The following is a 236,348-nucleotide window of genomic DNA, read 5'->3' as shown; positions in this document are numbered from 1 at the left end:
CTCTAGAGCACCTGCAACCCCAAGTGCACTCGACTTCGGGCTCTACAAGGTATTCAGGCAGGAACAACTGAGAGTAAGAAGTCTCCTGGACCTGACCTCCCATCACCTCCCACTACTGATTGAGCTAACGTGGACGTTTACCGGACCTGCCTCAAGTACACCTTAGAGCTCAACGTCGCCATAAGTACAGCAACTGAACTGGAGAGCTATGTTGACCACCTCACAGCAAAAATAACGGAAGCTGCCAGACGTGCAGCCCCGCAAACTCTGCCTCGCACTCTGCCAAGGCGGAAATGCTCAGCGCGTACAACCGGCTCCGGCGACTGCTGGCTAGGACCCGAAGAGAAAACCGTGACAGCTTTCTAGAAACAGCTGGGCATTACGACAACAGCACCTTCTCAGTGTGGAAGCTCACCAGAAGTAATAAAAAACCAAGCTATTTTTACTTCCCGGATGAAAGATCATTCCGGCCTCTGGCTCCGATCGGATGAGGAGAAGGGCAATGCGTTTGCTCTCCACCTGGAGGCGACCGTAATGCCATTCCAATTCGCGGATGTTGCACAGCGTCGTAAAGTGGCTGAAGCACTTGATGAGCCACTGCAAATGGCTCTCCCAATAAGGAGCATATCCCCCGACGCGATGAAAACAACAACAGAGCAGCCAAGGCACTCCCACGCAAAGTCATTAACGCGCTCGTGATGATTTTCAACACAATGCTCAGGCTTGGTCACTTCCCGAAGCAGTGGAAACGTGCGAAAATCATCATGATCGCCACACCCGGTAAGTCACTAACTCAGCTGGAATCTTACCGCCTATAAGCCTGATGCTTTCCAAAGTATTTGAACACTCCTATTAAGTCGACTTATGGAGCTCGATGAGGTCACGCGCTTGGTTCCGGACCATTAGTTTGGTTTTGGGAAGTCTCATGGCTGCACTGAGCAGGTCCACCGAGTAGTCAACCTTGTACTGGAGGCATTCGAAAAGAAGAAATACTGCCTTGGAGTTTTCCTCGGCGTTTGACAAGGACTGCCACGAAAGCCTCCTGTGAAAAATCAAAGCGGAGAGTACACCGCGCAATATTTCAGCAATTGACGTCCTTTGCGGCAGGACGCACCTTCTACGTGGCCGTCAAAGACCAAAGGCTCAGCCTTCAGCCCCGTGATACTGCTGATGGCAACGTACGCGGATGACACCGCCTTCCTAGCTTCGCACGAATATCTGCAAGCAGCGACAAATGCAGTGCAGGACTGGCTGCTGAAAATCAAAACTTGGACAGTCAACTGGAACGTCGCCATAAGCTGTGCCAATTCCGCGTCGCCTAGACAGTTGGCAGGGGATGCGGTTTGATAGAGGAAACATTGAGCACACAAGCTTATTCTGCTATTTGGGCGTCCGCTTGGACCGAAGGCTCGTAGCAACGAGAGCAAAATGCTTGAGAAGGCTTCAAAAGCTCGACTGGCTACTAAAGCCTCAAAGCAAGTTGCATGTTTCCTCGAAGGCGCTACTTGTCAAACTGATGATAACACGTGTTCCAGCTAGAGTCCTCCACGAGCGTTGAAATTAATAATTATAAGGAAAATTCCATTTCCAGCTAAAATGTCCATCAGCTCCGCTTCAACTTCTTTACTTTACCGACAATCTGATTACAGTTTACTGTACAATACATCGATCGACAATATCGATACTTATTCAATTCATTTAACATTTCAAGGAATGTGAGCAAAAATATCAAATATCGCTGACATCGTTACTATATATTAACTTGTGGCGCGAACATACTCCCCGCCTTGGAAGCTCATTCCACAACACCATCTATTGCTGACTCCAGTGGCAAGGGGCAGATTCTATGTATATTCCGCTTTAGAAGCCCCGTCTTGGTCTTGAGAGTCACGACACGCACTACGCCATCGGATCCGGGACGTAATTCTGGCACTCTTCCTAGTAAACATTGACCAGGCGGTGCGTTGTCTTCGGCGATGAAAACAAGACTTCCGATCTGAACGTTGCTCGCAATAATCCTTCATTTTAAGCGTTCCTGCATCAAGGTAAGGTTCTGAGTTTTCAAGCGGCGCCAAAACAAGTGGTGTACTACGAAAATCCTCTTCCAATGGTCAGCGATGGTTTGACCAATGCTTCGTCATTGAGTGGGCGACCAACCAAAAAGTGACCTGGAGTTAGAGCTTCTAAGTCATTTGGGTCCGATGATAAAGGATACAGCGGCATCGAATTCATCACGGCCTCCACCTGCGTAACTGCTGTTGAGAGATCCTCATAGTTGAGTGCCGTGCTGTTTGCGCACTTGACTAGCAGCTGCCTCGCAACCTTTACTGCACTCTCCCATAACCCTCCAAAGTGAGGTGAGAATGGTGGGATAAAACGAAATTTGACTCCTCGTTGACTGCACGTGTCGTTGATAACACCTTGGCCGACTGTTCAGAAGTTTTGCCCAGTTTAGGCATTAAAATATAATGCTTCGGCCCTTAGCAATCGACCACCTACGCGTATAATCGAAATTCCTTCTTCTTCTTGAACGAAAGGATTTAAGCATTGCATTTTGTAGACTCAATAGGTCTTTTATTTTTTAACAGAATGAATTCTCCACGTAGCTTTAAATTTTGAAAATTATAAATTATATAGCGAAGGCCTCCATCCATCTCGTCTGCAGTTAGGTCCGACTGATTATGCCCTGTAGCTTGCCGCTTTCAAAAAGTCGTTTGTAAATTTACATTCCCCAATAACGTCATAAGTCTCAAGGCAACATTCTGCAAGTGAAAACCTTCTTCTGTTCAGGTATTGCTTCGTCGCTGCAGCACCATTGCGCGTTAGCCCAGTCATATACTGGATGCCATAAAAAATCAGGGCCCTCCCACCATAAGTTCGCATTGTTCAAGTCCGTTAGATACACAGACAATATCTGCTGGGTTTAATTTTGACTCTACTTTATACCAATCTTGAATTTTGCTTAACTTAACTTCTTAACTTCTTTTATTTCAGCCACCCGGTTTCCATCGGCTTGCATGAGATAACTACCAGTTGAGCACAATTAGGGAGTCTATAAAATATCGTGTCTGCGTAACCTTTAGATGAACACAAGTAATAACTTTTGCCATAAGTCTCGCCATTAAAAGTGCTTTTTGCAGTTCTAAGCGAGGCAAGGAAGCCACTCTGACTGGACCCACCTTGAACTTGGCAGTCACTAGACGTAGTGAAACCGCTCCGTCTTTATTACGCACGCGAGCATAAATCGCTCCATCATAAGCTCGATTGGATGCGTCAGTGAACCCGAAGTGCTTGAATGAGTCCACCGTGATGGGAACCACCGATTGTGGCAGCGAAAACTGTTTTATGAGCTTCAGTTCCACTCGCTATCTTTGCCACTGAGCCGCGTAACTTGACGGCAGCACTTCTTCCAAGTCGTGCTTCAGTAACTACAACTCTTGCATGAATATTTTACCTAGAATCAGTATGGGACTCATGAATCCCAAGGGATCGAACACTTGAGCTAGTTCTGATAGCATTGTTCATTTCGTAATAGTTGTTGAGCATTTGACATTAAACGAGAACTGAAATTGGTGGCTTTGACACCCAACATCCAAGGGCTTTCTGCATCTTCAGTTTTAAGCATTAAAGGCTCTAAGTCGTCCGCATTGCTAAGGGCTTCATGGCAATTACTACGCCATTTGTGTAGCTTAAATCTTCCAAGTTTTAACAGCTCACTAACTTGCTGTTTCAATTCGCCACACAACATATCATCCATGTAGAAACTACGTCTAATCGCTTTAGTTGCCAGTGGTACTCTTCCCCATATTTTCTGCTAGAAAGAACAAGCAGCGAAATGCTAGAACCTATAAAAGCAAAATCTAGTCATCGTCTCAAAAAGATCGGACTGCAAGGTCAGCCCAACAAGCATAGTATCGTCTAGGGAGACGCCGTTACTGGTCTTGCACGAAGCGTCAAATACGACGCGCAATTTGCCCGTCAGACTTTCCGGCCTGAGCACAGGATGATGTGGCATTAAGTACAACATGTCCTTTATTCTAGCGGCCTCTACTTTTTCCAAATGGACAAAACTGTTGTATTCTTCAATAAATTCGGAGTACTGTTTCTTTAGAGAGGGATTGCGATTCAAGAGATTTCTCAGTTGAGAGTGATTGACGTGTTTTACTTGTTCTCCTAGATTTTTAAATATTTTTGCGCTTTAATCCTGCTTTTTATTTCTACATCGTGCATTTTTGGTGCATTTAAAAAGCTTTTATAACTTGTGCAAAGTGTTATCTGTTGTGCAGAGTTAATCTATTCATTATTGCATTTATTAAACTCGGCTCAGTTCCGTATTTTTATTCTTTTGCTTTGGTACTGCCCTGTGCATACACATGTTTGTGCGTGCGCTCGCTGATGCATATTTCTGCTTGTGCATCGCGCTCTCGATAATTTTTGCTGTATACGAATAATTATTTTTTGATCGTTGACTTGTTCAATTTTCGTTTTGCTCTGCGCTCTCACAACTTCTGCTTATCTTTTAACGCTGGCAGAAATAATGTCATGCTGTAAGAAACCTCGCACGTTCAAGCGAGCTGATGATTCGGCACTGCCGCAATTTATTAATTGCCGGCTGTGTCAGAATATGATGCATGCTAAATGTACAGGTCTGATTGGGCGTGATTGCGACAAAATCGCTGCAATTGCCAAGAAGGGCTGCGGCGGCTTGCGTTGGTCGTGCCCAGAATGCATCGACAAGCAAACTGATTTCTCCAGAATGTATAATTCTGTGAGAAATCAATTCTTAAAGCTGAATAACGTGGCTTAGCAGCTCTCGAGTAATTTTGACTCGTGTTTTGAGTTGCTTAGCAAATACAAATTCGAGTGTCAAACCAATCGCCGGCTGGAGCCTCAATTTTTGCAGTTGCCCTTTCCGTCTGTCCAGACACCTATGTCTCTTTTGTCCCTACCTAGCAACTTGGATTTATCTCCATTGTTGTCTTTATCGCCTTCTCCGAACGACAGCCGAATTACCCCTGCTTCATCCCCTGTAGTAGTCACAGTACCGGATTCTGTCCCAGTTATCCAAACTGCTTCAGCCCCGTCAGCTCCTGGCAGCAAGGGTAGTCCTGCACGCAATTTTGGCCAGATTGTAAAAAACAATCATGGTGCCTCTTTGGCCCCACCAAATCCTGTTTTACCTTCAGCATCATCAGCTCCTACTTTAACTGTTGTTGCCACTCGTAGGCAACATTTTGTGTCTCTTCTTTCGTCTGACACCACTTCTAAGTCATTGGCAGCCTATATTGTTAGCAAATCTTCTAGTGTGTCAATTACAAAATTTAATTTCTCCACGTGAAATTTCATCATTCAAAATAAATGTTTCCCATGGTATGTTCCCAATCATTTGTGATCCCAAATTTTGGCCTCCGCACATGATTGTTCACGAGTTCAAGCCAAGCAAAAGGTTCTAGTCGGGAGCTCACGACTAGGTAATGGCCAAAACCCTCTTATTCAAACATCACATGCAGTTGTTGCATAGATGTTTTCGCTAGCTGCCCATCCAATTGCGCAGTTACATATAAGTTTGGTTTTTTCTTAACCGATCTTAATGAAATTTTTACAGTATATCTTATTGTAGCATAGAATATTTGTGTATTCTCAAAAAGTCAATTGCATTTAAATTGGAGCTTAAATTGGTTGGCAATATAAGTTGGGTTATTTACTTGATTATAGCTCTGCGGTGTTAACGGGGAGTTGGCGATAGCTATAAAATGAAAGATGCTTGATATATATATAATATTTTAGAAGGAACATATCAAGTTTGGTGACCTAGCTCTAAATACTTACAAAAATTGCCCAAAAAAAAGGATGTCGATATCGATTTTTATCGATTGCTTGGAAACGGAGTAAGTTATCGATTATCGGAAACAAACTCGATCTGCGCAGGCACTAGGAGGACCTACATCTAAAATTTCAAGTCTCTAGACCCTTGTGTTCATACATACGGACAGACGGACAGACAGACAGACGGAAATGGCTAGATCGACTCGGCTATTGAACCTGATCAAGAATATATATACTTTATGGGGTCGGAGAAGCTTCCTTCTGCCTGTTACATACATTTACATTTTGCACAAACACAATATACCCTTTTAAGCCATTTTTAATTTCATTCAGGGTAGAAAAAGCGTAGCCAGGCTGTCACCCTTTCAGTCTCTTCAATGCCGGGTACCATTTCTGCCTCAAAAAATTAATTCGTCTTCTGACCAAGTCTCTATTCATTATCAGAATGTCGGAGCTCTCATTACCAAGCTTACGAATCTTTTCATGGCCAGTACTTCCATCGATTCGGATATAATAGCATTTTCAGAAACATGGTATATATGATATATATCTGATTTTGAAGTTTTTTTTGAATAATTTTATTTTGCATAGAAATGATTGGCCGACTCGACTTTTAGTACGCCTACTGACGCTGAGATTGTCTCAGTTAAGCTGTCTTTTCCTACACGGAATATCTATATAACATGCTCTTATGCCCCTCCTTCTTCTGATATTCAAGTTTATATGAAACATATTGCTTGTATTAAAGAATTTGTATTTCTTCACAAGTACGTGATAGTGCCCTATTTATGGTGTTGGGTGATTTTAATTTGCCGAACATCTCTTGGTCATTATTCACTGCTAAAAAATTATCTAGTGCCCTCGGCACAGCACGATTTTATAGACTGCATTCTTGATCTTTTGCTGCTTTAAATCAATTGAATTTCTAATCATTTGAATAGAACACTTGACCTTGTATTTGTTAACGACTACCTTATTTCTAATGTGTCTAGGACCCCTCCTTTATCTCTTCCTGAGGATGTCTATCATCCTACTTTAGAGATTGCAATGCTCAATTTTAATCCTTTCATTTCGTGCTCATCAGCCAATAAGCCCCGCTGTTGCTTTCGCAAAGGAAATTATTCTTTGCTGAATCAGCTTACTTATGCAACCGATTGGTCTTTCTTATATGACTCGGTTGATATGAATATTGCTATTAATTTTTTTTATAACACCTTAAACTCCCTCTTGTCTAAATATTCCATAGCCGAGTCGAACTTCTTTCTTCTTAATTCTCAATGCTATGAGAATCATCTAACTCGTTGTAAAAGGCAATTTGCCCAAGGTTCGAGACAGTTTTATAATTTTGTAAACTTGAAGCGTAAATCTTCAAGTTTGCCATCTTCTTTTTCTCTCGGTATGGATAAGGCTAGCAATGACTCTGATTCTGCTAACCTCTTAGCTAATTTTTTCCAATCAACTTACTCTTCAGTTTGTCCTAATAATAAATCTTACCCCTATACTATTTCTTCCGCTAGTTCTATCCATCCTCCCATTATTTCACAATTCTCTCTCCTATTAGCTATAAACTCTTTAAAATCTTCTTACTCTCCTGGGCCGGACAATATTCCTAGTTGTCTACTCAAGGAGTGTACCTCTTCCCTCCTTCCATTGCTAAAGCTTTTTAATCTATCCCTTGAAACTCTTAGACTCTTGAGACTCTTATATCATTCCTCTTCACAAGAAAGGTGGGAAGTTACAGGGACATAGCAAAATTGTCCGCTATTCCTAAACTCTTTGAAAAAATAATCACTTCGAATTTGCAGCATTTCTGCAAATCAGTTGTTTCCCCTGTTCAACATGGATTCGTCAAGAATCGGTCAACTACGACCAATCTGCTTGAGTTTACTTCCTTGGTAAATTATGCTTTCCTTTCGAAAATGCAAAATGATGTCATTTACACCGACTTCAGTAAGGCGTTTGACTCTGTGCACCATGACATTTTACTTTTTAAACTTGACCGAGTAGGTTTCCCTCCATCTCTTTTGCTTTGGATTAATTCTTATTTAAAAGGTAGGACCCAAAGAGTAATGCTGAGGCTGACTACCTCTAAACGGGTTCACGTTACTTCTGGTGTTCCTCAAGGTAGTCATCTTGAACCTTTACTCTTTACTCTTTTTATAAATGATCTCCCCTCTGTTATATCACATGCCCGTGTACTCATGTATGCGGACGATGTCAAACTTTTTCTATCATACACTAATCCCCTACATTATTCTCGTCTACAAGACGATTTAAACGCTATGCAACTTTGGCCAATCAATTACATCTAAATTGTTCAAAGCGTATGTTTATGACATTTAATCGTACTACACCTTATCTTGTCAGTTATACAATCGACAATATCCCTTTGCAACGTATACTAACAGTTAAGGATCTAGGCGTTCTGTTTGATTCTAAACTCTGTTTCAATCTTCACATAGATACCATCGTTAATGAGGCAAAAGGTCTACTTGGATTCATTAAACGATGGTCTAAAGAGTTTAACGATCCTTTTATAACCAAACTTCTGTACATCTCTCTTGTTCGCCCTATCCTTGAATACTGTTCTTGCATCTGGTCTCCACAGTATAACAATAGCCAGGATCGTATTGAATCTGTTCAGAAGCAATTTATGCTTTTTGCCTTACGAGGTTTAAATTGGGATCCTAATCTTCGGTTGCCATCCTACTCCAGCAGACTGCGTCTTCTCAACCTTCCGCGTTAAACAACCATAGCACAATTCTCGGTGTTGTCCTTCTACATAAGTTGATTATTAGCGACATAGATCCTCCTTTTCTGCTAGAGCGTCTTTAATTCTCTGTCCCGGCTAGACCAACCAGAAATTATCGCCCCTTATTCCTATCTACGTGCACAACAGACTACGCTTTGCACAATTCTTTTCACGTGCTATGTAAACATTATAATAGTTTTCATCATGTTTTCTCTACCGAACTTTCTCTACCCCTAATAAAATCGTTGGTTTCATAACTTCACTGACCATTCCCTGCTATGAGCAGGGCATACCTTTCCTACTTACACCCTTCTGCTTAGATGTAGACTCTAATAGTCACTGACAAAATTAGCTGTAAAAACGGGCACAGCTTGCCAGAATGGCACATAAAGCACCCTCATCGATCGGTGATGCTTTTGGAAAATTGTGTTCTCTAACTAGGCTTTTAGCATTTAATTTTCATTATGTATGTATAATCTATCGAATAATGAGTAAGACACTCGTTTTGTCGACCATTAATAAATAAACAAAAAACTTCTTTTCTTAATTAAAAAATCTAGTATCTTGGGACTTTTGAATGGAAATTTTACAGTTAAATAGCCATCTTCAGGTTTTCCAACATTAGAAACGAAGCTGTGTTCGCATTGTTTTTCCCCTTCAGTGAATTTATCAACAGGCTGTGGTATTTCTTCGCATTTCCAAATTTCCGTTGCACTAGCTCATGCAGCTCATTAAAATTCAGCACATTTTGCTCCTTCTAATTGGCTAGCACCGCCAGCCTAATAGCGATTTCCGAAGGGCGGGCAATTTTGGTCCTAATTTTATTTGACCAGCAACAATCAGCTTGAATAATAAAGAAATTCCCAAGAGCATATCAATTCTGTGAGAAAAGTCAAGTGTCGGATCCGCAACTGTTACACCCAAGGGAGTTGCGAATACCAACCTAGAGGGGAACTTGTCGGTTTATATTGCGTAATTTCTGATACGCATTTCTAGATTCAAAGTCGAAACTAATCTAGAAGTAAGAAGGTTAATTTGACTGCCAGAGTCTTATACATATCTACAATTATGATAAATTCTATCGTTACCTTTGATCAGAAACACGGCGGTCGCTAGGAGACTTACAGATGACTTCGTTAATAGTGCGCTATGTAATGAACTGTTCCCTTGTTGTGATTGGCCATTATGCAATCTGTCTATGCCATTATGCAACCTACGCTATCTGAGACATTACGATGAAGCCATTCATGATGAGGTTTGTTGCAATGGTACAAAGTTGGCTATCGCAACTCCTTGTTACATGCCGCTTACTGAATCATACTAGGCATAGCGCACGTCTTTTAACTTCCTGAAACCGCTGCAATTCTTTAAACTTTGGGCATGCCTTCAACCCAAAGGCGCTAGCACAATATAACAAGACTTGCCAATATTGCTTCTAGCTACAGCTAAGTTAGCTTTCTTTACTAAGTTTTGGCCGTTGGGTCGAGAACCATTGTTCCGCCGAACTTCTTGATTAGTCAAGTGCATACCTCTATTTATTAGAAATTGTGATAACAATGGCCACGAAGGTAATTTTTTGGAGTCTCATTTGCTTTCCCACTTATCGAGTGTCTCATCATCCCGCTTGCTGGAACTCAAATTAAAAACTAGTGCGTCGAAAATGTCTTTTTCACTGCCGAGAGATTTAAGGGCCGCTAATTGCGAATTCACACTGTCTACAAGTACTCTCAAGCCTCCGAGTCTACTTACTTGATACGTTTCATTTATGTGAGATTGAACAATAATTGCCTTGTCCTCCTAACGGTCTTGCAGTAATCGTAGTGACCGATGGTAGTTAACACCCGATAATTCCAAACATTCAATGGTTCCTAAAAAAACGACACCTAAAGCGGATCGCAAATGTATTAGCTTTGACAAGTTATCAAGCTAAGCATTCGACCCTATCAGCGTAGTAAATGTATTGAACTAACTGGTCCACTCGGTATATTTCCCTAAGAACTCAGGCACTTTCAATTTAGGAAAATTCGGCTGCCGAGACACCTGTGTGCTGTTGAATACATCATTACTTCTTGCTGGTCGACTTGTATGAGTCAGACTGCTAAGTATTTAAGTCTTTATTTCACAATTAAGCTCTTCGATCGCTTGGCGACTGTCTTATTCACTTGTATTACTTTCCTGTAATTTTTTGGCTTGCATTACACAAAATTGGAAATAGGTTGCTTCAATTAGGCTTAGCCGTGCTTCCCACTCTGCAGGTGTCATTGAAGCATTATGTTTCGCAATATAAATTTTGTTGCGGGTATAGGAATTCACTAAGCTGGCCCGTGCCGTAATGCTTTTATTCTCTTTACTCCTTCTTGTACCCATTGTGCCAACAAGTAATTAGCACGGGAATTTAACAATAATTTTCACAATGCTAGTTCAAAATTCAAAATCCAAATAATGCTCAGCGTACGTAAAGAGCCGCTTTATTAAGTGCACAGATAAGAACGTCCAATCACGCAGTTGTTCGAAGATCTTTTGCTGCAGTTAAAGCGAAAGTGCACGCAAAAGGAATTCAAAAATAATGTCAATTCAAAGTTCACACAAATCGAATTGAACTAAACATGCCTGCAAGAAATATCAAAGGCACCAAGGCAGTCAGACTCACAATACGAGGTTGCCGCCTGTTCTCTGTTATTCCAATAAGCTTTTATGTTAAGCTTCTTCCGGACTTAGACCTTATCCTCAGGTCCATGCTCGGGCGCCAATGTTTGTGCTAGAATCCTCCACGAGCGTTGAAATTAATAATTATAAGGAAAATTCCATTCCCAGCAAAACTGCCCATCAGCTCCGCTTAAACTCATTTACTCGACAGACAAACTGATTACAGTTTAATGTACAATACATAGATCGACAATATCGATAGTTATTCAATTCAATTAACATTTCAAGGAATGTAAACAAAAATAACAAATAGCACTAACACTGCTACTAAATACTATATATCAACTTGTGGTGCGAACAGCCAGTTTGGCGGCTAGACATTCCTTCTCGGTCACCGAATCTGGTGCTTGTTGAGTTTGCCGAGAAGAATACGATCGGCCTTTCTTGTAGCTCGTCATCTAGCTGGAACAACACGGCTCCTACTCCGTAGTGAGATGCTTTGCATTGGATAAAGAAAGGTCTTTTGAAATCCTCGTGAACTACCACCGGAGCTGTGGTGAGGGCTAGCTTCAAGCTTTCTACGGCATCTTTGGTCTCGTCGTTCAACGCAAACTTACCTGTTCTTTTCCTTAAGGCATCAGTCAGCGGTACTGAGATCTAGGCAAAGTTCTTTATTAAGCGGCGATACCAACCCGCCATACCTAGAAAGCTTCACAGTTCTTTGACCGTCTTCGGGCTCGGGATGTTCCGGATCGCCTTTACTCTTCCCGGACCCATGCGCAATGTCCCGCCGCCTATGATGAGCCCAAGTAGTTTAAGTTGCGGAATCAGAATTTTGACTTCGCCATGCCTATGGGTGGGTTCGCGTTTTTCACGCACTCGGCCACCAATTTCAGGTATTTTAGAAGCGTCTGAAAATCTGCCGATATTATGTGTAAGTCTTCCATGTGTACGAACACGTTTGACGTCAAACTCGTCGGGATCACCTTATCTATGAGCCTCTATAGTTGTTAAGCGACGTTGCAGAGCCCGAATGGTAGGTGGCGGAGCTGGTACAGTGGTATCCCTGCTGGAGTAAACGCCGTGTACGCTCTGCTCCTCTTTTCCATCTTGATCTGCCAAAACGCGAACTTAAGGTAGACGCTTGACATAAAATGCGTTTAGTCGATGCGCGACAAGATCGCCTCGATGCATGGAAGCGGGCAGGCGTCTTTTACCGTCACGTATTTTGTTTCCTGGCATCTAAACAAAACCGATTCTTCTCCGGCATCATCACCTCCGCCGTTCGTTTGCTCCATGGGCTGTCACTCTCCTCGATGATGCATAATTTTAGCATTTTATCCACCTAGGCCCACACGTTCTCCTGTTTGGCCGGTAACAACGGATAATGCCTATCCTTCACGGGCTCGGCTCCCTCGATCAGCTGTATTCGATGCTGCAGCAGGTGAGTATTCCCTAGGCCATCCTTTTCAGATTGGAGAAATCTGCGTTTCACGCCTTCCAACTGACTTTTCTGTTCGTTGTCCAGGTCCCACATTTCCGGATTCGTCTCTGGGTTCGTTACCGTTACCTCAGATGCCTCTGGAGGTACTTCTGACTTTATGGCCGGGTCGAGCAACTCTGGGGCGATCTCGAAGGCTCGCCAGAAGTTAATTCCCAGGTATAGTTCCTGTCGCAGGTCCAGGCTCATGTAAAATACGATCACTTCTTTCGTACTCCTGTATATCACAGGCAGAACAACGCGGACTAAAATTGTGCGATCGGCACCCGCCGCTGTCTTTGCCATCGATGCGTATGAATGCGATTCCCATCCCAATTCCACTAACTCCCGGCATCCTCGACCCAGCAGACTGACTGAGGTTCCCGTGTCCAACAACCATTTCATTCTTATCCCAGCGATCTCCACATTGGCGAATACGCGTGGGTCTATGCCATCGACCTGGCGCCTCGTAATCATATGTCCTCGGAAGCGCGCACGAGCCTTCACCACTCTTCGGGTTGCCAACGTCATCTCATCCAACTGTTTCTCACCAAAAATTCTATTTCGGGCCGACATGTAAGCCCGAACAGGTTCTTCACATGGTAAGGCCTTTAATGCTCCTACTTAGTTCATCCCTTTATACATAGCCTTATTCTGATCCTTATGGTCTTTATCCATCTCCTTATCAAAGACTATTGGTTGGTAGGTGTTCTTCTCTTGTTTTCCCGCGGTCGCCGTCCCCGAACGCGTCTGTCCCGCCATCATCGCGCTCCCTCTGGGGCAATTTTCGCACTTTGAGCAGAATGTTTCCTGCTTTCCGCATCTATAGCAGAATATCTTCCTCTCTTTTCACAGGCAGTTTCTAAATACAAGGTCGAGCTGCCTACAGTTCCAGCATACTAGCCGGGAAGATGTCCTGCCTCGCACGAAAGCCTCATCCAGATCCCTAGGCATCCAATCTGCGACCTATGTGCCTCTCCACTTCTATGCATTCTTGGCGCAGCTCATCTACGGTGAGTACATCCATAGCACAGATATATTTTGCCAGACTCTCCTTCAAACTACGTTTTATGATCTTCACCAGCTGATGTAATCATCCCCCTTCGCTTGTCGGTTGCTCTCGCTGTAGTAGCACCTGCACCACATCATGCTTCGTCTGAACCTGTCTAAGAGAGCGTGCCGCACTTGCATCAAGCTGTCGACCCTTGAATGCCGCACGTGCATCCAATACCACTCGCGGGCACGGCCGATCAGGAGGAGGTGAAAGCCGCGCAGGACCTCCTTCCACGGGCATTGGTATTGCCCCCTGCAGGAACTCTAGCTGGAACACGAAGTCCTCGACCGAATTCATCGCTTCCTCGCCATCGAACTTGACGTTCTACCGCTCGAGCTTCTGGTACGCCGTTTCTCGAACGTTGGCATATGCTTCCTTTAGCTGAAAGTCATCCGCTCTCCGGCCCTCTACTCGGAAGTGGCGATATTCGAATTACGCCATTTCCTCACCTGAGCACCGCAAAGACTACTGGGCTGCTGGATGTATACTCCGCGCCTTGTCTGTGTGGCATCGGTGGACTCGCTGATGCCGGATGGCAGGGCATGCAAATATGTCTGGTGGGCTTGAGCAATCGTCGCCTTCGCTGCCGATGTGAGCTCTGAGTACTTCGTCGCTTTTGGGTTCTCCAGTTTCCGTGGGGTCTATCTTGTTGCGCCAATTCCTTCTCTAAGTCTACCAGATGACCTTCCGCCGGGATCTGTGCTCAGCAAATCCTCGAAAATTCATTGGCGTTCTCACTAGATCTCCTGCCGGATGCAGCGGTGCCGACGCACCGTCGGCGTCAGAGCCCCAGTCCTACACCTGTTCCTCAACTATACTAATCCCTTCTGAAAACTGTACCCCTCTCGTCTATAAGGCTAACTAAGCCTAATATTAGTTGAAAAAACTTTATAAATAGCTCCTTTTAAATAAATAAATAATTAAACACCCACTAACAACTCTTAATAATATTGAATATTAAATAATTGTGCGTGTTGTAGTCGATGTTTTTACCATAAAAATACTTTTTTTATGTTTTTAATCAAATTTTATACACTTCGAGGGGGAGAGAATTCAAATACTAACACAGGCTAACTAATCTACGCATAATCTGATCAGTGGACAACATTTGAGCATTCGTCGAATGCTTAGTTCGTCACTGACTGACGAACAGCATTCGAGGAGCGCAACTTTGAAGTCTATTTGGCTTCTGTCACACCTCTGGACACCCTTGGGGCATGTTGGGTGACAGGTGCGGCGCAGGATAGAATCTAGATCGATCTGGGTCCCCTGGCTCCGAAGCTCATATAACAACGGCCAGCACATACCAAACGTAAAAACCGAGTGAGACAAAACAAATTGTAAACAATAATCAAACTCTAACGAGACCTACCCTAATATAACATTTTATCACATGTAATTTTGTCATGGCGTAATGCATGACTCGATCACGTAATGCATGAGTGCGTTGTCCTCCACATTTCCACGAATATTCATAAGCGCTCTCACCATCCCACCATCCCATGCCTGCTCTCAGTCAACTGTGAGTGTATGTGCTTGCTGATCACTCCAGATTTTAATTTGCTCCATTGAAACTTTTCAGAGCATCCCATGAATTGAGATGCTTTCCGCTCAAAATATTTAATTTCGCAATGCCTCATAATGATTTATTTGCAAAAATGAGTGTTTGTAAATCACTGCAACACATAGGCAAAGCTATTCTTCGAATTCTGCCACCTACTACTTTTACAGAAGTTTCCTCAATGCCATCAAAAACTTCCATGTCGCGAAAACTTATAGCAAAGTTGTTGTATTTGCAATTTTTCGACGCGCTGTTGGCAATCGTCGGTTTGCTTAGAGTTTCGAGCTGCGCGAGTTCGTATGTTTTCAATCGCTGCTACCCCTGCTAATTCGTCTTCGTCTCTTTCTTGGATCGTCAAATCCGTGTGCGTCGCTCTCCAGGTTTTCGTTTTCTTTCTTCTTCTTTCTTCGCTGCTTTCCTCGTCTTCTTCATCTGCATTATTATTGTGCCGAAAGGTTCCAGAAAGCGACAGCGGAAAACGGGTGCGTCACTGTTAGAGTTTTTATATGCGTTGATGGAAATCGCAAAATCAATCAATCTCGGGGATGAGAGCTTGATTGACTATTTTATAGTCGGCATACCGGGTTCTCAAACGAACAAGTCGCTTTTGTATCAAGCTTGAACAGTTGAAAGTTCAGATAAATACCTATCAAAAAGTTCCCGGTTCTTGCGCATCGCCCAGTAAACCTGGATCGAAACTTGCAAAAAGAGAGACAACCGTGGGTCAAGATATTAAAGCAAATAAAAAACATACATGTTTTAAAGGACTATCCTAAAAATATATTTTCTTGTTATAAATGTGGTAAGCCAGGCCACCGTTCTGTACAGTGTAATGGCGAGAGCCAATAGAAACTGGAAAAATCGACGAATGTTGTCCGTGATGAAAAGTTGATGTTAAAGTCATTAAGCACATTCAATTTTTCTGGCTTAGAATTGAAAGACGTTGTTTGTGGTTAAGTGATTTTCAAAGGCTTAGTGTATACCCGAGCGGACCTACGTCTCATGCGTATGTGTGTCTATCGGAAGTTAGGAATAAGTTAACCGGATGGTCTAAGACTCTAACGGGTGTAGCTGACAGCTTAATTCTGACTTTTGGAAGCTTTATAATACCCGTCAAGATTGACAAGATTGAAAGTCGAGTTTCATGTGCTACAAGATGAATATAAAGTTTTGAGGACATTTTTGGCAGACCCATTTTGAACTATGTTGACTTACAAGTGACTAAAAGGGGGACGGTATTAAAACTCAAAGTTGATCAGCGCTGACAGTAAGTAGTTCTTGTTTTTAACTGTGTAATGAGTTTGAAAGTATATGCATGTTGCAAAACAGCTCGGTTGGGCGACTAGTACATTTTTATAAGCCAACTAGAAATCCTAGTTCTCCAATTAAGATGTAGATACTTTAACAGACGAGCTACCAGTATTCCAGCATCAGCAAATGGTTGATGACCAAGTGAAGGAATGGCTAGCGGAGAAAGTTATCAAGCCCAATATGCCCCACCAGTTATTTTAGTGGCCAAGAAGAATTACAAAAAGCGTTTATGCTGCGATTACCGTAATTTTAACGAAAAGGTGATTCGTGATAATTTTCCTATGCGTCGAATGCATACCGTAATTGAAAAGCCGAAAGGCCAGACAGCTTTTACTACATTAGATTTGACAAATTGATTTTTCCACGTACCCGTTGAACTAGGTTCGCAAAAGTATACTTCACACAAAATGGGCAGTATGAAATTGTATATGTGCCTTTCGGCATCATTCCGAGCAGAAATATTGACGAGGGCCTGGGGGAGCTCAAAAGAGTGCTGCAAGTTGCAGGGACGAGTGGTCTAATAATAAATTGTTCGAAGTGTCAACTATTGCAAGGTAAAATTAGCTTATTGGGGTATATAGTGCAAAAGCGCACTATAACTCCGAGCAAGGAAAAGACCCAGGTTGTTGCAAAATTTCCAATACTACGGGATAAAAAGCATATTCAGCGATTTTTGGGGTTGACATCCTATTTTCGAAGGTTGGTAGAGGGGTATGCAGTAATTACAAAACCATTGTCCGACATTTTGCGAAAGAATTTAATTTTTGAATTTAAAGAGTTGCAGCATGTCATTTTGGAATAATTGTGAGAAGTGTTGACAAGTGGACCAGTATTAAAATTGTATAATCCTAAGTTAGAAACGGAAGCTCACATGGATGCCAACAGGTTTGGTTTTGGTGGGGTATTGTTGCAGAAAGACCTAGAAGACTGTTTGTTGCATCATGTTCAGTATATGAGCCGTAAGGCAAGTGCAGCTAAAGAAAAATACGATTCATACGAATCCCACCTGCACTAAATGGACACAAAGTTACACGCAACACTTAACTGCCAACGTTTACAGAACAAATTTGATTATTGCCAAAAAAGCGGGCAGATTAAAAAAAAAAAATAATAATTATATTAAGCAAAATGTCTGCTCCAATTAAAATGTACTAAAATGTACGTATTAGGCATAAGGTCCAAATTAATACTCAGGTAATGCGTTTACAATGACGATGAAGAACCAAGAAGTGCCTTTGCGTATAGCTAGATGGACAATGTATTTGCAGGACTCAAATCGATCATCGTTCGGGTTCCAAAATGCGTCATGTTGACGCGTTGAGGCGTGTTTCATGCTACGTGTTAACTGATAGCCTGGTACATGGCTTGCGAGAGGCACAGTTGGGGGATGGAATGGACAAGGATAGTTTGCAAAATTGTTGAGGAAAAGCGGTATGAAGATTTCTACATAGAAAACAAAATCTTGCACAAAGACCCGAATCGTTAGTTAATTGTGGTGCCGTGTCCAATCGAAATGGATGTCATTCATATTGCACACAAGCAAGTGGGAGGAAAAACTATTTTATCCCGGAAATAAAGGAGAAGGTGGTCCGAGTTGTAGATAATTGTGTAGAATGCATTTTTTATGAATGCTAAAACTGGGAAAAGGGAGGGATTTTTGACATTTTGACCGATAGATAGGGGAGACCGACCACTGTGTACTTGTCATATCGATCGCGTAGGGCCAATGGAGCTAACCAGCAAACGTTATAACCAAATTTAAGTGATGGTAGATGGGGTTTCCAAATTTGTGGGTTGTACCCAACCCGCAGCACTTGTGCTGATAAAGTATTAAATTGCTTAGAAAGCCAATCTGTTATGTTTGGAAATCCAGAGCGAATCGTTTCTGATAGAGGTACTGCATTTACATCACATTTTTTCAAGCACTATTGCGAGAAACAAGGCATAGCGCATCTGCTCAAAGCTACTGGAGTACCGCGCGGATTGGTCAAGTGGAACGAATGTATAAGAGAGTCGTCCAAATGCTTTCAAAGTTAAGTTATGAGAGTTCTAGCAGTTGGTATAAATATTTGGGAAGAGTTCAGCATGTAAGTAGTAGTAAATAAGCCTTAAGAATACCTTCCTTAAAGCATTTTGTCGACCATATCATAAAGACTTAATAATCATGAAAGGAATGCGTTGGGAAATAAGCCTTTGTAACCTAACTTCGCCCTGCACTTGTATTACGTGCTTGCTCAGTTATTCAACGAATCAGATTTTCTCTAATCTGTGACCATTGATTCCTATCCCTATGTTGTTGTAAAAGTCGTCATTTTATGTTTTGTTGAAGGCGAGCTCTGTGTCTTGAACGGTCTTCAACAGTTTGTCAATGTTCGTCTGCTTATAAAATGGGTCTTGTATTTGTCTCGATCATTGTTTAGTATTCACCAATTACTCCTGTTCTCTGATTGTTGAATTAACTTGTCAAGTCGATTGGTTTTCAGTAGTTTGTTTATGTTCGTTTTCCCTATAAACTGGGTTGTCTGCATCTCAATCGATGCGAAGTATAACGCGTAGCCTCTGAGCCCTATTGAGAACTGACGCCTTTTTTGTCCTATGTATTTTAATTAACTTTAATTTAAAAAAAAAGTAAAAATATAATTAACTAACATTAGTAACCTGAAATAATTTGAACTATTTATTTAAAGTATTTAATTAAAATTAGTTATTTAAAATAAAATGTTAAAACTGATTATTTATATAGTAATAATAATTATATATTAAAATTAAAAATTTAATTAAAGTAATTTAAGTTTTATAATATATAATAACGTAGTTATAAGTTTGTAAATAGAAAGACTTTTTTTCACGAGCTTGTATTTTTATACCCTGAACCCATTAAAAATGGGTGAAAAGGGTATACTGTATTTTCGCAAAATATAACTGTATGTAACAGGCGGAACGAAGCATCGCCGATCCCATAAAGTATATATATTCTTGATAAGCATCAATAGCCGAGTCGATCTAGCCATATCCGTCTGTCCGTATGCACATATGAACGCAAGGATTAAGATGTAGGTCCTCCTAGTGCCTGCGCAGTTCGGTTTTGTTCCCGATAATCGATAACTTACTCCGTTTCCAAGCAATCGATAAGAATCGATATCGACATCCTGTTTTTTGCGCAAATTGTGTAAATAATAAAGAGCTAAAGTCACCAAACTTGACATATAGCTTCTAAAATAGAATATATATATGCGTTTGATGTTGGAAGAAGAGGGTTCAGGGTATCCCCTACGCGTGAGCTACCGACTAGAACCTCTTACTTGTTATATATAGAGATGTCTATCAAATAAGTGTTCATTATTTGTTTTAATAGGGTTAATTTTTATAAATTGGTTAGTATTTCCTGGTAATAGTGTTGATATTATTGGTGTCAGAAAAATGAATGTTATAGGTCCTGTTTTGGAATTTCGTCCTCCTGTAAATATTTGCTGTTGTTTTCTTTTGTTTTTGATAATTTGTTTTATAATGCTTAGTTTTTAGACCTCTGTTAGTCTCTTCAAAATGATCTCCGTCAACTTGTTCTATTTTTCCAGTGGGTTTGTAAGGGTTTTGTAATTTACCGTGAATGATGGGTGCGTCCTAAACTTAGTGTTTATTTCGAAATCCTTTCGGTTTTTATACCATGAACCCATTAAAAATGGGTATAAGGTTATATTGTATTTGTGCAAAATCCAAATGTATGTAACAGGCAGAAGAAAGCAAGGATCTCAGAACCTATAAGAGCTAGAGACTTGAACTTGACTTTTAGATGTAGATGCTCCTAGCTCCCGCGCAGATCGAGTTTGTTTCCGATAATCGATAACTTACTCCGTTTCCAAGCAATCGATAAAAATCTATATCGATATCCTGTTTTTTGGGCAATTTTGGTAAATAATAAGAGCTAGAGTCACCAAACTTGACATATAGCTTCTGAAATAGAATAAATATATGCATTTGATGTTGGAAGAAGAGGGTTCAGGGTATCCCCTAGTCGGGAGCTCCCGACTAGAACCTCTTACTTGTTTTGTAATGTTATTTTAGTTCCATTTTTTATCATAAGTACTTAATTGTTGGTGTGGCTGCTGAGTAGAGGCATAGCAAGTGGTGCGGTCTGTCGCGAGCTCGAGCCCTATCGGGGAAAGTATATTTTTTTTTTTTGCTGGTGTGGCTGTTGAGTAGAGTCGACAGCAAATAATGTGGTCAGTTGCGAGTTCGAGTCCTGCCAAGGGAACTTTTTTATACACTGAACCCATTAAAAATGGGTATAAGGGTATATTGTATTTGTGCGAAAGCCAAATGTATGTAACAGGCAAAAGGAAGCATCTCCGACCCCATAAAGTATATATATTCTTGATCAGCATAAATAGCCGAGTCGATCTAGCCATGTCCGTCTGTCTGTCCGTCCGTCCGTCCGTCCGTCCGTCCGTCCGTATGTATGAACGCAAGGATCTCAGAACCTATAAGAGCTAGAGACTTGAACTTGACTTTTAGATGTAGATGCTTCTAGCTCCCGCGCAGATCGAGTTTGTTTCCGATAATCGATTACTTAGTCCGTTTCCAAGCAATCGATAAGAATCGATATCGATATCCTGTTTTTTGGGCAATTTTGGTAAATAATAAGAGCTAGAGTCATCAAACTTAACATATAGCTTCTAAAATAGAATATATATATGCATTTGATGTTGGAAGAAGAGGGTTCAGGGTATACCCTAGTCGGGAGCTCCCGACTAGAACCTCTTACTTGTTTTATAAATTTTTTTGGTGTTGGAATAAGAGGGTTCAGGGTATCCCCTAGTCGGGAGCTCCCGACTAGAACCTATTACCTGTTATAAAATTATTTATTCTTGTCTCTTTTATATTCTGGGTATTTTAATAAGGTGTTCCTGCATAAATGAATATGTCAGCTGGATTTCTGCCAGTAGAGTTATGTTTTAGCTTATGATTATAAATGTATAAAATAACCTCAATTTTCATGAGTCTATTCTCTTCGTCATCGTCAGTATTTATAAGACGCATTTTTTCATGTATTGTCTTGTGTCTTTTTACATCCGCTACACCGTTTTTACTTGTTGTTATTTGAATTTCAACTTTTTCCTTCTTTAACCATTCTTTCAGGGCTAGACTCATAGAAGCACTGTCCCTATCAGTCTTCAGAGTTGTATGTTTTCCCATATTGTTAAATATTTGAAAAGGTCCTCTTTTGACTTCCATCCAATCCTTGCAAATTTTGAATATAAATCAATACATGTTAAATAGCTGTGGTTTTTTATTGAAAAAAAATGTCTACTACGTAAGTTTCTCTATAGTTTTTTTTACTTCTGGTGTAATTTTAAATTTACATGATGTGTTCCAACTAGATTACCAACTTCACATTAATTAAATTATGTTTTTGATTAAGTTTTGATAGTCTGGGTAAAAGTATGTGTCTTTTAAAAATCTGACCATCTTTCCGATAATTGCTTGTAAAAGTTTCTTGTGGTTGCTAATTATTATATCTTTAAATTCTGCATAGCGTCTAATGTCTTTCAGTTTAATATTTGTTCGTAATATTCGCGTTGTTTTAGGGTTTATAATTTCTTTTAATGCTTGTTCATTTCTATTCGTCTTCTAAAATAATTTAATGGGCTTTCGGTTAACTCTATTAAGTTTTCATTATCTTTTTCGCGTAGCATATTTTCTTTAATTTTGATGCGTGATAAGGCATATTTGATTGAGAAATTATATTCACTAAGTTTGATACGCCAACGTTGTAATTTCATGTTGTGTTCTTTAATGTTGTTTAGCCAAACAGGTGGCTTGTGATCGCCTAAAATGGTCTGCCATATAAATATGGGCGAAAATATTTTACTGCCCACACTATTGCTAAAAGCTCTTTTTCAATTGTACTTTAATTTTGTTCATGCTCGTTTAATGGCGCACTTGAGAAACTAATTGGCTTGTTATCTTGTGACAACACATTACAACACCTTACTTGAAATTTCATAGTAAAATCTGGATAAATTGGTATTGGGTCGATGGGTTATGATTAATAATTTTAATATTTCAAACGCTTTATTATATTCATCATTTTTGATAAAGTAAAGAGTCATAGGTTTTGCAATTTTTGTAAAATCTGAAATGAACTTTCGAAAATAACCACATAAACCTAAAAATGATTTCATTTCCCTTGATTTTTTGGCAGAGGAAATTCTTTTTGTTAAAAAATTCACATTCATCTAACTGGAGTTTCAAATTTGACTGGTTTAATTTTTCAAAAACATTATTTATTGAATTTAAATGTTCATCAAGTGATGTGGAAAAAACAATAAAAAGTCCAAATAAAGAAGACAATGCTTGTTAATTAAATCACGAAGAACATAATTTATGCACCTTTGGAAAGTTTCTGGTGAATTTTTAAGTCTAAATGACATTCGAGTATTCTCGTAATGTCCGTATTTGGTGGAAAACGCTGTTTTATTGATTGATTTCTGATCCATTTCAATCTGATGGAAACCTTTTGCTAAATCTATTGTTGTAAAATATGAGCATCATCCTAATTTTCCCAAAATCTCGTCCATGTTTGGAATGGGAAATTTATCATTAATTGTAATGTCGTTGAATCCTCTGTAATCTACATCTAATCCAAATTTTGCTTTTCCTGAGGCGTCTGCCTTTTTTGGTACTATCCATAAGGGACTACAATAAGGCGACTGACCATGCCGAATAATACCTTGGGTTAGCATATCTTTAATTTGCTTTTGGACTTCACTTTTACGCTTCGCCCAGAGAGTTGCCAGGGGCTACGTTTTGACGGAGGAACCATAGTGCCAGCACATTCTGCAACTTAGGCGCCGACCTGGACCGAATGCTCGTATGGCAGCCCCACAAGGCAGCAACGAGAACAAAATGCTTGCGAAGGCTTCAAAAGCTTGACTGGCTTCTAAAGCCTCAAAGCAAGCTGCACGTTTCCACGAAAGCAATGCTTTTCAAAACTATGATAACGCCCATCTGGACATATGCCATCCAAGTTTGGGGCACGGCATCCGCACACCAGCTGCACCGCATAAGAGTTGTCCAAGCCAAAGCAGCAAGGTGGCTGGCCTGCCATGGTACGTGACAACCGACGCCATCGAACGCGACCTCCGCCTAACAAAGGTCGGGGACCAACTAAACTTCTTTAGCAGCCGATACGCCGACAAGCTGCTGCAGCACCCGAACGCAGCCGCCAGGGTCCTGGCTGACCCCATCACAGTGAGGCGCCTCCGAAGGCTACACCTCGACGACCTACCCACAAGGCGTATTACTTAAACACCATCACTGTATATAACATCCTTGTAAATATAATATAAGTTACCAAATAGTAACTATACTTTATTATTTATAATTATTGGCTTGGCAGAGATCAGAAGGCACTGATATATTCCAGCGCATAAATAAAACATTTGGAAACAAGTACGAGGTTCTAGTCGGGAGCTCCCGACTAGGGGATACCCTGAACCCTCTTCTTCCAACATCAAATGCATATATATATTCTATTTTAGAAGCTATATGTCAAGTTTGGTGAATCTAGCTCTCATTTTTTACCAAAATTTCCCAAAAAAGATGATATCGATATCGATTTTTATCGATTGCTTGGAATCGGAGTAAGTTATCGATTATCGGAAACAAACTCGATCTGCGCGGGCACTAGGAGCACTTACATCTAAAATTTCTCTAGCTCTAGCTCTAGCTCTTATAGGTTCTGAGATCCTTGCGTTCATACATACGGACGGACGGATGGACGGACGGACGGACAGACATACGGACATGGCTAAATCGACTCGGCTATTGATGCTGATCAAGAATATATATACTTTACTGCCTTCTACATACATTTGGATTTTGCACAAATACAATATAGCCTTATACCCATTTTTAATAGGTTCAAGGTATAAAAAAAAGAATATTTTAGTCAAAATGCCATTCGAGTATACACGTTATGTCCGTAATTCGAAGAAACTGGTTTTTGATTGATTAATTTCTGATCCATTTCAATACGATGTAATCTTTTTGCTAAATCTCTTGTAAAGTATGAGCAGCTTCCTAATTTTTCCAAAATCTCACCTAATAAGTTCAGTGTGTATTGTGCTTTTCAAAAATCTTGAAAAACAGTGAACAAATCCGGACAAGCTCACCCAACAGTGGCATAGTAATACATTTCAAAGTGAATTTAACCCCAAAACAATAAAAAATTGCGAAAAAGAACCTGAAATAAAGAAAGACCCAAAAATCAAAACTGCAAATGAGCAATTTGCACACAAGCAAAACTGGGAGCTGTCAAAACCAGTGCTGCCAATAACAATGCCGAGTTCCCTACAAAAAAAGCATCCAGATCAAACAATTGTCAGGCTTCCATGGCAAATAAAAACTTAAAAATAGATGACGTCCCTCCTGCTCATGCATACAACATACGCAACAACACCTGCACCAGCTATGCAGTAATCAGCTATATCCCACCACCAGCTAATCCCGAAGCCAAATGCAACAGCCACAGCCCTTTGGAACACGCCCCAAAACCACCAATGAGGCTTTCCAGCTCATGCCGGTCGATACATATGGCGGTCAGAGCACTGGCAGCGCTCTTTGCAGCCAAAACCCAGCTCTGCACCCTCTAATGAGCCAAGGTAATAGTCAGCCTTTCAGGAACCGCTGGTCGAATGGCAAACGGCTGAAGAAAACGGCGAGGAACAACACTAAAGGTCGGAGCCGCCAAAAAATGAGAAGTATCCACAAAAAACAGCAAAACGAGCAAGGCAGGTAAAAGTTCCACTGCTCTCAGTGCCTCCCTGACAAATGGGAACAGATGTGCTCCGGTTGAAGCCTCTGACATCGATGACGACGAGATGGAAATTACCGACGAAGCTCCACTAGCTCAAGCCGAACCTCAGCCTGCAAGAAAGGCCCCCAAGGCCAGGCCCTGGACTTCATGGACGTCGTCGCAATGGAACAGACCCTTGACAAGGCAGCTGGCCTAGATGCCTACGAATTTAAGGTCTCTCGAGAACCAGACCGTATCGCGTAGTCGTCAAAAACTTTTTCGATTCTACTCCGAGAAGCTAAATCGAAGGTGCCTTTGCAACACAAGTCCACCAATACAACCGCGGACCAGGCTATCTATGAGTGACGCCGATGCTGACCCCACAAACAGTTCGCCAAATCGCAACTACTGGTTTGTAGACATTAAGCAAGGAAAGAATAATATCATCAATGTCGCTGCTAGGAGTTCGACCACACTAAAAACTATTTCCCTTCAAAGGCCCAAATGCGGTAATTGCAGCCATCCCCACCGGACTAGCTCGGAGGAATGCCAGTCCAAAACGGTGGCAGACCTGCTTAAGCTGTGAGGAGAACCATGCTGCTTATTATAAAGGATGCAAAGCATACCAGCAGCGCTGGAATGCCAGGCAACCGGCCATCAATGTTGCCCCCCGGCGCGACTCAACCAACAGCAGCCTGCACGGCGCATCAACTCGCAGTTCGTACCCTGCCGAATTGTGCAACAAGGCCTGTCGTATGCTGATGCGTTGCGGCCAGGGCGCAACAGTTACCAGGAACATGCACAAGCGTGCCAAACCCCCATGTGCACCAAGCAGCCCACCGCTACAACAATGCAGCCCTCCAGCATGGATCTCAGGGCCAAGAAACGTCCCTCGGAAGTATTCGCAGGAACTCCAGCAGTCGATCGCAGCACGTAATGCCTGATTTCAATGCCAAACACAGGTTGTGGGGAAGCTGACAGAGCTGACAGCAGAGGCTTTGCGCTGCATGAAGCGCTCACCAGCTGCTCAGCCCAGGTCTTGGCTACTATGAGACCTACCCACTTCCCATATAACGGGCAAAGTACTTCTTCGTGCATTGACTTCTTTATATACAACTTTATCCCAAACGGCGTAATATCAGTTCACGAAGAGTATGAGCTTCCATCCGACCATGTACCACTACATGCAACTCCATGCAGTCTCTACGCCTGTTCAAAGGATCCCAAAAAACCGAAGGCTTCTCACTTTCCAGTCGGACATACAACGCTTAAAAGCTAAGATGAATGGCATAATAGATCTAAGCATGCCGATCTTGAAAGCCGAGGATGCCGATACTGCAGTTCAAACCCTGTTGGGTCAAGTATATACCGCGGCTGCCAACACTGCGCCAGCACAAATGTACTCTACGCTTACAAGTCAACTAAGAAGGACACTTTCCCTCATTATTGAAGGCCTTCGTTCCTTGAGAAAGCGACTGAGGAGGGAGTACGTCCGAACCCAGGACCCCAGGATCGGCAAAATATATCGCCACTTTCCAGTGGCCTTGAAGAAGGCACATATCCGTATGTTCCACAAGAGCGGAAAGCCTCAAATCAACTGGAATCCATTCGACCCATTAGCCTCCTGCTTGCATTTGGCAAGATTCTGTAGAGGTGCATCCTGAGAAGGATCCTGGATACCCCAGAGTTGAGCGCATAATGCCGAAGTCCCTCGGGTTACAAACTTTATTTTGGGAGGCTTTCAAAGGAAGGAGTATGTGGTGGCAGCATACCTCGATATTCAACAAGCCTTCGATCGGGTGTGGCACGCAGATCTCTTCTCAACGTCAAAGGGCAAATTAAACCCACAGCTCTTCAGCGTCATTGCGAGCTTCCTGACTAAGAGGAAATTGCAAGTGGTGCAGAAAGGCGTAGCTTCTCACACCAAACACATAAGAGCGAGCGTCCCACAAGGCATTGTGTTGGGCCCCACACATTACAGTCTCACGCACGATATGCCCACGGCAAGCGAAATGGCCCTTGTCAGTCGGCAGGACCTCCTGGTGGCCACGTTTGCTGATGTCACGGCAATTCTTGCCAAGAACAGTTGCATGTTTGAAGTAACGAACATCCTTCAGAAGTATCTTAAGCGCTTAGAAAACTGGGCTTGTAGGTGGAGTATATCTGTGAACCCTGAGCTACTGTTACTCACACCCTGCGCAACGACTCCTGCCCCGGACCTTTTCTCCATGGCGAGCTCTTAGAGCAGGTGCGTGAGCATAAATACCTTGGAGTAACTCTCGACAGACGCCTTTAATTCGAGGAACATGTCACCGAAATAACCAACAGCATAAAAAGAAATATCAGGCGTTTGAGCTGGCTACTCAACCTTATCAATAAACTCTCACTCTGAAATAAGGTCCTTAAATATAAAGTGATCCTTGCCCATGAGTGGCCGGTATTGGTATTGTGCAAAAACATACCTAAACAAAGCTCGCATCATCCAAGCCAAGACCCTGCGGAAACTTTCCGGGGGCGAATGATACATTCGTACACGGGACATTGCAAATGACCTTAAGGTCCCAATGATGGGTGACGTTATCAATGGTCAAGCAGCGAATTACATGGTTAAGCTGCGCAGCCACCCTAATGTCCTGGCAAAGTACCTGCTAAGGAGGCGAAGAAGAAGGAGGCTAAAAAAGACCTATCCCATAGACCTGGCCAAACGACGCCTTTAAATAAGGAAAATTCACATGTACATAAACATCCTACACAATGTAAATATGTTAATTAGGCTATCCTTAACCAAAGCTAAATTTTCTATGAATCTCCGCTTCCACCTTGACTACAGTTGCTAAGCTACAGTAACAGGATACCAGCTGTAAATAAAATAATTTTAATCAAAAAAAAAATAAAAATTTGGGGTTGTGTTCGGGAGATCCCGATTAGGGAATCCCCTGAAACCCTCTTATTCCAACACCAAATACAACGCGCTCGTTTGCTTTAGTAGTAAAAACGATAAATAAAAAAAAGTTCCCTTGGCAGGGCTCGAATTCGCGACTGACCGCATTACTTGCTGCCGACTCTACTCAACAGTCACACCAACCAAAAAAAAAAAAGACAACAGTTTCCCGTTAAGGCTCAAACTTGCGACTGACCGCACCACTTGATATGCGTCTACTTAACAGGCACTCCAATAATTAAGTATTATTGAGAACAAAATAAATCATAATAGCAGCAGTTTTTTCTTTTTTTTTGTCATTTTATTATTTTGTTCAGCGTAATGAGATCTTATATACTATGTGTGTTAATGTTCGCCAGAATTGTGATTGTCTGAGATTGTGTGTGAACTAATTTATAATTTAATTTATTTTATTAAGCTAATTTTTACTATTGAATTTTCCTATTTGCTGGGTTCTTCTTGTAAATGGTGTTTGTAGCAGTTGTCTTGCAGCTGCCTTGGAGTGATGGGCTAGGCGGTCGTTGTACCTACTAGGTGATTGATTTCATCACCTATCTTGGTGAGTTTCAGGTCACTTTCGATCAGCGAGTTTTTGACTTACCATGGGAGGCCACAGTCAAAAAAAAATATAGAAAAAAGTTTCCTCGTTAGGGTTCGAGGTCGCAACAGACCGCGCTACTTGTCGCCACCTCTACCCAAGAGCCAGTTTCTCTTCGACAGTTGAACGAGACGGAAATGCGTAGTAAACAAATCAAAGCGATTTAAGATTTAATATCGGCGTGTAATAAACTTTCTGACGCTAAGCGTCACTGTTTAAGTTTTGGCTAATGCTGTTATGGCATTGCCGGCAACAATAATTTAAAAAAAAAAAACTAAAACTATTACAGAAAACAAACAGAAATTATCTTGCTCAAGGGCAGTAAAACGCAGCGCAGGCGGCTGCAGCTGCATAGTAGCGAGCGCAAAACGTTTCTTATCTGTTGCGCGGGTGACCCTAGTGCGTGTGCGTGTGCTTGTGCGTGCAATTGTTTACGTTTTTGCAGTGCAGTTGGTTTCTTCCAGCATATTTTTGAGACTTCTGGGGACCGTTGCGGTAAATTCTGCAAGTAATAATACTTCTCAGCATGGACACGCAAAGCGACTCCAATGACTTAGAAATATATAATTTGTCCCCATCGTATATTTCCAAAACGAGAGCTATAGATGATAGAGTATTATCGGCCCAAGCGACTAGATGAGCTTAGCGAGAGCCAAATCCCCGCTACTCCTTCGAGCTGCTACCCGGTCTATATCACGACCACAGCCAACGCCTCCGCTATTACCGCAGTCACTTATACAGTGGCTTCAGCGACTTCTGCGACAGCTCGCAGCTCAGTAGGCCGCAACAATCCGCAAGACAGCAGCAGAAAGCCATCATGCCACCCGAAAACCACCCCATGCGCCATTCATATGCCCCATACAACTCCTATCGCACCAGCAATCAACACACAAGGCGGCACTGTGCCTCATATAGCCATATTGGACCAAGTTATACCATCTAGCAGCTACTCGACCCCTACGTCTGGCTCAGGCCAGGGACGTTCCAACATTCCGCAAAGTAGTTGCCTTCATGGAACAGACCAAATGCCAAAACTACCACTACCAACTGCAGGAAGACAAACCTTTTCGCATTGTCATCAAACAGATGGCGTCCTCTACGGCCCAAAGCTATGTCATCAAGGAGATGCAAGATAAAGGACACAATGTAGTAAATATCTATAACCCTAAAGGCAAGGCCACAAATGGCACGGAGCAAAGCAGGCTACATATGTTTTTCCTGGACCTCAAGCCGGCCCCCAACAATAAGGAAGCGCTGAAAATAAGCCTTCTAGGCCGGCAAGGAGTCTTAGTGGAGCGTCTCCGCCAATCTGCTGACGTTGTCCAATGCCACCGCTGCCAGGATTATGGACAATCAAAGAATTACTGTTTGAAGAAATTCGTCTGTGGTAGATGTGCACCCAACAGGATCTCCTCCTTGCAAAGCAGTCCAGGAAGCCAACTTCTTCTGCGCTAACTGCGGCGGAAATCACTCTGCCAATTACAAAGGCTGTAAATGGTACATAGACCGAATCAAGGTATGCAAACCGGCCCCTAATATCTCGGCTCCCCCCACAAGGCTCATAACGCTCGGCAAAATAGAATTAAAATTCAATTCATCCCTCCTCCCATGGTAGCTGGCAAATCCGTACCTTTTGCGGACATGCTCAGATCGGGTAAGCCAGCAAACAGCCAGCGAAGAGACGCCACCCAAAACATACCGGATGAAAAAGCGTACGAAAGGCAGCCCTACAACACTGCCGGAAACCAACCGAACGACGATACTAGCTCGAGAATCGCGGCTCTTAAAGAGGCTATGTTAAGGCTTACCTCAAGAATGGACCAGATTCTTAACACACTTCATAAAAACTCCGAAACTCAGCACATATCCGGACGATAGAATTTTGAATCAATTGAGGAACGAAACTAATTGAAGTTGTATCCAAGTTTAAGGGACCCTTTATAGTAGCTGGAATACTGGTTGGAGACAGCGCTTAAAGAAAGAGGACGTTTAAAAAAAAAGACAACGGAAATAAGTGAAAAAAATAAATATTGAACAATACTAAAACATCAGAATTATCTAAAAACAAGTAAGAGGTTCTAGTCGGGAGCTGCCGATTAGGGGATACCCTGAACCCTCTTCTTCCAACAATCAAATGCATACATATATATATTCCACTTTAGAAGCTATATGTCAAGTTTGGTGACTCTAGCTCTTATTATTTACCGAATATGCCCAAAAAACAGGATATCGATATCGATTTTTATCGATTACTTGGAAACTGAGTAAGTTATCGATTATAGGAAACGAGCTCGATCTGTGCGGGAGCTAGGAGCATCCACATCTAAAATTTCAAGTCTCTAGCTCTTATAGGTTCTGAGATCCTTGCGTTCATACATACGGGCGGACGGACGGACAGACAGACGGGCATGGCTAGATCGACTCGGTTATTGATGCTGATCAAGAATATATATACTTTATGGGGTCGGAGATGCTTCCCTGTTACATACATTTGGATTTTGCACAATACAATATACCCTTATACCCATTTTTAATCGGTTCAGGGTATAAAAATGACATAATAAAGCTGACGTGACAATAGCAACATTGAAGAGTTGGCTGGCATTATTAAATTTACCAAGAGCTGAGCTGATGGCGAGATTAAATCAAGTACCAGTGGACATGCGCGACCTTGCTGCAGAGGAATTTGAATCTTAATACTGCCAAAACAAATGGAACCGATTTTCATATATTGATGCGTCTTGAAATTGAGGGGTCTCGAAAATTCTAAATAAAGTGAACAGCAACCGCCAAACCGCCAAAAGACAGTCGCATTGAGGAAACCCCACGTTCGGCAGGTGGCAACGCTAATGTAGATGTAATCGGTGGTGCAGATGGCAACGCTGGTGCAGCTGGCCCCGATGGTACTGCTGACATTGCTGGTGCAGCTTGCCACGCTGGTGCGGTCAGCAACGCTAGGGCACCTGGTATAATCGGCAAAATTTGGGTATTATACGAGACATACCTTGCGAAAACTTTTGCACTCAAGCCAGTATGTTTTCACCAAGCTGACTCAAATTAAACGTGTGTTTGCTTTTATAAAGTCTCTTTTGAATTAAATATTGATTTAAGAACATTTAAAATTGTAAATCTGAATAAAGTTGATTATCTGAATAATTTCAATAGAAAATATTCTCAAAAAGCCAATAACATTAAAATTGTATATAAATTGGTGGGCAATACTAATTGGTTTATGTACTAGATTTCTAGCTATGTGTGTATGTAGCGGGGAGGTGTGGATAGCTATGAAATGTATGATACTGTATAGATATTGTTTGGGCTACTGCCTATCAACAAGAGTAATCATGAGAGCCTAAGAGCGGATATTATAAGAGAGCGCATAAAAAAAAAGCGATTATCGAAAATGCACCTGAGCTTAGATCAGTCGCATTTGAGTAATGTCTTATCACTCAATAGAGCACGCGCTATCACGGTTGAGTTGAGTTGAATTTAGTGGCTCTCTCATTCTATTGAGCTTTGAATTTGCACGCTTAGTAACAGCGGAATTTGCGACATACATATGTTGATGTCTGTGAGCGTCAGTCCAAGTCAATGGACGTATGCTCTGTGCAGGTCAAATTAATAATTATAGGATTTAGGTAAAGTTCAATAAAGGCTGAAGTTTAAAATGAACAACCCCGCTCGTGAACTGGGATTCTTTTGCAAACCTCATCATTCCCACCAATCGTGCAAAACCCTCAAAGCCGCCTCGGTTGGTAACCACGCCGCAGGCCGCATCATATCTACGGGCAGTTTGGGGCTCCGCACCTGGCGCAGCCGATATCCAACATATTTTTGGTGCCTCTTGTGAGGATTGAATTCGGAAAAGGTGAGTGCAACTTGACACTAAAGTGTAAGGTAAGGTATTCACGATTGCCGAAAATCTCATGTATTTAACTTTTGAGCAAACTGCACTGTTAACCTCGTTGGAGAATTCACTGAAAAAGTACAAGGCTGATGAATCGGTATATACGGAAACAGCTCGAAGCCAGGCTCGAATCGCTGATAGAAATTAACGCAGACTTTAAACGCAACCATCAGCAGCTTGTACGAGTGCGAGACAACGAGTAGATTAGAACATGGTATTTTACTACGGCAATCAGGCATGTGTTTGAAGAGACCTATATCGTGGGAGTAGCTGAGTTACGTAATGAGTTGTATGAGCATAAGGAGCACAGACATCCAGCATCTACCGCATTCCATGAGACTTGTTTGCATCAGACTATGAATGAACATTGTGTAATCCCTATGGAGAAAATGAAGTTGCCCACGGTTAGGCTGCCAACTTTCAGTGGTAAATTCATAGATTTGCCGGCATTCAAATAGGTGTTCCTATCGCGTGTCCATCACTGTCGGCGACTTACTGACTTACATCGTTTCCATTATTTAAAGGATTCGCTATCAGAGAAAGCTGCTAAAGATATAGAGCACTTTGATAGAATCGAATTACCCAGTAGCATGGAAAATTCTGGGGAACTTATGTGACAATAAGCGAGTATTGTTTTTACATTACATGAATATTTTCGATCATCAATTAGCAGTTCAACATGGAGACGCCGAGTGGAGAAAGCTGGAGTTTACATAAAGCAGCAATCTCAACTTTTGGTATATTATTAATGAAAAAGTTGCCTAATCAATTTAGAGTAGATTGGGAACGCTCATTAGCGTCGTCGCCAGATCTACCTACATTTGAAGAACTTTGTGTTTACCTCGAGTCTCAATATCGAACGATGATTACGGCATCGTCGGGAAGTTGCAAGGAAACGCAGCTAATAGATAGCTGCAGGAATAAGAAGTAAGGCGTAGGAATAAAAACAAGTATCTACAAATTGAAAGTGTACAATTTAACATTTACGTAAAGGTTAGGTGTCATAATCGAGCCAATTCTCTTGTGTGGGTAATGGACAGAGCTTTGTTACTGGCCGTTTGATAACACCACTGCTTGTTTTAACACGCACAACTCTAACTAATCCATCTGCACCAGCATGAGTGCTTGTAATCCGACCCAAAGGCCACCGATGCGAAAGGAATCGTTCATCCTTAATTAGCACCATGCATCCAACATCTAGGTTTCTCTTCATCTGCTGCATTAGATCTTCTCTGCAACCGTGTTAAGTATTCAGAGTTCCACCTTTTCCAAAATTGTTGTGAATAGTATTGACAGTTTCTCCACCGATGCACTTAACTCAGTTGAGGTACTTCAGTTGTAGGAGGCGACAAGAGCGCATCACCAGTGAGAAAGTGACCGGGGGATAACACCATCAAATCTTCAGGATCATTCAAAATAGGACATAGAGGCCTTGAATTAAGACAAGACCTAATTTGTGCTAATAATGTCGCAATTTCCTCAAAGGTTAACACTCGCTCTCCAATGGTTCTCTTGAGATGATACTACATGGAATTAACTCCGGCTTCCCATAATCCACCAAAGTGTGGAGCTGATGGAGGGTTGAAATGCCAAGCGATTCCCTTATTCAGCAATTTTGGCGCTATTAATCTTGAAATGTATGAGTAGTATGCCTCCCTATCAGCTTGTAGTTTTTGTTGACTCCAACAAAACTTGTACCACAGTCACTATAAATATCTGCACATAGACCACGTCTGCTATGAATCGATGTAAGGCTCCTAAAAATGAATCTGACGTTAAGTCTCCAACTGGCTCTAAATGTATAGCCTTGGTCCCCAAACATATAAACACGGCCACGTATCCCTTTTGTGCTACACGTCCTCTTCCCTTGGGTGGCGAAATATTAATAGGCCCAGCATAGTCAACTCCGACAGATGAGAAAGCTCTTGAGGGCCGCACACGCACCGGTGGCCAATTTCCCATTTGTTGACTTGCAAACTTAGGCTTCATTTTAAAACATTTGATGCATGTATGTATACCAAAACGAACTGCGTTACGCTCATTGATGATCCAAAATTTGTAATTTTCCTTGTAACCACTGCGGTCCATGCCACCACATTTCACATGCTGTCAACTGAGATACGCTTATTCCCCGACTCAGATGGTCGGCAGGATTATCAATCAAGGGAACATGTCTTCATTGTCTTCCATTCGAGATCTCCAGAATTTTGTTTATGCGATTTGAAACAAATACCTTCCAGTTTGCACCTCCTTCACGGATCCAACTGATGGCTATCATTGAGTCGGACCAAAAAATAGTACTGCAGAAGCTTATATTAATTCGCAAATTCTGTTTTTAATACTTATCAATTTTTGCAGCTTCAAGAGCAGCACACAACGCGGCTCTGGATATGGTTAATTGTGGCTTAACAGGCGAGACCTTACATTTTGACAACAGCAACTCGGTATGAAATGCGTGATCCCCGGTTGGAACACGTATATATGCAACCGCTCCATAGGCTTGAGTTGATGCATCACAAATATATGTAGTTCTGCTGCTGTGTTATATAATCCCCATGTTATATATCGTGGTATGCGTATGTTTGAAATATTGGGCAAGTCCGTTGAAAACTCCTCCCATTCTCTTCTAACGGCTGCTGGCACTATTTCATCCCAGCCAATCTTATCCTTCCACTGCCACTGCGTAACATACCAATGACTTGACTCTGGATAGCTGCCGCCTCTGCAACACTATCCGCTCCAGAAAATATGTCATCAATATACATCTGATGTTTCACCACATCCACTGCCAATGGAAATATCTCCTTTTCGTTCTCAGCTTACTGTTGCATGACTCGCAGAGCTAAATAGGGTGCTGAACTATTTCTAAACATAACAGTTAAGCATGCATACTCCTCGATGTAATCGTTCTGATCGGGTTTCCAAAATATGCGCTGATACTGGGAATCTTCCCTTGGAATATTGATGCACCTGTACATTTTTTCTACACCAGCCGTAAACACGAATCTTAGACCACGCCAATTGAGAATAACTCCAGGCAGCTGCAAGTGTAATTTTGGCCCAATTGCTAAGATATCATTCAATGACTTCCCATTGTTTGTCTTACTCGAGCCATCAAACACAACTCGGAGCTTCCTAGTTGATGATGTTTCCTTTATAACTGCGTGATGCGGTTGATAACAATGCTGTACTCCTCCTTCGGATGATTGCACGATGTTATAAATCTTCGGCGTAACCGCTTCTCTTTGGCCCAGCTCCAGATACTCATTAATGGTGTGACAATATGCTTCTTTCAACCTGGGGTCTTCACGCAGGCGCCTGTCCAGATAATCTAGTCGCTTCAGTACGCTTTGATATGACGAACCAATCACCATAGTTTGATCCAGAGGGGACAAAAAAAGTAGACGCGCAAGATATTTTCCCGAAGATAAGCGACGATGAGTGTTGACAAAAAAGTCCTCGCACCACCTCTCCTCCGGTGAGAGACCTGAAGACTCATTGTCGAATTGCTCTAGTTCCCAAAACATACGTAAAACATTGTCAAGCTCCGCATTTACATCATGAGTGTGTATATTCAATGTGTGCGAGGATACCAACGACGCTAGTTCGTTGATCTTTCCAGACACGATATAGTCCAAATGCGGTGAACCTGTTGTTCCTCGGTTTGCTTCACCCAGCATCAGCTCATCATAAATATCGCTCCCGAGCAAAATGTCGACACCTTGCGGAATAAAATAATTAGGATCGGCTAAACGGAAATCCTTTAGATGTGGCCACTTATTCTTCTATCAGGCATTCTTTGACTCACCTTGGGTAGGACATACGCAAATATCTTATGCTTTACCTGATCATAAAGCGATCCAATTTTTAAGTCAATTCCTGTAGACGCTTCGTTAATTCTTTCATTCGCTAAACCATTGATTTTTATATGTAACCGTTTCCTTGTAAATCGCAGTTGTTGGGCTGCATTCTCCGAAATGAACGACGTTTGGGAACCCTGATCCAAGAAAGCTCGAAACTTTACCCATTCTTGGACTCGATAAGCATCATTGCTGTTGGTTACAAGACCTCCTGTCTTGTAAAATGTATGACTTCATCCTTTCCGTTGATTAAATTTGTAGATACTTGCTTTCTATTCCTACGCCTTGCTTTTTATTCCTGCAGCTATCTATTAGCTGCGTTTCCTTGCAACTTCCCGACGATGCCGTAATCATCGTTCGATATTGAGACTCGAGGTAAACACAAAGTTCTTCAAATGTAGGTAGATCTGGCGACGACGCTAATGAGCGTTCCCAATCTACTCTAAATTGATTAGGCAACTTTTTCATTAATAATATACCAAAAGTTGAGATTGCTGCTTTATGTAAACTCCAGCTTTCTCCACTCGGCGTCTCCATGTTGAACTGCTAATTGATGATCGAAAATATTCATGTAATGTAAAAACAATACTCGCTTATTGTCATATAAGTTCCCCAGAATTTTCCATGCTACTGGGTAATTCGATTCTATCAAAGTGCTCTATATCTTTAGCAGCTTCCTCTGATAGCGAATCCTTTAAATAATGGAAGCGATGTAAGTCAGTAAGTCGCCGACAGTGATGGACACGCGATAGGAACACGGACGGACGGACGGACGGACGGACAGACAGACTGACATGGCTAGATCGACTCGGCTATTGATGCTGATCAAGAATATATATACTTTATGTGGTCGCAGAAGCTTCCTTCTGCCTGTTACACACATTTGGATTTTGCACAAATACAATATACCCTTATACCCATTTTTAATGGGTTCGGGGTATAAATATTAAGTAGCATATAAAATGTGGACATGGCATGGTTAAAAGCACCCCAGGAGCTTCAAAGAAGTTAATACCAATAATTATAAGATAAAAAATATTTGTTTAAAGATGTAGAAGGCTTTCAGTTATCTCGTAACCCGTATGTTGGTGCCTGGAATAGCCAAAACTTTAAGCACTGGCTTGATGGGCAGCAAGGGCCTATACACGTGTAATGACATACAAAAAGAAAAGAAAAATGTTACAATATTGTAAAGTAAAACTTTATTGATTTAAATGGTAACGACTAAGAGTTAGTAAAAAAAATTAAAGAGTTTGATAGAAGCACCTGCTATTCAATATTGTCCACCTTCCTGTAAGGGTTGCTGGTGAATGAATGGTGTGAGACAAAAAACAATAGTCTCTGACGAGCATAGTGTATAGTGTTGTATAGTGTTCAGTGTTGAGTGTTCACGAATAGTATAAAAAGATAGATAAGATTAAAAGAATCTAGAATGACAAGAGCACGGGTAGAAGGCTATAGAAGGAGGAAAATCTTCCCTTTTCGAAAGCGGAAATCATACTGTACTGCTTTTAAGAAGACGCTTGATTAAGAACGACGTTCGCGATTTGCGGTGCTGCCAGCATGCCTAATTACAAAGAAAATAACTTCCCATACGTATAGATTATAAAGCTCTCACGAAAGTAATATATTTTCTGTAAATGTATATTTGTTAATGGCTAAGAAGTACCAAAACCTGCATTAAGAGCTCTCTGGGGTGGTGTGGGGCGATAAGGAGATACGTATTTGTACCCTGAACCCATTGAAAATGGGTAAGAAGGAGTATAATGTTTTTTGCAAATGTATGTAACAGGTAGAGAAGGAAGCATCTTTGACCACATAAATATTTTTGATCAAGATCAATGGCCGAGTCGATCTAGCCATGTTCGTCTGTATGGCCGTCCGTCTGTATGTATGAAAGCAATAATCTCAGTACCTGCAAGAGCTGAAATTTTGAACGAAGGGCCTCCTAGTGCTTGCGCAGTACGAGCTTGTTTCCTATAATCAAAAACTTGGCCAGTTCTGAAGAATGCGATAAAAATCTACATCGAAATCATACTTTTTTAGTAAGTATCGTAGCTTTTAAGAATTAGAATCCCAAATTCTTACATATAGCTTCTCGAATAGTATGTTAGTTGACAAAAATGATTCGCAGAGTGTCGCAAGAGCGGATATGTGCGCTGCAAAGAAGCGAACGATGCAACATAGCGATCGACGAAGTCTGACGCAGGCATGCGCGCACCAAGTTTCCAAGCTAAGAACGGTCAAGAGGCGCCAAGTCAGCATTCTGTCGATGTCACTGCCCCGGACCATGGACAACGTGGGATAGCGTTAGGTTATCATAAGTTCAGTTTATATGGAACGTCGACAGCCATAGTTTCCCAATAAATAAAAGGACAAAACTCCAACTTTGTTAATTTACGCCCAACAAAGTCGAGCCACGCACTTTATAAAAATCCAGTCCAACGACGTATTGTGTTAAGAAAGCCTAAAAAAAACCAAAAATCAAAACAAAATATTTAAAAAATATATATATATATTTCCAGTCGCCAGCTAACGCTGCGAAAAATTTATCGAAAAACCAAAAAGAACAGGCAGTGAACAATATGAATAACGAACAGCTTATTCAATTTATAGAGTCTGCCGTAAATGAGAAAAATGTTGAAGAAAAATTAAGAACCTTAAAAGTACAAACGAGAGAATACAAAAGCACCAGACAAAGCAGTGTACGAACCATCCAAAACTATAGGGTAGGTTATTTGTAATGAGCCCCTAGACATTGTAAAGTCTATACCACAATTTGATGGCAACCAAGAAATTTATGTCTCTTGGCGACAGACTGCAATTGCAACATCCGAAGTTTTTAAACCCTTTGACGGTAGTTCCCGACATTACCATGCGGCTGCAATTATTCGTAACAAAATTGGAGGCCCTGCAAACGCAACATTATCGTCATTTAGCAGGGTTTTAAATTTTAACGCAATTATTATCATCTTAGATTTTACTTACGCCGACAAAACTCCGATTCGTGTTATCCAACACCAGTTGGATACAATAAGGCAAGGCGGCCTATCTTTGCTAAACTACTACAAGGAAATGGAAAGACTACTTACGCTACTGACAAATAAAACAATAATGACCCACGATTTAGCAGCCGCAACAATCCTTAACGCAAAGTTCACGAGACGACGCGCTGCATACTTTCGTATCTGGGCTTAAAAGCCCCAAACAGACCGTGTTCCCCTCTCAACCGCGAGATCTGCCATCCGCTCTGGCGTTGGACCCAGTGGCAGAAGTAAACAATGGCAGGAATATGTTAGCAGCTAATAATGCCAGACATATTGAGGACAAGTCTCAAAAGCCCGATGGCCAACGCCAGGGGTGGCGACAAGGTAACTCAAGTGGTCCGCAAAATAGTTCGTCAGGAGGCCCTCAGAGAAATCCGCACAATGGTCAACAAAAAGACAACAACCAGAGCTACCAAAAGTCAGGGAAGTAGAAACCAGGCTTAGCACAATAATGAATCAAATAGCGCGAAAAGAATTAGCACCCAAAGGCATCAGAACCAGGACCCAGAGCCGATGGAAGTTGACTCTTCATCGCCTCTAGACAACAAACAAGTCATACAGGAACCCAGGGTTCACAAAACCGGTCCAGCGAAGCCATTATCAGAATTATGAGACCAAGGCAGAGTCTGAGGCTGCAGCGGTCCACGAAGATTTGTCCCATGCAGAATCTTGTAAGTTTTAAGGGGAAAGTTCCTGCTATCGTACATCACGCGTACAGTAGCAGAGCTTCTAAGAATTACATAAAACCATTGACAGGGCTGGCACACTTCGTGCCAGTCGAGACCACGTTTCCAGTAAAATCAATCCATGGGCATACAAAAATCGAACAAAAATGTCTGATACATATTATATACATAAACATCGACGACGCGGACATCGTACATCGCACATCGTAAGGGAAGATTTTGACAAAATGATCAAACAAAGGTCAAATGCCTTCGCGGACCCAAACGAGTTCCTGCCTTATAACATTAACACGAAAGCTACCATACGAACTAATGGAGAGCCCGTCTATTCAAAACATTATCCTTATCCAATAGGCGTTGCAGATTTTGTCAATACAGTGGTTAAACAACTTTTGGCAGATGGCATAATTAGACCTAAACCAGCAGACTATTGACGACAAATACCCTATAACTTCTATTTCAACAATACTTCAAGCATAGGGAAAGCCCAGTGCTTCACGACTCTGAACTTGCAATCAGGTTTCCACCAAATAGAACTGACGGAGAAAGACCGAGTAAAGACAGCTTTTTCGGTACAAAAAAATGGGAAGTATGAATTTTGCAGACTTCCTTTTGGTCCAGCAAAAAAATGGGAAGTATGAATTTTGCAGACTTCCCTTTGTGTCAGCATATTTCAACGGGCAACTGATGATTTCCTGCGGGAACAAATAGGGAAAGTTTGTTCTGTTTACGTCGACGACGTAATAATTTTTTCCACGAGTAAAGAGGACCTTGTTAGGGACATTGACAAAGTCCTTAAAATATTGTATGAAGCAGGCATGAGAGTGTCTCAAGAATATTCCAAGCTTTTCAAAAAAAGTGTGGAGTATTTGGGATTCATCGTGTCAACGTTCGGTATCACTACTTCACCTGAAAAGGAACGGGCCATAAAAGATTTCCAGCCCCCTTCTACATTGTTTAATCTTAGATAATTTTTGGGATTATCAAGTTAGTACAGATGTTTTATAAAGGGATTTGCTACGATCGCAAGACCTTTAACAGACATCTTAAAGGGTGAACATGGCAAAATAGGTGCCAACCACTCGAAAAGCTCGACTTGACAGCAGAGCAATTAAAAGATTTTGATAAATTGTAAAATATGTTACAGTCAGAGGACGTCATGCTTGCATACGCTGATTTTAGCAAACTCTTTGACTTAACTATAGACGTTTCGGGGCATGGCTTTGGGGCCTTGCTGTCGCAAAGTAAGCGTCCAATTACCATGATCTCGCGTACGTTACGCAATTACCTGTACGGTGTCAGAAAATTAAACATTTTTACTGACCACCAACCGTTAACAAGTGCTATGTCCGAGAAAAACCCTAACCCTAGGTTCAAAAGATGGAAAGCGTTTGTGGATGAACACAACGCACATGTTTCTTGTATGCCAGGAAAGGAAAATTACATTGCTGATGCTCTATCACGACAACATGTTAACGCCTTAGAAAATTCACCAGATTCAGATGTGGGCACTATTCATAGTGAAAAATCCCTCAATTATACGATAGATACAACAGATAAATCAGTCAATTGTTTTATTAACCAAATCGTAATAGAACAATCAGATCAAAAATAAAATACGACTCATTGTACGATTTTCAGACCATGATTCTCTTTTACAAACATTACAAGATATAGCTAATGCAGATTTCGTAAATGCAATACTCTGCGAACTCCTAATATTAGCTTCTTTTCAATATAAATAGTTGAATCATTGCCATCAACCGCCTTAAGGCACACCAAATATCTTGTAGTAGATATTACCAATAAAACCGCGCATGGAGAGATCAGGACAATGGAATATAATATAATCAAGATGAGCCGTTAAGCATCAGAAATAGCTGAAAATAGCAAAACTTGTTCCATGGCAAAATACAACCGCCACGCAATAAAACAGGTCTTAGGAAAAACACCTATCCCATCATATACCGGTGAAATTACCCATATCGATGTTTTTTCTACAGACAAAAAAATTTTCTGAGTACAGCCTATTGATTTAAGAGCGATCGTAGATATCAAAGCACCGATACTTCAATTAATAATTAATTAATAAGAGGTTCTAGTCTGGAACTCCCGACTATGGGATACTCTGAACCCTCTTCTTCCAACACCAAGAGCAAATATATATACTATTCATGAAGCTACATGTCAAGATTGGTGACTCTAGCTCTTACTATTTACCAAAATTGCCCAAAAAACAGGATATCGATATAGATTTTTATCGATTACTTCAAAACGGGGCAAGTTATCGATTATCGGAAACAACCTCGAACTGCGCAGGCACTAGGAGGACATTCATCTCTCTAGCTCTTATAGGTTCTGATATTCTTGCGTTCATACATACGGACGGACGGACGGAAGAAAGGACGGACGGACGGACGGACAGACAGACAGACGGACATGGCTAGATCGACTCGGCTATTGATGCTGATCAAGAATATATATAATTTATGAGGTCGGAGATGCTTCCTTCTGCCTGTTACATAATTTACATTTTGCACAAATATAATATACCCTTTTTACCAATTTTTAATGGGTTGAGGGTTTAATAAAGACCATCTATTGTGACTACGAAAAGTCACTGAACTCTGAAACAAATAGATCCATTGCAAACAATTTCGAAATTTAAATTTTCAATGCACCTCCTTTCCGCAGCACCTCAAATGGGCAAGTCGAAAGATTTCATAGCTTTCTCGCAGAAATCGCACGGTGTATGAAGATCGATCGAAAAATTCACGAAACCTTATTTGAAGTTGAAGTTATCCATGCAGCCCCAGAGATAAAATTCAAAAAGCTCAGGACGAGAAGCTAAGGCAAGCAAATTCGGACAGAAATAACAGATAATAAACAAACGACTTTGAAATAAATTGACACAGACATGCGCAGAAGTGGTTGTAGAGGCTGATCTGTGCACGACAGTTCTTATTAGGGGGAGGGATGTCCATAAGGACAGCGTTAAGTGAGCAACACCAATTTTCAAATTTTTCCGTACGAATTTTCAAATACGTTTTATTTTATATTTTAGGTTAATGCAGTTATTACCCAAACCACTCCTGACGACCTTTATTTTTGTTATTGACCTTGAAACTTAACGATTACTCATGCTCGAACTACATAACCATAATAGACGCGGACGTGACAATCTGGGACGAATACGGTTACCTAGGATATACTACTAACTACATAGACTTTTTCAATATAGAACACATGAGACAGATTATCACCAAGGACCTCAAACACTTAGAGACATTACTGGCAACAATAAAGGTTCACCACCGTCATGCTCGAAGTGTAAATATACTGGGCACCGCACCAAAGATAATAGCAGGAAATCCTGATTTTAACGATTGGGAATAAATTAAGTTAAAGCAAGGTCAACTAGTAAATTCAGTAAATTACCAGATAGAAATAATCACCAAAATCCAAAGAAGGCTTATCGAAATTACAAACTCCTTAAATGCCATTCAGAATAGACGGTCTGGTCACGGAACATTTGTACGAAAGGTTTCTGGAAAAAAATACAATAATAATAACAATAATTTAACAGATTTAATATTCGTTATAGCTTGTCGAAAATCAACTTGATCAGCCCTACGATTCTGGATGATATTGATGTTAATGAAATAACGAATGAACACCTCACGAATGCCAGTGTAGCAGATATTTTGGAGGTAGCTAGCATCAAAACATTCCAGAACGAAAATTTATTGTATTTTCTTATTAAGTTTCCAAAACCAAAATTAGTTTGCAAAAATATTAAAGTTTATCCAGTCCAGCATGATAGCCGAATTTTTAATTTCGAAGAAGGCTATACGGTCGCTGAGTGTGGTACGAAGATCTTCATTATCAGTGAGTGTGATCCAACAGTGGGCACTACTTTCTGCAAAAGGACGCAGATGTCAACCTATGCTCAACAATTTGTACCTGGAACTGTCGCGCAATGGAGCACTCAACCGGGCCATTTGGACTCGGTTGCTGTGGTCGACGAAGAGATGATTATTATCAATGACGCAACCATAAACGTCGTTGATAGTAACGGGTTCGGTCAACAAATCTCCGGGACCTACCCGCTAACTTTTGAGGACAGGGTCTATGTGAATGATGCGTTGTCTGCCAACAACTACGGAGCACTGAAGAAAAAACCTGCGGTATCCGTCATGGCCAAAGTGAACGTTACTAGGCATCTGGAACGGGTCAATTTATCTTCAATTCATGAACAGAGCATGAAAAACCTTCAGCACATAGATTACCTACAGACCAAATTGCTAGCCAAGTCAATATTAAGCAGCTGCTCTACCCTGGCTGTAGTTTTCTTGCTTTACATCATCATCCGTCATATCATTACAGAATTTCGAGGACGGCCTTCATTTAACCAAGGGAGGAGTGAACACAAATGATTCACAGATTGTCGCAAGAGGGGTTATGTGTGCTACAAAGAAGCGAACGATGCAACATAGCGTTCGACGAAATCTGACCCCGGAATGCGCGCACCAAGTGTCCAAGCATGGTCACGAGGCGCCAAGTCAGCATTCTGTCGATGTCACTGCCCCGGACCATGGACAACGTGGGATAGCTTTAGGTTATCATAAGTTCAGTTTATATGCAACGGTCAACAGCCATAGTTGCCCAATAAATAAAAAGATATAACTACAACTTTGTAAATTTATATAAACCAAGTTTCTTTGGTTTTATAGCTATCGCCATTCTACGCCTCTTCCCCATAGCTATAAATCTAAACAATAAACCAAGTGAAATACCCATCAATTTAAGCCACGAGCTTAATACAATTGCATTTCTAGAGAATGAAAATATTCTTTCGCACAAGATAAGATCAACACGATCAAAATTTATTAAAGAAAACGTGAGCTTATATTGACACGTGTCTGCGCCAGCTAGTGCACATTGCAAGAATTTCTGTATACAAATTAAGTCTGCTGGTCAGATCGAGTTATAGTTTAATTCAATTAAGTCAACTGGGCAGATAGCTGACAAAATCGAGTTATAGTTGAATCCAATTAAGTCTTCTTGGCAGGTGGCTGGACAGATTGTGTTATGATTGAGTGCAAATGACTTTTTATGACGATTAGGGTGGAAAGCTTGACTTCGCTCTCTTATTACTGGCCTTGGGCTCAGTAATAATTTGTCATAAAATAACAATGTGATTTTACGGACAACTGCCGTAGCAAGTATTACTTTATTGTTTTACAATCGAGTCTTCAAACAAAACTGAATATTGTTTCATCTGAAAACTAAAGCTAAAACCAAAACCAGGAGTATAAGCTGCCGAAGTCATAGCCGACAATGCCGACAAGTGTCATGTTACCAGCGACTACTTTGTAGCTGGGCATAGCACTGATTCGTCAACAGAATGCCCATGCGTGGGTAGCTATAAATATGAGGGGCTTAGCAAGGGAGGGTTATTTGCCTACTTACATGAACACACACACATTCAAACGCGTCTTTATTGAATTCTATTAACAACTTTGCAATTGCAATTTGTGCTGATATTTTGGTTTTTTTCATTAAGATTGAATTGTTAGTATGGCTGTCGAGTAAAACGTAGCGGTAAGTAGTCCGGACTGTATCGGGTTTCAGTCCTATTGTGAGACCTATTTTTATACCCTGAACCCATTAAAAATCCAAATGTATGTAACAGGCAGAAGGAAGCATCTCCGACCCCATAAAGTATATATATTCTTGATCAGCATCAATAGCCGAGTCGATCTAGCCATGTCCGTCTGTCTGTCCGTCTGTCTGTCCGTCCGTCCGTCCGTCCGTCCGTATGTATGAACGCAAGGATCTCAGAACTTATACAAGCTAGAGACTTGAAATTTTAGATGTAGATGCTCCTATATAGTTCCCGCGCAGATCGAGTTTGTTTCCGATAATCGATAACTTACTCCGTTTCCAAGCAATCGATAAAAATCGATATCGACATCCTTTCTTTTTAGCAAATTGGGTAAATAATAAGAACTAGAGCCACAAAACATGATATGTTGCTTCTAGAATATTATAGATATTTCAAGTATCTTTCATTTCATACCTATCGCCACCTCCCCGCTACAACCCCAGAGCTATAAATCAAGTTAATAGCCCAACTTTTATTGCCAACCAATTTAAACCACAATTTAAATGCAATTGACTTTTTCAGAATACACAAATATTCTATGGTACAATAAGATATACTGTAGAAAATTTCATAAAGATCGGTTAAGAAGAACCAAAGTTATATGCAACTGCGCAATTGAATGGGGCAGCAGCTTTAAGAATTTCTGTATACAGGTACACACACACATTCATGCGCGTCTGCTTCGCATTCTAATATGTAATTATACATGGTAATTGCATCTTTTTTTTGTAATGTTATTTTAGTTCCTTTTTTTAATCATAAGTACTCAATTGTTGGTGTGGCTGCTGAGTAGAGGCATAGCAAGTGGTGCGGCCTCTACTCGGGAGCTCCCGACTAGAACCTCTTACTTGTTTTATATGAATTTGTATTACTGATAAGTCAAACGAGCTTGTTTACTTACTTTTTGTTGTTTTCTGTTGCCATAGGCAGCAACGAGATTGATTTCAAAATGAGCATAAAGATACATTTAAATTGTCGTCATTATTTCTGCCCATAGGCACATCTGCATATGTCGGTCAGCGACCGTGGAAGACAAAAGGCATCTTAAAGGGCACCAGTTTACTGTCTCTTTTTTCATGATTTTGGAGAGAGCAGCGGATCTCTCAGGTAACTTAGGGCCCTCATCGATATCTCATCTCTGCCTATCGATTGCCCTTTAGACTCCCACATGCAACATCACCCATAGATTCCTAAGGCGAATGGGGTCCTTGCTCGAGCTTCTTCTCCCGCCTGCGCTAAATTTGGCCAGCCTCTAACTTCCTTGAATGCGGAAGCTCCCAACGTGAGGGGCACCACGACCTTCCTCAATGCTCTTATATCCTTTTCATGATAAGCCTTTATGTTTCTCTTAAAATCCCTCCAGCAAATAAAAGTTAGTTAATTCGATAAACTTCTTTATCCGGTTCCGCCTGGAATACTCGGGCATTGTATTGCTTGTGACTACTCTCGTACGTATTATGCAAATGATCTTAGACACGCTGCCGCATAACCTCGATCTATTCTACTGGGTGCAGATGAGAAATTCATGATCACCCAGAGAATCTCATTTTCGAGCCAAGTTGTGATATTCTCCACTTACGAACATGGGAAGTCCAAAAACTGTATAGAATTTAGTCTTACCGGTCACTGCGTGTATTACATTGTGTATGGAGACTTATATTTCTGAAAGGTAGAGATCCCGCTCGCGGTGATCTTGTTCTTGAATTGGCATCCGTTATAAGAATGGATGACTTTGGGTATTCCAAGCTTATAGAAAACTTCATTGACTAAAATATTCACTTCATTAGATGACGTAGAATCCAGCCTCGCTTTTAAAAAGTTAAAGTGTCAAAATTAAATAAATACAAATTTTAAGTTGAACTTAACATCAGTTTTAAACTACAAATCAAAAGCTGTTTTCTTTTTATGAATATTCGAATTTCCGATGGCCCCATAAGATCTGCTTCAGTAAATCTCAAAGGATCAGGTTAGGGACACAGAAGCTATTTATGAAAACATTAAAAGGCAGCTGGTCCAAAGCACTGTTTGAATGTGCCAATATACATAAGTAGACTTGTTGTGTTTTATTCTGTGCTTAGTGTATGTGTTGTTATTTTCAGTACAGAATTTTTTTTATAATATTTTAATTTTAAAATAACTAGAATGTATGAGTTGATGGCAATTGCACTGACAGAAGATACTAATTTAAAAAATATATTTAATGATGCTACTATATAGCTTTATCCTTTTAATAGGTAATAAGTGTTAAGCTTAATCAATCAAGCGCATAACAAGAGCTACGCTTATTGTTGTAGAAGAAGGTTCGAGATTTTCCCAAGTCGCACTTCCAACAGTTTTGAAACAAGGTTTGCTAATGATTATTTAAAGACTTTAAGAGGTAAATACGTAAAATTTGGTATATGTGTTCTCATACCGCACACACGGACTGTCAATTTAAACATCTAAGCCTCCAGCAGAAATATAAATTTATTTTTATCGAAATAACCTTACGATTTGAAAATCGAAAATTTCATTAAATACGGAAGATAAGTAACATTTAAGAACGGGGTATCGGGCATTCTTACTTGTTAACTTTTTATTTGCTGTTAAATTGTGAAGTAAATAAACAATGTTGTTTATTTTAGAAGCGCTTGTACTTTTTCCTCTTTGTAATAATAATTTGTTGTTGTTACCCAAACGCTGTCATTTAGCCTTTTTATTTAACATAAGAAGCAGATATGCATTCATCATATCCATACATATACATTGAAATAATAATATAAGCTTTATACATGTATAATTTATTTTTTTGCCAACAATAGTATGAAAGTAACTGATGTAAAATGCGGCGTTATTCTCGTTCTGCCTTTATTCATAGGTACCCTAGCGTAGCGTATGTCTTCACAAATGTTCCATCGTTGGTGTTACCGTCCCTAAGATAATGTGATTTAGGCCGTTAATGAATAACATTCACTCAGGAGCTTAAGAACATACTCACCCATCTTCCCAAGGACATACGGTATTCTGATCGGCTTTGTCAGTTGCTGTTCGCGCTGAGCCGGAAGGCTTCTCATTTACTTTATCTCTCTCATCAAGCGAGCTAAATTTCTTGATCCTAGAGTTGCGTTTTTTGCGCCGTCTGGGAGCTTCGTCATTACTTAATGCAGGCGTCAGAGTTCTCACGACTACCGGCTCATCGAAGGGTTCATCATCCACTATATCGACTTCCAGTACAGCAAGAGGCGCAATGGAAGGCGTCGGTGTCGGTGCCGGAGCTACATAGCCAAAATTCCTTTCTGTACGTATAATATCGATGCCGAAAACGGCATCCTTACTAGCGTCCCCAAAGTGCATTCCCTCCTGATACTCATCAGTGGTGGGTGATAGCTCTGCATCAGCACAATCCACCATTATTTGCGCCTCGCTCATAGTTTCGACCGTCAATCCAGTCCGCGAATCCTCTTTAACGCACAGATATGGCTTATTTAAAGGGACAAATGCTTTTTGAAATTTGTTGGTAGGCTTATTGACGAATTGTATGTTACTGCTGTCATAGGTGTTAGTCTTGATCAACTGAATTTGAACTTCCTTGACTATATCCAGGTCCGGCTGAAGCTGCCGACCGATTGCAGCTTCTACGGTGCTTGCGTTACCGACTATTCTAGGAGTGTGATATTGATTGACCGGCATAGTCGTGAAATTACGATGTTGGTTTTCTAATGCTTCTGGTACAATCTGTACACACTCCTTACCTGATGTCGTGATCTTTGCGGTGGGCGGGGCTGTTGAAATATACCCCGAAGAGGCCAACACCGGTAGCTCAAGGGCCGACGGCTCATTATTGTGTTGTGATAGCGGCAATTGCTGGAGCTCCTCCTCCCCTTCCGCGCCTTTGATACTGTGCAGATCTTTAACAAACACATTGCTGCTGCTATCACTAACAAAACTGGAACCAAGAGACTTTAATGGTGGTAAGCTAACGATGGGCAACGTCGTAGTCAATGAGCAGCTGGCACGTCCGCATTGACATTCGCAGGCATTGCTAAAATAAATGTAAGCAGGAAAAAAAATATATATATATACAGTGTTTTAAAAAAATTTTAGAAAAGGAAAAAATTTAAATAAATGTATTGTACGTAACGAAATCACATACACGTATTGTACATTTTATGCTATAATTCGTGATTTGCTTGTGTGCGGTTTTTATACCATTCAAAATAATTTAGAAAGCGTAATGGTATAATGTAATGGGTACAATGGTTTTGTACAATCTTATAAAAAAAATGTATATTCCCGCTCAGCATCCTCAGCCGACGCGACCTCATTATCTGAGTCTGTAAGAAAGCGTCGATCAAAGAGTCTATAAGCCGCTAACACAATATGTTTCTGCCGACGTTAACTAGTGGCTAGACCAATTCCGGAAATCCATATTCCTCATATGTATTGTATAATTGTAGATTAGAGGCACAAAACGATTATAGTGCTCACATGTGTACTGGGTGGCTGACAACAGTGCTTTCCACATACAGTGCACACGTTCAGTCGCGAACATCTATGGCGTTTTCACCCATGGCGGCTCACGTTCGGAGCGTTAGGTTCGGGGGCGAGTACTTCTTGCTTTTGCTCAAATTAGCTCTCCGTAGTAGGGCGTTCTTCCTGGCCCAGTCTGCATATAAACACTGACACGAAGTATGCATACAGAAACAAGCCAGATCAAAAATATAAAAAAAAACATTTTCATAAGTTTTACCTAAATATATATTGCACACATGGCAACGCTTAGGTACCCTTACCAGCGATACCGAGCTAAAATGCAAAAATTTCGTTACGACGTGGCAAACCCTTTCATTATTTCATATTACTCGTCCCTTCAAAAGGGAAGAAAGCCACCGACTTTTGAGAAAAATTGAATTTGTGGGAATTTTTGCTTGTGCGGACAAATACACACACAGACAGTACACACACACACACAAATAAGTGCGTATGAGCTGATCAAGGGCTTGTCGTGAGACGGAGATATTTTCATAAATGGTTGCGTAAATTTAAATCTAAAACTTTTACAATATCAATAAATTCATAAAAAGATCACTTTTTTTATACCCTGAACCCATTTAAAATGGGTGCAAAATCCAAATGTATGTAACAGGCAGAAGGAAGCATCTCCGACCCCATAAAGTATATATATTCTTGATCAGCATCAATAGCCGAGTCGATCTAGCCATGTCCGTCTGTCTGTCCGTATGTATGAACGCAAGGGTCTCAGAACCTATAAGAGCTAGTGACTTGAAATTTTAGATGTAGATGCTCCTAGTTCCCGCGCAGATCGAGTTTGTTTCCGATAATCGATAACCTACTCCGTTTCCAAGCAATCGATAAAAATCTATATCGATATCCTGTTTTTTGGGCAATTTTGGTAAATAATAAGAGCTAGAGTCACCAAACTTGAAATATAGCTTCTAAAATAGAATATATATATGCATTTGTTGGAAGAAGAGGGTTAAGGGTATCCTCTAGTCGGGAGTTCCCGACTAGAACCTCTTACTTGTTTATGCATATCAAAGTGAAAACGAGCGACAAGTGCAATCCACCTGTTTCATTCAAGTAGAACACAACTGCTTCCTTGAAAGAGTGTGTGACAAGCCGACGATGAATTACCTTTTTTTTTTTTTTTTGTCTTTTATTAGCTAGTTTATTGATACTATACATGAGCATCTTAACCTAGCTTGACTATGATGGGATAAACATATTTAATAGTACCTATTAAGTTTTATAATTATTCAATTTATCTTTTGTAGTATGATTATTATTACTTTTTTTTTTTCAAGTGATTACCCGGTTTGGGAGGTCGATGGGGTGGATTCTGCGAAGTCTCCGTCGCTTTCTTCTGAAAAGTCTTCTAGCCAATATATTGGGGTGGGCAGAAAGACGGGCCATGTAGCTCGTGGACTGCTGACGTAGAAGGTCGCCCACCAAGGGGACCTTTAGGTGTCTTGCTAGGGCCCGGTTGCGGATGTACCAGGGAGCCCCAGCACTCAGTCTGAGTACCTTCGCTTGGAAGACACTTATTTTCCTCAAGTGAGATTTTGCTGCCGTGCCGAAAATTTGACTTGCATAGCGCCAGACTGGGGCCAGGAGGGTTTTATAAAGTAGCACCTTATTGCTCAGAGAAAGATTGCTGTTTGCCTTAAGGAGCCAAGCCATACTTTTTAGTTTTTGACGTACGCTGTGGCATGTTGTTGCGATGTGTTTGCTCCAAGTGAGCCTGCGATCAAGGTAGACTCCCAGGTAGCGATGGCCGTCTTTATGATCAAGAAGTTCGCCTTGGAGGAATACTCCTGGCGAGGTATCTCCCCGGATCGCGAATGTGCAGCATATCGATTTTTGCTTGTTGATGGCAATTCGCCACTTTGATGCCCACGTCTGAAACTCGTGCAGGTATTCTTGTAGTTGGTCAGTGGCTTGGTAAACACAGCTGGCTTTTGAGAGGATTGCTGTATCGTCGGCGAACGTGGCGAGGTTGAAGCTATCGGGATGCTCCAGTGTCATCGGGTCCACCGTCGGCATGTCGGCTGTATAAGCAGTGTAGAGCCACGGAGCAAGGACACTGCCCTGGGGGACTCCAGCTTGCATTTCCTTGACTGCAGAGAACTTGCCGTTGACTACAACTACAAACTTTCTGTTTTTGAGGAAGCTGTGGATTATGTGAAAAACAGAGGGAGGAAGAAAATTTTTTTATTTTGAACAGGAGTCCTTTGTGCCACACTCGGTCAAACGCTTGTTTGATATCAACAAATGCCGCGACGCAGTACTCGAGGTTCTCGAAGCTGTCGAGGATGAAATCCACCACTCGGTGGAGCTGCTCCGGTGCCCCATGCCGTCTTTGAAATCCGAACTGATGCCTTGGTATGATGCGCTTAACACAATCCAGTTCCGACACTCTGGCCATTAATATTCTTTCGAATATTTTGGAGAGGGTCGGAAGCAGGCTGATTGGTCGATAAGATTCGACTTGCGTGAGCGATTTTTTGAGTTTTGGAATCATGGCAATCAGAGCGCTTTTCCATTGCCTTGGGAAGTGTCCGATTCGAAGCATTGAATTATATAAGAGCACAATGAAGAGTATGCCTTTGGTGGGGAGCAGCTTTATTGTTCTGCTGTAAAGTTCATCAGATCCAGGGACTTTACGAATCTTAAGCTCTTGGATTTGTGTTTCGACCTCTTTGAGGGTCACCTGGAGAGTGGATAGATCAGGTTGTTGTGGTGCTTCAAGGGTTCCGTCTATGCATTCTTCATGGAGTGGGGGGAATCGAACGGTTAAATTCGCTCCTCTAGGTGCGTGGCGAAAGTTTCAGCGCGTTCTAAGCTCGATCTGGCCCAGGAACCATCCTCTCTTTTTATGGGACTTTTGCGGACGGGCTGTCTTTTAAAGCTTTTTGTCAGCTGCCAGAGGCTGTATCCCGTGCTAGCATCTGGGCTTGCGTCCATAAGTTTTCTGCTGAACTGCTGGTTGCTTATGGCCGCGAGGACTTTCTGGAGCCTGTTGGATATCCTTCTATATATCCTGCTTACTCTTAGGTCACCAGTGCGCACGTGCTCCTTGCGTAGCCGCCTTTTTAATGCCAGAAGTGGAGCTGCAGCCGGATGGATTGAGCCTCGAGGGGGCGATATCCGGATCGGGTCTATAGCATGTGAAGCAAGTTGGGCTGCTGCTCGAATCTTCGCCATGAAATTATCGATAGCATCCTCATCAGGGGAGGTCAGGATCATGTTGAGATTGATTGTGTTGTTGAGTTCAGCCTGGAATCTTTCAACATCCCCATTTGGCGGAAGTAGACTCTTTCTTTTTGGCTGCTGCATAGGGTTGGTGTGGACAGTACCCAAAGGAGGAAGAGAGGTCATATTTGGTCTCGATGGAGAGTGAGCTCTGCCTAAGGCCACCATATATGAAGAAGTCTAGGGCACTAGGAGTGCATTGCGAGTTGTACGCGTAGTATGCGTAGTATAGCATCTCCGGTTGCCAAGACATCGCATCTGCAGTCGATGATGGCTTCGTGCAAATTCTGCCCTCTCGTACAGGCTCTGTTGTTTCCCCATAGTCTGTGTTTCGCATTCCAGTCCCCTCCGGCAATGAATTTTTGTCCTAGGTTCATTATTAGGAACTCAAAATTTGCTTTGGTCCAAGGCACAGCCGGCGGGAGGTATAGAGAAGCAATTGTGAAGTCACCTCTGCTAGTGTTTATCTTGACTGCGGCCATCTGCAGATGTGGTTGGGAAATGTGTTCCAGGGGGTGGTGGCTCAGGCTATGGCGTATTAATATGCCGGCACCTCCTCTGCGGTAGTTGCAGGGATGTTGTGCAATATATGTAGTATAACCGGGGACATATATTTTTGAGCACATGTGCATGTGCGTTTCCGTTAGGAGCATTATGTCAATGACGTGGGTGGCGGGAAAAGTCCTTAGTTCCTGGATTTTTCTGTTAAGGCCATCTGCGTTCCATAATCCGATCCTTAACTGGCTCGTTTTGATGGGATAAGGCGAGAAATTAGCGACATCAGGATGTGCTGAGTTTCGGAGTTTTTATGAAGCGTATTAAGGATCTGGTCCATTCGTGAGGTAAGGCTTAGCATGGCCTCTTCAAGAGCCGAAATTCTCGAGTTCGCATCCTCGCTCGGCTTGTTTCCGGGAATGTTGTTGAGCTGCCTTTCGTTCGATTTACTATCTGGTTTGCATTGGGTGACGCCTCTTCGCTGGCTGTTGGTAGGGTTGCCCGATCTGAGCATGTCCGTGTCCATGTACCATGGGATGGGGGATAAATTGATTTGCATTGTTGTTTTGCCGAGCGTGGTTATTATGCGCCTTGTGGAGAGTAGCCGAGATATTGGGGGCCGGCTTGCGTACCTTGATTCGGTCTATGTACCATTTACAGCCTTTGTAGTTGGCAGAGTGGTTTCCGCCACAGTTGGCGCAAAAGAAGTCGCCTTTCTGGACTGCTTTGCAAAGGGGCGATCCTGTTGGGTGCCCTTCAGAACATCTACCACAAACGAATTGCTTCATGCAGTAGTTTTTAGAATGGCCATAATCTTGGCAGCGGTGGCGTTGGACAACGTCAGCAGATCGGTGGGGGCGCTCCACTAAGACTCTTTGACGGCACAAAAGGATTATTTTTAGTGCTTCCTTATTGTTGGGAGCCGGTTTGAGGTCTAAGAAAAACATATTTAGCGTGGTTTGCTCAGTGCCATTTGGGGTATTGCCTTTAGGATTGAAGATGTTGACTACCTTGTGTCCTTTGTCTAGCATTTCCTTTATTATAAAGCCTTGGGCTGTAGAGGACGCCATCTGTTTGATGACAATGCGAAAAGGTTTATCTTCTTGGAGTTGGTAGTGGTAGTTTTGGCATTTAGCCTTTTCCATGAAAGCAATTACTTTACGGAATGTTGGAACGTCCTTGGTGTATAGCCTAGTTAGGCCTGAGCCAGACGTACGAGTTGAGTAGCTGCTAGGTGGAATGACTTGGTCCAAGGCATCCTGGAATTTGTGAATATCTGTTATACCCGGAACCATGATGGGACCAGGTTTTCTAGACTTGGGAGGCGGTGGAGTTGTCGCAGGCAGTGGTAGGTCCTCCAGCACCTAATTCCGTATCTTTCTGATTTTCGTCATCCTCGTTGTCGACAGTGTCAAGGGCTGCAAATCGATTCATCCTTAGACTAGCAATTTTTGACGTAGATGGGATGTCGTCGCTTGACCGGCTAGTTTGGACTACCCTTGATGCTTGCTGGTTAGATAGAATTTTGGTCTTACCCTTTTTGTTGGATTGGTCATTGAGTGCTGGTGTTAATTGCCGCTGCAACAGGAGCGTTGATGGGCAAATTAGCGGCGCATAGGGTGGTTGTAGGGTGGCATGATGGCTTTCTGCTGCTGCCTTGTGCATTGTGTTGCGAGCCGTCGCAGAGGTAGCTGAAGCCACTGCGTATGTGACTGCGGTAATAGCGGAAGCGTTGGCTATGGTCGTGATGTAGACCGTATTCGAGGAGGTAACGGGAATCTGGCTCTCGAAAAGCACAGTTTTATACCGTTCGTCTAGTCTCCTCGCTTGGGCGTCTATAGATCTCATTTTGGCAATATACGATGGTGACAAGTTGTATATTTCTGAGTCTATGCGTGTCCATACTGAGAAGTATTATTACTTGCAGAATTTACCGCAACGGTCCACAGAAGTCTCAACAATTTTGCGGAAAGGTAACACCTGCACTGCAAAAACGTAAACAAATGCACGCACAATCACACACACACGCACTAGGGTGTGCACCCGCAATAAATAAGAAAGGTTCTTTATTTTTCTTTTTATTTTATTTTTTTCGTTTCTATGCAGCTGCAGCCGCCTGTGCTGCGTTTTATTGCCCTTGGACAAGTTAATTTCTGTTTGTTTATTATAGTTGTTTAAGTTTTTTGTAAATTATCGTTGCCGGCAATGCCGTAGCAGCATTGCCCAAAACTTAAACAGTGACGCTTAGCGTCAGAAAGTTTATTGCACGCCGATATTGTATCGTAAATCACTTTGATTTGGTTGTTACGCACTTCCGTCTCATTTAACAGTCGGAGAGGAACTGATGAATTTCCCTTGCAGAAATACGACTAAGATATTTTTGTATTTGAAGGTCCCTACAGTAAACAGCAAATAAATATAAATATTTAATTTGGGTCAATTAATTGTGTATTTAACAAAATAAGATCAAATTCTTCTCGTTTTGCCTGACTGGACGAAAAGATACATGATAGAGCATTTATATGTGAGTGGCTATTGCTACCATTGGCACAAAAGGCACACAATTGAAGAAAAAACTCCTGGCTCGCGAAAAACGCTGCGATCTACTTGTGCGCACATCCACACAACACAAACATGTATGTTTGTAGATCTCGGGGTTTTGAGGGAGGCTATGCAGGGAGAAAGAGATGCACACAAGTGCGTAAAGCAATGAGTGACAGCGAGGCACATGCATACACACATATGTTAGGAATTATATTATATGTTCTGAGCGAGATGCGGCTGTATACTGAGTATTCGGCTTTCAAGGCCGGCGTTCGGCTGCCACTCTCTGCAATCTTACTCTGTCTGGGCGCACTGGTCGCAGGCGTCGTTGCGGTTAGTCGTTATCCGATAAAAAGCCAATTTGGTATGTCTATGCATTGTATGGTTAGTGATAGCATCTTGTTCGGAGCAAACGAAATTTAACTGGCTGGCGAAGCCCAACTAGTATCACAATTGGCTCAAGCAAACACATGGCCGAATTTGGTCCCAGCTTTAATAAATGAATATAAAGCTCAAATAACATACGAGTCTTATGTAATCGTAAACTTTAAAAATATAACAAACAATACAGTTTTATATAAAAATACAATAATACAGTCACGATTGTATAAAATAGGAAACTACCCGACAGGTTATTTATGACGTTGGCTAGGTATGACATCTCTACAGTACAAAAACCAAGTCAATTAGCGCAGATATAAGGGTAATATATGAAAACAGTACGTCCGATAGATCTAAAGATAATAGCAAAAGGCAGAATAGCAACCAACACCAGTACCAAAACCAAACTAATTCAATAATCACATTTTTATTATTAATTTTTTAATGGGTTCAGGTTACAAATATACCGTGAAGGTGAAAATTTGTCTTTTCCGAGCACGAAAAGGCACACCATTTAAACCAGAAGCTAATTTAATATATATAAGTCCATATCAATATCGTCCACAATAAGATGAGATAAATAAACAAATCAGCGATATGATGAAATATAAAACCATTCGCAAATTCGAATCCCTCTACTAAACACCTAAATATAATCGTTCCAAAGAAATGCGATGCATCTGGAAAATAAATATTACTGTTAGTCATTGACTACCGTAATCTCAATGATATAACTATTCATGACCGGTAAAATTTGGGATATAATACTAGACGCACTTGGAAGATTTCAGTATTTCACAACCATTAATCTAGCTAAAAGTTTTCATCAAATCCAAATAGACCCGAAATCGATAAAAAAAACGCATATTCGACCAACCCTGGCCATTACGAGTACACACCTGCTATTTGGTCTTAAAAATGCACTCGCGACGTTAAAACATTGTGTGGACAATTTGTTGATGATTTCATCTACAAAGATAACTTGGCCTACCTAGATGATACAATAATTAATTCCACTTCAATGGAAGAATGGCTAACCTTAAGCTTCAGTAAGACAAGAGTGAGCTTATGAGAAAGGAAACCAGAAAATATATATGCCATACCAAAATTCCCATTCCAAAAACATTAGAGAAATTAAATCATTTTTGAGATTATGCGGTTTCTACAGGAAATTCATTCACACATAGCAAAGCCAATGACGCGTAAATTTAAACGAGAAAGAAAGGCTATGCTTTTTATACGACAGTTTAATCATCGACCGATCGATGATGTAGTGGCCCGATCCAGTTGGTTTTGACATATGTGTTGCGTGCAACAGAAAGAGGACTTCTGCAAAGTTTCATAACGAGAGCTTTAAAACTGAGAGACTAGTTCGCATAGAAACATGGCTACTGATCAAGAATATATATACTTTATGGGGTCGGAGATGTCTCCTTGTATGCGTTACACATTTCACAACAAAATTATAATACCCTCTGCAAGGGTATAACAACAGATTTAAGTAGCTTAGCCATTGGTGCTGTTCTATCGCAAAAACATAAGCCAATATGTTATGCTAACAGAAATCCAAAGCACGAAATATTTTATTCAGCCATCGAAAAAGATCCATCAGTCATCGTGTGGGCCACAAAGTATTTTAGGTTCTATTTGTTCGGAAGAGAATTTCAGATCCTTGGTGATCATAGGCCACATGTCTGGCTAACCAATATCAATGAACCTGATATGAAGCCACGACGTTGTCAAATTAAGTTAAATGGAGTTGATTAAATTATTATGATTAAATATGTTAAGATAGAAATAGTACAAGAACAACTATATATAGTAATCACATACAAATCATAGAAAGAACTCTAACAAACAAATCTAAAAAGCTAAAGGATACGAAAAACAAAACAGATATATAAAACTATTTCCATAGACTTAATATTAAAATAATAATTAAAGAAATGACGAATTGAAAATCATATTTAAATGCCAAAAAGAGTAAAAGTATGAGTTAAATTCTAAGTTACCCATAATACCATCATTTGGGTAATCAGCTTTCCTACATTTGGTTTCTGCACGTCGCAAGTCACCATGCTGGGAAAAGTTGACAAATAGATGTTGCAGCTAAGGTGCATACGAGCTCAACACGCTTGGTGGCCAGCTACCGTGGGATCACAAATTCGGCATATTGATTGCACAAGTGCATAATTGTGGAATTAGCGGAACCAATAAAGTTCATTGGCTCCCAAGATTTGCACCAATTCTGCACTTCCAGAAACGCAACAAAACGCAACGCAACTTAACAGGCAGCAGGAAGCTCCGACCCCATAAAGTACATATATTCTTGATTAGCATCACAAGCCGAGTCGATCTAGCCATGTCCGTCTGTATCTCCGTCCGCCCGTCCATCCGTATGTATGAACGCAAGGATCTCAGAACCTACATATAAGAGCTAGAGACTTGAAACTTTAGATGTAGATGCTCCTAGTGCCCGCGCAGTACGAATTTATTTCCGATATTCGACAACTTGCCACGTTTCTAAGTAATCGAAATAGAATTACCATTCTTTGAGCAAAATTGGTAAATAATATGTCTAGAGTCACCAAACATGGCATGTAGCTTCGAGAATAGTATATAATGTCTCTACTGTCTTTCATTTTAAATAAACCAATTTATACTGCCAATTTCATCAAGATCGGTTAAGAAACACAGAAGTTATTAAAAGAAAACGTGTAGTTGTATAAGTATATTTGCAGCCTAAGTGTCAACGGCAGCTAGCGCAAACGGCAAGAATTTCTGTAAACAAGCACACACACGCGTTCACGCACGTCTTTATTTAATTCTATCAACAGCATTGCAATTGCGATTGTATTGTTTTCAGTTCTGTGTGTATGCGCTGCTACTTTAATTGTTCGATTCCTAGTGGGGGACAAATTTTTGTAGCTGCTGGTATTTTCATCGGAAAGAAACTCGTACTGCAAATGGACTAGGAAGACCTAAATTTTGAATTTCATGTCTCTAGCTCTCATAGGTTCTGAAATCCTTGCGTTTGTACATACGGACAGACGGACGCACGGACAGAATAATGGAATAATTTTTAATGGGTAGAGGGTATAAAAATGAGGTGTTATTTAAATAGTTGGCTTCCTGATTCTAATTTCCAGACTTTTATATTTTTTAGAAGTTTTGTTTATCACCCAACCACATCCAAGAAGAAACGTAATTGCTTGATCGTTTTCGAAATATTAAACGCACTAATTGCCTTTATTTTCTCAGGATCCGTGATGACAATCCCGAGAAATTTATTCTCTGCCATGCAAAACTCAGATTTGTTAATGTTTATGATTGGATTTTCTTTACTTAAATACAATGCAATCTCCAAAAGCAAAAGGTGGGAATTAAAATCGTCAGACGGCACTAATAAGTCGTCCAAGTAAACAAAGACTTCTGTACGCAATTTAGAACAAAGATTAATTTGGGGTTCGCGCTATAAGTGCTGTCCCTACACCTTGACAGCTCTCAACTCTGGTGACTGCATAGTCCAGTGCCGCAACTCGGACGACTTGCGATTGTTGGCAAGGCACCTTCGCGAGAACGGCTGCATGTTCCACTACCACCAAATAACAGAGGACCTGCCATACCGCATAGTGTTGGAAAACATTCACCACAAGGTCTCATCCGAAGACATTTCTGCGCAACTGGCAGACAAGGGGCACCACGACAATGAACCACTCAACAAAGGCGGAAAACAACAACCAAATCAAGACAATAAATGTGGTATGCAGACACAAAGTATCGTGGGAGAAGCCTCGCAATACGTCGGGCCCAGTCCAGTGCAACAGATGCCAAGAATACGGACACACCAAGTCTAACGGCTCGAGACATTATGTGCGTAAGGCGTTTGGGGACAACCGTCCCACAAGCGAGTACTCACTTGACAAGGAAAAGGATCGGTGTTGCTACCAATGTGGCGAGCCAACTACAAGGGCTGCAAGAAATACCTGCAGTACGCATTCAAACAAAAAAAAAACCAGCACAAGGCAAATGGCAGAGATGCAAGCAGATCCAGGGATCATCGCCCCCACACAGGCCCTCCAGCACGCAGTATCACTACCCGCCAACAATCGTTTGCCTGCATCCTACGTGGTAGCCAGCCCGCCGAGCGCAGAGCTCGCTCATCGTCGCGAAGAAGGAATACAGGCAGCATTCCCGGTCGATCCCATCCCGTCGCTGACAACAGTCCTAACTCAGCCTTCGAACTCAGCTTGCAACAACTGTTTGCGAGGTTTGACAAAATGATATCTCTCGCGCAAATGAAAACAGTGTCTAAAATGAACTCCCTTGGGATAGCACTGTGGAACGCCAATGGAGTCTTCTCGAAAGCGAATGAGAGCGCAGCCTTTATCGAGCTCCACCACATCGATGTATTTCTGCTCACGGAGACTCATTTCTGCTCCCGCATCACCCTCAGAATGCCAGGCTACACACTCCACACCGCCAACCACCCAGACAACAGCCAACATGGAGGAGCAGCAATATTGATCGGGTCATCCTTGTCCCACCATCCACTTGAGTCACTGGCATATGCAAGCCGCCGTTATCCGACTCGGATCCGGCAGAGGCGACTTCAACCCCGCTTCTGTATACTGCCCTCTGGCATTAAGAGTGAGTGAAGCACACTCTCAGACCCTATTCGATCAGCTCAACCCAAAATTCTTGGCATGAGGAGACTGGAACGCCAAACATCGCTGGTGGGGAAACTACCGGATGTGCCCTCGAGAAAAAACGCTCTTCTCTGCCATCGAAACCAAAGGCATCGAAGTTATAACCACTGGAGAGACAACTTGCTACCCAAATAGAGCTACTGCAACACCAAGTGCAGTCCACAACCGTAAAATGCTCCCGCCGTGGAGTAACTTGTATGTCTACCGGACCTGCCTCGAGGACACCTTAGAGCTTAACGTCGCAATTAATACGGCAAGCGAACTAGAGAGCTACGTCGACCACCTGATAGCGGAAATAACAGAAGCTGCCAGACATGCAGCCCCGCAAACCCCACCTCGCCATCTTACGTTTAGAAGCTCCCTGCTAAGCCTAGAAGCCAGAAGTCTCCTAGCCAACAAAAGGCGTCTGAGTACATCCGGAACGGATCCCTCTGCCATGGCGGAAATGGTCAGCTCGTCCAACCGGCTTAGACGACTGTTGGCTAGGACCCGAAAGGAAAACCTTGATAGCCTTCTTGAACCAGCTGGGTATGACGCCAACAGCACCTTCTCAGTGTGGAAACTCACCAGAAACATTAAAAGGCAACCAATTTATACCTCCCCGATCATGGATAGTTCAGGCCTCTGGCTTCGATCGGAAGAGGAGAAGGCCAACGCGTTTGCTGACGTTTGATGTTGCACAGCGCCGTAAAGTGGCGCTGAATCACTTGATGCAATCTACACGGCTCTCCCAATGAGCAGCATCTCCCCTGCTAAAACCAGCCCCGCGATACTGCTGATGGTACGCGGATGACACCGCCTTCCTAGCTTCGCACGAATATCTGCAAGCTGCGACAAATGCAGTGCAGGACTGGTTGCTGAAAGTCGAAACTTGGACAGCCAAGTGGAACATTGCCATTAACTGTGCCAAGTCCGCGTGCGTCACTTTTACCAGGGGCTACGATTAGACGGAGGAACCTTACCCAGATTGGCAAATATCATGGGAATGTTTGGCATCGGGTATTTATCGGCGACCGTTCGCTCGTTTCTACGTGTCCTTTTTTGTCAACAGCATAAGACAGATTGTTATAAGGTGACTTTGAGGGCCTGATGATGCCATTTCGTAGTAGCTCACTGATTTCTTTTTTGACGAAATCGGCTACTCCCATGGGGTGCGAGTATAATTTGAAATATACCGGGTTGTCATTAATCGTTCGCAATTTTGCAATAACTGATGTATTAAACGGCAATTCCTCTTTCGAGGTCGAAAAAGCCTTTCCCCTGTTGATGATCATATTCTTAAAATCCGCTTTAACTGATACTGGTACTAAGATGTCGTTCACGTTAGTAAGGTTCACATTTTTTCAATAGTGGTGCTGCAGCTTTTTGGATGCAGTCCCATCATTTATTGCACCACTCTCGGCATCTAGGGTTGCTCCAATCTGCGCCTGCGTGCGCCGTCACTTCCTCGAGGTATCGCCCTTGCTGGCAAAATTGCAAGAGTTCAGAGACAGGCCAATGGCTGAGTCTCTGAAGATTTATTCCTCCAGGATTTTTCCATTTGTAGGATTACCAGAGTATAAGTTGGTGGGTTGAAGCTTCCACTCGCCGGCCTCGCGGCGCAGCAAGAATAATATGAAATAAAATAAGGCAAAGCCGGAGCAATGTATTTCAGAAGTAGTGATCTTGTTTAATGTGTGAGCAGAACTGAATCTTAAGAGCTAGGAGCTACAGCGGCTGGTGCATAAAAATAATTACAAGCTTTTGCAACAGCAGTCGGCAAGTCGACTTAGGAAAGGCGATAATGCTGCTCTTGTGAGACAGGCAAGGGCTGAGGCTACCGACGCTGACCCATTTTGATCAGAGCACTGGCCATCAAGAATCCACTGTGTCAGCATCATGCGCGCAACTGTTGGCCAATGTTCTGGTTGACAGCAAAGTGTCAAACTGCTGCGCGCGATGGGCACTCGTTCACTTTCTATCTTGTATGTGTGGAAGTGGATACCGATCCGGAACAGTTTGTGCGTTGAGGGCACGGGAATCACTACACACACACATTCATGCGCGTCTGCTTCGCATTCTAATAACATGGTAATTGCATCTTTTTTTTTGTAATGTTATTTTAGTTCCTTTTTTTATCATAAGTACTTAATTGTTGGTGTGGCTGCTGAGTAGAGGCATAAAAAAAAGTATTATTTTATTTTTATTTTTTGCTGGTATGGTTGTTGAGTAGAGTCGACAGCAAGTAATGCGGTTGGTTGCGAGTTCGAGTCCTGCCAAGGGATTTTTTTTTTATTAATTTATTTGGTGTTGGAATAAGAGGGTTCAGGGTATCCCCTAGTCGGGAGCTTCCGACTAGAACCTCTTACTTGTTAATGTTGTTAACGATCGAGGATTGCAGACACCTTGACGTGCTATCAAAGCTTAAGCGTCCATTAATTTGCCATCTTTGATACTGACAAGAAGGTTTGAATGCAATAGAAAATCTGATCCAATCATCAGAAATTTTGTGTCAGCAACGATAAAACTCTATGTGTATGGACGGGTTGATCCATATGATTTAATGGTAGTGCCGTTAACAGCAAAAAGATGATTTTCGGCGGTGGCTAAGAAACGTCGGCTTATGGCAGAAGGTATATGGACTAAATAGTTGATAAGAGGTTGTTATACTGTGAAAGATTATACTAACCTTGGAACAACTTTGCATGGTATTAACAGATTGGCCGTCGAAGTTACCAATTTGATTATATTCGACGGTGTTATTTTGGGTTTTTGTTGTTTGTTTGTTTAATGGAACGTGGTGCAATACAGTGTTGGGCACTGCAGCCATACTTGTTATGATACCAGGAATTTTGATTGGAATCGGCGTGTCCGATCGGTGTATGCTGCAGTTGCTTTGTGATCGATTGCGACTGTGAGTGCGTCGAATTCCATTGTTATTCTTAGTGATAAGCAGCTGACCGAGTTGCGATGACAGCGCAAGCTGCAGGAGATAGGCGTTTAATCTAATAACGACGTTCAACTGATTCGTCATTAGTAGTATTGGTTTGCTGTAGTTGGCTGAGGAGATGGCTTCGACGGCCATCACCAAGTTGAATGCCAGTGGCAAATTTGTCGAGGCGTGTCATCTCTGACTCAGCGAAATTTGCAAATATGGCCTGTTTGAGTGTAGTGTATGGATTTTTTTGAGGCTCATTTTGAACAAGATCGTGAACTTGATCTAAGTATTTGGGATCCGCATATGTGATGACGGCTGCATACCTTTCGTGCTCTTTGCTTTGTGAAAAACATTTAAATATTTGTAACCGGGTATAGTTGAGAAAGTGGCATCTTGACAAAAACAGAATTTGCATTGTCTGCAACTCCTGCATTGCTGTTCTCATGTATTTCGCGGAAAATGTCTACGTTTGTGTGAGTATGTCGCAGCAAAGCTATATAAATGAGCTGGTGATTTAAGAATCCGCATAGATTTTAGAAGATTAAACAAAATAATGATTAAAGATAAATATCCATTGCCGTTAATATATAATTTGCTGGATAGAATTGTGGATAAAGCGGTATGTACAACCACTTTGATTTAAAACATAGTACCCATGTAAATGTTCTTATTGACAAGGAATCCATTCACAATTTGTGTTTTTGAGGATGCCGATGGGACTAAAAACGGAACCTCAAGTATTTCAAATATTTATCAACACTATATTTTTTATTTATGATTCAAGAACTTGTATACATGGACGATATTATGATAGGAAGTAAGAACATATGTGAACATTTGAAAGTCTTAAGAGAGGTATTTAAGCGGTAAGTTGAAAACAAATAAATGTTAAGAGAAGGTAAATGTTAGTTTGTGCAAGACAAAGTTGAATACTTAGAATTTCCAATATCAAAGTCAAAGAGGGTACAAAAGCTGACGATAAAGGGTTGGAGGCGGTAAAGAATTTTCCTGTATAAGATAAAACCACTAACCATACAACATATATACTGGAGAACCAGTGTAAAATAAAGGGGCCACACATTTTCTGAGCCGCAGGTCAAAAGTCGTCTTCGTTTTTGTTCGGGCTCGGGGAACGCATGCTCAGACAGAAAGAGGGTAAGATATACATATGATTTGTGTTAAAGTTGTGTCGTTTAGTTCAGACCAAGTTCGATTGAACGGATCATTAAATGAACTACTGGACTTATTCAGTGATCAGATGAACTTATTCAGGGAACTAAATCGATCATTAAGTTCACTCATTCAGCTATTCAGTCGTGTCATGAATGATTTATTCCGTACACGTTCAGTCGGTCATGAACGATACACTCTTGATAGTATCACAAATTTTGTGTGGTAGAACGGCTTGGCTGTCTTTTCGTTTACACTACAGGAAACTGTTTTGGCCTACGGTCATCCATATGATTTATGTGGAAAGGCATCGCTTTTTTATCTCGCCCCCACTACAGGAAATTGCTTTCGCTTACTCTCAGTGCTCTTTTATTATGCCTAGGTACCGTTTATATGTTTGTGTGTGTGTGTGTCCGCACTAGCAAGAATACTCAGAAATTCAATATTTTCTCATTTCATTTCTTCCTTTTCAGGGGACGAATAATATGTTTGCCACGTCGTTGCGAAATTTTGTGCATTTAAGCTCGTTATCGCTGGTAAGTGTATCTAAGCGTTGGCATTTGTGTATTTATATTTTTGGGACACGCACACGTACTTATTTTGTATATGAATAGAAGCACTTATGCGCTTGTATGCCTGTTGGTTACCTGCCTGCATATATCTATTGTGATTTCTGAATTTCGAGCTCTACACACAGACACACACACACAAATGGGCAGATCATGGGGCCCAAAAGAAAATTTCCTCATTGGTACGCGTCGTGGATTAACATTAAAGCTTTTGCGAATTCTAACATTCGCCTTACTCAATCTATCTTATAGGTGTTGGTGGGAATGGATTATTATTTATCCCGTTAGAAGATGACGGACTACTATTTTTAATCTGAAAATTTGCTAGTTGGCTTAAATAGAGGTCTATTGTACTTACCTGTCTTAGTGCGCCAATTACAATTCAACTATTTAAAGTTATAGAGATACTTAGCATTCCCGACCAGGCCACTATAAACAGCTCCCACACCAAGTGAGTTGTCTTACTACGAATGTAGGCTCTGGCAGCCCAAGTTGAGTGTAAGAATTAGCCGATCAAACAAACGCACCACGTGTCGGTGTTCCCCCTTGAAGAAGTGAAAAAACTACCCAAGCTCATCTCCAAAGCCAAACTTATCCGTGTACGCGGGAGCTTTAGCTAGAGAGAGCTCTCAATCCGCTCAATAATGCCAACATACCGGCAACCAATAAGAAGCTTATCAGTGTTATTATTATTATTTGTATAACTTTTTTTATATTTATTTGATTGTTGTTCGCCATATTTATATGGAGTCTTATTCAAACAACACCCAATGTCAATGGTATACTCGTTCCTGATGCAATTTACTCCTCTCTATGGTCTGTAGTCTCACAGAAGTGTCCTCGCGGCCCTTAATATGGATGACGAGTACGTGTACACCCCGGAGAGGCTAACACATAACGCACGGCACCCCCATTAAACCTGCTGCATCGACACTGGCCAAAAAGATCGATAGTGCAACGCACAGCAGCTGCGTCCTTCAGAAAGAGCTGCAGGACCTCTGCCTTCAGATGCCTACGAGTTCAAGGTGTCTCTCTCTCTCTCCCTCCCTCTCTCTGGCGCCTTGACGGTCTATGCTAAAGATTCCGACACTGTTAGGGGCATTATTTGAAAGCTCACTGAGATCAGGGTTCATCTCAAACACTTCTAAGTCAAGGTGGACCGCTTCTAGTCCTAGGAATAAAATCGAAGGTATCTTTGCTTCACACGGCTTCGTTGGGGCGAACTTATACAACCCGAAGATCAGGCTGCGTGCAAGTGATGTCACTTTACTTCACCAACAACTAGCCAAGTCGCTACTTATGCTATGTACAGTCACGGACAAAAGTATTGGCAATTTAATATTATCTCATTTTCTTCGGTCTTTTGAGCGAAAAATATTAATCTGGCTCTCGTCGGAGAATAGGACATCGTTCCAGTAAGTTAAAGGCTTTGATTTAATCTTTTTGGCAGATGTCAATCTCTTCGATTAGTTAAAACTCGAAATGAGTGGTTTGCGTCTTGCAATTCTCGCATTGTACCCAGCCTTGTGTAGTACCCTCTGTAAAGTTTTGGAGCGAATTCCTTTAACAGTCTCTTCTTTAACCCCTGATACTATTTGGGATGATACGATTTTTGGGTTTTTCTTGATCTTACTTATTATTTTGGCGCAATGATGGCCCATAACCTTTCGTGGGCGGCCGGTGCGTTGAGCATTTTCTACCGTAAGGTCGTCCGGAAATCGACGGATTATTCTCCAAATAGTTAATTGACTTCTGTCCTATAGCTCACCAAGTTCTTAATAGGATCTGACGTGTTTACGTAAAATTATTAAAATTTTTCGCTGCTCTACGGTGGTTTCACACTTCTTACCGGCTTTTTTTGCAAAAAAATATATAAATCTATCCTTAAACAATTTTTTCTTATTTTCAAATAACGGTGCTTACAGATTTGCATTTTGGCATAGAAAAGTGTGATCATATCAAAAATAATATTAAAATAACAACCCTATATTGAAAATTGCTAATACTTTTGTCCCTATAAAATTACGGGTACTTGGAATTAAATAAATTTTAACAATTATCCATGCTGCCAATGCTTATAAAAATAATTGGATTGCTTGCACAAATAGCTAATAATCGCATAAAAAATATAAAATTAACGAGTCGAAGTTGACTAACAGTATCAGGCAAAAAATATTGTCTCAAGCAGCCCAAGTGCGGCAGGTAGACCTGCGATGCTCAAACTGCGGGGAACCGTGGGATCGTTTCTGCGGAATCGTTCCTCGGCAGCACCCTTGAAGGACTCCAGCAGGCATAAAATGCCGCTGTTGCAACTATTTTGGTCAGCATCAAGGAGCTGCAGGATGCGTATGGTCCTCCGCAGCTTGGTATTACAAATAACCGCAGATGCATCTCGAATCGTGGAACGCTCGCAGCATCATCCAAAATGCAAACGAGCTCAAAATGTTTCTGAAGTTGCGGGTGGAATTTTCTAAGTCGCTGAACACGTATTCATTAAACTCTTGTGTAGAGCTTTGAAAATAAGTTTAAAGCAAATCGGACCTAACTAAACTCTTCTCCCAACAAATCTTTGAATCGCATTTCTACCGAGGAAGCTAGTATTCTGCGAAAAGTGTGAAACATGTCTCAAATGATTTCATATAGATCTTTGGCTATGGATTCGAGCGCAAAGCGTCATCCACCAAATCTCTGACCACCATTTCCACCAAGTAGGGATGGATTTCCCCCAAAGGAATTTGAACAAAGATCTTTGAAAATGAGTTTGAGGCCGATCGGATAGTAAACAAAAAAGTTTCATACCAGCGTTTTTCGCTATTTTTTCTCACTTGCGGGCATAATGTCCGGAGACTCCGTCTTTACGTGCACCTTTATCACATAAGATAACTACAGTGAAAATTTCAGTTAGTCAGTCAGGACAAACAGTTTTATATATAGAGATTTTACCATGAGAAAAATAAACAAGTAACTCAATAAGTGATTTCATTATCTTGTGTCTTAAAATCTCTGCTGCTCTGTAAATGGAAGGCAGATATGTCTGTGCCTTTAGTAAATTTATCCTCATGACAAATTTTTCAATGAAGAACACAAATTAATAAAATTGACTGTAAAGAAAATACAATGGGGATGAGTTTATGATTTAGGCAATTTTATCTTCATGGCAATTTTTGCCATTAATATAATAGAATGTGCAAAGTAATTCAATAAAGCCATGGCCGGCGCGCCGGAGCGCGCAAGTTTTTTCGTAATTGGCGCCCAACATTTAGGAATCACCGACACCTTATGGTAAGAAAAATACATTTAAGTGGACTGTGAATATTATCTTCTCCTAAGTCTTTAAAATTATTTATTCATTGCGAAATCTTAAAAATTATTTGTTCATTGTGACAGTAAGTGTGTTTTGTGTTTTTTTTAATTTTTTTCATTTTGTCGCCGACTATGTGTTTATAGTCGGTCATTGCAAAAACACGAGTGCGGGAAGTGTCTACCAGATTGTTTTTTTTTGCCAACAAGCTGATGAACTTCTCAGCTTATAGGGGAATTAAAAGAGAATTAGACAGTGTACACAGGTACAAAGTCATCAGCAATATGCCGAAGATTTGCCAGACATGGATGCCAATTAGCTTCAAGCGCTTATTGCCAGCGCAGTTAGCCAGGCCTTAGCCCAGCAAAAAGAAGAATTCAATGCGCAGCTAAACGCATTAAAAACTCAAATGAATACTTTATAGTTAGAACCACCCCAAGTCGAGGTGTATCAAAGATTCAGTGTAGATCATGGTTAAGTCTGTCCCAGAATTTAGTGGAAACCAAAACGATTACGTGTCGTGGCGGCAGTCTGCTACAGACGCCTATGAGTTGTTCAAGCTTTACGCAGGCAGTTGCGCCCATTATCAGGCTGTAACAATAATAAGAAATAAAGTAAAGGGCCCCGCTTGAGCGCTGTTAACATCGCACAACACGGTGTTAAACTATGACGCTATAAAATCCCGGTTTGACTGCACCTATGCGGACAAAACTTTGCTTCGGCTTCTGCGACAGGAGTTAGAAATGATCCGGCAACGTGAAGCCTCACTTTCCAAATATTATGACGAGGTCGAACGAGAGTTGACCCTCGTCACAAATAGTATAATCATGACAACGATGCTCAATGACGAAGTCAGAGCAGATGCACTGTACGCGTTTGTGTCCGGCTTAAAGAAGTCGTTAAGATCACTTGTGTTTCCATCGTAGCCAAAGTGACTTACCATATGCCATGTCCCTAGCTAAGGAGACAGAGGTGCGCGTGGAAAGAAGTGCATTTGCGGCCTCGTATGTGAAAGCATTAGATGAAAAAGCTCACAATCACAACAAAAACAAAAACCAAGAAAGGCAGAATACTGAGTGGTCAGGTAAAAACGCTCACTATGTAAGGAAACAGACCAAACAACAACACAGCACAATCCTGGTCAGAACCAGAACAACCATACAACACAGCACCAGTCGTCAACCTTCAGACAGCAGACAAGGTTCAGGAAAGACAAAGCAGCTAGTGCACAGGCCGTAAATGGGCAGGACCAGAAAAGGCAAAGTTCGGCTGAACTAATGTCAGGCCAGAGACGCCAACGGGTGCACAAAACAGTCCAAAAAGCCATTGGTAATCAAGACCAATAGTATAATAGCACCGCTGCAGAAGCGGTATTTTTTAAGGAACGCTCCCGGCTACCGTTCATTAAATGTCAGCTGGCTGGGAGAAAACTTTAGTCGACACCGGGGTGGCCAAGAGCTACATAAGACCCATAAAAGGGATAAAGAATTTAGGGCCAGTCGATTCTCCCTTCTCAGTTAATTCCATACATGGTTCTGACAAAATCCACCAGAAGTGTTTCATGAACGATTTTGAAATAACTGCCACCTTTTTCTTACAAGACTCTTTAACTCCATTTGACGGCTTTATAGGATTCCACTTACTAGCGCAGGTTGGAGCGGCCCTAGATGCCGAGAGTGGTGCAATAAATTAAAGAACTGCATCCGAAAAGCTGCAGCATCACTATTGCAACAATGCGAACTTTAGTAACGTGAACGACATCGTAGTACCAGTTAGAGCGGAATTTAGGAATATGATCCACAACAGGGGAACGGCATCATTAGCATCATTAGGCCCTCAAAGTCACCTTATAACAATCCGACTTGGGTTGTTGACAAAAAAGGACACGACGAAAACGGTTAGAGAAATAAACGCATCCTCATTGATCTTAGGAAATTAAACGAGCGAACGTTCCCATGATATTAGCCAATCTGGGTTATGCTAAATATTTCACAAAGCTTGATCTAAGATCTGGATATCACCAAATTTAATTGGCCGGGCGGGATAGTGAAAGCATATCTTTATCCGTAAATGGTGTAAACCATGAATTCTGCCGATAACCGTTTGGATTGAAAAATGCGGGAAGTATTTTTAAAAGAGCGATCGTCAACAACCTGCGTGATCTTGGCCCTGAAATTGGCAAAATATGCTATGTTTACGTAGATGACGTCAAAATTTTCTCTGAAAACGAGAAAGAGTACATAAGTCATATAGCTTGGGGCTTAAAAAGGCTCTGTGAGGCTTACATGAAAATCGCCAAAGAGAAGACACAATTTTTTCAAGGCTTCATAGTAGCCAGGGGCTGTGCAAAAACTGACCCTGAAAGGGTAAAGTCCATCCAAGAGTACCCGGAGGAAAAAACACTGTTCGAGCTGAAGTCATTTTTAGGCTTAGCCAGTTTCTAAAGATGTTTCGTCAAGGATTTCGCTGCAGTTGCACAGCCAATAATAAATCTGCTAAAAGGCGAAAACTGCTTCGTAAGCAAGCACATGTCTAAAAAGACTATCATCGAGTTTGATGATGTGCAAGGGGACGCATTCGAAAGGCTAAGAAATATTTAAGTTTCAGAAGTCATCATACTCAGTTAACCTGATTTAAGAAAACCATTCGATCTGACGAGGGATGGTTCCGCATATGGTATCGGTGCGGTAATGTCACGAGAAGGCAGGCCCATCACAACGATATCAAAAACTCTAAAGAATAAAGAAACGCATTTCGCAAGAAACTAAAGTGAACTTTTGACCATTGTATTGGCGTTGGGTGAGTTTCAGCAATACCTGTACGGTACGCACGACATCAATATGTACTGATCACCAGTCACTCACCATCGCTATATCGGATAGAAACCCAAAGGCAAAGATAACGAAAAAGAAAGGCTATCTTCGGCACGCCGAAGATCTAATACCCTTGCAGACCCAACCTTTTCATAATGCTTATAGTGCTTTGCCGTATCTAAGAAGCACAGGGAAAACAGTTAATGCCGAGATTGGTCAAGATATCTTGATAAACAAAAAAGGTTTTTAATCAAGAGCCGAGTTTTCGACTGATCGTTCCTAAGGCAGATATATGATATAGTTGTGCGATCTTAATAGGATTTTGCACATATATGAGTAGTATAGTAAAACTAATAAGCACCGAGTTTGGTCGAGATATCTTAAAAAAAAAATGTTTTTTTCATACAAAAACTTAATTTTCGACCGATCGTTCCTATCGCAGCTATATGATATAGTGGTCCGATCCAGCTGGTTTTGACATATGTGCTGCGTGCAACAGAAAGAGGGACTTCTGCAAAGTTTCATTAAGATAGCTTTAAAACTGAGAGACTAGTTCGCATAGAAACAGACAGACGGACAGACGCACATGGCTCTATCGACTCGGCTGTTGATGCTGATCAAGAATATATATACTTTATGGGGTCGGAGATGTCTCCTTTTATGCGTTACACATTTCACGACAAAATTATAGTACCCTCTGCAAGGGTATAAAAATATGGAAAGCGTATATAGATGAACACAACACAACAATTTTTTACAAGCCAAAGAAAACCATGTAGCGGATGGGCTTTCGCGGCAAACCGGAAGTGCTTTACAAAATGAAATAGAATCCGATGTAGCCATCATTCATAGTGAGCTATCACTCACCTACACGGTAAAAACCACAGACAAAACGCCTAATTGTTTTCGGAACCAAAGGCACAATATCCGTTAAAAAGTGCATTTGTACTATTTCGAGAAAAAGTGCGGCACACCATTTATTTCACAAACGATGACTAGGCCCTCCAGGAAATGAAAATAGTGGTGCAACCAAGCCGATGTCACTAACAGAATCGATCAAAGAGAAATAGTTTCAGCTGAACTTAAGCGCGCCCACAGAGCGGCCCAGGAGAATGTAAAACAAAGCCTTGGCTGTTACTATTTCCTAAAAATGTGAAAACTAGTTACGAAAGTAATTGCAAACTGTAAAGTCTGCACTCGCGCTAATTATGTGAGACATCCCAAAAAAACCGGAACTAGATATAACACCGATACCATCATACGCGGGTAAAATGCTCCATATTGAAGTTTTTCGACAGACAAAATACAGTTGTTGACATGCATTGACAAGTTTTCCAAGTTTGCTATAACACAACCGATTATCTCGGGAACAATAGCTGAATCATTTATTACGACAACGAAGCAATATTCAATTCAGAAACTATAAAATCTCTATTGAAAAGATGTCGTCAATGCGCCGCTGCTGCATAACACATCAAATAGGCAGGTGGAACGCTTGCACAGCATGCTCCTAGAGATCGCCAGATGCCTCAAGTTGGAAAAAAAAGGTGAGGAAACTATAGAACTTATTATGCACGCGACTATCGAATATAACCGGACGATTCATTCAGCGTCTGAAAAAAACCCGGTAGAGGTTATTCACACGTCGAGTGAAGAGTCAAAAATGAAAACAAGAAATAACATGGTTAGTACCCGGCAGACAACTAGAGAGAAACAATCCAAATCGATAAAACTGGGTTTTCGAAGTAGGACAAAAAGGATTCGCAAAATCAAAAAGAAGGCTAGGGAACAAGCAAACCCCTTTATGTACAGGGGAAGTTGTAGAATCAGACCTGGAAACGTCTGTTCTTATAAAAGGGAGGGTGGTCCAGAAGAACAACCTAAGGTTGCGTTAGTCTTAATTTCTCCCAATAGATTTAAGTGACAAAATAGTTTGGTATTGGTCCTTCTAGCAGCAGCAAATGCTCGGATCACCGACTATTCTCACTCCAGGTACATACCGATAGTTGAATGTAATGTACTAGGTAACGTTAGACATTGATTGATTAATCTAACGGAGTTCGCCACAATAACAAATGACACAGGCAAACTGTCCGAGACTTTTCTGCAATCCCGTATGCGTAAATTACTAGACGTGGATTTAGACCATGCTAGGAGTCGGTTGTCCGTCTAAAAGGTGAGTCACAGAATCGCCAGGAGTTTGGATTTTCTGGGCACGACACTTAATGTTGTAGCCGGCACTTCAGATGTCGCAGATTTAGATATGATTAGGATGACGGAGTCAAAGCTGATCGAGTGAAAAAATATGCAGGTAAGGATAAATACGGAAACCGTAAACAAAATAATAAAGCAAAAAAGAGCGAGTTGTTTAGAAACTGATATCTGTTCGAAATGCTGATAACTGAGATTCAGAACCTGATGCTTACCATCAGTCTTGCGAAGTCCACCATTATAAAGCCTACGATCCTAGATCACAATGTCTTAGAAGCCGTAGTATCTGAGCGCCCCCAGAGATACCCATAGTTAGCCTATTGGAGGCCTCTTCTATAAAGGTCCTCCAATCAGAAAACATTGTTCATATTATAATCAATTATCCAAAAATTAAGCACGTCTGTAAAAAATTTACCATTATGCCTGTATATGTGATACAGTTACAGATACGAAGTACTTCAACTACAGGACGACATCGTAGCCGAGTGCAACAGCGAAATTCTGACAATCATCTACAGCGATGCAACCACCTACGCACCAATCTGCAAATCGACTCATCACGACACTTGCGCATGCGGCGTACATTACGGTGGGACGGCTCACTGTCGCACTTAGCCGAGCCACTCAAAATCAGTCACTGTTTTAGATGATGGTATCATAGTGGTAAATGAGGATCCAAACAGGCTTAGCGAAATATCACCTAAGTCAACTGTGTTGTAATAAAAATGTATGCTATTTTTTATTCAATACAATAAACATTAAAAAAAAAACAGCGCGAGGCCTTAAGTAAGATGCCGGATATTGCGGCTTACCCTTTACTCAACATCATAAGCCGATCCTTAGTTTGCCACTCCTGCACAGAATGAATTTTGAAAACCCTAATACCGAAGTTTGCAAAAACGGATTGACGCCGTGGGATCCCCCAACCAATGGTGCGCTGTGGTACTTGAACTCAACCTTGTGTTCAGTGCGCTCATCTTCTGCGTTCAACGACTTAGGAGGAAGCGAGCTTTGAAAGAGATTCAGAAGGTCGCCGGGAGCTTTCAGATGGACGAGGATGCCCATGTTTCAAAAGGGGGAGTAGTTAAGCTATCCCAACCTTACCTCCAAAGATCCTGCCAAAAGGACTACTGAACAACCCGGTCTCTGTAATTAACGACTGCTTTACTTTTTCACTTAGGTTCGGCTCACTACTTATACGCATGTCTATTCCAGTTAATATCTTGAAAGGTGAGACTTAAGTGCTTCGCGGCTCTACACTATGATTTGCTGAACTTTTTTGTACCACGCACCTGCATCTCAACTTCGATGGCATCGTACTACAATTTTGTGCATGCGCCCTACCTGCCCATTTCCACGCGGAATTCCAGCTGCAATCATTAAATGTTGAATATTTCGTTTTTTCACAATATTCACGGAATAAATTGGGCGTGAATGGAGCACCTCTACCTGAAACTATTCGAAAAAGACTACCAAAGTTCATAGCCTTCACTTCCAGGCACTTCATAACTGTATCTATATCTGTGCTTTAAAGTAAAGTAAAGTACAAGCACTACAAAGACATAATTGTACGTCTTTTTAGTTCATTTCATTGGCCCATCGTGGTCAATATGGTAAATCAATAAGGGTCGATCGCCCTTGTCTATAGGCATTGAATACTCCTCTCGCTTGCAAAATTTCTCGTTAACAATAACTCACTCTATACAACTGTCAACAATTCGTGGTACTTTCTCCTTTAATTTCGGAATGAAATACGATCGCTCAACTAATGCTGTGTCTTTTTTGTAGAAAAATGACCTTGTTTGTGCGCTATCTATAAAATCTTATTTTCGATTTTAGCTTGTACTACAATGAGCTCTCGATTTGGGTCCTTAACCAAAACTTGATTATATATGTAATAGTCTTCATATGCTCTCTCTTCAATAAGACTCCGTATAGCCTTCACCCATTCGTCCGCTATTTGCGGTTCTCTTAACCGCTGTACGATATAACAAGAAACACGGCTAAAGGCATCAACGTGCCTCATCTTTGAACCTGATCAGTGCTCTATTATTCAATTGTAGTCCTGCAAACTTCTATCTTTTTAATTGTCATTGTTAATGCATTACAATCCGAGACTATTTTGAATTTTATTCACAACAAATAAACACGCCGTTTAGTTAAGGATTCGATAATTTTAAAAAGAGATCGTAAGCTGGGAACTTTTCTTCGCAAGGTTTAGTCTTACGACTCATGTACTGGACTGGATGATAAAAACCATCTTTAAAAATCTTTTACAACATTAACTGTCCCATTGCCCCGTTTCGACGCATCTGTATGTATTTCTGACATTAAGTTCTGAATATATAAATTCAAAACAAGTAAGTTCTAGTCGGGAGCTCCCGACTAGGGGATACCCTGAACCCTCTTATTCCAACACCAAATAAATTAATAAAAAAAAGTTCCCTTGGCAGGGCTCGAATTTGCAACTGACCGCATTACTTACTGTCGACTCTACTCAACAGCCACACCAGCAAAAAAAAAAAAATAATAATACTTTCCCCGGTAGGGCTCGAACTCGCGGCAGACCGCACCACTTGCTATGCCTCTACTCAGCAGCCACACCAACAATTAAGTACTTACTTACTAAAAAAAGGAACTAAAATAACATTACAAAAAAAAAGATGCAATTACCATGCTATTAGAATGCGAAGCATACGCGCATGAATGTGTGTGTGTACCTGTATACAGAAATTCTTAAAGCTGCTGCCCCATTCATATGCGCAGTTGCATATAACTTTGGTTTTTCTTAACCGATCTTTATGAAATTTTCTACAGTATATCTTATTGTACCATAGAATATTTGTGTATTCTGAAAAAGTCAATTGCATTTAAATTGTGGTTTAAATTGGTTGGCAATAAAAGTTGGGTTATTAACTTGATTTATAGCTCTGGGGTGGTAGCGGGGAGGTGGCGATAGGTATGAAATGAAAGATACTTGAAATATCTATAATATTCTAGAAGCAACATATCATGGGTGGCTCTAGCTCTTATTACTTACCCAACTTGCTAAAAAAAACAGGATGTCGATATCGAAACAAACTCGATCTGCGCGGGAACTAGGAGCACCTACATCTAAAATTTCAAGTCTCTAGCTCTTATAGGTTCTGAGATCCTTGCGTTCATACATACGGACGGACGGACGGACGGACGGAGAGACGGACATGGCTAGATCGACTCGGCTATTGATGCTGATCAAGAATATATATACTTTATGGGGTAGGAGATGCTTCCTTCTGCCTGTTACATACATTTGGATTTTGCACAAATACAATATACCCTTATACCCATTTTTAATGGGTTCAGGGTATAAAAAGTTAGCTGGTCAAAGCAACCTTTAACTGCTCAAATGCAACCTGATGTTGATCATTGAATTTAAATTGGAGTCCTTGCGTAAAAAGTTGGATAGTGGTTTAGCAATAACAGCATAACCCTCAATACATTTTCGAAAATATGACGTGACTCCAAGAAATCGTTGAAGAGCGTTTTTATCTCTTCGTATGGGAAATTTTGCTACTGCCTCAGTCTTCATTTTACTTGGCGTAAGTGAGTTGACTTCAATTATGTACCCTAAAAACTGTATTTTTGTATGTCCGACCGGTCCGAGTAACAAAGGAAGTGTATTTTTGCGAGTATGCATCTATTGGGATGTGAAAGAAACCATTGGTCAAATCAAATGTGGTAAACACATTTGCATCCCGAAACTTTTCTAATACTTTACCCATGTGTGCCATAGGAAAATTATCTCGAAAAATTTGTTCGTTAAGCTTCCTACAGTCGCAACATAATCGTTTCTGCTTATTTTTATTTGCAACCATAACCACTGGAAAGGTAATTCTAATACGCTTGGCTTAATAATATTCTGGCCCAACCATTCTTCTATCTGATTGTCCCCAATTTTTTACTTACTGTACCGTATATAGTACTGTCTGATCTTGCGTCTTTCTGTTAACTTTAACATTTTGACGACGATTCGACGACTCTCCGTGACCTGCCGGTCAATATGTTCAAGAGTAGTTCTTCCCAAAATTGCTTCAAATCTAATGTCCCCATCTGGAATAACGTGGAACTCTATCTGCATTTCAATTATGTCAATGGTGACGGGTATGTTAATGCTTCCGAAAGATATAACTTGCCTCCCCGGTTCCAGTTAGAATACGCTTCTGCGAAGTAAACACAAATCGTCACCTCTATCGACAAGGCCTTTGAATTTTACATCTGTATACACAATGTCTTTGAGCTCAAAATCTGTTGAAGTAAAACTGCTGGTCGGCTTTCTGATCAATTCTATATTTTTAACACTGTAGGTTTAGGGTATTTTCTTGTTTTACCGCAATTTGAACTTTGCAGCTTGCAGCGCTATACCCTGGCTTTCCGCATTTAAAACAATGAAAAATACAGAAACTCTTGGAAGGATTTATTTGTCGCTTTTGTATAATTCTATGAATCTCTGCCGTGACAATTTTATTGTAAATTCTTCAAGAAGTGCGACTTTTAATGACTCCCAGGCTCTAACCTCCCGCACACAACGAACAAATAATTATGCAAACCCATTTATTAACTGTTTAAAGTATATAAAAAGTTGTAGCTTGCTCCACTGCACTGTTACCGCACACTCCTCTAACTCTTTAACCCATATATTAATGTTTAGACTGTCAGATCCTGAGAAATGTGAAACACTGCCTTCTATATCTTTTAACGTAAGCCATTATCTGTTTTCAGTTCTTCATTTGTCCTCTGTCCTGTTATAACAGCTGTTATAACAGACTCATCATCGTCTTCCTCGTCGTGGTGCCTATAATGAAGTTACAATGTATTTTGCTAGTCGCGTTTTAAACCGATCGTCTGCAAACCAAGCTCGGATAAATTTAGTCGCAAGTGCGCGACTCTCAATACTATTAGCTCATCGACCTGCATCGTTACAGCTGCACAATATTTTAAACATTAAGTGTTGATATTTTCAGATCTTATTGCAATAAATTTTTAAGTAGCTTTTTTCCAACATACAAAATACAACTGCATACATTTATATGATAATATAGATATAGTTTTTATGTGTTATTTTAAATAAATAAAACAGCCACCGCTTCTGCTAACTTCGACTTTCTGCACACGCAAAATTTTATTCGATGCCTATCGTTGTTTTTCCGCGCTGTCAACTGTCGAACGCTGCTCCCGTCTCTAACACGAATTGGCTTTGCTAAACTCACCACACCACGGTGCACTTCTTGCCTCCGACGTTGCCTCTGGCGTCACCAAATTTCACAAAACCATGAAATTTTGCATTTAGGCTGCTGTGTCTTCACGTCGTTGCAAAATTCTTGCGTTTTAGCTCGTTATCGTTGGTAGGGGTACCTAAGCGCTGCATATTTTGTATATGAATAGCGGAATTTGTGAGCTTGTGTGCCTGTTGGTAGTCTGCCTGCCTGTCCCTCGCAAATTTGACAAGATTGGAAGTTTTTGTGATTTCTGTATTTCGGACGCTAAAAACACACACACACAAATATGTGTGAATGGGCAGATCTTGGGCGCAAAAGAAAATTCAAAAGTTGACCCTTTCGGCCAAACGGAAATAAGGGATCAACATTCATTCTTCAATACAAGCCCAAAATCATAAAAAAGAATGGCGCGCTTCATAAGCGAGCCAATAATGAATTTTCTTTTGCGCCCAAAATCTGTCCATTCACCCTGCCACCGACTTTTGAGATAAATTGAATTTGTGGCCATTTTTGCTTGTGCAGACTGTGTAGTTACAAGCCTTTTTGCAACTAATTAATTAGCACTGCTATGTGTGCAGCGAAATTCGAAGTTTTATATTTTGTTTCGAAAGTATTTATTTTCCGCACAGGGCACTTATTATAATTTACGAAATGTTATAATATTGTTCAGCAGTCAACTCAAAATAGTTGTGCCTTGCTTGCGATCAAACGAAAAACTAAAAACTATATGCAAAACGAACGAAATGGAGCTCTGCTCAGAACGATGGGCAGCGGGCGTCAATGCATTGAGGCAAAGGGCCGATAAAGAGAGTAGGCAGCAACTTACAAAGAGCAAACATCAAAGCTGTAAGCTTTAATTATGATTATTGTCTTCTGCTGTTACTGCACGCAGCCGTCGCTGTTATCTCTAGCGGTCACTTGACCAAACACAGATAAATACACACACAGACAGTACAACGGTAAATACACAAATTGAAAGAGCACTGAGAGTAAGCCAAAGCAGTTTTCTGCAGTGCGAGAGAATGAAAAAAAAGCAGCGATGCTGTTTTATGAACCCGAACAAAAACAAATTCGACTTTGGACCAGCCGCACAGATAACGAGATGCCCCATCGCCGTCCTCTGATTGTCCAGTCCATATGTTGTTTGGTTACTATAACCTTATATTAATTTGATTATTGAATAAACTGCGAAGAATGTAAATGCGGTTTGCATGTAGTTTTAAACTTTAAAGAGTAAGAAAGATATTACAAGTTATTGGTATCGACTGTCTAATTCGTTAATATTTTGTAATTGTCCGAGCGAACTCTGCAAATTTAAGACGACACGATCAGAACCACCTGATTATCATATCCAACATATATATACTATTCTAAAGGCTACGTGTCAAGTTTGGTAATTCTTAGCTCTTATAGCTTACGAGATTTGCCCAAAAAACAGGATTTCTATATCGATTTTGATTTATTACTCATCCAGAAGTAATCACGAGGCGCTGGGTCAGCATTCTGCTATTGAGGCTGCCGCGATCTCAGGGCTTTTAATTTATATTTTAAGTTTTTAAGATTAAATCAAAAAGAGCACTTTGTGTCTGTAATGAATATTCGGTTCGAAATCTAAAAGTATTTCATTGCTGCACCCTTCGGTCTATGGTCTTACCACGAAACCTGTCAATTGGCGCCCAACGGAATTAAAATAAATATTCCCAAGCGTACAAGGTGTAAGCCAAAGCTTTAGCCACGACCTTAAAGTAAAGAGTAAACAACTAAATAAGAGCTGAACTAAGCTAGTAAAAAAAAAACACAGCACAAAATACCAAAAATTGTCCACAACACAAACAACACACCAAGAGTTATAGAGTTATCTAGTTGTAAACAAATTCATGTAAATGAGCGATCAATTGGCCAAAATTAAATATACTATTATATCGACCAAAGAGTGTACTTTAAAAAAAAAAAAGAATAATTGAAAGATAATTATATTTCTGTCAGTTGAATAAAAAATAAAAATAGTCAAACAATTGTATGTGCCCCGTTAATTTTGTTACTTAATGTGTTATAACATAACGAAGACCTTATATAGGAAGTTAAAGCTAGCCGAATAAAAACCAAAAATGGAGACAAAAACTGTCGCTGAAATTTTAGAAATTGCCGTCAGGACAGCACTTGAGGCACAGGCACGTACATTAGACGAAAAATTTCGTCAGCTATCAGAATGAGTTACCGTTAACCTTATGAGGGTAGTCAAGCAGTCACTATTATTCATAATAAAGTGAGGGGCTTATGGAAGGAAAGTCCCAAAATTCTAGGGTCACCGACCCCAGGGAAGACCTCGAAATAATGACCGAAATGCCCCCAAAAAACCGAGAATCAAGGTGGCCACGGCAAGAACCCTTATAGCACTAGGCCAAATCGGGCAGCTCTTAACAACGCCCTTATCCACAGAACGCTAAAAGTCAGATTCCGGAGGCTATGGAACTTGATTCATATTCACGGTACGGACAACCGACGAGCTATCAAAAACATAGGAACATAGTCGTCTCGCTCCAAACAAAATTGTTTTAAGAAAAGTCAAAAAGTACACCTTACATCCCAGAGTAAGTCCGAGGACAAGAAGTATGAAAACCAAGCACATTCCGAGGCGACTGCTGTTGAAGACGAATTGTCCGACTTCGAAAGCTGCAATTTTTTTGGGAAATTCCCTGCAAAATATCAAGCTCCTGATAAACACGCACTATTTTAAGCCGTTGTCCGTGTTGGCCCACTCTAGGCCACTTCACAAGTGCTTCAGTGTCGATTCCATTTAAGGAAGCACATTTATAAAATAAAAACAAGCAAGAGGTTCTAGTCGGGAGCTGCCGTCTAGGGGATACCCTGAACCCTCTTCTTCCAACATCAAATACATATATATATTCTTTTTTAGAAGCTATATGTCAAGTTTGGTGACTCTAGCTCTTATTATTTACAAAAATTGCCCAAAAAACAGGATATCTATATCGATTTTTATTGATTGCTGGGAAACGGAGTACGTTATCGATTATCGGAAACAAACTCGATCTGCGCAGGCACATCTATTTCAGGTCTCTAGCTCTTATAGGCTCTGATCCTTGCGTTCATACATACTGACGGACGGACGGAGAGACGGACATGGCTAGATCGACTCGGCTATTGGTGCTGATCAAGAATATATATACTTTATGGGGTCGGAGATGCTTCCTTCTGCCTGTTACATACATTTGGATTTTGCACAAATACAATATACCCTCTTTACCCATTTTCTATGGGTTCAGGGTATAATGATTAATTCATCTTTTTAATACCAAAACATACTTTTTTATACAAGCCCGTCGTTGGGCTAAATCTTTTGAAAAAAGTAAATGGGAAAATAGATCTAGAGAAAAATATTATCGAACATAGTCATTGTTCGGAACCCTTGCAATTTACGAAGTGTCAAAATATGAACTTCATAAAAAAAGATAGCGACGGTTTACCAGCCGCTATTAAAAAGGCATTTTATAAAATGACAAAACGAAGAACAAAGGCCTTTGCAAGCCCGAACGAGTCCCTGCCTTGCAATATCAATGCAATAGCCACCATATGTATAGGAGGGAAGCCTGTATACCGAAAGATCTAGCCTTACCCGATGGACATTGCCGACTTTTGCAACGCAGACGTTCAGCATCTTCGCACGAACAAGACAATAAGGTTGTCGAAGTCACCTTACAATAACCCCATATGGGTTGTAGATAAAAAAGGTCTCGATGAAACGGACCATAGAAAGAAACGATTTGTTATTAATTTTCGAAAATTAAATCAGAATACTATCGATCACAAATACCCTATAATCTCTATTTCGATAATACTATCAAATATGGGAAAAATTCAATATTTTACAAGTTTGGACTAGAAATGTGGCTTCGACAAGATACAATTGGCGGAAGAAGGCTGAAAAGTCTTTTTGTTGCTGGCAAGCAGTTTTCCCAAGAAAAATCCAAGTTTTTCACAAAAGCGTGGAGTATTTGGGTTTCATTGTATCTAGGGGTAGAATTAGGATATCACCTGAAAAAGTGATGGCAATAAAAACATTTAAGACCCCTTCCCTTTGTTCAGTCTCAGAGCATTTCTGGGATTAGCCAGCTACTATCGGAGTATTATTAAAGGGTTTGCCACAATCGCTTGGCCGCAAACTGGTGTGCCAAAAGGCGAAAACGGAAAAATTGGCACCAGTCACTCAAGAAAGATTATGCTTGATTTAACACCAGAACAGCTGGATGCCTTTGAGAGGTTAAAAAATATATTGGCCTCAAAGACGTGATATTAACATATCCCGACTTCATAAAAAAACATTTGACCTAACCACAGGCCACAGGCGCATCCGCCGAATGCTTTATTACTCTCATTTCCCGAATATTACGTGATAATGAAATAAAATTTGTGACTAATGAGCAAGAGCTCTTAGCAATCATATGGGCTTGAAAAAATCTTCGTAACTACCTGTCTGGAGTAAGAAGTCCGAACATTTATACACCCCACCAACCTTAAACATTTGCAGTATCCGACAAAAACCCAAATATCAAAATAAAGCATTGGAAAGCTTCCATTAATGAGCATAACGCCAACATCATTTACAAGCTCGGCAGAGAAACTTATGTTCCCGACGCCCCATTGACAGAACGTTAACGCCTTAGAGGCGCTACTATGTACAGCGAAGAGTCCCTGATCCGCGGAGCACAACAGGGCGCACAGAGCAGCACTAGAAAATGTGAAGCAAATAATGCCAGATTTTTTCTTCCCAAGAATGAGCCGTTTACCGATAGAAATCGCAGCAAACTAAACCTAAATAAGACGGGCACCCCAATAAACAGGCGTTACTTCAATTTCATCCTATGTTGGACTAAATGTATCCGTAGATGTATTTTCCACCGACCGCAAATATTTGCTCAAGTGCATCAACAAATTTTCTAATTTCGCTGAGGTTCAGCCAATCGCTTCACGGGCAATCGTGAACGTGCATGCGCTGAGTGACCATCCAGAAATAGTTCTGCAGCAGGGGCTGCCGTGGTCTGAGGGCCTTGGATAAGTTAGCTTTTAATTAATATTTTTATTTCATTAAATTAAATTAAACAGAGCACATGGTACACGTAATAAACATTCTGCTTAAAATCTCAAAGTGTTTCATTGCCACTCATCAGTCAGCATATGGTATCATCAGTACCACGAAAGCTGTTAATTTACATACGGACGGACGGACAGAAGTACAGAAAGACGGGCATGGCAAGATTGACTCGGCTATTGATGCTGATCAAGAATATATATACTTTATGGATGCTTCCTTCTGCCTGTTACAAAGATTTGCAAAAAGAAATTATACTCTTTTACCCATTTCCAAAAACTAAATACTGTTTAAATAACTAGTCAAAATTGGTTTTCCTTTGTTGACAACTATTACATTTAATGATTTCTATTGCCGAATTGGAATTAAGCTTATCGTGAAAATCAAAATGAAACCCTCTCTATATTTCATATTACTCGTGCTTTCAAAAAGGTAGAAATGCCCCGACTTTTGGAAAAATTGAATTTGTGCGCATTTTTGCTTGACGGACGGAAGAGAGTAGCCCAAGCAGTTTCCTGCAGTGTAAGCGAATAAAAAGACATCATATGTGTATCTCACTCCCTTACTCTCGATTTTGGACCAGATGCCACCGATATTTTTGTGCCCAATTTCCCTCTATGTGAAGTCCAATGTTGTCTGGTTAATGATATAATTTACTAAGTTTTGATAATGAAAGAAAATGTGTGAATAAACTTATGTACATACATATATATTTTGTAGTAAACTATTACTTCACCACTCCTTTATAAATCAGAGCAAACATATATAATTGGCGCAGTCGGTAAAAATTGAAACCGTTCTTATATTAAGTACACAAACATAAAAACATAAAGACAAAAAAAAACAAGTAAGAGGTTCTAGATGGGAGCTCCCGACTAGGGGATACCCTGAACGTATTAAACGCATTTAATTGTTCTTTGTTAAGTGGAACGGGAGCCTCTTCCTTCAACACCTCAGTCAAGAGTCGGGCTATACTAGCTAATGATATCACAAATCTTTGAAAGTACGAGAAAAATCCCAAACATGAGTGAAGACTTTTAAGATTTTAGAGGCACTGGCTACGCTCTCAGAACTTCCAAATGGGAGTCATTAGGAGATATGCCATGCCTATCTACTCTATATCCTAAGAAATCGCATTCCTTCTTCAAAAATATGCATTTCTTGAGATTTACTTCTAACTTATATTCAGTCTAGTAGTTTTCTTAAAATATCTAAGCGCTCCTCTACAGTTTCTGTTGGTATTTCTATGTTGTCCATATACGCTACAATTTTTTTAGTTCTAAGAAAGTCCCTAAATACTTCAAAAATAAATCTTTGAAAAATATCAGGCCCATTCTTTATGCCAAATGGCATTCGTAAGTATTGGCCCTGGGGCGTCAAGAACGAAGTGAATTGCACGGATATCTTTTCTACTCCTATCTGATGAAATCCTTGTTTATGATCTATATCCGAATACCATTCCTTATTTTCTAAATATATCAGACAATCGTTAACTTTTTTAGACCACGATAGTCAAAGCATAAGCGAATGTCTCCTGATTTCTTCTTAACCAGTAGTTTGGGAGATGCGTTTGGGGAGTTACTATGACGGATTACTTTTTTATTTAACAAACCTTCAATAATCTCAGCTACTTTTTTTCTCTCATAGTATGATAATCGCCTTGGAGTGAAATGAAAAGGGGCTGTATCGGTCAGTCTTATGGTCATTTCTGGTCATATCTAGAGGGTATTAACAGACGACATTGGTCTGCCACTTCTTGGCCAAGTAATTAAAATCATGGCTTAGATCGCATGATTTGGTTATATCGCTGTGTTCTTGCGTGAGCGGAAAATTATTTGGTAAGTGCTGATTAGTTACTAATTTACTTATATTAGTATTTTCAGAATTATTGGTGAACAAATATGCGTGGTTAGTTGTTTTCGTAATATTCAAGCTTTTTATTAATGTTTCATTTTGACATATTTATTTGATCTTCATAATTTTTAATGAATTACGTCCTAATAGTACAGGACTAGGTAACACCTTAGGGGACAGCGTGAATTAGAATTAAATGTGTCTTCCTGACAAAATATACATGGCCTTCATCTTGGCCTAATATGGGGATTACTTTTCTCCCCAACCTATAATACTCTTCGTTATTTGGTTTTAATACTACGTTTTTAGGTACTAATGTTATTTCAAGGAAACTTACTGGACTACCAGTATCAATAAAGGCACGAAGACTTCCACATCTCTGCTCACCAGGCGGCCCTCATAAGTCGATTAACGGCATTAACGCTACCGTCGTACCGTTATACTGAGCCTCTTTGGCATCCACTTTTGGCGGAGATGCAAAAACTGCAGTATGCTGCGAACACTGGCGCTACTGGTGATCAGTGCTCCAACTTTTAAAAGAGGCTCCCTCTGGTCTTTTAGGCTGCTTGCATTCCGCTATTCGGTGTCCTAGTTGGCGAAAATTGAAGCACCTCATTTCCACGGCTAATTGACTAATACAGCCTTTGGCTCGGGCTTGCCACTTGAACTTCCATCAACTCTGCCTACCCCTCCTTGCGGCTTCTGGCGTATCTGGTCGAAAATGATCAGCTTTTCACGCAACTCTTTCAGTGAAGTACAATAAAGCATAGACACAGCTGCTCCCGTCTTGTCCTGCAGCCCGTTGACAATAAATTGTATGATGTCGGGCACAATTTTGCGTGACTCAAGCTGTTTTTCCACATGCCACGCCGTTGCTTCCTGCTGAAAGGTATGGATCAACTCCTCGGCGCTGACTCTTTGGGCATTGCAGCGATACCAATTTTCCGCATTGACGTTTCTAGATCTGCAACACGCTTACGAGCTGCAAGCAGTTTTTCCATTTGCTCTAGATGTTGCATCTCCGCTGCGTATATGCTTGTCTCGGGATAGTTATGCACAGCGGCTTCGATTTGCAACTCGTTAGCCGCCATTTTGTTGCTTCCACGAATGGCGCTGAGTTCATTATTTGCGAGATGTCAACGATGACGGGGTCTACCCCACACCTGAGATGTAAAACTCTGCTCTTTTAGTTTTTAATTTACACTGCTTTATTTGTATAGTTAATCTTTATTTTTTGGTTTTCCGAATTTAAGTCTCGACTGCACCAAGTCAATTCAAAAAGTGCCTTCTCCAGATGCCATGGACATCGATATGTATTTGTCGGCATATACACGTGGAATGTCACAATAGTGATTGGGAAAGTCAAAATATTTGGTAGTTCACAATAATTGGGAACTTAAAATGAAGTTGTATGCTGCGATTATTCTAGAAGCATTATTGTCGCTTTGCTTAGAACTGACAGGGCGAGGCGACAATGTCGCCGAGTGTGGTTTGATGGGATACGATGGGAAAAGGAAGAGCGTTGCAGTTAGTTGCTTCCTGAGACGCCTAGTACACGCATCGAAACTCGCTGCGCTCTGAAACTCTATAGAATGGAGAATAATACTCGCACTCCGACATATACATTTCATATTTTTTTGTGGATTTTCATTTAAATTTGATAACACAACTTTTTGATAATGAGTAGTGATGTGTATGGTAACTGGACGCATTGGAGGCAGCCGTCTATTTCGTGTACCAAAGAGTAATGTTATGGAATGGTGCGCGAACTTAAAAATTTACGTTCAAGATGTAAATTCTCGAAGTAAAGTGTGCTACCACCATTTCGAAGAAGAATGCCTTTTATAAAGAAAGATTAAAGAAGGTACAATGTCAACTCTAAATTTGGGTGAGTGGCTACTCAATATACTTATAAATATATATGTTTACATACATGTGATTTATGTTTTGCGCCAAATTGTATATATATGTACGTTCCAGCAACTGCCAACCTAGTAGCATGTTATCTAATTTAATGTATATGTCGTATATACCGACATCAGAAGTGAGATCGGCTTCGACGAAAGATCATAGCTCTGATCAGTATCTTGCAGCGCTAAAAGCACATAACCGGAATTTGATGGAAATATTTAAAGCCATCCAGACACCAGGACACCAATTTCACCCTGATTGTGCTGAAGCAAACGCTTTACATGGTTTACATCTGTAGACCTCATATTCACAGATAACGTGCTCGAGGGCAGCGCCCTGATCATATCTTTAAGCAAGGCGTTAGAGGGCAGTGCGTCACTGTGGCTGTAACAGATATTTTTTGCTGGCATCACTTGGACGCAGTTTAAAAAGCAGTTTATTCAACGTTTATAATGCATCTTTTAAACGGGCGTCCAAAATCTGGAGAAGGTGTTGCTGAATATGGCAGTCGAATTGTGACTCTAATTATGTCTAGGTGGAAGACAAGAGATCTAAAGCAAATTGCAGTGTCGGCAGCGTTGGCCCACATGGCACAAATTGAAAATAATTTGTTACGTTGGGTATTTACTATTAATGTAGAAACGCTCAACGAGCTACAACAGCAGTTACAAGCACACACCTTCACAAAGCGTAATACAGATGAGGATGGGTATTCAACAGGGCCAGAGCGAAAGAAATCTAAATTTCTTTCACAGGTGAAATGGCATAATTGTGGAAAAGATGGCCACAAATAAGACGAAAGTCGCACTCGGTTGGAGAGGTAACCTAGCACAAAGGAAAGAACCACAATGGGAGAAATACGTCTGGAGCGAAAGATCGGTCCAATATAAAATATTTTAAGTGCGACGAGATTAGACATTTCGCATTTGCGTGTCCTAAAGGCCGAACAAATGGAAATGACAAGATTTACGAAAGACGTATAAAACTCTGCACGGTAACCTCGCCAACAGGAACAATGACTTTATCCGGTGAGTCTTTTCCATTTTGCATTGACTCCGGAACTGAATGTTCTCTGGTCAAGGAAAGTGTAGCTGATAAAATTAAGGGAAAAGATTTCACAACATTGCAAAACTAAATGGTATAAGCAACGATTCTACTTGTAGTACATCACAAATTCTATGTAATATAAATGTTGAACAATATTGCTTAGAGATTTTGTTGTACGTTGTTATGGATAAGTATCTGAATTATGAAGTGTTGATTGGCCGTGAATTCTATCCCAGAGTTTCGGGATGGATGTTAATAAATTTTATATTTATAAAACAAAACAATGAGAGGTTCTAGTCGGGAGCTCCCGACTAGGAGATACCCTGAACCCTCTTCTTCCAACATCAAATGCATATATATATTCTATTTTAGAAGCTATATGTCAAGTTTGGTGACTCTAGCTCTTATTATTTACCAATATTGCCCAAAACACAAGATATCGATATCGATTTTGATAGAATGCTTGGAAACGGAGTATGTTATCGATTATCAGAAACAAACTCGATCTGCGCAGGCACTAGGAGGACATATGTACATCTAAAATTTCAAATGTTTCTAGCTATTAAAGATTCTGAGATCCTTGCGTTCATACATACGGACAGATGGACAGAAGGACAGACAGACAGACGGACATGGCTAGATCGACTCGGCTATTGGTGCTGATCAAGAATATGTATACTTTATGGGGTCGGAGATGCTTCCTTCTGCCTGTTACATACATTTGGATTTTGCAAAAATACAATATCCCCTTATACCCATTTTTAATGGGTTCAGGGTATAAATAGTAAATGTTCTAAGCTTAACTAATTACGCAGATGTAAGACGGCACTGAAGAATATTTTGGTAGTTTATTCTGAGAAATTTATAGATGGAATTTAAGTGACTCGAGTGAAAACAGGGGAGTTGGACATAAGGATAATAGTTCCATAAAAAACCATACAGCGTCGCCCTTTAAGGCTTAGTGAAGATGAGAAAGAGCACGTACGGTCTAAAATTGGTGAACTTTTAAAATCAAAATTAGGGATACCCTGAACTCTCTTCTTCCAACACCAAATGCAAATATATATACTATTCTAGAAGCTACATGTCAAGTTTGGTGACTCTAGCTCTTATTATTTACCAAAATTGCTCAAAAAACAGGAAGATGATATAGATTTTTATCGATTGCTTGGAAACGGGGCAAGTTACCGAGGCGCGGCTATAATTTCAAGTGTCTAGCTATTATAGGTTCTGAGATCCTTGCGTTCATACATACGGATGGACAGAAAGACGGACGGACAGACAAACGGACATGGCTAGATCGACTCGACTGTTGATGCTGAAAAATAAATATACTTTATGGGGTCGCAGATGCTTCCTTTTGCCCGTTACATACATTTGCACAAATACATTATACCCTTTTTACCCATTTTTAATGGGTTCAGGGTATAAAAATTGTAACGATCGTCTTTGTGTAGGCTATCGCGTTTTGAACGAAAACACAATAAGTATGCGATGCCTCTCATTTCAGACCAGTTTGCCAGGCTCTGTGGGGCAAGATACTTCTCGCGCATTTATATGGCTAGCGGTTTCTACCAAATCCTTGTACACGCAGATTCAATAGAGAGAACAGCTTTTATTACGCCAGAAGGTAAGTACGAATTTTGACCACGCCTTTTGATCTAAGAAACGCGCCATCTGTATTTCAGCGCGCAATAATCAAAGCATTGGGTACGTTAGCAGACACATATGCAAACGTTGACATTGACAATGTGTTGATTATCGCTGAAACCAAAGACGAAGCGTTAGACCGATTACAGACAGTGTTAGAAACATTAAGTAAATCCGGATTTGTATTCAACAAATGTTCGTTCCTAAAAGCTCGTATAGGGTATCTTAAATATGAAAAAAGCAATGGGGAAGTTCAGCCAAATGCACGCAAAATTCAAGCGTTAATACCGCTTCCGCATAATGCGACACAGTTAAGACAATTTATTGGTTTAGCTTCTTATTTCCGACAATTTGTTCTAAAGTTGTCCGATTCATTAAAACTTCTGTATTTGCTTACTTCAAAGAGAAACCCCGAATTTGTTTGGCTGCCAGAGCATGAGCAAGCCCGTTTAAAAATTATAACTGTAATGACACAGACACCTGTGCTTACCATATTTTGCCGTTAATATCCAATAGAATTGTACACAGATGCTAGCTCCGTTTGTTATGGGGCAAAATTGCTGCATAAAATTAGCAACAAACCCTATGTTGTTGAGTACTATAGTAAATGCACGTCACCTGCTGGTTCAAAATATTACTCATCCGAACTAGAGTCACTAGCAGTTGTCAATGCTATCAAACATTTCCGTCATTATTTGCAAGGACGAACGGTCTGTAAGTCTCTGAAGGTTAGTAGTACCAAAATGGGTTTTTGCAGTCATTTAATTTCGATTTCCCGAAATGCACTGACAAAAGAAAATAAGTGCATGAATAAAATAACTGAAATAGAAATAATTGAAGTGAAATAACAGACAATTGGATAATTTCTGAGCAACAGCGGGATCCTGAGGTAGCTGAGATATCAACAAAATTACGCAACAATGAATTGCCCGAAAATTTGGAGAAAACATACAAGTTAAGAAGGGGAATATTTCATAAGAAAATACAGAAAAACGATAAAACAAAATGTTTGCCAGTAGTCGCAAGAGCTTTTAGATATGCAGTGATCAATCACGTTCATGAATCCTTCATTCACTTGAGAAAGGAAAAAAACATTGGATACTGTATATATGTATTACTGGTTCGAAAATATGTCAAAATATGTTCGAAGATTCGTAGAGAACTGTATTACAAGCAGAGCTACATTCGAATCCTAAGGTAGTTATACCTTTTCACACCGTCCACATCGATGTTACCGGTAAAATGAGTGGCAAAATTGACTTGAAGGAATACGACATTGTCTAAACAAAATGTGAAATGCCTTCACAATATTTGTTTATTTTTACCGTAAATTATAAACCGAAAGTTGTATTAAAGCCCTGAATTCGATCGTGTCCCTATTTGGTTGCCCACTCGGGTAATAGCGGATCAAGGTCGCTGTTTTGCTACCACAGGTTTTTGTGAATTTTGTTATTCCCAAAAGATTCACTTAAATTTGATTGCTACAGGTGTAAGTACGGCTAATGCCCAAGTGGAGAGAGTAATGAATACACTCAAGAGTATGTTAACTGCCGTAGAAAACAGTCGAAGATCGTGGCAGGATGCTTTAAGCGAAGTTCAACTCGCCATGAACTGCACGGAAAAGCGATTCACTTAGGTTAGCCCATTAGAATTATTGATCGGCAAGAAGGCTAGACCTTTGGTCTACTGCCAATAAGTAAAGAAGAAGATGAGGTAGACCGAGAATATTTAAGAAAACAAGCTAAACAGAATATGGAAGATAATGCACGATATGACAAACGTAGGTTTAATAAAAATAAATCTAAAACAAGTAAGAGGTTCTAGTCGGGAGCTCCCGACTAGGGGATACCCTGAACCCTGTTCTTCTAACATCAAATATATATATATATATATATATATATATATATATATATATATATGTATATATATATATATATATATATATGTTAACAGAGGCCAACGACACCAGCTCCAGATGCTGATATAGCACTGAGCCGGATGTTCTTACGAGCTAACAGGGGTCAGCAAAATGCAACATAACACCAGCCGCAGATGCTGACATAGCTCTGGGCCGGATGTTCTTGCACGACGGCAGCGCACGAGGCGCAAGCTAAGCATTATAGCGGCCGTTGTGAAAGCACACAATAGGTTAGGTATTTTTGATCAATCTTTTGTAAATTTAGTTTTTAATGCGGCTTTCACTGAGGCACATCGGCCCAGGGACTTCGCGCTTAAATTAACTCACTCACTACGGCGTATCGGCCTAGTGTTTTAAAAATCATTGTCCAAATAAAGTTCAATATAGATAATCCGCGAGGACTACTTATTTAAATCTTAATTTATATATATATTCTATTTTGGAAGCTATATGTCAAGTTTGGTGACTCTAGCTCTTATTATTTACCAATATTGCACAAAAAGAGGATATCGATATAGATTTTTATCGATTGCTTGGAAACGGAGTAAGTTATCGACTATCGGAAACAAACTCGATCTGCGCGGGAGCTAGGAGCACCTACATCTAAAATTCTCTAGCTCTCTAGCTCTTATAGGTTCTGAGATCCTTGCGTTCATACATACGGACGGACGGACGGACGGACGGACGGACAGACAGACGGACATGGCTAGATCGACTCGGCTATTGGTGCTGATCAAGAATATATATACTTTATGGGGTCGGAGATGCTTCCTTCTGCCTGTGACATACATTTGGATATTGCACAAATACAATATATCCTTATACCCATTTTTAATGGGTTCAGGGTATAATTATAAGGCCTATGTCATAGTAATCACGTAGTGTTAAAGAATGAAGAGCGTCATCAAACTAAGTTTGATCCAAAATTTTAAGGTTAAAGTTTCAGACGGAGATCGATATATTTTAAAATCACTAACAAATAAGCGAATGTATATATGTACATTCACAAGAAACTTTAAGAGCGTTACCAACAGTCAGTTAGTTGGTGAATTAAATGAAGACATAGACGACAGAAGTGAAGACGCGTCTGATTCCCAAGAGGGAAATAAAGATGTGGAGTGCATAAGAGGTGCGTCTGAATATCTAGAGGGGAAGGAAGATCGCCCCATAACAGCTGTCTCGCATAAACAAGAGGTGTTGTGGCGGGGGTCGAGGCCATTGGCTGTAGAAGGACATACAGCAATATTGCTAAGTTAATCAAAAGTTGAATTATGTATTATGTTTCCATTTAACTCGATTTGAAAAAAAAAAATAAACAAAAATTAAAAAGAAACAAATAGATGATGAATTGAAAGAAAAAATAGATGTTGTGCAGCCAATAAGATCTGAAGTTTACTAAAAAATGATTAAAGAAAGAAAGGAAAAAAAAGGAGGAAAATAAAAGAAAAATGTTTTAGTGTGTGGATGAAAAGGCAAAATAGTGAGGTGCTAACCAAAAACATTGAAGCTTAAAGACAACAGACGAAGACGGTGGTTTACTGTGTGCCACTGATGCGCGGACATATTTTGGGGGCGACATATAGTCACTATGAGCCCCGCTATAACTAGCTATGTCTGCTTCCAAGAATTTGCAAATTGAGTGTAAGCATAGTAGCAGAGAAGTACAAGTGTTTATAAATGACTCTAGGATTGAAAACATGTGTGTTACCGTTGTGAGAATGAAGATTTCGCTCATATGCGAAAGAGGGGAGTCATAAACTGACTGATATCTTGGTATCTTATCCTCACTTATGATTATGTGTGCAATAGCTGCCCAAATGTTACGCTACGTATAAATGTATGTATGTACATACATATGTATATGCTCTCTGAACCAGTGCCACTTTTTGGCATTTCATTGTCCAGAAATAATGAAAAAAGTACATTAGTAACTACCAACGCCTTATGTTCAAATAAACGTGTATAACGGAGAGTGTACCATGCATTGTCGCCTTTGTGAATTAAAACGCCGTAATGAAGCATACTCGCGGAAAATGTACAACGACCTCAAAATGAAATATGACAAGCTTGTTGAGAAATCTGAAACCAATAAAAGAGAAAAAGATAAAAGATAAAATAATGCAAGTTGGGCTTCGAAATGTGAACATTTTTAGACACTGTCCATTACCATATCTGCAGATACGAATGATGACAGTAAAGCATTCGCAGCTTTGCTTATAAATGGCAAGCAAAACAATATAGCAAAACTTGAAAAAAAAATGTGTTACCAAACCCAAATTATAAATCTGCATAGTTTTATAAATGCATGTGGTCGAGTCTATTGTTTTCCTTGCCGCATCCTAGAACGTTGCTAAATTGGAGCCCAATACGAAGAATAGCCCCAGGCATGGATGAATTGGTGTGCTTAAATATTTTTAAACAAGTTCATAGTATGTTGGAAAGCGAAAAAAATTGTGTACTAGTGTTTGATGAAATACACGCTCGCTCATAACTTGAATACAATTTCTCGACTGATTTAAATGATGGCTTTGTAGATTATGGCATTGGAAAGAGGGAGCCAAACGTGGCTAATTACTTTCTATTTATTTAAATTAAAAGCATTGTTCAACCCTGGAAGCACTCATTATTTTATTATTGCAGCGCTAATGGAATGGGCCTTGCAAAATTGACGGAAATTATAAAAGAAAATATTAATGTACTTTGCAAGATTGGCCTACGCGTCAGAGCAATTGTAAGTGATCAGGCAGCTACAATGCCCTTTTTAAATCGTCATCAGTAAGCAACGAACTGAATTTTAACGATATAAATGGCAGCCTGATTTATATGTTGTATGACTATGTTCACTTATGCTTTAGAGATTGTCTGCTCGCAAATAATATAATGATGCCTAAAGGTTGGGCTGTTTTATCGTAAGCCAGAAGAACTATTGCCAAAAAGTTTAATAGTGCCGTTTAAAAATATAAAAAGCCTTTGCTACGATTTATTTTATGAAAAAAATATTGATTTTGTGCTTCTGATTCGACTCAATCAAGAAAGCATTGTAAACTTTTTTGGAGCTATTCGCTCAAAGCTCGGCAATAACTATGAAGATGATGATGATTTGCAGTTACATTGGGGTTGCCATCCAGATGAGCATGAACATTGGAATGATTCCACTATTGAAAACAGTACTCAACTGCGTACGGACAAAACACAACAAGCAGATCATTCTGATTTATGTAAGCTTGGCAGTGTCGGTGAAGTAGTATCTCGAAGATAATTTGATGGCTACTTGATAATGAAGCATGAATTCGATTGCGAGCTTTGCGATGATGCTCTATCTAAAATAGGAGTGATCCAAAAGCAGCAGACAGAAAATCTTATTAACGCCAAAAATTTCAGCGAAAGCGTGCTCCATTTAAAAAACCATCAGATATGTTTTTTAATGTATCAAATATTCTTAAAACATCATACACCCTTAATATAAATAAGGGTATCAATGCCTCCACGTGCATAATTGATGTTGGCGCATATGTCTCAACGCACACATTATTTTGCAAGTGTACATGTATGTGTCAGCCAAGCCAAGGAAAGTATAAGGATTTGAGAAGATTGCAATATTTTGTTTCGCAAATGACTTCACAGCTGAAGGGTTTTTGTGTGCGACCGTTGCGTACAGTAAATTAATATATTTTTAAATAAATTTATTATTATTAAAGGCACTATTCAAAAATTATTTAAATGTACGTTACAAAGATAGAAATAATTTCTAAGCGACCCAAGATTAAGCAACTATAAAATGTGACGTCATAATATCTGATGTTGGTGCGCCATGTGCCTAACCCTTTGATTTAAATGCCATGGCTTGCTGGGACTTAAATTTTCTACATACTTACGCCGAGACTCGGATCTGCAACAACAACATTAGAACCCAAATCATGTTGTTGTTTCTATGCGCTGCCTTGTAGGAATGAAAGAGAAACCCGTAAGAAATACACTGGTATTATTTCTTTCTTTCATGATCACCGAGAGCTTGTAAGCGAAGATGAGGACATAGGAAACTCAGTACAAAGAAATTGGCTGGCTGGTTTCTCTGTCGTTCCCACAAGGCAGCGCGTAGAAACAACAACAACTCAATTTGGGTACAAAATTGTTGTCGCAGAGCCGAGTCTCGGCGCAAGAAGAAAGAAAATTCGAATGCCAGCAAGCCATGGAATTCAAATCATAGTGTTACGCTCACGTCGCACCAACTTTATATATTTTGACGTCACATTTCATAGAATTTTATTCCTTGTGATGTTTAGCATATATTTCTACCGTTATTACGTACATTTAAATAATTTATGAATAGGGTCCTTTGATTGAGATATGTAATCATTTTAAATACGAAATGATCGCAAGCAAAAAGCCTTAGGCTGTGACGTCACATGCGCTACAGAATATTGTAATCTCCTTAGGCTCATAGACTTCCCTTGGCTTGGCAGACACATACATATATGCAGACTTGCACCAATATGTGTGAGATGAGACACATAGACAACAACTGTTAAGCGCGTCGCGGCATTGATACGCCTATTTATAGAAATGGCATATAATGTTTAAAAAAAAAATTAATAGTAATTATACCAATAGTTGCACACTAAATACAAAATTATATATTTCATCGACATTGGATAAAAATGTGTACATAAGAAGGTTTGTGCTATTTGGTTACATAGCTTATGACCTCTGTAATTTGCAACAAGTATTTTGAAGAAGAGCTTTTGATCCAAAAGCCTCCTCTGTATCCATTTATTACACTATGGGTCAATGGTTAGGCCAAAGACAATCTAAACACTAAGATGAGTAACGCCCATACATTTGCATGCGACGAAAAATTTCTAGCCTGGCTTCCTAAACTGGCTTTTACGATTTCGCACGACATGGCAGCCGACTGCTGCTCATTTAGACGAACGAATGCCGAAGTCGCGGCTTGCTGATCAATGATGTTGGAACTTAATTGTTCAATTTTGCCCATCGGTGGACAACGCATCTTGTAAGGCCCGCCCGCAGGATACTCTCAACGAAGACTGGTTGCAGGATCCCCAGTAAATAACCAAAGGCTTCAAAAAGGATGAAATCCGGACCGGCAGGGGAGGTTGCCACATCAGGAAGAGTACTGTAAGTTAGAAATTAAGTGAAACACAAAAAACAAACGAACAACTAACACAATAGTGAAATAGAATTATAAGTATAATAAATACAAAATATTGTAGAACAATAAGCAAGATAAAGAAGTGTAAAACGATAAACAAATATAACGACTACGAACGTAGTATAAACTAGTTCCAACTTTGCGACTCCCAAGGGACCCTCCAAAGTAGAAGGAAGAAACCAGCCACTGGTTTTAAAAAAGAAATCAAAAACGATCAAAAATTCAATCAAAATATAGAGTAAAAAATTAACACTAGATATAAATATACTTCGAAAATTTCTTAAAATATACAATATAATTAATATATCGTTTATGGCTAATGAAAGCAATTTAGTTAGGCCCCCAATAGTATAAGATCAACCACAGGTAGGCGGACATAACTTGAACAGGCAGCAACAACGACATATCGACAGACAAAAGGAACATTTACAAAATAGAGTCATGGCGAATAACGCAGAACAGATGATAGCAGCCACGGTTAGCCAGATTTTGGCACAACAACTGCCGACATTAGTAAAGCAGTTAGTCAACCCCTCTAGAGAGTTTAGTGACGTAGACGGCCAAAGAATAACTGCCAACCACAATTTGAATGACTTAGACAGAGTTCCGGACATAGTTAAAAGCCTCAGAGAATTCTCCGGTAATCCAGCGGAATTTAGCTCATGGAAGAAGAGTGTAGATCGTATACTATTAGCCTAGCAGCTGAGGCAGGTTCGCCAAAATACTTTGACATATTGCATACAGTGAGAAACAAACATCACTGGCAATTCCGACACGGCCCTCGAGTCGTATAATGTTCCCCTAAATTGGAGCGCTATCTCCAAATGTGTCACTCTGCACTATGCAGACAAAAGGGATCTGGGAACATTAGAATATCAGATGACAATGTTAGTGTCTACCAGTTCGTTTACAACCACTTGTCGCTGATATTAAATAAAGTAGGCTGCATGGAATTAAATAGGGAATCCGAAACCCTTATGACAAAAATATACCGAGATAAAGCATTAGATACCTTCACTAGAGGCTTCAAGGGAGATTTACCACGGATTCTTGGAATTAAGAAGCCAGCAGATCTACCTTCAGCCCTTCACTATTTCTTAAAACTAGAAAATCAAAGCTATCAAAGCCACTAACATGGCTTTGAATAGAAATCAACAGACACATGCCAGAAATCCAAATAGACATGTACCACCACCTACACTGCCACCCTTTCTTTCGCCCAAACTTTTAAGCCACCACCCATTAGCTTCAGGCCCCAACTCCCGATCCATACACCTTCGCCAACCAATACAAACCATGGACCACCGACTTACAACAATAATGGACCGATTCCACAATACCCCAACCAACGAACCTACCAGACACAACCACAACAGGTATACGTACCCAATAGACCTTCTACACCAAAACCCCAACCACGTCCAGGCCAATGGACGTAGACCAAAGCATCCGCACGAGGATGATAAATTTCATGAACAGACCCAATTTTTAAGTAGGGAAAAGACCTCCACCACCAACAAACGCCACGGACAATAAACAAAGAAATTTCAACATACAAACAGGAGAAGAACAGACCGAGACAGAAAACACTGACAACTATGTGACCATGGAGGAATACGTACAATCAATGTTAAATTACGAACAGCAGACTGAATACGAGCAGCCATTAAACGAATACGCCCAACAAATTGAAGAAACAGATGACGGACAAAATACCCAATACGAACACTCAGACATTAATTTTTTTGGATAAAGAGCTCCTCTCTTCCTTACATAGAATGTAAGATGGGGAGCGGAAAGTTACTCAAAAAATTAATAGATACAGGATCAAGCCGAAATTAAGTCCAACCGAAATTCGTGTCCGAACCTATTCCAAACGAAAAACTCTTCGAAGCCGTCACAGTCGGCGGAAGCAATAAAATTACACACCACAAGTGCGCTAATCTTTTCAATAGAAACGATATAAAAATAAAATTCTTTCTCTTACCCACCCTAAAATCATTCGACGCCATATTAGGTCACGATAGTCTAAAGGAACTAGATGCTGTGATACAAAGCAGAAAGAATCTACTAATAATCAAGAACAATATCTGCATACCCATCAAGCAGAAAAAAATAGAGGCGGTTAACACGGTAATACCACGGAAAATGCACCCACACCTATTCGCCAATCCCGACGAAAAACTGACATGCACAACCAACGTCAGAGCAGAGATTCGAACAAAAACCGACTCCCCCATATATTCAAAATTTTACCAATTTCCAATGTCATTAAAAGACGAAGTACACAACCAAATCAAAGAACTTTTAGAGGACGGAATCATCCGACCCTCCCGATCCCCATACAATTCAACTGTGTGGATTGTTCCGAAAAAATTAGATGCCTCCGGGCAAAAGAAATATCGCATGGTTATAGACTACAGGAAACTAAATAAAAAAACTGCCGCAGGCAAATACCCTATACCCGAAATCAACGAGGTACTAGCACAGCTAGGCAATTACAAAGATGTCTCCGTCTTAGATTTGAAAAGTGGCTTTCATCAAACACCCCTTAAGGAGTCAGACATAGAAAAAACTGCCTTCTCCGTTAACAACGGAAAAATGAGTTTACATGACTCCCATTCCATCTCAAGAATGCGCCCTCAATTTTCAAAGATAGTGAATCGCATGCGCAGCACCTTGCCGCCATATTCAGAACTCAGAAGCCAACATGATATGTCAGTTGGACAAATGCGAGTTCTTAAAAAGCAGAGTAGAATTCCTGGGATTTGTCATCTCAGACAAGGGGATAGAAACTAATCCAGGCAAGTACCCACTTCCAAAAACACTCAAAGATTTAAGATCGTTTATTGGCCTTGGCACTATTATAGGAGGTTTATAAAAGACTTCGCTAAGCTGGCAAAGCCCCTTACCACTTTTTAAAGAGGGGAAGATGGGCGCGTGTCCAAAAAAATCAATCAGCTAAAAAGCTCATTAATCTCAACGAAGAAGCGATCGAAGCATTCAATAAAATAAAAAATTCCCTAGTTTCGAATGAGGTAATACTCCATTACTCGGACAACAGATGCATCCAACTTTGCTATTGGGGCTGTCCTATCCCAGAACAACAACAAATGGGTATTTGTTTCCTCTCTAGAATTCTCTCTAAAACAGAGGAGAACTACGCGACCAATGAAAGGGAATTGTTGGCAATAATTTGGGCCTTAAAAGCTTACCTCTACGGTAAAGCGAGTGTAAAAATATACTCCGACCTTCAACCCTTAACCCACACTCTTAGCATTTGTAACGGCAACGCTAGGATAAAGAGGTGGAAAGCTTACCTAGAAGAGTTCGACTACGAACTCCTCTATAAGCCAAGTAGGGATAACATTGTAGCCGATGCGCTATCACGTACCCCTGTGATCAATAATATTGGATCAGTCCCCTCCACCCACAACTTAATTCCGAGTATAGAAGCTCCAATAAACGTATTCAAAAACCAGATATTTTTCAGTAGAACCAACGAAACAAATTACGAATTCCATATCCCATTCCCAACATTCCACAGGCATACGATTACTCGACCAAATTTCTCAGAAAACGACCTTGCGCAAATACTGAAAACTTATCTAAGCCTATCCGTAATCAACGAAATAATAACCTCAGAAGAAATAATGAACCAAATTCAGCAGATATATCCCCAACATTTAAGTAACTTCAAGATTAGATTCACACAGTCTCATGTAAAAGATTTAACAAATGAAACAGAACAAGATGAGAAGATATTAGTTACACACAACAGAGCCCACCGCAACGCACTAAAAAACAAAATGCAATTGTCCGAAAGATTCTATTTGCCAAAAATGAAGCAACGAATAACAGAATTAGTAAAACAGTGTCAGGTTTGTAAAGAAGAAAAATAATAGGCATCCCACATCCCACAAACTCAAAGAAACACCAATCCCCGAATACCCAGGACATACAATCCACATCAACATATACACGACAGAAAAAACCTTAGTACTAACGGCAGTAGACACATTTTCGAAATTAGCTCAGGGACGAATGATCAAATCTAGGGCAATAGAAGACATTAAAAAACCACTTCATGAAATCCTTTTTTATTTTGGCGTACCTATAGCCGTTGTAATAGATAACGAAAAATCCCTTAATTCAGCCTCAATCACTTTTATGATGCAGGACCAATTAAATATAGAAGTTTATTAAACACCACCCTACATAAGCGCAGTGAATGGTCAGGTAGAGAGATTTCATTCCACACTATCAAATATTATGAGATGCAACTAAAGAAAACAGGAACACAGAACATTCGAAGAACTACTTAACAAATCAATATACGACTACAACTACACTATACACTCGACAACTAACAAACGTGACTACAGACTCAGACCAATACGAAAAAGCTAGGAAGGAGAACATTGACAGACTCAAACAGAAACAATCGACAGACATGCAGAATCATAACAAAAAACGTAACGACATACGAACTTATATACCAGGTCAAGAAATATTCGTCAAAGTCAATACCAGATTAGGTACCAAACTGTCACCCAGATACAAAAAGGAAATAGTTAAAGAAAATAGAAACACAACCGTACTAATAACAAATGACAAAATAATACATAAAAGCAAAATAATACATAAACAAGTAAGAGGTTCTAGTCGGGAGCTCCCGACTAGGGGATACCCTGAACCCTCTTCTTCCAACATCAAATGCATATATACATTCTATTTTGGAAGCTCTATGTCAAGTTTGGTGACTCTAGCTCTTATTATTTACCAAATTTGCCCAAAAAACAGGATATCGATATCGATTTTTATCGATTACTAGGAAACGGAGTAAGTTATCGATTATCGGAAACAATCTCGATCTGCGCGGGAACTAGGAGCACCTACAAAATTTCAAGTCTCTAGCTCTTATAGGTTCTGAGATCCTTGCGTTCATACATACGGACGGACGGACGGACGGACAGACGGACAGACAGACGGACATGGCTAGATCGACTCGGCTATTTATGCTGATCAAGAGTATATATACTTTATGGTGTCGGAGAAGCTTCCTTCTGCCTGTTACATACATTTGGCTTTCGCACAAATACAATATACCCTTATACCCATTTTTAATGGGTTCAGGGTATAATAAATTGAATTAAATGCAAAAATCTCTCTTTTATTATTCCATCCTTATCTAATTTTACACGATTATAATGAACATATCTTCGACTTTTCTTTGTCTTTTTTAGATCAATTTACACGGTTTTCAGGTTAACTTTGTATGAACTCTGTTTCTCGTTTTACACGGTCTTGCTTTGCACGGATTTTTCAACAACCAATCTACCGTGTAAATCGAGGGATAGGTGTACATATATAAATTTAAAAACATTGTGAGGCGGCTAATGAGACCAGCCACCCCACAGTTTTCACGGCAAGGAGCCGTCATCCCTTTGGCCAAATTACGGCAAGGAGCCGCTGGCGGGACAACGTATTAATTTTCTTTAGTTATAAGTATTAATTATATTAGGTTAAGATCTTTGTGAAATAAGAGGCAAGGAGCCATCAGTAATATAAGCAGTTCGATTAGTAGTAAAGAGGTAAGGAGCCGCGAATATTATAATTGATTTAAATAGTGAGTTTGAATTTAACCGCCGGCCGCCGCTGCAACCGTGCGTTGTCGATCGGTTGCTCAACACCATCTTTGAGAGCGCAACTTCAATTCGGCGGCGAAGAGCGAAAGCTCCGAGGCGAAGTTGAGCAGTCGAAGCGAGCGCATGGCTTGCCGGCGAGCGTGCCGGGACTTGTGGATTGAACATTAAGGGTGAGTAGAAGTGCTGCGCGAGATAAACGACATCATAGATGGTATAGTGGAGCGCTAGGGCTTAGGATTTACGATAAGGTCGGAATGAATAATAGTGAATAAAGTGCCAACGTTGTAATTATCTAGAAAGTATTGGATTATTCCCTGTTTCCTGGTAACCCGGCTTACCTTAACATCGGAACTAACCGGTGTTCGACCTAACCTCGAACGAGGGGCATGCGGTACGAGATTGTGGCTCCGGGGTGGGCATTGCCGGTTGGTGTTTAGGTAGTGGAGTTGGTGCGAGGCCACGGCCCGCTAGTGTAGCTGGTGCGAGGCCACGGCCCGTTAGCATAGATGGTACGAGGCCACGGCCCGATGGTGTAGGTGTGTAGAGGTAGATCTGGGTTTGGTTTGGTTTGGTCAGGATACTCACCCCCCCCCCCCCCCCTTTAAGCCCTCTCTCCCAGCGAAATTATAAATAACTTGTAACTCGCTAGACCTGGTAAGACTGAGAATTATACCCCGGCCGGAAGCTTCCTTACAAGTGGCGCCCGAGCAGGGACCAAGAGGCGTTAAGGGGTGTGGCATGTCGCCGGATTAAAGCCCGCAGGCATGCCCAAATAGGTATTTAAAAAAAAAAAAAAATATATATATAGGGTATTTCTAGTCGGGTATACCCTAGAGGGAAGGTAACCTAGCAGAGAGCAAGAAAATGAGAAGGTCATGTATGTGCGAAATATGAAAATAGGGTATTAAGTAGTCCGGTATACCCCAGAGAACATTTCTATACCCTGTGTTAGGCATAGCTAGAAAATGAACACGTGCAGCTGGTGAGTGACAAAAATGCTAGCAGCAAGCCGGCAAGTAAGATAAAGAGACGAAAACATAACGGTCGGTCGTGAGAGTACAGCGCGCGCGCGCCAGCCGGGCGACGTCGAGACCCCGCTCGCACACGGGTGCCCACACGCGCGGCGCAGTCGACGTCGGCGTCGAAGGACCGTTAAGGCGTCGCGGCAGCGGCTGTGCAGTGGGGCGAATCCAACTCACGCGCGGTGAAAAGTTGAATTCGTCAGTACAGCTGTCGGGGGCAGTGAAGTGGTCACCCTTCAAGTGAATGTGAACAAAGGGAACAATAAGAGCGGAACAAGTGCCAAATAAAAATAAGTGGATAATAATAAAATTTTCTTTTTATAAATAAAATTAATTAAACAAAAATAAATAAAAACAAGAGGATAAGGATAAAACTTTCTTTTATAAATAAAAATAATTAAACAAAAATAAATAAAAATAAGTGAATAATAATAAAATTTTCTTTTATAAATAAAATTAATTAAACAAAAATAAATAAAAATGAGTGGATAATAATAAAATTAAAATAAACCGAGGTTCACAATAAAGATAAGGGCAGCGACCACATAAGAAACAGCCTAAAAGCGGAAAAGTGAGAAAAGAAAATTTTGAAATACCTTTTGGTGAGTTTTTTTTTGAAAAAAAAAAGGGGGGAATATTTTTGTGGAATATTGTTTTGTATTTTTGTTTGGTGAAAGATATAAAGACAAAAAAAAAAAAACTAAAGAAGAAAACTAAAAGGAACCAAAGTGGCTGAGCAAGATCGGCGTAAAAGTGAAAAGGCACCAACACCAAGAAAAGGAGAGAGGAATAGTAAAGGGACCGACGGAACCCCTAGAAAGGGAAGAGAGGGAAACAGCGACGTCGACTAGCAAGGAAGTATACAATAAAGGATGGAGGCAGGTGAGTGCCAAAACCCGGGGGTAGGCGTCCGCTGGATTCACCAGCGATGCAAAGAGGAGTTAGTGGCGATCGCCCAGGAGTTTGGGCTGGAAAAGGACGGGTGCGTGGAGGAGCTACGTAAGCGGCTGTCCACCTACGTGCAGGAGGGCGGTCATTCGACTGGGATTTGGGCTCGGCTCGCCGAGCTGGAATCCCAGTATGCTAAAACTCTTGAGCCGCCATCTTGGGGCGTCCCACCCGACTTTGGTGGACGGCCACGGCAAAAGTCGGAACCTGACCTCAGAAGCTCCCAGCTGTACGAGTTTGACCGTACAGTGGGTACAGTTTCTTGCCCCCTCGTTACTTCCAGAGGCTTGAGGATCCGATCCCGGAGGCAGCGCGTAGGTGAAGCGTTCAAGGAATATTTGATAGAGCTGAGGGCTCTTTTGCACCACGCTAGATACGAGCCGGCACAAGAGCTGCATCGGATCTACGAGAACGCCGCTCCGGAATACAGGCTCTATGTGCGACGGCAAGACTTTTCTACTCTATCCCAGCTAACTCAACTGGCCGTAGAATACGAGATCGTCGTGAGGCAGAGGGCGGAGTACTCAGGCAGCCAACCCTTGGGTCAGGGTGTCTCTAGTTCAAATAGTGCAGAGTGGGCGAGGACGGCGCAGTCCTCGGGACATCTCAATCCGTTCCGGTCTGCTCTCAGCGGATCCGGGACGACCGTTGTGGACAACAGGGTCTCCACCCCACCCGCTGCAACTCACGCAGAGGTGGCCCATCAGATGATGAGCCAAGAGGCCGGGAACGGATATGATCCGCGACGGGCGTGTCGTAGGTGCGCACAGGAGGGGCATTTTGCCAGGGAATGTCCCAACGCCCCTGTCTTATTTTGTTGGGTATGTGGAAGCCGGGGCCGAAGAAGTCGGGAGTGTTGCCGCCGCGCGGAGACGGAAACGGGCAACGGCGTCGTCCGGACCCGGATCGGGTCGGCGCCAATACACACGGAACGCAGCAATAGGACACCCACTGAAGGTGGACGGTGGCCGGATCGTCGCTACGGTAGAGATCGGCGGACGAACAATGCCCGCCACGATCGATACCGGAGCCACTCGTAGCTTCATGAGTGAGGATTGCGTGCGCAAATGGACGATCTGGGGAAGAGCGGAGGAAATACAGGCACGTATACGCCTGGCAGATGGGTCCACCCTAGAGGTAGAAAAGGCTTTGAGAGTAGACGCCAGCTTAGGGGGAAAAACAATCAGCATGACGATGCTCATCATGCCCTCAATGCTGGACCATGTAATCCTGGGTATGGATTTTTTGGGGGCGATGGGTACCACAATACGCTGCGGCGAGGCGGAACTGGTCCTAGAAGCAGCGACGACACCGGGCGTGAGGCCAGGAACGAGCGAGGAGTCGGAGAAAGGCCGCCCAAGGCATGAAAAGGGAGCACCTGCTCGGCTACAGAGGGAGCCGGAGGAAGGCCTCCCAAGGCATGAAAAGGGAGCACCTGCTCGGCTACAGAGGGAGCCGGAGAAAGGCCTCCCAAGGCATGGAAAGGGAGCACCTGCTCGGCTACAGAGGGAGCCGGAGGAAGGCCTCCCAAGTCATGATAGGGGGGCACCTGCTCGGCTACAGAGGGAGCCAAAGGCAGGCCTCCCAAGTCATGAGAAGGGAGTACCTGCTCGGCCTTCGACGGAAAAGGTCAGGAAAAGGGGAGTAAAGTCCGGCCCGAATCGACAGCCTGGAGAACCCAAGAGGTGGCGCATAAAGCTGCAGAGGCAGACTTCTAATGGCTACGGAAGCGGCACGGCGGGAACGTGCAAGAGAAAGGACGGAGTAGGAGCGATGACCAGAATCCACACGGACATAGAAGGCCAGGAGCGATCGCCAGAATCGAGCGGCCACGGAGTTCTGTCTGGAATCGAAATAATCCCAGGATGGGGTGATAACGGCATCGAAGAGGCGGATTGGCCAGCGGATCTGGACCCAGAACTGAGGGAGTTCCTGGAGTCAGAGCTGGCTCTCTTCGAGGGGCTGCAGGGAATCTCGCACATCGCGGAGCACCGAATCCGGCTGAGGGATGACAAGCCGTTGAAACAAAGGTACTACCCCAAGAATCCGGCCATGCAGAGGGTGATCGACGAGCAAGTGGATGAGTTGATCCGGGCAAATGCCATCGAACCGTCGCGTAGTCCGCACACACCACAAGTGCGCTAATCTTTTCAATAGAAACGATATAAAAATAAAATTCTTTCTCTTACCCACCCTAAAATCATTCGACGCCATATTAGGTCACGATAGTCTAAAGGAACTAGATGCTGTGATACAAAGCAGAAAGAATCTACTAATAATCAAGAACAATATCTGCATACCCATCAAGCAGAAAAAAATAGAGGCGGTCAACACGGTAATACCACGGAAAATGCACCCACACCTATTCGCCAATCCCGACGAAAAACTGACATGCACAACCAACGTCAGAGCCAATTTCCAATGTCATTAAAAGACGAAGTACACAACCAAATCAAAGAACTTTTAGAGGACGGAATCATCCGACCCTCCCGATCCCCATACAATTCACCTGTGTGGATTGTTCCGAAAAAATTAGATGCCTCCGGGCAAAAGAAATATCGCATGGTTATAGACTACAGGAAACTAAATAAAGAAACTGCCGCAGGCAAATACCCTATACCCGAAATCAACGAGGTACTAGCACATCAAGGCAATTACAAAGTTGTCTCCGTCTTAGATTTGAAAAGTGGCTTTCATCAAACACCCCTTAAGGAGTCAGACATAGAAAAAACTGCTTTCTCCGTTAACAACGGAAAAATGAGTTAACAAGACTCCCATTCGATCTCAAGAATGCGCCCTCAATTTTCAAAGATAGTGAATCGCATGCGCAGCACCTTGCCGTCATATTCAGAACTCAGAAGCCAACATGATATGTCAGTTGGACAAATGCGAGTTCTTAAAAAGCAGAGTAGAATTCCTGGGATTTGTCATCTCAGACAAGGGGATAGAAACTAATCCAAGCAAGTACCCACTTCCAAAAACACTCAAAGATTTAAGATCGTTTATTGGCCTTGGCACTATTATAGGAGGTTTATAAAAGACTTCGCTAAGCTGGCAAAGCCCCTTACCACTTTTTAAAGAGGGGAAGATGGGCGCGTGTCCAAAAAAATCAATCAGCTAAAAAGCTCATTAATCTCAACGAAGAAGCGATCGAAGCATTCAATAAAATAAAAAATTCCCTAGTTTCGAATGAGGTAATACTCCATTACTCGGACAACAGATGCATCCAACTTTGCTATTGGGGCTGTCCTATCCCAGAACAACAACAAATGGGTATTTGTTTCCTCTCTAGAATTCTCTCTAAAACAGAGGAGAACTACACCACCAATGAAAGGGAATTGTTGGCAATAATTTGGGCCTTAAAAGCTTACCTCTACGGTAAAGCGAGTGTAAAAATATACCCCGACCTTCAACCCTTAACCCACACTCTTAGCATTTGTAACGGCAACGCTAGGATAAAGAGGTGGAAAGCTTACCTAGAAGAGTTCGACTACGAACTCCTCTATAAGCCAAGTAGGGATAACATTGTAGCCGATGCGCTATCACGTACCCCTGTGATCAATAATATTGGATCAGTCCCCTCCACCCACAACTTAATTCCGAGTATAGAAGCTCCAATAAACGTATTCAAAAACCAGATATTTTTCAGTAGAGCCAACGAAACAAATTACGAATTCCATATCCCATTCCCAACATTCCACAGGCATACGATTACTCGACCAAATTTCTCAGAAAACGACCTTGCGCAAATACTGAAAACTCATCTAAGCCCATCCGTAATCAACGAAATAATAACCTCAGAAGAAATAATGAACCAAATTCAGCAGATATATCCCCAACATTTAAGAAACTTCAAGATTAGATTCACACAGTCTCATGTAAAAGATTTAACAAATGAAACAGAACAAGATGAGAAGATATTAGTTACACACAACAGAGCCCACCGCAACGCACTAAAAAACAAAATGCAATTGTCCGAAAGATTCTATTTACCAAAAATGAAGCAACGAATAACAGAATTAGTAAAACAGTGTCAGGTTTGTAAAGAAGAAAAATAATAGGCATCCCACATCCCACAAACTCAAAGAAACACCAATCCCCGAATACCCAGGACATACAATCCACATCAACATATACACGACAGAAAAAACCTTAGTACTAACGGCAGTAGACACATTTTCGAAATTAGCTCAGGGACGAATGATCAAATCTAGGGCAATAGAAGACATTAAAAAACCACTTCATGAAATCATTTTTTATTTTGGCGTACCTATAGCCGTTGTAATAGAAAACGAAAAATCCCTTAATTCAGCCTCAATCACTTTTATGATGCAGGACCAATTAAATATAGAAGTTTATAAAACACCACCCTACATAAGCGCAGTGAATGGTCAGGTAGAGAGATTTCACTCCACACTATCAAATATTATGAGATGCAACAAAAGAAAACAGGAACACAGAACATTCGAAGAACTACTTAACAAATCAATATACGACTACAACTACACTATACACTCGACAACTAACAAACGTGACTACAGACTCAGACCAATACGAAAAAGCTAGGAAGGAGAACATTGACAGACTCAAACAGAAACAATCGACAGACATGCAGAATCATAACAAAAAACGTAACGACATACGAACTTATATACCAGGTCAAGAAATATTCGTCAAAGTCAATACCAGATTAGGTACCAAACTGTCACCCAGATACAAAAAGGAAATAGTTAAAGAAAATAGAAACACAACCGTACTAATAACAACTGACAAAATAATACATAAAAGCAAAATAATACATAAACAAGTAAGAGGTTCTAGTCGGGAGCTCCCGACTAGGGGATACCCTGAACCCTCTTCTTCCAACATCAAATGCATATATACATTCTATTTTGGAAGCTCTATGTCAAGTTTGGTGACTCTAGCTCTTATTATTTACCAAATTTGCCCAAAAAACAGGATATCGATATCGATTTTTATCGATTACTTGGAAACGGAGTAAGTTATCGATTATCGGAAACAATCTCGATCTGCGCGGGAACTAGGAGCACCTACAAAATTTCAAGTCTCTAGCTCTTATAGGTTCTGAGATCCTTGCGTTCATACATACGGACGGACGGACAGACAGACAGACGGACATGGCTAGATCGACTCGGCTATTTATGCTGATCAAGAATATATATACTTTATGGGGTCGGAGATGCTTCCTTCTGCCTGTTACATACATTTGGCTTTCGCACAAATACAATATACCCTTATACCCATTTTTAATGGGTTCAGGGTATAAAAACAAGTAAGAGGTTCTAGTCGGGAGCTCCCGACTAGGGGATACCCTGAACCCTCTTCTTCCAACATCAAATGTATATATATTCTATTTTAGAAGCTATATGTCAAGTTTGGTGACTCTAGATCTTATTATTTACCAAAATTGCCCAAAAACAGGATATCGAAATCGATTTTTATCGATTGCTTGGTAACGGAGTAAGTTATCGATTATCGGAAACAAATTCGATCTGCGCGGGAACTAGGAGCATCTACATCTAAAATTTCAAGTCTCTAGCGCATATAGGATCTGAGATCCTAGCGTTCATACATACGGACGGACGGACGGACGGACGGACGGACAGGCAGACAGACGGACATGGCTAGATCGCCTCAGCTATTAGTGCTGATCAAGAATATATATACTTTATGGGGTCGGAGATACTTCCTTCTGCCTGTGTTTGGATTTTGCACAAATACAATATACCCTTATACCCATTTTTAATGGGTTCAGGGTATAATAAATTGAATTAAATGCAAAAATCTCTCTTTTATTATTCCATCCTTATCTAATTTTACACGATTATAATGAACATATCTTCGACTTTTCTTTGTCTTTTTTAGATCAATTTACACGGTTTCCAGGTTAACTTTGTATGAACTCTGTTTCTCGTTTTACACGGTCTTGCTTTGCACGGATTTTTCAACAACCAATCTACCGTGTAAATCGAGGGATAGGTGTACATATATAAATTTAAAAACATTGTGAGGCGGCTAATGAGACCAGCCACCCCACAGTTTTCACGGCAAGGAGCCGTCATCCCTTTGGCCAAATTACGGCAAGGAGCCGCTGGCGGGACAACGTATTAATTTTCTTTAGTTATAAGTATTAATTATATTAGGTTAAGATCTTTGTGAAATAAGAGGCAAGGAGCCATCAGTAATATAAGCAGTTCGATTAGTAGTAAAGAGGTAAGGAGCCGCGAATATTATAATTGATTTAAATAGTGAGTTTGAATTTAACCGCCGGCCGCCGCTGCAACCGTGCGTTGTCGATCGGTTGCTCAACACCGTCTTTGAGAGCGCAACTTCAATTCGGCGGCGAAGAGCGAAAGCTCCGAGGCGAAGTTGCGAAAGCTCGCGGCGAAGTTGAGCAGTCGAAGCGAGCGCATGGCTTGCCGGCGAGCGTGCCGGGACTTGTGGATTGAACATTAAGGGTGAGTAGAAGTGCTGCGCGAGATAAACGACATCATAGATGGTATAGTGGAGCGCTAGGGCTTAGGATTTACGATAAGGTCGGAATGAATAATAGTGAATAAAGTGCCAACGTTGTAATTATCTAGAAAGTATTGGATTATTCCCTGTTTCCTGGTAACCCGGCTTACCTTAACATCGGAACTAACCGGTGTTCGACCTAACCTCGAACGAGGGGCATGCGGTACGAGATTGTGGCTCCGGGGTGGGCATTGCCGGTTGGTGTTTAGGTAGTGGAGTTGGTGCGAGGCCACGGCCCGCTAGTGTAGCTGGTGCGAGGCCACGGCCCGTTAGCATAGATGGTACGAGGCCACGGCCCGATGGTGTAGGTGTGTAGAGGTAGATCTGGGTTTGGTTTGGTTTGGTCAGGATACTCACCCCCCCCCCCCCCCTTTAAGCCCTCTCTCCCAGCGAAATTATAAATAACTTGTAACTCGCTAGACCTGGTAAGACTGAGAATTATACCCCGGCCGGAAGCTTCCTTACAAGTGGCGCCCGAGCAGGGACCAAGAGGCGTTAAGGGGTGTGGCATGTCGCCGGATTAAAGCCCGCAGGCATGCCCAAATAGGTATTTAAAAAAAAATATATATATATATATAGGGTATTTCTAGTCGGGTATACCCTAGAGGGAAGGTAACCTAGCAGAGAGCAAGAAAATGAGAAGGTCATGTATGTGCGAAATATGAAAATAGGGTATTAAGTAGTCCGGTATACCCCAGAGAACATTTCTATACCCTGTGTTAGGCATAGCTAGAAAATGAACACGTGCAGCTGGTGAGTGACAAAAATGCTAGCAGCAAGCCGGCAAGTAAGATAAAGAGACGAAAACATAACGGTCGGTCGTGAGAGTACAGCGCGCGCGCGCCAGCCGGGCGACGTCGAGACCCCGCTCGCACACGGGTGCCCACACGCGCGGCGCAGTCGACGTCGGCGTCGAAGGACCGTTAAGGCGTCGCGGCAGCGGCTGTGCAGTGGGGCGAATCCAACTCACGCGCGGTGAAAAGTTGAATTCGTCAGTACAGCTGTCGGGGGCAGTGAAGTGGTCACCCTTCAAGTGAATGTGAACAAAGGGAACAATAAGAGCGGAACAAGTGCCAAATAAAAATAAGTGGATAATAATAAAATTTTCTTTTTATAAATAAAATTAATTAAACAAAAATAAATAAAAACAAGAGGATAAGGATAAAACTTTCTTTTATAAATAAAAATAATTAAACAAAAATAAATAAAAATAAGTGAATAATAATAAAATTTTCTTTTATAAATAAAATTAATTAAGCAAAAATAAATAAAAATGAGTGGATAATAATAAAATTAAAATAAACCGAGGTTCACAATAAAGATAAAGGCAGCGACCACATAAGAAACAGCCTAAAAGCGGAAAAGTGAGAAAAGAAAATTTTGAAATACCTTTTGGTGAGTTTTTTTTTGAAAAAAAAGGGGGGAATATTTTTGTGGAATATTGTTTTGTATTTTTGTTTGGTGAAAGATATAAAGACAAAAAAAAAAAAAAAAAAAAAAAAAAAAAAAAAACTAAAGAAGAAAACTAAAAGGAACCAAAGTGGCTGAGCAAGATCGGCGTAAAGGTGAAAAGGCACCAACACCAAGAAAAGGAGAGAGGAATAGTAAAGGGACCGACGGAACCCCTAGAAAGGGAAGAGAGGGAAACAGCGACGTCGACTAGCAAGGAAGTATACAATAAAGGATGGAGGCAGGTGAGTGCCAAAACCCGGGGGTAGGCGTCCGCTGGATTCACCAGCGATGCAAAGAGGAGTTAGTGGCGATCGCCCAGGAGTTTGGGCTGGAAAAGGACGGGCGCGTGGAGGAGCTACGTAAGCGGCTGTCCACCTACGTGCAGGAGGGCGGTCATTCGACTGGGATTTGGGCTCGGCTCGCCGAGCTGGAATCCCAGTATGCTAAAACTCTTGAGCCGCCATTTTGGGGCGTCCCACCCGACTTTGGTGGACGGCCACGGCAAAAGTCGGAACCTGACCTCAGAAGCTCCCAGCTGTACGAGTTTGACCGTACAGTGGGTACAGTTTCTTGCCCCCTCGTTACTTCCAGAGGCTTGGGGATCCGATCCCGGAGGCAGCGCGTAGGTGAAGCGTTCAAGGAATATTTGATAGAGCTGAGGGCTCTTTTGCACCACGCTAGATACGAGCCGGCACAAGAGCTGCATCGGATCTACGAGAACGCCGCTCCGGAATACAGGCTCTATGTGCGACAGCAAGACTTTTCTACTCTATCCCAGCTAACTCAACTGGCCGTAGAATACGAGATCGTCGTGAGGCAGAGGGCGGAGTACTCAGGCAGCCAACCCTTGGGTCAGGGTGTCTCTAGTTCAAATAGTGCAGAGTGGGCGAGGACGGCGCAGTCCTCGGGACATCTCAATCCGTTCCGGTCTGCTCTCAGCGGATCCGGGACGACCGTTGTGGACAACAGGGTCTCCACCCCACCCGCTGCAACTCACGCAGAGGTGGCCCATCAGATGATGAGCCAAGAGGCCGGGAACGGATATGATCCGCGACGGGCGTGTCGTAGGTGCGCACAGGAGGGGCATTTTGCCAGGGAATGTCCCAACGCCCCTGTCTTATTTTGTTGGGTATGTGGAAGCCGGGGCCGAAGAAGTCGGGAGTGTTGCCGCCGCGCGGAGACGGAAACGGGCAACGGCGTCGTCCGGACCCGGATCGGGTCGGCGCCAATACACACGGAACGCAGCAATAGGACACCCACTGAAGGTGGACGGTGGCCGGATCGTCGCTACGGTAGAGATCGGCGGACGAACAATGCCCGCCACGATCGATACCGGAGCCACTCGTAGCTTCATGAGTGAGGATTGCGTGCGCAAATGGACGATCTGGGGAAGAGCGGAGGAAATACAGGCACGTATACGCCTGGCAGATGGGTCCACCCTAGAGGTAGAAAAGGCTTTGAGAGTAGACGCCAGCTTAGGGGGAAAAACAATCAGCATGACGATGCTCATCATGCCCTCAATGCTGGACCATGTAATCCTGGGTATGGATTTTTTGGGGGCGATGGGTACCACAATACGCTGCGGCGAGGCGGAACTGGTCCTAGAAGCAGCGACGACACCGGGCGTGAGGCCAGGAACGAGCGAGGAGTCGGAGAAAGGCCGCCCAAGGCATGAAAAGGGAGCACCTGCTCGGCTACAGAGGGAGCCGGAGGAAGGCCTCCCAAGGCATGAAAAGGGAGCACCTGCTCGGCTACAGAGGGAGCCGGAGAAAGGCCTCCCAAGGCATGGAAAGGGAGCACCTGCTCGGCTACAGAGGGAGCCGGAGGAAGGCCTCCCAAGTCATGATAGGGGGGCACCTGCTCGGCTACAGAGGGAGCCAAAGGCAGGCCTCCCAAGTCATGAGAAGGGAGTACCTGCTCGGCCTTCGACGGAAAAGGTCAGGAAAAGGGGAGTAAAGTCCGGCCCGAATCGACAGCCTGGAGAACCCAAGAGGTGGCGCATAAAGCTGCAGAGGCAGACTTCTAATGGCTACGGAAGCGGCACGGCGGGAACGTGCAAGAGAAAGGACGGAGTAGGAGCGATGACCAGAGTCCACACGGACATAGAAGGCCAGGAGCGATCGCCAGAATCGAGCGGCCACGGAGTTCTGTCTGGAATCGAAATAATCCCAGGATGGGGTGATAACGGCATCGAAGAGGCGGATTGGCCAGCGGATCTGGACCCAGAACTGAGGGAGTTCCTGGAGTCAGAGCTGGCTCTCTTCGAGGGGCTGCAGGGAATCTCGCACATCGCGGAGCACCGAATCCGGCTGAGGGATGACAATCCGTTGAAACAAAGGTACTACCCCAAGAATCCGGCCATGCAGAGGGTGATCGACGAGCAAGTGGATGAGTTGATCCGGGCAAATGCCATCGAACCGTCGCGTAGTCCGCACACACCACAAGTGCGCTAATCTTTTCAATAGAAACGATATAAAAATAAAATTCTTTCTCTTACCCACCCTAAAATCATTCGACGCCATATTAGGTCACGATAGTCTAAAGGAACTAGATGCTGTGATACAAAGCAGAAAGAATCTACTAATAATCAAGAACAATATCTGCATACCCATCAAGCAGAAAAAAATGGAGGCGGTCAACACGGTAATACCACGGAAAATGCACCCACACCTATTCGCCAATCCCGACGAAAAACTGACATGCACAACCAACGTCAGAGCCAATTTCCAATGTCATTAAAAGACGAAGTACACAACCAAATCAAAGAACTTTTAGAGGACGGAATCATCCGACCCTCCCGATCCCCATACAATTCACCTGTGTGGATTGTTCCGAAAAAATTAGATGCCTCCGGGCAAAAGAAATATCGCATGGTTATAGACTACAGGAAACTAAATAAAGAAACTGCCGCAGGCAAATACCCTATACCCGAAATCAACGAGGTACTAGCACATCAAGGCAATTACAAAGTTGTCTCCGTCTTAGATTTGAAAAGTGGCTTTCATCAAACACCCCTTAAGGAGTCAGACATAGAAAAAACTGCTTTCTCCGTTAACAACGGAAAAATGAGTTAACATGACTCCCGTTCGATCTCAAGAATGCGCCCTCAATTTTCAAAGATAGTGAATCGCATGCGCAGCACCTTGCCGCCATATTCAGAACTCAGAAGCCAACATGATATGTCAGTTGGACAAATGCGAGTTCTTAAAAAGCAGAGTAGAATTCCTGGGATTTGTCATCTCAGACAAGGGGATAGAAACTAATCCAGGCAAGTACCCACTTCCAAAAACACTCAAAGATTTAAGATCGTTTATTGGCCTTGGCACTATTATAGGAGGTTTATAAAAGACTTCGCTAAGCTGGCAAAGCCCCTTACCACTTTTTAAAGAGGGGAAGATGGGCGCGTGTCCAAAAAAATCAATCAGCTAAAAAGCTCATTAATCTCAACGAAGAAGCGATCGAAGCATTCAATAAAATAAAAAATTCCCTAGTTTCGAATGAGGTAATACTCCATTACTCGGACAACAGATGCATCCAACTTTGCTATTGGGGCTGTCCTATCCCAGAACAACAACAAATGGGTATTTGTTTCCTCTCTAGAATTCTCTCTAAAACAGAGGAGAACTACACCACCAATGAAAGGGAATTGTTGGCAATAATTTGGGCCTTAAAAGCTTACCTCTACGGTAAAGCGAGTGTAAAAATATACCCCGACCTTCAACCCTTAACCCACACTCTTAGCATTTGTAACGGCAACGCTAGGATAAAGAGGTGGAAAGCTTACCTAGAAGAGTTCGACTACGAACTCCTCTATAAGCCAAGTAGGGATAACATTGTAGCCGATGCGCTATCACGTACCCCTGTGATCAATAATATTGGATCAGTCCCCTCCACCCACAACTTAATTCCGAGTATAGAAGCTCCAATAAACGTATTCAAAAACCAGATATTTTTCAGTAGAGCCAACGAAACAAATTACGAATTCCATATCCCATTCCCAACATTCCACAGGCATACGATTACTCGACCAAATTTCTCAGAAAACGACCTTGCGCAAATACTGAAAACTCATCTAAGCCCATCCGTAATCAACGAAATAATAACCTCAGAAGAAATAATGAACCAAATTCAGCAGATATATCCCCAACATTTAAGAAACTTCAAGATTAGATTCACACAGTCTCATGTAAAAGATTTAACAAATGAAACAGAACAAGATGAGAAGATATTAGTTACACACAACAGAGCCCACCGCAACGCACTAAAAAACAAAATGCAATTGTCCGAAAGATTCTATTTGCCAAAAATGAAGCAATGAATAACAGAATTAGTAAAACAGTGTCAGGTTTGTAAAGAAGAAAAATAATAGGCATCCCACATCCCACAAACTCAAAGAAACACCAATCCCCGAATACCCAGGACATACAATCCACATCAACATATACACGACAGAAAAAACCTTAGTACTAACGGCAGTAGACACATTTTCGAAATTAGCCCAGGGACGAATGATCAAATCTAGGGCAATAGAAGACATTAAAAAACCACTTCATGAAATCATTTTTTATTTTGGCGTACCTATAGCCGTTGTAATAGATAACGAAAAATCCCTTAATTCAGCCTCAATCACTTTTATGATGCAGGACCAATTAAATATAGAAGTTTATAAAACACCACCCTACATAAGCGCAGTGAATGGTCAGGTAGAGAGATTTCACTCCACACTATCAAATATTATGAGATGCAACAAAAGAAAACAGGAACACAGAACATTCGAAGAACTACTTAACAAATCAATATACGACTACAACTACACTATACACTCGACAACTAACAAACGTGACTACAGACTCAGACCAATACGAAAAAGCTAGGAAGGAGAACATTGACAGACTCAAACAGAAACAATCGACAGACATGCAGAATCATAACAAAAAACGTAACGACATACGAACTTATATACCAGGTCAAGAAATATTCGTCAAAGTCAATACCAGATTAGGTACCAAACTGTCACCCAGATACAAAAAGGAAATAGTTAAAGAAAATAGAAACACAACCGTACTAATAACAACTGACAAAATAATACATAAAAGCAAAATAATACATAAACAAGTAAGAGGTTCTAGTCGGGAGCTCCCGACTAGGGGATACCCTGAACCCTCTTCTTCCAACATCAAATGCATATATACATTCTATTTTGGAAGCTCTATGTCAAGTTTGGTGACTCTAGCTCTTATTATTTACCAAATTTGCCCAAAAAACAGGATATCGATATCGATTTTTATCGATTACTTGGAAACGGAGTAAGTTATCGATTATCGGAAACAATCTCGATCTGCGCGGGAACTAGGAGCACCTACAAAATTTCAAGTCTCTAGCTCTTATAGGTTCTGAGATCCTTGCGTTCATACATACGGACGGACGGACAGACAGACAGACGGACATGGCTAGATCGACTCGGCTATTTATGCTGATCAAGAATATATATACTTTATGGGGTCGGAGATGCTTCCTTCTGCCTGTTACATACATTTGGCTTTCGCACAAATACAATATACCCTTATACCCATTTTTAATGGGTTCAGGGTATAAAAACAAGTAAGAGGTTCTAGTCGGGAGCTCCCGACTAGGGGATACCCTGAACCCTCTTCTTCCAACATCAAATGTATATATATTCTATTTTAGAAGCTATATGTCAAGTTTGGTGACTCTAGATCTTATTATTTACCAAAATTGCCCAAAAACAGGATATCGAAATCGATTTTTATCGATTGCTTGGTAACGGAGTAAGTTATCGATTATCGGAAACAAATTCGATCTGCGCGGGAACTAGGAGCATCTACATCTAAAATTTCAAGTCTCTAGCGCATATAGGATCTGAGATCCTAGCGTTCATACATACGGACGGACGGACGGACGGACGGACGGACAGGCAGACAGACGGACATGGCTAGATCGCCTCAGCTATTAGTGCTGATCAAGAATATATATACTTTATGGGGTCGGAGATACTTCCTTCTGCCTGTGTTTGGATTTTGCACAAATACAATATACCCTTATACCCATTTTTAATGGGTTCAGGGTATAATAAATTGAATTAAATGCAAAAATCTCTCTTTTTTCCCTTTCCTTTCCATCCTTATCTCATTTTACACGATTATAATGAACATATCTTCGACTTTTCTTTGTCTTTTTTAGATCAATTTACACGGTTTCCAACTTTGTTAACTTTGTATGAACTCTGTTTCTCGTTTTACACGGTCTTGCTTTGCACGGATTTTTCAACAACCAATCTACCGTGTAAATCGAGGGATAGGTGTACATATATAAATTTAAAAACATTGTGAGGCGGCTAATGAGACCAGCCACCCCACAGTTTTCACGGCAAGGAGCCGTCATCCCTTTGGCCAAATTACGGCAAGGAGCCGCTGGCGGGACAACGTATTAATTTTCTTTAGTTATAAGTATTAATTATATTAGGTTAAGATCTTTGTGAAATAAGAGGCAAGGAGCCATCAGTAATATAAGCAGTTCGATTAGTAGTAAAGAGGTAAGGAGCCGCGAATATTATAATTGATTTAAATAGTGAGTTTGAATTTAACCGCCGGCCGCCGCTGCAACCGTGCGTTGTCGATCGGTTGCTCAACACCGTCTTTGAGAGCGCAACTTCAATTCGGCGGCGAAGAGCGAAAGCTCCGAGGCGAAGTTGCGAAAGCTCGCGGCGAAGTTGAGCAGTCGAAGCGAGCGCATGGCTTGCCGGCGAGCGTGCCGGGACTTGTGGATTGAACATTAAGGGTGAGTAGAAGTGCTGCGCGAGATAAACGACATCATAGATGGTATAGTGGAGCGCTAGGGCTTAGGATTTACGATAAGGTCGGAATGAATAATAGTGAATAAAGTGCCAACGTTGTAATTATCTAGAAAGTATTGGATTATTCCCTGTTTCCTGGTAACCCGGCTTACCTTAACATCGGAACTAACCGGTGTTCGACCTAACCTCGAACGAGGGGCATGCGGTACGAGATTGTGGCTCCGGGGTGGGCATTGCCGGTTGGTGTTTAGGTAGTGGAGTTGGTGCGAGGCCACGGCCCGCTAGTGTAGCTGGTGCGAGGCCACGGCCCGTTAGCATAGATGGTACGAGGCCACGGCCCGATGGTGTAGGTGTGTAGAGGTAGATCTGGGTTTGGTTTGGTTTGGTCAGGATACTCACCCCCCCCCCCCCCCCCCTTTAAGCCCTCTCTCCCAGCGAAATTATAAATAACTTGTAACTCGCTAGACCTGGTAAGACTGAGAATTATACCCCGGCCGGAAGCTTCCTTACAAGTGGCGCCCGAGCAGGGACCAAGAGGCGTTAAGGGGTGTGGCATGTCGCCGGATTAAAGCCCGCAGGCATGCCCAAATAGGTATTTAAAAAAAAAAATATATATATATATAGGGTATTTCTAGTCGGGTATACCCTAGAGGGAAGGTAACCTAGCAGAGAGCAAGAAAATGAGAAGGTCATGTATGTGCGAAATATGAAAATAGGGTATTAAGTAGTCCGGTATACCCCAGAGAACATTTCTATACCCTGTGTTAGGCATAGCTAGAAAATGAACACGTGCAGCTGGTGAGTGACAAAAATGCTAGCAGCAAGCCGGCAAGTAAGATAAAGAGACGAAAACATAACGGTCGGTCGTGAGAGTACAGCGCGCGCGCGCCAGCCGGGCGACGTCGAGACCCCGCTCGCACACGGGTGCCCACACGCGCGGCGCAGTCGACGTCGGCGTCGAAGGACCGTTAAGGCGTCGCGGCAGCGGCTGTGCAGTGGGGCGAATCCAACTCACGCGCGGTGAAAAGTTGAATTCGTCAGTACAGCTGTCGGGGGCAGTGAAGTGGTCACCCTTCAAGTGAATGTGAACAAAGGGAACAATAAGAGCGGAACAAGTGCCAAATAAAAATAAGTGGATAATAATAAAATTTTCTTTTTATAAATAAAATTAATTAAACAAAAATAAATAAAAACAAGAGGATAAGGATAAAACTTTCTTTTATAAATAAAAATAATTAAACAAAAATAAATAAAAATAAGTGAATAATAATAAAATTTTCTTTTATAAATAAAATTAATTAAGCAAAAATAAATAAAAATGAGTGGATAATAATAAAATTAAAATAAACCGAGGTTCACAATAAAGATAAGGGCAGCGACCACATAAGAAACAGCCTAAAAGCGGAAAAGTGAGAAAAGAAAATTTTGAAATACCTTTTGGTGAGTTTTTTTTTGAAAAAAAAAGGGGGGAATATTTTTGTGGAATATTGTTTTGTATTTTTGTTTGGTGAAAGATATAAAGACAAAAAAAAAAAAAAAAAAAAAAAAAAAAAAAAAAACTAAAGAAGAAAACTAAAAGGAACCAAAGTGGCTGAGCAAGATCGGCGTAAAGGTGAAAAGGCACCAACACCAAGAAAAGGAGAGAGGAATAGTAAAGGGACCGACGGAACCCCTAGAAAGGGAAGAGAGGGAAACAGCGACGTCGACTAGCAAGGAAGTATACAATAAAGGATGGAGGCAGGTGAGTGCCAAAACCCGGGGGTAGGCGTCCGCTGGATTCACCAGCGATGCAAAGAGGAGTTAGTGGCGATCGCCCAGGAGTTTGGGCTGGAAAAGGACGGGCGCGTGGAGGAGCTACGTAAGCGGCTGTCCACCTACGTGCAGGAGGGCGGTCATTCGACTGGGATTTGGGCTCGGCTCGCCGAGCTGGAATCCCAGTATGCTAAAACTCTTGAGCCGCCATCTTGGGGCGTCCCACCCGACTTTGGTGGACGGCCACGGCAAAAGTCGGAACCTGACCTCAGAAGCTCCCAGCTGTACGAGTTTGACCGTACAGTGGGTACAGTTTCTTGCCCCCTCGTTACTTCCAGAGGCTTGGGGATCCGATCCCGGAGGCAGCGCGTAGGTGAAGCGTTCAAGGAATATTTGATAGAGCTGAGGGCTCTTTTGCACCACGCTAGATACGAGCCGGCACAAGAGCTGCATCGGATCTACGAGAACGCCGCTCCGGAATACAGGCTCTATGTGCGACAGCAAGACTTTTCTACTCTATCCCAGCTAACTCAACTGGCCGTAGAATACGAGATCGTCGTGAGGCAGAGGGCGGAGTACTCAGGCAGCCAACCCTTGGGTCAGGGTGTCTCTAGTTCAAATAGTGCAGAGTGGGCGAGGACGGCGCAGTCCTCGGGACATCTCAATCCGTTCCGGTCTGCTCTCAGCGGATCCGGGACGACCGTTGTGGACAACAGGGTCTCCACCCCACCCGCTGCAACTCACGCAGAGGTGGCCCATCAGATGATGAGCCAAGAGGCCGGGAACGGATATGATCCGCGACGGGCGTGTCGTAGGTGCGCACAGGAGGGGCATTTTGCCAGGGAATGTCCCAACGCCCCTGTCTTATTTTGTTGGGTATGTGGAAGCCGGGGCCGAAGAAGTCGGGAGTGCTGCCGCCGCGCGGAGACGGAAACGGGCAACGGCGTCGTCCGGACCCGGATCGGGTCGGCGCCAATACACACGGAACGCAGCAATAGGACACCCACTGAAGGTGGACGGTGGCCGGATCGTCGCTACGGTAGAGATCGGCGGACGAACAATGCCCGCCACGATCGATACCGGAGCCACTCGTAGCTTCATGAGTGAGGATTGCGTGCGCAAATGGACGATCTGGGGAAGAGCGGAGGAAATACAGGCACGTATACGCCTGGCAGATGGGTCCACCCTAGAGGTAGAAAAGGCTTTGAGAGTAGACGCCAGCTTAGGGGGAAAAACAATCAGCATGACGATGCTCATCATGCCCTCAATGCTGGACCATGTAATCCTGGGTATGGATTTTTTGGGGGCGATGGGTACCACAATACGCTGCGGCGAGGCGGAACTGGTCCTAGAAGCAGCGACGACACCGGGCGTGAGGCCAGGAACGAGCGAGGAGTCGGAGAAAGGCCGCCCAAGGCATGAAAAGGGAGCACCTGCTCGGCTACAGAGGGAGCCGGAGGAAGGCCTCCCAAGGCATGAAAAGGGAGCACCTGCTCGGCTACAGAGGGAGCCGGAGAAAGGCCTCCCAAGGCATGGAAAGGGAGCACCTGCTCGGCTACAGAGGGAGCCGGAGGAAGGCCTCCCAAGTCATGATAGGGGGGCACCTGCTCGGCTACAGAGGGAGCCAAAGGCAGGCCTCCCAAGTCATGAGAAGGGAGTACCTGCTCGGCCTTCGACGGAAAAGGTCAGGAAAAGGGGAGTAAAGTCCGGCCCGAATCGACAGCCTGGAGAACCCAAGAGGTGGCGCATAAAGCTGCAGAGGCAGACTTCTAATGGCTACGGAAGCGGCACGGCGGGAACGTGCAAGAGAAAGGACGGAGTAGGAGCGATGACCAGAATCCACACGGACATAGAAGGCCAGGAGCGATCGCCAGAATCGAGCGGCCACGGAGTTCTGTCTGGAATCGAAATAATCCCAGGATGGGGTGATAACGGCATCGAAGAGGCGGATTGGCCAGCGGATCTGGACCCAGAACTGAGGGAGTTCCTGGAGTCAGAGCTGGCTCTCTTCGAGGGGCTGCAGGGAATCTCGCACATCGCGGAGCACCGAATCCGGCTGAGGGATGACAATCCGTTGAAACAAAGGTACTACCCCAAGAATCCGGCCATGCAGAGGGTGATCGACGAGCAAGTGGATGAGTTGATCCGGGCAAATGCCATCGAACCGTCGCGTAGTCCGCACACACCACAAGTGCGCTAATCTTTTCAATAGAATCGATATAAAAATAAAATTCTTTCTCTTACCCACCCTAAAATCATTCGACGCCATATTAGGTCACGATAGTCTAAAGGAACTAGATGCTGTGATACAAAGCAGAAAGAATCTACTAATAATCAAGAACAATATCTGCATACCCATCAAGCAGAAAAAAATGGAGGCGGTCAACACGGTAATACCACGGAAAATGCACCCACACCTATTCGCCAATCCCGACGAAAAACTGACATGCACAACCAACGTCAGAGCCAATTTCCAATGTCATTAAAAGACGAAGTACACAACCAAATCAAAGAACTTTTAGAGGACGGAATCATCCGACCCTCCCGATCCCCATACAATTCACCTGTGTGGATTGTTCCGAAAAAATTAGATGCCTCCGGGCAAAAGAAATATCGCATGGTTATAGACTACAGGAAACTAAATAAAGAAACTGCCGCAGGCAAATACCCTATACCCGAAATCAACGAGGTACTAGCACATCAAGGCAATTACAAAGTTGTCTCCGTCTTAGATTTGAAAAGTGGCTTTCATCAAACACCCCTTAAGGAGTCAGACATAGAAAAAACTGCTTTCTCCGTTAACAACGGAAAAATGAGTTAACATGACTCCCGTTCGATCTCAAGAATGCGCCCTCAATTTTCAAAGATAGTGAATCGCATGCGCAGCACCTTGCCGCCATATTCAGAACTCAGAAGCCAACATGATATGTCAGTTGGACAAATGCGAGTTCTTAAAAAGCAGAGTAGAATTCCTGGGATTTGTCATCTCAGACAAGGGGATAGAAACTAATCCAGGCAAGTACCCACTTCCAAAAACACTCAAAGATTTAAGATCGTTTATTGGCCTTGGCACTATTATAGGAGGTTTATAAAAGACTTCGCTAAGCTGGCAAAGCCCCTTACCACTTTTTAAAGAGGGGAAGATGGGCGCGTGTCCAAAAAAATCAATCAGCTAAAAAGCTCATTAATCTCAACGAAGAAGCGATCGAAGCATTCAATAAAATAAAAAATTCCCTAGTTTCGAATGAGGTAATACTCCATTACTCGGACAACAGATGCATCCAACTTTGCTATTGGGGCTGTCCTATCCCAGAACAACAACAAATGGGTATTTGTTTCCTCTCTAGAATTCTCTCTAAAACAGAGGAGAACTACACCACCAATGAAAGGGAATTGTTGGCAATAATTTGGGCCTTAAAAGCTTACCTCTACGGTAAAGCGAGTGTAAAAATATACCCCGACCTTCAACCCTTAACCCACACTCTTAGCATTTGTAACGGCAACGCTAGGATAAAGAGGTGGAAAGCTTACCTAGAAGAGTTCGACTACGAACTCCTCTATAAGCCAAGTAGGGATAACATTGTAGCCGATGCGCTATCACGTACCCCTGTGATCAATAATATTGGATCAGTCCCCTCCACCCACAACTTAATTCCGAGTATAGAAGCTCCAATAAACGTATTCAAAAACCAGATATTTTTCAGTAGAGCCAACGAAACAAATTACGAATTCCATATCCCATTCCCAACATTCCACAGGCATACGATTACTCGACCAAATTTCTCAGAAAACGACCTTGCGCAAATACTGAAAACTCATCTAAGCCCATCCGTAATCAACGAAATAATAACCTCAGAAGAAATAATGAACCAAATTCAGCAGATATATCCCCAACATTTAAGAAACTTCAAGATTAGATTCACACAGTCTCATGTAAAAGATTTAACAAATGAAACAGAACAAGATGAGAAGATATTAGTTACACACAACAGAGCCCACCGCAACGCACTAAAAAACAAAATGCAATTGTCCGAAAGATTCTATTTGCCAAAAATGAAGCAACGAATAACAGAATTAGTAAAACAGTGTCAGGTTTGTAAAGAAGAAAAATAATAGGCATCCCACATCCCACAAACTCAAAGAAACACCAATCCCCGAATACCCAGGACATACAATCCACATCAACATATACACGACAGAAAAAACCTTAGTACTAACGGCAGTAGACACATTTTCGAAATTAGCCCAGGGACGAATGATCAAATCTAGGGCAATAGAAGACATTAAAAAACCACTTCATGAAATCATTTGTTATTTTGGCGTACCTATAGCCGTTGTAATAGATAACGAAAAATCCCTTAATTCAGCCTCAATCACTTTTATGATGCAGGACCAATTAAATATAGAAGTTTATAAAACACCACCCTACATAAGCGCAGTGAATGGTCAGGTAGAGAGATTTCACTCCACACTATCAAATATTATGAGATGCAACAAAAGAAAACAGGAACACAGAACATTCGAAGAACTACTTAACAAATCAATATACGACTACAACTACACTATACACTCGACAACTAACAAACGTGACTACAGACTCAGACCAATACGAAAAAGCTAGGAAGGAGAACATTGACAGACTCAAACAGAAACAATCGACAGACATGCAGAATCATAACAAAAAACGTAACGACATACGAACTTATATACCAGGTCAAGAAATATTCGTCAAAGTCAATACCAGATTAGGTACCAAACTGTCACCCAGATACAAAAAGGAAATAGTTAAAGAAAATAGAAACACAACCGTACTAATAACAACTGACAAAATAATACATAAAAGCAAAATAATACATAAACAAGTAAGAGGTTCTAGTCGGGAGCTCCCGACTAGGGGATACCCTGAACCCTCTTCTTCCAACATCAAATGCATATATACATTCTATTTTGGAAGCTCTATGTCAAGTTTGGTGACTCTAGCTCTTATTATTTACCAAATTTGCCCAAAAAACAGGATATCGATATCGATTTTTATCGATTACTTGGAAACGGAGTAAGTTATCGATTATCGGAAACAATCTCGATCTGCGCGGGAACTAGGAGCACCTACAAAATTTCAAGTCTCTAGCTCTTATAGGATCTGAGATCCTAGCGTTCATACATACGGACGGACGGACGGACGGACGGACGGACAGGCAGACAGACGGACATGGCTAGATCGCCTCAGCTATTAGTGCTGATCAAGAATATATATACTTTATGGAGTCGGAGATACTTCCTTCTGCCTGTGTTTGGATTTTGCACAAATACAATATACCCTTATACCCATTTTTAATGGGTTCAGGGTATAATAAATTGAATTAAATGCAAAAATCTCTCTTTTTTCCCTTTCCTTTCCATCCTTATCTCATTTTACACGATTATAATGAACATATCTTCGACTTTTCTTTGTCTTTTTTAGATCAATTTACACGGTTTTCAGGTTAACTTTGTATGAACTCTGTTTCTCGTTTTACACGGTTTTGCTTTGCACGGATTTTTCAACAACCAATCTACCGTGTAAATCGAGGGATAGGTGTACATATATAAATTTAAAAACATTGTGAGGCGGCTAATGAGACCAGCCACCCCACAGTTTTCACGGCAAGGAGCCGTCATCCCTTTGGCCAAATTACGGCAAGGAGCCGCTGGCGGGACAACGTATTAATTTTGTTTAGTTATAAGTATTAATTATATTAGGTTAAGATCTTAGTGAAATAAGAGGCAAGGAGCCATCAGTAATATAAGCAGTTCGATTAGTAGTAAAGAGGCAAGGAGCCGCGAATATTATAATTGATTTAAATAGTGAGTTTGAATTTAACCGCCGGCCGCCGCTGCAACCGTGCGTTGTCGATCGGTTGCTCAACACCGTCTTTGAGAGCGCAACTTCAATTCGGCGGCGAAGAGCGAAAGCTCCGAGGCGAAGTTGCGAAAGCTCGCGGCGAAGTTGAGCAGTCGAAGCGAGCGCATGGCTTGCCGGCGAGCGTGCCGGGACTTGTGGATTGAACATTAAGGGTGAGTAGAAGTGCTGCGCGAGATAAACGACATCATAGATGGTATAGTGGAGCGCTAGGGCTTAGGATTTACGATAAGGTCGGAATGAATAATAGTGAATAAAGTGCCAACGTTGTAATTATCTAGAAAGTATTGGATTATTTCCTGTTTCCTGGTAACCCGGCTTACCTTAACATCGGAACTAACCGGTGTTCGACCTAACCTCGGACGAGGGGCATGCGGTACGAGATTGTGGCTCCGGGGTGGGCATTGCCGGTTGGTGTTTAGGTAGTGGAGTTGGTGCGAGGCCACGGCCCGCTAGTGTAGCTGGTGCGAGGCCACGGCCCGTTAGCATAGTGGTACGAGGCCACGGCCCGGCAGAAAGATAGAGCGATTAGGCAGTGGAGTTGGTGCGAGGCCACGGCCCGCTAGTGTGGTTGGAGCGAGGCCACGGCCCGCTAGCATAGATGGTACGAGGCCACGGCCCGCTAGCATAGATGGTACGAGGCCACGGCCGGATACTCACCCCCCCCTTTAAGCCCTCTCTCCCAGCGAAATTATAAATAACTTGTAACTCGCTAGACCTGGTAAGACTGAGAATTATACCCCGGCCGGAAGCTTCCTTACAACATAAATGTAATATATATTTATAATATAGATATATATAATATAGAATATATATAAATATGTATGTATATGTTCCACCACATAGCATAAAAAATAAATAAATCAATTTGATCCACTCAGGAATTTAAACCATAATATTCTATATTGCATTAGTACAATAAGATCTTCTATCGAAAACTTTATCAAGACCGGTTAAGAAACACACAAAAAAGCGTTTGCTTTTTGTACATGTACGTGTGTACATGTACACAGAAATTATTGGAATTTTTCTTAAATACATATTTACATGCACATTCATGCGCGTTCTTACTGAATTATATTATGTATGTCATACATATCTATTTCTGAATTTCGAGCTCTACACACAGACACACACACACACACACTAATGTGTTTGAATGAGCAGATCATGGGCGCAAATGAAAATTTATTTATAAAATTCGTGGTCCCATTCGTTTACTCTAGTTGTCCAGTCTATATGCTGTATGGATAGTGATTATATGTATAAACAGCATTGCAATTACGATTGTTATGTATTCTGTGCTGTGTGAATGTACTCATATTTTAACTTGTTTTTTTCTCGTTGAAAATGAATTGTTGCTATGGCTGTCGAGAAGAGTCGGTGGCAGGTAGTGCGTTCTGTAAGGGTTCGAGTCCACTTGGAATGGAAGGAACTTATTTTTTTTTAATTTTTATTTTATTGCTATCTAAACGTGCTCTCAGTGCGAGTTGCATTTGGTGTTGGTAGAGGAGGGTTTGGGTATCAGCTAGATGTTTTCTTTTATACATAACATAACGTAGCAGTGATAAAAGTTTTCGGCGATCGCTTTTCAACTTGACTGCTTTCGCGGAAAATCAGACACCAATGTATGGAGGCGAATGTTGCTGAATGTGTGTGGTATACACGCGAAGTGTAATGTTGGCATTGTGAAATTAGTCTTGAAAAAATCTCGTTGATGCAACACGATGTCACGCCCAAGGAAGCGCTTGGTTCCCAAGGTAGTCGCGGATGATCCCGAAAATGAAGAAAATTCTCCGACATACATATATGTCAAATATTTTTCACTTTATACCTATCACAACTTCCCCGCTACCACAGCAGAGCTATAAATCCAGTTAATAGCCCAACTTACATTGCCCACCAATTTAAGCCAAAATTTTAATGCAATTGACTTTTTGAGAATATACAAATACTCTATGGTACAATACTATATGGTACAGTACTGTAGAAAATTTCATTAAGATCGGTTAAGAAAAACCCAAAAGTAACTGCGCAATTGGATGGGGCAGCTAGCGCAAATTCCAAGAATTTCTGTAAGCATGTACACACACCCATTAATGGCGTCTGCTTCGAATTATATCATCAGAATTGCAATTGCGATTGTTTTCTGTGCTGCTATTTAAATTCGTTTTTTTTTTTTTTTAATAATACACAATTATCGGTATGGCTGTTAAGTAGAGGCATAGCAAGTGGTCTGTCGCGAGTTCGAGCCCTACCGGGGAAACTGTTTTATTTTATAAACGCCTGTCAAATTGGTCACTATTTTTTGATAAGTACTGCATGCAGGTTTTAGGGCGCAGTATCGGAAAGCTTTGGCATCTTCAGCCGCATTAGAATAGATGATAGTATCTGCAGTTTATTTAGACACAAGTTAATATCACATAGGAGTTAACCACACGTTAACCACACAAAACATCTAAAAAGTACTTGGATGAAACGATTTGTGGAAAATTATTTCTATGCTTGTCAGTCTGTATGAAGGTGTGCAGGTCAGAAATTAGAAAGCCCTAGAGACTTGATGCTTAATATATAATTGATATGGTATGGTCAGACGAGTTAATTCGGATTTTGTCAATACCTCGTTTTATATTTCTTATATCGATCAAAATAGTTTTTGAGACTTGTTTGCATAATTTTTAACATATCGTTGGGCTCAAGGTCCGGACCGCGAGCCAGCCAACAATTATTTTAAATATGGAAAGGTCGCCAAAACCATCAATATGTACTTTTTTATCAATTTTCATTTTTCCGTGTTTTACAAGCTGACACGGCCTAAAAGGCAGGTCGAGTGGGTGGTGTCATTTAAGGCGTGGGGGGTGTAGGCTATTGTCGAGGAGGCTTATTGCAAGGCGTTTGCAGTGGCTGTCCAGTCGGTCTCTGTGCTTCAGACTTATTCGTGTCACTTCTTAGGTGACGGATGGGATGTTAAGGTCATTATTGATTATACTGCTTTTTAATGTAATAGGGGGCCTTGACCAACCAGAGTTTTGTTTTGAGATCTTTTCAGGACTTCAAGCTTAGCTGCGATCTGTACAGATGGTGCCGGTTCATCTGCGGGGATGTATCAGGCTGTTTTCTTTTGGCTTTTATGTGGCCACGTCAATCTCTTGTCTAGGGTTAGGCCGAGATACGTGACTGTTTTTTCTGTCAGCGTTGCGGTGCCGCTTAGGATAACAGGACGGCATTTTTTTCGTCTTGTGGTGAACGTTATGGGTGTGGACTTGGTTTCCTTGAACACAATATGCCGTCTTTTGCGCCATGGTTCGAGGCTTGACAGCTGAGCCTGCAAGATGACGGAGGCTTCAGCATGATCTTTTGCCGAAGTTATAAATGCAGTGTCGTCTGCGTAGGTGGCGATGACCAGGTCGTCTCTGTTGATGACAGGAAGTTCAGCTGTGTACACAATGTATATGACTGGGCCCACTACGCTCTTTATTATCGAGTGTGTCCACTAATCCATACCTCCAAAAGATTTCTCTTATCGCCTTAGTTGTGAAAGATGACGTAATCTCTTTTGTTTTCACAGCTTCTACCCATTTGGTGAAAGAGTCTATGACTACTAATAGATAATAATTATTAACAGGACCTGCGTAGTCGACATGAACTCTGCTCCAACCTGATTGTGTTGGCTGCCGTTGTATTAAAGTACACTTTTCTGGGCTGGAGCTTAATTCTTGACAACTTCCAACTATCTTTTCTATGTCTGTGTCAATTTTTGGCCACCAGACATACGATCTGGCTAAACCTTTTGTTTTGACTATGCCCATGTGTGAACGATGTAATTCGGCGAGAACTGATTTTTTAAATTTACGTGGAACTACTGTTCGGTAACCCCAAAGTATGCAATCATACTCGACTGACAATTCTACGGCTTTTTTCTTGAATGAGTCCTATTCATTTCCTTCCAAATTTTTAATTTTACCTTCCTTTATTGTCTGCATGACCGGAGTCATGTCTAGTTTCCTTGGCAACTTCTTTGAATGTTAAATTTAAATTATTGTTTAATTCTGTATAGTTTATGAAATTACACTTAATCGAATGGTGAACTTTCTCTGATTGTGGAATTCTCGACAACTCATCAGCCTCATTAACTTTTCCTTTAATGACAATATGAAAGCCCATATTTGAACTCTGGCGGAGGCCATCTGTGGCAATCCTTTTTCTTCTCCAAACATGAATTTCAATAGCTGGTGGTCAGTTCTTTAAATAAACTGATGGCCAAGCAAGTATTGCTTTAATTTAACAACACAAAATTTAATTGCTAGGGCTTCTTTTTCTAACGTGCTATAATTGTCTTTGCCTTTGTAAGTGCCCTTGATACAAATGCTATGGATTTTGTTGTATTATCTGGAAATTTGTGTGATAATATACTTGCAACTGCAGCATTACTTGCATAAGTGGACAAAATAATTGGTAAGGTGCTATCAAAATGAACTAAAACTTGGTCTGAAACGATTTCTGCTTTAATTGTTTGAAAGGCTTGTTGACAATCAACTGACCAATTGAACTTCATACTCTTTTTGAGCAGATTGCATAGTGGATTTATCTTCTGTGTATAATTAGAAATAAATTTTAAATAATGGTTTGCCATTCCAGTAAATGCTTAAACTTGTGTAACATTCATTGGAACAGGACCATCCATCACGCTCTTGCATCTATCCATGTTCTTTTGTAATCCATTCTTATCAATGGTTAAGCCGAAGTATGATACCTTTTCTTGCATGAATTTACAATTTTTTATATTGAGCTTAAGACCAACACTCCTTAGTTTGTTTAAGACACTCTATAGTGTTTTAATGTGTTCACTCACGTTTTTACCTATGACTGTGATATCATCTTGATATACAACATTGGGAATACCACTCAAAATTGATTCAATGTTTTTTCAAATATTGATGCGGCAGGCTTTACGCCAAACGGAAGTCTTTTCATTTTCAAAGTTCCAATGTGAGTGCTCCAAGTACATAACTGTTGAGATTTTTCATTTAATACAAGTTGATTGTACGCATTTTAAAGATCTAACTTGGTGAATAGCTCACCACCATTCAGGGCTGCAAAAATTTCATCAATACGTGGTAATGTATGCTTGTAGTCAACTAACCATTTATTGATTGTTACTTTGTAATCTCCACATATCCTTAGATTACCGTCTTCCTTTAAAATCGGTACTAAAGGGGTTCCCCAATCTGAATGGTCCACGGGTTCTTAGATAACTTTACGAATAAGCTCGTTAAGTTCTTTTTCGACTTTGCCTTTCCAGAAAGAATCGTCCGTGGTTTGAAATATATAGGTTCGGCATCTTTATTTATAGGCAAAGATATCTCATTTAGCTAAAAACTACCTAGCTGACCGTCAAATAATTATTCGAATTCATTTTTAATTTTTTCTATCAATATTTGATAATTATCCACATTAATGTTGCTCACTTGTGTTTTTTCAAACTTAAATTCTCTGAGGAAATCGCGTCCTAACAACGGTTGACTATCAGCATCAGTAACTACAATTCTCAGTGATTTCATGGTCCCCTTGTATTTTACATTTGCATAAGACTCACCAACTGTTTCAATTTGGTCACCTGTATAACTGGTTAAGTCTCTTTTGCAAGGTTTTATTTCCTTGCGTTGGTCAGGATTCACAATGCGTTTCGGAAACAAGGTGCATGGAGATCCGGTGTCACAAACAACTTCACAAAATTTTCCGTCAACACTTATTGGCAAAATGTACACCACATTATTAATATGTGAAGAAATACTATAAACAGAAGTGTTAATAGGATAAGATAAGATTTCATTAGAACTGTTAACATAATTTACATTATTATTCTTATCGTTTCTTCAGATGCTCGCTAGATGTCCAATTTTACCGCACTTATGAAATTTGCTGATTTTGTATCGACATGCTTGCGAACTATGGTTTCCCCATCTCTTCGTTTTTATACCCTGAACCCATTAAAAATGAGTAAAAAAATTCAAATGTACGTAACAGGCAGAAGGAAGCATCTCCGACCCCATAAAGTATATATATTCTTGATCAGCATCAATAGCCGAGTCGATCTAGCCATGTCCGTCTGTCTGTCTGTCCGTCCGTCCGTATGTATGAACGCAAGGATCTCAGAACCTATAAGAGCTAGAGACTTAAAATTTTGTAGGTGCTCCTAGCTCCTGCGCAGGTCGAGTTTGTTTCCGATAATCGATAACTTACTCCGTTTCCAAGCAATCGATAAAAACCGATATCGATATCCTGTTTTTTGGGCAATTTTGGTAAATAATAAGAGCTAGAGTCACCAAACTTGACATATAGCTTCTAAAATATAATATATATATTCATTTGATGTTGGAAGAAGAGCGTTCAGGGTATCTCCTAGTCGGGAGCTCCCGACAAGAACCTTTTACTTGTTTGCTTTGCTGTTGTTTCTCTTTCGCCATGTGATTGCTGAACTCCCGTTTTTGAAGTTACCTTTGCTCCGTCCTTTTTTTTGAGCATTGACGGTTGATGCTTCCGCTTTCGCTGTCATCTTGGTCTCCGTGACTATTGCTTTGCGCAATGCGTTTTGTAATGTTAGGGATTCATCTCCTTTGCAGAGTTTTTCAAAAATTTTCTCTGTGAGCCCAGTTACAAAACGATCCAGTACGAAGGCATCCAAGTTTCCACCAAACTTGCATTTTTTGGCAAGTTGCTTCACCTTTGCATACCATTGTGACACACTTTTTATCGCGGAGTAAAATTTTTTTTCTTTAGCGAAACAATATTGTAGGTGGAGTGTAATGACTTTCCAATATAATACATAGCTGCTTGTACGTCATGGAATCGGGAGACCCCGGTCTGCATAAACTGCGTAGTAGGGAGTATGGCTCTGATCTGATTCACTTCAATAGAATAGCCTTTTTGGATGTACTTATCAGTGCAATTGATTTCACACAGGTGTATTTCGAACGTATCTTTCCATATCAGCCACGATTCCGTTTCATGTGCAAATTCTGGCGGTGCAGTTGTATGCAATTGTGTTGTTGTATTTACCGGTATTTGTGCTGTATCAGGTTTTACACTGAGGTATCTGGTGGCGTTTCACAGCTTGTGCTCTAGCTCATTAGGCTTAGCTTTGCGGAGATAGTCAGACAGTATCTCGTTACGCAGTTCTAGTAGGAGACACTTCAGGACATTGCATGCACGGTTAAGGGCTGCCTTGTCGCAAGCATTACGAGCATGATCTCTGCGCAGTCTCTGTGTGTGAGCTGACCTGGTAGAGTGCGAAGGAGTGCAAGAGTGTGCAGGTTCATGTATTCTGCGTTTTAGAGTTTCAATAGTTTCCTCGATATCCTCACCAGAATTCAAATTGATGATGGGATCCAATTTCTCCTCCAGTATAACCTTAAGCCTGTCAAAAGTAGAGCTCCTAGTTAGCAGCTTGTTGCTTCGCTTACTGGTGTTTACAGGTACCTTAACTCGAAACACCACTGCACAGTGATCGGATAGTAAATCACTTCATCCACTTGGACTTGATTTGAGTTCACACCATAGGTGATCGCAAAGTCAAGAACGTCGGGCACCTTCTGAATATCCGTGGACCAGTAGGTAGGATGTCCGGGCGAAAGAGTGGTGAAATGCCTTGCTTGGATGCCAGATAGCAGACAATCCCATTTGGGCTACATAACCTAGAACGCCACTATGTGTTTTTTGAATTGAAGTCACCCCTAATTTGAAAATATGTTGATGAGCAACGTATGTTGGCCTTGTAGTTTCTGCATCCCTTGTTGGAAGCCGCATGGCTGTCTCCACAATGGTCGCATGAGGCGGAAGCATCTCGGGGCTTCGTGTAATCTGTGGATTTGTGATTGCCTCGTTATTTGGCGCATCGATATAACTTACGACAGTAACGATGAATGTGACTATAACTGTATTGCACAGTCTTTTGAGCTCAAAGATAGCTTGTTTGTTGCTGGCTGGGTCTAAGGCACATTGCCCTGGGCGCCTTGTAACTCCATTTTTGGCATTTGTTATGTGGCGGACCGAGTGGCCAATCGTGCTTAGGGTATTTGGGATGTAATCAAGAGGAGTACTGTGATGTAGATTCCTAATGACGGCTCTATATGTTCTCTCCTGTTTAAGCCGTTAAGTGTGGAATTCCACTTTTCGCTGGATCAGCATGCTGACCAGGCTTCTGCTTAGCTGCTATGTTGTCACAGGCGCATCCGCGGACCCCGTCTCCATCATTCATCTCACCAGGTGGTGAGACGCCACACAATGTTTGGTCGAAAAACATTTTTTAAGCTGCTTATGCAGGTTACGAGAGTAATTCACGAGCATTCACGCGATTTTGTCGACCACTAAGATCAGCTATTGTTGATAAGAGGTAACGGTAAGCCGAAATCACAACAAAAACAGACTATTGCGCTTGCGTAGGCACGACTGCACTATACAGACTGTGTCATATTAAGCAAAAAGCGAGTAGTTATCAACTGGATTTGGGTGACAGATTATATAAATTGGACAACTATATGTATTTGGACCACCATTTTTGGGCAGGTCGTTAATCCGCTGCGATCTAGCGCCCCAAAGCTCTGCAGCCAAACACTTCCTTCGGGACACTGTTATGTTTACAATTACAACAACAAAAATTGATAAAACGACTCCCGAAGAATAAATAGACATGAATCAACTATGGACCAAATAGTGGAGTTGGAGCAATGACAATTTCTGGTAACTTAATATAGAAGTTATGCAAGTCTTAGCTGTCGCTAGAAACACCATTTTGGTAAAAAAAAACTTACTGGCGACATCCCTATCTCCCAACGAACCGAGCGAAGGCTGCTTAGAACTGGTTGTCAGGCAAAGCTTTCCAATAGCTTATTGTGTGCATACGTTATCATAAGTGATTAGACAGTGATTTGAAGTCTGAGTATGCATGAACATGGAAGGATGATTGGATGTCGATCAACAGGTTGGTCTGCACCAACAATGTCGCATACTGTCATGAGAACTAAATGGTAATGAAAATAATTCAGATTAGAGATTTTATTAGAAAATTAATTAATTGAGAATTAAGGAAACACCAATAGTCTTCGAAGTATACTGTTCGCTGAATATACACACATAGCCTTTTTTGCGCTTAAGTTTACACGCTGCTGCTGAGCTCTTCCCGATATTGGGTAACAGACATGGCTTATTAAACTAATATAAAGAGCTTGCGTTGACCAAATTTGGATAGGTTGAAGAAAAGTACTTGTCAGCAGACTCCTGAATATTTCTAAATGCTGTATTCTTTGATTTCTATATATTTTGGGAATAATATATCTAATATATCATTGACTTAAAAAAAAAGGGAACTACGACTACTGGAAAGTTATATACAACGTGAGCTTACATTACGAGGACACTTATTTAAAAGCATTGGGCAGCCTTAAGAAAGTAAAAGACAATGAATGTCTACTATTCAACGAGAACATTTCGGCTCTCTTTAGCCTGCCAAAAATAGCGCATCCTTCCGATTCATCATTGAGATCCATGGAACTGTCATCATCATATATAGCTCGCTCTCTTCAATAGGTTACGAGCAGTCACCTTGTTGTGAACTTAGTTGACCCAATGACTAACTGAAAATGGGAGGATCAACTCGATTATGCAATCATTCCATTATGCAATTCAAGAAAGAATTCTTAATGCTAGGTAATATGTCTACCCTAATGGTGGTGAGCTGGCTCGTCGCTCAAACAACAGTTCTGTCGGCGACGGTCAACGGAGAACGTGCTAGGACTCCAAGCACGGACCAAGTGGTACCATCGCCTGCCAAACGTCATCGTGGGAGAGCTAGTGGTCGTCGTCGAAGACAATCTGCCGCGCCATCAGTGGCTGATCGGCAGAGTGACTGTGCAGAAGATCACAGCGTCGTTAGAGTGGCTGCAGTGAAGAAGCCCACAAGCGCTTCATGATGGATTTATTAAAAATTGAAGTCTAGTGTAAGTTAGGTTTAGGGCGTAGCGAGAGCGCCATAAAGCATTTGTCATTCGCTCTGGGAGAAAATTCGCCTCGCTTCGCCACCGTAGCTTAATTGAACCTTAGGAAGTTTGAGTTGTTCAGTATTCGGATTGCACGAAACTTTCCAGCAAGAAGCGCATACAAATCCGTATTAAATACTTTAGAAACCACAGTTTTCGGTTTCTTGTAATTTATATAAAACCATATAAATTTCAATTATTACAGTGAAAATGTTAGGTTGAGTGAGCCATTCGTTTTATTTCTGAGATATACATATAGAACGGTCATAAGTGCGGCCATTTAAAGCTCCCGGTATTTGTTAGTGTGCGGTACCGGAATGCCTGCGGTTCAGACGAGGCACGGATAGGCAAGCGGCCACGGAGAGTTATGCGGGCCACGTAGGGACCGTAGTCGCCCTCTATTGCATGTTTTTGCTCAGGCAACTATTTACTGTTTGTTAAGTGCTTATATTTATGTTTTTTATGTGATTCGTAAGTTTATGTTTGGATTCTGTTTATCTTTTGCTTTTAAGGGTTTTGTGAGAATATTAGTTTTACCTGTATTGTATTTTCTAAGTGTACAGTCTGATCCTGATTGACTGGCATATTCTTGTGAATCCTCGTTTGATTTCAGGTCGGAGTCGTAGGTTACCATGTCTCTGAGTACGTGGTGAGAGATTCCAGATTTCAGCATAGAGAATCAATAGGTTTCATATTGTGATAATAGATTGGTTTTATATTTTGTTACAGTCAATGAATAAGGATTGTATGTTTATTTGGAGGGTGTTATAGTGTGTAAATCTTTTTGTTGGATGTGCCAGACGAAAACATTTTCTGCATCATAGAGGTAATGAGTCGTGCGCTCAGACATGAACAGTTTCGTAGCCTATCTTAATTTTATCAGGCAAATGATGCGGTTTGACGGCTGGCTCAAACTCGACTTCGTTTTTTTTCGGGTCCGATGTTCGCTCGCTTGCTTGGAGAGCAAGGGTATTCCCTTAATACATATAATGTGTGTGGTATAACGGCATCGGTGTTTTTTGTCTCGCTCTCACTACAGGAAACTGCTGAAAATTAACTTCAGAACACAAAGCAATTTTCTTCAGAGGTAAAATTAGCAATTGTAAATTGGCGCACTTCAAATATTCTTTGAGTCAGTCCTTTTCCACGGCGGACCGAATGTAAAAGTAAGAACTCAGCTCCAATCGCCTTAAGAAAAGCTATTTATGGCGAAAACAGGCCAGAATAACATTTATCTATGATTAAGCTGCCATTCACGAGAAGAAGAGAGACGGATGCCAATCAAAGCGAAGAGCGACCATAGAACAGAAGACGAACTATTTCACAATTATAACTGTTGTCGCAAATAAAACTATTATTTAGAATAATTATTCCAAAAATTATATTAAGCTTGAGCTGTCGCTTGCTGTCTTTTCTATTTCACCAGAATCGTGGGGGTCAATTAATATTAATCATACATTATGTTAGGCTACAAACAACAGATGGCGTTTTACAGTGCCGACACAGTACTCCCTCTCTAGTTACTACGCCACAAATTTTAAAAACGTACACGAAATTCCTTTTCATAGGTGCGCTTCGCCGCGACTCCCCTTAGATGTCCTCATTGGCCATAAATGCTGGTTTAAGTCGATCCATGGAAACTGAAAATTTCTTGCCGTTGATCTCCAGCTCGTAGACTCTGTCGCCCTGGCGTTGAAAAACTTTATGAGGGCTCGTATAGGGGGCTCCAGCGGATGCTTGACTGGGTCTGTACGAATGAAGACATGCTTACATTTACCCAATCCCTTGAGAAAGAACGCATTGATATTGGATACTTCTAAAAGGTCTGTTATACTAATATTTGTGATGTTCATTTAACAATTCGCGTATGTCAATGCTGTCCAGGATTAGGTCTTCAAGATTTGTGATTACCATTCTGTTCTTCGCCAAGATTGTTGCATAAAAATGCTCAACTTCAGCATCTGGTCTTAGGATTGCATTAAGTGGATTTGAAACTTCATTTAGTCTTATTTGGACTTTATTGTTGATCTCGATTTGTCTACTTTCTGCATCTTTTAACTGACCCTGTTTGAGCTAAATCTGCTGCCATTCATCAAAATCTGGGGCTCCTGCAATTACCTTAAGGGCACTGCCTATCATATTTATACTACGTGATTGCCAATGATGAACATTCAGAGTGGCTATTAGGGTGGCTATGTGTTGAATGTCAGTTTTCAGTACCTGTTTAATGTGGTCTTTCGGTAGTTTGTCTATCAGTTTCCATGTCTCATCGATGTAGATTTCAAACGATGGCAAGAGTGTCGTGTGTCCCATGTATCTGTACTCGTCTCAGATTGTCACATCTCCGTCGACTATAGTTATGTAGTCCGCGTGTGAAGAGTCGTTGAGTCTCAGTGTCGCTTCGGTCATAGTTGCCATTGTCAGTGCTAGATATCTTAACCTAAAGTAAAGTTAAAATGTTTTGATTAAAAAATACTCAAAAAACCTTTTTTGTTTTGTATTGAACGCTTGGACAAAAGTTAACTTAAGGCTGTCCTTATGGACCACCCTCCCTTTTATAAGAACCGTCGTACCCAGGTCCACTGTCGCTTCAGTGAATAAGGGCGATAGTTTATTAACCAATCTCTTATTTGATTTTACCCATACTATCTCTCCCGTTTCGTATGTTTTTTGGACCCTTTTCTTATTTTGTTGTTCTAGCTATTTTTTTTGTGCTGATGTGATTTTCTCTTTTATCTGCTCTGCAACATCTATAGGGTTTGCGTGGATAATTTCTGTTGGTTTTTTGTTTGTAACCGAATGAATCGATCTATTGTATTTTATTGTTGCAAGAAGGGTACTGTCAACAGTATCTTTAACGTGGTTGGCATTTTTGAGACAGCGACTTATATCCCCCAAGGTGCCTCGAAAACGTTCGACTGTTCGATATAATGGTCTCTGAGTCTAAGAACTTTTCATTGTCGCAGTAAATCGTTTTGGTTTTAACAATTGTAACAATGTCGACGATTGCGCGTGAACGAATAGGCTGAACAGTTGCAAATTTAAAAAATTTGTCGATTCAGGCTAAAAAATATTTCTTATCCGTCTACATGTGACATTTTTCCGGCATATGATGGTATCTTCCCTATATCTTGTCTGATCGGGTGCCGATTATGTTTGCTCATAGCGCACGCTCGGCAGTTTGCGGTTACTTCTGTTGTTAAACGGCCAATTGTTGGAAAAATATAGTGCCTAATTATTTGTTGGGCATTTTCTTGAGCCGCGCGATGGGCGCGATTATGCTCAGCTATAGATATTTCTCTCTGTTCTGTTGTATCAGTGTGCTCCGATCGGAAAACTGTATGACATGTCGAGTTTTTGTCTTAAATAAGATATATGTCTTGTGCTGAGTAATAGGGCTATCTTTGCTGTGGATTGTAGCAGCATAGGAATCTGCTGAATCCTCCAAGGCGTTGATATTTTGGCGATAGAGGGCGTCTGCCACGAGGGTTTCTTTGCCTGGTTTATAGATTATGTTTGCGTTATGTTCGTCAACAGAGGTTTTCCAGCGTTTTATCTTAACGTACGGATTTTTATCCGTTACGGCAAAAGTCAACGGCTGGTGATCTGTATAGATGTTCCGATTTTTAACTCCACACCAGTAATTTCTGAGATTTTTCAGTGCCCACACAATGGCCAGTAGTTCTCGTGCATTTGTGGCAAAGCTTATCTCATTGAGATCATTGTTATAGGGTGACTGCCGAGCACTTGGCCTGACGCGTCGGTCGTTAGATCAAATGGCTTTTTAAAATCGGGATGTGATAACATCACATCCTCCCGTTCGCGTTTATTTTTCCAATTTTGCCTCAAAATCTCTGTTAGGGGTCTTGCGATGTTGGCTAATCCCGCCATAAAGCATTATAACTTGCTAACCCTAGAAGTGATCTAAGGCAAACAATGTTTTTGGTGGCTGGAAATCCTTTATGGCCTGAATTTTGTCGGCCGATTGGTGGGTTCTACCTTTGCATACGGTTAATCCCAAATATTCCACACTCTTTTTGAAGAATATGGACTTTTCTTTGGAAATCCTCATGCCGGCGTCCTTAAGGCTTTTCAAGACCCACTCAATGTGCTTGATGTGGTCTGCCTTATTAGGGGAGGCAATTGTTACTTCATCTACATAGACGTAACAAGTTTACCCAATCTGGTCCCTGAGGACGTCATCTATTGCCCTCTGTAAGATGCTAGGGGCATTTTTTAATCCAAATGGGAGCCTGCAAAACCCATACTTCCCGTTGTTTATAGGGAATGCGGTCTTTTCTCTGTCCCTTTCCGCCAATTCTACTTGGTGGAAGCCCGATTTGAGGTCCAGTATTGTGAAATACTGGGCCTCACCCATATTTAACAATATAACCGAAGTTGTTGGGATAGGGTATTTATCGTCGGTCGTTTCTTGTTTTAATTTCCGAAAATCAATTAACAGTCGATTTTTTTGTGGGCCAACTTGTCAACCCTATTTTGTCGACGACCCATATTGGGTTGTTATATGGTGACTCTGAGGGTCTTATTATGCCATTCGCCAGTAGTTGTTTTACTTCTGCGTTGACAAATTCAGACACGCCCATTAGATATGTGTTTAACTTGGGATATAGTGTTTATATTATAGGGCAGAGATTAATGTCTGCGAAGGCGTTAGCCATTCGGTCAATCATATGATTGAAAGTGGGTCTGACCGCGGCGGGAACATCCGCGTCACTAATTTGGAAATGGTTCACTTGTTTGCATGTTGGAGACTCAATTTTTTCTGTGTTTTATAATGTTGTTAGTCAAATCTTTTTGAGCGTTAAACTGTTTTAACAGATCAAGGCTGATTATGCCATCGAAATCTTTTAATGATTCTAACATGAAAAAGTATGATTTTACACTGAAGAGGTCAATGAGTCATTGCTGTTCAATTTTTGTATGCCCGCGGATTGATTTGACTTGGAATGGGCTATTGACTGGCTTCCAATGCGCCGGCTCGGGAAGGGGTTTTATGTAATATACGTAATCAGGAGTCTGATTGTTCGCCCTGCAACCGTGCGTCTTATAAACGGGAGCAGGGACCTTCCACTAAAATATTACAGCTTTCCGTTCTTGACAGGTAAACTTCGACTGCCTCTGCTACGTGCTGTGAATGCGACTCGTAACCCTCGTTACCCTCTTCTTGGGGCAAATGGTTAAGGTTTTGTTGGGTCCTCATAGATTGGCCCCCATAATTTTGTTTTCCTCTGTAGTCTTGTGTGGGCTGCCTAAGGCGTGGTTCGGGGCCACGCCCCTGTGGCTTTTGAGACTAAAAGCGCTGTTTTGAGCCCTGATATTGCTATTATGGATAGCTATCTGTTGATCAAACTTTGCGCTTGTTTTTCGGTTCGTTTGCATTTCTAACTGTGCTACCTTCTCACTGTTCATTTTGTTTGCTGATCTGTATTCTTTATAAGTAGGAATAAGCTAATAATAAGAAGCTAATGAATGAATCAGAAAGCCTAGTGATCAAGCTAAATGTTTTAATCATAAGTAAAACAAATAAGTATTTATTTAGCTGGAATTTTTTTTATTTGTTTTTTAATTTTGATAGATTTTCTTACCAAAGACAGCTTTGTTAAAATGTTCGTAAAGTCTTAAATTTCTTTATCGTTTTGAATATTGAAGAAGAATAATAAGCATCTCACTTACATGTTTGCTTAAAGTAGCTGGGCCCTCAAGGTCTGGTAGCCGATGCATTTGTCCAGATTTGTTTTGTTGATTAGCTCGCTTAGCTATTGCTGGGGTTTTATTATTTTTTATTTTTGTCCTTTTATTTGTTCAGCTATTGCTGGGTTTTATATTTCGTTTTTGTTGTTGTTTAGTGTTTTTTGGTAACTATATTGTATTGTTAATGTTTTTTATCACTTTTTTTTAAGAGACTGAAACTCGCGGTAAATACGTTTCGCGATGTTAATTTCTTTGACAAAGCTATTGTTTTGAGGAGATGCTAGTTTGCACCCCACTTGAGCCCCTTTTATGTTTTATAAATTTTAATAAAAATCCAAGGAGGCTTTATACTGCTTGTAATGCGTGATTTACTTCTCGGACTTTTTAACAATAACTACCTAGACCTACCTACCTAGACTAATGATGAGTTTAAAAATAATAGTATGTGACTTCAATATCGTAATTTGAGAAGTAAAGATATATTGTAATTCACATATAATATTATTCAGAGGGCGTTCTGCTGCGAACAGCTATTAAGAACTCTCGGTGTGGGCTAATTTATTTAATGCCGTTTGGCGCCAAATAAACAAGACCAATTTGTATTAAGATTATAGTGTATAATCAGCACTTAAATTGACGGTCATTGTCGTTGTTGATGCCATATAGATGTTGCAGGTAAGCTTTGGCAGATAAATTGCAGGGCGTTTTAAGGTCGCAATAGGAACACCCGCCATTTCAGTTTGTCATGAAGACGTACCAATTTGCAGAGCAACAATTTGCCGCTGCAGTTCTCGAATCTGATCTAAAACACCAAACATATTGCAGGCGTTATTGGACTCCTCTATAAATATCACATTTTTTTGGTTTTAATGATCATAAATTGTTGTGAGACTTGTGCATACTCAATTTTTTTGTGTTAGTTGCGTCCTTTTGCTGAGCGCGCCAATAAGGCGCAGTCTAGCCGAGCGTGCTTGTTTGTGTGTATGTACACTTGTAAAAGCAAAAGATAATGTTTGATCATACTTCGTTTCTAGATCACGTCAGGGTTACCAATAGAGTTTGTCAATGTTCTTTATTTTTCCAAAATTATATGTATGTTAAGCTTGAGCTGTCGCCTGTTGTCCCATCTACATTAGCAGGTTTACATTGCCTACTTTTCGGCTGTCAAATTTAAACAAATATTTCTTGCTACAAACGCCACTATAAATACCACCGCTAAGATCGGACGTTGGGTTTTTTTTCCAGACACCACCAAAGAGCGATTCACGCTAGGACCGAATATTTTGTACCATTCGGTTATTGTATAATGTTTTTCGCAAGATATTTTCCCACGAACTGCCCTTGCAGTTTCTCCAACTCATAGTAACTATCACCAAGCTTACGTGATATTCGAGCCTTGATAAAAGTAAGTAGGAACTAGTTTAGCAGTGAAACCCTGAGAGAAGTTGCTTTGTTGTAATTTTCTTCGAAAAACTTCTTGTATGAGTTTTATTTCGATCATACGGATTTCGAGTAACTTTGACAGCCTGATTTCTAATTAAATCAAAGGAATCATCTCTATTAAATTGCACTGTTCGATCTTCTAGCAAATTCAAGTCCGGTCATTTATTGAAAGTTTACCCATTTTTAATCATACTCTGATCACAGACTATGAATGAACAGAAGCAGTGAAACAACTCTTGTTGCAAAAAGGGTCAAATAGCATTCGCGGTCAGTTTGTAAAATGATCGAGTTACAATAAATATGTCAATATGACCAGCCTTAGAACGGGGAGACGGTCCAAAGTAATCAACATATAATTTTTGGAAGAAGCGCTGAGTCGCTCCACTTTTTCCCATAGGTGGTCTAAGAACACGATTCGATTATTTATTGATTACTCTTTAAAGTCCGAAACTAGTTTTGGCCAGTAATCATATATTCTTAGTCTCTCTAGTGTCTAAGAGATTATCGTGAGCCAAATTAAAGGCATTGGGAACCAATTATTTGGGTATCCATAATTTCCCAACCATGTCATTGGCAACTCTGTCTCCTCAAGCATGTTCGGAACTTCGATAAATAAAGCTGTCGACAACTTTGATATCCGGTATTTAAGTCTGATTCTGTAAAACTTTACACTTCTACAATTCATAATCCTGGGATTTTAAATATAGAGAGTGCATATCAACAAATTCATCCACATCTAGAGCCGATAAACCCTCCGTAAGAGTACGGGATAAAGCATCTGGTACCATATTTTTACTGCCCTTCCTATGTTAAAAGAAAATGTATATCCTTGGAACCTGAAAGTCCATCGAGATAAATGACTACTCAGATCCGCTTGACCCATGAGCTATTAAGGGGATGCGTGGTCAGTAACTTCAGTAAATGGATGGCCGTCCACGTAAGCTCAAAGCTTGCGGATACTTAAAATTGCAGCTAGGCATTCTTTCTCCGTAACTGAATTATTAAATAGGCACTTATTCAACTTACGGGACATAATTGCTACGGGGACCTCGTCACCTGCATCATCCATTTGGACGAGAACACCACCAAAGCAAGTGTGACTTGCATCAAGAAATATGAAATATGGAGCCTCAAAATTCGGTGTATGCTTTACACATTTCAGTTTTAAGCGCCTGGAAAGCTTGTTTTGCCGCTTCTGATCATTTAAACTTTTGTCGAGTCGTCAAGGCATCAGTCAATGATGAAACTATGGAAGCGTCATTTCGAATGAACTTGTGGTACCACCCAGCCATGCGGAGAAAGCGACGCAATTGTTTAAGCGAGATGCTCCGAAATTTTAGCTGCTTGTCAGTTATTTTATCAGCATTCATCCGAATTATGCCCTGACCAACGACATGACCAATATAATTTACTTCAATATTTATTTGTTGGCTGGCTCGAGGTCCGTGTTTGTTAAAACAAACAATGAAAACAATTTTATTTTAATTTTCTTCCGATATATTTCGGTTGCACATCGGCAAACCGTCTTCAGGGCACTAACACCAAGATACAAAAAACAATTAACAATTATAATACAATAAATTAAACATTATTTCGAACATTTTACATACATTATTTTACACGTCTGCGCTTTTTGACGTGGAGATTGTTACTGAGGTTGTTTGGCTGTTTAAGAGGTGTCTGTACAAGTGAGCGCAATTTTCTGTGTCTGTCTTGTAGTTTAGTCGTTTGTTGGTTGGTGTGTTAATTATGTGTAGCATTTCCAATGTGTGTCGCTTGTTATAGTGTTGTTCTTGTTGTAAGATTGTTGTTTCATCAAAATTTGGTGTGTGGTTGCTTTTTATACAATGGGTCATAAGTGCTGTTTTCTGTATATTATTTTGATGTCTTAGTTTGAAGTCCGATTTATGTTGACTAATCCTTGTTTTTAGCTTCGATTTTGTTGTACCTATGTAGACACTATTGCACTTGTTGTTGTTTTCCCCGCCACATGGTATTTGGTAAACGACGTTGCTTTTGTCGATCATCGGGATTTTCGACTTTATCTTGTTGAAGAATTTTTGTAATGTATTCGTCGGTTTGTGTGCTACTTTTATATCTTGTTTGTTATAACAGTCTGAGTTTGTGAGGCGTTCTGATAGTCGTGGTACATATATTAGTGATTTGTATATTTTAGCAGGTTCTGTTGGCTTTTTTCTTTCGATTTGTCGTCTTTTTAATAATGTTTTGATTATATTTGGGGGGAAGTCATTTTTGGTCAAGAGTTTTTTGATTTCATGTTCAATTTCTTTGTGGTATATTGTGTCCGATATTTTCATCATTCTATTCATACAGCCTAGTGCTGTATTGATTATCATACTCTTTGGGTGGTTTGAATTGAAGTTGAGTATTCGTCCGGAGGCTATGGGTTTCCTATACCACTTTATTTTGAGTGTGTTGTCCATTCTGCTTACAATAGAGTCTAAAAATGGTAATTTCCCGTCCTTTTCTAATTCCATTGTAAATTTTATCTGTTTGTGGAAGGAATTCAATTCTTTTAGAATATTTTCCACGTCTATTTTGTTCGTTATGGCAAAAAGGTCATCTACATATTTGGTCAAGAGTCTTGGTTTTATTTTTAATTTATCTGTAATCTTGTCCAACAGTTCCTCCATTAATATATCCTCGATTACTGGGGAAGCCGGTGATCCCATTGGCATTCCCTTAAGTTGTGTGTATATTTTGTCTTCGTATTTGAAATATCTGTTTTCCTGTATGCAAAATCTAACTATGTCCATAAATAGTTGTTTCGGTATATTCGTGTGCTCTTCTAATTTGGTCCATTTTTGTCTTATTGTGTCAAGTGCTAATTCTATTGGTATGCTGGGAAATAAGGATACTACGTCAAAAGATACTAATGTTTCCTCTTCTCTAATCTGGGAGTTGTTGACTCTGTCTTTAAAATCTACCGCGTTCTTGATGTTGTACCTAGAGTCCATTGTCAGATTTTTTAATATTTGTATTATATATTTGCACAGCCCGTAAGATGGAGATCCGATGGAAGAACATATTGGTCTCAGTGGTGTTCCTTCCTTGTGTATTTTTGGTAGTCCATATATCCTCGGAGGTACCGCTGTTGTTGTAGTCATCTTATTTCTTTCGTCCTTTGAAATAAGACCCATCTTGAATAATTGTGCTACGAAGGTGTTATTCTTTGTCTGTAGTCTTGATGTCGGATCCAGTCTCAGTGTTCTATACGCGCATAAGTCGTCTAAAATATTTGTCATTTTATTTTTATATTCATCCTCATCCATTGCTACGGTTTTGTTGCCCTTATCCGACGATAGAATTTTAATATTTATATTTTCTTTCAGTAATTTTCGTGTATGTTCCACTGTGTCCAGTATTGCTCGATCCCTACTGTTTTGGTTGTTCTTGGTTTTATGCTCTTGACTAACAAAGAGAATTTTGTGCGCGCCGACTCTTGTGTTTCCTTTTCTTTTATTGTTTGCACTAGCTCCTCACCGTCTGCGATGTATTTCAAGAGAGGAAAATCTCTCTTGCTGATTGGGAGAGCGAACTTCGGCCCTTTTGCGAGTAACGCTACGACGTTTGGCGGGAATTCTATTTTTTTTTTGTTTACAAACCACTCTCTTTGAGTGTTGTTGTCCGCTAAGGCTAGGTTCCGTTGATCTCGTAACTTACCGTGTTTCGTTTCTTGTCTTTTCTTGAGTGTTGTTGTTATTTTGTTTTCTATATTTCTCTCGCTCTCAAAAAACGCTTTTGCGTCATCTGTGGTCATCAGTTGTTCTATGTTTGTTTTTGCTTTTTCCATATGTTTTGTTTGTTCTTGTAATAGGTTGTGTTTGTGTTTTATAAGTAAGTTTAATATTTTGGTATGGTAAAAATGTGTGTGTCTAGTCAATGTTCTTGTTATGTCAGGGTGGGTTTTATTGTCAGTGGTCAGTATGGTCAAATGCTGTGTCAAGTTTTTGATAAAGTTAGGTATTAAATTTGATTTTCTACATTTTAACAAAAATTTTAAACTAGATTTAAGTTTAGTTAATTTTACCAGTGTTAGTTGGACAATGGACTCTAGGTACAACATCAAGAACGCGGTAGATTTTAAAGACAGAGTCAACAACTCCCAGATTAGAGAAGAGGAAACATTAGTATCTTTTGACGTAGTATCCTTATTTCCCAGCATACCAATAGAATTAGCACTTGACACAATAAGACAAAAATGGACCAAATTAGAAGAGCACACGAATATACCGAAACAACTATTTATGGACATAGTTAGATTTTGCATACAGGAAAACAGATATTTCAAATACGAAGACAAAATATACACACAACTTAAGGGAATGCCAATGGGATCACCGGCTTCCCCAGTAATCGCAGATATATTAATGGAGGAACTGTTGGACAAGATTACAGATAAATTAAAAATAAAACCAAGACTCTTGACCAAATATGTAGATGACCTTTTTGCCATAACGAACAAAATAGACGTGGAAAATATTCTAAAAGAATTGAATTCCTTCCACAAACAGATAAAATTTACAATGGAATTAGAAAAGGACGGGAAATTACCATTTTTAGACTCTATTGTAAGCAGAATGGACAACACACTCAAAATAAAGTGGTATAGGAAACCCATAGCCTCCGGACGAATACTCAACTTCAATTCAAACCACCCAAAGAGTATGATAATCAATACAGCACTAGGCTGTATGAATAGAATGATGAAAATATCGGACACAATATACCACAAAGAAATTGAACATGAAATCAAAAAACTCTTGACCAAAAATGACTTCCCCCCAAATATAATCAAAACATTATTAAAAAGACGACAAATCGAAAGAAAAAAGCCAACAGAACCTGCTAAAATATACAAATCACTAATATATGTACCACGACTATCAGAACGCCTCACAAACTCAGACTGTTATAACAAACAAGATATAAAAGTAGCACACAAACCGACGAATACATTACAAAAATTCTTCAACAAGATAAAGTCGAAAATCCCGATGATCGACAAAAGCAACGTCGTTTACCAAATACCATGTGGCGGGGAAAACAACAACAAGTGCAATAGTGTCTACATAGGTACAACAAAATCGAAGCTAAAAACAAGGATTAGTCAACATAAATCGGACTTCAAACTAAGACATCAAAATGATATACAGAAAACAGCACTTATGACCCATTGTATAAAAAGCAACCACACACCAAATTTTGATGAAACAACAATCTTACAACAAGAACAACACTATAACAAGCGACACACATTGGAAATGCTACACATAATTAACACACCAACCAACAAACGACTAAACTACAAGACAGACACAGAAAATTGCGCTCACTTGTACAGACACCTCTTAAACAGCCAAACAACCTCAGTAACAATCTCCACGTCAAAAAGCGCAGACGTGTAAAATAATGTATGTAAAATGTTCGAAATAATGTTTAATTTATTGTATTATAATTGTTAATTGTTTTTTGTATCTTGGTGTTAGTGCCCTGAAGACGGTTTGCCGATGTGCAACCGAAATATATCGGAAGAAAATTAAAATAAAATTGTTTTCATTGTTTGTTTTAACAAACACGGACCTCGAGCCAGCCAACAAATAAATATTGAAATATGGAAAGGTCGCCAGAGCCATCAATAATTAACTTCTTTTTGACAAAACTTGCTTTTTTCGACGTTAATAGTTAACCCGGCATCCTTTATTTTGCAAGCCAATGCAGTTCACACGGCCAGATGACGGTTGTAACACTTCGTTTCTCAAATAATCAGGAATTATTCTATCCATCAATTCGGGTGTTAGACATCCCAAATAGCATCACCATATATTGGTAAAGAGGTCTATCTGGTACTGTAAATGCTGTTTTGTCACTAGAACTAGGCTATAAGGGTATTTGAAAATAGGCAAATAAGTAGAGACTTTTAATATAATCGGGTTTGAGAAGACGACTAAGAATTTCATTTATTTGTGGATAAGCAGCCTTTCGAGAAACCTCGTTAACTTTTCTACAATCGATATAGAGACGAACCTTGTCTGGCTTACAAACGAGCACCACTGAAGTATACCAAGAACTCTCAGATTAATCAATAACGCCAATGGAAAGTTCTTCTAACATAAGTTTCTTAATCATGAGCAATACCGAATAGTAGCGTTGTTTGATAGAAATTGGAGGAGGTCCTTAACTTCGCGTTCCTCTAGGCGTTTGTGTTTTGCGAACAGGAAAAATATTTTTCTTGCCCACTTTAGTGTTATAGCACACACGATGGAATGTGTGCGCAAAACTGGTAGCTACCAATTGCGTAGAAAACTCAATCGTTGGAAGGTAACTGTTCTTTTTTAAGCGAAGCAGAAGCTAGGTTTTCGCAATAAAAATATAAAATCGATAAATAGAACGAAAATAAAAAACAATATTCCATAAAAATCTAGTCGTTTTCATAAAAGATAACTATTTGCATCAGCTTTATAGCCGATCAACTTGTCTAAAGAAAAAAGTATGGGAATGAGAAAACTCAAATTTAATAATTAAGCGGGAAGTATCAGCTCTACACCAAGCGCACTTGACTGCTGCAATTACTAATATCTTCTTTCCTTTCTCAACAAAAGGCAATGGTTAGATTGAGATCCGGTTTACAATTATATTATGTGACCAAGTAGGAGATCAAAAAGGCATATGCACAAATTCAGTAAGGAGGAAAGGCATAGCCGTTGCCTAGGTAACGACTTAATGAGGAAGTGGCGCGTACTCCATAGGTAAACAGAAGGATATATTTGGTCAGTGTAGAAGTATGCGGGATGGCCGCAACACATTAAGAAACAATCATACATGGAATAAAATGGGTTTGTAAATGTAGATCGCGAACTTAAGTATAACCAATTTAAGTTAAAACGCATCCAGTTAATCTTAACAAAACACAGTTGTTGTTTGCTATAATAAGTCTTGGCAGTTACGCCAATTAAAAGATGTAGCTGATCCAAAAAGAATTTACTGCAAATAACAGAACAATGGGTAGTGACGAAATCAATCAAACTGTGTCTTGTTAGGTATTGTTGTCAAATGAAAAGAGTTATCAGATGGGGCCAGTCAGAATGGCTGCTTCCTGGAACTAAGTTGGGCGCCAAATATAATTATAATATATAATATTGTAACATACAACCTACACTAATCGGCATAAATATTTTAACGAAACCTTTTTCTGACTATTAAGCCTAGCTTAGCTTAGTATCGTTAATAACGGTCTATTTTTAGCTTTATGCATGGCAAATTTTATATTATTTACCTTTTGCATTCTCTTTCTGCTGATAAGAATATACGGGGACACAAATTTTTGCGAGACATAAGTATTTTGACAGAATCTTTGTGTAAATTTGTTTGAGCCTTAGTGCACGTTAAGCCCAAACAACTTTTGTATTTAAGTTTAATTGATATTAAACGTTTATAAACATTAAAAATTGATTTAAATGTGTTATTATAAGGGTCTGTCTGTCCGTCTGTCCGTACGTATGAAATAAGGATACTACGTCAAAAGATACTAATGTTTCCTCTTCTCTAATCTGGGAGTTGTTGACTCTGTCTTTAAAATCTACCGCGTTCTTGATGTTGTACCTAGAGTCCATTGTCAGATTTTTTAATATTTGTATTATATATTTGCACAGCCCGTAAGATGGAGATCCGATGGAAGAACATATTGGTCTCAGTGGTGTTCCTTCCTTGTGTATTTTTGGTAGTCCATATATCCTCGGAGGTACCGCTGTTGTTGTAGTCATCTTATTTCTTTCGTCCTTTGAAATAAGACCCATCTTGAATAATTGTGCTACGAAGGTGTTATTCTTTGTCTGTAGTCTTGATGTCGGATCCAGTCTCAGTGTTCTATACGCGCATAAGTCGTCTAAAATATTTGTCATTTTATTTTTATATTCATCCTCATCCATTGCTACGGTTTTGTTGCCCTTATCCGACGATAGAATTTTAATATTTATATTTTCTTTCAGTAATTTTCGTGTATGTTCCACTGTGTCCAGTATTGCTCGATCCCTACTGTTTTGGTTGTTCTTGGTTTTATGCTCTTGACTAACAAAGAGAATTTTGTGCGCGCCGACTCTTGTGTTTCCTTTTCTTTTATTGTTTGCACTAGCTCCTCACCGTCTGCGATGTATTTCAAGAGAGGAAAATCTCTCTTGCTGATTGGGAGAGCGAACTTCGGCCCTTTTGCGAGTAACGCTACGACGTTTGGCGGGAATTCTATTTTTTTTTTGTTTACAAACCACTCTCTTTGAGTGTTGTTGTCCGCTAAGGCTAGGTTCCGTTGATCTCGTAACTTATCGTGTTTCGTTTCTTGTCTTTTCTTGAGTGTTGTTGTTATTTTGTTTTCTATATTTCTCTCGCTCTCAAAAAACGCTTTTGCGTCATCTGTGGTCATCAGTTGTTCTATGTTTGTTTTTGCTTTTTCCATATGTTTTGTTTGTTCTTGTAATAGGTTGTGTTTGTGTTTTATAAGTAAGTTTAATATTTTGGTATGGTAAAAATGTGTGTGTCTAGTCAATGTTCTTGTTATGTCAGGGTGGGTTTTATTGTCAGTGGTCAGTATGGTCAAATGCTGTGTCAAGTTTTTGATAAAGTTAGGTATTAAATTTGATTTTCTACATTTTAACAAAAATTTTAAACTAGATTTAAGTTTAGTTAATTTTACCAGTGTTAGTTGGACAATGGACTCTAGGTACAACATCAAGAACGCGGTAGATTTTAAAGACAGAGTCAACAACTCCCAGATTAGAGAAGAGGAAACATTAGTATCTTTTGACGTAGTATCCTTATTTCCCAGCATACCAATAGAATTAGCACTTGACACAATAAGACAAAAATGGACCAAATTAGAAGAGCACACGAATATACCGAAACAACTATTTATGGACATAGTTAGATTTTGCATACAGGAAAACAGATATTTCAAATACGAAGACAAAATATACACACAACTTAAGGGAATGCCAATGGGATCACCGGCTTCCCCAGTAATCGCAGATATATTAATGGAGGAACTGTTGGACAAGATTACAGATAAATTAAAAATAAAACCAAGACTCTTGACCAAATATGTAGATGACCTTTTTGCCATAACGAACAAAATAGACGTGGAAAATATTCTAAAAGAATTGAATTCCTTCCACAAACAGATAAAATTTACAATGGAATTAGAAAAGGACGGGAAATTACCATTTTTAGACTCTATTGTAAGCAGAATGGACAACACACTCAAAATAAAGTGGTATAGGAAACCCATAGCCTCCGGACGAATACTCAACTTCAATTCAAACCACCCAAAGAGTATGATAATCAATACAGCACTAGGCTGTATGAATAGAATGATGAAAATATCGGACACAATATACCACAAAGAAATTGAACATGAAATCAAAAAACTCTTGACCAAAAATGACTTCCCCCCAAATATAATCAAAACATTATTAAAAAGACGACAAATCGAAAGAAAAAAGCCAACAGAACCTGCTAAAATATACAAATCACTAATATATGTACCACGACTATCAGAACGCCTCACAAACTCAGACTGTTATAACAAACAAGATATAAAAGTAGCACACAAACCGACGAATACATTACAAAAATTCTTCAACAAGATAAAGTCGAAAATCCCGATGATCGACAAAAGCAACGTCGTTTACCAAATACCATGTGGCGGGGAAAACAACAACAAGTGCAATAGTGTCTACATAGGTACAACAAAATCGAAGCTAAAAACAAGGATTAGTCAACATAAATCGGACTTCAAACTAAGACATCAAAATGATATACAGAAAACAGCACTTATGACCCATTGTATAAAAAGCAACCACACACCAAATTTTGATGAAACAACAATCTTACAACAAGAACAACACTATAACAAGCGACACACATTGGAAATGCTACACATAATTAACACACCAACCAACAAACGACTAAACTACAAGACAGACACAGAAAATTGCGCTCACTTGTACAGACACCTCTTAAACAGCCAAACAACCTCAGTAACAATCTCCACGTCAAAAAGCGCAGACGTGTAAAATAATGTATGTAAAATGTTCGAAATAATGTTTAATTTATTGTATTATAATTGTTAATTGTTTTTTGTATCTTGGTGTTAGTGCCCTGAAGACGGTTTGCCGATGTGCAACCGAAATATATCGGAAGAAAATTAAAATAAAATTGTTTTCATTGTTTGTTTTAACAAACACGGACCTCGAGCCAGCCAACAAATAAATATTGAAATATGGAAAGGTCGCCAGAGCCATCAATAATTAACTTCTTTTTGACAAAACTTGCTTTTTTCGACGTTAATAGTTAACCCGGCATCCTTTATTTTGCAAGCCAATGCAGTTCACACGGCCAGATGACGGTTGTAACACTTCGTTTCTCAAATAATCAGGAATTATTCTATCCATCAATTCGGGTGTTAGACATCCCAAATAGCATCACCATATATTGGTAAAGAGGTCTATCTGGTACTGTAAATGCTGTTTTGTCACTAGAACTAGGCTATAAGGGTATTTGAAAATAGGCAAATAAGTAGAGACTTTTAATATAATCGGGTTTGAGAAGACGACTAAGAATTTCATTTATTTGTGGATAAGCAGCCTTTCGAGAAACCTCGTTAACTTTTCTACAATCGATATAGAGACGAACCTTGTCTGGCTTACAAACGAGCACCACTGAAGTATACCAAGAACTCTCAGATTAATCAATAACGCCAATGGAAAGTTCTTCTAACATAAGTTTCTTAATCATGAGCAATACCGAATAGTAGCGTTGTTTGATAGAAATTGGAGGAGGTCCTTAACTTCGCGTTCCTCTAGGCGTTTGTGTTTTGCGAACAGGAAAAATATTTTTCTTGCCCACTTTAGTGTTATAGCACACACGATGGAATGTGTGCGCAAAACTGGTAGCTACCAATTGCGTAGAAAACTCAATCGTTGGAAGGTAACTGTTCTTTTTTAAGCGAAGCAGAAGCTAGGTTTTCGCAATAAAAATATAAAATCGATAAATAGAACGAAAATAAAAAACAATATTCCATAAAAATCTAGTCGTTTTCATAAAAGATAACTATTTGCATCAGCTTTATAGCCGATCAACTTGTCTAAAGAAAAAAGTATGGGAATGAGAAAACTCAAATTTAATAATTAAGCGGGAAGTATCAGCTCTACACCAAGCGCACTTGACTGCTGCAATTACTAATATCTTCTTTCCTTTCTCAACAAAAGGCAATGGTTAGATTGAGATCCGGTTTACAATTATATTATGTGACCAAGTAGGAGATCAAAAAGGCATATGCACAAATTCAGTAAGGAGGAAAGGCATAGCCGTTGCCTAGGTAACGACTTAATGAGGAAGTGGCGCGTACTCCATAGGTAAACAGAAGGATATATTTGGTCAGTGTAGAAGTATGCGGGATGGCCGCAACACATTAAGAAACAATCATACATGGAATAAAATGGGTTTGTAAATGTAGATCGCGAACTTAAGTATAACCAATTTAAGTTAAAACGCATCCAGTTAATCTTAACAAAACACAGTTGTTGTTTGCTATAATAAGTCTTGGCAGTTACGCCAATTAAAAGATGTAGCTGATCCAAAAAGAATTTACTGCAAATAACAGAACAATGGGTAGTGACGAAATCAATCAAACTGTGTCTTGTTAGGTATTGTTGTCAAATGAAAAGAGTTATCAGATGGGGCCAGTCAGAATGGCTGCTTCCTGGAACTAAGTTGGGCGCCAAATATAATTATAATATATAATATTGTAACATACAACCTACACTAATCGGCATAAATATTTTAACGAAACCTTTTTCTGACTATTAAGCCTAGCTTAGCTTAGTATCGTTAATAACGGTCTATTTTTAGCTTTATGCATGGCAAATTTTATATTATTTACCTTTTGCATTCTCTTTCTGCTGATAAGAATATACGGGGACACAAATTTTTGCGAGACATAAGTATTTTGACAGAATCTTTGTGTAAATTTGTTTGAGCCTTAGTGCACGTTAAGCCCAAACAACTTTTGTATTTAAGTTTAATTGATATTAAACGTTTATAAACATTAAAAATTGATTTAAATGTGTTATTATAAGGGTCTGTCTGTCCGTCTGTCCGTACGTATGAACGCAAGGATCGCAGAACCTTTAAGAGCTAGAGACTTGAAATTTTAGATGCAGGTGCTCCTAGTGCCCGCACAGATCGAGTTTGTTTCTGATAATCGATAACTTACTCCGTTACCAAGCAATCGATCAAAATCGATATCGATATCCTGTTTTTTGGGCAATTTTGGTAAATAATAACAGCTAGAGTCACCAAACTTGACATAAAGCTTCTAAAATAGAATATATATATGCATTTGATGTTGGAAGAAGAGGGTTCAGGGTATCCCCTAGTCGGGAGCTCCCGAATAGAACCTCTTACTTGTTTAATGTGTAAAGTTAAAGAAACGAGCGCGTAACGCAAGCTACATGTGGTGTTTTGTAGAAGAAGTTTCGTGGAATCTCCTGGTCGGACACTCCTGACTACAGCACTGTAAGCACAGCTTATTTAGGAAAAAATAAATCATGTCTCATTCCTAAAATCGCCGAGTTCGATATTCAGTCGTAGGGCTTAAAAATATTATGGAGGATATAGATATGGTGGGATACCTTTGCGTTAAAGAAACAGAGACACGACGTTGCTCAGCTAAATTAAACATTTGATACCTTATGCCCGCCTCCTTTCTGTTTACAGTGTTCTGGTACGGGCAAGTTGCTTTGCATGTGTTTGCTTACTTCACAGACTTCCGGATTGCGACTTTAAAAGTGAGTCAATAGGTAAATGTACTAATTATTAAGTAAAATTGTTACCTGGTATGGGGTATTAACACTTCTTTGGCATTAACCCCACTCGCGCATGAAGATAGAGGTATAACTGTTATATCAACTTTATCGGGCGTAAGCGCAGTAGGATCTTGTAGGGCATTTGTAGTTGATTCATCGCATGGACACACGGAACTGTCCGCTTCTGCTAACAAGATATCTACGGAAGTCTCTAAGTGGGCAAACCTCGACTTAGGTGATTTCCTGCATTGTTAGAAAAAAAAACAATTGTTAAAAAAAAAAAAAAACAATTATATCGCCAGTACTATAATAAACGTTCTCGATTATGCATGACTCTTCCCTAAGTTAAACGTTTATCTAAAAATCCGAATCTCAAATAAAAGGTCCTGGGAAAACGGCTAACGATAACGGAAGCCGAGAGTGGTAAATCCAAAACTGGGCGGTTGCAAAAATCCCTGCAACTATGCAATGTTTGATCCTTAAATGTGTGTTATACATGTACAATTTATTGATCGCATGGCTACCAAAAAGTTTTCTTACAGTCCTTTTCCAAATATTGTTCCTTAATTATGGGCATATTTTTCTAAGATTTCGTCAAAGTGTAAACTTACGCCACATAATATAACTAGAAGCATTAAACCGCATTGCCAAGGTCACATCATTTACTTTTATATCCTTAACTAATGATCTGATCTTTATTAATGGCGTCCCTGCCTGTATGGGTGCGTCGTATAGCGTATGCGTCCCCGGCGACGGTATATACGAGTGGCTGTTTAGTCGTTGCGTCACGTGGCTTAGCGTTCTTTGAGCATATGTTTGAGCTCGTGATTATTCATTCGATGCACGTCCTTAATGAGCGCTTAGCTTATTGTATGTGCGCTCTGGGCGTCTGGATATTCGTGTGGCTGTGTGTCTGTGTGTCTGTTTTTGTCACTGTCGCTTCTGTCAGCGATGTGATGTGCCCACTTGACCATAAATCAGGCTAAGGGGATCCCCTCTCTCTAGGTTAACCTATCTTGGTTACTATCACACCTAATACCTAAGGAAAGCGCCAAGAACACAACATTTTTTATATTTTAGCTGATAATTAAAAAGAGGTGGAATTCAATAAAGCACATTCATAGAAAGAGAAGTGCTCGCATCTTACCTGTATGGAATCTCACATAGGTTGTCTTGGGAGTGAGAGTGTGGGACTTGGGAGCCAGTATTTGTATTGCCAGCAATGGCGCCTAGCTCAAGTGCCGAGCTAGTAAGGCTACGATCACTACCCCGACGTAACGGGGTACCACCAGAAGGTGGTACATGGGTAATGGAACCGCTAGCTGTGACGGCGTTATTTGTAACCTTAGTCATTTCGCCTTGATTTGGTTGACATGAAAGAGCAGCAGTCATCTTTTTCTTGGCTCCACTTACAGCGCCAAAATAAAAGAATCGTTTTTTGTGCGAAGGCTGGATACCACTGTCAACAAGACGTTTGTAGTGCTCGGAACGGACAAAGCGTGGATAACAATCCTTTTTCAGCAGCAGCATATATATATGCTCCGATGCCGAGTCAAAAGTGAAACGCGAAGGATTTTTAAGACCACGAAGAACACTTTCCATGGTTTTGCCATCGATGTTGATTTCGCACGGCGCTCCTGGCTTAAGGAACTCTCTGTAAATTACAAATCCAGTGAGAGTACGGTACAATTAATCATTAAAATTATTTTCTTACTCATATATCTCGTTAACCTTGCGCTCCACTTGAGAGTGTGCGGAGCGGCGGAGACGATTCACTGCAATCCAGAAACGTATATTTTCGTGAGAATACTCTTTTTCCAGAAAAGTTGTAAACTCTTGCAGTCCCGTGGGATCAGAGATGAGCTCCTCTATGGAAATGGCCCAGCGTTTCACGCGCTTTTCAGTGGGTATATCTACATAGGTGCTGTTTAACTGCCAGAAGGCAATATCCTCAGTAACCCAAGGGTTTGAGGGCAGCGCTGGTTGTAGAAAGAAATCGTACTCATTAAACGTCTCCGAGTAGGAAACAAGAGATTGACAGGCTTGTGACATTTTCATGCGTGTTCGATTTAAAGTCTTTATCAGAAATTCCACCTCACGTTGTATATCATCTGGAGTCTTTCTTTTACTAGGTTTCTGGCCCTGGCGATCCCGCGACGGCACCGGACAAGGCTCGAGAGGCGTAAACAGGCCGGGTGGTGGACGGTGAACGCGCCAATAAGCGCGCTCCTGAGAGTCGCCAACAATCTTGTCGCCTTTTTTACGCTCCTTGGCAAGTCGAACCTGCTCCTCGGCTTGCATAGAAATAAAGTCCCACTTGCCTTTCAGGTTCTTATGAAGTGAAGCGAAAGCCTCTGCCTCATAGTCCTCTAGTGCATGGCGCTGCTTGTTGCGAAGTGACCGCTTTGTTAAATAAATGGCATACTCGACATTGTCCGGTACCTTGTGTTGCCAGGGCCAGTAGTAAGGTGTTTGGAAGCGATAAAGTGACGAGTCATCTTTTACTGTGAGAGTCTTGGAGTCGTTGACAGGGAAAAAGTAGCCATGCAGACACAGTTGATTGGCAATATTCAGTGCTTCTGACTCCTCTATCTGAAGATGGTCCATTAGCCACTCAATAAGATCGTACCCTGTGTGGTAATGAATGTGTTATATCGAAATTTTCAAGTTTTTTCACACTTAATTATGAATCTTACTTACCCATGAACGCATATGGAATGGATGTAAGGAACATCTTCTGTTGACGCACTGGCACACCATGTTCCTGGTCTTGCATCTCTCGCACCAGGACTTCCATCTGAAAAGTCAGGATTACGAAATATCAAATATTACGAAATTCGGGATAAAATTTAATCAAATAAGATTGAGGCTAACAGTTCTATATATTTTCAATATTCTACTAAATGTAGTTTTTAGGACAGATCGTATTTTCTTGAATCGACGGGACTTTGATAAATAATATCCGGGGAGTGAAAAACTATCGGATGCATATATTTATAAGCATGATCTCTTATCCAAGCTCGCTCAACTTTTAAGAAACTTTTTACTGCTCCATTTTTGTATACCCTTAAGCCATTAAAAATGCGTAAAAAGGATAGAATGATTGTGTGCGAATGTTTGCAACGAAGGTCCTCCTGGCGTTCCTTTTTATATCCTGAACTCATCTTCGACCCCATAAAGTATATATATTCTTGATCAGCATCAAGAGGCTAGTCGATCTAGCCATGTCTGTCCGTCCGTGCGTCTGTCCGTCTGTCAGTCCTTCCATCCGTTCATCCGTCTATATGTATGAGCGCAAACATATCAGAAGCTATAAGAGCTAGAGAGTTGAAATTTTAGCTGTAAGCCCTCCTAGTACCTGCGCAGATCGAATTTGTTTCCGATAATCGATAACGTACTTGGATAGGGACTAAGCAAATCGATAAAAATCGATATCGACATTCTTGTTTAAGCAAATTGGGTAAATATTGAGAGCTAGAGTCACCAAACTTGACATGTAGCTTCTAGAATATTATATATATAAATCAAGTATCTTTCATTTTATATCTATTGGCACCTTCCCACTAACACCACAGAGATATAAATCAAGTTAATAACCGAACTTATATTGCCCACCAATTTAAGGCACAATTTGAATGCAATTGAATTTTTGAGAATACACAAATACTCTATAGTACAATAAAATATACTGTAGAAAATTTCATTAAGATCGGATAAGAACAACCGAAAGTTAAGTTTTACTGCGCAATTGGATGGGGCGCAAATTCCAAGAATTTCTGTATACATGTAAGTTATTTAGGTGTAGTAGCAGGTAGCCGTGGGGATCCCGCGTAGCTGCTGATTGTGAATTCCAGGTCCAGCGTCGCTTCCGTGAGGAAGTCGATCCAAGGTGAACACTGATACGATTTTTATGATGATTACGTTGGAGGACTTGACTTCGTCCCCTTTGGTGATTATTGCCCTTGTGGTGCAATAATGTGATCAATAAGAACAAATGTTACGGTTATGAGCCGGAGTACGAAATAGACAACTTGTGTCTTCTTTATTAAAAAGCGAACTAAAGCTAAAGACAAATGCAAAACATAATTCTACTTAGCAAGGACCACAGTCGGCATGCCGACTCAGCATTCTCAGCGTCGCAGCACACCAGCAAAGAAGTGTCATGCGATCGCTGCTGATTGTTGCCAGTGCAGAGCACTGAACTCACAATTTGGCGTGTCAGCATCATTCATGTGTTGTTGCTTGGTTGCTATAGTATTTATGTGTTAACTTGTACACACACGCATTCATGCGCGTCTGCTTCGATTCTATCAACAGCATTGCAATTGCGATTGTTTTCTGTGCTGCTATTTTAATGCGTTTTTTTCTCAATAATACTTAATAATTGGTGTGGCTGTTGAGTAGAGGCATAGTAAGTGGTGCGGTCTGTCGCGGGCTCGAGCCCTATCGGGGAAACAGTTTTTATACCATGAACCCATTGAAAATGGGTAATATGGGTATATTGTATTTGTGCAAAATTCAAATGTATGTAACAGATGTAGATGTAGGTGCTCCTAGTGCCCGCGCAGATCGAGTTGGTTTCTGATAATCGATAACTTACTCCGTTTCCAAGCAATCGATAAAAATCGATATCGATATCCTGTCTTTTGGGCAATTTCGGTAAATAATAGGAGCTAGAGTCACCAAACTTGACATATAGCTTCTAAAATAGAATATATGTAAATATATATATATATTTGATCTTGGAAGAAGAGGGTTCAGGGTATCCTCTAGTCGGGAGCTCCCGACTAGAACCTCTTACTTGTTTTTTTTTTTGGCTTGTGTGGCTGTTGAGTAGAGTCGTCAGCAAGTAATGCGGTCAGTTGCGAGTTTGAGCCCTGCCAAGGGAACTTGTTTTTTTGAATTAATCTTTATTACTTTAAACGAGCGCGTTGCGCGAACTGCATTCGATGTTGGAATAAGAGGGTTCAGGGTATTCCCTAGTCGGGAGCTCCCGATCAGAACATCTTGTTCTTATTTGCTTTTCATAAATTATTTTCTATGTAAGAACGAATCTTTGCAAAGTCATCGGTTTAAGTAAGTGGTATGACACTCTCACTAAATAAATATACATTTTTCAGCAGGTTATAGTTATGGCCATAGGTGATGATATATTAAACAAGGACTACAAAAAAGGGATATAATCCAATCGATTGGTGAACCGAATTTCTTTAAGTACAATTTATTTTACGGAATATTTAGAAATCAAGGTAGCAAATTCATGGCGTTCAAAATAAGTCCCATTGTCAATGATAATTATTTTTGGAACAGCGAAAGAGAAAACTATTTTAATCAGGTATGCAGTCGCTACACCCGAATTAAACCTATTTATTGACTTGAAAAAGGTAAATGTAGAGAAGTGATATAGAACGATAATAATATAATAAATATATGTTTCCTTCTTAGTGCGGGGGAAATGTCCAATAAAATCAAGAATTAAACTTTGGGATGGCCTCTAACTCGTAACTTGACTTCTCATAGGAGGTTTAAGAATATAGGTAGGATGTTTAGAAGTTTGACATAGTTTGCAATTGCTCATGGAATTTTGCACATCTGTGACCATTTTTTCCCATTAAAAACTACGTCGAATGCGCTCTAAATATCTCGCAGGGCGCCGATGACGGCGGATCGGGACACGAGCTGATCACGGCTTTACGCAACTCTTCAGGAGCAAAGCACTTCCAGTAGTCATCAGCATTTTTAAATTGCTTGGAAAACAACTACTGTGAGAGATGTTGTCATCGGCTACCTGAAAGTCTGGTCAAATAGATAACCCGAGATTTTTTTAAGGCTCGAATACTTTGGTGATTGAATGCCCTCGGATTGTTATCAAATTCGGCGATTTTATCTACTACTTCAAATCAGCGTAAAATAGCGTCGGGTAATACATATTCTTTTCCCTTTCGATGCCTCATTACAAACTGACTGACTCTGACTGATTCAACAACCAACGAAGGCTTGTATGGTAAGTTACTGCTTTAATCGAATGTCCCTTAATATAAAAACGATATATTATGATAGCAGTGACTGTATAGTTAGGTTGAGTTTTTTTTAGCTTTTTCGTCATATCCCGATTCATCGGATTGTGCTAAAAGCCCACCTGCGCCATAAAGAGATGCGTTAAATTTTACGATGAATGGTTTGCTAATATAAGGACATATTTCGAATGGTGCTCAGCAGAGTTGAGATATTATTTCCTCCAATGCAATTTGGGAATTCCCATTCCACTTATATGGCTTATTGACTTGAAGTTGTGAGAATTAAGCAAGTAAGAGGTTCTAGTCGGAAGCTCCCGACTAGGGAATACCCTGAAACCTCTTATTCCTAAACCAAATGCTACATCTTATTGTGCCATAAAATATTTTGGTATTCTTGAAAAGTCAATTACATTTAAATTGGTGGGCAATACAAATTGGATTATTAACTTGTTTTATAGCTCTGCGGTGGTAGCGGGGAGATGGCGATAGCTATAAATGATGTTCAGTTCTTAATAAACATAAAAGATATCGGGATTTTAATTTCACTTTTGATTTGACTGCATAACTGAACTAAGCGAATAGTTCATGACCGACTAAATAGCTGAGCAGAGTTCATCGTTCATGACTGACTGAATAGCTGAACGAGTGAACTAAATGACCGATTTAGAAAATGAACGAGTGAACTTATTCAGCAAATTTAACTAGAAATCCCCACTCTAATATTCTATTCTAGAAGCTACATGTCAAGTTTGGTGACTCTAGCTCTTATTATTTAAATAATTTGCTCAAAGCACGGGATTTCAATATCGATTTTTATCGATTACTTGGAAACGCGAAAAGTTATCGAATATCGGAAACAAACTCGATCTTCGCGGGCACTAGGAGGACCTTCAGCTACCATTTTTAGCTGGTAAAGGTTCAGATATCCTTGCGTTCATACATACGGACAGACGGACGGACGGACAGACAGACGGACATGACTAGATCGACTCGGCTGTTGATGCTGATCAACAATATATATACTTTATGGGGTCGGATATAACTCCTTCTGCCTGGTACATACATTTGAACAAGTACGTTATACCCTTTTTACCCATTTTTAATAGGTTCAGGGTATAAATATGCTAGTTGGATACTGAACAGTAAGTCATTTGTGCCACGTAGTCATCCCCAAAGTTCTTCTCAGCTGCTTCTGAGTTTTAGGGACCAGAAATTCGGCAACAGCTCGAATTTTATCAGGATGAATGTGCAATGTGCCTTCTAGTCTACCTTTTTGAGGCAGAATTGAATTTCTCGATGTTTATAGTTAATTCTGCTTTACGATTTGTGTGGCAACCTTAGCAAGGTGCAACAAATGTTCCTCCAACTCCTTTGATTGTGCAAACAGATCATCAAGATACACTAAGACATGTGACTTTCGCTGATATGGAATAACTTTGTCCATAAAACTCATCATTTGGGGGCATTTTTTAATCCAAATGGATTAAATCATCATTTGGAAGCCATCGTTCCCATGGCCAAATCACGGCGAGGAGATTTGGGTAGCGGAGTTGTCGTGAGGCCACGGCCAGGTAGAGTAGTTGGCGCGAGGCCACGGCCCGCTAGAGTAGTTGGTACGAGGCCACGGCCCGGTAGTGTAGGTGTGCAGAAATAGAGCTAGGCTTGGTCTGGTCAGGATACTTCCTTTTTAAAGGGGTATTCTTAGTCGAGTATACCCTAGAGCGGAGAACAAGAGAATGAGGATATGATATATGTGTGAAATATAAAACTAGAGGATTAAGTAGTCCAGTATAACCCAGCGAACATTTTTATACCCTGTGTTAGGCAGAGGCAGAAAAATGAACACGTGCTGAATTTTAGTGAAAATGATTGCAAAAATCTAGCACGCAAAGCAAAGAGACGAAAACATAACGGTCGGTCGTAAAAGTACAGCGCGCGCGCGCCAGACGGGCGACGTCGAGATCACGCTCGCACACGTGTGCCCAAACGCGCAGTGCAGTCGACGTCGGCGTTAAGGCGTCGGCCGTTAAGGCGTCGTGGCAGCGGCTGTACAGTGGGACGAATTCAACTCACGCGCGTTGAAAAGTTGAATTCGTCAGTACAGTTGTCGGAGCAGTGAGGATGGTCGCACTTTAAGATTGCAGGCGAACGAAGTGAACAATAAGAACAGAACAAGCGCCAAACGAATCAAACGAATGCGGGTTAAAGTGTCAAGAACGTCGAGAGAATTACTTTTTTTTTATTTCGTGAAGTGGCTAAAGATAAATAAAAATAAGTGGATAAAAATACAATTTTTTATAAATAAAATTATTTAAACAAAAATAAATAAAAGTAATTAAACAAACAGTTAAGTACACAAGAATAAACCAAGATATAAAGGCAAAATAAAGAGAAAACTAAAAGGAACAGAAGTGGCTGACTAAGATCGGCGTAAAAGTGACGAAGACACCAACTGATCAAAAAAAGGAGAGAAATAATAAAGGGACCGACGGAACCCCTAAAACGGGAAGAGAAGGAAACAGCGACGTCGGCTACCAAGGAAGTATACAATAAAGGATGGAGGCAGGTGAGTGCCAAAACCCGGGGGTAGGCGTCCGCTGGATTCACCAGCGATGCAAAGAGGAGTTAGTGGCGATCGCCCAGGAGTTTGGGCTGGAAAAGGACGGGCGCGTGGAGGAGCTACGTAAGCGGCTGTCCACCTACGTGCAGGCGGTCATTCGACTGAGATTTGGGCTCGGCTTGCCGAGCTGGAATCTCAGTACGCTAAAACTCTTGAGCCGCCATCATGGGGCGTCCCACCCGACGTTGGCGGGCGGCCACGTCAAAAGTCGGAGCCTGACCTCAGAAGCTCCCAACTGTACGGGCGTTTCAGGCGCCCACCCCGAGCTTGTCCGTCTCGGGCGTAGAGGCAGTTCCTGCTCTCGGGGGGAATGCAGAACGCCGAGCAACTGCGGTCAACGCAGAGGTAGGGCGGTCCCCTGTTGAATTGGGTGGTGATCCCTACCACACTAGATAATACCGTCACCCGGAGGCGAGGCTACTTCCCAATGTCCCGGAGCAAGTTCGAAAGTGGGGTATGAGGTATGATGGCCGCTCCGCCCCCTTGGGTTCTTAGAGGACCTCGAGGAGCGCGCCATCACCTTTGGTATTGCCCTCGACCGCATGCCCAGGGCAATGAGCGAAGTTCTGCGATAGGGCTGCTCGTTGGTTTCTGAGCAGTGGGCTAAGGGATGTGCCGTGGGCCGTGTTTAGGAGGGGTTTGCTGGAGCTTTTCTTACCCCCTCGTTACTTCGAGAGGCTTAAGGACGAGATCCGATCCCGGAGGCAGCGCGTAGGCGAAGAGTTCAACGAATATTTAATAGAGCTGAGGGCTTTTATGCATCACGCTAGATAGGAGCCGGCACAAGAGCTGCACCGGATCTACGAGAACGCCGCTCCGGAATACAGGCTTTATGTGCGACGGCAAGACTTTTCTACTCTATCCCAGCTAACTCAACTGGCCGTAGAATACGAGATCGTCGTGAGGCAGAGGGCGGAGTACTCAGGCAGCCAACCCTTGGGTCAGGGTGTCTCTAGTTCAAATAGTGCAGAGTGGGCGAGGACGGCGCAGTCCTCGGGACATCTCAATCCGTTCCGGTCTGCTCTCAGCGGATCCGGGACGACCGTTGTGGACAATAGGGTCTCCGCCCCACCCGCTGCAACTCAGGCAGAGGTGGTCCATCGGATGATGAGCCAAGAGGCCGGGAACGGATATAATCCGCGACGCGCGTGTTGTAGGTGCGCACAGGAGGGGCACTTCGCCAGGGAATGTCCCAACGCCCCTGTCTTATTTTGTTGGGTATGTGGAAGCCGGGGCCGAAGAAGTCGGGAGTGTTGCCGCCGCGCGGAGGCGCGAAACGGGCAACGGCGTCACCCGGACCAGAATCGGGTCGGCGCCGATACACACGGAACGAAGTAGTAGAACACTCGCTGAAGGTGGACGGTGGCAGGATCGTCGCTACGGTAGAGATCGGCGGACGAACGATGCCTGCCACGATCGATACTGGAGCCACTCGTAGCTTCATGAGCGAAGATTGCGAACGCAAGGGGAAGAGCGGAGGAAATACAGGCACGCATCCGCCTGGCGGATGGGTCCACCATAGATGGGATGGGTCCATCATGCCCTCAATGTTGGACCACGTAATCCTGAGTATGGATTTCTTGGGTGCAATGGGCACTACAATACGCTGCGGCGAGGCAGAACTGGTCCTAGAAGCAGTGACGACACCGTGCGTGAGGCCAGGAACGAGCGAGGAGTCGGAGAAAGGACTCCCTGGTAATGGAAGGGGAGCACCTGCTCGGCTACAGAGAGAGTCGGGAAGAGGCCTCCCAAGTCATGAAAGGGGAGCCCCTGCTCGGCTACAGAGAGAGTCGGGAAAAGGCCTCCCGAGTCATGAAAGGGGAGCACCTGCTCGGCTACAGAGGGAGTCGGAGGAAGGCCTCCCAAGTATTGGAAGGGGAGCACCTGCTCGGCACCCGATGGAAAATGTCAGGAAAAGGAAAGTAAAGTCCGGCTCAAATCGAGAGCCCGAAGAGCCCAAGAGGCGGCGCGTAGAGCTAAAAAGGCAGACTTATGTTGGCTACGGAAGCTGCACGGCGGGAACGTGCCAGGGAAAGGACGGAGTAGGAGCAATGGCCAGAATCCACATGGACACAGGGGGCCAGGAGCGACTGCCAGAATCGAGCGGTCATGGAGTTCCGTCTGGAGTCGAAGTGGTGCCAGAAGGGGGCAAGAACGGCATCGAAGAGGCGGAGTGGCCAGCGGATCTGAATCCAGAACTGAGGGAGTTCCTGGAGTCAGAGCTGGCTCTCTTCGTGGGGCTGCGGGGAGTCTCACACATCGCGGAGCACAGAATCCGGCTGAAGGATGACAAGCCGTTGAAACTGAGATACTATCCCAAGAATCCGGCCATGCAGAGGGTGATCGACGAACAAGTGGATGAGCTAATCCGGGCCAATGCCATCGAGCCGTCGCGTAGTCCGCACAGCGCCCCGATCGTCTTAGCCAAGAAGAAGACTGGCGAGTGGCGTATGTGTATTGACTACCGAAAACTCAACGCGCATTCCATTCCGGACGCTTATCCGGTGCCTCGTATTAACCACATCCTGGAGCGGTTGCGTCACGCCCGGTTCATCTCCACACTGGATTTGAAGCACGGGTACTGGCAGATACCGATGGCAGCCGATAGTCGGGAGTGTACGGCGTTCACAGTCCCTGGAAGAGGTCTTCTCCAATGGCGGGTGATGCCATTTGGTCTACACTCGGCGTGTGCGACCTTTCAGCGAGCATTGGATACAGTAATAGGAACGGAAATGGAGCCCCATGCCTTCACCTACCTAGACGACATCGTGGTAATAGGAGCAACGAAAGAACAGCATGTAGAGAATTTGAGGGAGGTATTCCGCCGACTAAGGGCGGCCAATCTCAGGTTAAATAGGAAAAAATGCAGCTTCTTCCGGGAGAGGTTAGCCTACCTAGGACATGTGATTTGCGGGGAAGGAATACGTACTGATCCGGAGAAAGTGGAGGCGATACGTAGCCTGAGGGGCCCCGACAAATTGCAAAGAACTGCGGCAGTGTCTCGGGATGGCGCAATGGTACAGGCGCTTCGTCCCTAACTTCGCGACGCAAGTACAGCCACTCACAGCGCTCTTAAGGAAGGGGCAGAAATGGGCATGGAAGCAAGAACAGGAGGAGGCATTGCGTCAATTGAAGGATAGCTTGACGAGTGCCCCTGTGTTGGCTTGCCCGGACTTTTCCGCCAAGTTCGACTTGCAGACTGACGCGAGTGAGTATGGCCTCGGCGCAGTGCTGACGCAGACGATTGATGGCCAAGAGCGAGTGAGTACCTGGCAATAGTGTGGTCGATCCGGAAGTTGCGCTGCTACTTAGAAGGGTACCGGTTCGACGTGATAACCGACCATCTAGCACTCAAGTGGCTCAACTCGATCGAGAGTCCGTCCGGAAGAATAGCGCGATGGGCGTTAGAACTGCAACAGTTCCAATTTGACGTCCATTATCGACGAGGGAAGCTCAACGTCGTGGCCGATGCGCTATCGAGGCATCCGGGGCCCCCTGCAAATGGGTCGCGAGGATGCGTGCTAGAATCGCCGAAGAGCCAGCCAAGTTCCCGGATTACACCGAGGAAAACGGACAGCTATATAGGCATTTGGGTCACCGGATAGATGATGAGGACTACATCCCTTGGAAACTATGCGTAGGCAGTGGTCAACGCCAGAGGGTACTGAGGAAATGTCATGATGCTCCCACGGCCGGACACCAAGGTGTCAGGAAAACGGTGTCGAGGTGAGCCCAGCGGTACTACTGGCCGGGTATGTTCCGCGATGCCGCCAGATACGTGAGATGTTGCGAAGACTGTCAAAAACTCAAGAGTGAGCAACTCAAACCGGCTGGTCGCATACTGGCGAGGCAGGTGGCAGAGCCGATGGCGGTACTTTGCGTGGACTTCGTCGGACCCCTTCCACGGTCGAGACACGGAAACACGATGCTACTGGTGTTCCATGACGCTTTCTCGAAGTGGGTGGAATTGGTCCCTCTCAGGAGAGCCACAGCAGCACACCTGCAGACTGCGTTTCGAGAGAGGATTCTAAGTAGGTTCGGGGTACCTAGAAAGTTTGTGTGCGACAACGGGGTACAGTTTACGAGCCGGAGCTTCAAGTCGTTTTTGGGGTCCCTGGGTGTAGAGATCCAGTATACCGCCCCGTACAGTCCGCAAGAGAATCCTACTGAGAGGACCAACAGGACTGTAAATACCATGATAGCGCAATTTATTGAGGGCCACCAGAGTTCATGGGACGAACTCTTGCCCGAGATCTCGCTGGCGGTCAACACGAGCGTGGGAGATTCAACGGGCTCTAGTCCCGCTTTTCTGATGCAGGGCAGGGAACCTCGGTTACCCGCAGCTCTGTACGACCAGGTGACTCCGGGGTCCGTAACTAGTGCGCTCGACCCTAGGACAAAGGCGGATTGGCTTAAAGAAATTTTTGATATCGTCCGCAGCAACCTCCACGCGCGCATCAAAGGACCAGGGCCGGTATTACAACTTGCGAAGACGAGAGTGGCGGCCTTCGCTGGATTCGATGGTCCTGTTGAGGCAGCACCAGTTGTCCAACGCAGCCGAAGGTCTCGCCGCAAAGTTGGCACCCAAAATTTGACGGCCTCAAACGTGATGGGAACCACCGATTGTGGCAGCGAGCACTGATTTACGAGCTTCAGTTCCTCTCAGTATCTTTTCCATTGAGCCGCGTAACTTGACGGCAGCACTTCATCTCAGTCGTGCTTCAGTAACTACAACTCTTGCACGAATATTTTACCTAGAATCAGTATAGGACTCAAGTATCGCAAGGGATCGAACACTTGAGCTAGTTCTGATAGCACTGTTCATTTCGTAATAGTTGTAGAGCATTTGGCATTAAACGAGAACTGAAATGGGTGGCTTTGACTCACCCAACATATTCCAAGGGATTTAGCTGCATCTTCAGTTTGAAGCGTTAGAGGGTCTAGGTTGTCCGCACTCTTCATGACAATTACTACGCCATTTGTGTAGCTTAAATCTGCCAAGTTTTAACAGCTCACTAACTTACTGTTTCAATTCTACAAGGTTGGCTGTGGTGTCTGCACCACACAACATATCATCCATATAGAAACTATGTATGATAGCGTTAGTTGCCAGTGGATACTCATTCTCATGTTTTTCTGATTGATATAACAAGCAGCGCACTGCTAGGAGTGGAGGTGAATTTGTTCCATAAGTGACAGTTTTTAGACGCAGCACTACAATGGGTGTGTTATTGTCGAGGTCGGCCCAACAAGCATAGTATCGTTTAGGGAGACGCCAATACTGGACTTGCACGAAGCTTCAAGTACGACGCGCAATTTGGTCGTCAGACTATCCGGCCTGAGCACAGGATGATGGGGCATAAAGTACAACATGTCCTTTGTCCTAGCGGCCTCTACTATTTTCAAATGGCCCAAATTTTTGTATTCTTCAATAAATTTGAAATAATGTTCCTTTAGGGAGGGATCGTAATTTAACTTCTTTTCAAAATTTTAAAATCTAGTAAGGGCAATCTGGAATACAATCTTGGGACATTTGAATGGAAGTGCTACACTTAAATGGCCATCTTCAGATTGTCCAATATTAGAAACGAAACTGTTTTCGCATTGTTTTTCCTCTTCAGTGAATTTATCAACAGGCCGTGGTATTTCCTCGCATTTCCAAAACAGTTGCACTAGGTCTTGCAGCTCATTAGCTCCTTAGAGTTAAGCACATTTTGCTCCTTCTCCTTGGCTAGCAGCGCCACGCTAGTGCTGGGTGTAAACTGGCCAACGATTACCCAGCGTAATAGCGATTATTGAAGAGTGGACAATTTTCGTCCTAATTTGATTTGACCTGCAACAATCAGCTTGAATAATAAAGAAACTCCCAATAGCATATCAATTCTTTGAGAAAAGTCAAATGTCGGATCTGCAAGTGTTACTCCCTTGGGTGGTTGCCAATTCACACCTAGAGGGGAACTTGTCGGATTATATTGCGTAATTTCTGATAACACACAGGGCTGCAAACCTTGTCACTCTAGATTTGAAAATAGCATTCACCTCACCAATAATCTGAGATGTTGCATTGCCGATCCCACTTGATTCACGCATTTCTAAATTCAAAGTCGAAACAAATTTAAAAGTGACAACGTTAATTTGACTGCCAGAGTCTAATACACATCTAAAATAAAAACAAGTAAGAGGTTCTAGTCGGGAGCTCCCGACTAGGGGATACCCTGAACCCTCTTCTTCCAACATCAAATGCATATATGTATATATCCTATTTTAGAAGCTATATGTCAAGTTTGGTGACTCTAGCTCTTATAATTTACCCAATTTGCTAAAAAAAACAGGATGTCGATATCGATTTTTATCGATTGCTTGGAAACGGAGTAAGTTATCGATTATCGGAAACAAACTCGATCTGCGCGGGAGCTAGGAGCACCTACATTTAAAATTTAAAGTCTCTAGCTCTTATAGGTTCTAAGATCCTTGCGTTCATACATACGGACGGACGGACGGACAGACAGACGGACATGGCTGGATCGACTCGGCTTTTATGCTGATCAAGAATATATATACTTTATGGGGTCGGAGACGCTGCCTGTTACATACATTTGGCTTTCGCACAAATACAATATACCCTTATACCCATTTTAATGGGTTCAGGGTATAATAATAACCACGGCTCTAGCTAGGAGACTTTTAGATGACTTCGTTAATAGTGCGCTATGTAAAGAACTGTTCCCTTGTTGTGATTGGTCATTATGCACCACGTCACCGACGCTTTCCGCGGCATTACGATGAAGCAATTCATGATGAGGTTTGTTGCATATGGTACGGCGTTGGCTATCGCAACTCCTCGTTACGTGGTGCTTACTGAAACATACAAGGCATAGCGGACGTCTTTTAACTATCTGAACCCGCTGCAAGGGTGTCAATTCTTGAAACTTTGGGCATTCCTTCAACCCATGGAAGCTAGCACAAATGTAACACGACTTGCCAATCAGTAACATTGGCAGCTACAACTAAGCTAGCTTTCTTTACTACGTTTTGCCCGTTGGGTCGAGAACCATTGTTCCTCCGAACTTCTCGATTAGCCAAGTTCATACCTCTATTTATTAGAAATTGCTGTAACAATGGCCACGAAGGTAATTTTTTTAAGTCCCATTTGCTTTTCCACTTATCGAGTGTCTCATCATCCAGCTTGCTGTGAATCAAATGAAAAAGTAGCGCGTCAAAAATGTCCTGCTCACTGCCGAGAGATTTAAGGGCGGCCACCTGTGAATTTACACTGTCTACAAGTACTCTCAGAGCCTCCGAAGTTACATTTTTGATACGTTTTAGATTAAACATCTGTTTTATATGTGATTGGATGGTAGTTAACACACGATAATTCCAAACTGTCAATGGTTCCTAAAAAAACGACACCTAAAGCGGATCGCAAATGTATTAGCTTCGACAAGTCATCAAGCTAAGCATCCGACCCTATCAGCGTAGTAAATGTATTGAGCCCACTGGTCCACTCGGTGTACTTCCCTAAGAACTCTGGCACTTTTAATTTAGAAAGATTCGGCTGCCGAGACACCTGTGTGTTGTTCAATACATCATTACTTCTTGCTGGTCGACTTGTATGACTCAGACTGCTTAGCATTTAAACCTTTATTTCACAATAAAGCTCTTCGATTGCTTGGCGACTGTCATATTCACTTGTATCATCACTTTCTTGTTCTATTTTGGCTTGGATTACACAAAATTGGCTATAAATTGCTTCAATTAGGCTTTACCGTGCTTTCCACTCTGCAGGTGTCGTTGAAGCATTATGTTTCGCAATATAATTTTTGTTGCGCGTAAAGGAATTTACTAAGCTGGCCCGTGCCGTAAAGCTTTCAATTTCTTTACTCCTTTTTGGAGCCATTGTGCCAACAAGTAATTAGCACGGGAATTTAACAATAATTTTCACAATGCTTTGATTCTACCACAATGTTTAATTTTGTAACTAAATGTTACTTCAAAATTCAAAATTCTCTTGCCCTCCAATGAGGCAAATCACTAATAATTTGAATTCCTTTCGCTGTTGTACCTTAAGAGAGCCAAATTATGCTCAGCGTACGTAAAGAACCGCTTTTTTCAGTGCACAGATAAGAACGTCGAATCATGCAGTTGTTCGAAGATCTTTTGCTGCAGTTAAAGCGAAAGTGCACGCAAAAGGAATTCAAAACCAATGTCAAGTCAAAGTAAGTCAGGTAGCACATACAATTGCTCTCCTATTATTTGGGCACGTATGCATACAATACAACTGTAACTCTTAATATATTACTGTACATTTGTATGAACACTTGCCGCACTTTATTGCCAATACTACATGTGACAAATTTGCACACACTTTAAAAGGCTGATTTACCAATCTTTTGGTACATGTTTAATTCATAATACTTATATTCACACAAATCGAATTGAACTAAACATGCCTGCAAGAAATATCAAATGCACCAAGGAAGTTAGACTCACAATACTAGGTTGCCGCCACAGTTGCCGGCCTGTTCACTGGGTGAATTAAGCGTATTCCAATAAGCTTAAATGTTAAGCTTCTTCCGGATTTAGACCTTATCCTCAAGTCCCTGCTCGGGCGCCAATGTTTGAGCTAGAGTCCTCCACGAGCGTTGAAATTAAAAAAACCATCAGCTCCGCTTCAACTCTTTTACTTGAAGACAAACTGATTTCAGTTCAGTGTACAATACATCGATCGCGAAAATATAGTTATAGTTATTCAATTCAATTAACATTTCAAGGAATGTAAGCAAAATACTAAATGGCGCTGACATCGTTACTAAATACTATTAATTAACTTATGGAGCGAACAGCATGGTTAAATCATAATACGATTTGAAGATTTATTGACAGTTAAATGTCTTAGCTTCATTTCACGTATATTGTTTAATTAGCATAAGTAGATAAGAAAAAAAGTAAGAGGTTCTAGTCGGGAGCTCCCGACTAGGGGATATCCTGAACCCTCTTATTCCAACACCAAATAAATTAATAAAAAAAAGTTCCCATGGCAGGGCTCGAATTTGCAACGGACCGCATTACTTACTGTCGACTCTACTCAACAGCCACACCAGCAAAAAAAAAATAATAATACTTTCCCCGGTAGGGCTCGAACTCGCGACAGACCGCACCACTTGCTATGCCTCTACTCAGCAGCCACACCAACAATTAAGTACTTATGATAAAAAAAGGAACTAAAATAACATTACAAAAAAAGATGCAATTACCATGCTATTAGAATGCGAAGCAGACGCGCATGAATGTGTGTGTACATGTATACAGAAATTCTGAAAGATGCTGCCCCATTCAATTGCGCAGTTGCATATAACTTTGGTTTTTTTTAACCGATCTTTATGAAATTTTCTACAGTATATCTTATTGTACCATAGAATATTTGTGTATTCTGAAAAAGTCAATTGCATTTAAATTGTGGTTTAAATTGGTTGGCAATAAAAGTTGGGTTATTAACTTGATTTATAGCTCTGGGGTGGTAGCGGGGAGGTGGCGCTAGGTATGAAATGAAAGATACTTGAAATATCTATAATATTCTAGAAGCAACATATCATGTTTGGTGGCTCTAGCTCTTATTATTTACCCAATTTGCTAAAAAAAACAGGATGTCGATATCGAAACAAACTCGATCTGCGCGGGAACTAGGAGCACCTACATCTTAAATTTCAAGTCTCTAGCTCTTATAGGTTTTGAGATCCTTTGGTTCATACATACGGACGGACGGACGGACAGACAGACGGACATGGCTAGATCGACTCGGCTATTGATGCTGATCAAGAATATATATACTTTATGGGGTCGGAGATGCTTCCTTCTGCCTGTTACATAAATTTGGATTTTGCACAAATACAATATACCCTTATACGCATTTTTAATGGGTTCAGGGTATAAAAAAGCTTGAACATAGTGATTACTTTTACTTAGACTGTTACAGAGTTGTTTCTCCTTCCTTTTCTAGAAAACAGTCGGTTGTTGGCATTTGTTGCTGACGGTCGCGTCGCGCCTTGCACTAAGTACGAAAACAATCAATATTATTGCATTTTTTAGCATTCTTCTGTGTGACTTTCGTCTGCAGGCGGTGTCGGCATCGGTAGCGCGGAAATAATAACATTGACATAGAAGCTACTGTTGATTGTGTTGTGCTTGTCCACTGGGCAAGGCAATAGCCTTGCGTGAAGTCGCTTGTCGCTGGAGCTCTTACCAGCAATTTTCTTTTTTGATTTGGTTATGCTATTAATTGTCTGCAAAGGCAAACCTATAGCAACTGTAGCAAGCTTTATGATTGCTGGGCAATTGCAATATTTTTCATAAGAAAAATATAGTTTATTGATTTGAAGTGGATGAAAACTCACATTTTCACTCTCAGCCAAATAACTGGCTGAGTGAGTATGAGACAATGAGAAGAATCGCCCGTGACTCACCTGCGAAGATACAAGAAAAATTATAAGAGATGGAGCACTAAAGCTAAATTAAGCCCTGAGCACATCAAGTCACATCGGCCTGACACAGCCTAGTAGTAGCTGGGCAATAACAACAAGAATCACTACACATGCTTCTACTACTATCACGCTATCAAAGCCTAGAAGTGTATCCATCTAGACTGTAGCAACACACCACCAATACAGCATTGTAGTGGCAGTGTTTCAAACGTCGTTACCCTGTCTTTAGTCGAACACAAGCATTCAATCCTCCTATCAGATAAGGCGGCGCGTATCCGGAACGACCGAGCTGACTTTCAGCGTTCGATGGATAGCGCGGGCGTTCCTCGCCGGAGCTCGTCTCAACACACATGCACACTGATGTTGGGATTGATCGCATGAGTGACGGAATGAAGCCTCTCTATACACTACGCTTTAGGTTAGGGCAAGTGGTTATGTTGAACACCGGCTAGCCAAGGTGCACGAGATTACTGTTAATAAGAAATGAAGAGGATTATTAGGAATTCTGTGTTAGCATTACTTTATTCATACTTCCTTCTCTGTAATTATTATGCACTACACTACTCTGTTTCCCTACATGAAAACCTTGTCCTAGCACTCCGCTACCCCTGTTAGGGCTATGTTTGTCACTTTTTTCTCTTCGACACACGTCTACTTACTTGAATCGTAACCACAAAAGTGCTGGCACGCTCACAGGCGAGCCGTGCGTTTGCCTCGGTCGCTCAACTTCGCCTCGAGCTTTTGCAACTTCGCCTCGGAGCTTTCACTCCTCACCGTCGAATTGAAGTTGCGCTCCCAAAAACGGTGTTTAGCAACCGATCAACAACGCACGGCTGCTGTGGCGGCCGTTGGTTAAATTCAAACTCAAATTATGCCCTTGATGGCTACATGGCTACTTGCCCTTCGTTAACTATACTCCTATTCTAATACAATATGTTTAAAAATGTTTATATCCTATCGATATCAGAAACGGCTCCTTGCCTTCTTTACTACTAATACTGATGATGATTGAAAACTAAAAAAAACATTAAAACTATAAATCTAACGGCTTCTTGCCGTGATTCCACATAACTCGCTTAAACTATAAACTTAACGGCTCCTTGTCGGGAATCAGGAATCCGGTTAGCCACCTCACCCCCTACTACTACTACAACGCCCGATGACAGAAGCACTTCGCGGGGACAGGGTTCCTGACGCTCTCCGTTGGCGTAGGACTCCTCGGCGCGGCCTCGGGATCGGCAGCTAGCGGGACTGCCTCTGAACTCAGGCCCGCATACTCGTCGATCACCGACTCCAGGCTGGTGCCCTTACCGTCGATTCCAACGAACAAGCCCATGATGTCTCCCAACAGCTCGCTCTCGGTGGGGGTCACGCCGGCACCTGTGGGGGATGCGTCGGTCGTTCCCCTCGGCTTGGTGGGTTACGACGGGGGTGTCGATTCCGCGCCTCTTCTGGCGCCTCTTCTGTATCCGCACGGCGGACGGCGACAGGTTCCTCTACGCGTGCAACGGGCATTTACGGTGGCATCATATATTCTTGGCTAAACCATGCGTCCCTTATCTCCTTCCGAGACGTAGTGCCGGATGCCTCTGGGCCTCCACGTGTTATGGGCACGAGAGGGGGCATCGCGTCCTCGGTTCTGATCCGCTGCTCCTTCATGACCATCTAGCAGAGGGCAATTGGCGCCAACCAAGGCTCAGGGTATCCACCTGGGGAAGTGGCTACGGCTCCGCAACTAACCAGGCGCGACTTCTTGGCTCCCTTTCTCCGAGGGGGTCCGAGCTGCGGCGGAGCGGATCGACTTCCGCGCCGGTTACTGGGGTGTCGCGCGCTACTTTCGCCGGTGACGACTCGACTTCCGACGAGGGCCGACAAAGAAATTTTCGTTCCTATCGACTTCATTGTTCCGGATTCCTGCATTGATGGCATGTGCTCGTCCGTCTCAAGTGGTAGGAGTTCGTCCTCGTCCGCTGGATCGTCCACCCCGTCGACTGCTGTTGGGACTGCCATTGCAGGCGACATTGGCGAGGGTGATGCCAGCGGAGGGGATGGGGGCTCTTCCGCGTACGGTGGCGAATTCCGCGAAAACGGAGCTTACACGAACATGGTCGTCACCTCGACAGCCATTAGCATGACCATCCCGTCCAAACGTTCCATTTAGTCTCTCCGTCGGGGGTACAGAGTGTGTCGGAACTAGTGAGCCGGCTCCTCCTGCTACCTTCTTCTGTAAAATTCAAAGTCCTCGTCCGACTTGATTGAAATAATTTCCATCTGGAAATTCAGCTCATTCGTTAACTTATCCATTACTAAGTTGTTAATACCCCATCCTTACAGTGCGGCTCATATTCTAGTAAGCCACCACTGCTTGCTAACAGGTCTCTAAAGGATACCTTGACAGTGCATCGGCCACGACGTTGAGCGAACGTCGACGGTAGTGAACGTCAAATTGGAACTGTTACAGTTCTAGTGCCTAGGTAGCAAAGTAACTTTCGAATCGGCTATACGATTGCCAAGCACTCTTTCTCAATGGGGGAATAGTTCACCTCCGCTTTCAGCAGCTTTCTGCGTCAGCACTGCGCTGAGGCCATACTCACTCGCGTCAGTAGACGAATCTGGCGGAAAAGTCTGGACAAGCCAACGCAGGGCAGTCGTCAAGCTATCCTTCAATTGACGCAATGCCTCCTCCTGTTATTCATCCCAAGCCCATTTCCGCCCTTCTTTAAGAGCGATGTTAGCGGCTGTACCTGAGTCGCGAAGTTGGGAACGAAGCGCCTGTACCATGACGCAATCCCGAGATACTGCAGCAAGTTCTTACAATTAGTCGGAGTCCTAAGGTTACGTTACGCCTCCTCGTTCTCTGGTTCGGTACGTATTCCCTCCCAGCAAATGACATACCCCAGGTAGACCAATCTCTACCTGAAGATGCTGCACTTCTTCCTATTCAGCTTGAGATTGGCCGCTGTTAACCGGCGAAATACCTCCCTCGACTCCCTGCAGCCAGACTCCAGGAACTCCCTAAGTTCCGAATCCAGATTCGCTGGCCACTCTGCCTCTTCGATGCTGGGCTCGCCCTGCGTCTCGCCTCCTCTGTGCACCACTCCGACTCCGACAGGTGAAGCTTGTTTATTGCTCCACTCTGGCAGCTGCTATCGAACGTTTGTGTCCGTGTGGGTCCTAGACGTTGCTCCTGATTCCTCTCTGACCAGCCTAGATCTGTCGCAGCAGCTCTTCAAGCGCTTGGTCCGATTGCGAGTGAGGCCCCTTCTTCGCTCCCTCTTGCATGTCTTTTCTCATTGGTTGCGAAGCAAGCGTTTCATTTCCCTGGCATGGGAAACCTTTTTTCGGTTCCCGTTTCGTGTCCTCTTCATCCTGTTGCTGATCAGGGAATCCAGCGTGAAAAGTATGACAGACACGCCTGTACGTCCTTCACTTATCCCCGAATTGCCCCCTTGCGTACGCAGTCTTCACTAATGAAATCGCGAGTTCGCCCGCCAATCTCCACCGTAGCGACGATCCGGCCACCGTCCACCTTCAGTGGGTGTCCTATTACCGAGTCACGTGTGTGTCGGCGCCGACCCGATCCTGGCCTGGGCGACGCCATTGCCCGTTTCCCGCCTCCGTGCGGCGACAACAATCCTGTCTATTTCTGCCCCGGGCTCCCACATACCCAACAGAACAAGACGGGTGCACTGGAACATTCCTTGGCAAAGTGTCCATCCTGTGCGCACCTACGACATGCTCGTCGCGGATCATACCCGGCTCCGGCCTCTTGGCTCATCATGTGGTGGGCAACTTCCGCAGGGGCCGTTGCCGGCGGGGCGGAGACCCGTCTATTCACAACGGTCGCTCCGAATCCCTGGGGCTGTACTGTCCTCGCCCAATGAGCTACTCGAACTCGTGAGCACCTGACTGCCTGACCTGTTTCCCGAGTATTTCGCTCTCAGTCTCCTAGCCGTTTCATACTCCACAGCCAGCTCATTCAGCTGGGACAAGATGGAGATATTCTGCCGTCGCACGTAAGGCCTGTATTCAGGGGCTGCATTCTCATATATCCAATGCAACTCCTGCGCCGGCTCATATTTGGCATGGTGCATTAAAGCCCATAGCTCTATTTGGTATTCTTTGAACTTCTCTGTTTGGTGGGTGGACAATTCTTGTTCCGTAGGGTTCTTTAGTATACTATTGTAAACTTACTTATTTTTCTTTTCTTATATATATATTTTTTTTATAACTCTTTTGCTATTGTGTTTTTCCGTATATTGCACAAAACTTAAACCAAACACAAAGTAATAAAAACGAAAAAGAAAGGCTATCTTCGCCACTACGAAGATCTAATACCCTTGCAGACCCAACCTTCTCATAATATTTATAGTGCTTTGCCCGTATCTAAGAAGCACAGGGAAAATAGTTAATGCCGAGCTTGGGCAAGATATCTTGAAAAATAAAATGTTATTTTATACAACAACTTAATTTTCGACCGATCATTATTATTGCAACTATATAATATAGTGGGCCGATCTTAATAAGATTTTGCATATATATGAGGAGTATAGTAAAACTTACGAAAAAGAAGGTTATCTTCGGCACGCCGAAGATCTAATACCCTTGCAGACCCAACCTTTTCATAATGCTTATAGTGCTTTGCCCGTATCTAAGAAGCACTGGGAAAATAGTTAATGCCGAGTTTGGGCAAGAAATCTTGATAAACAAAATGTTTTTTTGTCATACCACAACTTAATTTTCGACCGATCCTTCCTAAGACAGCTATATGATAAAGTGGGCCGATCTTAATAGGATTTTGCATACATATGAGGAGTATAGAAAAGCTAATAAATACCGAGTTTGGTAAAGATATCTTGAAAAACAAAATGTTTTTTCATACAACAACTTAATTTTCGACCGATCGTTATTATAGCAACTATATGATATAGTGGTCCGATCTAAATGGGATTTTGCCTATATATGAGGAGCATAGTAAAACTAATAAATGGCGAGTTTGGGCAAGAAATCTTGATAAACAAAATGTTTTTTTTTCATACCACAACTTAATTTTCGACCGATCCTTCCTAAGACAGCTATATGATATAGTGGTCCGATCTTAATAGGATTTTGCATACATATGAGGAGTATAGAAAAGCTAATAAATACCGAGTTTGGTAAAGATATCTTGAAAAACAAAATGTTTTTTCATACAACAACTTAATTTTCGACCGATCGTTATTATGGCAACTATATGATATAGTGGGCCGATCTTAATAAGATTTTGCATATATATGAGGAGTATAGTAAAACTTATAAATGCCGCGCTTATTCAAGATATCTTGAAAAACCAAATGTTTTTTTGAACAACATCTTAATTTTCGAATCGTTCCTATGGCAGCTATATGATATAGTGGTCCGATTTTAATAGGATTTTGTATTTATATGAGGAGTTAGTAAAACTAATAAATGCCGAGTTTGGTCAAGATATCTTGAAAAACACATTTTTATACCCTGAACCCATTAAAAATGGGTGTAAGGGTATATTGTATTTGTGCAAACTCCAAATGTATGTATCAGGCAGAAGGAAGCATATCCGACCCCATAAAGAATATATTCTTGATCAGCACCAATAGCCGAGTCGATCTAGCCATGTCCGTCTGTCTGTCCGTCCGTCCGTCCGTATGTATGAACGCAAGGATCTCAGAACCTATAAGAGCTAGAGACTTGAAATTTTAGATGTAGGTGCTCCTAGTTCCCGCGCAGATCCAGTTTGTTTCCGATAATCGATACCTTACTCCGTTTCCAAGCAATCGATAAAAATTGAAGAAATTTTGGTAAATAATAAGTGCTAGAGTCACCAAACTTGACATATAGCTTCTAAAATAAAATTTATATATGCATTCATGTTGGAAGAAGAGGGTTCAGGGTATCCCCTAGTCGAAACATCCCGACTAGAACCTCTTTCTTGTTTATTTATTAAGTTTTGTACGGTATTATTCATAGCGTTAGTGTACAGTCTGGAATTATCTAAATTCGCTTCTAATTCTAATTTGTCCGTCATAATTATTATCTTAGCCTCTACCTTACTACAAAATTTGCGTAAATTACCTTGATTTTTGGTATTATATAACCTTGGTAGTAGTTCTTCCGCGGCTATTTGCGTCTTGTATTCGGAGATTAAAGCTTCCCTGAGTTGTTGCCAGTTTTCCCGGCATCTCCGGATATCTGGAGCTCAATCGCCCCGAATATAATGCATTGTTGTGTTCATTGTGAGTAGAGTGCAGTTGAAGCACTAAATCCTTCTAACGAATGGACCCAGGGTTATAGTATCTTCCTTAAAGCCTGGCACGTTCCGTATCTGTTAAAGCAATTGGTTTTAATTTTGCGTCGTCATCTAATTTATTCATTGTTGGCAGTGCAGCAGCATGAGAGCCTTCTGGTTACTCCATTTTTTAATAATTCAAAATTCACTGTGGTGCAACTACCGAATTGGATTTATACGTTGCTCGAATTGTTTAGACACGTTAAGTTCTTTTGCGGATAGCAAATTTCGGAATTGAAATATGATCGATTTAATTGTAATACTGAGCACAATTACACTTGTTGGTCAGAGAAGGCACCAGTTGTATGGATAAGCCGCTCTTTAATTGATCGTATCACTCATGAACTTTAAATTATTTCGATTCACAAAATACAACGCTATCCTACCGGCTGCGCCAATAACGTAGTTATAAGTGGTTATAAGAAAAATAAAAATGAATTTATTTCACGAGAGTGTATTTTTATCTGTTTATTGGGTTGAATGTATGGATTAAGACTGAGTACAAAAATTGGCTTACGCTATATTTAAAGCTAAATAATAATTGGAGTACGTGACTTTTTGCAAAGGGACAGTAGCTGCAGCTTGTTTATGTTAGCGGCTTTCTGTTGCTCAGTTTTTGTTTAAGAAATTATTGTTGACATTATTTGAGCTTGGCTGCAAAAGGTATATGTCACTATATATATATATATATCAAGTATCATTCATTTTATACCTATCGGCACCTCCCCACAGTGTTATAAATCAAGTTAATAACCCAACTTATATTGCATACCAATTTAAGCCAAAATTTAAATGCAATTGACTTTTTCAGAATACACAAATATTCTATGGTATAATAAGATATACTGTAGAAAATTTCATAAATATCGTTTAAGAAACACAAGTTACGTGTTTTAATTGCGCACGTGTTAGCATCAGCTGGCGCAAATTCCAAGAATTTCTGTATACATGTACACGCATACTGTCATGCGCGTCTGCAATGTCACTATTTTGTTTTGTTTGGCACTTCTCGCATGTCATTAAATACCTCAATATTATTTGCTGTTAACTATCTAGCGCTTATCGCTTTGCGCTCATCGTAGTTTCTGTTGTCGCGCTCTTTAACCTCTTGCACTTTGTCTTAAGCGGCTAGCGTATCAATGCTAAAGACGCCGCAATGCACTCTTGTCTCGTATGTTCGCTATATTGCATCTCTTATCGATCGTTTCGCTAAAAATTGTACATTTTCGCATATTGTCAATACGCTCGTTAGAAGCATATAAATAAATCAATCCGTTGCATGAAGTTATAAGAAAGAGTGGAGTTTTTATAACATCCTTAACTTCTCGCTATTAAGTGCTAATAAAAAAAGCTTGTTAGCCCAACATTTGGTGACCCCGACGTGAATATTTTATTTAACATTATAGTGTTGCATAAAATTATTTAAATTAAAATTGAGCTAGTTGTTCCTAGCCTAGACAGCAATTAAAAACCGCTCTTATATACATACATATGTACGAGCAAGTGTCATGCTGTAAATTGCAGTAAAGCGGAGTCTATGTACATAAGCATACATATATACACCTACATATAGACGCGTTGGCTCTCGCTATCTGCATTTTACTTGTGTTTTTATTCGACTAACTGTTGCGCGCGCTTAAGAGTACGTTGCTGACAATAAGTCAACGGTCAACGAACTTTCGTGTGCAGTTTTAATTCGGTTTTCTTTGACCTTTTTTCGTTTCCTTAGGTTGCCATAGAAAGTTCTAGTGCTGAATCGCTGGCCCAGCCTACAGGGTGTCACTTTTAAAACGCAAAGTGGCGTCCTCGTTTGCCCGGTTGCAGGCGCTTCAATCTAGTCTCAACCAAACGCCCCTTGCCAATAATGATGAAATTGCATTGTCGGTGCTGCTCAAGCGGATTGAAAAAATGGAATCTGTATTCGAAGACGCTCAAAACAAATTGGAAGAACTAGACTTTGACGAAATTGGCAGTGAGTTACGCAAGGCTTTTGACGAGCTTTCAGTAACTTTGGAGACTTCGGTGCGGCTTGAAATTGCTAAGCGCAGTAGAGCATTGCCCTTCAGCTCCACATTTGTAAATGAGCCTATTGCTGCTGCGTCAATGACTAGATCCAGAGCGTTACCGACCTTACCGCCAATCAAATTGCCAACGTTTTCTGGAGGTTATACAGTGTGGTCAGATTTCTTTTGAATGTTCACAACTTTAATTGAAAATCATCCCGAACTCACAAGCATTGAAAAAATGCAGCATTTGCGGCTCTGCTTGAAGAACTCTGCGCTGGATACTATTCGGTCATTGAAAATATCACAGGCTAATTATTCCATAGCATTAAATTTATTACAAAACCGATTTGATAACCGTCGATTAGTATTTCAGGCACACATCGTTGAACTGCTGGGGCTCAAGAAGGTAGAGAATGGCTCCTCTGGCATGCTGCGTGAATTGTCGGATAAGTTTAATGCCCATATTCGTGCTCTCACCAGTTCGGGAGCAAATTGCTGGTTGCATCCTGCTACGCAGGCGAAGTGGGAAGAGAAGCTTAATTCCATCATGGGCACAAATTGCCAGATATTTGGAGCAACGGTGCAGAACCCTAGAGAGTGTGGATTAGGCTATGGCAACCTATACGCCGAGCTCTAAGGTGGGCAAGAACAAACAGACTAGCCCCAGTAGGACATCACTCGTTGCTACTAACTCAATGGCTGCTGTTTGCGTATTTTGTAATGGTGAAGAGCATAATATATGGCAATGCCCAAGATTTGGCAATTTGTCTCCAGAGATGCGTCTCAAGGAAGCAAAAAGATTATATTTATGCCTCAACTGACATCTTTTATGCAATTCCGGAACTTGTCGCACATATGGCTCCAAACACCACACACTTCTGCAAATGAGAAGTTTTGCATTCGATTCATCATTCTGTCACTCCTACTGCAGCTTCTTCAGCGCCCGCCTCTACCTCTCTTGTTGCCCACAACCTCTGCAGCGATGTTGTGTTCCTGGCCACTGCTATTGTACTAGTTAAAAATCGGTCTGGGACTCTAATTCCGTGTCGTGCTGTATTGGATGGTGGGTCACAGCTACATTTAATTATCGCAGTTGCTGGCCCAGGAAACGCCCCTTTCGCTACTGATGGATGCACTGTGACCGTCAATCTACAATCTCAAACGTCAGAGTACTCTGCAATCATCACAGCCATCGTAGCTTCCAGCTCGCTAGCCAAGCATCGCCCTTAATACAAGTAATTGGAATGTGCCTGGAAATATTCGCCTCGCTGATAATTGCTTTTACAAGCCGCAGCGAGTTGACTTATTAATCGGAGCTGGTCTTTTCTACGCGCTAATGTGTGTCGGGCAAATAAAACTGCTACCGGGATTGCCTCTTCTACAGAAGACACGCTTTGGATGGATAGTTGCAGGTGGCGGTTCCCAGCAAGGCGGTACCTCTCTTTTGGTCAATCGTGTATCGTCTGATGCAACAACAAAGGAAAAGCTTGACTGCGAGGAGCATTTTGTTAAGAATTTCCAAAGGTTGCCAACAGGAGCATATTCCGTGCGACTCCCTCTCAAACTCACTCTGGATCAATTAGGTGAATCTTATCAACAGGCATTTCGCAGATTTATATCGCTTGAGAGAAAGTTGCATCGTCATCCCAACCTTTAATCCCAGTATTGCGCGTACATTCAAGAGTATATGGAGCTCGGACATATGACTCTTGTCCCTCCAGAGTCGTTACGTTTTTTCAAATATTTTCTCCCTCATTGCGTGCTGAAGGAACAAAGCACGGGCACCAAACTTCGTGTCATGTTTGATGGTTCAGCTATCACCAGCACTGGATGTTCGCTGAATGAAGTGTTGATGGCTGGGCCCGTCATACAACCGAAGCTGTTTAACATTTTGATGCGATTTCGCACGTTCCCTGTTGCCCTTACTGGAGACATTGGCAAGATGTATCGCTGTGTCAGAATTACGGTCCCATATAACTACCTACAATGATGCATTGTAGGCGAAATTCTACTGATTCTGAAATAAGTGTCTTCAAGTTGGACACAGTTACGTATGGCACAAAACCAGCTTTCTTTCTTGCCGTTCGAGCAATGCAGCAATTGGCAGTCGACGAGCAACATTCATTTTCAATTGGTGCGAAAACTTTTCGACGCGATTTCTATATAGATGACCTTATATCTGGCGGTGGCTCGGTCCAAGAGGCGATCGATGTATTAAGTCAAACAAAGGGCATCCTATTTAAAGGTTGCTTTAAACTCAGAAAATGGTGCTCGAGTCACTCTGCAGTGCTAAAAGGCATTCCTGACAAGGATAAGGAGTCGTTTTTAAAATTTGGCAATGGAAGCGACATTACCAAAACCTTGGGCCTTGCGTGGGATCCTTCAATTGATAAATAATTGTTTTCTCTTACGGCTGCCAATCAGACACTTAAGCCTTGCAAGAGATCTTTTCTGTCCACCATAACTCGTTTTTACGAACCACTAGGATTAATTGGACCAGTCATCGTTAAGGCCAAAATCGTTATGCAGCTTCTTTGGAAGGAAAACTTGAATTGGGATGAGAGTCTTCCAATTCTCTAAATACTGCCTGGCAGGAACTTTGCCAAACTTTCAGGAATGTCCAATTATCCACCTTTCCCCGGTTGGTTTGCAATACAATGTGCGATGTAGAGGTTCACGGTTTCTGTGACGCTAGCATGACCGCGTACGGAGCTTGCATTTATGTGGTTTCAAAGGGACATCAATTGAGTTCATGCCTATTCTGTTCTAAATCACGAGGGGCTCCACTTAAAACTCTTACGGTACGAAAACTCGAGCTTTGTGGAGCACTTTTGTTAGCCCAATTGATGCAGGAAGTAGCTGAAATGAAATTATTTACAGGTACATTCCATTGTTGGTCAGATTCATCAATATGTCTATCATGGATCCGAGATGAATCGTCGAAGTTTAACGTATTCGTTGCAAATCAGATAGCCACCATCCAGGAACTCACAACGGGCTTATGTTCCAACAGCCAGTAATCCAGCTGACATTCTCTCCAGAGGGGCCACTCCCGACGAACTTATACAGTCAAAACTTTGGTCCTGTGGTCCTGAATTCTTGACTGGTCCACAAAGGTGCTGGCCTGCGACTTGTCTTCTTGAAAAACCAATACTGGAGTTACAGATGATGCAGATGATGCCATATTAAGGTGCAAATATGTGAATTCCTTTTCTGCTATTCAACGAGTATTTGCCTATTTGTACAAGTTTATCCATCGTATTCGGCGGCCCGGACTTTTGAATTTGGATCCTTCATACTTTTACGTAACGTTCAAAAGGGCTCTTTTTGGGATGATATAAAGAACGTGCAATCAAAGGGCGTGGTTGCTCGTACCAGTATACTCTCATCATTATTGCCCTTTCAGCAATTCGTCTGCAATATTGGCCGATTGGTGGCCGCAAAACAGTTTCCAGCATTGTAAACAAATTCATCCGATATTTCCGGAACAAGCCCCGCTTGGTGGAGCACGTAATGGCTAATCTTCCAAAGGAGCGATTTGTTGAAACTCGAGCATTTGATATAACTGGTGTAGACTTTTGCGGACCATTCTTCTACAAGCCTGACACTCGAAAGAAAGCTCCTATAAAATGCTACATCAGCGTATATATTTGCTTCGCCACGAAAGCCATTCATTTGGAGTTGGTCAATTATCTATCTACGTGTGCATTTCTCAATGCTCTAAAGCGCTTTATATGCACTCGTGGCAAGCCACGGCTCTTTTAAACCCTACCAACGGAACTTTTTTCTTATATTTAATTTTTCTTTATTACTTCAACGAGCGCATTGCGCGAGCTGCATTTGGTGTTGGAATAAGAGGGTTCAAGATATTCCCTAGTCGTGAGCTCCCGACTAGAACATTTTACTTGTTTTAATTTCTCTTTAATTTTTTAACGGTGCGCGTAGCGTGAGCTGCATTTGGTGTTGGAAGAATAGGGTTCAGGGTATCCCCTGGTCGGGATGTTTTTTATCAGACTTACACATAATACTGATCAAATAGAAAATTGCTCCATTTATTAAGTATCTTTCCACAATTTTTCACCCTTTTTTGTAAGAGAGCTATCTAAAGTCGACTGTGAAATTAAGGTTCTCCCTCTCAATAAAAAAGCTTACAAACCCGTTTTCAAATATACATATATTACAGCTCATAATACAAACTTGGAAATCCGTTTATTAGACTCGTATCGATTTATGGCTGGAGGCTAAGATGGTGTATTAAACTGTTTTATAATCAATTGGCGTTGATCTCTTATGCTTGAATCGCATTTTTTTCCTTTTTTATTAGCTAATCTAGCTTTACAATAATGGGATTACCATACTTAGTATTACGTATTAAGTTTTATATTATTTGATTTAGCTTGACTTTATGTAAGTACAGTGAAGAGCAACGGAGCAAGGACGCTGCCTTTGGGGACTCCAGCTTGGATTTCCTTGAATCAAGAGAACGTTCCGTCTACTACCACAGTAAATTTTTTATTTTTCAGGAAGCGAAGATTTTAGTTTGAACAGAAGTTTTTTGTACCACACTCGGTAAACCGCCTGTTTGATGTCAATGAATGCCGCGACGCAATACCTGAAGCTCTCGAGGCTGTCGAGGATGAAATCAACCACTTGGTGAAGCTGCTCCGGTGTTTATTTGCCGTCTTCGGAATCCGAACTGATGCCTTGGTATGGTGCGTTTAACGCAATCCAGCTCCGACACTCTGGCCATGGATATTCTGACGAATATTGATTGGTCGATAAGATTCGACTTGCGGAGCGTTTTTTTGGGTTTTGGGATCATGGCGATCGATGCGCTTTTCCATTGCCTTGGGAAGTGTCCGATTCGAAGCATCGTATTAAATATGAGTACAATAAAATGTATGCCTTTGGGGGGGAGCCGCTTTATTTATTTATTTATTGGATTTGTGTTTCGACCACTTTGAGGATCACCTAGACAGTGGACAGACCAGGCTGCACGCACAATTGGACGCACACGCACTAGGGTGTACTCGCGCAAGAGATAAGAAGCGGTTTCCTCTCGCTTTTATGCAGCTGCATCTACCTGCGCTACGTTTTATTGCCCTTAGCAAGCTAATTTGTGTTTGTTTTCTATTTATAGTTTTGTTTTTGTTTTTTTTTTTTTTTGCAAATTATTGTTACCGGCAATGCTGTTACATTGCTGCCGCCGTTGCTGTTGAGTGCATCTGGGTCCTGTTATTTTCCCGTTGGGCGCCAATTAGAAAGTTTGAGAGCTCGTAGACAGACTGTTAGAATTCAACTAACAACATAATTTCGTATAAGGTAAGCTAGACCTACTCCCTAAAACGCGGACTTTATACATAGTGCATAGTGTCGTATACATATACGCCGACAACGTGCTTGGCTAGTGACCCTCTCTGTTCTCTGATAATCGCGTTGCTTAACCTAATATAACCAAATAACAATTAGATCCTATAAATAGCCGAAGGCTTTAGCAACCAGCTATTTATTTTTTATACCCGGAACCCATTAAAAATTAGTAAAAGGGGTATAATGTATTTGTATAAAGATAAGTACGAGGCAAAAGTAAGCATCTTTATTGAATTCTATCAACAGCATTGCAATTGCATTTGCAATTGTATCGTATTCTGTGCTGTGTGTATGTGTTCCTATTTTAATTTTTCCCCGTTAAGAGTCAATTGGTAAGCAGCGTGGTCTGTTACGGTTTCGATTATTATTGATGGAACTATTTTTTATTTTTTTTAAATTAATTTGTATTACTGCTAAAGCAAACGAGCACATAGCGCCACCTGCATTTGATGTTGGCAGAAGTAACGTGAGTAACGCCCATACATTTGCATGCGACGCAAAATTTCTAGCCTGGCTTCCTAAACTGGCTATTACGATTTCCCACGACATGGCAGCCGACTGACAGCAGTACAGACTGACACGAGCAGCGAAATTAGTCGCCAGCCTGCCTGCAGAAAAGCTATTCGATGGTGTTTTGCGTCGCTTTGTTTTCGAAAAATATTGAGCGAAAAAGTTTTGAATTTACGATCGACGCATGTATGTATTTTTAATTCGAAGCAATGGGTTCAGGGTATAATAATCCCATTGTTTTTATACCCTATACCCATTAAAAATGGGTGTAAGGGTATATTGTATTTGTGCATAATCCAAATGTATGTAACAGGCAGAAGGAAGCATCTCCGATTCCATAAAGCCGAGTCGATCTAGCAATGTCCGTCTGTCTGTCTGTCCGTCTGTCCGTCCGTCCGTCTGTCCGTCTGTCTGTCCATCTGTCCGTATGTATGAACGCAAGGATCTCAGAACCTAGCAATCGATAAAAATTTCCAAGCAATCGATAAAAATCGATATCGATATCCTGTTTTTTGGGCAATTTTGGTAAATAATAAGACCTAGAGTCACCAAACTTGACATTAAGCTTCTAAAATTGAATATATATATTCATTTGATGTTGGAAGAAGAGGGTTCAGGGTATCCCCTAGTCGGGAGCTTCCGACTATAACATCTTACTTGTTTGAATTTAAACATGGGGAACTGTTCAAAAGAATACCTAAAATGGAGCCCTTACTTCGAGATCGCAATTTTTGAGTTTTGGAAGAAAAACTTTCGGTGCTTTTGTAAATTAAAGTAACTCGCTCAGCTGTTTATTTAAAGATGCGGTACTTTTCCCACTTACATGTTACCGAGAACCGGTGGAACACCAACCTGTTAAATTGGAAAATGTGACATTTCTCAAACCAGTGGACAGAGGCTATTAGACTTTATATTGTTTTTGGTTCAGGGTATTCCTTAGTAGGGAGCTTCTAACTAGAGCCTCTACCTCTTGTTTTGGTCTAGCTTACATTTTAAGAAATTAAGATCTCTACAGTTAGTTGAATTATAGGTTATAAACCAGTCGGTACCTATGAGCTCTAAAAATTCTGAATTTATATACTATTCATGAAGCCACATATCAAACTTGGTGACTCTATCTCTTATAACTTATGAGATTTGCTAAAAACAGAATTTCGATTCGATTTTTATCGATTGCTTGTAAATGAGACTAGTTATCGATTATTGAAAACAAATTAGTACTGCGCGGGCACTAGGAGGACCAATGGACGGATACGGATGGTCGTACGGATGACAGACGGTAGACATGGCTAAATCGACTCGGCTATTTATGCTGATTAAGAAAATATATACTTCTGGCAGTAACATACATTTGCACAAATACATAAATATAGCCGTTTTATCCATTTTTAATGGGTTTTAGGTATAATAAAGGAAGTAAGAGGATCTAGTTGGGCGTTCCTCCAAAAACTCTTTTACCAAGACCAAATGCAGCTTGTACCACGAGCTCATTTACTTAAGCAGAAATAAAACCAAATTTAACAAACTGTAATACTTGCTACCGCCTCTACTTAAAAACCACACGAACAATATAATTTCGACTAAATAAAACAATTAAATAGTAGAGCACGGTATACAATACAGTCACAAATGCAATTATTTTTGTGTGCATGCATTTGTGTGTATATGCACATGTATTCAGAATTTCTTGTAATTTGCGCTAGTTGCCGCAAACACGTAGTCTTCTGCCTATTACATACATGCACAAATGCATTGTACAGTTTCCACTCATTTTCAACGGGCTCAGGGTATAATTGCGCATTTTAAGCACCAAATTTATTCTCGGCAGTGTGCGGTCCTAAAGGGTAAAAAGAGTTTATTAGTTTTGTGCAAATGTATGTAACAGGCACAAGGATGCATCGCTGATCCCATAAAGTATATATATTTATTAGTAGTCGCGTCGATGTAACCATGTCCGTCTTTCCGTCCGTCTGTTCGTATGTATGAACGCGTCGATTTCAGAACTTTTACGCTTGAGACTTCAAATTTTCAAGATACGTCCCCGTAGTGACCGCGCTCGAGCTTGAATCCAATCATCGATAACTTTTGCCGATTCAAAGATCTGTTTTTTGAGCAAATTTCTTAGGTTATAAGAGCGGAAGTCATCAAATTTCACATGCAGCTTCTAGTATGGTATGCGCAGATCAGGTATCTATCATAATTTGGCTAACATCAACCTATCAGATAAATCACATTTTTCCATTGAAACTTTATTCTCCGTATGACTGTAAGGGATGGGGCGATGATCAGAAGTTAGGTCGGTTGAAACTAGATGAGTTCGTCACTGGCAAGGGGCACAAACTTACGTTTTAAGCTTTCGTAGACAGTTTTTTCTTATTGGCATGAAATGTGTAACGCATAGAACGAGACATCTCAAACCCCTTCTATTTGAATACGTGTGTTTTATTCAGGAACAAATCTTAGACTAAACATTTGAGAACTTAAAGTGACCCTAGCCAGCTGTGGGTTCGTTGGCAAAGGCAGCAACGACAAATCTGTAGCGTCAGTTTGTTGGCGGAGTCACCGGCGTCGGCGTAGCTATTTAATGCGTTGGTGTCGGACTTGCATTGTTAACTTTATGCTGGGCGACAAACCTACAATCGATGTCGCAATGGTCGATTCGCTTTGTCGGCAATATTTCGATTCGACGGATGTTTATTGAACTTGTTGTTTTAGGATTCTTTGCAAATTAATTATTTGTTGGTATTGCAACATTACGATATATATATATATAATGATGGTTTTGGCGACCTTTCATTAACGTAATTATATAGTTGGCTGGCTCGAGCTCCGGGTTTGTTTAAATTAAACAATGAAAACAATTTTATTGAATTTTGCTTCCAATATATTTCGGTTGCACATCGGCCAACCGTCTTCAGGGTTTTAACACAAGGTAGAAAAAACAATTAACATTAAAATATATTAAATTAAACTATAAATTGAGACATTTAACATACATTATTTTACACATCTGCGGTTTTTGACGTAGAGATTCAAACTGAGTCTGTTTGAGCACAATTTTCTGGGGCTGGTTTGTAGTTTAGTCGTTTGTTCATTGGTGTGCTTACTATGTGTAGCATTTTAAATGAGTTTCGTTTAGTGTAGTGTTGTTCTTGTTGTATGATTGTTGTTGCAGCAAAATTTGGTGTGTGGTTGTATATTTTTATTGAATAATCATAACAATAACATGCCTTCTGCAGCCGAATTCAAATAATGCTAACAGCAAAAAAATCATAAAAGCAGAATGCCTTCTCAGCCGAGCTCAAATAATGTTAACAGTCGCCTTGAACTTCCGCGGAGATCGATCGGCGTCAACTCAATTTCGAAGTTCTTTGTTCAAATTAATTTGAGGGGTGTTTCACACTTTTCCAAAAATGTATTCCTCCATGTTGTGGGGGTCAAAGATTTGGTGGATGACGTTTCGCGGTCAAATTCATTTGAGACATGTTTCACATTTTTCACAGAATCAAGGCATCCTCGGTAAAAATGCGATTCTAAGATTTTGTTGGTGACGTTTTAATTTTTTTCCGATTTGCTTCAAAATTATTTTCAAAGCTCTACATAAAAAATGAATGAATACGTGTTTCAGCGATTTGGGAAATTCTACCCGCAACAGTAGTAAATTGTTTACCGTCCGATCAGTTTTAAAATCATCTTGAATGCTTTTTGAGAACATTTATTTTATACGTGCCACAGGCAAGGCCGGGCTATACTCGCTAATAATTGTATTTATATATATACATATATATATTCTAGATGAGCATCAACAGCCGAGTTTATATACCCATGTCTGTTTGTCCCTTTCTATGTAGTTCGTTTCAGGCTCTCTGCGCGAACAATCTTAAGATAACGGTGTCTTGTTTATATTTTGAACGCTTATCGCCAAAAAAGTTTTATTGCTTTGTTAACGTTGTTGCTGCGTGAACAACAGGCGTTCGTGTGTGTGTGTGAAACCGCTAGCTTTATCGGTTGGCTTTCAGCTCGGTTGGTATGCGTGAGGGGGGGCGCTGTCCCCGCGGGAGCAGCAGCTGGGTCGCCCGGAGCAGCGGGTGCAAGTGTGGAAAAGCGGGTTTTTGCCATGCCTCATGCGACGAGCGCTGTGAATGTGCCTGTAACTACCGTGGAGGAGCCGTCAACAAGTGCGGCGGCTCTGAAAAGGCGGAAAGGGTCAGCTGTCGAGCAGATGAAGGGGATAACGGGGGATTTATTGAAGCTTTCACTCAAGGGGAGAGCCACGTGGTCGCTCATTTGCAAGTTAGTCGACTACACAGGCAGTATGAGCAGCTCTTGTTCGCGCTTGTGGAGCGGAATGAACGGCTGCAGGGGCTCTTGGAGGCCGTTTGTGGGGGTGCAGGCGTTTCGCATGCTTCGCATGTTCCAGCCGGCCAATCGCAGGCTTCGTCGGTGAGCGCCGCCAGAGGGCGTCCCATGTCGGCAGTGCCGTCTACCCCGGAGATGTCTCGGCCAGTCGAGACCAGGTCCTCGGTTGTGGACGTGGTTGAGCAGGTGGTGAAGGAGGTAGGTCCCTCTCTTGGCGTGCGGATACATGAGGTGAAACCTCTAAGGGATGGAGGTACGTTAATTCGGACTCCATCGGTCGCCGAGCGTAAGAAGATCGTGGGAAACAAAAAATTCAACGAGGTGGGACTGGAAGTGAGTGTGAATAATAAATTAGGGCTGAAAGTTGTGGTTCAGGGCGTTCATCCGCAGATCACCCCTGACGAGTTCATGGATGACCTTTACGAGATGAACTTAAGGGACAAAATGTCACTTGAAGCCTTTAAGTACGGTGTCCGGATGACAAACATGCCATGGGAGGTGGGAGGTGATGTTGCAGTTAATATCGTCCTCGAGGGTGCTGTCGTGGCCATGCAGACCCTTTTAGAAATCGGACGCTGCTACATAAAATGGTTTTCATTTAGAGTGAGGAGTTTTGACCTGGTACCAAGATGCCACTGCTGTCTTGGTTTCGACCATAAGGTGGCCGAGTACAAAGCCAAAGACGACGTTTGCCGTCGCTGCGACCAGATGGGTCACCGCGTGGCTCAGTGCAGCAATGCACTGAATTACCGCAATTGCTCCTTTAAGGGGAAGCCGTCGTTACATCTGATGATGTTGTGCGGGCGAATGCTATACATTAAAATGTCTAGCAGATTTCTTCAGCTGAATTGTCAAAGGTCGTTATGTGTGATGTGGGGGCTATGATGTGTGAAAGGGGCAGAGTCGTTGCCTTGCTGCAGGAACCCTACGCGACCAGAGGTTTCGTAAGGGGATTGCCCGCATGTATGTGAGCAGCAGGGCCAACTCCGCTGTTATTGTGAATGAAGTCAGTATTGAATGCACTTAAGTGAGTTCAACTGTGTGTGAGCCTTAGCGGCAGTTTTGGCTGGATTTTTGTAGTAAGCATGTATTGTAAGTTTGAGGATCCCCTTGAACCATACATAGCTTATTTGGATGAGGTGCTACTACTGGTTAGTAGCGTACCAGTCATCCTTGGTCTTGATGCGAATGCATCGTCCCCCATGTGGTTCAGTAAGATGTCCCAGGATGTTCGGGTCGTTAACGAACCCAGTGAGTGGTACACGTTTGCGGGTCCGGTGGGTCAGAGTGACATTGATGTTACTTTAGTAAATGCGGTGTCAATGAGTATGTATGCTTTTCATTGGTGTGTACTAGGTGGGCTTGGTGTGAGGGTCCACAATCCGATTAAGATTATTGTCACACACACTATTACGAGGAATGAGAGTGTTAGGAGTAATCGCTGGTGTACTTGTAGTGCGAATCGGTCCCTTCATGGGCTCATTGTGCAGGAGGCGGCAACTCCAGTTCCGCTTAACGCGCCTAATGATTTGAATGTGGATGAGCAGGTCGTATGTGTGAATAGGTGGATAACTGGTGCGAATGATCGCATGTTTGAGAGGCACCGTAAGGTCAACCTCAAGCATATGAAGTGGTGGACGTATCAGTTGAGCACCAAGCGACGGATGGTCCAGTCTCTGCGGAAGCGATTCCAATGGGCGAGAGCTACCAATGCGGTAGGTGCAGCCCAACTCAGGAATTAATATAGTCTGTGTATGAATGAGTACAAGCAAATGCTTGTAAAGGTGAAAGATGATGAGTGACGCTCTTTCCTGGAACGCAATGAAGACGACCCCTGGGGTCGTGCTTATAAAAAAGTTCGAGGTAGAGGCAGGAAAACGGATGTAAGTAGCCTCCACCTATTGTGGTTAGTCCTGTTGATCCGCTTTTGGATAGTGAGGTGGAGGTGGCTTTCTCGAGGTTAAAGTGGAGGAAGTCCCCTGGTATGGATGGATTCTCTGGAGAAATGTGTAAAAGTGTCTGGAAGTAAATTCCAGAATATATGAAAGCGATGTATGCGCATTGTTCTGGAAAGGTTTATGGTAGAAAGGCTTCAGGAGAGAATGAGGGACCAAATGTCTGCGTGGAGGTATGTTAGTGACTCTGTTGAGGCTAGCAGCTCCACTACTTGTGTTGGGTGAGTGTTTTGAGAAGGTTGATGAATGTGGGTGCCGAGAATTAGATCTCTGAAAGAGCTATTTCTCTAGCAGACGTGCGTGTGCTGTAAGGCGATGTGAATGTGTGAGCGTAAATGTGGTTCGTGGCTGTCCGCAGGGATCTATCTGTGGCCCATTCATTTAGAACCGCATGATGGACCCCTTGCTGGGGCAGCTCGAGTAGATGTGTAAGTGTTGTGCGTATGCGGACGATCTGCTCGTCTTGATTGAGGGTCGATCGCGTCTTGAGATCGAGACGAATGCAGGTATGTGCTTGCGCACGGTGTAGTGTTGGGGTCAGTCTTGCAATGGACAAGACAGTGTCAATGCTGCTCAAGGGCAGATTGGCAACTAATCGACCACCCATTGTCAGACTGAATGGAGTGAATGTGAGGTATGCGTCTGAGGTTAAATACCTCGGCATAACCTTCGGCGAGAGGATCATATCGCTGGTCTCAAGGCCCGGCTACTTGGTTTGGTTGAGGACTGACGGGGGCCTAAGCAGACGTACAGACGTGTTTGCTGCATGTGCAGCATATGGATCGTCTATACGGTGTAAGGCGGTTACGACTGTGGTTGGCAGAAAAAAGTGCTGGCTTGACAGAGAGTGATTTTGTTAGGTTGTTTGCCTGTGTGCCGCACTGTCTCTACGGAGGCAATGCAGGTACTATTAGGAGTAGCCCCTCTTGACTTGGAGATCAGGCGTCGAGCCTTGATGTACATGAGGCGGCTGCCAGTGCAGCAGAATGATTAGCTAGCTGATAGGGATGTGGAGAGTTTAGGGCTTAGTGAATGCAAGAGATTGGTGAAAGAGTGTGTTCTGTCTGTCTGGCAAGTCAGATGGGACACAAGTGAGAATGGGCGTGTCACTCATCGGTTTATAAGGGAGGCCACATTTGTCGGCATTCGCACAGACTTTGGGATCGGCCTGAGCCTTGGATTTCTGTTGACTGGTCACGGTATCCTCAATGCGTTTTTGCGTTCGAGGAGCCTTTATGACAGTCCAGAATGCCGTTGTGGCTCGGCTGCTGAAACATGGGAGCATTTTCTCTGTGAGTGCAGTAGGTATTCAGATCTTCGAGATCTGAGGGGATGGGCATATGTGAGGTTAATGGTGGGTTTGACGTAAGTCAATCACTCTCCACTAGCGATAGGGTTAGAAATGAGTGAGTTTGCTAGAGCTGCATTTTCAAGGCGAAGAAATTGTATGAATGATGATGGATGGTAGATGTACAAATATGGGGGTACGAATGGTGGGGTACGAACGTGGGAGGTGTTTTTGAATGAGCATTTTGTTGAACATTGTGTTTGTCCGGGGTACGAGTTCGGACCAGTGGATTGATCTGGGACCACAGGCGTTAGGGAACACAGAGGCGGTCTCGGCTCTTTGCTCTCTCCGTCATAGTCTTTTGGGACTTGGTGGGGACACTAGCTGGCCGCCTAGCGGTTTGATCTATGATCAACTTTTAAATGCCATCGTTAGCGGCCATGAACATGGTTTATACTGTTCCACCTGTCAGTTGTTGTTTTACATCAATTGCGTTCTATTCCCTGCAGCAGTGTTTTAATTCGTTTTTGGGGGCACTAACAGTTAACTGTTTTGGAGTTTAAGTGGGAGGGTACTTCTGGTACGAGGCCTGACCAGAGGCTTTTAATCTGGTACCACGGGTAATCAGGGGCCCTCGGAAATTGTTCCGTCCTGGTTAATTGGTGCGGCCATTCGGGGAGTATCGTGGTGGTTGTGGTTTAACACCCAAATGCGGGTAGAGCATCGCTCGACGTAGAGTTGCGTCATTCAACCGGTTCCGTGATCCAGAGATCGGAAGAGGCTTAGATGGTCCTCGTGCCAAACCAAGGCAGGGGACACAACAAAACAGTCGTGTCGTTAATTGGTACTTGCGGAATTGCTGTTACAAGGGGGCGGATATTGTCGCTTAAATTAATCCTCTACTAGGATCCGTTAGATTAAGCCATTGTGGTAGGTGCTTAGCGTGCCCTTTGACTTTCATGTCCCTTTCTTTGCATACTAATCTCTCAGTTTCAAAGCTTTCGTTTTAAAACCGTATATACGGTCGTCTTTTTGTTGCACGCAGTACATATGGCAGAACCCGGCGAATAACAAAACTACACATTTATTAGTTTTTCTGTGCTCCTCGTATATATTTATAATATTTTCAACATCGGACCACTATATCATATAGCTAATATCGGAACGATTGGTCAAAAATTAAGTACTTGTATGGACAACTTTTTTGTTTCTCTAAATATCTTATAAAGAAAGGGAGAGACGATCCGACAGAGACAAAAGTAGACGAAGAGACGTATTTTGGTAATTCGACTCGGATGCAGATATTGACTTAAAATATTTATACATAAAAAAATAAATGCAAAATGATATAGTGGTTTTGAAATAGATTTTTCTCATATAGAAGAAACGTCATTTACATAAGAACATAATTTTCGAGCAATCGTTATTATGGCAACTAATAATATCATGGTCGGATCCGGCTGGTTTCGCGATATCTACAGCCTGCAACTGACAGTTTAAGAAGCGCTTAGCTTTTTGACATATTATTTTATTATTATTATTTATTAATGGTCGACAAAACGGGTGTCTTCTTCATTATTCAATAGGTTATACAATAGATTATATGCTAAAAGCCTAGTTAAAGAATACAATTTTCTAAATAGCATCACCGACCGATGGAGGTGTTTTATTGCCAGACCGGCCAGCTGTGCCCCTTTTCACAGCTCAGCTTTGTCGGTGACGCTTTTAGATCTACATCTAAGCAGAAGGTTGTAAGTAGGAAAAAAGTGTTCTCAAGTAAAATTAAAAATAATCTTAATTTGATATATTAATAAAGAAAATACAATAAATAGGAAAAAATAAATTAAGAAGATTGTTAATAAAGTAAAGCAATGTAAGTTAGATAAAGAGTGTTAAGTAGATAGGACAAAGAGAAAAGAAATGGGAAATCACCGACCCGGTGGGGGGAAATTTTTCAGCCTGTCCGGCAAGCTATGCCCCTGCTCATAGCTGGGAATGGTCAGCGACTTCCCGAAGGTATCCTGAGAGCAACGATTTTATTAGGGTTAGAGACAGTTCGGTAGAGAAAACGTGATGCAAACTATTATAATTTTTACGTAGCATGCGAAAAGGATTGTGCATAGCGTAGTCTGTTGTGCACGTAGATAGGAATAAGGGGCGATAATTTCTAGGTGGTCTAGCCGGAACAGAGAATTGAAGACGCCCCAACAGAAAAGGAGAATCTATGTCGCTAATAATCAACTTATGTAGAAGGACAACACCGAGAATTGTCCTATGGTTGGTTAACGATAGAAGGTTGAGAAGAAGCAGTCTGCTGGAGTAGGATGGCAACCGAAGATTAGCGTCCCAATTTAAACCTCGTAAGGCAACAAGCAGAAATTGCTTCTCAACAGATTCAATACGATCCTGGCTATTCTCATACTGTGGAGACCAGATGCAAGAGCAGTATTCAAGGATAGGGCGAACAAGAGAGATGTACAGAAGTTAACGATGGTATCTATGTGAAGATTGAAACAGAGTTTAGAATCAAAAATAACGCCTAGATCCTTAACTGTTAGTATACGTTGCAAAGGGATATTGTCGATTGTATAACTGACAAGATAAGGTGTAGTACGATTAAATGTCATAAACATACGCTTTGAACAATTAAGATGCGATTGATTGGCCGAACACCAAAGGTGCATAGCGTTCAAATCGTCTTGTAGACGAGAATGATGTAGGGGATTAGTGTATGATAGAAAAAGTTTGACATCGTCCGCATACATGAGTACACGGGCATGTGATATAACAGAGGGGAGATCATTTATAAAAAGAGTAAAGAGTAAAGAGTAAAGGTCCAAGATGACTACCTTGAGGAACACCAGAAGTAACGTGAACCCGTTTAAAAGTAGTCAGCCTCAGCATTACTTTTTGGGTCCTACCTTTTAAATAAGAATTAATCCAAAGCAAAAGAGATGGAGGGAAACCTAATTGGTCAAGTTTAAAAAGCAAAATGTCATGGTGCACAGAGTCAAACGCCTTACTGAAGTCAGTGTAAATGACATAATTTACCAAGGAAGTAAACTCAAGCAGATTGGTCGTAGTTGACCGATTCTGTACGAATCCATGTTGAACAGGGGAAACAACTGATTTGCAGAAATGCTGCAAATTCGAAGTGATTATTTTTTCAAAGAGTTTAGGAATAGCGGACAGTTTTGCAATGCCCCTGTAATTTTGTATATCAGACTTCCCACCTTTCTTGTGAAGAGGAATGATATCAGATTATTTTCAAAGAGATGGAAAGACAGGAAGAACTACACTCCTTGAGTAGACAACTAGGAATATTGTCCGGCCCAGGAGAGTAAGAAGATTTTAATGAGTTTATAGCTAATAGGAGAGAGGAGTGTGAAATAATGGGAGGAGGTATAGAACTAGCGGAAAAATAGTAAATGGGTAAGAATAAGTATTAGGACAGACTGAAGAGTAAGTTGATTGGAAAAAATTAGCAAAGAGGTTAGCAGAATCAGTGTCATTGCCAGCTTTATCCATCCCAATAGAAAAAGAAGATGGCAAACTTCAGGATTTACGCTTCAAGTTTGCAAAATTATAAAACTGTCTCGATATTGGGCAAATTGCCTTTTACAACGAGTTAGATAATTCTCATAGCATTGAGAATTAAGAAGAAAAAAGTTCGACTTGGCTATGGAATATTTGTACACGAACCAGACTTTTTAAACTTTTTAAAATATTTAGATTTTACATTAGATGGGATAATCTGGGAGTAAACCAGGGTGGTTTTCAAAAAGTAGTCGAAGGAATTGACTTAGGAATACACACATCTGAGAGGGAGTTTGGGGTGATATAAAAAAATTAATGGCAGTATTCATATCAACCGAGTCATATAAGAAAGACCAGTCGGTTGCATAAATAAGCTGATTCAGCAAAGAATAATAATAATAACAGAAAAGTTTTGACTGGAGAGTGGCTTTAACGGCAATTAACACCCCACAACCTCGAGTGGGGCAGAAATGGTACCCTGTATTGAAGGGACTGGAAGGGTGACAGGCTGGTTACGCTTTTTAGGCTTGAACTCGTGAACAGTCATGTGTGGAGGCCAAAATTTGGGATCACAAATGATTGGGAACATATCATGTGAAACATTTATTTTGAATGATGGTATTTCACGAGGGGTGGAGAAATTAAATTTGGTTATTGACACGCTAGCAGAAGATTTGATAGCAATATAGGCTGCCAATGACTCAGAAGTGGTGTAGGACGAAAGTCGAGACACAAAAACTTGCCTACGAGGGCAACTACCGTTAAAGTAGGCACTGATGGGGCTGTAGGTAATACAGGACTTGGAGGAGCTAAAGAGGCACAATGATTGTTTTTAACATAAGCTTTAAAACCGAGAGATTGGTTTTCATACAGCCATGCTTGGGCTTGGAGAGGCTTCCTGCTGCATCTGACATACATTTTCACAAAAGCAATACACCATTTTCATACATTTCTATGGGCGTGAACTAAACTAAAACTAATCTCCTCAGACCCTATTGCTATAGTAGTATTTGGATTTTGAGCGAATAAACCTGATTTCAATTAACAGCCTACACATTAACAACACAAATTGCAATAAAATTCGAAAAAGGACACACGCAAATGTACGTGTGCACATGCATACAGAAAAGGCCGGCGCTTGTCGCTAATTATGAATTTGCCAATACTTGATTACATTGTCTGCAGTCTCTTTCAATGTTTTCCAAACTTTGTTGGCAACATTACAATACACTCGGCATGGGTATAAAGGGCGCACACATCTGTATACAAAAAACAATTACTTTAAGCAGTAACTTTAAGCCGTGCGATATGAGGTCGAAGTTCAATCCACCTAATTTCTTGGTTGTTCTTTTTGCCATAATAGCACTGTACTCATTAAAAAAATTGTTTTAATAATGGTCATAATGGGCTGTAAAAGTCCAAACCCATGAAGTATATACATATTCTTCATAAGCATAAACAGCAGAATCCATCATGTCTTATATCAGTATGTGTTAGTTTGTCGATTTCCGGTACTATTGAAAATTTGCACATAGGTGTTCCTATTGCAGCCAGAGTTATAAATAGCATTTACTGTAACCTTTCTTACCTTTTAAGTTTGAACCTCATAAATAAAAGTATATGTTTACACTTCTTGCAAAATATATTTTGTTCTTTTGGTTTTGCTGCCGTACTCACCTTATCAAAGGCCATTGGACGGGAGAGCTTATCAATGGTTTGCTGCTGAGGCTGTTGAGTAATGCCACTTACACAAAGAAGCATACTGTCACCCCCATGGTGCTGATGTTTATGCAAAGCAGTTGCTGCTGCACCCGTTGGCTGCTCCTCATGGGAATGTTGCTGCGAATGGTGGTGCCCCAAGCAGCTGCCACTCAAAGCTGCTACAGCCTGAGTTGTAGCATTTAAAACAGTTGTAGTGGAGACCAAAGCAGAATTTCTTTCTCCATTTGAATTGTTGTTGGCGCTGTTAGTTAATACTGCTAATGTCGCTACATTGTTTTTCAATTGTGTCGGGGGCAGAAATTTCCCTGAAAGCTGCTGCGAAATTGTCGTCTTTACACATTGTGGTATTCGCACAAATTGCGCATGAGTTTGCTGTTGTGGCTGTGTCTGATGCTCAGTTATCGACGGTGGTGTTTCAACTGCAATAGCTGGATTGCAAGGAACCATCTGCCGTTCATTTTCTGGTGATGGATTACCAGTCGGCTCCATAGTTGCGCTGCCGTTTAAAAATGCGTTTGATCACTTGATTGCCTTTTTTCGGGATATGGTAAGTGCTCTTAATTTGAAGCCTTCCCGTAGACAGCTGTGCATTGCTTCCGATTCATTTCAATTGTTTTTTTTTTTTTACTCTTTATTTTTTTAAAATGGTTAAAGAGTGATTGTTTTACCCGAAATCCATTTTATATGTTATGTGTGTGCTTGCTACAAAATTAAGAACAGAGTTTACAATTACTAAAAGAATTAACAAGAAAGACTGCTTCAGTCGCGAATGGCTGGACTAGAATAAATCTATCCTATGGGGTCCGAAATGTCACCTAGTATGTGTTACATGTTTCATGATGAAATCAAAGTACCGTCCACAAGTCTATAATAACCATGTTGAATGAATTTTACATACATTTCAACTCATTTATAAAAGTCTAGCCGTACAAACACATGTCCCGAAAGCTACTGTGCTTGACTGTTAGTATTTAAATTTAATCCCCAAGTTAGTTCTGTATGAACAGCCCCGTTGCTTAAAGACCCTTTAATGTGGCATTTAATCATTTAACAATCAATTTTAGCGGAGTGAAGGAAACTTTCACTATCTAACAAACCAACACTAATTTTACCAAGGAGAATATTAAAAGGTCCACATCAGGACACAATGTTTTTTAAAGCTCTTCAGTTACTGATGAAAAAGGTTTGTAGACAAATTGAAAGGCAATTTTAAAATGAAACATTTAAAAAAAAGAATTAGAAAGTTAAGATATTTTCGGCATGCCTAAGATTTAATACCCTTTTAGACTTTTCCCTTTTGCAGTTATGTGAGAATAGTGAATCTCGTAAGTGCTGAGTTTGATGGAAATATCTTCCAAAATAGAATGATTTGCAACGACAAATCTTCCATAAGGCAGTTCTATGATATAGTGGTCCGATGTGATAGGAATTTCCATACATATAGGGAGAATAATGGGTTTGTTGTTCCTATGGCAGCTATTTTACATAGTGGTCCGATGTTGATAAGATTTTATTTATATGTAGGGACCATAGTTGGATTTATAAGTGCCAAGTTTAGTCAAAACATCTTCAAAAACAAAAAAGTTGTTCATACAAGAGTGTAGTTCGATGTTCTTTCTTTGTTTTGTTCGCGCGTATCACGACACGAGTCGCGAAGTACAAAACTAATACAAGCTTCGTCTTTTTGCTAAGACTATTTACTTGCTAAAAAGATTAGAAAACAAGACTTTATACGAGGAGATTAATCTTTTAAAGTCTACTGGAGTATGACGGTAACCGCACACAAGGATCCCAGTTTAAGCACGAAAGTCAATCAACACGAATTATTTCTGTACTGATTCAATTCAGATACATGAGGAACAGATACAAATCGTCAGACTCCTTTGACCATCGCTTGATGAAACCCAAAACAATTCAGGCCTTATTGACCACGGTCTTAGCATGAATGTCGAACTTACGTGTATGATCAAGAATGACACCTTCATTACAAGTACTGTTCTTTAGAATGTCATACCTTACATTAAAAACAGTTCAAATCTAGTTTTGGTTAGATTCCAAGACTGAGACGCATCAATGTCGGATTGAAAAAGATACCATAATGCCATATCTTTCAATGTTCACATCATCAGCATACATTAATACTCAAGAGTGAGGCAGTAACAAGGGAAGATAATTGATGACAAGAGTAATGAGCAGCGGGCCAAGATGACTACCTTGAGGAACACTGGAACTCACCACAATACGTTAAGGAAACGAATTTCTGAAAAGAAACTTTTGGGTTCTGAAATGTAAATAGTTTGAGATCCAGTTGAAAAGATTGACTGGGAAGGCGGGAAGGCATAATTTATCAAGCAGTAAGTAGTGGTTAACTGAGTCAAAAGCCTTAGTTAGTATAGATGACGTCAGCCTGCATTATTTTCCATCAATTACTAGCGAAGTAATCTAAAGAGGGTTAGTGGTTGTAGATCTGTGCTTCACGAACTCATGCTGGTATAGTGAAATAAAAGAACTACATAAGTGTCGCAGTTGAGATGTTATGATTCTCTCAAAAGCTTTAAATATCGCATATAATTTGGAAATACCCCTATAGTTTTCGACAACGGACTTACTCCCTTTTAAATGGAGACAATTCAAAAAGTTTTAAGACAAGTTTACATAGTGCTGCAGCAGATCATCAGGGCCCGGTGAGTAGCCGGGTTGATTGTGTTAAGCTCGATGAGAAGCGAACTTTTAGTAATAATAGGATTCAAGATGCAGTTTGACCTCTGTAACTGATAAGGATAAGGCTGATTTATGTTATACCTAGAAGAGGAGTAGGTGGTTTTGAAGTTTGTGAACATATAGACAATGCCTGGATCAGTACTTGCGCTCTCATTTGCAAACTTAACCGAAGATGACTTACGAAGCGAGTTCAAAGTAGCATAAAATAGTTTAATGGCAACATCAAAATCTGCACAATTGTACAGTTAAGCCCAGTTGAGACTTGCAGAACATTAGCTTACGACAATCATCCTTACGGAAACATCTGACACTATCCGCTAATTCCTATTCCTTGGTAGGCACTCGGGCTGGTACATCAATGACCATATCCAGAAATTGATAAAAAGAGCCTTTAGGCAGTGTAAGCAAGTAAATCCTGTACACAGTACTGCCGAACGAATCCAATACGAACATCAGATTAAGAGATATATTACTTGGATTGCGCACCCGCTTACCCAGCCGCAAGGACATTTCATGTAGACCATCAATAAATTCATTTGCCAATGAGGGCAACAGGGAGTTTGAATCTAATGGCGATGACCAAACGACATCTGAGAAATTAAAGCCCCTAAAAATCAACATGGAGAAAGTAGAGAGGAGATAAATTTGAAAGCGTTGAGATGTCTTTGGTAAATAGACATGTTAGATTGTGAGTAACATTGGAACATTAAAAAAAGATACAGAAAGTTGCAAGTACAACTCTTACAGCTACCAACTCCATCTCCAAGATTGGATGTTCAAAGCGTTCCGACGAAAAAGGAGCCAAAAGTACTCCTCCTCCCATACGGGAAGCTCGATCACATCTATAAGTGGTGTATTTGGGGTACAAATTGAGGAATCTGAGATGTCCGGCTGTGCATATGAGCAGCTGCGGCTCTGCTGATTTAATCACAGGCGAAAAAAAAACGATAAGCGCAAAGTCTTAGATAGCAGGTCCCCACCTGCCGCGCGGCAAATCAGAACAAGACTGACACCAGTCCAGTTCAAATACATGCTCTCTTGGCACCACCCAATATCGACGAAGACATGGGGACTGACGAATCTGAGGCAGAGCAGATAAGCTCAGCCCAAGAAGAGAACTTGCCTGCCTCAACGAATCCTCAGGTTGGTGGTGGCAGCCAGCCAAACAAGGAGGCTCAGGAAGCTATGCAAGCAGGTGGTCAAGGTGGAGACTGCTCGAAGAAGCCAGGACGTGGTGCACTGCCATAGATGTCAGTAGTATGGGCACACAGCCACATACTGTAGAAAGCAATACAAATGCGTTAAATGTGGGCTCAATCATCGCACTGATTATCACAGTTCCAGCAACATGCGTCCACTGCGGTGGTAACCACCCTGCCAACTATAAAGGCTGCGAGTGGTTTACCTAATACACATAGCGTACGGGAGACCCAAAGCCCGCCAAAATGAAAAATCTCCCACTAACTCAAGCGAACCGACGCCGCAGCAGTAAAGTTCATGAGCCTTCACCTGTTGACTTCCCCCGTACAGCACCCACTAAACAAATAGATGGGCTTTCATACGCCTCTGCCGCCAGAAGAGGACAAGCTGCATTCAGCAATGGGAACAGCTCCCCAGCGCCAGCCAGCGAGAAAGACCAGTGCAACCTAGGCTTCATAGACTGCTAAGGGAACAACATCAGGAGAGGCTGACTGCGCAAGAACAGCAACAGCAGACATCTGGAAACCTCAGATCACCTTTCAGTCCCGTTTGAGCTAGATGAGACACCTAAGTGGGTCGTTGGCATTCGTGAAATGCGCCCGCCTTGCTGTCACTTGGATGCCTATCGGACCTGCCTCGAGGACACCTTAGAGCTCAGCGTCGCAATAAATACGGCAAGCGAACTGGAGAGCTACGTCGACCCCCTGACAGCGGAAATAACAGAAGCTGCCAGACATGCAGCCCCGCAAACCCCACCTCGCCATCTTACGTTTAGAAGCTGCCTGCTAAGCCGAGAAGCCAGGAGTTTCCTCGCCAACAAAAGGCGTCTGAGAACGCTGTACATCCGGAATGGCGATCCCTCTTCCATGGCGGAAATGGTCAGCGCGTCCAACCGGCTTCGACGACTGTTGGCTTAGACCCGAAAGGAAAACTTGATAGCCTTCTTGAAACAGCTCGGCCTGACGGCAACAGCACCTTGTCAGTGTTGAAACTAACCAGAAACATTAAAAGGCAAAGAATTTATACCTCATTGATCATGGATCGTTCAGGCCTCTGGCTCCGATCGGCCGAGGAGAAGGCCAATGCGTTTGCTGACCAACTGGAGGCGACCTTCATGCCATTCCTATTCGCCGATGTCTCACAGCGCCGTAAAGTGGCGCTGAATCACTTGATGCAATGTGCACCGCTCTCCTAAACGGGAGCATATCCAGTTGAAAGCGGTCGAGCTAACTTAGACCCCTGAACGTGACGAAATTAACAACAGAGCAGCCGAAGCACTCCCACGCAAAGATATCATGGCGCTTGCGTTAATTTCAATTCAATGCTCAGTCACTTCCCGAAGCAGTGGAAGTGTGCGAATATTATTATGATCGCAAACCCCGCTAAGCCGCTAACTCAGCTGGAAGCTTACCAAGGCGGTAATAAGCTTGCTGCCGACGCTTTCCAACGTCTTTGAGCGACTCCTACTAAGTCGACTTATTGAGTTCGACGAGGTCACGCGCCTGATCCCGAGCCATCAGTTTGGCTTTAGGAAGTCTCATGGCTGCCCTGAGCAGGTCCACCGAGTAGTTAGGTGTACTGGAGGTATTCGAAAAGAAGGAATGCTGCATTGGAGTTTTCCTTGACGTCAAACAGGCGTTTGATAAGGTCTGGCACGACGGGCTTCTCTATAAAATCAAAACGCTGCTCCCTGCGCCATATTTCAGCATCTTGAGTTCATTCCTAGCAGGACTCACCTTCTACGAGGCCGTCAAAGACCGAAGCTCGGGTGTCAAAGGCATCCTAGCAGGTGTCCCACAAGGCAGCGTCTTCGGACCGGTGCTGTACACACAGTATACGGCCGACCTCCCCGTACGAGGACAACTACGTTCAGTACCAGAACTGGATGTTCTTATAAAAAAACACGCCATCGAAATGATCATGCTGTAAGAAACAAGGACTAATGGCCTTTTCTTCCCCAGAATCTTTGACTTCGAGGCGCAACCCGTACACTGGATTCATAATCATTTAGCTAGTGGTGGCTGTGTCGTCCTCGTCCGGGATAGCTTGGCCCACTTCCCTCAGTTGAGTATTGCTAATCGTGTTTACCAATACTTGACCTTGAATGTTTCTACGGATGCTGCCGACGTGAATTTTGGAGCAGATGCCAAACGAAAATACGTTGACTGATGACCACAAGTCATACTGAACTCGGCTGGAAGTAGATAACTGGTCGGAGGCGACTGGAATGCGCACCACTGGCTGTGGTTCTGTGGCCACAGGTTCTTCTACCCGTATGTAAGCAGAGGCACCCCGTCTTGCATAGACTTCGCCATTTACCAGGGGATCCCTAATCAGCTCCTCTCAATCGCTGACGACTGAGCGACCACCTGGCCCTGATTGTTACCTTAGAAAGCAGGGCCAGAGTAGTCTGTGGACTACCGAGGCTGATCAATGCGCGCGCTGATCTCGGTGTCATAAAGAGACAGAAGAGGGAATGTATTCACCTCAACTTCGAAATCTGGACTGGTCTGGATGTAGAGAACGCCATCGAGCTGCTTAATGTGAAGATTCGCGCAGCAGCAGCCAAGCTACGCCCCCACCAGTGGCCAGGCGACTAAATAGTGCTAGCAACGGACTGCCCTCAGACATATCCAAAATGCTCAGGATCAAGGGGCGGTGCAGACGCAGGTTCCAGACGATTCAGCATCCCTGGCATAAGGTGGAGTAGCGAAGAGCGGAGCGGCAACTCAAGGAGGCCCTTCGCAGACACAAAGACGCATCGTTCTCCAGAAGGTTGGAGAGCATGGACTACACGCATGACTCAGGATGCTCGCTCCAGCGAGCAACAAAAAAACTAGAGCGCCAACCCTGTAGAACCGTTCCCCTTCTTCGCCACAATAAAAAATACTGTATTACTGATGAAAAGCAAGCTGATCCCTTTGCCAGCCACATGGAAGAACGGTTTACACCATTCGATTCAGCCTCCCCAGAAGAACTCGATGAGACTACCCGAGCGTTGGAGACTCCACTTCAGATGACACCAACAATCAGTCCCACCCGCGTGGAGGAGGTAATTAACATCGGCAAGGTCCTTTCTAGGGCTAAAGGTACGGGCCATGATAGAGTATCTTCAACGCCATATTAAGCACGCAATATTTTCTGCCCGGTGGAAGCATGCGAGTATTCATATGATCCATAACTCAGGCAAGCCGGAATATGACCCTGAGTCATATGGCCGATCAATCTCCTGCCTTCCTTGTCGAAAGTCAGGGAGAGACTGATTGTCCCCGACTTAAAGGCTTATGGCCATCCTTCCTGATCACCAATTTGGATTCAGGGGAGGACACATCGCTGTTGAACAGGTACACAGGGTGATTAACCACATTCTTAAGGCTTACGACGACAAAGACTACTGCTTTGGTGTCTCTGTAGACGTTAACATTAACATTAACATTAACATTAACATTAACATTAACATTAACATTAACATTAACATTAACATTAACATTAACATTAACATTAACATTAACATTAACATTAACATTAACATTAACATTAACATTAACATTAACACTAACATTAACATTAACATTAACATTAACATTAACATTAACATTAACATTAACATTAACATTAACATTAACATTAACATTAACATTAACATTAACATTAACATTAACATTAACATTAACATTAACATTAACATTAGCATTAGCATTAACATTAACATTAACATTAACATTAACATTAACATTAACATTAACTTTAACATTAACATTAACATTAACATTAACATTAACATTAACATTAACATTAACATTAACATTAACATTAACATTAACATTAACATTAACATTAACATTAACATTAACATTAACATTAACATTAACATTAACATTAACATTAACATTAACATTAACATTAACATTAACATTAACATTAACATTAACATTAACATTAACATTAACATTAACATTAACATTAACATTAACATTAACATTAACATTAACATTAACATTAACATTAACATTAACATTAACATTAACATTAACATTAACCTCAATGCCTCAAAATGCTAGGAGGTCAACTACAAACTTAGGCGTGACAAGGCTTCAGCAGTCTGGATAGATGACAGCCTCCTTTATCCTGTCAGAAGCGCCAAGTACTTTGGAATTGTTCTGGATAAGAGGTTTACCTTTCGGGCGCACATCGACGCCCTTCTCAAGCAGTGCCGCTTTAAGGTAGCCAAGGCCACCTAAGCCCCAACAGCCCATTGCCACTTCACTGCAAAAGGGCAGTTTACAAAGTCGTGGTGACGCCAACGTGGAGATGCGGTATCCACGTTTGGGGCATTGCGTCTCGAACAAATCAAAGACTAATTCAGACACTCCAAAAATTGAGTGTCCCGACTATCCACGTGACGATGCAGCCTTATTCAAAAATATCCGCTTTTGACGTTTGTCCACGATAAAGCCTGAGGACCCAAACAGGCTTGGGGAAACATCACCTAAGCCAACTGTGTTGTAATAAAATACAATACAATACAATAAACAATAAAAAAAACTTGAAGAACAATTGAATTTAATAGCTCAAAATCGTATTCAAATGAACGAACTCAGCCATGTAATTAATTAGATTGAGAATTTTAATACGTTAATTCCGAAAAACTCCTTAAAATAAAATCATGTAGTTGGCTTAGATCCGATACCAATAAAATTTTGATTATTTCACTCATTCCTAGAGAAATAAATAAAATTACGAAATTCTACCCTACCCAGACGTTGATCAAAATGTGTTACAAGGTGAAACACAAAATGATATAATAATAACGATATACAACAAGGACATGAAAAAATTAACGATTTACCCATGCATATTAGATATATTAAAACAATCTATCACTAGATGCATACTTGGCAAGGTTGACAATCGGTGTTGCTACCACTGTGGCGAATCACGCGCAGCCAACTTCAAGGGCTGCAAGAAGTACCTGCAGTACGCATTCCACCAAAAAAAAAAAAAAACAGCATAAGGCAAATGGCAGAGATGCAAGCCGCCCCAAGGATCGTCGGCCCCAAACAGCCCCACCAGCCCGCAGCGTCACTCCCGGCCAATAATCGTTTGCCAGCGGTAGCCAGCCCGCCGAGCACAGAGCTCGCTCATCATCGCGTAGAAGGAACACAGGCAGCGTTCCCAGACGATCCCATCCAGCTGCTGCCAACAGTCCCAACTCAGCCCTCGAGCTCAGGTTGGAGCAACCGTTCGCTAGGCTTGACAAAATGACATCTCTAGTAGAGACCCTACTTCAAGCGCTAAATACAATTCTTGTTAACAGCGCAAAAAATAAGTGTCTAAAATGAACTCCATTAGGGTAGCACTGCGGAACGCCAACGGAGTCCTTTCGAAAGCGAATGAGACTCACGGAGTCTCAACCACCCAGCCAACAGCCAACATGGAGGAGCGGCAATACTCATCAGGTTGCCCTTGTCCCACCATCCATTTGAGTCGTCCTGCCACTGGCATATGCAAGCCGCGCTTATTCGACTCGGAACCGACAGAGGCGACTTCAACCTCGCTTCTGTATACTGCCTTCCGGCCTTGAGAGTGACTGAGGCAAACATTCAATCCCTCTTCGACCAGCTCGGCCCAAAGTTCTTGGCAGTAGGAGATTGGAACGCCAACATCGCTGGTGGGGAAACTAACAGATGTGCTCTCGAGAGAAAACGAGCCATCGAAACCGAAGGCATCGAAGTTATAGCCACTGGAGAGACATCTTGATACCCAAATAGAGCTACTGCAACATTCCAGACAGGAACAGCTGAGTATAAGAAGATCACCTCAGATCACCTTTCAGTCCTGTTTGAGCTAGATGGGACACCTAAGTGGGTCGTTGGCATCCGTGAAATGCGCTCGCCTTGCTGTCACTTGGATGTCTATCGGACCTGCCTCGAGGACACCTTAGAGCTCAGCGTCGAAACAGCTGGGCCTGACGGCAACAGCACCTTGTCAGTGTTGAAACTCACCAGAAACATTAAAAGGCAAAGAATTTATACCTCACCGATCATGGATCGTTCAGGCCTCTGGCTCCGATCGGCCGAGGAGAAGGCCAATGCGTTTGCTGACCAGCTGGAGGCGACATTCATGCCATTCAATTTCGCCGATGTCTCACAGCGCCGTAAAGTGGCGCTGAATCACTTGATGCAATCTGCACCGCTCTGCTAACCGGGAGCATATCCCCCGCGGGAGTTGGTATACAGCTTAAAGCTAACTTAGACCCCGAAACGTGACGAAATTAACAACAGAGCAGCCGAAGCACTCCCACGCAAAGATATCATGGCGCTCGCGTTAATTTCAATTCAATGCTCAGTCACTTCCCGAAGCAGTGGAAATGTGCAAATATTTTAATGATCGCCAAACCCGGGAAGCCGCTAACTCAGCTGGAAGCTTACCAGGGCGGTAATAAGCTTGCTGCCGACGCTTTCCAAAGTCATTGAGCGACTCCTACTAAGTCGACTTATAGAGTTCGACGAGGTCACGCGATCACGCCATCAGTTTGGCTTTAGGAAGTCTCATGGCTGCCCTGAGCAGGTCCACCGAGTAGTTAGGTGTACTGGAGGTATTCGAAAAGAAGGAATGCTGCATTGGAGCTTTCCTTGACGTCAAACAGGCGTTTGATAAGGTCTGGCACGACGGGCTTCTCTATAAAATCAAAACGCTGCTCCCTGCGCCATATTTCAGCATCTTGAGTTCATTCCTAGCAGGACTCACCTTCTACGAGGCCGTCAAAGACCGAAGAAAGCTGCAAAAACACGACAGGCTCTTAAAACCGCAAAGCAAGTCCACATTTCCGCAGAGGCGCTGCTTATTAAAATGATGATAATGTCCATCTGGACATACGCCACATGTCGCCACGGCGACAGCACACCAGCTGCATAAGAGTGGTCCAAGCCAAGGCAGCACGCAAGGTCGCTGCTGCAGCACCCGAACGCGGCCGCCTGGCTGACCCCAGCACCCCGACGACTTACCTACGAGGCGTATTATTTAATCAAATCCTTCCCCATCACTGTAAATAATTTCATTGCATATACTATGCAATTTACATAATAGGAACTACCAAGTCATTCGCTTGGTTGATATCAGAAAGCACTGATCGATTCCAGCGCAAAAAAAAATAAACAAAAAAAATATAAAACAAATAATGTCAACAATTATTTGTAAACAGGAACTGACCAATAGAAAGATGCCAGCATCAACCAGCTGCTTTCCCTTCGCGAGAAGTTACGTTTGTATGAATCTTTTTTGTTTACCATCCAGTCGTCCTCAAACTCAATTTTAAAGAAATTTGTTCAAATGCATTTCAAGGGCTCTTCACACTTTGCCAAAAATGTATTCCTCATTGCTGCTGGAAATGGGGGTCAAAGATTTGGTGGGTGACGTTTCGCGCTCAAATTCATTTTTAAGGATCTATATGAAAAATGTTTTGAATCGTGCTTTACATTTTTCCCAAAATCAAAGCTTCCTCGGTGGAAAGTGCGATTCAAAGATGTTTTTGGTGCAGTTTTAAATTTTGTCCGATTTACATCAAACTTATTTTCAGAGCTCTACATAAGAACGTAATGAATAAGTGTTTTAACGATTTGGGAGATTCCACCCACAGCAGTGGTAAATTGGCGGAAAACGTTTTTGTGTAACGCAGAGAAGGAGCCGAGTCGATATAGCCATTTCCGCTTCCCCGTCTGTCCGTCTGTCCGTCTGACCGTCTGACGTTCTGTTCGTTTGTCTGTTTCTTTGCAAACTAGTCTCTCAGCTTTAAAGGTATGTTAATGAAACTTTGCAGAAGTCCCTTTTTCTGGTGCCGCAGCAACTATGTCAAAACCAGCTGGATCGGACATATAGCTGCCATAGGAACGATCAGTGGAAAATTAAGTTGTTGTATGAAAAAACATTTTGTTTTTCAAGATATCTTAAACAAACTCGGCATTCAGTAGTTTTACTATATTCCTCATATATAGGCAAAATCCAATTTAGATCGGACAACTATATCATATAGCCGCCATAGGAACGATCGGTCGAAAACTAGCTTTTTGATTAAAAACCTGTTTTGTTTATCAAGATATGTTGACCAAACTCGCCATTAACTATTTTCCCTGTGCTTCTTAGATACGGGCACAGCACTATAAGCATTATGATAAGGTTGGGTCTGCAAGGGTATTAGCAAACACATGAAATGTTTAGATTGAATTTTACGAAACTGAACGCAATGCATTTAAATGGCTACGAAAAATGTAAGCATCAGAAGATGTCATGCTAATGTATCCGGATTTTAGGCAGCCTTTTGACCTGACCAGTGATGCTTCCATGAGCGGCATCGGGGCTGTCCTATCTCAAGGGAGAAGACCGATCACAATGATCTTCAGGACGCTTGAGCAAAGTGAATCGCATTACCCGACAAACGAGAGGGAATTTTTGGCCATTGAATGGGCCTTAGGGAAGTTACAAAATTACTTATATGGAACCAAATAATAATTTATTTTCACGGACCATCAACCCTTAACCTTCGCCCTATCTGACAGAAATATGAACGCAAAAATCAAAAGTGTTCTATAAACCTTTCTAGACAAATCGTTAACGCCTTAGAAAATCAACCCAGTCTGACACCGCAACAGTCCATAGCGAACTCTCACTCACCTAAACGGTAGAGACGATTGAGAAACTTATTATCTGCTTAAAATATGAAATCATTTTACAAGAAGCACATTACTCATTACAGCGAAAATATATAATTTTCAGTCAGAAAATTCGCCAGCTGATCTACTTCACACACAAAAACTCAGTCATTGAGGCATCAAAACCGGTCATCATTCCGGATGCGGTTAACGCGATCAATGCGACTTGCCAACGCTAGCTGGCCTTCAAAAACTATGTGTCAGATATCACTGAACAAATAGAGATAATTGTGGCCGCGCACACATAGCCGCTAAGGAAAATGTTAAACAAGCAAACTGGCCAAAGAAGTCGTCATTATTTGCAAGCTGTGCTTGACCAAGTAAGTTCTGATAGACACCCTAAAAACAGGCAATTGGCACAACACCAATCCCTTCTTACGCTGGAGAAATACTTCAGATTGATATTATTTCAACTGACAAAAAATATTCTAACCTTGTATAGACAAGTTCTCTAAATTTGCAGTCGTATTTTGAATGATGGAATGCAACCGCTTCAGTCGCGAGCAATAATAGACATGAAAATGCCCATTATACAATTGATCAACATGATCTCGGAAATAAGGACAATATATTGCAATACCGAAGCGTTGCTCAACTTTGAAACAATCGTATCACTATTAAAAAACAACTACAACATATGGTATATGCGCCACCACTGCACAGTAGTTCAAACCGACAGGTAGAAAGGTTTCACAGTACCATGACGGTAAAGGCGAAACCTGCGTTCGAGCGATACACGCTGGTATGAAAACAATTTGCCGTTATCAGAAATCGAAATGTAATGCACCTATCTCGTCACATTTAAGCATTTCGAGCTGCTCATCGGCACTAATTTCAGCAACCAACGTGAAATGTCAAGGAAAAGGCCAGTTGTAGCGGGATCCCCATTGCTCAATATCATCAGTCATGACCCAATACTCAGCATACCACAGCTCCACAGGATGAATAGCCAAAATTTAGAAATCATCCAGGACTACAGAGAAGAGCAAATTGGCTAACCAGCATCGTTTTGAGCACTGCTTAAGCGGTGACAAGCTTCGAAGAAACTACAAGAAGCCATCAGCATATAAAACGTAACCGGAACTTAGTGTGGGTATAGTTAACAATCAACCCTATTTTGCTAAGCCCCTTATGTTTATAGCTACCTTCGCTTGGGCATTCTGCTGACGAATCAAAGCAACTATTTAAAAATGTACTTATTATATTTTATTAACCGTACTTAAGCTGGAATGTCATATGCGAAACAAAATGTTGCAGTCTTCCCTAAATTCATATACTTCCCTTGGTTTGGCAGACACATACATGCAGATTTGCCCCAAAATGTGTGAGTGTAAGCATAAATTTGGCGCGTTAAAATGTTTTAGAACGAGAAAGAAGGGCTATCTTTGTCATGCTGAAGATTTAATATCCTTGCAAAAATTCATAAAGATAGCCTTAAAACAAAGAGAACGGAAGCATAATTTGTAGGCCATATTATAAGGCAAGAAGGCATTATAGAGAGAGTTCCCAGTTGAGAGTATTGACGTGATTTACTTGTGCTCTAAGATTTTTATTTTTGCGCTTTAATCCTGCTTTTTTTCTTAATTTTGCATTTTTGGTGCTTTATTTAAAAAGCTTTTATAAATTGTGCAAAGTGTTATCTGTTTTGCAGCGTAAGTCTGTTATTTATTTCATTTATAAAACGCGAAGTCAGTTCCGTGCTGTTGTCATTGCCTGTTTTGATTCTTTTGCTTTGGTGCTCCCCTGTGCATACACTTGTTTGTGCGTGTATTAACTGTTGCATATTTCTGTTTGTGTATCGCTCTCTTGCAAATTTTTGCTATTGCTTTTCGCTCCAATTTGTTTGTGTACGAAATAATTATTTTTTGAGCGTTTACTTGGTCAATTTTTGTGCACCGTGTTTCGGTTTGCTATGCGCTCTCACAACTTCTGCTTATCTTTTAATGCTGGTAGAAATTATGTCGTGCTGTTAGAAACCTCGCACGTTCAAGCAAGCTGATGATTCTATACTGCCGCAATTTGTTAATTGCTGGCTGTGTGAGAATATAATGCATGCTAAATGTGCAGGTATGATTGGGCGTGATTGCGACAAAATCGCTGCAATTGCCAAAAAGGGCTGCGGCGGCTTGCATTGGTCGTGCCCAGAATGCATCGACAAGCAAATTGATTTCTCCAGATTGTATAATTCTGTGAAATTTAACATGTTAATATTTTAAAAAGTTTTAAAAGTCTGGTTCGTTTACAATCTCTTAGTTTTAAAGCTTATGTTAAAAACAATCATTGTGCCTCTTTAGCTCCTCCAAGTCCTGTATTACCTACAGCCCCATCAGTGCCTACTTTAACGGTAGTTGCCCTCGTAGGCAAGTTTTTGTGTCTCGACTTTCGTCCTACACCACTTCTGAGTCATTGGCAGCCTATATTGCTATCAAATCTTCTGCTAGCGTGTCAATAACCAAATTTAATTTCTCCACCCCTCGTGAAATACCATCATTCAAAATAAATGTTTCACATGATATGTTCCCAATCATTTGTGATCCCAAATTTTGGCCCCCACACATGATTGTTCACGAGTTCAAGCCTAAAAAGCGTAAGCCTGTCACCCTTCCAGTCCCTTCAATACAGGGTACCATTTCTGCCCCAAAAAACTAGAAAACTAGAATGTTAGAGGTCTCATTTCAAAGCTTAAAAATCTTTCCATGGCCAGCACTTCCTTCGATTCGGATGTAATAGCATTTTCAGAAACATGGTTAAACTCAACCATGTCTGATTTTGAGATTTTATCGAACTTTATTTTGTATAGAAATTATCGGCCGACTCGAGGTGGTGGGGTGTTAATTGCCGTTAAAGCCACTCTCCAGTCAGAACTTTTCTGTTATTATTATTATTCTTTGCTGAATCAGCTTATTTATGCAACCGATTGTTCTTTTTTATATGACTCGGTTGATATGAATAGCCATTAATTTTTTTTATATCACCCCAAACTCCGTCTTAGATGTGTGTATTCCTAAGTCAATTCCTTCGACTACTTTTTCAAAACCACCCTGGTTTACTTCCAGATTATCACATCTAAAAATGTAAAATCTAAATATTTTAAAAAGTTTAAAAAGTCTGGTTCGTGTACAGACTTGGCTAAATATTCCATAGCCAAGTCGAACTTCTTTCTTCTTAATTCTCAATGCTATGAAAATTATCTAACTCCTTGCAAGCAGGCAATTTGCCAAAATCCGAGACAGTTTTATAATTTTGTAAACTTGAAGCGTAAATCTTTAAGTTTGGATAAAGCTAGCAATGACTCGGATTCTGCTAACCTCTTTGCTAATTTTTTCCAATCAACTAACTCTTCAGTCTGTCCTAATAATAATTAAAACCGTTCTACAATTTCTTCCTCTAGTTCTATACCTCCTCCTATTATTTCACACTCCTCTCTCCTTTAAGCTATAAACTCTTTAAAATATTCTTACTCTCCTGGGCCTGACAATATTCCTAGTTGTCTACTCAAGGAGTGTAGCTCTTCCCTTCTTTATCCATTGCTAAAGCTTTTTAATCTATCCCCTGAATCTTTTTTCTTTCCATTTCTTTGGAAAGAATCTTATATCAGTCCTCTCTACAAAATTACAGGGCATTGCAAGACTGTCCGCTATTCCTAAGCTCTTTGAAAAAATAATCACTTCGAATTTGCAGTTGTTTCCCCTGTTCAACATGGATTCGTAAGGATCGTTCAACTACGACCAATCTGCTTGAGTTTACTTCCTTGGTAAATGATGCTTTCCTTTCGAAAATGCAAGCTGATGTTATTTACACTGACTTCAGTAAGGCGTTTAACTCTGTGCACCATGACATTTTGCTTTTTAAACTTGACCAATTAGGTTTCCCTCCATATCTTTTGCTTTGGATTAATTCTTATTTAAAAGGTAGGACCCAAAGAGTAATGCTGAGGCTGACTACCTCTAAACGGGTTCACGTTACTTCTGGTGTTCCTCAAGGTTGTCATCTTGGACCTTTACTCTTCACTCTTTTTATAAATGATCTCCCCTCTGTTATATCATATGCCAGTGTACTCATGTATGCGGACGATGTCAAACTTTTTCTATCATACACTAATCCCCTACATCATTCTCGACTACAGGACGATTTGAACGCTATGCACCTTTTGTGTTCGGCCAATCAATTGCATCTAAATTGTTCAAAGTGTATGTTTATGACATTTAATCGTACTACACCTTATCTTGTCAGTTATACAATCGACAATATTCCTTTGCAACGTATACTTACAGTTAAGGATCTAGGCGTTATTTTTGATTCTAAACTCTGTTTCAATCTTCACATAGATACCATCGTTAACTTCTGTACATCTCTCTTGTTCGCCCTATCCTTGAATACTGCTCTTGCATCTGGTCTCCACAGTATGAGAATAGCCAGGATCGTATTGAATCTGTTGAGAAGCAATTTCTGCTTGTTGCCTTACGAGCTTTAAATTGGGACGCTAATCTTCGGTTGCCATCCTACTCCAGCAGACTGCTTCTTCTCAACCTTCTATCGTTAACCAACCATAGGACAATTCTCGGTGTTGTCCTTCTACATAAGTTGATTATTAGCGACATAGATTCTCCTTTTCTGTTGGGGTGTCTTCAATTTTCTGTTCCGGCTAGACCACCTAGAAATTATCGCCCCTTATTCCTATCTACGTGCACAACAGACTACGCTATGCACAATCCTTTTCGCATGCTATGTAAAAATTATAATAGTTTGCATCACGTTTTCTCTACCGAACTGTCTCTAACCCTAATAAAATCGTTGCTCTCAGGATACCTTCGGGAAGTCGCTGACCATTCCCAGCTATGAGCAGGGGCATAGCTTGCCGGACAGGCTGAAAAATTTCCCCCCACCGGGTCGGTGATTTCCCATTTCTTTTCTCTTTGTCCTATCTACTTAACACTCTTTATCTAACTTACATTGCTTTACTTTATTAACAATCTTCTTAATTTATTTTTTCCTATTTATTGTATTTTCTTTATTAATATATCAAATTAAGATTATTTTTAATTTTACTTGAGAACACTTTTTTCCTACTTACACCCTTCTACTGACAAAATTAGCTGTGAAAAGGGCACAGCTGGCCGGACTGACAAATAAAACACCTCCATCGGTCGGTTATGCTATTTAGAAAATTGTGCTTTCTCGCTAGGCTTTTAGCATTTCATTCCATTATTATTTATTGTATGTATAATATGTTGAATAATGAGGAAAACGCTCGTTTTGTCGACCATTAATAAAAAAATAAATAAAAATAAAAAAAAATAAGAGGTTCTAGTCGGGAGCTCCCGACTAGTGGATACCCTGAACCCTCTTCTTCCAACATCAAATGCATATATACATTCTATTTTAGAAGCTATATGTCAAGTTTGGTGAATCTAGCTCTTATTATTTACCAAAATTGCCAACAAAACAGGATATCGATATCGATTTTTATCGATTGCTTGAAAACGCAGTAAGTTATCAATTATCGGAAACAAACTCGATCTGCGCGGGAACTAGAAGCATCTACATCTAAAATTTCAAGTCTCTACATCTTATTGGTTCTGAGATCCTTGCGTTCATACATACGGACGGACGGACAGTCAAACGGACATGGCTAGATCGACTCGGCTATTGATGCTGATCAAGAATATATATATATATATATATATATATATATATATATATATATATATATATATATATATATATATATATTGGAAGAACAGGGATCAGGGTATCCCCTAGTCGGGAGCTCCCAACTAGAACCTCTATAAAACACTTTTCTTGGCCTGCTCAAGTGACATCATTTTACTTAATTGCGGAGCAGTGTATGCATGTATGTGCATGTTTATGTACATACATATATACGATCATATGTATGCTATGCACTTGACTGTGTATACTTATAAATTATTTAGACTTGCAAAAAAGCAGAGGTCGCAAAATACAATCAACACTTATTTTCAGTGCGATCTGCACACAAAAAAAACCAATAGCAAGAAGAAGTGTTGAATAAATACATTCTAAAGAACTAAGCATACCAGCACTGACGTGCTCTCGCGTACAACATTTATATTATTACAATATTTGAAAAAGAGTTTGAGGCCGATTGGATGGTAAACAAAAAAGTTTCATACAATCGTTTTTCGCGATTTTCCCACACTTGCGGGTGGACTATCCCGAAACTCCGTCTTTACGTGCACCTGCATCACACAAGGAAACTACAGTGAAAATTCCAGCTTCCTATCTCTTACAGTATGGGCAATGCGTTGATCACCAATCAGTCAGTCAGTCAGGACAAACAGTTTTATATATAGAGACCAGCGGGTATTTCCCGGGCTTGCCCGTGGCACTTATGTTATAAAATCAATGTCAATTCTCAAAATGCGTTGAAAATGATTTTGAAACTAACCGGACGGTAAGCAAACATGTTTCATACAATCGTTTTCAGCCCAATTTACTACTTTTGCGAGTGGAATTTACCAATCCGCCGAAACACGTATTCATTAAGTTCTTAGGTAGAACTTTGAAAATAAGTTTAAAGCAAATCGGACAAAACTTAAAATTTCGCCCAAAAACGCTAATTACCCACTGTTGTGTGTGGATATAAAATCTCTCGCCGAACCTGATAATTTTACTAAGGGAAAAAAGAAGACTACGCAAGATCTGGTCGCGCACTAGACACCCCGCGGATAAGGCGAACTGGCGCAAAACGCCAACATCTGAGGCAGGCTCCCCTCAAAAGAAGCGACGGCTCCTGGTGTCGCTCAGACGGAGAGTAGGCTGCAACCCTTGCTGCCCACCGAGAAAAGCGTTTCACAGCTTTCAGCGTCGCCACTTAAGATGAGATTGCAGCGACCAGAGTTGCTGTATCCTCAGTGACAGAGACTGACTCTCCCCATCTTCATTTACCAAAGAGAAGGTTGAAAGTGTGCTCCAACGCATAAAGCCAAATAAAGCCCCGGGATACGACTTAGTGTGCAATCGCACATTAAATGCGCTCCCTGTGAATGCTGTCCTCATACTGGTCTTAATCTTCATCGCCATAATAAGGGTGAAATACTTTCCGGAAGCGTGGAAAATTTCTATCGTGACCATGATTCACAAGCCTGGCAAACCAGAGGACGACCCCGAGTAATATAGGCCGAATAGTCTCCTACCTGCACTATCTAAGGTGTGGGAAAGACTTGTCGCAGCCAGACTTATGGCCATTGCAGAATCACGTCGCCTTATTCCAAACCACCAATTTGGCTTCCGAGCTGGGTACGGTACCACGGAACAGTTACACAGGGTCGTCAACCATGTTCTGGAGGCGTTTGACAAAAAATTATACTGCGTGGCGGCTTTTGTCGACCGTATTTGGCACCTAGGTCTGCTGGAAAAACTGAAACGTGGTCTGCCCTCGCCCTACTTCACCCTAATGCGATCCTACTTGGAGGGTCATTCTTTCAGCGTGACAGTAAGGGCGGATTAGTCCGCCATCCATCACATCCAAGCTGGATGTGACTTGTTTACTTACAAATTGTGGCAACAATCTGGCGATACGCCATACAGATCTGGGGCTTGGCTGCTCCTTCAAACAGAAAGAGATTTCAATGCAAGGCTCTCAGCCGGAGGGCATGTGCCCCATATTACGTGCGCAACAGCGTCCTCCACATAGATCTGCAGATCCTCTGGGTCGAAGACCAAATCAGGTCCCACTGCGCCCTGTACAAAAACCGGCTAGCCTCACACGCCAACAGGCTCGCTAGTACTCTTCAAGGTGCCCGTCCCATCAGGAGATTAATGAGAAGAACTCTTGTCCAGATACTTCATCCCAAACAAAAAACATTTTTCCCCAATAACCCACTGAAATACGTATTTATTAAGTTCTTATGTAGAGTTTTGAAAATACGTTTGAAGCAAATCGGACAAAACTTAAAACTTCATCAAACAAATCTTTGAAACGCATTTCCACCGAAGAAGTTTTGATTCTGCAAAAAATGTGAAACACTTCTCAAATGATTTTTCATATAGATCTTTGGATATGAATTTGAGCGCAAAACGTCAACCACCATATTTTTGATCCCCATTTCCACCAAGTAGGGATGGATTTTCAAAAGCCGTGCGAAGCACCCCTCAAATGAATTTGAACAAATTTCTTTGAAAATGAGTTGGAAGCCGATCGGGTGGTAAGCAAAAAAGTTTCATTGCGGGTCAAATTTCCCGAAATTCCATCTTAACGTGCACCTTTATTACATAAGGTAACTATAGTGAAAATTTCAGCTTCCTATCTCTTACAGTTTGGGCTGTGCGTTGATCTCCAATCAGTCACTCAGGACAAACCGTTTTATATATAGAGATAAGCGGGTACAACCCAGCCTTGCCCGTGGCACGTATGTTTTAAAATCAATGTTTTAAAAAGGCATTGAAAAAGATTTTGAAACTGATCGGACGCTAAACAAACATGTTTCATACAAACGTTTTCCGCCCAATTTACCACTGTTGTGGGTGGAATTTCCCAAATCGTTTTAACACCTATTTATTAAGTTCTTATGGAGAGCTTTGAAAAAACTTAAAGCTTCATTAATAAAATCTTTGAATCGCACTTTCCACGGAGGAGGCTTTGATTTTGCGAGAAATGTGAAACGCGTCTCAAATGATTTTTCATATAGATCTTTGGACATGAATTTGAGCGCGAAACGTCATCCACCAAATCTTTGACCCCTTTTTCCACCAAGGAGGGATGGATTTTCAAAAAAGTGCGAAGCACCCCCCAAATGAATTTGAACCAATTTCTTTGAAAATGAATTTAAGGTCAAGGTGGTAAGCAAAAATATTTTATACAAACGTTTTTCGCGATTTTCCCACACTCGCGGGTGGCATATCCCGAAACCCCGTCTTAACGTGCACCTTCATCACATAAGGTAAAAACAGTGAAAATTTTAGCTTCCTAGCTCTTACAGTATATGATGTTTGATATCTGGATTAAGACAGGTACAAAAATTGGCTTACGCTATATTTAAAGCCTAACAATAAATGGAGTACGTTTCTATTTGTTAGTTTTTGTTTATAAATAATTGTTGACATTATTTGAGCTCGGCTGCAGAAGGCGTTCTGGTCTTATGATTTTTGCTGCTTTTTGCATTATTTGAATTCGTCTGCAGAGGGCATTTATTGTTATGATTATTCAATAAAAACCTTATGCTGGTTATACTATGCTATGCAGTTTATTGATAACATTGGTTCAAAATTGTGTTGTTGTGAATATGTCAATCCTCCGAATGTTGTGAATATGTCAATCCTCCGACCCCATAAAAAATATATGTTCTTGATCAGCACCAATAGCCGAGTCGATCTAGCCATGTCCGTCTGTCTGTCCGTCCGTCCGTCCGTATGTATGAACGCAAGGATCTCAGAACCAATAAGAGCTAGAGACTTGAAATTTTAGATGAAGGTGCTCCTAGTTCCCGCAGATCGAGTTTGTTTCCGATAATCGATAACTTACTCCGTTTTCAAGCAATCGATATAAATCGATATCGACATACTGTTTTTTTTAGCAAATTGGGTAAATAATAAGAGCTAGATCCACCAAACATGATATGTTGCTTCTAGAATATTATAGATATTTCAAGTATCTTTCAGAGCTATAAATCAAGTTAATAGCCCAACTTTTATTGCCAACCAATTTAAGCCACAATTTAAATGCAATTGACTTTTTCAGAATAAACAAATATTCTATGGTACAATAAGATATACTGTAGAAAATTTCATAAAGATCGGTTAAGAAAAACCAAAGTTATATGCAACTGCGCAATTGAACGGGGCAGCAGCCTTAAGAATTTCTGTATACATGTACACACACACATTCATGCGTGTCTGCTTCGCATTCTAGTAGCATGGTAATTGCATCTTTTTTTGTAAGGTTATTTTAGTTCCTTTTTTTATCATAAGTACTTAAATGTTGGTGTGGCTGCTGAGGCATAGTAAATGGTGCGGTCTGTCGCGAGTTCGAGCCCAACCGGGGAAAGTGTTATTTTTTTATACCCTGAACCCATTAAAAATGGGTATAAGGGTATATTGTATTTGTGCGAAAGCCAAATGTATGTAACAGGCAGAAGGTAGCATCTCCGACCCCATAAAGTTTATATATTCTTCATCAGCATCAACAGCCAAGTCGATATAGCCAGGTCCGTCTGTCCGTCTGACCGTCTGTCTGTCTGTCTGTTTCTATGCGAACTAGTCTCTCAGCTTTAAAACTATCTTAATGAAACTTTGCAGAAGTCCCTTTTTCTGTTGCACACAGCACATATGTCAAGACCAGCTGGATCGGACCACTATATAATATAGCTGTCATAGGAACGATCGGTCGAAAATTAAGTTGTTTACTGTTACTGTCTACCAGAATGTTAGAGGTCTTAAATCTAAACTCGCTAAACTGTATTTAGACTCTCTTGCTTTCAATTTTCAAATTATCGCTTTTACTGAGACCTGGCTGAAGCCGGACATCTCAGACTCTTCAATTTTTACCTCCAAATACACCACTTACAGATGCGATCGAGCCTCCCGTATCGGAGGAGGAGTACTTATAGCTGTCGAGTCTGCTCTTTCGTCGGAACGCATTGATCTTCCCATCTCAGAGATTGAGTTGGTGGCTGTACGAGTTGTATTTGGTACTTTTTCTATCTTTATTACATGTTCATATTTACCTCCTTTATCTAATTTGTCTACCTATCAAACCCATCTTAATGCTATTAAATCTATCTCCTCCCTACTTTCTGATAGAGACCTTTTAGTAGTTCTTGGGGACTTTAATCTTCCTGTTGTCGAGTGGTCATCGCCATCAGACTCAAACTTTCTGTTGCCGTCATCGTCAAACGAATTTATTGATGGTCTACATGAAATGTCCTTACGGCAGATTAATCGTGTGCGCAATTCAAGAAACAGATCTCTTGATCTAATTTTCGTGTTGGATTCGTTCAACAGTGTTGTGCACAGGATCAATCCGCTTACACTTCCTGAAGACCTTTTTCATCCAACTCTGGAAATGGTCATTGATTTACCAGCCCGAGTCCCTATCAAGGAATCGGAATTAGCTGAACGTATGCGTTGTTTCAGAAAGGCTGATTTTCATAAGCTTAATGATCTTATTCTGCAAGTCGACTGGTGTACAATTGTGCAGACATTGATGTTGCCTTGAAACTTTTTTATGACACCTTGTACTCGATTTTTGATGTCTGCGTTCCTCTTGATTACCCAGCGAGGCCTGATAGGCCTCCCTGGTTCTCAAAGGAACTGATGAGGTTAAAAAACGTGAAGTCGAGGTGTTATAAAAAGTTTAAGAAATCGGGAAATCACTCTGATTTCTCCCGCTATGCAGTTGCCCGATCAAATTTTTCCACCCAAAATTCCATCTGCTATAAGAATTACCTTCGGCGTTGTCGCCTTCAATTTTCACATAATCCTAGCAATTTTTTAACTTTGTCAATTCTAAACGAAAGACATCTACTTTGCCTTCTTCGGTTAAGTTTGCAGATGAGAGCGCGAACACTGATCCAGGCATAGCCGATCTGTTCGCAAACTTTTTTCAAACTACCTACTCCTCCATTAGGTATAATAAAAATCAGCCTTATCCTTATCAGTTACAGAGGTCAAACTGCATCTTTAATCCCATTATTACTGAAAGCTCGCTTCTTAGCGACCTTAATACTATCAAGCCGGTTTACTCGCCGGGCCCTGATGGTGTTCCTGCTTGCGTGCTTAGATACTGCGCTGCAGCATTATGTAAACCTGTTTTAAAACTTTTTGAATTGTCCGTAAACACTTCATCTTTTCCGACCATCTGGAAGGAATCATACATTATCCCTCTCCATAAGAAAGGGAGTAAGTCCGATGTTGAAAACTATAGAGGTATTTCCAAATTATCCGCTATACCTAAAGCTTTTGAGAGAATTATAACATCTCAACTGCAGCATTTATGTAGTTCTATTATTTCACCTTCCCAGCATGGGTTCGTGAAGCGCAGATCTACAACCACTAACCTTCTTGAGTTTACTTCGTTTGTAATTGATGGGTTTAAGGAAAGAAAGCAGACTGACGTCATCTATACTGATTTCAGTAAGGCTTTCGACTCTGTCAACCATTCCTTGTTGCTTCATAAAATAAGCCTTCTCGGCTTCCCAGTCAATCTTTTGAACTGGATATCAGAGTATTTGCGTGACAGAACCCAAAAGGTTTTTTCAGAAATTCATTCTCTAAACGTATTCTGGTGACTTCCGGTGTTCCTCAAGGTAGTCATCTTGGCCCGCTACTCTTTACTCTTTTCATCAATGACCTTCCCTCGATACTGTCTCACTCTCAAGTATTAATGTATGCTGATGATGTAAAATTATGCCTTGCATATAAGGATATTGCATCATGTTATCTCTTACAAGCGGACATTGTTGCGTTTCAGGCTTGGTGTCTAGCCAACCTGTTAAACTTAAACTGCTTTAAATGTAAGGTTATGACCTTCTATAGAAGCCCTCCTCAATTTGTTTCTTACATCCTTGGTAGCATACCGCTTGAGCGTGTTAATAGTACTTCTAATGAAGTTAATGATCTAGGTGTCATCCTTGATCATAAACTTAAATTCGACTCTCATGTTAATACCGTGGTCAATAAGGCCAGAATAGTTATGGGTTTCATCAAGCGATGGTCAAAGGAGTTTGACGATCCGTACACGACAAAAACACTTTATATATCTTTGGTACGACCTATTCTTGAGTATGCCTCATGTATCTGGTCACCACAATATGCTACCCATCAGGACAGAATTGAATCCGTTCAGAAACAATTCTTGTTGTTTGCCCTTAGTGGTTTAAATTGGGATATTCGTGTGCGGTTACCGTCATACTCCAGTAGACTTCTGATGATTAACCTTCCTTCTTTAATTAATCGTAGAACCATGCTGGGTGTAATATTTATTCATAAATTAATTACTGGTGAAATCGACTCTTCTGTGTTAATTAGCCAATTAAATTTCTCTATCCCTACTAGACTAACACGTAATTTTGTACCTTTATCGCTTCAATTTTGCTCAACTAATTATGCCTTGCATGAACCGTTCAGGGTTCTCTGTGATGACTATAACAAGCATTACAGAGTATTCTGCTCGGAAGTTTCTCTTCCTCGTATAAAGTCTTCTATTCTAAACTATTTAGCAAGTAGATAGTCCTATTTTTATTTGTAATTGTATTTGTACACGTACTCATTGTTTGTATCGACTTTTTTTTGAATATTTCTTTTTTCTTCATATTTACTTTTCATTTCGTGTCGTACGTTATACGACTGCGCCCCTACGTTGCATCGGGATTCGCGTAAAATAAAAAAAAAAAAAAAAAAACATTTTGTTTTTCAAAATATTTTGGCCAAACTCGGCATTTATTAGTTTTACTATACTCCTCATACATAGGAAAAATCCTATTATGATCGGACCACTATATCATATAGTTGCCATAGGAACGATCGGTCGAAAATTAAGCTGTTGTATGAAAAAACATTTTGTTTTTCAAGATATCTTGACCAAGCTCTTCATTTATTAGTTTTACTATACTCCTCATATATATGCAAAATCCTATTCAGATCGGAGCACTATATCATATAGCTGCCATAGGAACGATCGGTCGAAAATTAAGTTGTTGTTTATACAAAACATTTTGTTATTCAGGATATCTATGCTCCTCATATATATGAAAAATCTCATTAAGATCGAACCACTATATCATGTAGCTGCCATCGGAACGATCGGTCGTAAATTTAGATGTATGAAAAAACATTTTGTTTTTCTAGAAATCTTGACCAAACTGGGAATTTTTTCAGTTTTACTATACTCCTCATATATATGCAAAATCTTATTTAGATCGGACAACTATATCATATAGCTGCCATAAGAAAGGTCGGTCGAAAATTTAGTTGCATGAAAAAACATTTTGTTTTTCAAGATACCTTGACCAAACTCGTCATTTGTTACTTTTACTGTACTCCTCATACATATGAAAAATCGTATTAAGATCGGACCACTATATCATATAGCTGCCATAGGAACGATCGGTCGAAAATTAAGTTGTTTTATGAAAAAACATTTTGTTTTTCAAGATATCTTAACCAAACTCGACATCTATTAGTTTAACTATGCTCCTCATATATATGCAAAATCCTATTAAGATCGGACCACTATATCATATAGCTGCTATAGGAACGATCGGTCGAAAATTAAGTTGTATGAAAAAACATTTTGTTTTTCAAGATACCTTGACCAAGCTCGTCACTTATTAGTTTTACTATACTCCTCATATATATGCAAAATCCTATCAATATCGGACTACTATATCATGTAGCTGCCATAGGAATGATCGGTCGAAAAGTAGATTCTTGTATAAGAAACGTTTTGTTTTTCAAGAAATCTTGACCAAACTCGACATTTATTAGTTTAACTATGCTCCTCATATATATGCAAAATCCTATTAAGATCGGACAACTATATCATATAGCTGCTATAGGAACGATCGGTCGAAAATTAAGTTGTATGAAAAAACATTTTGTTTTTCAAGATACCTTGACCAAGCTCGTCATTTATTAGTTTTACTATACTCCTCATATATATGCAAAATCCTATTAAAATCGGACTACTATATCATGTAGCTGCCATAGGAACGATCGGTCGAAAAGTAGATTCTTGTATGAGAAACGTTTTCTTTTTAAAAAAATCTTGACCAAACTCGACATTTATTAGTTTAACTATGCTCCTCATATATATTCAAAATCTTATTAAGATCGGACCACTATATCATATAGCTGCCATAGGAACGATCGGTCGAAAATTAAGTTGTTGTGTAAAAAAACATTTTGTTTTTCAGGATATCTTGACCAAGCTCGGCATGTATTAGTTTTACTATACTCCTTATATATATGCAAAATCCTATTAAAATCGGACCACTTTATCATGTAGCTGCCATAGGAACGATCGGTAGAAAAGTAGATTCTTGTATGAGAAACGTTTTCTTTTTCAAGAAATCTTGACCAAACTCGACATTTATTAGTTTAACTATGCTCCTCATATATATGCAAAATCCTATTAAGATCGGACCACTATATCATATAGCTGCCATAGGAACGATCGGTCGAAAATTAAGTTGTTGTAAGAAAAAAATTTGTTTATCAACATATCTTGACTAAACTCGGCATTTATTAGTTATACTATACTCCTCATATTTAGGCAAAATCCTATTAAGATCGGACCACTATGTCATATATCTGCCATAGGAACGATCGGTCGAAAATTAAGTTGTTGTGTAAAAAAACATTTTGTTTTTCAGGATATCTTGACCAAGCTCGGCATGTATTAGTTTTACTATACTCCTTATATATATGCAAAATCCTATTAAAATCGGACCACTTTATCATGTAGCTGCCATAGGAACGATCGGTAGAAAAGTAGATTCTTGTATGAAAAAATATTTTGTTTTTCAAGATACCTTGACCAAACTCGTCATCTATTAGTTTTACTACACTCCTCATATATATGCAAAATCCTATTAAGATCGGACCACTATATCATATAGCTGCCATAGGAACGATCGGTCGAAAATTAAGTTGTTGTATGAAAAACGTTTTGTTTTGCAAGAAATCATAACCAAACTCGACATTTATTTGTTTAACTATGCTCTTCATATAAATGCAGAGTCACATTAAAATCGGTACACTATATCATACAGCTGCCATAGGAACGATCGGTCGAAAACTAAGTTGCTGTATGAAAAAACAATTTCATTTTAAAATATATTGACCAAACTTGGCATTTATTAGTTTTACTATACTCCTCATATATATGCAAAATCCTATTTAGATCGAACCACTATGTCATAAAGCTGCCATAGGAACGATCGGTCGAAAATTAAGTTGTTGTAAGAAAAAAAATTTGTTTATCAACATATCTTGACTAAACTCGGCATTTATTAGTTTTACTATGCTCCTCATATATATTAAAAATCCTATTAAGATCGGACAACTATATCATTTAGCTGCCATAGGAACGATCGGTCGAAAAGTAGATTCTTGTATGAGAAACGTTTTCTTTTTCAAGAAATCTTGACCAAACTCGACATTTATTAGTTTAACTATGCTTTTCATCTAAATGCAAATTCCTATTAAGATCGGACCACTATATCATATAGGTGTCATAGGAACGATCGGTCGAAAATTAAGTTGTTGTTTATACAAAACATTTTGTTTTTCAGGATATCTTGACCAAACTAGGCATGTATTAGTTTTACTATACTCCTATATATATGCAAAATCCTATTAAAATCGGACCACTATATCATGTAGCTGCCATAGGAACGATCGGTCGAAAATTAAGTTGTTGTATGAAAAAACATTTTGTTATTTAAGATATCTTAACCAAACTCGACATTTATTAGTTTTACCATACTCCTCATATATATGCAAAATCCTATTTAGATCGGACCACTATATCATATAGCTGCCATAGGAACGATCGGTCGAAAATTAAGTTCTACGAAAAAAAAATTTGTTTATCAACATAGCTTGACTAAACTCGGCATTTATTAGTTTTACTATGCTCCTCATATATATGAAAATTCCTATTAAGATCGGACCACTAGCTGCCGTAGGAACGATCGGTCGAAAATTAAGTTGTTGTATGAAAAAACATTTTGTTTTCCAAGATATCTTAACCAAACTCGACATTTATTAGTTTTACTATACTCCTCATATATATGCAAAATCCTATTAAAATCGGACCACTATATCATGTAGCTGCCATAGGAACGATCGGTCGAAAAGTAGATTCTTGTAAGAGAAACGTTTTCTTTTTCAAGAAATCTTGACCAAACTCGACATTTATTAGTTTAACTATGCTCCTCATATATATGCAAAATCCTATTAAGATCGGACCACTATATCATATAGCTGCCATAGGAACGATCGGTCGAAAATTAAGTTGTATGAAAAAAAAATTTGTTTATCAACATATCTTGACTTAACTCGGCATTTATTAGTTTTACTATATTCCTCATATATATGCAAAATCCTATTTAGATCGAACCACTATGTCATAAAGCTGCCATAGGAACGATCGGTCGAAAATTAAGTTGTTGTAAGAAAAAAAATTTGTTTATCAACATATCTTGACTAAACTCGGCATTTATTAGTTTTACTATGCTCCTCATATATATGCAAAATCCTATTAAGATCGGACCACTTTATCATATAGCTACCATAGGAACAATCGGTCGTAAATTTAGATGCATGAAAAAACATTTTGTTTTTCTAGAAATGTTGACCAAACTGGGCATTTTTTTAGTTACACTTTACTCCTCATATATATGCAAAATCTTATTTAGATCGGACCACTATATCATATAGCTGCCATAAGAAAGGTCGGTCAAAAATTTAGTTGTATGAAAAAACATTTTGTTTTTCAAGATACCTTGACCAAACTTGGCATTTATTAGTTTTACTATACTCCTCATATATAGGAAAATCTTATTAAGATCGGACCGCAATACCATATAGTTGCCATAGGAACGATCGGTCGAAAATAAAGCTGTTGTATGAAAAAACATTTTGTTTTTCAAGATATCTTGAACAAGCTCTTCATTTATTAGTTTTACTAGACTTCTCATATTTATGCAAAATCCAATTAAGATCAGACCACTATATTTTGTAGCTGCCATAGGAACGATCGGTCGAAAAGAAGATTCTTGTATGAGAAACGTTTTGTTTTTCAAGAAATCTTGACCAAACTCGGCATATATTAAATTTACTATAATTCTCATATAAAGGCAAAATCCTATTAAGATCGGACCACTATATCATATAGCTGCCATAGGAACGATCGGTCGTAAATTAAGTTGCTGTATGAAAAAATATTTTGTTTTTCAAGATACCTTGACCAAACTCGGAATTTATTAGTTTTACTATACTCCTCATATATATGCAAAATCTTATTACGATCGGACCACTATGTCATATAGCTGCGATAGGAACGATCGGTCGAAAATTAAGTTGTTGTATGAAGAAACATTTTGTTTTTCAAGATGTCTTAACCAAACTCGGCATTACCTATTTTCCCTGTGCTTCTTAGATATGGGCAAAGCACTATAAGCATTATAAAAAGGTTGGGTCTGCAAGGGTATTAGATCATCGGCGTGCCGCAGATAGCCTTTCCTTCTCGTTTATTATGCTGTTACCCTCAACTTAATTCTCGATTTAGCTAGTTGCATTCCCATTTCTAAATCTTCGATATATTCTGTAAATTGTAAGTTGAATGCTTATAACTCCATTAAGTTAGATTCTTTTTATGCCCTTGCAGAGGGTATTATAATTTTGTCGTGAAATGTGTAACGCATAGAAGGAGACATCTCCGACCCCATAAAGTTTCTATATTCTTCATCAGCATCAACAGCCAAGTCGATACAGCCAGGTCCGTCTGTCCGTCT

General features: G+C 41.2%; 1 protein-coding gene and 3 long non-coding RNA genes across 4 annotated transcripts; 2 read left to right on the top strand and 2 right to left on the bottom strand.

Moving 5' to 3' along the window:
- Positions 1 to 48,854: 48,854 nt before the first annotated feature.
- LOC115765157 lies at positions 48,855 to 205,886 on the bottom strand. Its single transcript, XM_030708570.1, has 7 exons — positions 205,175 to 205,886; positions 161,754 to 161,850; positions 160,768 to 161,683; positions 160,201 to 160,707; positions 159,081 to 159,296; positions 49,112 to 50,155; positions 48,855 to 49,046 (listed from the first exon to the last, which is right to left on the bottom strand). Exons 1-7 carry the CDS (start codon positions 205,706 to 205,708, stop codon positions 48,986 to 48,988), a joined length of 3,375 nt encoding a protein of 1,124 aa, XP_030564430.1. The 5' UTR covers positions 205,709 to 205,886; the 3' UTR covers positions 48,855 to 48,985.
- On the bottom strand, positions 147,655 to 148,401 carry LOC115765158. Its single transcript, XR_004018097.1, has 2 exons — positions 147,786 to 148,401; positions 147,655 to 147,710 (listed from the first exon to the last, which is right to left on the bottom strand). It is a non-coding gene; the product is annotated as an uncharacterized LOC115765158 (long non-coding RNA).
- On the top strand, positions 151,354 to 151,741 carry LOC115765160. The gene is made up of 2 exons (XR_004018099.1): positions 151,354 to 151,610; positions 151,686 to 151,741. It is a non-coding gene; the product is annotated as an uncharacterized LOC115765160 (long non-coding RNA).
- Positions 156,010 to 156,397, top strand: LOC115765159. The gene is made up of 2 exons (XR_004018098.1): positions 156,010 to 156,266; positions 156,342 to 156,397. It is a non-coding gene; the product is annotated as an uncharacterized LOC115765159 (long non-coding RNA).
- Positions 205,887 to 236,348: the final 30,462 nt, after the last annotated feature.

The sequence above is a fragment of the Drosophila novamexicana genome, unplaced genomic scaffold, assembly GCF_003285875.2.
Source record: "Drosophila novamexicana strain 15010-1031.04,08,12 unplaced genomic scaffold, DnovRS2.1 tig00000932-arrow-arrow-pilon, whole genome shotgun sequence".
NCBI classification, from domain to species: Eukaryota; Metazoa; Arthropoda; class Insecta; order Diptera; family Drosophilidae; genus Drosophila; species Drosophila novamexicana.
The sequence above is the reverse complement of the archived record's forward strand: the minus strand, read 5'-3'. Positions and strand labels throughout refer to the sequence as shown.

Excerpts from the sequence above, each read along its gene's own strand:
- LOC115765157 (XM_030708570.1), bottom strand. The coding sequence starts at position 205,708 with ATGGAGCCGACTGGTAATCCATCACCAGAAAATGAACGGCAGATGGTT. Across the intron at positions 160,708-160,767 it reads AAGGTTAACGAGATATATGA|AGAGTTCCTTAAGCCAGGAG; the intron begins GTAAGAAAATAA and ends TGTAATTTACAG. Across the intron at positions 49,047-49,111 it reads GTATGTCCTTGGGAAGATGG|GGACGGTAACACCAACGATG; the intron begins GTGAGTATGTTC and ends ACATTATCTTAG.